Source organism: Parambassis ranga, chromosome 14 (assembly GCF_900634625.1).
Source record: "Parambassis ranga chromosome 14, fParRan2.1, whole genome shotgun sequence".
NCBI lineage: Eukaryota > Metazoa > Chordata > Actinopteri > Ambassidae > Parambassis > Parambassis ranga.
In genome coordinates, this window is record NC_041034.1 from 13,013,015 (window position 1) to 13,266,674 (window position 253,660).

The window sequence follows — 253,660 nt, forward strand, 5'->3', positions numbered from 1 at the left end:
CAGATCAGAATCAGCAGCAGTTAGATTCTACTGTACAGTAATTTAGTATTATTTAACTATTTTTTAGCTCTGTTGTTCCTTTGGATCCTATAGACTATGGCTAACTTGCATTTCATGCGGCTTATATCCTTTCCTCTAGCTTTATCACACACAGTAAGGTGAAACCAGGCCAGGAAGAAAAACGCCTAATAAGATATGAAGTGCGTGACAATGGGAATGAGTTGCAGATTTACAGAAGTCATTGCTCATTAGGAGTGTTTGACCACATAGTAAAAATGCCTTTTTAATGAATCTCTAAATTCCTTTAGGATGCCAGATTGTACCAAAAATGGCAGCTGTGTGTGATATGTCTAAAAATGCCTTCAAATCAAAGTAAAAAAAAAACTCAAAGCTCAAAGCTTTCTGTCCTTCAACCACATAATCGCATCCCATCCAAACTAATGAAAGAATGAGGACAAAAGATCAAACAATATCTCTGTTCAGATGCTGCTGAAGCTCCCTGAAAGACTCAGAACAACTTCAGAATGGCTGAAGTGAGAAGAAAGACTTACAAAGTTACATGCTCTCAGTGTGGATAAAGGAAGGGGAGAGCTGGAAATTAAACTGTGATCACAGATCAACTGACTTATTATAGAAACATTTTTCCTTCCATAGTAGTGATGCATGACAGCCCCACACATTGGTCCTTAGCAGCTGAGGATGAGACATGGACTCATATGCAGTCTAAAACTGCATCAAAAACCCAGAGTGCTCATCCTAAACATAGACACTATAAGACTGAAACAGTGCAATGCGGCTTTACAGTACAGTCCAGCTTTCATCCACAGACGATGCGGGTGGCCCCCTGCTGCACACATGTTCAGGTGCCTCACAATTCCCACTCAAACATGCGTACACTTTCCCTATTCATTCCTCTGGTCACATATAACAAACGAGGCTCACAGGTAATGATAAATATCAAGAAAGATGAGAATTTTCATGAGGTCAAACACAAGTGTACTGAGCTTTCAGTGTCACGCTCTTACCAGTACTTTGTGCTGCTCTCAAGATAAGGCATGAAGAGTCTATGTGCAAAGTGATGGAAACGTCATTTATCCTTTCCTTTAGGAGATTACAGTAAAGCACTGACTAATGATCTATTCAAAAGGTGAGTTGCACTTTTAGTTACATTCTGCAATATGTCAAATACTGCATATAAATTAACTGCTGTACATGCACAGAATGACTACAGAGCATTCACCGCTGTCTTACAGTCTGGCTGAAGTCTATGTGTGGTTTGTCTATGATCGCATCTGTAACATTAGTCACTGTGGGTGTAACCTTAGTCACAAATTCCTCATCCATTCATTCATTGTACCTGCCCAAAAAACGAGGATACTGTAAATGTGACAGTGTTTCGCCATGTCACCCCACCTCGTCTGGACATCCCTCCATCCTGGTCACATGTCTCTTCATACCCACATTCCTCTATCCATCTCCCTCCCTCTCCCTCCACACAACGCCCCACACGCTGTGCCTGCCCCTGGGTTCTAAACCCCTCCATATTCTGAAAGAAACCTAATGTTCATCCTTTCCGATCCCCTCTCTCTATTTTTTTTTTCCTCGGTATCTGCGATGGATCAAATGGACATTCTCTGTCACCGCGTCTAGCTAAAAAAGCAAAACTGTCCTTCTCTAATGCGCTTTGTGTCTATCCGCCATGTTAAGTCTTTTCCTTTTTTTGGTTTAAAATTATAGAGATGTGTGAGTGCCCCTCGCAGCTCCCAAGAACCCAACCCGTGCACATCACAGCAAAACGTCACAAGTTAGGGTCTCAGGGAATGAGAGAGGTACAGAGAGCTTTTTGTCTGGCCTTTCCTATGCAACATACAGTAGATCATCTGCTGCATGAGCACTATGGCTGGAGACTGGAGCAGACAATGGCAGTTTCCTTTATCCTGGCTTTGTGCTGTGCTGTACCCTATCTCAGTTTTTCCACTAAGTCCAGGCTAGCCTCTTCAATGTGCAGGTAGTAGCAGTACAAACACTTTTTTATACTGTGCTACAACATAATACATATCTTGATATTCTGTGCAAGATTCAAATACCGATACACATCATAAATCACAAGCGTATCACATCACAGATGAAGAGTCAAATATACAATCTGCCACACAATCTCATTGTGTAAGTGAATACACGCATACTGTACACACTGTACTGTAGTCATTACTGAAGGGCCATACACACCCAGACAAACAGCACTTTACAATCACATGATTCTCATAAGAAAGGCTCTGCCTGAGCATATTTTAGAATCCCTGTCAGTGCCATAGCTCAGCCCAACCTGTTATGATAATCAATAGAAAAATGATCTTTTATCTTTTAGTTAAAATGTCAAAAACCTGCACCGTGTACACAACAGCAGCAGCAGTCACACAACAAGAACAGAAGCAAAGACCTAAAATGGACAGCAAGGGTCTCATGCAAATCCATCCTTAACACTAAAAAAGCCAAAGCTCCTTACCACTTACTCCCTCTATCACAATGAGATCTCTTGGCACACCAGGCTTGTCAGTCCTCTGAGACCGCACCTGTCAATCATGCGGCTTTGACTTTATGGAGGTAAAGCTCATACGTCAGGTGGACAGAATAAAATCTGACTGCCCGCAAGATGAAGAGGAGGAGGAATAGAAGGCTGGGAGGAGTTGTGAGATGAGATGCAAGGAGGGAGAAAAAGCAAAGAAGAAAACTCACCCAGCTGACCGAGGTGTGGAGGCTGCCGCAGTCCTCTCTGTATGCCTGTGCCGGTCAGCCTAACACGGAAAGGAGAGGATGTGGCCAGACAAAATAGAAACAGAGAGATCTGCAAGAAAAAAAGGACATCAGATAGAAAAGAAGAGGAAGAGTTTAAGCGTGAGTGCAAGCGCAGGCTTTGTTGCATGGATCATTCGGACTATCACGAGGCTGCTCTAGCAGATTGGTGCTGTCTAGCCGTCTGCTGCTCAGACATGCAAGACTGTACCATGTGCAGCCAGGGAGAGAAAGACAGAGAGATGAAAGGGAGGGCAGGTGTTAGGTCGAAGGTTTAAAGTAGGTAAAGAAGATACCAGTGATGTTTTAAAAGAAAAGCAGTAAGATACACACTTAATGAACCTAAAAAGCACTGCCAGCACACATACACAATAATATATCTATTGTAAAAATGCCGATGCACAATAAGAGTAGTGTAGCCAAGCAAGTCAAGCAGAAGAATGGCATGCGCAAGGGAAAAAAAAAAAGAGTACATCAATGGGACTATATAGCTACTGCACATGCATGCTGAATAGTACAGGACAGCAACAGCTACTGAGACAGAAAGAAAGAGAAAAACAGTAGAAAAGCAATACACTGTGATTAAATAAATGCAAATACACCCATTTATGTGACATATTTCCAGTGCTTCAAATCTCAGCTTAAGCAGACCTTAAAAACAGAACAAACAGAAGTTGTTATTATCTGGATTCAGCAAATATGGTTAAAAGCTACAAAAACAGACTCAAAACACAAAGCGTAAAACTGCCACAGGAATGAATAATAGGAAAAAATGTGTAACGCCTGTTGCTGTAGTCCCTCTGCCTGCTGCTACAGTACTCACCCCTCTTTCTCCATGTGACACCACAACTCATCTCTTTCCCCTCTGTCTGTTTCCTACATCCATCTGTCACATTTTCTTTCTGCTCTGGCTCAATACTTTAGTCTTGCTATATCACACCTTTCACTCTGTGCCTTTTTTTCCCCCTTCTCTACCTTGCATGCTTCATGGATTGCATCCCCAGGGCAGACTGTAGAGCCTCTACTTGCCCCTCTGCCTGCTATATACAGCATTGAAACAGCAGTAGCAGAGTGGGTAAAGAGAAATAAATATCACCCATTCATTTCCTCCCACAGCTGAAATCAGTTAAGGAAAGGTAGAGGAATGAGGGAGAAAATGCTAAAGAGACCAAGAGTATACAGCGGCAGAGAAGAGAAAGAAAGAAGGCAAAGATAAGCAAATAGACAGTCACATTTTTATCTTACAATGTCTCTTTTCAAGCTCCTTTTTCATTTAAAAGAGGGAGAAAAAAAAATCCTTCAACCAGTCGGCAAGTCCAGTATTCTGTTCCTGTCCCTCTCGCCCTCTGTGTCTGTAAGAGTGACTGGCTATTACAGCGTGCGTTTCATGGAGAAAAGGAGGGTGGGAACAAGAGAAAAGGAGGGAGCAACGGAGGGAAAACGCACCAGTTCAGAAAGCGGTAAAGGAAATGTAACTGGAAGCCTGGTGGTGTGGCAGTCTTATATTTTGTCAGTATTAGTCACTGTAAAGCAGCAGAGAAAAGGCTTGTGAAAAGAGACGAGAGACAAGATGGTAGGAAAGCGAGACAAATGGGGAGAAGAGGGGAATTACCGGAAAAGGGTTTCTCTGACGGGCAACACAATAGGCTGAGATCAGTGACAGCAGAAAAATGGCCTGTGTGGTCCCACACTATCCCCCTCTTCCACTCTGATGGTTTCAATTGATTTCTATGAGAGTATAGTCTATGTAATTTCAAGGTCAGTTAGAAAATAAACAACCAGCAGAGAGATTTTGATTTTCATCTACATTTCACTTTATTTCCGACCATTTGAGACTTGTTACTTTTAACCCTTCGTTGTTTTTTTTTTTGTTTTTTTAATCTGTGGATCAGACATCACACGATGCGTGGTCTAAACACATCACATGCACTTCAGTGGACTGAAAGGTGCCTCCATATAATCTCATTTTACAAAGTGCCACTTTCTTTCCAAACACAGAACTAACATTAGAACAGCTAAACAGCACTATTTATATAAAAAATTTCATTAAAGACAAAAATCTACACTGATTCCACAAGGAGGGTGGGCTGTGTGTGCCAGGGAGTCACTAGGGAGAGCTCCTGCATGCCTCCTGCTGCATACTGTAACACACTACCCCCGTGGCAACAACACAACACCTAACTCAGAGAGGGATGCAAATAAAACACTTTGCTTACACAAGAATAAAAACCATGCTGGCTAAGCAGGGTAATTATGCATTAAGAAAATAAACACATTGGAATTATGTTGTATCTACTGTAACTGAACACTCGCTCTCTCGAAAAAGCTGCCCCGTACCAAAGGCCCCTTCTTCATTCTGACCCATGGAGCTCCTTACCCCACCTCTATCGAACCCGGTGGCCTTGGGACAGAAAGCAAAGAGTTTAAGTGGAAACAGTTTTTCATCACCATGACACTCCTTGCCCTACACATCTACACACGGCAGCATACCACACTGCTGGGATACCATCTCTCCCCTGCAGGGCTCCATGCAACTTTGTGTTTCTATTTACTAGATTTGCTTAAACTAAAAACTATAAGAAACACGCTTATACAAATAATTAAGGTAAAAATAAATTCTGTGGATAATAGCAAATCAGTCTTAGAAGCCCATATTACTTAAAAACCTTTTTAAAAAAACACTGTAATATTGATTTAATCTCTGCATGATGTTACCGAAAAGTTTGGTCATAGACAGAGTGGTCTTCACCTGAGACCAAATATGCTATGCAGCCAATATCCAGTACATCTGTGGGGATCAGCTTAATGCCTTTTCCCCACACAACAAAAAAAATCTTTTGAATACACCTTAAATTAAGCAATAAACGATTATAATGTGTCATTATATATAGTCGTCAGAAACATAGATCATAACAAGGACCTGTGGTTTTCTGGGTTCAAAGCAGTGAAAGTTGTTACTGGCTTCAGTCTCAGCAGTGTCTTTACCACTTAACTGAGCAGAGGAAATATAACGTTTTGGTTAACTGAAACTGAACTTTGTACGTAATTGGCTGCTGAGACCGTGTTCTTTCCCCTGCGGATATGGTGTTTCCCTTCAGTGGCATCTCTTTCATCAGACCATCCCACAATCCTCACTACAGCAGCATGCTGGTGTTTTTCCGCAACTCATCAACGTTTTGCTCCTCTGATCTGTGCTAATGTTTTAATTTTGTCATCTTGCTACATGTAACGGTAAACAAGCAGTAATGTTTGCCATGTTCATGCAAGCCTGTGCAAACACATGAAATGTGAAAAACCAAAATGAATATTTTAGAAACAATTATGTTTAAAGCAAAGCAATAAACTCAGCATCCAAATCTATGTCTTACAGAAGCTGTTTTTTTAGGAAAATAGTCCAACAGTGTACAATGTGCTTGGTGTTTCCTCAGGGAAAGCTAGGAGGCTGTACAGTTATCTCCTGTGATGTCACTCTGAACTATACAACCTACTACCTCAGCCTGCGGGACACTGGAAGAAACTGCAGTATGCCTGAGTGCAAGACAGCAGATCAGGTCACTGTAAATAGACTGTGATCAATAATGAATAAAATCTAGAAATTTTAGAGAAACACATGTGATCAATTGTTTAAATAACCACAGTATTTATTGCTAATCCCTCAACTTACAAACTTAATTCATCAATATTATGTAAACCTCAATTTTGCTTTAAAGCAGCATTGTCTAGTGACCCAATGGCCAGAGATGGTATGTCATGTCATACTGTCAAGTGGCCCAGCTCTCGTTCTTTGGGTGGGGTCACTGCCTGCAGATGGGACACACAGGATGAGTTTGGGAATATCGTATATCCCAGAATTCAGGGTCAAATTAGGTCAGTGTTGTTTTAATTGTGGAAACATAGTCAATAAGAGAAATTCCAGACTTTATGACTATTAAGTTAAAGAAAATAACTTGGTCATCGTACAGGCCTCGGGCAGGTGCTGCATTTGCCAGGAAGACACATACCTATAGATACGAGCTTGTGCAGCCAGTCACCACAAGTTCGGATCTACGGGTTTGTGGCAGCCTGCATTACCACTTTAAGAGCAGAGAGGAAAGATAGCACATTCAAACAGGCAAGTCATTCTTCTAACTGAACTACCTCCCTCAATGGGTGCCATACTGTTGTTGATTACGTTACACATGACAATAGAAAAAAACAAAACAAAGAACAATATATAAGTTCAATTATATATAAGGAACCTGTGTAAGTAGGCTAAGACAATACACTCACGATTCTCTCATTTATTTCGACCTTTTCAGTGTGGTTGTAGGACATGGTTCCTTTTCAAGTATCCAATAGAGAGGAGTCTTGGAATTAAACCATGGTACAGTGAACAGGCCAGAGCACATGACTGTAGTGTATGTGTAACATACTGATTATTTTTTGACGACAAGATTTATTTCTGAAAAATCAGGGATATCATATTTAGGCCGTTTTATCCCCTGCACAGTGAAATGCAAAATCTCCTTAATAATGAAGGACAAGAATAAAGAAAATACATTTTATGCCATTTTAGACACCGCAATAAATAAAATGTCCCAAGACTGTAAGGAACAAGTACAAATACATTGTCAACAGAGACGCAAAATATAAATTTACAACAAATGCAACATGTCAAGGAAGTATTCCAAACTGCATTAAATCCTGTTATCGTCATGCGAGCATGAAACTCTAATTTTAATTCTGAAAACATGTGATTTATACATAATGACGGATGAATGACTGACGAACTTTGTGTCTCTCGTGTTTAATTTTTACTATTGTGAGGAAAAATAGCGAACACAAAAAAAAACATGCAAACAAAAACAATCAGGAGGTAGACATCACCCCTAAAATAGAAAGAAAACCATTAGTATCATAAATGTCCAACATACCAGTAGGGCACAAGGCGGACCTGAGGTTCAAACATCCACTGGAGTCATATTCTCAGGCATGAGGAGTAGTGCAGGCCAGGTGTTTCAATATAAATCGCGAAACCTATAAAAACAGACATACAAGTCATCACAAACTGACTGCTAACAGAAGAGCAAGTCTAGATACTCGTGTAGACACATTCCAAAAAAACACACAAAAACACGTGGTAATCCAAGTATGCCTTTAAATCACATAAACGAACAACAACTATAACTAGCACAACAATTCTGTAATAGTAACGGCAAAAAATTTCAAATAACAATCAAAAGCAAGAAGATAACATCTCCTCGTTTTCTCCCTGTTATGCCTCATAAACCGTTGTCCAGTTTCTATTTTCCGGGACACAAAAACCTCAAATCGGCTTTAAAAAAAGGTACGGCAAGAGAGAAATGGCAAAAGGTTGAATGCGGTAAGATGTGGATGAGGAGGAGTCGCAGCGCAGGGCTGGCTACACAGAAAGTGGAATTTGTGACCAAGCAAAGGAAAGGGTGGTGTTTTCTTTTTTTTTTTTTTTTTTTGGTGCTTCATTCTGCTTGGCTTTTTTGGATCCCAGCAGGATCCTTGGCTGCAGCTCTGTCTCTTCTTAGTGCTGCCAAAATTTGGACATATTCCTTTGTCTTAAACTCTGTTACATAAAATCAAATTTAGAGATGAACGATTTAACTTTAAAAAAAAGACAAGAGGGAAAGGACCGGCCAGTAAAACTACAATGCAAGTTATAAGAACAGGAAACAGCATGAGTTAAAGTGCACAGCAAAGAGAAGAGCCTAAAAGCTGAATGCAGGAAAACAAAAATTCATTTAAAAAAAAAAAAAAAAAAAAAAAAAGTCAAGACGGCAGTTTTTTTTTTGCATCTGAATTTTTTCTCTGCAAATAGATATTATCTCCCAAGTGCAAGTTGCAAAGTGTGTCTTCCCTGCTGCTACAACACAGCAGCCAAAGCCTTTCCAAAGCTATGCCACGTAGTGAGAGAAAAAGCAGCCACTTTTTCCTCTCCCCAAAATGGCTGAGGGCCGGGAGAAAGCAGCTATGAGCAGGGAGGAAGAGAGGTGCTCCCCGTCCTGCTCAGGGGAGGGCTGGGCGATTCAGCAAGCATCTCTCCTTCGTTCCCTCTTCTCACTCATGCCCTTTGTACCATTAGCCGTCTTTCAAAGCGGACGAAGTGCATACGTCTGTCTGTGTGTCCATAAGAAACTCTTCTTGGCCCACCACACAGGAGAAGGCTACAACTGTAAATGAGTAAGGCTCATATGGCTCATATTGTGTGTCTCCCACATGCTCACGTCATGATGCTCTGCACTGTAGACTGTGTTGTGCCGTTCTGATGATGCTTTGTGTTTCATGCTAGTATTTTCTACTGAACATCCTATCCTATTTTTTTCTGATCACTATGCATTTCCTTTGTAGAGTAGAAAGTAGTAAAGTAGAAATATAGTTCTATGTAAATTATCATACCTGCATTTTAATAAGATCTGTTTATTGTGCCAAATTTTCATGATATTTTTGTCAGTTTTCAGAAAATAATGTCCTAACTTTTATGTCTTTTGAATTCCTGCTTGGTCTTCGATGGCATAACTCATTGCCAGACTTTTATCAGGAAGTGCTACCTCACAGGGGTTCATCTTTCTGTACCCTTAGCACAACTTTTGACATCACAACAGTTAAATATACAGTTCAATAGGCTGGCTGTAGTCATTGGGCTAAATTATTCTTAATGCATTTCTAGTAGAACAACTCAAGGCTTTATATGCAGGCCAATACTATTTATTGCCGCTTCACTAACATGTTACTTGAAAAGGCTATACAGCTTCAAGATAAGGTTAAAGTTTGCAAACACAATTAAAGCGTACAAATAGAAAAAACATTAATAAACACTTCCTACTACATTGTATGGAGAAACATCCACTATTATGATTGTATTGCTGTATTCACACAACAACAAAAAAACAAGCAATGGTAGGCTACAATTCTGCTGGCAATAGACCTATTTTCTGCAGCTCTTTATTTTGAGGCAATATCAGTTCTTACTCCTGCTAAGATAAAATATTAATAAAACTTCTGAAAACTTCCACACTAACAAAGAAAAGAAATTATGTAACTTTCTGAATTCAGGAGGGACATGTCATAGCTGAAGCTCCATTCCAGCCAGCTTCTTACTACAAAGTGTCCTTAAAGAAGACATGAATGTCACCACTCTATCCGAGCCTGACATCAGACAATGACACAAGACAAATTTATAATTTGGGATTTTTTGGTAGTGCACAAAAAGCCACATAATGTTCCACATTTCATAACAATCATCACACGAATATTCACCAGCTTGTTAGTTTTATGAAAAAGGACAATTGCTGGATACTAGATTTGCCACAGCATGCCAATGGACTGCTGTCTGCTCCATGGTCACCACTTGAATCTAAATGAACAGATTTGACTTTCAGGATATTGCCAAGAACCCTGACACAGTGCCGGCACAGAGAAGGGCCTCTCCAACAACAGAAGGTTGAAGAAAACACAGCGACCGACATGGGCATAACCCCAAACCTCTAACAAGGTAACCCCTTAAAGCCACTCTCAGAGCCTGGGAAAGTGGGGAAAAGAAAGAGGGCTACCATGCAATAGGCAAAAAAATCATTACCACAGCGTTTCATATGGTAACACCATGTCAGAAAAAAGGCATCCAGTTCTAAAAAACATGTGATTGTTCTGCTTAGATTGATTTGTTCCCCATCTCCTATGCATCATTATTATCCATACATCATACAGCCATTGAGTCTACTTTTGAAAAATGGATTACACTCCTCTTTTGCACGTTAGGAACTGTCTGTCATTGGGACAGGATGCGTTTTTAATGTAATGTCAGATACATAGTAACAACCTTCTTGTCATTCTTGAGTCATTGTTCAGCATTATTAATTAATGCACTGTGTCACTGTGGGTCCAGAACTACTCACACAAAATTTCAGGCAGTCACTGTTTTGGCGTTTTGCTACATCTTCACGACGGGCTGACTAAAAATGGATGCTTTACAAGCTGCATCTCATCACCAAAAACGGTAAAATAAAAAATAATATAAAATAGGCTATCTATTGCTCAGTTCTTTCACAGCTTTGTTTTGATGGGTTTCGTTCTTTTCTTTTCAGGCTGTAATTTCATAGCGTTTGTTGAAATGGGATGTATGCTTAAACTAATCAACACTACAATGAATAACAAAAAAATGAAAAAAATGTATATTATTGCTCAACATTTCCCTCTGTACTTGTAGCTGTCAGTTGTATCACTTATTTACTATGTAAGTTTCTACATGTAAGCCAAAGCTGCATCTGTGTTACAGGACATCACCAGTCATTCCACTCACAAATACCAAGGGTTTTCCAGGCAACTGGTACCTCCCAAAATACAGTTCCAGTGATTCAAGACATGACTTTCATCTTTTGACATTTTACAGAAAATCACATTGCCTTCCTGAGTACCTATGTACTGGCAGAATCTGGCATCCCAGGAGGCAGGAGCTGCAAATGGCTGATTTTTTATTGTTTGGCGGCAGCAGCCAAATCAAGGAATAACCACCCACAGCCCAGGCTGTCTGCTGTATCATCCTCAGAACATACAGAAGTTAATTGGAACCTATAGTAACACCTGTGAAACCCCTCTGTGCTGCGTTTTTGGAATCTAAATAAAAGCTGGATCATGATTATGTAAATTCGAAGCCACTGGTATTCTCTACAGCCAGAAGCGATATTAGATGTACCCATCTGTCTGCCAGACTTCCATAGAAAAACAACATAATGGTTACAGGTTTGCATACTGCACAGCGACTTATAGAACTCATGGAAATAAAAGGCAGCTTGATTCTGTTCAATTAACTGTATGTGATAAACAAAAGCTAATTAACCTCTGTAACCACTCACTAAAACTCGCTTTGTTCATTCCCTGCCTCAGTTTGTATTGTGTATGTCTATCTATTGAATTCCACTGAGGTGTATATTTTAGCTGTCTGTGACAAAGGGCCTTCATGTAGATTTCATCCCCCAATTCAGCCTGGTGCAACAGACTGAATGTGTAAAAGCTACACTGTGGAGTGCAATCAGACAAGAAAGCAGGATAAAGCACCAGTGGGAGACACAAGACAGCAGCAGTATTTATTACAGTACATTTTCATTCACACTCATACATCTCTGCTTCTTGATGTTTTATCTCTTTCTCCCTCTTTCATCTCACCCATCTCTTGCAGTTGCTTGTCCCTCACTGTTCCCTCATCTTGCTTCCCCGATCAAATATTCTGCTCACGCACAACTGCGGCACCATTTCTCCAGTCCTCCCCATTAATCCACACCACAGACATCTTGGCCCACTGTCTTGTCTCTGTCAACGTGCACTCAAAAGTCTCAAAGTCTGGGCTATTTCAGCAGAGAGTTCCTGAGTGTTTTTCACAGGCCACAAGGCCCACTGCTGACATGCTTTTTACTGTACACACACAGACAGCTGTGCGTCACACACTCCCTCCCTCTCAACATCACTCATTAGAAAACCCAACACTGCATTCGAGTCAAATGATGCAAAGGTCATATCAGGATAAGCAGCACCTCACACACGTGCATGCACACACAATCTAACCTGTATGTTCAAACTATTAGCTCACTGTAGCCAGAGCTGGCCAGCCAGTGGATGGCTCTGCCCTGTTTCAACCGGGTTTGGCCAGTTTATAAAGACACTGAAAGACTGAAAATATCTTTGCAACTAAAGACGTTTACCTTGAGCATACTGTGCTTACTTGACACGTTTTTGTTTAACCAAAGAAAGACTATTGGGCTATTAGGTTTCCTGTAGACCAACTTAAATTGGTATAAATTATAAGTAACCTTTGAATTGTTACAGGTTTTCTTATTCAGATTTAGTAAAGCTTTTACGGCAACATATTAGTAAACCGTATTTAACAGACAAAGTAACAACTACCCATTATAATAATATATTACTAATAACTAATAATAACTACTTCTTTAAGATGCTTTGCAGAATGAAAACAGGGCAAGCACAATAACATAGCAGGGGTAAGGCTGTAGGAAGATCTAATTACTGTATTAATTACTTAATTTCTATTCATCTGCGAGATCCACTGGCTTGTACTAATCACTTTAAGAATGCAGCCAAATGCTCAATATTAACACATCTTCCATGACAGGGGGAAAAGTGTGGGGTCCAGAAGGGGGATAAAAGAAATGCAGAGATTTACAGGGAAGTTAAAGCAACCAGTGCTACCAGACAGCAAAGAAACCAACATGGACATCAAGGAGGAAAATTCAAAGACTCTCTTTTTATTTCGTTGTGAAGCCGCACTTGTTCTTTCCTCAAAGACCATACTTTTATCTGAAGAAACACAGAACTAAATACAGATTGATAGAAGTATTTCCAAATATTCCAAAGTATAAAAACTGTGTGGATCTTGAGTTTACCCCCTTCATCGTTCTTTTCTCAAACAAGGGCTCAAGTTAGATTTTACAGCAGAGCTTAGAAATAGTCCACAGTGCCTCATCAGCCACCCTCCTCTTTTGCCATTTCTTTCTTTCTCTTGCCCTCCACTCCTGCCGTTTCAGACCCTTATTTCCCTGCCCTCTTTCCCCTCCTCCTCTCTCTCTCATTCATTCAGTTTAATTTTGAACTCTGCACTGGTAGACAGGCAAAGAGGGTAGCTCCATGGTTACCTGGCACCAGGCCATCTCATTACACTGCCAATTGATTCTGGCCTGCCGCCATGTCCGCTGACTACCTCCCCCATACCCCACGCCATCTCTGCACCCCACACTGTCTGCAGCAAAGGAGATTTCAGAACACACAAGACGGAGAGAAGCACACAGCTTCACTTACGTGCATCAAACTAGCTTACATTCGTGCACCACTGCACACAAGAAGACCACAAACAAATACATTCAATACTTCCTCACACACAGAGTGGAAAGCTTTGTCAGAGAGCAAAACATATATATATATAAAACCAGTCTTTTAACAGCTGAATCATTTAATCAACAATGAATTTGTCTCTATGTTTGTCATTTCATGATCAAATCTAAAGACTAGATAAAGATTCCAAATAATATAATCATAAAATTTAATACTCTCAAAGTGACCAAATTCCCAATGTAATCAGCTGTCTTGAAGGACAAAGATAGCTGTGAGCATCAGAAGTCAAACGATGAAAGCGACAGTACAAACCGTATTTCAGACAAAAATGATCAAATCAGATCTTTTTCTAAATCATGTAATGGCTGCTGTGGAACAAATGTAAGAAAAGACAAAACAACAGTTTTATAACCTGCTAAACGAAATACTTGAGGGTAATTAGAGTTGTTTGAACCTCTGCATAAATTCACGCATGCTTTTAAAATAACATAACAAGAATGACTTTGGGATATTATTGCCATTTCACTGTTTGTTCAGTGTTCACTAGTGGTCAAAGGGAACATAGCTGGAGGAAGGCTGTGCCAAAATAATTTCAAATACAATATTTGTGTTGTCCTAATTGTGTCTGTATCATCAGCTGCTGTATCAAATTTGTTTTGACCCTTTACCATAAAAAATGTATTGACATCTTAAAATTGTAATTTTTAAAGTATTTGCTGTTCTTGGAAAACCAGCTTCACTAAACATGATCATCCAAACAGATGGAACAACATTGAGTAAAGGCACCTAAAATATCGTCAACAGATTTCTGAAGGGCAGTTCTGACGCTTTATGTGTAGTGCTGTTACATTCATTTATGTAAGACACATTGACCTGTGTTAGCTTAAATGTTGATGCCAACAAACAAAAATGTTTTCTCAAAATCCATCTCCGAAATCTACGTAGCCCCTACAGGGACATCGGGAAAAAAAAGGTTGCGCGCACAAGATAATATCTGATGCTCACAAGAAACTATGTGGTACGCACGAGAAACTTCGTGCATTTTCACAAGATTTCTACTACTCACTGGTGACCAGACAGACAGCGCAGGCTTGCATGGAAATGAATGTAAAAGAGTTAGTTGGACTGTATTTTCATCTTGGACTTCACTATAAGGACACTGAAAGTTTGCTTGTGAATCATCACTAGTTTTTCTAGCGTTTCTCGTGCGCACAAAATATCTTTTTTTGCCAGTGTCCCTTTAGGGGCTCCGTAGAAATCACACACCACTCATAGAAACAAAATGGTGTTAAAAAACCAACAGAATAAATGACTATGTACCTGCGAGGCACCTCCAAGGACATGGGTTGCTTTAAGTATTTTGACAAGCTAAGCTCTAAATATTGTTGTTAAAGACTTTTAAATGACACTCTGTGTTAGCTAACACTTTGTTTAAGACCAAACTGAATCCTTATAGGGTGCTTGTAACCGCTTGTAACCGTACAATGTGTTTCAAATCATTTTGTACAGCTTGCAGGCAAAGCAGTCAGGATCGATGTTTAATGACTCATTTTGCCCTATGAGACTGTCAGTGACAGTCAGTGTAGGAGCGCTTTCACCGCTGACATTTCCTCTTACACAGCATCTGTCTAGGTGTGACTCAGATGTCAGGGTCATGGCCTCTAGATTTGAGAGGATAAGGAGCCAAAGGGAGCATAAAGCAATATGACTGTGTCTATTGTGTCTTTACCATCCCCACATTCAATAGCCATTCCTTCATGTTTACAGTGGAAAAGACTGTCTATGGCAATTTTGTATTGTTGTAAAACAGTGGTCAGCTAACAATCATTGATCAATCGATTTTCACATTTTTGGCTGCTTCACATATTTAGAGGTGCAATGCAAGCAAGCAGGCACATATACCAGCCCAGGACTGCTGGGCCCTTACATCCACCCTATAGCTTCCATCTGTAGGCCCCTTCCTCAAACGTCTTCTTTCTCAGCTAATATTAACCCTACTTTATAACCAAAGATGATTGGAAAGATGATTTTTATTTTTTTTATGATGGGTTTTTAACTAATTATTACAAAATATAATACTGAATAAACTTTTTTTTTTAAATAAGAATGTTCGCTCCTCCAACTCACTTTTAGCAAGTAGTGCTCACCAAAGAAGTAGGGTAAATTTAATCAGTGCAAGTGTACCCTAAAACATCTGCAAATCAAATCTAATCAAAAGGTACTCTTATTTTCATTTTGGTAATTTCACACACTTAATTTGCAATTCACCCTTGAGAAGGATTGTGCTCCTGCAGCAGTGAAACTGAACATATAAACACACACTGCACACATCCAAGTAAATTAACAGTCGCAGAGGACAATGCTGTCTTTCTTCTATGAATAAATAATTGGACAGGATTTGTCCTTACAATCAAATTAAGCACATATCCTCTTATGGTTAACACATTAGCCAGATAAACACTTTTGTTTCTATTTCAATTTCTTAAATTGCAGGCCCTTCGGGTTGTGACCATATTGTTGTGTTAAAATCAGTGAAGGAGCAGATGTAGCAGCCAATATTAGATTGTGAGTCTTAATTTTGTGCCAGTGCAATGACCTTGGTGATATTTTTTCTTGTTCCAGCCTCCAACAGTTTGGTAATTTCATGGCTCACAGAAACATTACTTGTGTTGAAATGGATGGAGGAACTCCATTGGCAGCGAATTCTAACAAATCAGGTGCACTGTGCATTCCAGCAGAAAATATGAAACTTGTGCCTCCACTTATTTAAACCAGGACTCACTGCAAGCCTCAACAGTGCTGCACTGTCAGTGCTTTAGTTGGCAAAGATTCACACAGAATATAATAAAATCAAACATTACTTTTTACCTCACTTTTCCACCCTTTCTTGCCGGTGAACACTACACTGGATGATTTACGTTTAGACACAGCAAATGAAAAATGTAAACATGCAGTCAGCCATATCAGTAGTTACTGTGTGAATTGTTGCCCTCCTCTACATATCCAGTGATGCAAGTCACTACCTAAATCACTAGGCTAACTTGAAATGGAACGTCATCTATCTTCTGTCCATTTCTTGGCTGCTTCAGACCCATAACTTGTGACTCCGCATCTTAAGAGCAAGCCCATCAATTTCATCCTAGCAGATGCTACCCATTCATCCTTCCTAATACAGACAAGTGCTCCAAGTATCTACAGATATATGAGCTAAGACAGCATCTCCAATAATAACTGTCCCTGCCGATGACAATAATATAAGGAACAGGACTTCTGTTTTTCAACATCCTAACTAGCACTAAAAAGAAAGCAAAAACATGTTGTGTATTGAAATTACAAAATAAGGTGCTATACAAGATGCAGAGCTGTTAGATATGTCACTGTAACTTTTTAAAAATCTTTCTTACCTATTGCACATATGAAGACTATCAGTTAAAAGAAGTAAGTACAGAAAATGTCCAGTACATGTCTGTCTTTCTAAAAGTAAGGCTAAGAGATGGGCCTCCCTACTTTGGGGCCCCTTTCCTGTACATGCACACGGGTTGTTTAAGGACACAGTGAACCAGGCTACCCGATCTACGAAGGGGCCAGGCAGGGGGAACAGTGACGGGACGGCCAAGTAGAATAAACTCTCATGGAATTCTGAGAGCTCAAGCTGCTGGCTTGATGCTAGAGGGAGTAGACAGAGCTGGAAGAGAGAAAGGATTGGCTGATGAAAAAGAGAGAGGGAGGAGCCCATTCCCCAGGAGTAGAGCAGGATTTATGGACTCCACCAGCAGTAGGGAGAAAAAAAAGAACAAAGGTGGCGATGAGTGCGAGGTGAGCTAGTATCTTCCAGCGTGACAGTTTGTTAAAGTAAAGTTACAGTACAGATGAGAGCTACTATAAACCTGAGCAGCTGTTATTACTCTTAAGCCTGGAATTTGTGACATAATATCATATATAATCAGAAAGATTACTGTCATTTCATTTTCTTCCAAACAGAACTCCAGATTGCAGCTCACTGAAAACAGGTTTGGTGCAGTTATAGATGACAACTCATCACACCTGCATTCTTGGGAGAAAGGGAGCTGCCACATAGACATTCTCCCACTGCCCTCTCCCGCCCCTTCTCCATTTTCTCTTCCCTTGTTACCTTGTCTCCCCCCTGTCCTGCGTTCCACTCCTTCTGTTGCTCCCCTTTCTGTGTGAGTGTGTCTGGGTCCTGCTGGAGAGGCTTTGTCTCTGAACACTGGAGCCCGGACTGGCCCACAGGGGCCCGATCTATGAATACCCACACTGTGAGAGCCGCTCTTTCACTTCACACCACTTTCTCTACTGGAATGCCTGAGCAGTGAGGTAAGAAACACACACACGCCTTGTCATGTGCACATACACACAAGCAAACAGCACTAGCACGCACACATTTTCTCTTTAGACACACACACACACACATCCACGCATACACCATACTTTACACACAAACTGAGTGAGTCATGCAGTGATGAAAAGCCAGTGTTTTGTGTGTGAACCCTCTCACCCTAGACGAACATCCTGAGAGCCTTTCTCCTCCATCAGTCCCTGCCAAGCTCTCCCTCTAATTAAAGACCATTGGGTCCAATAGCATTGGCCCAGCTACCCCAGACCATGCCCCTTCCCCAGCTCAGGTCCTGAGCAAAGTATAGTCTATGTGGAATGTGAATGACTGTGGTGATTAACAAATTCTCAGGATTTCTAATTCCCCACTTAATGGTGCACTCGCCTGCAAGACTCATGCCAGCTTTACAGAGGGGTTGGCCTAAAAAATAGACTTCAGCTGACAAGAGATGCAAAGAATTTCAAAAGGCATTTAACATGCTTGTTTGTAAATGAACAACACAATTACAAACAAACAATGGTTCTGCTAATAATTACACTTAAAAGTATGCCTGCACCTGCATGTGATGGAGTTTTGCAGGCAATAACTGGTAACCGGTTCCACAATGCTTTGTCAGCTATGTCAGCTATGTCAGTTATTGAAACACAAGAAATATTTTTAAATAGTGCCAGTCTTCAAAAGACTGTGCAGTTTGCTCCATTTGCCTGTAATTATTGCCGCAGCAGAGCAGCCAACAAGCCAAGCATGTGTGAGAGAGAGACCATTCCATCTGTGTGCAAAGTATGCTTCAACTGTGATTGAGTCTCAATTGGTCTGTTCAAGTACTATTTTGGGGGGCGTATTTGTGCCATGACTTGATTTGCATTGAATCTCCCAGTGAATCATCTAGAAAGCATGTGCAACTAAGCAGAAAACAATTAGGGGCCATTTGAGCATCCACTAAATATGATCACAACAAGTTAATAAAATGTCTGTGTTCTAAACTAAATTATCTGTTTTAGTTTTTAAATTATTAGATGGTACATAAATAATTACAGGTAAAAGGCTCTAGCAGCAACCACCTCTACTGAAGGGTAAAGCTGATTCTGATGCTACAATATTAAAATTGTACTCTCAATTCTGCTCCAGAAATTGCCCCTGATGATTGATCACCAGCAAGTCTTTCACCAAAGAGAGGATGTAATTGTTCACCTCAAAAGAGCAAAAGCTTCTGATGCTATGAGGATTTAGTTAGAGAGGTTTCAGTCATTCCACAAAAGTAGCTAAAACATGAAAGTAGGCCTGAAGAAAAAGGAAAGAATTTAAAAACTGTGTTAAGGACTAGATGAGCCAGGCTTTGGTAAGTTTGGCTCCTGATATATAAATTCATTTGCTAGATGTCCCTCTGAGATGAACTAAGTGTGCCTCAGGCAGCAGAAGACAGAGAAGAAGAAATGTTGTGTCTGATTGTGGCAGTAATACAACAGGCCATAAACACCAGTGGTCGTGTTCACAAAGAATCTAAGGATCCTCTCAGAGAGCTCTTATCTTAGCCTAAAAACATATTAGTAAGGACTCTTAGCTTAAAAGTGATTTAAAAACATTTACAGCGACTCAGAGGAAGGAGCAGACTAAAAGGTTAATCTTAGTGAGGAGGCATGGTTGATGAGTGTGACGCATTGTTTTAGGAGAAAAGATTGGTTGACAAGAAAAACATGAGAATACGTTACTAATAATATAATAGAATGGACAGTGACATGAAGTTTAGTAGTCTCAAATGATCATGTAATCATGAACATGTAATTCAACCAATTCAAATTCAATTGATAATAACACAGGACTGCTTGCTCAGCTGTCATCAACATTCTGTGATTGCTGTCTGTTAAATAAAGGAGCTGGTTGGCACAAATTTACCTGCAAACAAAATGGAAAGAACCACACTGGACAGAGGAGCAATGCTAACTCTGAGCACAGTTTGCTGACAATAGAAAAAACAAGCAAGGACAGCCAGCCAGCAGATCAATGCTTCCTTCCTCTTGGTTTTGCACACGTGTGGAGTGCGAAAAGCGATGTAATGTCTTGTAATCTAAGATGAGGTCAACCACAAACATTATGCCCGCTCCATCTAATCTGTAGCTCACTGTCATTTATAGTTTGAAGAACATTTCTCCTCTCTGTTGCTTCACCTCTCTACTCCTAACAGGTTTCCACATTAAAGCCTCTCTAAAGTGCTAAATCTTAATTATAAGGGGAAATTCTTAGAAAACGTCATAGCTCTGAGAATTTTCGTAGAATTTCACCACTAAGGGAAACTCTTAGCGCTAAGAATCTTTGTGAATATGGCCCTGGATTCACAGAGACAGGATCTAACACAGCAGACAGGACCCAAGGTGCTGGCAAAGATGCCCCCGAGTGGTCCAGAAGAACATAGTAGTTGGGTGTAAAATGTAAGAGGGGAAAGCGTATGCTGAGAGGCATAACATAACATGTGAGATTTCAAGTTTCAGACTCACAGGCAGCTGCTGACTAACCAATGCTCGAGTAGCTCTAGGCAGAAAACTACAGTTGTGATAGATGAGGGAAACCCAGTTAACAGTAACATCAGGAAGGAGCATGAAAAGATCAGGCTGACAGCAACAGATAATGAAGGGGAAGGTGAATTCCACATTGGTTTCAATAGTTATTAGAGGCAGTGACCCCAGACCCACATAGCTACAACATCTGATAAAATTATAAGAGGAAAATAGTCCAACAGCCCTTAGTTTTAGAGTGTCTTTGTTGACTGACAGGCTTCCCTGCTTCTCACCATGAGTCATAAGAGTTTACTCTTGCTCGTCACAGAAGGCCACCTCCCATCTGCCCAAATTTGGATTGGCAATTCCAGGACTTGGCTCCAAAACCTCTATTCAGAAACCTGCAGGTGATGTCACAGACACTCCATCCTGTAGTGTCTACAGTCTGTGGTCGCGCCTTTTAACTGTAACAAGTTACTCTTTTTCATTTTGGACATCACTCTCTGGAAGCTGTGACTGAGTCATTTTTATAAACAACTAGTGGAGCACTCTATTTTACACAGACATTACCAGACTGTTGCACATGTCTGCTGTGGTGGAGTAATGATCTGAAAATATGAGATGGCAGGAACCGGTCAGAGAAAATGAGAGTCAAGAGCATAGGAAGCAAACAGGTAGAAAATACCTTTTGTAGACAATGACAGTATGCTGATTGCAGACTTCGAAAGGCTGTGACTTCAGCTACTGTACCTGTATCATGACACACTTCCAGGTCCAGATTGTCCTTTATATAACATTGATTTACAATTATAGTTTTTAGCTATTAAATCAAGTAAGCCGGCTTCCCCCTCAAAAAGAAATCCAAGGATAAGACATCACCACTAAAGTCTCAGTTCTACCATAAGTGATACATGATATTTAGTGATAGAGTCACAACCTCACCCTCTTCCTCTCCCTCTTCTGTCAAGACGTTTGGAAATACTCAAAAGTAGTATTTTCTCTAAATGTGTTTTTTGAGCTCATCCATGTATGTTCCACAGATAGATTTTCCTGTGTCTCACTTCATCTCAGTCTTGAACTGATTTTTAGTTATTATTATATTTATGGTCTCTACAGCAGCAGCTTACAGAAACTCCCCTTGGTCAAACAAAACTGTTTTAAACTAACTGAGATGCTTTATATCCTAGCCACATTAAGGCTGCAAACAACATGCAATTTAAAACATGAATGGGAACACATAGCCGTTGAGTCCTTGAATATAAAATCTAATCTCTAGTAAATATTTTCTAATAATCACTGACTTTCCTTTTACACGTACACATAAACATATACGTGTGATGGGGAAATCAGTGACGATACAAAGAGCAGCTTAATTACGGTCAGTGTGCTGGACTTCTCTTCAACTATAGGTCAGTAGTTCAGATGAATGACTCAACACTGTGCACAGAACAACTTCTTTTGTTTCAAAGACAATAAATCAGACAACTTTCTTGGGTGTGTCCTCAGACATGATTCACAACACTGGAAACCTATTATGACCAAGCAAAAGTCCTTATTTTCAGAAATCAAATAATCCGAGTGTGCATGCTTGTATGTGTGTGTGTGTGCTTACGACACTGGGTGTGCAGACACACCACTGTGGTTTCCTGTACCATTGTGTCTGTGTTTGTCTGATGACTCACTTGCACTTTCACTTGTAGTGAGCACATGAAACAACCATTTAACCAACAATTCTACCACGGCCTGATTCATATTCTTAACAACACACGCCTAAGCGTACAGTTTAAACTCACTCATTTATCTTCTTCATATACTCTTGTGCAGTGGTGAGACGATGAGGGAGAGATCCACCCATGTCTACACTGCTCTGTATCCTCCTCAGCTTTTCCTGCACACGCACATACATACGCACAACCACATAGAAAACACACACATTACCTTATGAGTCATGAACTATAGCTGTGAGGCTGGGAGAAATGGAGGGAGGGAAAAGATACAGACTGTGGGTAGAGTTACTATGGTCTGCAGTCTTTGTCCTCATTACAGCTCCAACAGGATTGCACACCAACCTGCATGGTGACGCAGCCGATGGGCTCAGCCCCAGAGCAAGCAGTACTTTAACAGAAGCAAAAATAATTTTTATCAGTACATCAATATCAATGTGGTGTTTCCATCACCTACTGAAATGACAGATAACAGAGTAAGTGTCAGATAAGTCGGTATCTAAAATATTGATCCAACCTGATAGTAGGCAGTAAATCAGACTCATTAGGACCAAATGATACCCAACTCAATGTAATGGCACCTCTCTCAGGTCTGTGCATTGAAGGGAATATAAGGTTGGTGAACTCATTTTACTTTTTCAGGTTCTGTGAACTGAAAAGGTGGGAGGAGAATTTAGACATTCCTGGTATGCTCAGTAAAAAACAAAGAATCTGAGAAACGTATCTGCCATTCCAGGAGACTTTTAAATAACACATACAGCACCATTATAAGAATTTAAAAGCTTTTTGTGACTCATAGTTAATATATATAGAATTACTATTGCTCATTAAATAGTACAGATATATGTTCTATCATTGCCCGTATCATACCATAGTATCAAAATCCAGAAGAGAGCAATAAAAAATATTTCAGGGCTGAACTGTAAACTACGGAGACAATATTAATTATTTACAAAATATTGATTTTTTTATATTAAAAATGGCAAAAGTGATAAATATTGGAATGCATGATGCATTCAAATATGTAAAACAACAGATGTGTAATTCTCTGTCTGTCAACAGCAGAATAAAAGGTTTATATATTTTTTCACTATATAAAATATAGTAATGCTCTATTACATTTGATGAGTATGTGTCTATTGCTTATTAAATATTATTTTTAAGTATTTCTCTGTAATTGTCAAATATGTTAATTATTAATAATAATTATTAATAATAATTATTATCTGAAAAGTCCTTGACTTGCATTCCACTTCCAAAAAAAGGTTCTTAAATTGTATTATACATTTTAAGTGTCGAATAGTGTGTTGTTAATGAGTTATTTATGAAAACGTGTCTTCATGCAAAGCAAAGATAGGTGCCACCTGGTCCAAATTGTGCTCACATGCCATGCATGTGGAAAAATAAACACAATCAACAACCACCTCTCATCTAGTCCCACAGAGAACATTGTCTCCTCATTCATTTCAAGAATAACTCCACTACAGGAGCATTGAAACATAAAAAGTGTAAAGTGTGCACTAACAGAGTGGTCCTCTGCTGGCTGGTGACTGGTATCTGCCATGTGTCTGCAGCCATTAAGACAGTACTGCCACAGTGTGTCAGACGAGGTAACAGGCCTGTTACTGACTGACAGACACTGAAGTTGGCATGCCACATCCTGGGTTTTGAGTGCAGTACAGTTTTCAGTCCACATATTTGAGAACTATATATACATAATGGGATATAACACAATTTATGGCTCCATTGCACAAGCAGCAAAAGATCTAACCCCTTTCACAATGCCAAGATAAAACTCCACTTTTTCTCTCCTCAACAAATGCACTGATTGCTGTTACACTGACCTTGGGTGTGAATGAATGGCTGTCAACCATATTTATTATCCTAGACAATTACATGATTCTGTTTTAGATTGAGGTGAGTTGAGGAGCAATCCGAGATGGTATTCAAAGGAAAAGTGAATGAGTGAAAAAGAGTGAAAGATAAAATGACTGTTATTCAGAAGGTGACCAAACATCCCCTGTATTTGTCTTTATTACACCTCAGCAGTGAAGAGAAGAATATGTCATTTTAAGGAAACAGGGTCAGCCATCCTATTAGCCACTGTTCAGGAGTAACTTGGACTTGGAGGTGCTCCTTGAGATGTTTCTGAATATTGGCATATTTGCACTGAGAGAAACATTACTAAATGTAGACTTTGAACATCCTGGGGTATCAAATACAAAAAGCAGCAATAACCATATATAACAATATCTAATACTTGACATGAATTGTGAGGGAAGCATCATTGTTCTTTATATGAAAGCATGTGAAATCTCCTTTAAATAAATTCTCAATGTATTTACATATAACATCTTTCTTTTTAATGCTGGTGCGTTGTGTTCTGCAGTCTTCTGTGATTGGTTGAATAAATGTGTCAAGTCACTTCAGTGCCTTCGGAAAAAAGAGTGTCATTGGCTGGTGTTCCAACTCCACCCCCAACCAGCCACTCACCAACCCCAGGCAGAAGCACAGATGAGTGCATCAGGTGGGACTATACTCCCAGGGTGGAGTGTAAGGCATTCAGGGTCACTCCAGGTAGCAGTGTAGCAACACAGATACAGTGTAACAGTGCTTTTCTCTACCATTCACTTAACTTCATTCATAGAAGTGCAGGGATGCAGTGAAGGACTGATGCATCTGTGGTGATTATCAAGGTTATTTTAAACTAAAAAACAAGAAAAAGCTGTTCTTTTACTACTTTCTGTATAATAATAAACATTGACTAGCTGCCATGCCACTCCAAAATGGGACAAGAGTCATGTTCATTTTAATCTATAATCCACTTTTTTTTTACATTTCCACAAAGTCATGGCCTCTCTCAAATCTCATTCAACCCTCTCTGGCTATACAGACTAACTGACAAGCTCCAAGCTCACTTCAGGGCAGCACATCAAAGCTCAACAGTATTAGCAAAGCTGGCTGGCATCGCACATAGACATCACAATGACACTGCGGTAAAAAAAGATTTAGGTCATGCCAGTGCTGTGAGTCAGTTCATGTGGTCTTCACCCATACATCACTGACATAAATAGCAGTAACACCATACAGACAAAACAAAAACACACTCACATAATGCCGTACTAAGGTGAAGGAGCCATCTGTCGCTTTGTCACATCACACTATACTTGACAGATAGCAACAGTGCAATGGGAGACAGTGATGTTGGTTGCTCATATTGCACAGTGTGTAGAGCACACAGCAGTGGGTGTGACTTCCACCTGCAGGCCAGCCCAGGAAGTGAGGTTCAGTCAGGACTTACCAAGGGGGAATGTTTTCCATCTGCTACAGAAGTTTGTACAGGTGCCTATGGAAGAGAAAAACATGATCAATACATCACATGTACAGCAAAGTGTTCAAACAAATCATCAAACAATGGGTAAGTTCAATGCTATGATATCTGTCTATTTTTGTTCTAGTGCTCCACATACAGCAGTGCTGATATAGAAACTAAAATTTATAATAAGAGCAAGAGTGGCTGTTTTGCAGATTGAGGTCAGGATTTAACGTGGAGTGTTATGTAACCTGGTATATGGGCCAGAAAAATAGTATTACATATGAGATTGCAGTTCAAATGAGAGTCATGGTGGTAAATGTAGGCTGATGCAGACTGCGGCAGTGTCTGTGTTTTAAAGCAATGGCTCTGTGCTCACAACAGACATGCCCCAGAGAGTAGTCTAAGCCTTTTTGTATGTTTGCCTCCTTTTATTTCTCTCATTCCCCATCATTTTGTGTTCTTTTTTTAACCAGGGTTTCAAAATTCTGTTTCTTTTATTTTGTTTTCCATGTTTTCCATTTAGTCTTAGACACATTGCCAGATAGATAGATAGATAGATAGATAGATAGACAGATAGACAGACAGACAGACAGACAGACAGACAGACAGACAGACAGACAGACAGACACTCTGTAGCAAGGATCAACTCATTAGTTCTTGTCATTCAGTCATTGCCACTTTTGTTTTTTTCCTCTCTCTTGCTTTAGAAGGGTGGGATATCTGCAATGGTTGCTATGGCACCAGACAGCTCCTCAGACAACAGCTAACTGTGATTGTGCGTCTGTGTGTGCATGTGCATCTGTGCATGTGCTTCTGTGTGCACATCCACATGTCTAATGGGATGTACAAGCAATGCATACATGTGTAAGGCCTCTTGTGTTAATGTGATGAGTTGCAGCAAAGTGATAATCATGAGTGTCTGGTTTTGCAATCAGTGATAAAATCCACTTAAGAATTAGAATCCTTGAGATGCAAGCAGCTGCAACTCAACATCCTACTATGTTTTAAACACATCTTCCTGCTTGGTTTATTCAGGAGACATTACATTATTACAGCTGGCATCAATCCTCAGCATAAAAACTACAGAATACACAGCACATTTCTGTGTCTATCTTGCAATTTCTGTTTTTCAGCACTTTGTCACATCTGTGTGACTTCACAAACCCACATCTTAGAGCATCCACCATTGCTGACCTGTTCTCCTTAACCTACACTCCAGCAGATGGCACTGTCTGCTTAATGCTATTCATCTCTCTACTCCCCCCAAAATACATCCACTGAATGTTTATATAAAGCTATGAAAAAGGCTGAATCTATCAGAAAACATTGCTGGGCCGTGCATTGTTTGAGCTAAAAAGTGGTAAAGTGCTTTTATTTTGTTTTTCATTCAAAAACCAAGGTTTTTACATCAGCACATCCTAAGATTAATTAGAAAAAAATTGTGTAAGACATAATGCAGAAACACATTTATTTATAAACAGATATATTGCTTTGAGGAAAAATCTAAATGTACTTTCTAAATGTAGAAAATTTAACTAACATTATAGTTTGACATTTTAACCTATGATAAACACCCCATTCTTTAAGAACGCAGAATGAATTGCAGAATGAATTAAGGACCGAACACTGAACCGAATTGCTGAAGACCTTTCAAAAATGAAATTGTGTAACTACAGGGACTTACTACTCTGACAGCTAAAGTTGTAAAAGAAAGGGAGCACTTGTCTTCCTCTGTATGTGTGTTTATAATGTATATGTGAAGAGGCTCTGGTGTTGGGTGAAAGAGGTGTGTTTTTTTCCGCCCTGAGGGGCCTCAGACTGGGGTAGGGCGAGGCGGAGCTCTGGGGAGGCACAGCATGGGGCGGGCTGTTTTAGCTGAACTCAGTGCACTGTAACAGCACTCGGGGCGGGAGGTCACAGAGTCCAGCATTCCTCTAGAGCGCTGTCTGTTTATACGACTGCCGCTGTGCCTGGGGGAGGTGGCAGCTCTGCATAACTACAACATCAGATAACACCCATTGCTTGCATTTATGTTCATCATCTACCAGAAAGATAAGAATCCTTTATTCATTGTTTCAAATGTTGAAAAATGTTCAGTCGTCTTAATTTAACCCTTTCACTGTGGCTGTGCATAACTCCTACCAGTTACAATGTAGATCAGTGATATACTGTGTGCTTCCTCCTCTCCTTTATTTTTTTACATGGTAAGAAACAGAGGAAATGCATGGGCATACGCACTGTATGAACTCAGCATGACCCAAACAGAGCATGCAGTACACAGAGCAATGTGTGTGCTGAACCAATCATCATGTATACAAGTAGACTGCACTTTTGTAAGTCAAATGTAAAATTTTGGAGTGCTGGTATTTTATTTCTTTTTATGAAGGTACCATGTAAAAACATATTTCACTGTACATCACTGTACACAACTGTATTTGCTATTTTGGGATATAACATGTAGTCATATCTATTCTGTATTTACTGTATTACAGCACTTGTTAAAAAAAAGTTACCCCATAACAGCCAAAGTCAATGTCAAGAGCATCCCAGAGCAAGGGGCTAGGCTGAAGCTGACATTATCTGGTGTGGGCTAGATTGAAAACAACCAGTCAACCTCCTCTCAAGTGGGCCAAGCTTATCAGGTTATTTATGCAGGAACAGCTTGGACTTGGTTGGGCTGTGTTGCTGCTGGCCTCTCTGCTGGGCTAATCTGGGCTGAACTTTGACTGTAGGTTCTCTGTGCTGCTGCTTTCACATCCCAGAGCCTAGGCCAGCTGGTCAGCTCCAGGGGAGCACAAGAGAGATGGGGTTTGACACCCAAGCCCTAGAGAGACAGTGCTCTGACTGTACTGTGGACTAGGGAGGGGGTATTGCTGTCAAAGGCTCCATTGTTTGACAGGCCAGCATGGTTTCACGTGCAGCGCATGATTTTCGCTGCGGGTCTGAACTATAGCCCAGTCTGATCTAAACTGTCCGGGAGGATGTAGCTCTGGCTTCCCTGGGCAGGTTAAAGTGTAACTGTGTCCGTGTTTTCTCAGGAAAGTGTGTTTATCTAGAGGACCAACATGGAGGCCCTTTTGTTTAACTAAGTAGCAAGGCTCGCCCTAAAAGTAAAGCTCTCTGTAACACACAGGAACCAGGTGGCCTTTCTGTGTTCCATTTACTGCTAGTTATGAACAATTTGCATGAACACGTGTGTACCCTTGTGTACATGTGTGGGAAAAACACAGAATGTAGACACAAACTACTGCATGTCACACAGACCTGTAAGATGTACAAAGACGCATAAGCTGAGAATTTATATCCAGCCGGATGCAAAAAATGATTGTCCATACAATTCAGAGGCTCCTATCTCCTATGGAGAGTGCAGCAGCTGCAGCCAATTAAATGCAAATAATGCAGTGTTGAAAGAGAAATTCTGGATTTTTTCAACATATGTCTTGTTTGCATAATTGCACCATTCTGACTGTGGGTTATAACAACTCATAGCACTTGACCGAACTAAACCATGTGGGTCACTGTTGCTGGAAATAAATGCTAAAAGAGCAACAATAAAGTGAAGAGTTGTTGACATTATTGTCAGTTTAGGTAAATTAAATACAACTACAGATTAGCCACTTTGTTGTTATTGGAATGAGTCACTTAACCTTGATGGACATCATTATTTGTGCACCAGCACAAAGCTTAACTGAAATTAAAGAAAACATGAAGAAGAAATTTCATAAAAAAAAAACGGGTCCTCATGTCAAAAGCTTGAATACATAAAAGATTGTTCAATGTTTTCATACCTGAAAAGTCACTGTGCAATTTTTTTTCGGTTTTCCTATTGCAACATGTTTTTTGATCAGCAATATTACAGACAATAACACTGATAACAAAACATGTCAGTGGCTTGTGAGCTAGTGCCCACACAAGTTTGTCAACCTTGTCTCACCCTGCTACTGCCAGGGATCAGCATACCACCTGCTGTCAAATCAAACACATACCACAAGCTGTTACAACAGGATTTTTTGCTAACTAATAGTAATGACTGGTGGTGGAGAAATTGTGATGATATGCTCTCCAGAATATGAAACATGCAGCGTTTGAGTTTCAACTGGTATAGGGAGACATTGATCGAGATAATGTAAAAGCGTTTGAAAATTTCAATTGTGTTTCACATTGTTGCACATCCTACTACCAAACTACTACCATCTCAATACACACACAATACCTACAGTAAAACTTTCTGAATCACACAATTTTGAATCTTGACAGGGTAAAAGAAAAATCTCACTTTTGCCCAATCGTTATGTAAACACCTGAGGAAAACAAACAAAAATAATACATCAAGAACCAATTTTGTCCAAAAGTCTCTACAAAAATGACAATGACTATAATTATAAAACCAAAAACAAGCCGTCTTTGGCTTTATTTAAAATAATAGTCAATATTCGAGTACACCCATCCTTTCAAAGTTAGACGCCTTTTAAAGTGACATGAATCACTTTCGGGGTGTGAAACAAAATGTGCTCATCAAATTACTACCTGTCCAATAACAGATTCATGACAAAATCTCAGGGCTAGGTGTTGACTGCTTAACTACAGGTTCCTTGACAGCTACACACTATTATGCACCAATGTTGCAGTCAGTTTGTGACCCTACAGCTGACATTGTACCACATTTGTATGCATGGGTGAACACGAGTTGCTACAATAACTGGAGAGTCTGTTTGAAGTGTATCTGCTACATCGGCAGTTTTAATTCTAGTAGATCTTTGCATATCTCTTGTCTCTGTACTATCACCTGTCTAATTAGAAGAAAAACTGTCTAAAAAATGATTTAAAAATACTGCAAACTCATGTTTTAGTTGTTCTGACTTATAGCAAAGTCCAAAGACCAAATGCAAGAGTCATGCTTATGCTGCAAAAACAAATAACAATAACAATTTATCACTGTCCTTTGACTTGCTTTGTCAAGGTGCCTGCTTGTCACTGGTCTGCTAGCACAAAAACTGAACTTTGTTGTTGCGTGAACTACCAACAGGTCAATATGACTGTGAGCATCAGCATTAAAGGGGGGAAACTATGGGATCCAAACAATACCAGCACATCTATAGAGTCTTTTATTTGGTCAGAAAACCCTCTAGTATCTGGCATTTGTTTGGGTGCCTTTGACAATACTCCATTATAACGCTGCAAAAGATGCAATCATTTATTGGCTCCAACTGCAACTCACAGTGATGTAAATGTGACATCTTATCAATGTCTCTTCTGGAAATGTAAAAGACTACAAAAAACAGTCTACTTAAACTAAAACCACAGCAAAAACAACACACCTGTCTTTGTCCAATCTTTATCTCTAACAAGTAAAAAAAAAAGATTAAATGGGGTCTTTGTTTTGCAGTAAGCCTCATATTTCTGTGTTTCTCCCGCTGTAATGAACAGAATACACAGAATGGACTCCACACTGCACCCCCTTGTCTCTCTTGCAGGTTGATCACACTAGCTGGAGTCCAGGACAGCAGAAAATGTTCACCCAGAGGGGTGCTCTGCATGAACCACTTTCTCCACTCTTTGCTCATCTGCACACTACAGCTCTGTCACGTGTGTTACCTGAGGAGGATTAGGAAGGCAACATCTGGATATGTTCTGAGGGCTGTAATTTTAGAACCTCTCCAACACCCTTAATCCCCTCACAGTATGTTGTTTATTTTGGTCCTGTTCTCTGGTCAATAGCCAGATTTCTTAGAAGCAGCCACCAGGTTACTGGGACCGACACAGTGAGGCCCTACATAGCAGAGAAGGTTGACTGGCTGCTTTGAAAACCTTCAAGTACAGTGAGCACTGCTCTATTTTCATCATTGCAATGTATTATTCCTCTACGTGTGTGTGGACAATATTTTCCAAGAAATTTCTCAAAAACAAATACAACACAGAAATATGATTCATTCCTGCTCTGCAGGGGCTCCCCTGACTTGAATAAAGATTTTTCTAAAGCAGCACAAATCATCAAAGAAGTCATAAAAAAAAGATTTCATTATAATTCATTATGAAAGATTCAATACTGTGCATGTAACTGTGCTTGTAGTAAAGGAACATTTTACAATAAGTTGGGTTGAAAAGGCCAGAAAACAATAACATCCACATGGTGAAACCAGACAAAAGGACAGCACGTCCAGCCTAACGGGAAAAGAGAGAGAGGGAAGAGAAAGTAGAGGGAAAAGGTGAGACGAGAGGGGGTCAAAAGGGCAGAGGAGAGAAAAAGAGGAAGCGGCGTGGTCATATTTTACAGCCGACGGCAAGCGTGTGGTCTGGCAGGTGCACCAGGAGTTATTTATCAGACCTGTTTCTTTTACGATGGGCTGTCCTACCTCAAAAAATGAGCAGGTTGAGACCAGTCATCTCTGCCCACTGTCTTTACACAAGGATATGGCTCCATTAAGCACTGATGCTTTTTTCATATAGCTGAAACATATTCAACCACAGAGCACTCATTCATTCCTAAATACAAACAAAAATAATGTACAACAAGGCTGTCTGACATCTAAATACGGGTGTCATGTATCAGACAGGTCTAGAAGTAAAAATCACAATGTGATACGAGACAAGACCTCAAATACCTGCTCCACATAAGTTACACTTATTTTTACAGATGTTCGGTCTTTCAAATATAAACCTCAAGCCAACAAACAGTAAAATACAAATGACAGCATGTGAGTTTAGGCTGAACACTCTCTTGTTACAGCAGCAGTTACACAAAAGCATTCTGTCCAAAAGGAACAGGGTTATTTTTATTAAGAGACATTTCAATTCAATCAGCCAAGCAGAGGTTATCACTGCCACTAACTCCTTGGTCTTTAGTTTGTTTAGGGATTACTCTAAACCGTTTAGTGAAATGGTGTGTGATCACTGCAATGATACTGTCTTTTCAGCCCTAAGCCTCATTCCAGTTACTGCAGGAAAACAGGTTTTCTGTCACAGCCTGCCGTCTGAGCTTAACTTTGGCCAGTGACAGCAGCATTCTGCTGCAACACAGATACCTTTAAACAGGCTTTGTAATCAATACATAAGTCAGACTGTAAATACAACATCCCTCTGCCTTCCAACACTATATGAGCTTATGAACATCCAATCTGGTACCCATAACAAGTCCACCTCAGCCACTGGCCGTGACAATGTGACCTTTAAGCCCGGCTGTTATTATTTTTTCATAGAGGTCAGCAGCTAAGAATGTAAAGCATGCAGAGCCCGAAACGTGCCTTTCTCTTCCCAACAACCCCCACCACTTTTAGTTATTTTTTCTTTCTTTACTCATGTACAGTACCCTCATTTCTGCTTCATTTTTTACTGCATGTCTTAAAGCACATCCTAAGGAAGTGTCATCATCACATACATTATGTCTCGTCTTTTGTAGTGGCTGTCCCACACGTATAACTTTTCTAGTTTTCAAACACACGACTGTGAGCACTAAATAGGATGTCACTGTGATGTTGGTTAGTATTTCCAAGAACCGCAATCTCTGGAGAGACCTGAGGAAAAATAGTAGAGGCTATTTTAATCTGTTTCCCTGCAGGATATCCTAGGACAGCATGTAGATTTTCAAACAGAATAACTTACAACAGATACCAACATGAGTTCAGCCATTCTGAGTGCAATTAAGCTCATAAGCACTGACTTGAACTATACACATGGTAGCAGTTAGAATTTGTTAATTATTGTTAAGATAATTGTAATATTTTTATCACTTCATAACAGAATCTGTATTTCTAAGTGTAGGGCAATCTTGTAGATTCTGTTAGGTATAAAAAAAAACAAAAATAAATTATATCTGAAAATACTTCGGACAGATAAGCTTATTTATAGATCTACCCTTAATGTACGCATGCATTTCACCATAATCTACACAAACAACTTATGCATTAAGCGTGTGAAATGAGTTGGCAGGAGAATTTCTGTGCCACCGTGTCAACTTTCTATTTGATTACTTCAAACAATGACAAAAACTAACTGACAGAAAGAGGGAGAATGGTATCTGTTATTTCCATTTCAGAAACACAGATGAGGAAATGCATTTCAAGTAATGCATAGTTCAGCTACAGTTCAGCTACAGAAATGATGTACCAAGAAAGCCAGTGCCATTCAGTTTACCCATCACAGTTGGTGCAGTCTGCATTGCTAAGATGCACAGTTACATTTCTCAGGTTATGCTCTCATGTCAAAGATGTTTTGCAAGTGCCTTCCTCAGTTCTGCTGTATTTAATTCTGTGTTGCAAAACAATAAATCAAGTTTTACTTGTGTACAACTGATTGCCAGCAGCAGAGAGACACAGTGACTGGCTCATGCTGAAAAGCATTTTATCAGTTTTCATGGGATTGAAGCAGGATACTGGACTTGTAGAGTTCTCTGAAGACATTTCACTGCTCCTCCAAGTGGCTTCATCACTTCTGCAGAAATTCAGAACTGATAGTAGCAAAAAGTCAAGAACCTTCAAGTCAATTTCTTCAAGCGCTTGCATGAAAAGAACATTGACATTGACACATCATATGAGCTAAAACACAGTCAGAAGTCCAGCCACAAGTCCGAATTAACTCAGATTATACCTTATGTCTCCTAGATGTTCCCAACATAATGCAAATACATTAAGTTAATAAAACTTGTAGTTTACAAATGTTTATGATCTATCTATCTATCTATCTATCTATCTATCTACATTTTCAGCCTGACTGGTCTGGCTGTTCTCAGTTCTTTTTGGGATCTCCATCTAATAACAATAAGAGCAGTTACATATGCAACAACTAAAAAAATCCAGGATGCTCTTTAAACTTTTAATTAATGCCTCCATCTTTGTTCATTACTGCCAGACTGATCAGTTCTGCCTGTTTTCTAGCATCTGTCTGTTTAAGCTGCATCAACAGTACAAAAATCACTGTCCTTACACAAACAACCACACTACACTAAGTTGTGTACAGTGATCTCATAATCTCATCTCATTTGAGCCAGCAATGTAAATCCTGTATGCTGTGGATTGAATACATCGCAGAATCCTATAGCTTCCTGTGTGTGCAAGTGTGTTTATTTCTGGACATGTGAGATGTCTGAACAAATGAGCATGACAGTTGAGCCTGCTCTAAAGATGAACCACAGACCAGGCAACACATCATAAAATTCAACAAACACAACACGCCCCCCAACACTCGTATGTACACGCATTCATATACACAGAGATAAACAGCTCATGGAATGGAAATACTGAATCTATGCTATAGAACTGCATACTTTTCAAAAGTCTGTTACAGTTAAGCCAACAGGTATGAGGTACTTTTGATTCTAGTTTGAACAAAACAACATGAAGTAACTTCAGCTGTGTGTGAGTGTCTTACCCTTTTCCACACCAGTCTGCTTGCTGTCAGTTCTTCATTCCAGCAAGGCAAGTTTGTTCCTCAGATTTCTTTCGTCTCAAGATGGAGGCAGAAACTCTCCAAACAATTCCTTTGCTCTGAGTTTTTTGTTATTGTGAGTCTACCAGGTCGAGTTCTGCTTCTCTCCTGCTGACTGCTGCACGAGCTGTGAACATGACAACATTGATAAACAACCAGATGGAATGAGAGAGACACACAGGTGCATGCAGACTCCCAGCGAATACAAACAGAGAGGCATAGACAGCTCAGTATGAAACGGCTCCTTTGCCAGTGGTTCCCCTTGTGTGGGACTCCAACCTTACTCCACCTACCTCCTCCTCCCTGCAACTCCCCTCCCTCTCTCCCAAACAGCTCCAAGACATAACAGAACGGAACTCAGAAGTTGCTGTTTCTTCAACTTTTCCTGGTAAGCAGTTGTGACTTTAACACATAAAATCTGGTCATTTTGCTGGGATGTTTCACAAATACATTTTACATAAAACAAGCTTAAACGTCAACAGTGTGACTGGTTAGGAAGAATTATCCTACTTTCTTGACAGAACAACCAGAAAGAAGAACCCGAAGAAGCAGAAACTAAATTACTACCCTGCAAACATTCTGTAAGATAACCATACCAAAATAAAATCTTTGGCTTTAACAATATCTTAAGTGAATGTTTATGCAGGATTTTGCACAAAACCTTGTTTACCTACCTCCATTTAGAAAAAAAAACTATATTTTATACATCTTTTAACAAATTCAGAGTCAAACCTACGCAGAGTGGAGTCACCATGCTTGAATGAAAAATGTAGTCTGTGACAAAGGTCATGGAGCATGGCATATCCTTCATATATAATGTGCTGACAAACAGCAACTGTCTGACCTTTCCCAAGCATTTTCAAAACATCTGTATACAATACCCATGCATTAGTGGCCAGCATTAAGTGACCCCTGCAGAGCTGAATGTCTGTCATGATGATGTGGAAATGTATGTTTTTTATAAAAAGAGGCAAGAGCAGGACATCAATTCAACAATGCTTCCCTTGGGCAAATGCTGGTCTCAAATAGCATTTGCTGGCTCTTACCTGTCTAGTTTCCTGGCAGAAAGAGTCATATTTACTACTAAAATGTTTTATAGTATCAAAAAAGCCAGTCATTCATTTGGTACAACTATGGTTGAATGCTTTCTGCACTAAATGCTATCCCAAAACCCAAAATGTGGCATCCCTGCCTATGTGTTTTTTGTCAGTCATGGTTTTTTGTTTTTTTTTTTGTCAGTATATTCACATCCTCTGTTCTTGTACTCCCAAGGCACTTTAGCCCATCTTGATAATATGTAGTGGCCTCACTAACTCGTGACAGCTGTGTCAAACCTTATTATTGGTCAGGATGACTAGCTCTGTTGTTCAAAGGCAAAAAGCTAAATCTTTAATTATAAGAACCACTTCAATGTAAAATCATTTTAGCCCTCCTTAAATATATTTACATGTCAATGGTATTATGAGAAACTAAAATGGAAACCAAGAATAACCTAATCCAAAACCACCTTGGCATGGTGCCATTTATTCCAATCCTGCCTTGCATGGGTGACAAGCCAACAGGTGACTTAGAATGTGTCGTGCTGCTCCCTTCCTTTCACCCTATTCTGATTTATGCATTTATGGCATTAATCCAAAAACCCTTTGCACACGTTTTATGATGTCATGAAAGAACTGTGTATTTAAGAGCTAATTCTAAAAAAACACAAATGGATGACTGTCACCGAGGTTATGGTTAAGAGTACAGCACCAAAGGCAACTTAACTTCTAGTTTCATCTATTTTGCAATAATTGACTGACAAAAAAAACCTTTATACATTGCTACAAGTCAAGTATTTACTTTCGACATGTTTAAGTGTCAACATAAAGTTTAAAAGATATGTACATCCAGTTTTGGCTGTACAGACAAGTACTTTGCTAATAAAATTAAATGTGCTATTAAATCTTAAAGAAACTCCTAAAGAATCCTAAAGAAGAAAAATCACATTTTTGGCATCTAAAGGATGACCACTCACAGTGGGTGACACAGAAAATATGATAATCAAGGAAGGCTGTTCCAGGACAAGTCAACGTGTACAGCTTAAACTAAAATTAAGAGAAAATGAAAATAAACTGACACGTGGCTGTAGCTCACTGATACACAGTGACCTGATTCACATTATGCTACTATACACTTGTAAGCCAACTGTGTGATACTTATGAGTTATGGTCAATTAATTAGCAAAGTCAGACCTCTGCCATGCTCCACACTGACAAAACTGGTCATACAAGTTTACATCACAGAAAAAAATTAAATACAATAAATTATTTAAAATATCAGCTATCCTCCCTGACAAGCTGCAGCTCAACGTGTATGATGAGGTAAATCACTACCATAACTTCAAAAGAGGCCACTAGTTGGTTAAATATGGATTTACATAACACTGTGTGCCACCTGCTCAAACCAAAATCAAAGCAGGCAGCTGGAGATAACACATTAACGCATTAACAATTGTTTCACACAATTACCTGGTAAATGGTATAAGGATTTATCAGTGTTTATTGATCCACATAATATAATGGTGAGTTAGCTAAAATCATCATATGTTCAAATATCATTATGAGTTTAATAAATAGCTTTAAAAACATTTTTTTCAGTGAAAATGTTTCTAAACGCAGCAAAAACAATGAAAAAATAGTTTGAAGAGGATCAGTGCCGTACACAAACCTACTACCTGCAGAGATGTTAGTCAGCTCCGTTACTCCCCTCTGGCCCCTGCAGGAAATATGAAATGTAAACTATCATGAACCAACCCCATTAAGTGTTAAACAATACATTTTCTTTATTGCTGATTTTAGCTTTGGTTGTTGCTTAAAAGCAAACAAGCAGGGCATTTTTCAGTCTATCATCTGAATATTTAATCTTCAATATTAGAATTTTAAAGTAAAATGAATTGCTGGCAAAAAACTTGGCATGAATAATAGAATTTAAATTAATAAAACGCAGCTCAGTTGTCTAAACACAGGCCTTTGATCTAACAGAGTAGTATTATTAACCTATACTGTCAACATAGGGTGTTTTAACCTTAGAAATTACAGGCTCATAGTATAGGCGTGCCTGTTGGTGAAAAAGCTACAAGCCTGCGACTGATATTAGTCAACAGCTCCATCTAGTGTTTGTCATGATATGTTTGTATGTACTATGAGTCAAGTGATGATATGTGAGTGAGCATAAGGGATATTCTTAGATTTAACAAGCATTATTTAGAGAAAATGACTATTAATTCATTAGACACATTCTAATATAGTATATAATTTCTTAATAAACTACCTTTACCTGTACTGACAAACATTGTATCCAGCTGATAAACTGCAGGTAAACACAAACATTTTAAAGATGCTGCTTATGTAACATATAGACATATTTCATATATATGTATGAAATAAATGTATTTGCAAACCTCTTGGAGTTTGTAAGATATTAAAGCTTGTTACCTTAAAAATGCTTCTGTCTAATAACATGCTAGCTGTTAGCATTGGGCTGTTGGCAAGTACGGTAGCCTTCCAGATGATTTTCAGTAACTCGAGCATTACCTCAACTGAGGTCAGTGTTTTGTTGAAACTTTCGAAGATTAAAGGAAAAAAGAAACATTTGCTAAGTAAGCTACCTTTAGCTAGCAGGATAACTTTTTAGCTAACTTAAGCGCAGCTGCGGTGTTAGCCAACAGCAAGCGTCATTTTCATACGTCTCAAAATATTCATACATTTTAACACATTCCGCAATGAATTCAACTTCAAAGTGCGGATTGTACAAAGAGAATTTGTGTTTAAACAACGTTTAAATTTGTCTTTTACCTCGCAGGGACTAATGGGTCCTTTACCTTTCCGCAGGTGTACTCCATCACATTAAGTCTGGCTGGCTGCGTTCCACTTTGTGGAGGTTGTGGTGTTGTGCATGATCTCTCAATGGAACACTTTACGGAAACTTTTAATGGAACTAAGCCATTATTAATGGCTTTAATGAGACTAGAAATCTGCGCCCTAAAGCAGATTTATTGTTTATTTTACATGTATACTTGCCTTTTGGATTCAGATAGTGAAAGTGTTCAGCAAACTTTATGGCAAAATAAACAATAATAATAATTTTCTCATCTTAGCTAAGTTCACCTTTGAGTTTACTTTATGATAGGTGCATGTAAACAGCCTAAACTGGCTTCTAGAACCAATAATGTTTGACAACAGTTCACCAACATGAAGCTCCACAACATTGCTTTATTCATTTCAGACAGCAAACAATGAGCAGTGAGCACTTAAATCATCTGATGTAACCAAAAAAGGAAAGCATTTAAAAAGTGGTGCCGTAATCAAGTTTACAGAGTGACAACAAGCATTTTAGTCCATGCACCTGGACAGAATAAACAACAGCTTTCTGTAATTATTAAATTAATTTTCTTCTGTCTCCAGACAGCCCTGAGGGCAATGACTTACTGGAGGGTTATACAATGCACATGGCCACGCAGGCTAAATGTTAAAAAAAAATAAAAGAATAAAATGATATGACATCTGCAGGAATAAAATAGGAATATTATATTTCCCTCCTTAGCACGAGAGACAATGAAGATCAATTCTGCCCTGTCTGATTGTCAACATTTCCTTTGTGCTTTTTCACAGGAGGGTCGTAGCTACAAGTTAAATAATATTTTCTGACACATGGAAAAATATCTCTGTGGTACAAGTCTGTCTCCACTAATACTTGTCACAGTGTGTGAGAAGGCAGCCAAACACAAAGTCTTCACCACCACCCAATCTGCATGAGGAGGGGCCACAGACGGAGCTCAGTCTCAGACACCTTCACACCACATAAACCCTGATACATCAGCACTCACCGAGAAATATCCAGATTTCTTATAGCACCCGGGACACACATGACAAACTATGGTGCAAACTGCCCCCCCCTTCCTGAGCATATATTTACCTCAACTTACAGACATTTTTTGCATGGTGTCTTTAACGGAAGCCAGACTTTTTTTCTTTTTTTTGGTAGTTGGGCAGGACTTGTAACAGTATAGGTTGAAAATAAATATTTTTTTAAGCAGTTCAGCCTGCCAATAGATAAGAGAGCCAAACAGCGCATCCTTCATTCTTGCATTAGCATCTCCCTCCAGTTGAAACTGTGATTGGGTCCATGTGTCAGAGGCAAGATGGGTGGGTCAACCAGCTGCCACACCCCGGTCTCTCCCAATTCTTCACAAGCACAAAATCCCAAGTAAGGAATCTGAAGAAAACACAAAGAAGAGACACATGCAAGTTTATAAAGAATCAGAAAGAATGCGAATGAAAGATGAACAGGACATTGTAAATAAAGCAACAAACTGACCTTTCGGACAACTTGGACAAAGTCCTTTGAGTTTTGCGGGCTGAGGCCTTGTATCTGGCGAGTGCAAGCCTCCAGGGAGGAAGCATGGGCCACAATCAGGACCGTGTTTCCTGTGTGAAAGAGGATGAAATTCAAAACATTAGCCAACAAGATACTTAAAATAAATAACCACCTTGTTTTAGACAGTAAATGTTCTGCAATGTATTTATTATTTGATATTTTATGATATTTTACCCAGGCTTTTGCACTCTGTCAGGATCTCTCGGGTCACTTGGAAGCTCCTGCTGATGTAGGTGTCATAGGATTCAGACACGGCCAGCTTGCTTATGGGAATATGAGGTCTAAGGACAAAATGACAGATACAGTAGGCTGCAATAAAATGCAACATCATCATAAAGAAGTGGGAATGCTGCATTTATGGCATTTCAATTCTATCATCAATTTGAAATACTTTAAGTATTATGTTAGTTAATGACATAATGCACTGCAACAAGGGAGGAAAAACATTATTTACCTCTATTACTTTTAGTAAGAATGAGTAATTGGATCTTGCATCTCATAAGACAACAGGAGCAGCTATACTGCGTGTGCTGTTCTTTACCTGTATGTTGTGTCCACGCTCAGGTTAGCAGCCGCCAGCTCAGCTGGGGGGATCCAGGTTGGTAAACATGTACCCGAAACCCACTTAGTCCATTCAAACAATCCAGGCTCCACACGGATTTTTGTCTTTCCCTCCTGCTGGAGACCTGCCACCATGTCGAACACACAGAGGGAGAAGCTGTCAGCTGTCCCACCTATGAAACTGACCAACTGCTTTGTGGATAAATTTAAAAGAGGTCTTACCCTGCAGGATGTGCTGAGCAGTCTGAATGCATCGAAGAGAAGGAGAGCAGTAAACAAAGTCTATTGTGGCGTGGCTTTCTAACAGGGCTTCACCTGAGATAGGCAAGAACACATGGCTATTGAATGTTTATGTCATGTAATTTGGCATCTGCTATAATCTATACAATGTACTGACCTACAAGACGAGCCTGCGTGGAGCCAAACACTGTAATTGGACAATCTTTATCGTAGTCCCGGTGACCACCACTCCTAGCTGGTAAGTTGGATGGCATGTTGAGATTAGAGCGAATGTATCGGCCTACACAACACAAATGAGAATGTTACAGAGGGAAATGCAAGAATGTCTAATGTATTCCCTCCTGCATGCCTACCTTTGGAGTCAAAACACTGAGTGACCCAGTGTTTGCCAAAAACCACATCCATCCTTTCACCATGGCGACATACAAAAAGCCTCCTCTTAGACAAGGAGGGCTGAGTAGCAGGCTTTGACACCTAAGATCAAGATACATACTGAGGCATTAAAGACTCCTACTGGAAGCTTACACAGTAATTACTGTCACTTTTGTGGAGATGTACAGGGTTTGCTGTGTTCTTTTTATTTCAGAATGTAGTGTGACTTTTTTTGAGGTACACTGTACCTGCATAGGAGGACAGAGGCCAGTGAGGCTGGGAGGGTCCACAAGACTGTCAAGTAGACTGTCATTTAACTGTCCGTCAAACAGTAAGCCACCCACAGTGCTGCCAGAGTTACACGGAGAGGCACAGTTGAGAAAGGAGTAAGACCTGAGGATCAAACAGAATTCATATGGCTTAAATTGTTCTATATGTAACTATTTGTACGAATGTACATATATGAATCAGTTTAAGGTCAATGTGTGAACAGAATGTAACAGAAAACAGGGAACAGCTGGCGTCGTACCCATGGACAACCCATGTGTCGGACTCATCGGCACGGCTGACGTAGTTCTCTGGCAGCAGGCCCGACAGCCCCGTACCCAGTGAAGTGCCGTACACCCAGCCCTCACTGGCGGTGCTCTGCTCCACTGAAGACATAAAAATGAAGTCTCCTTGCACCAGCTCAAGCTCATCATCATTCTGAGGCACATATGGATACATGACTTGCAGTGTCTGCAGGGAACAGATGGTTAACAATGAAGTAAGTTGTGGAGGAGGAAACATGCTTGTTAATAGAAAGTACTCATGTCAAAGGAAGCCAGTCTACCTCATGATTAGCAAACCGAATGTCCCTGGAGAACAGCACAGCTAGCCAGTCACAGCCTGAAGACACATCCACATTTTTTGCCAACTTTTCCAACACTGGAAGGTGACTAGATTGAAAATGGTATGCCAAAGTGACGTGAAGTTGTTTCTTATGGGGCTCAACATGAACATCTAGACAGGAAAAAACAGAAATTAATATAATTAATATATACATTCATGGCAATGATTTAGTAAATACCCCAAATCTGTTGATACTGCTGAGCTCACACCTGCTTTAGATGCTGCTTCAGTGGCAAAGTCAGCAGCAAAACTTTTCAGGACCTCTGCCATCTGCTCCTCCACGAACAGACCAATGAACGTTGAGGAGGTGTAGAGCTCCAGGGGGAGGGGCATGGGTATACGACCCTTCCATTTGGCCACGGTGGTCTGGAGAGCATCAGACAGAGACTCCACCTTCCCATCGGCACACTGTGCAAAGCAGACACAACAAGTGACCACTTATAAGAAATGAGAAATATGCACAATTCAATGCATGAATATGAAGAGAGACGTTTATATTATTGTCCAATGCACAACATAGTCAGGTTCGGAAACAGAAGAGACTAGATGCCGGGAACAACCGTCCAGCTAAGGGACAAGTAAGCATTTACGTACACAAACAGACAAAGATGGCTGAGACTGACCATAAAGAACTGGCAGAGAGTGATGTGAGGGAAGATGCTGTGAGCTTTGTTCTTGCCACAGGAGAGACGAGACTGCTTCCAGAAGTGTAAGAGCTGCTGTAGTAGTGGTCCGCTGGGTCGCAGGTATAACACATACTCTCTGGGCAGAGGGTCATCCAGGAAAGGGTCATCCACATGGGAGAAGAGCCTGGAACACATGATGTGATTAGAAAGGGGGAGATATAAAAAAATGGCCAGAAGAGGGCAGCACTGTTGTAACAGCACTGTGACACAGCAATACAACATTGAGTGAGTTCAGTAGATGTTCCCCATTACAGTCTCTATTAGATTTCTTGTTAAGCATTAATAACGGTGACAGAGAGTGTGAGTGTACATGTGCTGCTCTCACCAGTCACAAGCTGCTTGGACGTTTTTGCCTCCTGTTGAAACCAGAGCTTTCAAACTGCAAAGAGAAAACAGATAAGCCAGATGAAAGGCACACTCACAAAATCAATACCGTCTCTTCCGGGCTGTGTTTATTAGGAGGCGATAGCAGCACGTGACAATGAACAAAGGGCAAACTTCCTGAGAGAGCTGTTAAAATGACAATGAGCATGCAATAATTCATCAGAAGACGATCACACAACAGCACTGCTGCAGATGTGAAGCATCCATTTTATTCCACTGGGAAGACATGATGAAATCTGGTTCTACATATGGCAGATGAATAGTGATTTAATGTGATGGTGCAATGTAAAAAGTGTCCACACATGATTTATCTGTCCTATGTCCTCTCTGAAACAAGAGAGTGCTGATTGCATGGTATCTCTTGAGTGTCTAAATCTAATTAGTGTCTTTTTATAAGACCTCTGGTACAGCAGGCTGCCTCTGCAGGGAATCACTGACTCAAAGACGTTCATCAGCTTTAATCAGACTAACACAAACCATCTGGAAATGATGGTACTGTAACAGATAGTCTTTGAAACTTTTCTTTACATAGGCATACCTGTATTTGTTTCTGTTGTTTGATAAAATCAGATAAATAACAGAAAACGATGTTTGAGGACATGGCCCATTTCATCACTGAACAACAGGAAATGCATTAGGAGTAACAGCACATGACTCTGCCGCATTTAACCTTTGAAACTCAAATACGAGGCACACGATTCCATCTCCTTTCAGCTGCAGCTCTTTGTGCATTATGAAAGAATAAAGGCCAGATTAATTAATTCACAAACTAAAAACAAGAACTCCTTAATAATAAAGAGAGGGTCACTTGCCACCGCTCTGAATGGCCTTTATAAAGTGAACAAGTGTTGTTTTCTGTGCCGCCTTTTGACTTCATTCACAGCATCTCTACAGCATGTGTGACACTGTTGACAGCCTTTCGCTGTGCCACTCTTGTTCAAATTCAATGAGCTATATTTAAATTTGTCCCACTGAGACGGTCCTAGATACGGCGAGGTCCCTGAACCCTGGGGCAGCGTGCCCTGACAGAGCACAGCGTGCAGGATGGGAACGCCATGCCTGCAGGACCCTAACAGATGGCTCACACTGATCTACTACAGCAGGCCTTCATGTGAATGTAGGCATACGCAGGGCGAACCTGAATTAAACACCAGCCACACACACAGACAGACAGACAGACAGAACTCTGATTACAACATTTTATCTAAGAGATGCATTTTTATTCCAACAGAATAAATCGCCTCTGCACAGAGGCTTAACAGAGAGTCATTTGTTGGCTACATTCAAAGATTCCACCTGGTGCTGTGTGGAGGAGGATTTTCTCTCAGAAGGCATTATGGGATTACATGCAGATGTGACTGAGAAGTCACAAAATCCAATCCAGGCTAGAACACCGGATCGCTTGCTTCTTATCGCTGTGGTATTTTTTGACAGACAGCCCTTATGGTATGAAATAATAGCAAAGGTCTTAAAGCAGTGTCACTGAGCTGACGTGATAGAACAGTACTTGAAATTAATCTTATCTTTAGGCCTTTGAAATAAATAGCAACCCACTTCCAGGTGTAAATATTCAATTTTATAAGAATAAATCGGGTCGTATTCAGAATCGTCTATATGTATCATCCGTCAGCCTACACTTGCAGAAAGTGTTAAGACTGTAAAGAGGAAGAGGAACTAAATAAGATAATAACAAACCATATACTGTTTACATACAAACAAAGCCGACAGCAATACCAATATCTATTTGTGTTTGACATTTTTTCTCTTTTCTGGCAGGGAAACAAAAGTATGAAACATAAAAGGGCTGTTCCCAAGATTTTCAACTATTTGAAAGAGCACAAGGCTACATATTAAAAGACTTATATTAAAACGTGGGTATATGTGGATACACATATATTTTATAGAATTCTTAAATATAAAAAACAGACTCATTGTGTAATTGACCTTTAACCTTTGGGATAAATCTTTAAGTTACCAATAAATTTAATCCTTGACTCCAAGGGAACATTTGTTCCAAATGTAAACAAATTCTCTAGTGTTCCTCACTATATTTTCACAAACTTTGGGGCGAACAGAAAACAAAAACAGGTTGCAGCCATGGCTACACCCGCCATGATAGCATATACTGAACTGAAGCTTCATCATCATCATCATCACCACGACAGCAGTTGGAGCCACTTTTGCAGACGTATTGGAAGATTGTAATTCTTAACACTTTACACTGACACCTGCTGTTCACTTCTTTAGTATTTTGTTTAAAAAATACTTTCTTATTGAAATAAATTTAATTTTCTAGTTTTATCTGTTCCACCGTAGCTGAAACAGTCCTGTACAAACTGTCCTTAATAACTGAACCTAACCTCCTGTTTGCTCATAGCAAGAACGGAGCAAGTTATTTATAAACTGCATTTCCTGTTCACAGCTAGACAAAGATAATAAAGATTACAAAGCAAAAGGGAGAGAAGTCACTTTTAGGAATGGCTTCAAACTAGCAGCGTAAATAGTGACCATTATTAGATGAGGACTTCACTTGCATATGTTCAGTGCTGCGGGCAATATTGGAAACAGCCTTTCATTTCACCCACATATGGCAAGTGTGTTCACTTCCTGTTTCCACATTTAACCCCACTACAGATAAAATGTTCTGGCTGGCTGCTGCATGTTTAAACAGCAGTGTTTTTGGTTTTTCGTGTATGTAAACATTCTCTGGGCTGTTTATTACAGCTAACATTGAGATATTTCCCAGGCTGCTCCAGAAAGTTAGTGTGACAAAAGTTCCCTTTTTTAAATGTTGAAACATTATCTGAGAAGGAACTATAAATTAAAACATACAGAACTTACACAACATAAACTACAACATAAATGTGCACAACATAACGCAGCTAAAATGCTCCCTTAGGAACCTCCCTGACTTAGCTATGAACGTGAACGTCGACATTTCCTGTTTACAACCCGATGGCAAACACGCATCTCTAACCACTTATCACACCAGCAGCACTGAGAGCATGCAGCTGCCCAACACCACACTGCACCGAGAGGAGAGGCTGATGGTGAGCCAAACAATGGCTCACCATCAGCCTTCACACTTGGTGGCTGCCCAGTGGATTGATACATGCTATAACTGACTAATACTAACACTTATGAAGTTGTGGTTTAAAGATCTGCTAATGATATGTTAAAATATTCACATAGATATTCAGCACAGCAATAACACTTTGAGTTCACCAACTAGCTGCAGCTTCAGGCATGCATCAGTCCATCTTCAGTCTCAATAAGGACACAGATACTTAGGTGTTACCAACATCCAATAACAGATCGTATTTCCTTTGCAGATATGGAAAGTAGATGTCGAACTTGTTGAAGTAGTAGTAGTAGTAGTAACATGAAATACCTTGGTCGAGTCGACTCTTTGGCTTGCTCCATGACTTGTGTTTGTTGTTAGCCGAGTCTGCGTGCTGCTGATGCATTCAAATATATAGCCAATGGTTCAACCCCATTATCTGAAACTCGATCTAGCTATTTAACCAAAACCAGGGCTAATTTTAGATATTTAAATCTGACCGCAGGAACCCTACTTATATACGCATAAAAATGGTTATCAGATTCAGTTTTATGCTGTTTACAAAAACACAAACCGCTTTTGTCTTCAGCGGAAAAAACAATCTACATTTACTCCTGCAGCTCCGGTCAGCTCAGATCAACAGCAATGATAACATTACAACCTTAGTGAACATGCTATTTTGCCCCTTTTCTGGTGCACCTCTACACCCAAGTAACTGTCTATGTATACACAAACACACACATACAAAATATATAATACATCATGTTGGCACAGTGATCTATGCACAAACTGGAATGTAGAAATAACAGTGTTTTCATACAGGCCAGGGGTCTGTAGCCATTTGTTTGAACCACTATGTAGTTTTCACAGCAACATTTACAAGTAGCTAACAAAGCTGCTCCTTTCACTCTTGGACAACAACCCACGAGGTCAGACAGAGCAAGGGACAGAGTGGCACCAGTAAATGAAGTGTGTGAGCCTTTGTGTTAATAAGTGATAGTTAATGGTGGTTCGTAGTTATTGTGTAATTCATGCACATTCATCTCAGCTGATTAGGAAATGATTCTGTCAAAGCAAAAAGTGAAGCGTGTCATTCGGTGTTATTTTTAGAGCCGAATGACGTCAGTGAAACGAGTCAAAGTGCACGGAGCAAATGTTTCAGTCAGATTTTTTTAATGTGGCTCAGTGCCAAAACTGTGATGCATTACACGGCACTCCTCAGAATCCCAGGATCTTTTAGCCATTTCTATCTATCTATCTATCTATCTATCTATCTATCTATCTATCTATCTATCTATCTATCTATCTATCTATCTATCTATCTATCTATCTATCTATCTATCTATCTATCTATCTATCAGGAACAGTCCTATAATGAGGGAAACATCTGATAACTGGGTCAGTATCGGATCCACATGTGACCCAGCTTGAGCCACCCTCAAAGTACAATCTCCATAGAGCACTCTGCAAAGGTCACAAGCCACTTCCGGAAATGGGCGACTTCCTCTTGGCTGTGTTGAATGCAAGCTCAGAGTTTGTTCTCGAAGCTGCATGCGCAGGCATTAACGTGTCACATGTATGCAAAAGCACAACGTAAACCAAAAAGATTTCTTGTGATGCTTTGCTGCACGTTATACAACAGTATGGTTGTTACGGCCGAGGCAGGAGTTATGAAACTGATGTAGGTAGGAGAATAGAGTCCCACAGTCAGCGGCGTGCACACTGACTTCCTCTCAAACTCACAAAGAGCCTCACAGACATGAGCATGAATTTACCGTACATAATACTATCTCAGCTAGAAGCGCTAGAGTTCAGTAACCACAAAGGCTTTGATGTCTTTGTTTGAGAAGCACAAACAGACATAGGACCTAAAATCTGTTTCCTCCCTATTAAATGTGATGAAAAAAAACACAAAGCAAAAGCTAGTACTCAGATTATTATGGAGCTCACATCTACCAAGATAAAAGAGCACGCTGATGACAAGATTTTGGTGCAATTATCACAGCATTACAGGGTACATTTGTGTAATTTATGTATTTTCTGATATTTTACAGTTCAGCTAAGGGAGAAACAGACTTAAGTTCACAAAAACTTGCATATTTAGGACCGGTGTGAACCTTCATTAATGTATTTTATTTCACAGTTTAGGTGTTGCTTGTGCTTCCTCTCTGCAGTCAGCCAATCATGTGACCCAAGGGCTACATTTCAGACCGAACTTTTTCATAGTTCAGTTCCCATAGCTGTTGGAGGAAGGAGCCCCCTTATTCATTCCTGCACAGCAGGAACTGAGAATCATTGAAGTTTTTTTTAATGCAATTTTAAAGGTCTGTTTTAGCTCCTCCTAAAGAGTAGGTGATTCCCCAGCACAAGAGGAAAATAGTAGGAAAAAAATTAAAACACGTGAAAAGTGAGTGTTAGTCAGACTTCAGGTGGCTTTTTATGAACAGAATCAAGCAGACATTATGACTCATCTGTGCTTAGCTGAATTTTCCACACGACGGCATCACTCTGAGTGCAACTGTGATTTGTATCTCATGGTACAAGTCACTTTCTCCTGTGGTGCTTCCTTCTACAGCTTGTTAGCACCAGACAGATGAAGTAAAATGGCTTCGAAGTGTTTCATTTCCCTCCTTGGCCTCTGCCACCCTGCTTTTCTTCTAATTCATTGTTGGTCATCAACTTCCTGTTTCCACATTATTCATCATTGTTGTTATTTAAACAAACAGAGCTGATTTTACATACATGTGCTCTCTGCATTATATCCAAATGACTTTCTATTTCAGTCACAATTTTCATACAGCTGCTTTTAGGCAAGTTTGTGCTTCATGCATGACATGACATGAGAAACCGCAGACATTCTGTCAGCTTATCAGCTTATAAGCTTATAACAGACCAGCGCCACAAAAAATGTATACTAGTGTGTATACCTCACAGCAGGGGATGACACAGTAAATGTAAAGTCAGTGCTTGGATACACAGGCAATTGTTTTGTTAAGATGAACCTCAAAACATTTTTTAAGATTGAGATCATAATATTTAGCTTCACTATAGCTTTGCCTTAGTTGCATTAAGAAGACTTATTGTGTTACAGCGGTGCACATGGGGGGTGTCCCGTTGCAAAGGGGATGAATGTGACTTTCTTTCCCCGGGTTGCAGTGGACTCACCTCTTAGACCTGAAGCTACTTCAGTGTGTTTATAAAAACTGTAAGTATCAACTAAGCTAAGGTCTGAACTCTATGGAGGACTGACAAAGGTGAAAACCTCCAAAGTAACTTAGGGTCAAACCAAATATTCTGCTTGCAACCATCACATCAACACAAGCGGCGATCTAAGAGATAACCCGACAACACTGTATGCCATTACATCCTCAGACGGATCGGTTTCCAAAGCTGTTTCCGACCATCAGACACAATCAGCACAGGAAGGGAGACCACTGTCCATCCAGCTCCTATCTGATTACACTCGTCAATTCCTGAATGACTCAGCAGAAAATCCCCCTCAATTAAAACACAAGGGTCATTTCTTTGTGCTTGTTTGTGTGTGTGCATGATTCATGCTCCTGACCGCCTGAAAAAAACACTCAAACACAATGAAGGCCTTGTTCCCTGAAGCTATGACTGATAACTGATTTTCCTATTATTCCTTCTTCCTCTCCCACCAAACAACCAGGAAGAAGCCTGACGGTAACGCTAAGATTGTGCTGCAAAGTGTCAGCGTCAGTCTACACAACCTCAGAAATACGTATCAACAACCACAATATTTGCAGCTGATGGCAGGACCATGCCGATTCTCGACCTGAATAGATCTTAATAATGGATCCACCAGTTTTTGACTTATATCCTTTATTTTATTTTTCAAGTTAAAGTTCTTGCATTTCAACAATACGCTGACAACTATGAAGCTGATATTACAGAGCTACAACTGCCCTCACTTAAAGCTTCATTCATTCCATCTGGTGAGTCTAGTTTAAACTCTTTTTAGTTCTATTTTGGTCCGATGTCTGTTCCTCTTGGGGTGATGGCCACTGTTTTTTGGGGGGAGCCATATCTGGGCCAAGGCATTGTTTACAGTCCAACTGTAGACACAAAAAAGACGACTACAACCACCTTATAGTCCGTTACCAGTAAAAAAAGAATAAAGAAAAGCTCTGTTTAAGGCATTTGATGGACAGATGTGACATGTTAGTCGATTTGCATGGCCTTTTAACTCGACCTGTATGCAAACACATGCGGTCAGTACTTGCATCTACAGATTTTTGCATGTTCAAGCGCCGCCTGCCGATTATAATACTGGAATAACTTGAAATGGAACACAACAAAAATGGCCTCACATTTTTTCATTTCATGCTATTCACACCTACATTTGTATTTCTATTATCTCCTGTCGTCATTGTTGCACCAACATCAGGCCACAGACACGCCTGAGGGGAACCAACGCTAAATAATTCTGCTTCATTGTAAATTTATAGCCTCGATCAAATCAAAGTGTATTAGTCTGTCATCAATAATTGATGTGAGTCTGCAAATATAACCAAACCCAGCCACTCATTTTGTCAGTGGAGGGTTCATTAGGCAGGAGTGGAAAGAGCTGCTGCAGTCTGGGATGATCAAAGTCTGGATGACCTTCGTCTGGTTTTGAAAAAGATAAAACAGCTTCGTTTGGTTCGTCGTTCGTCTGGTTATAAAGAAGAAAGTTTGATCAACACTTTGCTAAATGTCAGCAGGAGACAGTTTTATATCCTACACTTAATAATATACTGAGGTTACTGCCAGCGCAGACAAAAGTATTTCAGATTTGTTTCGTGATGCGTTGGATAATTTTCGAGCATGTACAGAAAGGCTTTTGTGTGAAATGAGGGCACTGAAATCGTCTGGGTTAATATATAATGTAGGAGTAACTGAGAGCACCAACAATGAGAAGTGCCATTATGATTATAGATTATGAGATCAGGTGGAAGTTTAACAGAGAGAAGAAGAGGACGTTAAAGCCAGGCTTATCATCTGAAACTGATTCAGAGGAATACTTTGCTCTGGAGGATCATCACCTGCTTTTATAATTAACGGAGAATGTGTTATTCATGTTCAGTGAACGCTTCAGTTGAGTAAACCAAACTTTACTCTAGTTTCTCTGAGGACACAAACACTAGACTACACATTGTCATTTTTAATATAATTACATAATCCACAGACTCCCATCAGAAGCCAGTGCTGCTTGTTTCCTGGCAACTTCTTCGCTCAAGGATGAATGAAAAGAAGTATTGAAAATCCCAAACAGAGTATGCCCACAGGATAAGGTTTTCATTGAAAACCAGAGGAGAGATAGAGAGTACAACACCCGCCCCATACAACACAGAGCATTTAGTGGAAACACATAGACAGGTACGGTTTGAATAGAGATCTGAATATTTTCTCACCGCTGTCTGTGTAGCAACTACTGTCAATGATGCAAGTTCATTGAAAATTAATCTACAGACAAAAAACCAGATGAATCACTCACTGCAGCTTTGCAGCTTCAAACTCAGAGTAAAATGGGGTCATCTGAAAGGACCCCGGGGGGCTGGGACATGTGTTTACAACATGCAGAGCAGAGCAGACATGCAGAGCGGCTCCTGATCAGCTGCTGAGGACGGAAACTTTCAACAGGACTATGCGATGCTGCTAGAAATCTTGGTTCAAGCCGTTACAGTAGCCCATGAGTCTGTGTGTCTGTGATGGGACAGCGCAGCTGTGTACTCACGCCCTGGTCTTGGGGAAGCCCATAGAGAGCAACACGTCCAGCGTGGACCCATGTTTGATGGTGTTGGGCCGGGTCTGGCGCTGCCTCCGCGGGGTCACTTTGGCATATAGTTCCTCTTTAGCTGCCATAACTCACTGCTCCATAGGTACGTCAGGTCCACGGCTCCTCTGCTGTATTTTCATTGGTTTAAAACATAAATAAAGGGAAGAATGATGGAAGCGGCAGGATGTTCAAACCAGGGAGACTTGAGTTAAGCGGAAGCGCGTAGAAATCACGAAACCCTGCGAGGAAAGAAACATGTTTTGGGTTGGTCTGAGTGCTCTGAGCTGGATCGAGCTGCCTGCTGAAGTCAAAACCATCAGCAGGGGGCTCAGCCATGGGAAGTCACTTCTGCTCTCTCAGCCGTGGCCCTGATTCACCGACCGAGGTGAACATGTCTGACTCCTGATCGCCTGCTCGCATCCGGTTCGCTGAATGAAAAATCAGATGCGACTGTACGAGCTTCCTTTCCAAACGATGTGTTACTTATGAATGGGTCCTGAGTGAGCGGAGGTTCAGCCTGTAAAAGGCTGCGGCAGCTCCAACTGTGCGGCCCCTTCATTTAAAGGGACAGTACACCGTTCATGGGAGGAGGACAGGAAGTGTGTGCGGTTGTACCTCGGAATAAAGAGGTGGGACTAAAATAGACACAGCTCTGTGACATAAATGTGCTAGAAAAGTTTTACGGTTTCATACAACTTGAGGCAATGTGAAGTAAAGTGTTGCATGAATGGAAAAAGTTAATCGTACTTCCTGTCAACAAATGTGGGTGGAGACACTGCGCATGCGCGATGTGGAGAAAAAGTGAGCAGCACGCCATCTTCTGTTGCCACAGTAACCCAGTGACATTATCCCATAATTTATAGTGGATGCATGTTTAAATAGCGAATCACGTTATGAAAATAAATTATTTAGACACATTCCTACAATTCGGGTTATTTTGAAATTTGTCTGTCTGGTACAACTTTGCCTAAAAATATAGTGGCTATTCCACTATGCAGTGACCGTGTAATATCAGCTTTGTAATTTTGTTGAAAACACAATTGGAAACAATAAAATTTGAAACATTATTAACCTCTAGACTCATTGTAAATTTATTGTATTATATACAAGCTATATACACAGCAAAGAAGGAGCCACCAGAGAATGCATTTAATACCTACAAAGTTAAAACACACACATACGATTTAACAAATTTGACTATTTATATAAAGACCTGAGCATTTTTGTCCAAACAATTAAAACAATTAATGTAACTGCAGTTTCTGATAGTAACAGTAGGACTATCATATCAATAAATCATTGTCATATTGCCATAAACATTGTCCTACATACATGACTGTTATTACTAATCAACAAGCTGCATCATGTATAGAATACAGCGTGAGTTAAAGATATGTCAAAGTTAAAATGCAGCTACAATATCAAAGTGTGTAAACTGACCTTAATTACAAATATAAAAATGCATTTATTTACAGGAGAAAGAAATTAAAAAAAAATTATCTTTACAAAAAATCTGCTGTTTGTTAAATGAGACAAAGATAAAAATCCTCTCAGCACTTCAGCGGAGCCACAGAGACTGACTGATAACAGAGTTCCACTTGTGGTGATGGGGGAGCAAATTTGGTAAAAGCTGAGAAAACTGGTGTGCTGGGCTAAAGCGATACATCAACACTCATCTTTTACCAGCACTGCCTGTTTGTGTACTTTTTTTTCCATGTAAATGCAACACAAAAACACATCATAAGTGGAAAAAATGTCTGAGGGCTAAAATGGGTCACTGATCACAACTCTAAAAGCAGAAAGGGGGTGTCATAAAGCACACATCTGAGATACTGCAGGAGAGAGGTCAAGTCAATTTCACTGTTTCTATAAAAACTGCAAACTTAAAAACGTAGGAAATAAAAATAACACGCTAAGCGACATTTACATGGTGTCTGCTGCTCACAATCTATACCACAAACGATGACTTCTGCTTGAATTCCCCCTGAAAAGAAAAGGAAACATGATCAGAACAGTCATCTCTCAGCTTCTTTTTTTTGTTTTTAAGAAGGCAACGCATGTGTTTGGCACAACATCACTGCAGTATCACAGACTTACATCTTCTTCATCGTCGTGACCGCCACCGTGCGATGACGGGGGTTTGTAGACGACATTAGGCTTTTGTTTGCTGCAAGGACAGTACAAGAAACATGTTGAGAGACTGTAGAGGGGTTTATAAACTGTAGATAATCATTTTTTTAATAAGAAAGTGAAATATTTCAAAAATAGTTTTGCTCACCTTTCACTCTTTTCTGTAAAGGAAAGAAAGGAAACAACATCAGTAGGTACTTGGTACACACTATAAATATGCTTTTGCCATTTCACAATTACAACAGCAGCAAACAGAACAACCAGATAGATCAAAGGTTGTCTTTCTGAGCAGCCAGTCATTTCCAGCAGGTTTACTACCAGCTCTGCCACTGTCTGAACATTAAAGACCATGTGTGGGAGGTTCTTTAACTTATTTTAGGTTTCCACTTGTGCGAGCACCTTGCCTCTGCTTTCTTTAACAAACCAAAATTATCAACAATTCCCACATGATGTAGTTAGTAGTAGTTAGTAGAATGCAGGAACTTACTGGGCAGATATCCCTTCTTGTTGGCATACCAGAGGGCAAACACCAGGAGGGCCACCAGCAGCAGAACCACCAACACACCAGCAACAATTCCTCCAGTGTTTAGGTCACCTTGAAGGAAAATTACAAAAATGATGAACAAACATCACCATCACTGATTTCTTAAATTGTCTATTCATTTTTAAAAAAATAGGCCATGATAAAACAGAGATTAAACAGAGGAGTACTTACGGACTTCCATTTTCACAGCTTCACAGCGCTTAGGAGGACCAGCATCGTTTACAGCTTCACAGTAGTACTGAGCATCATCCATCTTGGATACAGAGGGGAACTCCTGTAGACAGAGAGAGAATGTTTTTATATTATAAGCATGGAGACCACATCTGTGCTCAAAATACAGAAGGTGTAAAGTGACTAGTGGTAGCTGACCAGGTTGCCATTATCTGTATTCAGCTTGTAGGTGGCATTTTTGAAGGCAGCGATCTTGCTCGGATCAGCAGGCATGAGGACGCCATTTTTGTACCACTTGTATGTGGGAGGAGGTGAGCCGTCATTGTCGTAACAGGACAGGAGGGCTGTGGTACCCGTTGTCACTGACTGGGGAATCCTACACACGGGCACTGATGGAGGCACTGTAGGGCGAGTCGTCAACCTTTTAATCAGTATGAGGATAATACAAGCTAAAGGAGAAGATTTTCTTTAAGAAGTTGTCTTACCAAGAACAGTCAGCTTCACTGAGACTTCACCAAACTGGCTGTTGCTGTTTGATACCTCACAGTCGTACACTCCGTTGTCTATCCGAGTCACTTTGGAGAATCTCAGATTACTGCCACCATACAAAGTCACACGGCTGGCATACGACTCTGCCAAAGAAATGCAGCATTGCAATGATCCAATAGCATAAATAAAAACACATACACAGGCAAATGTAAGGGAGTAAAAAACATAAAAACATGTCATTCCACTTACGCGTTGGTTCCCCATGATAAACTACATAGGTCTGAGAGCCTTTTAAGTCCCTAAACTTCCACTCCAGTCTGGGTGTTGTTCCAAAGTCAGCTGAATATGAGCACGTCAGGTCGACTCCTGAAACAACAGAAATAGCACAATCCACATCACCACACAGCGGTAGGAACTTCTTTTCTGCCCTGTGTTGTAATTCAGCTGGATCACATGCATTTACATTTCAATAGTAGATCTTTAGCAAATGTGCTGGCAAAAGCACTATATTTTCACTATGACAGAAGAGATGCTACAAAGAGACCCTATGAACTTTGTGACTGTGAAGTATAGTCTTTTTCTTCTCAGTATAACACATCAAACCAAGCCATTTTTACTGCAATGCTACCCTCTGCTAAGTACATTAACTCCATCATGGACTGAATTAAAGATGAAGAGGATTGTGACTTCCCACAAAACCAACCTCCTCTTTGCTCAATAATTAAATGAGTGACAGCCTCTTTTTTTATTTAGACTGTCCTCATTGGAAACTGCCAATAAATGTAAACCTTGGCTATTTTTGATGTCGCAATTTAGAAATGTGCAAACACAAACCACCGTTTGTTCTCTTTATATTTTAGACTACAGTAACCGTAGCTTTCTGTAATGTTACTCTGTTATTCCCTGGACTGTGCTGTCTAGCTCTCACTGAGGTCGCACTGCGACATGTCTGCATATATTCCACAACACTGTCAAACAAATGCTTTACTGAGCTGGAGACAGATGACGTGTGTGATTACATTGCAACAGTCACCTATTCCAAACAATTTTGTCATTATTATTTATTATCATAGGCCTAAAATAATAGAAAATGCAATAATTATACCTAATAAATAAATAATTTACTGCAGATTATTTTCTGATGTATTTTATTTATTTATTTACTGGCTTAACTTTCACATCAGAGTTTTCTTAAAGGACTCACCTTCACCCTCTTTCACACGCACATTCCCATTGGAGGTAGTGACTGAAAAGCTGCTCACCCCTAAACACACAAACAAAATAAAATAAGACACAACATAAAATCAGTGCTATCATTTTAAAAAAGCCAATACACCTTGTTTTAGTGGGGATGAATATATATATATATACATATATACATATACATATATATACATATATATATGTATATATATATATATATATATATATATATATATATATACACATATATATATACACATATATATATATACATATATATACATATATATACACATTATATATATATACACACACACACACACACACACACGCATTATTTAAGTGCACAGTCGATTAAGGAAAAAAGGGGGGGGGTCATTAGAGGAAAAAAGCATAACCATATCCTGAATGTATTACTCCTTAAATGTTTATTTTTTAGTCTTTTATGGCAGAAAAAACATCAAGTATTAAAAACATTTTTGGCCCTGCCTCTACAATTACAGTATTATCTCACAAAGATGACTAACAAAGCACTGAGGATTACAGTGCACACCCCTGCTCAAACATTCTGAGCATGCTCACAAGCTGCTCAGTGGCTCATTCCTGTCTGCTGAGCCAGAAAGCTTCCGGTGAAACTGTCAACATTCTTCCTGAAACTGGGTCTTTTCAGGCGGAGCAGAGCCATGACAGAGACGAGAGCATCTCAATCATTAGGGCAAGCCATATAAGGCTCATCTGCCACACGGCATGTTCATCTAATTTACCACTTTTACATTTCATTACATGTTATTACTTAAAGTGCTGAGTGAGTTAGATGACCAACAACCTGCCAACCCTCTAACACACAGCTACAACAAGTCACGTAATTATTAACCATTAACACCTAATTTACTACACTTCAATTTAGTAAGACTACATTTCTGTGCATACTAATGTAATGCTTACACCACTGATTCAAAGTTAAGACACTTTAATGTAGGGCTTCCTGGCAGCCTGCAGGTTTTTTTTTTGACCGGCAGTCTCAGCTGAGATAACGCAGCACAGTCACAGTATTGGTTTGGCAGAAAGATAAGGCTCGAGCACAAAATGAAACCAGAGGAGTGTACGACTTCCTCGTTTGCATACTTGGTGAGTTTCATGGTAAATAACTTTACATAAAGGCTAAAACTCACTCTAAGGCCTGAGCGTACATTGGTCTCTTCAGTGTAACCTGTCTGATGTCTCATTCATACACCAGACTGTGCTGCAGGTCTATGCAGGAAATACACACAGCAGCAGGGAGACATATTACAGCTCTGTCAGCTTGTTTAACCACTTTGCCGTTTGACCTACAAACCCAACTTACACTCAACTCTGAATTTAAACAGATTTTTACTACCATGACACCACAAAGCAGATTACCTTTATGGATGACAGGAGACATCCAATAACTTTAGGGATTATCTGTGCTTTTTACAGACTTTTAAATGTTGAATTTATTCCTTATACATATCATATTATTTGAGGAGATCAATCCTGGAAGTTCATCAACACATGAAGCTATTGCACTGGGAAATAAATATCAGCTGGGGAGCTTCAGTGTGCCTAAGTGATCCATATTATATCCTCAATAAGCTTCATCTATAAAATCAAGGGTAAAGATTACATTAGGCCTACATTAATGGTGATAGCACCAGGCAACATGTTTATCTCCGAGATGATTATGCGGCTGTGGATTTTTGTGGCTGTATGTGCCCAAATATTCTTCGAGATAAGACACCACAAGATAATCATCATCATCATCATCATCATCAACCTATTTGATATTTTTCCCTTCAGCAGTTATTCCAACCGTCAAGGTCCAGGCCCGAAACTCGAACACTGATCCCGGACACAACTCTTTAGTCTAATGTTTTGATGGCTACATAGTTCCCGTTTGTTTTCTTAAGCTGTGAACAGAAGTTTACATTTTAACTGATATTAAAAACTAATATAAAGCCATAAACGTAAAATCCGCTCACCTGTTGCTGCGCACAAGAACAATAGCACCGAAACGCTGAGCATGGTGTCGGCTGCTGCTCCTGCTCTGTTTCACGCTGTTTATCAAAACTCCTGCAATAAAACCAGAACCAAAAACTAGAAAACGCGGCAAAAGTTCCTCTTTGTGTCGAATAAATTTGAATTTGTTCCTCTAATGACTAAAATTCTGTCTGTCGACGTTCCCCGGCTGCGCTTTCAGTCTGCTCCCACCTGAGGAGTCCGCCCAGGTGATAACAACAAGCAGCTCGGTAACTTCCGGGTAACCGGATCCTCTCAGGTGCAGCCGTGACTGCAGAGAGGAAAAACCGGTCCGACCGGATTACACCGAAAAGAAAGCACGTTTACAGAAGACAGTTTGAACTGCAACCGAGGACAAGTCACAGATCATGACTTTGATCATTTTTACATTTAAAGTACAGATTACAGTAAAAGGCTCGTAGAAACATCAAGATTATGTTCATGCTGGTTTTATTTAAAGATGTATGATCTAACTGCATGTGTGACTAATAATGTGATTATTACATATAGTTACAATAACCTGAGCACTTACTCTGAATCTAAATTATGTGACAAATTGTTGGGAGCCTATAGCCCTCTGAAGAGAGGGTTATTTATTTGTTTCTTGTAAATGAGTAAAACTTGATTTTGCTGTGTTTAAAGCAGTGGTCATAGACACAGGAAATATGTTAAAGTTATGATTTAAATAAAACTTTTTTGTCACCATCTATGTAATTTCAGCCCATTCCAGTGTGTGTCCTACATTCACCATCATCTTCTCTGCAAGTAATATGTCTATAAGTGAAGTCACTTTGTGATATTTAATTTCCAGCAAGGAGCAGATTTACAACTTGTATTTTCTATGTACCTAAACATCAATTTTCTGCTATAATAAGACAATAAATGTTAATCATCGATGTCTGATTACTTCATGTTACTGAAAATGAAACTGTAGTGGCATTTTTTATGAACATGAGCTGGAGTTTAGTGTCAATAGTCAGGTGTATGACTCACGTCTTTAGAGCACAAATCAACACACACCTCAAAAACAGTGCATTACCAGGTGTTGCACAATAGCTCAGCTACAAGCATGATTAGGCAACGCTGTGACTAACAGCTGCTGCATACAATGTGGAGCCACAATGTAACAGTTTAACCTGACCCTGGAAATGCTTTTACAAAATAATGTTTCCAAACAACAGACTACACAGATCAAGCACATAATGTCTGAACCTTTAGAAAACACAAATACCAAGAGGCAGTAGTCAGGGTTGGCTCGGGCACCTGATAAGGGTTCCTCCTGGGTGCGTCCACACAGAGATCTACCAGGCAGAGCCAGCTGGGCAGAGATCCACCCAGGACTCACTGCAGGGTTTATGTCTCCCAGCTGGCATGGGGACGGATGGGGGATCCTCCAGCAGGAGGTGGAGGAATGGCAGATCTTATTCACAAAGACTGTAATTTTATCAACTGAATTGAAGTACTTGGTCGTATAATTGGGTTAAAAGCTGATAATTTAACCTTAGTAACTATTCCATATGTTGTTTTGACCACAGAAGGCTCACACACTTCATCCTCTGGTACAGTTAAAGACATGTTTATAAGGTTACTTCTGTCCCTGTCCTTATTTTCCTTTTTTTCTTTAAATATAAGCTGATTCCACCCAGTAGCACCCTCTACAGGAGAGCAAGAGTAGTTTAGATCAGTTTATTGTCATTATACAGTGCATACAGGAGTGCTATTCAGTGCATTTACTTTTTGTGTTTTTGCTACACACCTCCTACTCAACTATATAAAAATCCATTGAATTATTAGAGAAAACATTGCACCATAAAAAGCAGCTCAGTCTACATTTATAAATACAATCATTACTGTTAACGTGGCTAAATGTATAGCTCGACAAAGCCTCAGCTGAACATGAGTCATGTGTCTCAGGCACAAGTGAAAGGCAAAAGGAATACACGCTTCATTGCTTGTGCATGCATAAGTGGTCAGAAGAGAAGAGCTTGAGATTAAAACCCTGTCTGCTGTATCTACTGTTGCCTCCATACAATTCTTATTCATTAGTGGACCTGTGTGGCACAAGGTCGCCTCTATCTCCCCTTATTATTTGGTTTAGAACAGACACAGAGGAACAATTTCAGTCAGGAGAAACACCATCTTAGCTAATGAAACCCAGCAATAATTCACATTAAAACATTGCTTTCAGCTGGATTTCTGATGTTAGATGGCATCAGAAAAGCAGCCGTCATAGATACTTATCCTGTCAACAATACATGACATAAAGCTTAATATCTTGCACTGAATTGCTAAGGTTATTGAGTCTAAATATTACATTACCTTACATTAAATAGTATAGACTCTAGATTGTAGGACTAAGTCACATTCATGCTGTTAATTCATTAATCAGTCAGAATTAGGTCTGGATCCAACATACATGTAGGGCTTTAGTGTTTTTCTGTGAAAGTACTGCAGAGTATGAGGCTATGCAGCAGTGTGTGTGTGTGTGTGTGTGTTTGGTACTGATTGCATAATGCAGAGCCTGTGACCAACTACTATATATACCTAATATATGTACATTGATGTTGGACTTGCAGTTAGTGTGCATAGTGCACATGTTAGGAGTGTCTTCAGATGATTACGGTTGCAGTGTTGAGCTATGCAGCAGTTTGGCGCCTTCTTCACAGCCAGTGAATTTCCAGCAGCATGGGAAGAGTCATCAAGGTCAGCAGTAGGCCACTGCAGCTCTGTAAGAGGACACTCCATGCTGAGCATGGGAGGAGGAGCTCTGCAATAAGAAAACAACATAGGTTCAGAGTGCGTAAAATAACAGGAAGTGCACAGCTAAAGCTAAAGCAGTGAGCGCCTTTACTTTTCTCCACCACTGAAGTTTTGGTCGCTGTACTGGACTCGCCCAGCGCCAGCTTGATGTTGCAGGTGAAGTTGGTCTTGCCCTTTGGCAGGTTTTTGAACAGCAGGCGGCAGGTGTTGCCTGGAAAGATGCGAGCTTTGGCACGATTCCTGAAGGGGGCGTGCTGCTCCTCGTCCGGGTCAGTGGTGTCAAAGACTTTCTCACCCTGCGTATACTTGCAAAAAGGTTCTGGTGATTCAGGGGGAACAGAATATTTGCAGTCCATCCTGAGGTGGTCCTCATCTATGGAGCAGTAGGTCAGCTGAACCACCCTCTGAGCTGAGACAAAGCCTGTGTGTAGGATAACATAAAGACATCATTAAAACAAGTCACGAACATACAGAGGATTTGATCTACTGTGTGAACACTCTTACCAAAAAGTAACACTGTGGTGAAGAAGAACATTCTCCCAAGTTTACTAAATAAGAAAAACCAATTATTAATGCATCAGTACTGACCTGCTAGTCTGTTTATTTCCCTACAATACATTAAGGTTCCCTACACATAAAGCTGACTCCGCTGTATGAGAGCGGGGTCAGATTTCAGAGACAATGGACATCACTCTTCTGCAGCTCTTATGCAAACCCACAGAGAAGTTGCTGTGACATCATACCGAGCAACAACAGCTTTACTGTTTACTCTGCCAGGACAAGAATGGTAAACTTCACTGGTGAACTGCCAACATTGACGCATTTCTGTACGTAACCTCCTCACAGAGCACAGGCTGTCTGTCACTTAGGAAAATACGTAAAAGCATATTTTATCCGCTTAATGCAAACCCAGCTTCTCCTTCATTCAAATATTTGCTTTAATGCAGCACTGAAAAAAATATTTCATCTAGAAAATCCTGTGATTCTGCTCAACATATTTTAGCATAGCTCAGATTGAACACATAATAGGATGTGAATCAATCTCACCTTCTCTGATCCATTTTGAGTCTTCCTCAGTGCTCTGCAGTGTGATGCCGGGGGTAGATACAGTAGAGGTTGGCTTATAGAAGAAACAGAGTAGAGAGGGAGGGAGATAGAGCGGGAGAGAGAGAGACAGAGAGAGGGAGAGAGAGAGGGGGGACATTTCTCAGTATGGTGGAGGGTTTTTGTATTGATTTTTTTTTAGCCTCTGTTTTACCAGAGGACAGAGGCTCACATGTCGATACACAAACCTCTGGCACAGTTCTGACAGAGTGTGAATGAGATGTGATGAGGATTTGATTTGCTGAGAGACCTGATAAATGCACACACATCAAATAGATGTCACATTTGCTTCAACATTGTAATACACAGCTAGATTAGCTGACTTTTATCACATAGTGCTAACTAAAATACACCTATGACTACACTCACGCATCCTCACACACTGCACTGTCAGCTGCTGGCTTAGTGGGATGCTAATCTTGACATGTGACTGACAGGCCTGTAGTGTAGCCATGCTCCTGGTTAACTTCATGTCATTTAATAGTAGAGGTAGCAACATGAGCCTTATTAAAACACCACATGGTATTGAAAAATTATTCAACGTTTTCTTCAGCTGCTTAAAATCCATTCTATCAAATCCACTGAGGCAGGCTATCCTCTGTATCCTCCTTACGCTGCTCATCTATTCTTTCAAGGTCCTTCCAGGACAGCTGCTGAACAACTGCCACACTGAGGCAGTCTCCCAGGACCCTGACAGAGGCGCTGCAGAGGGCTCTGAAAAAAGCAAGAAACGGTGCCACACAGAGGAGGTCTGCTCCTCTATAGCTCTATACACTGCGGTTTATCAGAGATGTTAACACTTCACATTCTCTCTTCTATAAAAAGCAGAAAAATCATATAATCATATATATATAAAATCATATAAAGTGAATATATATATATATATATATATATATATATATAGCAAATTAACTTTTGCTTTTTGAAAGAAATTAGAGTTATGCTGCTGTCTGCACATGATTATTGAAGAATCTAATAGTTCCCACATGGACTATAGAGTGCAGTTAATATAGTTTTTACTGCTTAGAGGATTTATTACTGCTACTTTCAATTTATTCATTTATTGTGACTTCAGTGTGATGCTACTTCATATGTAAAATGTTAATATAATCAATTATGATCAGACAAAAGATTTCCAAGTCTGAAAATGAAAACCAGCAAATGAGATGAAAATAAAGCTTTATACATATACACTCAACAAAAATATAAACGCAACACTTTTGTTTTTGCTCCCATGTTTCATGAGATGGACTTGAAGATCTAAACTTCATTCCAGATACACAATATTACCATTCCTCTCAAACATTGTTCACAAATCTGTCTAAATGTGTGATAGTGAGCACTTCTGCTTTGCTGAGATAATCCATCCCACCTCACAGGTGTGCCACATCAAGATGCTGATCTGACATCATGATTAGTGCACAGGTGTACCTCAAACTGCCCACAATAAAAGGCCACCCTGAAATGTGCAGTTTTGTCTCACAGCAAAATGCCACAGATGCCACAAGCATTGAGGGAGTGTGCAATTGGCATGCTGACAGCAGGAATGTCAACCAGATCTGTTGCTCGTGCATTGAATGTTCATTTCTCCACCATAAGCCGTCTCCAAAGGCGTTTCAGAGAATATGGCAGTACATCCAACCGGCCTCACAACCGCAGACCACGAGTAACCACACCAGCCCAGGACCTCCACATCCAGCAGGTTCACCTCCGAGATCGTCTGAGACCAGCCACTCAGACAGCTGCTGAAACAATTGGTTTGCATAACCAAACAATTTCTGCACAAACTGTCAGAAACCGTCTCAGGGAAGCTCAACTGCATGCTCGTCGTCCTCATCGACAATTCTTGGAAGCTGAAAATGTCCCAGTTCTTGCATGGCCAGCATACTCACCGGACATGTCACCCATTGAACATGTTTGGGATGTGCTTGACCGGCGTATACGACAGCGTGCACCAGTTCCCACCAATATCCAGCAACTTCGCACAGCCATTGAAGAGGAGTGGACCAACATTCCACAGGCCACAATAGACAATCTGATAAACTCTATGCGAAGAAGATGTGTTGCACTGCATGAGGCAAATGGTGGTCACACCAGATACTGACTGGTTCTGAGTCCCCAGACCGCCAATAAAGCAGAAACAAAATGTACATTTCAGGGTGGCCTTTTATTGTGGGCAGTTTAAGGTACACCTGTGCACTAATCATGATGTCAGATCAGCATCTTGATGTGGCACACCTGTGAGGTGGGATGGATTATCTCAGCAAAGCAGAAGTGCTCACTATCACACATTTAGACAGATTTGTGAACAATGTTTGAGAGGAATGGTAATATTGTGTATCTGGAATGAAGTTTAGATCTTCAAGTCCATCTCATGAAACATGGGAGCAAAAACAAAAGTGTTGCGTTTATATTTTTGTTGAGTGTATATATAACGTTTTATACATTCTTCATCCACTGATCATTAAATCATTAACATGAAAACTACACCTGAAATTGCACATTTAATACAGCACTGCTGATACCTTAACTGTAAACACTGTATATTTCACACTGGCCTGGGGTCTGATGCTGGTTCTCTTTCTGATTGACAGCTATATTACTGCAGAGAAATGACTGCTGGAGTCAAATTAACTTGGGAGCTCAGACTCTGCTGGAACAGATTTTATATTATTTATTTATTTATTTTATTTTATTTTAATGGCAGTGCTTCCTAATTCTGTCCTGCAGAGGGAACTCTCATTTTGCACCATAGATTTTTGGTGCCCCCTCTAAAATAAAAACAAGTACATTGGGAATGGGTGTGGCCTAATTAGGCTAATTAAAACAAAAACAGAGCTTTAGGCTGCAACCCAAAAAACTTGGCATGAAAAACTTCATCCATGTGCTGTGTCATATGTGAGTTAATAAACATTAAGTTTGTTTGGATCTCTTTAAATCAGCAAACAGTGCACTGAGAACAGGCTGTGGTAGTTTTCAATAACACAGTTAGTGCGTGTGTGTTTAAGTGAGGGCGTACGGTTTGACTGTATCCTCAGTCAGTCCGCGCCGGTGCTGATGCTGCCCTGCATACCGCAGCGCAGCAGTGCAGCAGGACCTGACGGGAGCCCAGACAGCAGGTAAGACCGGCTGCTTCATTTGAAGAGTGAATAATGATTAGAAAATGAACGGTTCACATGAGTCATGCGTCGTGTGTGTCTGCCTGCAAACTGTGAGCAAACTGTGCGCTGACACAGTGAGGGGGGCTCTCAGTTTGCTGCAGTGCAACGAGGCTGCATGAAGGGCGTAGTCGTCTGCATTTGGGCATTCTCACACATACAGGTTCACGGCGCTGTAGTGGAGATTCATTTTTGAGGCTGTATGCAGTCAGAGGTGGCGTCTTTACCACGCATGTTAATGACTGATGCTGCTCAGTGCTGTGCATGTTTCTCATGTTGTGTCCCGTGCTAAACTTTGCGCAGGCCATACAGCGTGCAGTGAAGGTTATTGATGAAGATCAGATAGATGCCTGTCTCCATGGAGCTGCACCTTCTTATCATGGCCTGCCTCCTCTTCGGCAGGACAATGGCGACTCATCAGCCTCACAGTATGTAGCCCTTTTCTTTTTATATTGAGTTATTTATTTATCATTAATTGCACTAGAATGTTACCTTGATTCTGCTGTGGAACAAAATATGTATCATTAAAGAGCAATAGTGTTGCACAATAATAAATCTAGTAAATGAGGCCAGTTTAATGAGGATTATGTAATGCATGTGCATAAGATATTAAACTTTTAGGTTACAATAAATGGAAGTGCATAAATGTATGCAACATGTAAATGAATCATTCATATTTTTTATAATATGTTTTAAAATATAATTTTATTCCATTGATTTATTGTGGCTTATATTGTCAACTCCCTCCAGATTAAGGGAAAAATGTGCCTGCTGTATTCAAAAATAGTGAAACAAATGTGTTAAATGTTAAAAGGAATGTTCTGGATGTAACTCATGTGAAACACTACATCTCTTTCAGTGAGTTCACTCTACACATTTCTCTTCACTCCACGTGGTCCCCAAATGTTTCCATGTCTGACTTACCTGGAGCGAAACATCAGGGTGGACTGTGAGTTCCCACCCACCTACCAGGTCCCCGGTCCCTACTGTGAGTACCGCCAGGACAGCCGGTTGGTGGGCAGCACCGTCCCCAACACTGTCATCTATGTGTCCACTGAAGACCGCAGGAGGAGCAACGTGAGCCTGGTCGCCCCCAACCTGTGCCGCCTCACCTGGGCCCCGATGGCTGATGAGAAGCCTTACACCTACACCTGCAGGGTTTATGAGGGAAGCAGCTGGAAGGAGAACAGCATGGCCGTTCATCACAGTGAGTTATTTGAATTTTCATGTCCAAACATCACTAGAAGCACCATCTAAACCTGCATGTTTGTCCATTTTAGGGATTCTTCCAATCTGCTCTGCAATCAGCGTCATGTTTAAATCAGCGCCATGGGTTTTGTCACTGGTGATGTCACTTCCTGTGGCAGTGGGTCTACTGAGTCCTTGAACTCTCACTTTCACTGTGTAACAGCTTAACAGAACTTTCATAATTCTAATGGTTGTCAGCTTTTTGACTCAAAGTGGGAGGATTTTAAGTTAGATTTGATTTCAGAAGCCATGAAAAGCCTTTAAAAAAACGGTAGCAAGTGAGAGAGCCTTCCTAAGGCCTCTAAAGTACATTGAACACTGGTGTTTCAATCAGAAGGAGAAAGAAACAATGACAACAGATTACAGTAGTGTTCATTTTGTATGATAATGGCTAATATAAATAACAGATCAGCTACTTTTATAATCTTTCGTCTTCATTGATTGGAATCTGGTTAGAAGCTCATTAACATCTTTTCATAGTGAATAAGATAAACAGGTGCTTCTCCGAATTAAGTTGCTAGAAGTTGCATATCTGTATCACAGTTTCTGCAGATTCAGCACTTTGCTTCACCCCATAATTTACCTTAATCCCTTCTCATTCTGAATAATCCTCATGTGTGGCTCTATAAGTTTTGTATATTTCTCTGATGTTGCCCAGGTGATCTCAGTTACTACAGACTACACACCATTCCACGACTTCAACCTAACACCAACAAAACGAAGGATTGTGTGTGTATGTGGCTGCTACCAGCACAGGCTAGCAGGCTTTTTCAATGCTGAATAAATTAGCTATAGCTAACATGTTTTCAAAATGGCAGTATGGGACAATCTTCTACCTTAAAAGCCCCCAAAACTGTGTGTGAATCAGTACAATAGCGATCACATTGAGCCATGAATGGGCTCCTAATGGTGCTTAGTATTGATGCATCTGTCCTCGAGCCCTGTATGATACAGCTTCTGAATAATATAAGTACTTAAACACTGCCTCTCCCGCAAGTTCCTTCCAGTACCTCTAAAGAGAATCTATACTTTGGACATCCTGTGAGGTTCAGCTGCTAACAAATCAGTTAAAAAACTCCTAAAGCAATAAATACATTTAGAATAAATGAATAGAAAAGATATGTAACACAACTGGGATGACTTTTACTCTTTACAGTAACATCTTTGCAACCTCTCCAAGGACGATGCACCATCTCCCAGTCTCTGCTTTCATGCTTATGCGTTCCACAGGCTATAAAGACATGGAGGTGTCTGTTTAAAGATGTGGGTCATAGCCTAGTCTTAGAGTGATACTGCAGCTGTCCATCTGATGGGCTGACATTAACAAGACAATGAGAACAAGAGGTGATGTGTTTAATAAATAAGGAAATGATCACAAGTGCACGTCTGTTTATTTTGCACATTAAAAGATGAAAGAAGCACTTATATCTTAAAATCTTATGTTAAAGGGTTACACATCCTCACACTAACTCAAAGGCCTCTTTTTGCAGCTTGCTTCATTAAAACATTTCTCACATGCCGAGCACAATTTATTGTGTCATTTTCAGATTACTTTGCTTCATTAGCAAAATAGCACTTGTAATAAAGATCTCTATATATATTTTTTCAAATAAACAAGTCAGCTGCTTGTTTTTGTTTATTCTGTTGGTCACTAATAGTGTAATGTTATAGCCAGTAACAAATAAAGATTATGCAATATCAAGGTTTACTGTGTTTTCTCTCTTTTGCATAATTGTCTAATTTTTTGATCAGGAAAAGAGGAACTTCCTGATCAATACATGCTGGGATAAAAATACAAACACACCTTTAACACCACCACCAACTCATTTTAGTTGTTGGTGTTCCTGTTGTTGTCCTGCAGGGGGAGCTCCTATTCCCCTGTTCAGAGTTTTGTAAGACATTGAACTTTAAATGTCTCATGTTTAGCACTTTCCCTTGGTGTTAAAAGATGTGATGCAGACAAACTTGTATTACCCTGTTTATAGGAGGGATGTTTGAATCACATGGCAGGAAAACCACAGCTGACATTAATGATATCAGTGTGGCTGTGCTCTGATTTAGTTCCAGGACCATAATGTTGTGCAGATCAAACTTTTAATTAACTGAACACAGCCATCAGTAAAGCTTTTACAAAGTACATTTGTATTGTAATAATGTAATAATTGTAATGTACTATTGAGTCCATCACTGTTAATCTTTCCACTAGAGGGAGCCTTTGTACCCTTTGTTATCTGCTGCATTTGGTAACTGTGCAAATACATCCTACATATTCTTCATCAATTTACCTAGCAGTAAAAATTATTCAAAACTAAATCTATTTTTTCAAATAAATTGTTTATGGTAATAAGTGTCTTTATTGTTAGAATGTGTGGACACAGTCTGTGCCAACGTATAATTCTCTTATGAAGAACATATTCTTTCTTTCACATATACAGGGAACATGTGAAAGAAGGTGGTTGGTGTTGTAAAGAGTGCATGTTCATTTTCAGATGCCTATCTGTTACAAGGAGTCACAGGTTTTCACTGTGATGACTTCTAAGATAGGCACGGGGAATATGCACAACCTGAAGCTGTCACTTCCTGTGATTATATGCATACTGCACAGCCCGGTGCAAAAACTGTCTGCATGGAAATAAATGGTCTGGTTTCCTGTCATTATAAATAACATTAATACTACTATATCACCACTCTAAAGATCAGCAAACTAACTCTCCAGATAAACTCTGTGCTCCTCTTGTTTGAAGGTCACCAGGTTCAGTCATCTGGCTTTGAGAAAGTCAGTTTCTCAGTAGGGTGTAGTCTAACGAGAAGATTCATTTAGTTGCACTATATTAGTGTAAAGTTCCACATACTTGAAGTCAGTTGCATGCCAAAAGGTGGCCATTAAATCCATGCCTCAAAACATTAGGTCTTGAGGTCTGCTCAAACAGTCAGTTTATTAAAGTCAGGCCTTTAGTTCTGTGATTTTAGTGTGCTCTGTAAAGCACTCTGAATCACCTTGTGTATGAATGGTGCCATATAAATAAACCTTGCATTGCCTTGCTTTTATAGAAATGTTGGAAGAAATTACAGGAATGCATTAGATGAAAATGTTTTCCATCTACAGTCTTTGTTTTTGTCCTTCTGTTGGTGAAGTCTAAACCCCAAAGCCTTCTGTCTTAGGCCCCCATGATGCTGTCACCCTGAGTGAAGCTCCAGCCCTGAGTCCCAGGTAACCTGCACCCAAACGACCACACTGATTTCCTCTGTTCCTGTTTGAGAATCATGTGATGGGACTGATCAGCAGGCTGCTGCCAGGTTTCTCTCATCATGGATTAAACTTTTACTGGCTTCCTCCTGAGAGATCCTGACATGCATTGCATCCCTAACGCTGGGTGTGCATGAGCATATTGTGTTTTATATTAGGAAAGGTCCAAAAGCTCACACCGCCTAATTTCCTGGCTTTGTGCCAGGGCCACATAGATAAATTAGCCCAAACCCAGCTCGCTGTGCAGCCCCCGCCAGGCCATCGGCCCCCCTATGGGGAGCAAATATCACCAAAGTTCCATCTTATTTATACAGGGACAGCAGGAATAATCTTCATCGACCCAGAGCTGCATTATACAAGCACCCATTGTCCACATCGTGCAGATGTTATAATAGAGGTTCTGCTGATTGTTCTACGAGTTGATTAACAGCATCAGAGTGGGAGCACAGCAGGACACATCTGTGTCATGACATAATGTTTGTGGAGCAAATTTATGCTGTGCTGTGCTGCAGAATAACCTCTACATAGACCGAAAAAACGGTTACTGTACGGTTATCACAGTATATACATACATACTATAAAGAAAGAGCAAGAGTAGTGTTACTTTTATATATAAATAACCAGCATTACAAACAGTAGTTTATGCAATGCTAATACCACACACAGTACTATAGTATGAATATTAATCAATTATTTCTAATAAACTTGATTTAGTAGTAGTTTCATTTATTTTGTTTATCTGCACAAAGTAATGTGTAACTATTCAGTGCTTTGTAAACTAGCAGTAGCCATTTTGTTAAGACTCCACTAATGTTCTAGAGGAGCCACAGCCACAGCACCTCAATAATAATCATCATAACTGCATTCAAAACATATTTGGTAACCAATGAGGCTGACAAGAAGGCCCCAGTCAAACAAATGAATGACAGCAGGTGGCCCTTTTACCCTCCCTGCCACCAACCTAGCTCTGCTTAACACACTTTATTGACCAGTCAAGCAGGAGAGGTGACCCGACAACACTGCAAAACTGCTTTAACCACCCACATGGTGAGCACACTGTGTGATTGTGTGTTCAATTCTCTATTAAGAGGTAGAATAGAAGACTGCAGCACATCCATGGTGGGTTTGTGAATACAATAAGGTATTAACAATCTGCTGTTATGTGTGTGTAGACAAAGCCTTTATGAATGCACATCACACTGTCAGAACTTAAACTGAACAAGTTACCGTTGCACATGTATGCTATGAAAGTAAATACGAGTCATTCTATGAATCAATACGAGGCATGATTAGTTTATCACTGATGCACGTGGATGTGGAAAGTTTATCAGTGGTGGTGAGCTTGGTGTGAAAAGAGACTTCCTCAGTAGTACAACTGCAGTGAGAAGCAATAGCTGCAAAAAAATGTGTGCCTAATCCCTGCTTCAGGTGTCAAATAGCAGGGATTAAAAATCATAAATGTAATCAATATCTTCAGGATTCACATACGAAACATTTTAACCTTCAGTGAAAAATAAATCTGACACACAATAATGATATGAATACTTTTCTTCCTTTTATTAAATTGGTTACATAGAAAAAAAACTGCATTTTGGTTTTAAAACACCTGGATGTGGTTGTCAAAGACAAAAATGAGATAATTTACAAAATATTACATACAGTGTGTGTGTATTACAAGTGTATTTTTCAGGCTCTAACAAAATCTCATTTGTGTAAGGCAACTATATTGAAATGGTCCCATCACATATTTGTTTGATAATATTTAAGTCGTATCATCTATGCAACTTCATAACTGTCTTTACATGTCACAGGACTTTATTACATATTTATTTTAAACATTACATTCGATTTTTAAACTATATTTTACAAGCTGTTACTTAACATTTAATATAATAGCTATAACCCTTATGCACACAGATAACGCCTATCACTGAGAAGGTCCAAATTTGATCAAATATGAAAAACAGAAACCAAAATATGTACAAAAAAAAATGTCCATTCATTACACACTAAGGAAAACGGCAGGACAATATCCCTTAAACGCTTAAGAGGTAAAACATTTTGAGGTACAAGTGTTTATATATTAATTGATATAGTTTGGACTGAGATGTGTAAACTACAGAATTATACATACAGTAATATATTTCAGTACAATGAGAAGTCATTTACTGTGAGGCGCTGTAGTCACAGTGAATTGGCACCCTTTCTTTAAAACATATTTAGCCAAAGTCTTTGGTACATAACAACTGTAGCTGTTTCGAGGTAATTAGCAAGCTAAGACCAGCCAGTTTGATCAGCCTCTACATCCAAATCTGCTCTTAGTCACGATGTTTACATGCGCACTAATATATTATAGAAATTTGATGTATGTATGTGTAAGTGTAGCACATTCATTTGGATTGACTTTGTTCCAAATGGAGAATTTTCTGAATAACAGAATAAGAGATTTATAGAAACCCTAAAGACTTTGTGCATATAAAGCTAGTCAACATTTCATGTTAACATTTTATACTTTAAAATGAATGTAATCCTAGACCAGATTTATGAAGTCTATACAGAAAACTATTGACTATTACTGTATTACAACATTAACATAAAATAGAGGGCACAAATTCTCATGGACTGAGACTGAGATTGACTTAATAGTTTAGGCAACATCTCTAATGTATCTATAATTTCCTTCTTTAATATCACTTTGAGGTAAAGGGGGAAAACTTCTATGCAATAGATTTTTGTACACAGAATCTGCACACGTTTTATGTGCTTACAGAGTACAAAGCAAGAATCAAAGAGCCACAGTAAAAACATAAATAAATACAGTTAATGAAAGGTGAACAAAGCAAGAGATTCAGGGTCTGTAATGACACTTAATAGTGAGGAGATAGAGCTTGGGGTGTAGCATTTGACAAGACTGTACCATGACATCTGTCTACAATCATTTAAGCTGTGTGCATAGAAACCTGTTATCATATAATCTATTATGGGGTGTTGTATAGATGTACAAATAACCCTGTACACATCTGGCTACCACACTGCATATTTAAAAATGTGTCACTACGCAGATGATACTCCGGTTTACCTGTCAGTTAAGCCTAAGAGTCCCAGAAGGTGGTCAAGCCCTGACCTACACCCCTGTCAGCTAATCAGATCAGCCTTAAAACAAAAGGTAACCCTGCCAATGCTTATTGCCCGCACCAGTCTCTGTTCATCGTTTTTATTATTCAAATTTTTAACTGATGATATATACATCCACTGTAACATAAACACAATAGTTTTAGCTTGCTTGATAACATCAATAACAAGTCATGGGTTTCCTGTATTGTGTAATATTTGCTGCATGTTTGTTCCTCTCTCTCTCTCTCCTTCATCCTCTGTGTCCTGTCTACCTCTTCTTCTCCACCTCTACCCAGCCGACTGTCAGCAGGAAGGTTCTCCCTTATGAGCTGGGTCCTGTTAAAAGGGTGTTCATCCCTGCGACTGTTGCTCCTAAGGGGGTCCAGGCTCTAGGTTTCTGTAAAACGCCTTGATACAATTCTAAATGTAAAAAGCACTATATAATTGAAATTGAATTGAATTTAACTAAATTTCAGTTTTGGCCTAATGTCACACTAACTGAATATTATATATTATGAAACTCTTATGTCCTTCATTGTGCAATCTAAAAATGTTCCAAATAGTGAACAAGGCTCCTTCACTGGTGCAGGCTGATATCTTTGCCTGTAAAAATGAGTTTGTGTCCATCTGTAAATACACAGTAATACTTGATACAGCTACATTTTTCAAAATAACTTTCAGTCTCTGTGGAAACTGATGACGATGGCTTTCTTTTGATGTATCCACTTTCTGAATGAAGGCTAGCAGTGGAGTGATGATGGAGGAAAACCTGTGATGAGAATGAGAGGATGCTTTATTTGTTTCATTGCATACAGTTATAGTTTGCCAGACTCACCTGTGTGTGATCTCCCTGCCATCCTAGCCTGACACCCAGCTGTGTGTGGTTGTTTTGACCCTCTGAGAAAACCCATGAGGTCCAGCTGCGGGGTCAAAATTAAAGTCCAGCGCCCCATCCATGAGGGTATCATGAAGGACAGACTCCAGGTCACATTCGAGCCTTTCGATGGACACACTGTCCAGGTCACTGGGAAGCCGCTCCTGGTGATAGCCATGTTGTTGTACTGGGTGCAGTTCCCTGTAGCTGCTGTAGTTTGCAGAGACATCATTAGTGTGTGCTGGTTGTCCATGGATCAGCTGCATGCTTGTTCTCAGACCGGACATTCGAGGAGGCACCCCTGATAGGTTAGTGAGACTAGTCAGTGGTATCATGTTACAGCTATTCAAGTCTCGAGAGGCAGCAGCACCCTGGATATGAATAGGCTGTGGATTTACATGAGGAACTGGATGACTCTGAGGAGGAGTCATCATTTTCACTCCATTATGAACCCCCACATGTCTCTGGCTACTGTAAGTGGGCATTAAGCGGTTTCCCCTCCCAACCTCAGACACCAGTGTATCCCTAGAGGGCCTCATCTCCCTGCTGGTCTCTGCATCTGCAGTGAGCAGCTCTTTCAGGAGACCGGCTGGGCAGATATACTGGTTCTCATAAGCCCCAAAGCCCGGCTTGGTCTCTGGAAGTGTCTGCATGGGAACAGGGGACAGGGAGTTCATCCTCACCTGCCCATACATGCATTTATGGTAATCCTGCTGTTGACGTTGGGTCAGGCCAGTAGAGCTGTAGGGACTACTCTGGAGCATGGCACCATTTGGGGAATGTGAGGAGTCAGAGCTGAGCTGGGGGGCTTTAGGTGACAGCAGGTTCAGGTTATCCAGCAGGTTTTCCATGATGTTTTCTGAGCCCCGTTGGCCCATAGATCCAGCCACCTTGGACAGGCTAGGAAGGTTGGAGGGTATCTTGGGCCCTGTTGCTCCAGGATACATAATGTGTCCATCAGACTCCCCCAGGTCATCCTGTTCAGAGGGGAAAGGTGAACGACGACCACTCAGAGTGCTGGCATCAGAGCTGGTGCGTGTCCTAAAGGAGCTCCATGCTTCTAAGTCCTCTGTGCTGTGAGAGTGTGGGCTTCCCAGCCAGTTGGAGTACTGGGAACTAGGGCTGCCTCCTCCTCCCTCAACACCTTCCTGTAGAGACATCTAGAGACAGAAAAAACTTCTATAAAACTTTCCATAAAATGAGAGACTCTAGACTCAGAAGAATAGAACAATGCATTTTAATTATGGCAGCATATTATATATAAATAAAAAGAACTGTACCTTTTTCTTTGTAGCTCTTCCTCTGCTCTTGATAAACTTATTGTTGTTGTCCATGGAGGCAGCTCTGCGTCGAGGTGACTTTCCATTCTTTCCTCCGTCAGGGTTCAGCATCCACCAGGAGCTTTTTCCTGTTCCCTCATTCTGTACACGCACAAAGCGGCTGTGCAGCGAGAGGTTGTGTCTGATGGAGTTCTAAAGGGAAAAAGAAGGGAATAATGTGGGATAATTTATGATATATCAATGTGTAATGTGAAGTCAAGGTCTAGGACTTTCTGCCCCAAAAATGTGAGTGTTACCTGGGTGTACAGTTTCTGTAACTGAACTAAAAATTTCTATTTCTGTTTATTTGCTTTAAAGCTGCTCCTCTTGGGGTGAAAAGTCCTACAGTGCATTAGAATGATCATTTTTGATGATTTATACCAAGATCTTTCTGCACAGTGCTGTCCCACCATTTTAGCAGCACCTCACGGCTGAAAAAAGCCCAACAAAATAGAGAATCCGAAAGGTGGTTCATTTTATATTCTGAATTACATTTTACAGAAATAATCACAGTCTCTTTGCTGCCAAACTCACTTTGGTTTTAACCAACCTTCCCGCTTTTTTGTATGTGGTCAGAATTCTCCTTGTCCTCACATGTATGCACATAAAGCCTCATTCAGTCCATCTTCTCTAATTCTATGTTATGAGGCCAAAAAAAGATGCAGAGGCACCTTGTGAAGTAATTCTCACAGGAAAAATATGACAGAAAGGTGATCATACAGGACACAGATATACTGTACAGCATGGTCTCTTGTAAAAAAAAATGGTACAGCACAAGATATACCAGCAGGGACTTTCCCCTAAATACCCATGTGAACAAAAAGCAGCTCCCAGCAGTTAGTAAAGCCAGATGTCCCCAACCACAAGACTGAACAGGGATACACAAAGCAAGGAGATAAAGACACTCACATTCAAAACAATACATGGATTGTCTGAGAGAGTCTCTGAAATGTTGGTCTTGGGTTGAGATTAGGATTTTTGGCACAATTATGACTCATATTACTATGACAGAATAATTTGGTTTGCTGCAATGTATTTTAAGAATATCACAACTTTTTACTAGAAAACATATGCAGAAAAAAAGATGGTTCATTAAATGTCACTGACAGAAAACATTAACTCAGAATAAACTTTGTACTATATTTGGTCTTATATGCATCAAACGGTACATTAACCTAAAAGGAAGGCAGATTTTTACTAAAAAGGAAAGTAGGGGGAGGTTACAGAGTTCGAAAGCAAAGATGGGGAGGGTGACAGAGGGAGATGTTTTTGCCGGCAGAGCTGGGGTCAGTGGGTTCACTGTGTGCTGAGCACAACCTCCTTAGCTGGCGCTGACAGAGACATGCAAGCAGGTTGGCTTGGAAAGGAGCAGAGAGAGGAGGAGCAGCATCAAAAGTGATGAGTAGGGTTGGACATTATATGTGACACAACATAACAGCTCCCCGACTACTTAAACCCACCACCTGAACCTGACTCCACCCTTCTTTTCCACTGACTTTAAATAACGCTTCGTGTGTCAGAGGACACCCTACACATGCAGACTGAAGATACTTGGGTGGAGTTAGCACTCTTTGCAGAGACAGAGAAACATGTTCTGTTCAACCTGACACATCTCATTCATGACCTTTCCTCTCCTTCTTACATGAGTTCTGTAAGACAGGATATGAGTCATTAGCAGATGACCTGATATATAGCAGAGAGCTGCACACAGAAACAACTTTTATTCCAGTAACAAAAAGACGCACATGCTGGAGATCACCGCTGATATGCAAATGTCTACTGCCTCCGATTAACACCTACAAAAGCTCATACACTGCATGACTGGGCCCTGGAAAAGGCCATTCTCTCCTCAGACTGGGATAATCCTCGTCTGAGACAGACCACACCTCAGCCAAAAGAGAACAAAAGACATCCAGACACTAAAGACACCAATTCAGGAGGTACCCCAACTCACACATCATTTCACTGAGAGCCTGATCCAAGTGTACGCAACTTCATTGTTGCTAAACTTTTATAAAGTGAGTTGTTGTTGCTCTCACTTTCAAATGGTAAAATCTGTAGCTGCATGACAGCTCAGCTGAATGTTAAGAAATCTGTTCGTTCTACTGACTGAAGGAAGTTCCCAAGCACAGATGATGGAGTCTTAGGAATGACATCAATGCTTAAGTTAATTAAGACTGGTGATTCAGACTTAAACATTATAAAAAAGTAATATATTGCTGCCATTTGCTACTCTTGTATTTCATCTTGCATTGTTGGAGCTCATGATATTTGAATGTCAAGGTCACATAGGACTGAGTCAGCTGATGAAAGAGCGCCTGACATGAGGATGGACTAACTTCTGACAAAATCTATTTTCAGGTTACCCTCACAAATTCCTCATTATGAAGTGTGCTGAAAATGCAGTGCAGGACAAAGAAGTTCTCAGGTGCTTAGTAGCATTATGGTCCATCAATAACTTTTTAAATGTCCCAAAAATCATCTGTGATCAATATAAAGAGAGGTTGTCGCAGCATGAAACGACTCCTCCTACCGGACTTCAAAACAATTGACGCAGCTGCTGTTTCTTGTGTACTGAAGCATGAGGCTTGCAGTAACGGTCACAGCATAAGTAAACAAACAGGGACCAGTTGCAGGAACAGGTGCAGCCACAGTGAAAGTGGCCTCGCTCGATGGTCTAAACAGTTTACATACAGCACCAGACACAACCACAGACAGGACACAAGAGCTCCCAGGAGGCCAACTGCTGGAGAACAGCTGCTGCTCAAAACTGATAATGATGTGAACTGATGTTTAGTTAGTGATTAAAAAAAATCAGGACGAACAAAATCTATCCCCAAATTTGCATCTACTGCATGTAGAGGCCCCACGTGAAATGAAAGTTTACACTTACAGGCTATCGAGAGGAGCATGTATATGGAGGTTTTAGGTGAAACTAACATTCATGTGGATGTTGACAACGATAGTCTTAAGTCCGCCTTTATTTCACTTTTTGACTCAATTGGCTTCTCTCAAAAAGTAGACAGACTGGCCCACCATTTTAATCACACCCTTGATATGAAATGAATGATTAAAAACTGAAGACTTCTTTGTACTACCCCTGAAACCTCTCCTGTCTCCATAATAATACTTGAATTTACAATACCTCACCTAATAGCACATGGAAAAAAATTTAAAAAATATTTTCAACAGATGTCTGATGATGCTGTATTCAAATTTACGGAAGGAATCCCCTCACTATTCCCCATAGGGCCATTTACCACCATAACAGAGGGCAGAGAACTACATTTTACTTCAGCAGAGGTTATTTATCTTGCTTAGAGTACTTGACTAGTGTTGCCACTCTGAAAAAGAGGGTCACAAATCCTAGGGGGGCAGCTCCATGGTATAATTTACAAATCTTGGCTGTGAAGCAGACATCATGAAAGAAGGAGAGTATTACTCTGCATTTCGCCATACCTGGAAAGCCCTCTGTAAGGCCACAACAGCTTAGTTCATCATTGGATGTAGAGGAAAATATGAACCATCCCTGCTTTCTTCTCAGCACTGTAGCTAGGCTGATGAAGAGTCACAGCTCCAGCGAGCTGTGCATTCTTCGGCTCTGAGTAGTGACGTTTCCATGAGTTTCAAACTCTTAAACAAACTCTTCCAATTACTGCGGTGGGTAAACTGGGATCTTAGGACACGTCTTCTAGTCCACCTCTGGAGATCATAGTTCACCTGTTTTAGCTTTTATTTCATTGGCTCCTAGTAAAATCCAGAATAGAATAATGATCTTAATCTTAATCTGAATATTGCATAATTCTCTGCTCTCAAAGTGCTTGTGAATCCCAGATTTAAGCACCTCCCCTGTGGAACCAACCTCCAATTTGGGTTCAGGAGGCAGACACCACATCTAGTAGTCGTAGCTTTTTTTTTTAGACAAAAGCGGGGAAACATGCAAAACTACTGTGTGTGTTTGAATATCACACTGCCAGTGAAATAAGGAAGTATGTCAATCTTAGCTGCCAGTGACCACAGAGGTCAGATTGGTGGCAAAATCCTTATTCAGTGCTGGCAGTGTCCTTAGGAATCTGGGAAACACATGGAAATAAATGGACTTCTGCTGACTGTACATCTAAAAAAATCATGATGTTATTTATACTTATAAATAAAGAAGCTTCTGTGTTTCTGTGTCAATGGCTGCTTGACCAGCTTTCATGCATATAAACTTTTTTGAGTTTGCAGTTTGAATTGCTTTCTGCTGGCACCACACTACAAATCATTCAGATATATAGTGTAAATAAGAGAATAAGAAAGTAGTGCACTTGCAGAGATTACAGTAAAAGGACAAGCCACTTCCTGACAGCGTCTTCCTGTGCACCCCTCCCCCTATACTCTTCTGACCTAGGACGCCAAATCGAAAATGCGAGCGTGGGACTTAAGTTTTCTGTTGCAGAATGATTAAAAAAAAAAAGGCGAGCTGCAGATGATGAAGAAGAATAGAAGTGCTGCAGTGCATTGTGGAAAGCATGTCGCCTCTTCATGGCTCCAGGCACAATGCAGGCTACTTCATTAACACAAGAGCATCGAACAGACTGACCTACTTCTCCAATGGCTTCAAAGTAGGACTATGAGGAGCTTTGTGTTAGTGGCTCAGATAAACAAGGAGGAGGAAAATGAGAATAGTTAAACATTAAACACACACACACAAACACACACAAATCTTAAATATTAAGACAGTGATTTGAAACTTGACCTTTAATCTTATAATCCTTCTCAACCACAGTCTTGAGAGTGGCACACATTCTTTGGACACTTTGGATAAAAAGGTCAATTTGGATTTTTTTACTGGATTGGACAGTAATCCCACTTACATCTGAAGCTTTCTGCCTTTTTTTCCACACCATATTTCTTCGACTTTCTTAGCCCACCCTGCCTGTTTTTTTTTTTAATTTTGCATAATGGATTTGAGGCCAACTTATTTTTGTGAACATAATATAGAGGGGGATAATTATCCTGCACAGGCTTGAGGACAATGCAAAGATCTACATGCCACAGATTCCACAGACTCACACGTGTAGACAGCAGCAGACTGTACACAGGCCTCAGCCTCCAGCCAGCCAGTCAGCTGATGGCTCCCCCTCCTTCCCTTGAGCCACCGTCACTCCTCTTTGAAAGCCCCTGCCCCAAGCCTCTCTTTCTTTATGGGGTTACTTGAAGCTTTTAGTGGGGCCTCTTAAGTTCAGGGCAGCCCTCCCTTTTTAACCTTGTGATCCCAAGACAAATAGCTGGCAGTTATTCAGGGTTTTTTCTTCTTCTTGGCTTCTTTTAGCATCAGTTGTCTCCTTTTATGCCTGTGTCCTTAAACTGAGTTCATAAACTAAATACTAAAAAAAACCTTTGTTCATCATGTTTTTGATGTTGTAGGAAAATTACAACACTGTGGATGAAAAATCAAGTGTCAAAAGTTGCATTTATCTCTGTGGCCTCTGGGGGCTGGCTCCAAAGTTAAGTCAATCCCGGTAGACCTACAGAAATGAGGGAGAATTGTTCTACAACTTGTGAATAACTTGTTTTAAATCAATTAAAACTTTATATAATTAAGGTTACGACTGCGCAGACCACAAGCTCCCTGCTTTTGCAAATACCATCAGCTCCACTTTGTCAGTATTTGGATTAACCAGGAGTTGTCAGCATTGTGGTTATAGACATTTCATCTTTTTTTTTTAGACACCAACTGTATTTAAAGACTTCTGTTTCATAATGGTGATAACTGGGTCACTGGGGGATTGTTTTCATTGCAGTACCATGGATGGACACTTAACCAAAATGGCACCATTTCATGTCATCATTCTCTCTTTTTTTAATCCTATATTTTAAGTAAGCTCCTTCCATTGGACCAGTATGGGATTTAATTTTGAGAAAAAATGTTTTTGAGCCCAGACAAACTGTTCAGTCATCATAAATGATGTGTTAGCACTGACAGAATTGACCTATCACTTGGCTGCAGTGCTCTGCAGATGATTTGTAGCTAAAATTGTGCACAACCAGAGAAATCTGATGAATCGTAAAAAGCGTGAGACTTACTTTTTTTATTATGAAGTAGTGGCCGAGTAGTGTGTTGATCTGAGCTGAGAGGTTTTTTCCACTGTGTAACTCCTGAATAAATACATTCAGTGTTGTCTGTCTTTAGTTTCCACAGCAAGTGCATGAAAACAGTGTAGGGGCCCTTTTGACACCCATGCCAGATGATACTGTAAGATAAACAAAGCTTCACAAAAGGCAGTCATTGGACACAGTGGTGAAGACTGACTCCAAAGCTGTGCTGCTATTCATCCACAAAGCAGTGGATACCACAAACTGTCTTATATCTGAAAGATAAACTGAAGTTTTCAACAATGAACTAATCTCACATTCAAAATGCTCTTGTTTCCTGTTCCATTATTTAATGTCACAGTTCACTGAGAAAAACAGTAGCAGTACCAGTAAGATGGTAAAGTACGTTGCTTGCTGCACCAACCACCCAATACCCCAGGGGGACCTGTTCCCCCAGTTGACAGGGGCCCTTCTCTCAAATCATGGTCACTAAGCTGTCACACCATTTTTAGAAGAAAAATAAAAGAATGAAGAAAGAGACAGGAAGCTGTGGAAGGCAGCAGCAGCTTCGCCCTCGTCCTGCCCCTCCACCCATCTCCAGTTTTCTGTAGAGCAGAATAATCACTGTGGTTCAAATCCAACGCCCTCCACCCACCATGAGGTCCCACGGCTTATCTTTATCTGTCACTACAATTAGTGATGCATGTGGCCTCAATACACAGGCCAGGATATGATGCAAAATAAAATAATAATAAACAGAACGATGATTTAGTTCCATATGGAGCAGCAATGCTGATATGGAATAAAATTGATCAGATCCATACATGGCCTCGCCGACTGACTGCTCCTTTTTTTTTTTCCAGCCCCGGCCTTTCGTGTTATGCAGGGTGGGGATGTTAACACATGGCACTGTTTTCCATCCACTAGGCAGGAAATGCATCATAGTTCATTGTGGGGGGACCGTCGTGTTTTTTTAACAGGAAAGTGTAAAAATAACTATTAGGCAGCCGTTCCAAGAGCCATCAGGCATGCCAACATTTAGGAATGCAGAGGTCGAAGCAAAGTTGTGTTGATTTTATATAAAAGATAAACAGGCTGGAGCTTTTGTTCTTGGTAAAAATTCATCAGGAACTTGTTGCCTACAATGAAGAGTGGCCACAGCTGCAACATCATTTAATTTTATTTAAAAATGGCTTCCCAAATGGCAAGAAAAATGAGTTATTATGAGATTATGAAACAAAAGTTGAAGTGGAAGATCAAGTGTCTGGCCTGCTGATGTTCAACTGCTGCCAATATAGGAGAAGAAATAGTGCCTGGGTCTTAAACTGCACTTATTATGAAAAGCCTTCCTTCCTTAGCTCCACTTAAAAGAGCCCAAAACACCTTCAGCAAAAGGCCTGAGAGAGGGCACAGGAAGAAGCGATAGGATAAAGAGCAGAGATCCCTTTCTCCAAGCTGTAGCATCCGCTGAGGAAACTCTAGAAGACAGGGACACAAAGATATGAGCGCACAACTCAGGAATGGAGGATGTTTGACGTGGTTCCCAGCATCCCCCCCTTTTCCCACCCCCTTCCACTCCGACACACTCCCCAACACTGATTTAGCTGTTTGTGTCGCCTCCTGTTATTGTTGTGGGGACTTCTGAACAGTTTACTCCACGCTGCTTCCCTTTAAAAAAATGTCTTCATTCCCACTAAACACTGCACCTACATTCAAGAGAATGTCGACACAGAGCCTTTGGGCATAAGCTGTGATCAAGCGTTTCACGTGGGGGTTTTAAACAATGGGAACTATATTTGATAGAGGTTTCCCAAAGGCATTTCCTGACAACTTTGAAATGATGTCTCATGAGGATGCAGGGGTTACAGGAAGGCCTGCAAAGCTGAAATATAAATTGGAATGTGCAGATTCTGTTAACGACCACATGTCTGCTTGTGACAATTTGCGTTAAAGCACATCCCTCTCCTCATTCAGGGTTTGCTCAACAAAGCAGGGTTAATAACAGATAGTACCTGTATGGGATGTTTACAGGCTACCAGGCCGTCTGCTGTATGTTTGCTCACTGAGAAAGCAGAAAGGTGTGTGCTCCCACCAAAGGAGGAAATCACTTCAACAATTCAAAAGTTACTGAGAAATGATCTTAAATCTATTGTGCTTACTTCAAAAAATACCTCATTTTTTAACAAAGAATACAATCCCTGTCTGATGGAGAGAGAAAAAATCATTATATTAAAAATATTCCTACGACTATTACTCACAATTACTTATCTTTACTTACAATTACAACAAAACGTTGTATTCTCTGCTTTCTTTGCATGGCTGCCACATTTGCACATGACAAGAGGCCAGGGGACAAGTAGCAAACAAACAGTAGTAGCCTACTATATTTCAAATTGCACTGTTCTTTGAATCATGCTGCATTGACCACAGTGGAGTGGGTGACTTTTTTTTTTACCTGGGATTTGTTGGCAGCTGCTATAAAATCAATTTGTGACTGAATATTCAGTGACAGTGATTTTCCTTTGTCTCAAAAAGACCCATTGTTCTTACATTTTGCTGTAATACCACTATGTGCTGCACAGGAGAACTGGACTTTCCCACTTACTGCAGACTGAAAACAGTGAAATACATCAATGCCCGGACGTGCTGCTAAATGCACCGAATGACACATTCAAAAGTTTATGAACTCTTGGTCTTAGTGTTGTTTGGTGTGCAAACCATCAGACCATCTCAGGTTCTACGAGCAAAGTGTCAATAATCCTTCACATGCAAGCAGACACTCACCTTCCAGCCCGCGGAGCTGTTGCTGTCTCCTTTGTCCTTGAAGTAAGGCACACTCTTGACCATCCAGTCGTAAATCTGAGACAGTGTCAGCCTCTTTTCAGGTGAGCTGTCTATCGCCTTAGTAATCAGGTCAGCGTAAGACATGTTCCCCCAGGCGTTACGGCGGGACGAGGTGCTCTTCCTCTGGCCGGAGCCTCCCAGCGGTGGGACACCAGGAGAGGGCACCTGTTGCTGGGGCGGCAGCTGCGCACCCGGGAGCAGCTGCTGCTGCTGCTGGTGGACGTGGTGATGGTGGTGCTGGTGATGCAGATGCACACAGTTTCCCTCCTGACACTGAAACACGCTGCAGGGCGGTTTCTGCTCCGCGTACTCTTCAAAGTCCTCTTCTAACAAGCCGAGGTTACTGATGAACTCGGGGTTTCCTCCGGGCTCTTGCTGCACAGACGGTGCCGGTGAGGATGTGTTGGAGCTGGCCGGGTCGAGGAGCTCCGGTCGGGGCAGAGGCCAGGTGCAGGACCGAGGGCGAGAGAGAGGCTCAAAGTCCGGGTCTATTTCGACCGGCTGTCCCTGTGGTGGTGGAACCTCGGCCATGTCTGAGTAAAAACCGGCACTCTGTCACATAAACCCTCACATAAAACTTAACAATAAACGATAACCGCACAGTTAACACGCAGATAAAATGCACCAGATACCAAAACTAAGCCGGATATGATTCAATCTAGAAGAGGTTTCGTTCTAGGTCTTCCCTGAAGTTCACACCATCCTGTATCGACTAGGTGCAAGTCTCGAGTGCCGCTGTCACTGACATATCAACAAGTAGTATGGAGTCCGATGCTGCGTTCAGGGCCCGCTCACAGGCTCCATCCTCTGAGCTTTAAACTTGACGGGGCAGTCAAGTGCTCTTTGTTTGGATAGCCTGCCAGTATGGGCCTTGTTTGAGTTAAAATATGTAACATTATTTGATTCTATTTCATTAATGATTTAATTCCATATTTAGTAACAAACTACTTTACTTAATGCGCACTCATTTATAAGTTATAAATAAACGTATAATCCTATCGTATATATACAGTATATAAAACAGTCAATATGAGCTGCGTCAGCATCACGTCTCATTCAATAGTGACTAAAACACTCTGATTATATTTTTTATATAATAAATACTTGGACGACACTTAAACGCACCACAGAAGCTGGGTAAGATAGACGCACCCTAGCGTATCTTCAGATAATACAACTGATCAACCTGTTTTCTATTGTAACGTGTTTTTAAAATACTTTAAAACTAGCAGTTTGAATATATTTTATTTTCAGTAGCGCCATGTAGACTAAGTGAGTATTTTCCACTCATCTTATTCGTTTTCAAAAACTTCCTTAAATATTTATGTCTAAAATGTCTTCACTTTGTTTAAATACATATACATACATACTGCAATATGTTATTAAACTGGAGATTAAACATTATTGATTGATGTCAAATTGTTTTATGTCTAATTTTATGTGGACCCACTGCTGCCATCTAGTGGGTTATAGTCACATTAGTTTAGGGCCAGGTGTCCTTCCACACCAACACACTTTTCTGTAGAAGTAAGGAAGTGTTGCCAACATGTTATCATGCCAATCATTCTGTTTATGGAGAAGTGAACAAAATGTGGAAATGAGGCACTCTGAAACATCAACCTATCATTTTCCACTTTCTCAAACAATAGATGGAGGAGGGTGTTTTTAGAACACCAGGAATCTGTGTGGCACATTGTTAAGTGGTTGTTTAACTTAACTAAAAGCACTTCCCCTGCAGAGGCTACAGGGTTCAAGGTCTAATCATGCTCCTACAGCAAACTCAATCTGAGACTCTCTTACTTGTTAGTCTAAGAAAACACCATTAATCATGATTGCAGGTGTTTGTATGACTTCTGACACGCAAAGGATGTCCGAAAAATATTTTGTTATTTTTGTATGCAGCTCAACAAACCATGATAGTTCATTGCTGTTTTTCAATACAACCATACTGCATGCACAACCAAACATGTGTTCATATTAATACTTTAATCAGTTAAACCAGCATAGGCAAATACCACTGTATTTACATGATTTAATACAACTTGTATGTCACAAATATTATTGCCTCTGTAGGACAACTTCTGGTAACAAGTTCAGGATCTCAGACACCGAGTTGTGATACTGCACTAGTGACGCATTATAGCCAGCTCCATTCCTGCAATAGTGTTAGTCTACACAGAAAAGGTGGCTGTTGTTGTTGCATTAGATGGATCTAGATAGAGAAATCTACACCATGTTTCTGCTAGAACATCTTAAGCTGTATTTTTATACAGGATCATGACTGAAAAGATTCGATTTTCAATTTTGTCTTGGTTTTGTATCCAAACCCATTAAATTTTTTGAAAACAAATGTAACAGTCTTGAGGTCAGTTTAGTCAACCATCTGCCTCTTTGAGGACTTCCTCTTTTTCATGGAAGTAGTCTTTAAACCAAAAAATGTGCTCCTTCTTCTGCTCCACAGTCAGGTAAGGGTTTCTGGACAGACCAGCCACCACAAGCTCCATGAAGTGACGCACTGGTCCCTTACGAGGGAAGCCATCCTCCAAGTGCTTCTCTAACAAGACATGCTCATGGAATGGGACACTAGCTTCCTCTTCAAGGCCTAAAATAAAACAAGAAAACACAATTGGTGTGTCCTTTAGCCAAAGTTTATATATATATATATATATAGTGAGAGAGAGAGAGAGAGAGATATATCAAGAAGTCAAAAACCTGCATTCAACACTCACCAATTTCATTATTGATGGGATACTGCCACAGTTTCCCCTCTTTGGTCCATTGGATCATTTCCTCAAACACATTGGGAGGCATTTGGTTGGTCACCTGAGACAACTCATTTGCAAACTCCACATCCCATAGAGTTGGTTGTGCTGAAAATATGACATGGGTGTTATGAGCAGATGAGGTTAAAACCAAAACTAACAGCATGACAACTCTCTGTGGCAATAATGACGCAGACTGTTACTGCCTAATATTTAATCAATTTGGGGAGATGGTCGCTAAACACCCCTATTAGCAAACCGAGATTATACATAACACAACATGTGAAAAAAATGAATTCATTTTTACCAACTGTGGATTCAACAACATCTTGATCAGTAGCACGGGAAAAGATGTTTAGTCTTTTCCCATGGAACAAGTTCCTCCTAAAAACAACACATAATAGCCAAATGTATCAATATATGAATATAAATATAGTCAAAAAATAATGAGTAATCTAATAAGTATTTACCTCCTATGAACACTATCTAGCTCAGCAGTGATTCCTCCTTCTTCTGTGTATCCTTTCCCATCATCATCAAACCGGATCTGATCGGATGACCCTTTTCGGAGGTGATACTTTCCTACTTTCATGTCAGCGATAATTACTCTGAGGAAATAAGATTGAATATTTATTGCAAGTTATTTAATCATTATTTAATAATACAGAAACCATGTTTGTCATTAGTGTGGATGCTGTGTGTTTGCCATGTATGTTGGAAACATACTCAAGGTTGTTCTCGTCTCCTTTCTTCTGAGCTTCAGTCATGGCCTTGCGCTGTCTCAGCTGCCTCAGCAGCTCAGACACGGCCTGGCTGGAGTTGGGAAGAGTGGCGGCAGCAGCAGATGCTGCTGAAACCAGTTCTGGATCCAATGTCTCACTAGAAACACTATTCAGAGAGAATACAATCATCAAATAAATTAAGACAATGAAATGTAAAGTAAGTAAAAAAAAGTAGAAGTAAGTACAGCTGTGACTGTGCGGAGGCAAGAGTTGCCATTTTGCAAATCTCTCACCTCTGTGATGATGCCTCCTCTGTAGCCTTCTGAAACATGCTGATAGTGCTCTCCATAGGTGGCTGTGTTTTATATTGTGTAGTTGAGTTATTATTTTTGTTCACCATCGAGGTTCTGAGCTTCCTTTTATTTGTAACTTCCACTTTCATGGCTCCAAGGAGCTCCAAGAGACTCTCCTTCCCACTCTTAACTGGATCAGCTTGTGTTGGATCTGCTGCAACCTGTTCGGCTTTAACATCCCTCTGCTGCTGTGTACGTCCATCCTCCGCCTTTAATACCACTGCCTCCTCCATTTCTTCAGCCATCTTTGCCTTTTCTGTAGGGCTGCCTGCTTCTTTATCGTTGTTAGTTTTGTCATCTTCACCAGAGGGGATCCCAATGTCTTTCTTTTCACAAACCCTGACAGAACTTGTGCTAAGAGGTGTTACTGCAACCCCATTTGCAGTCCTGTGGGACAAAGATAACAGTTACACATCATCATATATATTTGTAAAAATATGATTACGGTCAAAAATCAAATGAAAAAATATATAGCAGGGATTTAACATTTTAATTTAGTAATTAAGAACCACTCTAATTATTCATCTCTGCTGATATTGTACACTAAAATGTTATGTATGTTATGTTCTACAGTTGATAGGTAGTGGATGACACTAAATGTGTTTTATGAATGGAATTTCTCTCGTGTTACTATAAAAACGATGACTGAATGTCATGATGAAAATGTGCCAAGCAATCCAAAGGGTAGTTAAAACTTCACCTATGTTTAATCATGTGTCCAGTTATATCACCGCCGAAACTGACAGCACATAAACTCACCTGAAAATTGGAGCTGCCGCTTTGCCATATGTAACTGGTAGTGTACATGAATCATACACATTAACTGAGGAACACCGAGCCGCACACGCTGTCCTAAACAAAAACCTATACATTATTGCTATGTGATATGTCCTTCCACGTTACTGACATTTGTCGAGGATGCTACAACAATAAGGTACCCCCGGTAAACATGAGGATAACAATAGTTCCGCCCTCTGATAAGATACTAAGGGATATAGCAAAGAAAAAACGTTTTTGATTCCGTTATCAACTTTAAAATTTTAAATCGTTGAAACTGTAATTTTGACTTTAGAAACAGACATATACATTAAATAATATACAAACAACATGACCATTAAAAAAGCATGGGTGGCTTTCGGTTCCTAAATAGAGTCTCGCGATATCATAACCGGAACGTGAATCAAAATGGCGACGGAACTGAAGCGCTAATTCATGAACAGGATATCTAGCTGCAGTCCGTGAATTAGTTAGCTTTTTGAAACTGAGATATGGATATTCATATAGAAAAGATTGCTTTGAGAAATCATTATTGCAATAAATATTGATTGTTTTTATTCGTTCAAGTTTTTGCTCAGTCAGAGAAAGGAGAAGAGCAACTTCACCCAGGTAAAAACGTCAACGGAAGCTAAGTTATTAGCATGTCAGCTAACATACATCAAATTTAGCACAAGTGTTAGGATAATATTAAAGACGAATATAGTTGTCTGCAGTTGTCTGACATGGCGTTTTATTCAACGCTTAAGTTTTTGCATTTGGGTAAATATACTTTTAGTCTAAGTTGTACGTTGCTTGCTGCTACTCGGTTGTTGTTCCGTCATACTAGTTAACCCGCTCTCTGTGGAGCTCGTTGTGTTTGTTTATACTCAGGAAGTATACTAAAAGCACTTAAAACTATAACGCCCTTGTTCTTTTTTATGTTTCGTTATTTTGTAATGATATGTCACAGTGGGATCTGAGCACAGTGAACAAACGAGACTTTTCTTTATATATAAATTAATGTTGCTACGTAAAGTAGCTGTAACTCATAGTGGGGACATTTTTATACATGTATTATAAACACCGCGTTCACGGCGAATACTCTTCAGCCTCCTAAAATTGTGAAATCCGGTTTCAAAAACAATATGTTAATACTACTACGAGCGTTTCATAGATTTGTGTTTGTCGTTGTTGTGTTTCACATTTCTGTTGATATACCGGCGTTACCAGGGAGGGCGAGAATTATTTGATAGAGTAAAGTTGTTACTGAATCGTGGTTGAAATGTGACCCTTCTTTCGAGTATCTTATATTTAGTTTGATTGCCGTTGCTAGGCAATCAAACTCTTTTTCTTCTTCCGTAAGTTTTTTGGCGCAGCTTATCTTCAGCATACATTGACCGATTTCAGCCATTCAACTACAAAATGTTTATCTCACAGAGACCATTCTGGGTCAACTTCAAGTTTTTTTTCAAAAAATTATAATTTTTTTAAATATTAAGCAATTTCGGTGTCATTTTTAACATGGGAGTCTATGAGAGAGCCCTTCAACGAGGGTCATCTGCCACATGTATCTCTTCCTACAAATTTCAAGCTACAGACTCCATTTTAGTTTTAAAACGCTCATTAGATGCTGCTCTATCAAACTTGCATTCAGAATTTTCTGATTCCGAATCGTTTCTGCACACCAGGCTCTCAAAGTTGGAGTGGTTTTTGAGGTCTGCTCTGCTGTTACCATGGTGACAGACTGACACACAGAAGCATACAAAGCTCTGAATTGCTTTGATTCTCCAGCAATTCAGAGCAATCCTTCACATCAGCATTCATTCAGCTGCAGCAATCAAACTTGTTTGTAATAAGACATACACTTTGTTTTCATATATATATATGTATAATAGGGGGCTACAGCACGTTAAAAAATGTATTTTAAACCCAATTATGTCTATACCACTATGAGAGAATCACATTTACTTTGGTTTGTGTTTCAGCCATGGCAGAGGAACGTCGGCAGAAGCAGTGTTCGGTCGTCCTTCCCACCGAGTCGATGAAGGCCATGGCAGAGTCTGTGGGAGTTGGGCAGTTACAGGAGGAAAGCTGTGCGGCCCTGAGTGAAGAGGTCAGCTACAGAATAAAAGAAATCGCACAGGTAAGGCATTGGAGTATTTAAGCATATGGTTGACTGCAAAATGCTTTAAATATTTTAATGTTGTAGTCTTTTTTAAAAAATGTTGAATTATGTTGTTTAATGCATTTTAATTTTTCCTATAATCCAGGATGCTCTGAAATTCATGCATCATGGAAAGAGACGTAAACTAACCACCAGTGACATAGATAATGCTCTCAAACTTAAAAATGTGGAGGTAATGGAAAGCTTGCATACTTTAACTGTTGTTGCCCTTATATGTAATAGAAAAGGTAAAGCCTGATCTGTGTTGAAAATTTTTCTTGTTACAGCCCCTGTATGGGTTCCAGTCACAAGAGTTTATTCCTTTTCGTTTTGCGAGTGGTGGTGGAAGAGAGCTTCATTTCTATGAGGAAAAGGAAGTTGACCTCAGTGACATTATAAACACACCACTTCCCAGAGTTCCACTAGATGTGTCTCTCAAAGGTACTTAGATAATCACTATTACATCATTCTATTACATTTAATTGCATTGGATGATTATAGGCTTACACACTATGTTTGTCATTTTATAGCCCATTGGTTAAGTATTGAGGGTGTGCAGCCTTCTATCCCTGAAAATCCACCTCCAGGTATTTATTATGTATTATTTATATTAAATAAATAACAACAACTGTAGAAAAGAAGATATTTAAACTTTATGTGATACTTTTCAGCAACAAAAGAGCAACAAAAGACAGAATCAACAGAGCCCCTTAAAGTCGTCAAACCTGGTCAGGAGGAGGAAGGTGCTATTCAAGGCAAAAATCAGGGTGCAACAGCTCCTGATGGCAAAGGTCAGCATTCTGCTATGATTTATTATCCCTGGTGTTGTACACCTCTAATCCTTTATATTGAATCCTTTATCCCATGTCTGTATCCATCATTTTTAGGAAAGGAGAAGGGCCTAATTAAGTTGAAGCCTCGCAGCACTCACGAGCTTTCTGTGGAACAGCAACTGTATTATAAGGAAATCACAGAAGCATGTGTTGGCTCCTGTGAAGCTAAGAGAGCAGTAAGTGCTGCCTCTTTTGGTTTGTATGTAGTTTGGTTTTATAAGAAACACTTTGGCTTTTATTCTCAGGCATTTCAGTAAATTAATACAACTGGGGGAAATTTATTTAAAATGCTCTTACAGTTTTTTTGCAGTAGCTAGAAATGGCCCCTCTTTCATGTGACTGCTGTTTGAGATATATGTACTTTTGTGTCACACAGGAAGCGTTACAGAGTATTGCTACTGATCCTGGTCTGTATCAGATGCTTCCGAGGTTCAGCACTTTTATTTCTGAAGGGGTAAATATCTTTTCAACAAATGTTAAAATGTTTTGATATGCTCACATTTTTAAAAATAGTCTGCTGAAACTAACTTTATGTATCCTCAAAGGTTCGTGTTAATGTGGTGCAAAACAACCTGGCTCTACTCATATATCTTATGCGGATGGTCAAAGCTCTAATGGACAACCCCACTCTGTATTTGGAGAAATATGTGAGCAAAGACCCAACCAATAAAATGCCTGTCTGAAGGTTACAATCACAAAAAATATTTATGTATTATATATTTTTTTCTTTCTGTAGCTGCATGAGCTCATCCCAGCCGTGGTCACCTGTATTGTCAGTAAACAGCTCTGTTTGCGCCCAGATGTTGACAACCACTGGGCTTTACGGGACTTTGCTGCTCGACTTATGGCCCAGAGTTGTAAAACCTTCAGTACTACCACCAACAACATCCAGTCTCGTATCACCAAGACTTTTACCAAGGTGGGTTTTTGTAGTTTATATTTAAAGACTGTCTTTTTAGTTAGAAAAACCATACAAAATAACATACACTTCTTACATGTGGGATCTCTTTTTTCCTTTGCACAACTGTGTATATTTTACTAAACTAGACTGACAATTTTTTACTTTTATTTTTTGTGTCCCTCAGAGTTGGCTGGATGACAAAACCCAGTGGACAACACGGTATGGCTGCATAGCTGGGCTTGCTGAACTAGGAGCAGATGTAAGTTGGACGTTGTTGTCTCTGGTTGTCTTGCTTTTTCTGTTTTTATTTTAACCTACTACTTTTGTCTCCTGTAGGTGATTAAGACATTGATCCTTCCTCGGCTTACTGTAGAGGGTGCTCGCATCAAAGCAGTGATGGAAGGACCTGTGGTCTCTAATATTGATAAGATAGGAGCTGAACATGTTCAAAGCCTCTTACTGGTAATAACTAAAGTTCTATGAGTATTGTACATGTTAAAGCAGACACAAAGATGTACACAGTCATTGTAACCTTTCATTGCCTTTTCAAAGAAACATTGTGCCAGTGTTATTGCCAAGATACGACCTCAGCCTGACAACGTGGAGCAGTATCGGACTGACTATGGTTACCTCGGACCTATGCTTTGCTCCCATGTAATGAAGGCCAGGACTCAAGCGGCCCTACAAGCTCAGCAAGTCAACAGAACAACATTAACAATCACACAGGTACACTTAATACTGAATAACATTTTTATATACAAACGAATTTGAAGAAGCCTGTATAGTGACACATATTCTTCATTACAGCCTCGTCCAACCTTGTCAGTCTCACAAAGTGGGCTAAGCGGGTCGACAGGGCCTCGCACTCCAAGCATAATTAAAGTTCCAAGCTCCCTAACTTTAATGTCCCCACGACCTGGTACCCCATCACAGCCATCTCCGCCAGCAACAAAGTACATTGTCATGGCAACCAGTGCAGGAGCTGCCTCAACACAACAGGTATTTTTTTCTCATAAATATTGCTTTACAGCACCACCAATTTTGTTTCCGTTTTCCTAAACTTAGCTATTTGTGTTTTAAAAACAACCTTAAGAGTGTGTGCAAATCAGTGATTTCTTTTTTTAAATTGCAACAAACCTAGACTGACTACAAGGGGAGACACCAAGTTTGTTTTATTCAGTTGTAGAATATGATGACCTGTCACAGCTCTTGAACGTACCTTTTCTATTAAATGCCCACCTGGTATGTGTTTTTCTTCCTTTTAGGTTATCACACTCAGCTCCTCCCAATCGGCATCACCAGTTACTAGTACTGTTCCCAGTGCTACTTCCACCTCCCTCCAGCCCTTGGTAAAACTGGAGTCTGGCAGTGGCCCCGGCATGACAGCTTCACGGCCTCTGCAAAAATACATAGTCGTATCTCTGCCCTCATCTGCCTCTTCTTCTTTGGAGACCAAGAGTTCTGTGCTACCCTCCTCAATTTCTTCTACTTCATTGGATACAGGGATGAAGCTGGAACGCTCTGAGTCTCCAGGAGCGAGCACCCAGTCACCACACTGAGACTTGTATAGGTAGTGAAAATTCTTATGTTGGAAGAGCTAAAATTGTGTTTGGGCTGGACTTAAAGGGGGCAAACTCTGAAGTGATATGAAGAGGATAAACGGTCTTGACTGATAAAAAAGCAAATGTGACCCGACATTGTAAATATGTTAATGCCCAATGAAACCGTTCAATCTGTGAAATCTTCATCATTTCAGGTTCTAATCTTGTTGGGTGTTCTTTTTCTACCCTAAAATAAATCTGTTTTTGTATGAAATACTTCATCTCAGTGTGTTTTCTAGACCTTTGATTTTTAACTGAACACACCTAATATCTGCACATGCAGTGGAATCCACATTGGCATCAAACAGAGCCATAAATGCCTACCCAAAAATAGATACTGTTCTACTTAGGTCATATCAAATGAAAGCTCTTGACACAAGTTTGCCACTCTGCTCATAATGACACTCATGAAGTCATAGATAGGACAGATAAAAATGCTACCAAATAATTATAGGGAGCAAAAGGTGTGTTTTCTCTATTATGCAGAGGAATATCTATATGTCAATGAGAATTCTCAGTCGTCCAGGTCATTTTTTATTTTAGATCTTGAAGCAAGGAACAGAAGAAACCGCCTGGAGGGGCAGTGAAACATCTTTAAAAAACTCCAAGTCCAGTTGAGTCTCCCCAAGCTCTTGAATAGCTGTGCAGAAATACAAAATAAAACAACACACTACAAGGTCAGTATGTGATAATTTTGTGGATATTAATCTAAATAAAAAAAATATATTTATGCGGAGCAACTTTAAATGCTTTTAATTTGAAAGTAGAAGTAGTTGCAGACATATTTCCGGTCAAGTTTTCCATCAGAATTCTTTCAGGCTATAATGCCACCATTGACCGGCAGGTCCTGCCCCGTAAAAACTTTACTGTCTACGGTCTATTGCGTAGACGCGAACTTAAGTGTGGAAACAAACCCCAGCTGTTGTTGTTGCTGCAGCAGTTAGACATGAATTTCAAAATACGAGCGGCGACAAAAGAAGACTGCAAAGACATATCGCGGATGATAATGGTGAGCCGGTGCTAGTGCTAGCCTAGCCCAAGGCTAACTCACAGGTGCCTCACGGCGCTAAACGTAATATCTGTTCTCAGGCGTTTGTAACTACAGGTTTTAAATGTGCTCATTACATTTGTAAGGCCTGATATTTTCACATATAACCACAAAAAAACTTTTGTTTTCAGGAGTTGGCTGTTTATGAAAAAATGTCCGACCAAGTGAAGATATCCCATGAAGGTAATTTTACGGTAAACTGATACACTGTATGAGTACAACAAACTGAACAGACAGGCTGGTGTGTCAGTGCAGGAAGATGACAACATGAGGTGATGAGATCAATTTAATAGCTCTTAAAATGAGTCATCATGCACATTTCTTCGAAAGCAGCCATCATTGTTGCATGCACCCTGCGGAGTTATGCAATGACCTACAAAAATGTCTTCAACTACTCCTGCCTCCACTCATCTGTGCAATATCTGTTAATGTGTTAGTATGTTATCTTATTTTTTCCTGTATTGTATCTTTATTGGTAGTTATTTTTTTTATCTTAATCTTTTTTTACTATGGTTGTATCTGTTCTGTTGCAACAATGTAATTTCCCCATTGTGGGACCAATAAAGGTTTTCTTAATCTTAATGTTAATCTTAATTTAAAATGAGTACTATTTTCTTATGACTACAACATGTGGAGATGTTAAAAAGAGACAATTGACTTGTATTTCTTTGCCAGAAGGCGTTGACCTCTTTTTTTGTTGTGTCACAGTCGATGTCACAAAGATAAGCCCGATACAGTATGAATGAATCAACAGGTAGGTCCAATACGTAGTAGGCTACTCATGTAGCAATGCACCAGTGAGAGTGGGAAAGATGCAAGCTGGTACATGTTTGAAGGATTTAGGAAGGCGTTTTATATAAGTCTGCCTTAAGATATAGTTTTAAATAAATGAATAACATACGTAAATAACTGCAGGTATAATCCCTTCACGTCCTCTGATGCGTGCATTGTATACCGATATGTAAACAAATATTTTTCATGTGTCTTATGTGTGTATTTCTCTTTGTGTTACGGTACTTTAGAGCTGGAGCGTGATGGTTTCTGTCAGAACCCCTTCTTTGAATGCCTCGTTGCAGAAGTTCCTGAGGAGCATAAGTCTAATGAAGGTAAATGGTAGAATAATACCTTTTCAGTTGCACAAAGTTATTAAACGGTCATACAGATATTACTCTTTATTATCTAACAAATCATTGCTTGAGCACCACTTCATACATCATCACCTATTCTTTGTCTCTTCATCCTCACAGCGAGGTTTAGATTAGTTTGGTATTTATAGATACTAACCTATAATTAGTACAGAAATATAAGACTAAAGGGTGCAGCTGAGATCTCTGTATCCACACAGTCAGCGTTAGATTGATGCAATTGCAGTGTACCTCATGCTTTTAAACATTAACAGTCTCTGATTTAATATGTAGCTTAGTGACGAGCATGCCCATCCAAACAATTCATGACCAGTTATTTCACAATATAGTCATTTTTTTTCACTGCTGGCCTTTGTGATTGATTGCTTCTTTTTGTCCATAAAGGGTTTACAGTTGTTGGATATGCCTTTTACTTTTACACGTACAGCACATGGGAAGGGCGATCGGTCTATTTGGAGGACTTGTATGTGATGCAAGAGTTCAGAGGTACAATGAGAGTCATGCTTGCATATTTTTTTTAATCTAATAATTTAATTAGATAACTTGTTTTAATAAAGCTCCTAAAGAGTGTGTTTAATGATTCCTTCTATAGGAAATGGTATTGGGAAGGGTCTACTGAGCAAAGTTGCAGAGGTAAGACTTTTCAAAGTTCAGGTTTGTTGGGGTCATTTGTGCGACGTTAAGCATAAGACTGTCTTATTTGCTCAGGTGGGGAAACAGAAGCAATGTGTGCGACTACAGCTGTCTGTGTTGGACTGGAATACTACATCTCGAGACTTTTATGCTGCCAAAGGAGCTCAAGACCTCACTGCGAGTGAAGGCTGGCACTTCATACGATTTGATGGACAAAACCTGGACAATTTAGCAAATGAAGCTTGTAAAGATTAGGTTTTTCAAGAAAAAACATATCCTGCTGTGACAAATGTTGCTGTTCTCTGTCACCTTATACATTAATACAATTAAGCCTCAAATAAGCCATGGTTTCCACCTACCTTGTTTTTATTAATGTCTTATTTTGAAGCCAGGCACATTTCAGTGGGAATTCAAAATAGATCAACTGATCATAATAGGATAGATATCATAAAATTATATTTACCCATGACACTTCAGCCAGTCCAGCCCTAATATTAATATTATTATTAATCTAATCTGCTGGCCAGCTTCCCATCAGCACATCTGATTTGATTGTGCGACACCATTTCTTTCCAGTAGGTGGCATTTTCAACCAATATGTTGCTGAAGTACTCCAAAGGTAGATTCAAATAGCAGTTGGCTGTTCGTTGCTTGTACTGTGTTTCATAATGTACAGCATGAAATATTTGCTCCGACTAACTGTGAGTCCACTTAGGACTTATTATGGCGTCATATATTTATCTTTCCCTCAAGGCTACAGTTTTTTGCTATGATCATTTTCTCCTTTATGAATGGGTGAAATGGTGAAATGAGGGGGGGACTATGCAAACAGTATACAATGCAAAGAGCACGTTCTGTAACTCAATCCTCCTTTATTTGAACAGTGAGTCATGTTGCTCAACAGCTCTGTTCATCACTCATGGAGACAACATTCTCATGGTTTAGTGCACTCAGTCACTGAAAATGATATTTAGCCATGTATGATACATGAAAACATGTATGTATGAAAAAACAGATCAAAATACACAAAACCTGCAGAAGGTGAGGGATATTTATAACCTGTTACCCAAGAATTTGATGCATTTGATTTTTTTTATTGAACGCCTCTAATAGGTTTATTGGGATAGAAATATTGTGACTTCCTTCATATCCAAGGCACATTAAATATGAACAGTAAACACACTAAAGCCAATAAAAAAAATCAAATAAAAATCAGTGTCTATCTTACAGCACGCTTATGATATTGAACCCTTCATTTTCTCTTAAAACAAACAAAAACAAAACACAGACTAAATCCAGTGAATAGACCCAGCCGACAGTGACCTCTCAGACATAAGCGTTTCTTCCGTAGTGACTTGGCACAGACTGAGACGTCACCGCAGTTGACAGCCCATGACCTCTGGAGGGTGGTTGGTATGGATATGATCTAAAACAGAAATTTACAACATCACACAACAGTACAACTAATCACACATCTGACCTACAGATACTCACATTTTCTCATTGGGTGTCTGGAAACTGCAAGCACACAGCAGACACGAACCTCCGCAAATTGCAAGTATAGCTGAACACCAGCCAATATACAGCCCTTCTCCGATCTCATACCTGTCACACGATGATGAATTTTGTTATGATTTGTTTTAAGTCATAGTGCATAATCTCCCTCCTTTATTGTTATTATGTTGACTTACTTTATCCCTGGATAAAACTGGTCAAAGAACTGCTGAGTGATGTTGGCTGCGTACCAAGACACAGCGATCATGGTGCAAATCCCTGCAAAACACAAAAAGTCATTTTAAATTTACAAAAATGCACATGTATAGAAGAAAAAATTATATATGTACAACTAAACAATGATTAGTATAGAGTGATTATATGATTTTGTGCTAGTGGTGCTATGTATATCAGTTATTTTATACAGTACTGTTAAGTAAATCCTAAAGTAAATATGTTTGTATGTTGCATCACACTGCCCTCTTTGTATTTGGTCTGAAGGGCTCTCACTCTTCTTTGTCCTGTGATTACATCAAGCCTTTGTGAATAAGCAGGCTTGTTAGTGTAGGGATAACCTTTTGAAGTAGTGGATCATTTTCTCATAGCTTGTCTTCTGTACACAGAGAGTGGAGCACCACATGTTTACTTAACCAGCTGTTCGATCAAAAAGATTACCTGTGCAAGTTAGTAACTTTCCTTAACTTATGACAAGTTGTTCTGTTTTGAGTTCTTTTCGTTAGGTATTTTTAATTGCAGAATGAAATAAGGTTATTTTTTTACCTTGTAGTAAAAATAACACTCCTCCAATTCCAGCAATCCTCCCCTTCAGCACGTAGTTTTCTCCACCAATTTTTGAGCATTGCATTCCTACGAGGGTCGCCACGAGCCCAAACGTCCCAAACAAAATGGCAGCAATCATCAGTGCTCGTGAGGCCTGGATGTACCCTGTGTGCAAAAAAAAGCATTTAAACATTTTAACACCATGTAAATTTGCACACAATATGTTGCTCTCTGGCAGGTTTTAATTTGATTTCACTGTAATTGTCATTCAAGCTATCAGCTCCTTAAATGCTCAGTAGTTCTGGGTCTATGATCACAGGCATTGACCTCTATCAATGGGACTATAACCTGGATTGTGAACAACATGTTTTTTTGTTTATAAAATACATTGACCTATGACTGTGGTTGGGTGTTCCACTTTGTTAATGGTTTAGTACCGAATAAACCATGGGATACAGAGGATGTGTGATAGTTAACAGCCAGAAAGACTAACCAAACTGTCATTAAAGCGGTTGTTTTTTTATGAGTAAAGAGCAAGGCATTTGTACTATTCTAAGAAATCAGTTTTTATTATTTGATCTACTTTTATCTAGTGTCTTGTCTTGGCTCACTTGGCTGTGCTTCCTTTATCCTCCTCCATCTTATCAACCTGTATCCTATATTGCCCCCATTTACTGCAGATTGTTGCCAGGACAGTAGAATCCTCATTGCTGATCGGATCTTAAACAAGTAAACCTTGAAGAAATACCGACAAAGAAGAAAAGCTGTTCTTCCGCTGCTGTGCATCTTTCAAGGTAAGAATGTCTTAGTATTTTTTTATTATTCATTTTTGAAGTGCTCCTTCTACAAAAAGACATTTCACCCACGCACCACACAGCCCTGACTAGTAATTAATACTAATGAAACCATTTATTTGCTGGCCACATACCACTAAGTGCGAGCATAGATGGGTATTCATGGCAGTTGTGAACTCCTGTAGCGTCAGCTGTGCAGGACATCCATAGGTTTTCATAGACGGTTGATGTGGTGATAACGTTACCATCCACCGCAGAGACGCTCCAGTATCGATTTGGAAGAGCAATACCAGCCATCAGCCAGCCCACAAAGCCGAGAAAAAAAGCAAAGGCTTCTACTACTGCGTTCATATTCTGTTCTAACTAGTTTCTTCAATCCAGCCTATATAGAACTATCCAGAGAGGGGAACACAAGGCTGTCTTCCTGCACAAATGTGTGGATTTGTTCGTCTCACAGCCTCAGTGTGCCCGAGATACTGTACTTCACAACACTATAAATCAATGATTAATTCTACTAGCCCACTCATGATTTTCTTATTATTCTCAGTTCTATTGAATCCTTTCAAAGGCTCCAAATGTTTACCAAGCGTGAAGGACAACACAGAGGTGAGGTCCAGCCCTCAAACTCGCTCACCAAAGTTTATAGACTTTCAGCTGTGTCACCTTTTGCTATTTGCTTTGAAAGTTCGTCGTCGGAGGGGTGAGAGTGACCCACTGATGATCAAGTTCACGAACCGACAGATTAGTCTATATGCTTGTTTGACAACCACCCCAAAGAAAACAAACAAAACAAATCAGTCTTGAGGTTTAGACTTAAGGTTTGAAAAACATAAGAACTGTAAACCAGTTTGGATGAGTTACTTATTGTGACCCTCATTGGGTCTGTAGTGTATTAGATTATATTTTAGGACCATGTTGCCTTAAAAAACAAAAAAAAGTCTCTACTTCACTAGAACATCAGTAGAGAACAGTAGGATCCATTTACAGTATGTAAACAAAAAGCATCATAAGTGAATTAGAACCATAAATGTCCATCCCACAGCTCCTTAAATGCACACAGTGTCATTAAAGATACAGTAGAAACAGGAGCGCCTATAAAAATTTATAGCCTAATACAATAATGTGTTTATGGCTTTGGCTCATTTTTTTTAAGAACATTTAAAAACATTGATTTCCAGTATAATCTGTTCCTTCAAATATATCTATATGATGCACATAGTGAAAATGAAGCTACAACAGATTAAAATATTGAGCACATAAATGATAATGTGAAAAACAGAAACCCTGATGATGATGATGATGATTAACATTTGGATTTTACAGCAAATAACAATTTAGTAACATTTTTAGTTCCTCAATTCAATTAAAAAATGCTTTTACTTACCTGGGAGAGCAAGGAGGGATGGAAAGTCACGGCAGTTATAGATCCCTGTAGAATCACTTGCACAGGACTTCCAGAGATTCTCATAGATGTTGGAGGTTATAATTGCACTCCCATCATTGCTGGATTCTTTCCAACTCCAATCATGTATTGATACAAAATCCAATATGCAGGCAACAAAACCTAGAAAAAGTGCTACAACCTCAGTGATGTCTCTCATCTTGAATTTACTATTAATAATTGTCAAAAGTAATAGATGAAGCCTTGTTAGGAGCCCTCTTCGCAACTTCTGTGTCTGATATTCATTTTGGGAGTGTGAGAACTGACTCTGAATTTTTCTCTCATGCTCTCTTACCTGGACTAATTTGAATATTGATTTGTCGGCTGTAGCTACATTGTAAGTCTGCTACTCCCGCCCCAAAAATTGACGACGTGCCTGGCATGTTTCCATAGTGTAATTATACATTGAACTGTTTCACCCCTTTTGATGAGCAGGGTATAGGATAATCTATTAAACCCGATATCAGAGCTTTAAATCAAGGAACCCACAACATAAAAGGAGACAATCAATGATTAATGCTTTAAGTCTCTGAAGGAGCACTGTGGTCATAGTGTCACTACGATGAAATGAGATAATCTGAGATTTAAGGGTGTTGAGGATAATCTAGAAACATCTGATTAAGTGATGTTCTTATGGTCCTGTAGGTTTAGACTTCGTCTCTCTCATCACCAAGTCAGGAATTGTGATTTTAGGTTATTTCAGGCTCCATAAGTCAATAGCTCTGGGGAAATAATGAATAAAAGGCAGAGCAAACACTGAAAGCTGGTTAAAAAAAAAGTGGTTTGGATGATTAATGGAAGGCAGAAAGTGTTTCTTTTTCAGTGCCGGTTAAGCATTAACACACTTGCAGTGACACAAAAGATTTGTTGAAATTCTCACTCTTTGTAAATACTGTCTTTTTAATTCAACAGTGATGTCAAATGTTGTATTGACACAGTACAGTGCCTTCACCTGAAAGAAGCTGGGCAATAGCTAGGTTATACAAACATCATCGTCTAATTAATCGATTGATTAAAATATGAAACTATCAAAACAGTCAACATTTAGTTGTACCTATATATACGCTACAATTTTGATAGTCCTGTTTACGCAGTCCTCTTAAATGGAGACCTTTTGTTTAAGTCAAGCTCTTTTGTTTATGAGAAACTTCCAACGTTGTATCTTATCAAATAGGAATTCTCTTGTGCCGGCATGTAATCAGAGGCAAAGTTCAAAGTACTGTCATATACTTATAGTATTCAAGAAGTTCAGGCATCTTGTGTCTGTTAATGTTTTATTTGGTTGCCCTTCCCTCATGTAATATTTATTCAGTTCTGTCCAAGTTGACCTCTCTGCTTTGAGGAAAAAGTTCATTTAAAACAAACCTCTTGCTTTTTTGCTTCTGGCCAATATCTGTGTTTTATAATCAATGCATCAACTAATGAATAGTTAGTAATTATTAACCATACATACAATCTTATAGGGAAGTCAGGACTGTGAGGATTCTTTTCCTTGTCGATGGATCATTTATAGTGTTCCATAACTCAACAAACCTTTGTGCAATGCTTCACTAAGCTACATTTAGAGCATGATTCATGTGATGTACATTCAGTCACAGCTGTTTAAGTAATGGGATATTTGTATGAGCTATGAGACTACAGGGGGGGCTGTGGAGGTGGGACAGGTTGAGAGCCCATTTGTCTTGCTGTGACTTCACATGCAGACACTTATATATAGAGAGAGCTATTGTTTGGTTCACACAGATCCACCCACTAAGGTCCTCCACCACATATAAACCTGTTTCCTTACCAAACAGTTAGAAGTGATAAGCTAAGCTGGATGGCTGAGAATCTTCATCAAGATGCTTTTGGATGATTAATGATTTTTCCTATTTTTTCAGTCTTTTTAATTGTTCTCTTGTGTAATTCTCAATTAAGAGAGTTACATTCAGGCATTCCTGTCCTCACACCTGAGTGACATATTACACGTTGGATGACACGTGATAGGCCAAACCCATTATTGCATTATTAGTAATTATCAATAGTGATCGTTTATCAATCAAGGAACTGCTGAACATTTACTCTCATATTAATGTGAATTTCCCATGCACATTGTTAGTTATTGAGGTTGTGGTTGAAACACAAAGACAACAATAGGAGCAGATATTGAATTAAAAATTTTATTTTTGAAAAAGCTGAACTATATTTACCATCTATTACAGTATGTTCTCATTATCAGTCAGTTAATAATTGATATTAAGAGTTACACAGAGTTATCGAGATCAGTATCTGTTTTCCGAGAGACAGCTGGGAACATGAAACATGTGAATCTCAAAACACACAACACAGACAGCACACGTCTGTCTTTTAAAAGCTTTTAAAAAGTCTCAGACATATTGTGATATACTAGAAACCCAATACAATATTTGTGTGAGCTATTTGTTTTCCCAGTTGCTGACCTTTGAAATTTAATGTTTCTATTAATTTTAATATGTATTTTTTATTGTTTTGTTACCAACTTTATAGAAACACAAATACAGACATTACAGCTAAATCTTCTGCTATAATAATTTTATTTAATAATTTTACTTAAATATTCAAGGAAGAAACATTAATAAATAATAAATGAAGAAACAAGTACATATTTGTATTACATGTCCAATATCGAATTTTTTGGTCCAAATAATTTACATTATACAAACATTGCATGTCATTTCTATACAAAATTATTTTTAAATAATCTCTGTAAATACTCAACAAAAATCTACATATATGCATTTATTAATATAACCATATTTACATCTTCTTTACACAATATTTTAACAATGTATTCTTTTATCCTGCTGCCATTTTTACACTGACCCTAATAAATGTTACAAATATTGAAATATAGCTACACCGTTTAAACATATATATATATATATCAATTTGTAACTACACAAAAAATCTTAGTTCATTACAGATTTTCATCAAATTTACAGATAACACAGATTAGAAGTGGCACCAAATGAGAACATACCAAATCTAAACATGTTCCCCTCCTGCCATTCCATTTTCAAACTCACAGTATCGCACATCCTCCACCTTTGGCTTCCACATAGTTTGGGTTGAGGTCATTGGGCAGCTTGCCGTTTTCTCCCCAGATGTTCAGCTCTCCGAACACCCCTGTCTCAATCATCTCCTCCTGCCAGGGGATGGGGACTTTGCCAGATGCAAAGTCATTGTAGAATTCAGTGTCCTTGTTGTCCAGGACTAAACCTTTGATTGTGCTAAAGGCGCCCACGTCATCAAGATCTTTGGCGTAGACCATTTTAGGGTCAGGGACAAATGGTGGAGGCAGCATACCTTTAGTTAAAACACATTGCAGAAAACGGTTATTTTTTTGGTCTAATTCATTTCTGGTTTTAGGATTTTTAGCAGCATTCTTGCCTCTAGCTAACAGATAGAGAATGTGTGTTTGTGGAGGATTTTATTCATCACCTGCTTCCAGGCGGCCCCAGTTGATCTCTTTGAAGAAAGGCTGATTCTTGAGCTCTGTGCAGTCGTTGTTTTTAAACCCCAGTCGTTTGTCTGGGTCCTTCGCCATCAGGCCTTCACAAATGTCCTTGCACTCTTTGCTGAACGCTGGTGTGTATGAAGCTGGATCATTTATGATTCTGCGAGCTACCTCCTCATTCTCAACCTGAGAAAAGACAGTTTGTATGTTACTATTGTCAGTGTAGAAAGGGCACTGAGTGGCAGCTGAAGTGAAAATATATGTCCAGTACCTTCTCTCCTCGTACTCTAAAGGGCCCTTTAGCAGCAATCATCTCATACAGGGTGACTCCCAGAGTGAAGTAGTCCACAGAGTAGTCGTACTCCTTCTTCTGGAGCAGCTCTGGAGCCATGAAACCTGTGAACATATGTTATACAAGAATAACCTACATTTCCCTCCGCTGAGACAGTTTAAATTGTGTTTAACTTTGATTTAAAGATTTGTTTACTCACCTGGAGTTCCAGCATATCCAGAAGTTTTGTCTTTTCCTGGTGGAAGCTCAACAGCCAGACCCAAATCTGACAGGCGGACATGTCCTGAAGAAGGTATGGTAAATACAGTTATAGGAACTACTTAGTAGATTCATCAGATTTGTTCCATTATAGTAAATCTTTGACCTCTTTTTGCTGTGTCACAGTCAAGAATGTACAGTGTGTCCATATTTACTAACATGTAGATTTAATTGAATATTGACAACTTTGAACTAAACAAATTTTGACCCAACAGCCCACTGAAAAATTAATCAGCTATTCTTCATGGTTGGATGTGTTATGATGAAGGCAGTGACATTTAGGCACATTAACCTGCATCATCCAGCAAAACATTCTCTGGCTTCAGGTCTCTGTAGACGATCCTGTGCTGATGCAGGTGCTCCAGCCCACAGATGATCTGGGCTACGTAGAAACGTGTTCTCTTCTCATCAAACCCGGGATTTTTTTCATCCACATTGTACATGTGAAACCTAAGAAGGTAAACAAAGAAGTTTTACTATTTTATTGTGTTCCCCTAAAGGAGATAAGTACATCAAGACTACTTGTTATCTTACTTATAGCATGATGTATCTCAGGTCTGTAGATTAGGTTTATCTATAGCAGGCTGATTATAAGAGATGAAAAGACACTACTGGCACATTGTAAACCACACACATCTAGCATGCCATTCTGCTGCATAATGCACCTGAGGTCTCCACCATTCATGATGGTCATAACCAGGCAGAGGTCATTCTTGGTCTGGAAGGCGTAAGCCAGCGACACAATGAAGCGACTGTGAACCTTTGCGAGGATGCGCTTCTCCACAATCGCTCCCTAAACCCAGAGGCAACACAACACACAACAAAACCAGGGATGTACAATGTCAGTAAATGTTCACCATCCACTCACACATATGGAAGCAGTGTGTCACTTTATTTCCTGTTGAGTGTTACTTTGAGGTTTCCAGTAGAACGATCTTACTTGTGTTCTACCTGTTGACACTGAGGGTGTGATATTAAGTGACAATATCTATACTTTACCTGGTAACCTTTGCGTTTCTTCAGCCTCTTTTTGTCCAACTTCTTGTTGGCATACATTTTTCCTGTCGCCTTTGACTGACAAGCAAACACCTCCCCGAAGCCTCCTTTACCCAGGACCCTGAAGTCCATGAACCAATCCTCATCAATAGGCTGGCTCTCCAACCACTTGAACTGAACATAGCGCAGGAAGTACATGCTGTCCTTGAAGGCAGCTAATGCAGTCTTCTCCAGGTGTTTCAACAGCTGCTGCTCGCTCTCTTTAAACAGGTCACCACGGACATTCTTGAAGTCTTCTTTAACTCGAGAGACGGCCTTCTCCTCAAGGAAACTGCAAAAATTCTTTGAAGCTGACTCGTAGTATTTATTGACTATTTTTTGGGCCTTCTGCACTCTGTCCTTCTCTTGACATATGACGTAATCTTCAATGTCTTTCCACAGCTCTCCAGCATTTTTGTGTGTTGCGTCGCTCCCCAGGAACTGTTGGAACAGGCGCTTGCCGATGGGCTGTTTGACACACATGCTGTCAAAGGCCGAATCTACAGTGGTCTTCATGTTCTCACATTGTCTAATGTGTGGAAGATTCAGCTTGGCGCGCATCTTTTTGTCACGCATGGCAGCTGCTGCAGATCCATCCACGCTGCCACGGGCTGACACATAGGCAGAGTTCGCCACAACCGTCTCCAAGCCTCCGATGTCCATGGCTGCACCTTTGTCTGGCACACACATTAGCAAGAATGTCGATAAATTCAATTTAATTGCAACACAGGTACAATGTTATAATCTGATCCAACTAATGCATGTTTACTAAGAGCTTGTGAGACATCAATTGTTTCAACAGATTGTCAATAAAGTATGACACACACTCATAAATGGCAACAAAAACGTATTTAGAGGATGTTTAGATTATCCAACTTCAAGCAACATCATTGTGAAATATGTCATCATGTGATAAACCTTAAGATAATTGATTTTCTACATCCTCAAGGTCAAGCGCATTTGTTTGCTTAAAGACGGCTGTTCACAGATAACATAGATAATCTTTCTCACACATATACAATCTGCCTACAATTTCCTCTTTCACACACACACCCACCTGACTTACAATTACTTTTTACGCACTTCTGTCTTTCTCTGTCCTTTACCCTGCCTCACTAGAATTATGAACAATAAATTTTCGCTAATAACTACTGACGCCAGCAATGAAACATGATGGTGGTGAGTTTAAGAACTTGACCTCTCCATAGTCAGACGACTTAGCTAATATGTTTTCAAATGCACACAGCAGAATGGCCCAGAGTAACTGGTAAATGCTTAAAGGGATCATTAAAGCCAGTTAAGGAGTTAATGAGTCTGCAAATCATGGTGCATGGTTGGAATATTGTCTGTATGAAAGTTTTATGGAAGGATGTCTTGTGGGTTCAAGGGCTGAACTGTTTAGGAAGCAAAAGTGTTTAATACGAGCAGAAATGCTGCCAAATAACCTTGAGAGCCGTTCACACCAAATATGTTGTAGCTGAAACAGGAAATGTATTCAAAATCACTCCTAAAATTCAACAAAGGACATTTGTTACTACAAGAAATTAACATGTATTTCTCTTTGGCCGTTTTTTTGGCCAGTTCTTAAATAACATAGGTTTAAATAGTTTTGTGGTAATATAAATCTTTTATATTTGTTTTAGCCTTTGCTCCAATATGTTCCGCTGATGTTTTAGTTTCTATGTCTTGGTAAAGAGTGTAGTTACTAAGAGTGACCATTGCCAGGTAAAATAAAAACACACACACACACACACAATAGATCATGGTATTGTTATATGCTGCACCCTGCTGTTCAAGAGAAAGAAGTGAAAAAGTCTTTTTTTTTCAGATGCTGCAGAGAAGACATGCATGTACCGTACTTCCTCTTGGACTCATGCAAGTGATTGGGTTTGTGGCACTGCAGAAGATCATACGAAACTGTAAACTATATTAAAAAAAGTATTCTTCCCATGCTTCTGAAGCAGAGACCATCATTTAATGCAATTATATTTAAGCCTAAATCAACAAAAATGTTATCTGCAACAAAAGTGGATCAGGAAATGAAAAGTGGATCACAGACTGTAAGTCTCTCTGGGTGTTAATTTCATATGAATAAGCTCCTGACCTGGTACATGTAGTGCTGAAAGTGATACTTTTGGCTGCATAGGTACTTTCCTGACTAATCCAATAAATGACTGTTGACACCAGAGATTTAGTCCATGTAGATGAGTGACCTCCTTCTTAATTAACCTACGTCTTTTGGCACCTGTAAATGTATTTAAACTGCTCGAACACTGTTTCAGCAATAAAATGCTAGTTATCATGTTGTTTTTGAAGCCTCCTACAGTATTAGCAAAGAAAAGACTGTAACAAACAGAACAAAACTGTAATTTGTGCAGAATTCGTTTTCTATTCTATTGCTCTGTTTACAAATATCATATACTGTCTTATAATCAGCACTGATAAAGCAGTACTCACCTTTGTTGCTGTAGCAAGAAGTCAAATGTTGATGTTTAAAAAAATGAATTAATTCCAACTGGATGGCATCAAAAAAAGATTTTCTTCCCAGTGAGCTTCTGCTTTTCATCCATCAATCAGAGCTGATACAAAGCATCTCTTCCCTGCTTGAACGCGCTCGCCCTCACCTCCTTACCCCACAGCCTGATGGAACCTGGTGGAAAGGTTGTGGCTTCAGGTTAAGGTTTAGTCTGCACCTGAAACCCTACTTGGTGGTTCATTAGCTGGTTAGGATTACATCCTGACATTATAGGAGGGAGTCACTTAGCCAAGCTATAAGTGTACCTCAGCAGCAGCAGTGATTACCAATGAGAGGTTTGCTCTATAGGCATCATTCATTCCTTTAGACTTAGAGATTATTATTAGTTTTGAGGAATGCACATAGTTTTAGTTACTGATACAGTTTTTGTCCTGTGCCCTTGTCTATATTGTCTATTACTTTGGTAATAGAATCACACGTGGAGGGTTGGGTCACATAGCATACTACAACCTTTAAATCATTTTGCCATACAGTCTGTTAATGTGAGAGACTGCTGTAGAAGCAGGCTGCAGATAGAAAGTGGATTATCTGCTCTAGTCATAGGTAAGAGCACGATTATGTTATAGTCTTTGAACTGCATGAGTTTTGCTCTATGAGCAAATGTTTGTGTGAGCAGAGGAGATAAAAACGACACGGGCAGATTTCAGCTTAGAGGGTTTAGTGGATGGCTGAGGAAGTGGAGAAGAGGGATTTAGATCATGAAGCTGAAGAGGACAGAAATCACCACAGAAACTACAGAACAAACTCACGGTTGCTTGCGTCAATGTCACTGCAGAAAATAAGCCATTTATAGTTAGGAAGGGAACGTTGGGGTCATTTTACATAGTCATTTATTGCATTGGCTCTAATTTGCATAAAACATGAATCAACTAAATAAGACCATAATCCACTGCACTGCACTGCTTTCTTCAGTTTGATCAGTAAGCATGTACAACATGAAAACAGTTAGCATACATTGCAAAACGTTTACACAGCCTTCTATCAATTTCCACATGATCTGTGTGATAAATAATTATCACTAAATCGTAACACCTATCATTATCACTAAACACATACAAAGTTATCGTTCTCAAATAGTGGTTTAAATGTTTTATTCTTTTAGGTATTTGCATTTTTTGATATAAATAGTTGTAGTTTGAGCAACCTTAATGTTTTGCATCTAATCTGGTTGCTATGGTTACCCTATGCTATGCTATGGTTTTGTATAAAGAAAGTGAAAAGTAGATTAAATAAAAGTAAGACAGGTGAAACCCAATCATAAAATGTAGTCCTATCTAAGGCTTTTTGATCCCATTTGCTGCCTGTGCAACAGCCTGGGGATGTTCAAAAGACCCTGAGCACAAATCCTATTTAAAAGGGGGGTAGAGGTGAAACAGATTTTACTTTCAAGCCTAATCCAGCTCAGTGACGAAGAACAAACCCACCCACCCAGACAAAAAACGTCTGCAGCTCAAAGATGGTGATACCTGCATAAATCTGATCACTTTACCTCCCTGTTTCATCAAAGGTGAGCCTGCTGTATCAAAACATTGTCAGGGTTCATGCTTGTTCTTCTGTACTGCTGTAAGTTTTATTCTTCATAGTTCATTTTAAGCCAAGTGTTTTAATCTTTTCCTGTTCAATTAGATGTGTGTGAAAATTACATTTGCACTCACAGTTGGAGCTGTTGGAGCCTGATCCGCAGGCAGCAGAGCTGTAAGCGCTCTTCATCTGATTAAAATGAGATGTGGTTAAAAACAGAAGTTGAAGTCAAAGTTGTCCGTTAGACAGTAATCTCTAATTGAGATGGACGGGCCTGTCCTGGTAACCTTTACCTCGACTGATTTTTGCCAATGACAGTTTTGCTACAAATTCCACTGAATGTGTGTTACATGTAAACCTAACTTCAGGTAAACATAAATAAATATACACACCTGGTCTTTTACCATGCATCATATTAAGATTTGTCTCTATACTGACCAGAGCAACAGGCTTCTCTGTTCTGACATTTGTCCTACATCAAGTGTAATTTAGAAGTAATTACATTACTGCTTTTGAAAAGGAAGTTGTACCAACATTTTTAATCACTTAAGTGCATACGTGTGAGAAACTTCAGCAGTAGGTGTTATTTGGATATTGCAGAATATTGTTAAAAAATCCAAATAGTTGTGCTTTGACTTTTTAGTCTCACAATATAACAGCTATAGACTTTGACACACATTTCTCTTTATTGGCAAAACCAGACATGCAGCCTATAGATTGACCTAAACAGTGAATAAATGAAGTCCATGTAAACTGAGAAGCTCCTGTCTGACTGAGCGTTCACACAGCCCACCGAGAATGCTGCTATCCAAACCCAAAGAACCGTTTTCATTGGCTGCCATGAAAAGCGTCTAACGTAAGCACGCACACTGTGGTACCGGTCTCCAATGTGAGACGTTCAGGGGACAGATGGATTTATTTTTTTTTATCAATAAATAAGCTGGAAAATGTTATATACAGTTTATATTTTTTACGTAAATGTTATTTTGCATGCCGTGGTTCTTTCATAGATTTTTTTAGCACCATTGCTATAAAATTATTAGTAGTACAATGGAATATGACACTACTAAAAGTGAATATAGCCTAAGTATGAAGATGATGTCTCTGAAGTCTGTTCTCAGTCACACAAACAGCCACAACGTTATATTTTTTTTTCTTTTTTTTTAATCATAACTGAGGCAAAATTTAGAATTTAAAAATTGCAAATATAAGCACCAATAGCCTTGTTGGTGGCAGCATTGTCACGTAAATGATTGCTCATTTAAAATTTATGGGGAGCAAAACTAAAAACTTAAAATCAGTGGCGTAGGAAGCATTAAAAATGTGGGGCCACCTGTGGGGTCCATGTAACAAAACAGTAAGGCTGAGGCATGAGTTGGACTTTGTGGGATGGCACTGACGTTACCTCCTCCAGCTACGACCAGCACTCGCTCGATGAAAGCCACTGGCTTTGTTAGGTCCGTTACTATAGTAACGGTGTTGTGGTAACCAGGAAAACGGATTTCATCTGTGAGGTTATTCTCTTATCAATCAAGTGGAACGGACTTTTTAACGAGCAATCGAAACAGCATTGGAGTTTCCTACTCAGTAAATGTGGGGGGGTCAAAACGGGTCCAGACACGTGGCACTCTGATATAATGGTAGCTACGTCTATGCTTAAAATATATTTTGAACCCTAAACGATATACTTTCTAGTTGTATGTCTTTGTCTCTCAGTTTGAACTTTACAGGTAGCCTATTTACCAATTGGTACCTCTGTGTTGCGGGTTTACGAGGTGTTCCTGAAGTACTCTCATGTCTGCGCGCCTGTGATGCATGAGCGTGTGTGGGAGGGGGAAACGCTGCTGAGCTGAAATACACTGACATGAAGGACAGGTCGGACTGCCTGTAGGCCTGAGCTCCACATCTGTCCACCGCCGGACGGTAGCGATGGATTTCCTGCTGAGCGGAGTGGCGGCCTGCGGGGCCTGCCTGTTCACCAACCCGCTGGAGGTCGTCAAAACGCGGATGCAACTGCAAGGAGAGCTAAAGAGCCGAGGCTCATATCAGGTCTACTATCGCAACGTATTCCACGCTTTTTACACAATCGGAAAAGTGGACGGACTGGCTGGCTTGCAGAAAGGACTGGTCCCCGGACTGTTTTATCAGTTTTTTATGAATGGAGTCCGGCTCGGGTCGTACGCCATCATTGAGTCCTCTGGTTACATCCACACTAATGGCAGGGTCAGCCCGGTCAAAACCACGGTAGCTGGGGCTTTAGCTGGAGTGTCGGGAGCAGTGATGGGAAGCCCCATATACTTGGTCAGTAGCTGCTTTCACTTTCAGGACGGTTACACAAGGCGAGAGAGTAAGACAAGCTGTCACTGTAGAGAATATTAAACCCATGTTGTCCTCCTGACAGGTGAAGACTCATCTTCAGAGTCAGGCTACCTCCTCTATTGCTGTGGGGCATCAGTATAAACACCAGGTATCAAAATAACATAAAGTCATGAATCAGAGTTTGATGCACGCTGTTTCCTCATCTGTTCCTCCTCCTGACAGGGGATGTTCCACGCTCTGGCAAACATCCATAGGCAGCATGGAATTCTGGGACTGTGGAGGGGTGCCAGCGCTGCTGTACCGAGGGTCAGTGTGGGGTCAGCCACTCAGCTCTCCACCTTCTCCACCTCCAAGGAGTTTGTCACTGAGCTACAGGTCAGTACACATCTCACTCACAGGGTGGTGGGAGTATACTGTGTAGGCTGACTGATGAAAGTGTGTATTCATCAGCTTTCCACCATGTGTGCATGTTTTCCACATGACCGTTCAGGCTGCTCATTGTATAACACAGATGGAGCAGCTGTGGTATGTGGTTGAGCAACAGAAAATGAATCAGCCAGACTTTATCAGGCAGGAGGTTCCTGGTCTTAAACAGAATATTTGTGGTCACAGTTTAGTATAATGAATTGATTCACTGATCATTAGACCTAAGGTCAGAGCTACAGAGAGGAGAAGAGTTGTAGTCTGTAGCTGTGTATAGGTTACAAAAGCAGTTGTGTGACTGACAACACACTCTGGAATAGAAATTTAACACCTTTCAATGGGCCCCTTGGCTGGAAACATGAAGCTTACACAACCAGTGCATTAGCTTTTAGAGTCGTCTCTAAAATGCTGACAACTGTGGATTAAAGGAGTGTCATACAGACACATTTCCTTTGATCAGCCCTTGAACTTTTGCCAAGAAAGTTTTCGCTGCCCTAATTTGCCAGAGCTCCGTTAGGTTCTTTTAAATAGTTGTGTGAGGGTGGAGGTCTGACTGCACCTACAGGTAACACTGGCAGCTCTGTAACTCCAGTGAAATGCACCTTTGAGCCAAACACAGTGTACGTCACAAGTCAAACCGCTTTAAACCAACAGTGTTTTAGCTGCTACTGTGCTACCTGTTTATTGTGTTATGGATGTACCATCTCATATATATTGTGTTGTAAAGCAGCAGTACAGTGTAGAAAATAGCTTCAACTAAAGCTGCTGCAGTAAGTGTGTATGTGCACCAATAATAGTACCATTCTTCTGTTTCACTGCATGTGCTGGCACAACATGTTAAAATTAGACGTGTACCTTGACGATGATTTACAGAGCTACCATCACTGCAGCCTCTCAGTTCTCACATAAAGTTTAAGAAAATGTCTGTTAACTCACTGTGTGTCACCAAATGAGGAAACAATGTTGTGTTCCAGTCCACTCATGGCATGATAGATGTGTTGGTAGAAGAACTGCATGCTTGTGGTTTCATTCCTGAGCACAGATACTGGCACATGAAATGAAAAACATGTGATCCTTGATCAGATTTTGATATAACAGTGATATAACAGCGAAGCAGAAATGTTTAGTTTGAAGTTGCTGCCTCTACATCACTGTTATTTCTCCTCTTCCTCAGGTGTTCCCAGTGAACAGCTGGATGGTGGCTCTGACTGCAGGAATGATCAGCAGCGTAGTGGTGGTACTGACCATGACGCCTTTTGATGTGGTGAGCACACGGCTCTACAACCAGCCTGTGGATGAGCTAGGAAAGGTGAGCAGAAAGTATATTGTATAATCTTATATGCAGGTGGCCGATATGTGATGCAGATTTTTTTCTGCACGTATGGCCATTTTATGTTTGCATTGCAGGGTGCTTAGCCTTTGTAAACATCATGTATTAAATTATGAAATAATAATTATTAATTAGAATAATTAATTAAGGACACAAAGAACACACAATTGACTACTATTCACTTGCTTGTGATTTCGAGAGTGATTGTAGTACCAATGCTTAATGTGAGATATAACCTCAAACATTTACCATTGCTGGGATATGAGACTGTCTGTTCAGTGGACTGACGGCCATCTTTGTGTCTTTCAGGGGCAGCTTTATAAAGGATTCACTGACTGCTTCTCAAAGACGCTGAAGAAAGAGGGTTTGATAGGACTCTACAAAGGCCTGGGAGCATCTTATTTCCGACTCGGCCCACACACCATTCTGTCTTTGTTCTTCTGGGATGAACTGCGCAAACTGTACCAGGAGTTCAGATAGCACCAGGGACAGAGAAACTGGAAAATGGGTAACTCATTATGTTTTTTTAGTGCAGAGGTTAAATACATCCTCATTTAATGAGTGTACGATCATAGGGTAAAAGAAAAGCCAGGAGATGCTCTGTGTTCTTAAATGGAAGGAGCAAAGGTTAACATTTTACACTCCAATTAAACATTCTACTCAGAATGTGTCAAAATCTATCGCATCCAACTCACACAAAAGCACATGGATTTGTCTTTGTAGACATATGCGCACAGTGCTTTATGTCCTCTGAGGGGAATACATTTAGCATCATAACTTTTATTGCTCTGAAACTCGAAAATATCATTATATCATTCCAAAACAATCATCAACTTTGTGGAGAAAGCATAAAAACATGGCCCGCAGTCTGAGCCGGCATCTGATACTACCTCATCAGGCACGTGAGCAGGAATAGTGACATTGATGACCTTGTGTTGGCAGGAAGTGATGCAGAGTTTGATATAGCACATGTTGTAAGTCTTTGTAAGAAGGTGCCCCCCCACCACACACACACACACACAAACCCAGAAGTACCACAGAGCCTTAAAATCTTACATACATACAAAACAGAAGGAAATAAGACCCCAACCTTATCTGTAATAGCTCCTATTACACAGAACCACGCGTTTCCTCTTTACTGTCAATAACAGAAGAGGAAAAAAATCCATACTTAAGACATCAGAACTATAAACGAAGCATATGATGTGTATACAGTGAGACTGCCAGAACAGGATGTGAAAGCAAATGGGTGTTTTCTTCAACAACACTGACAGCGTTGTGTTATATAAACAGCATTCATTACACATATAAATGTTTCTGTTCCTTTGTCACCAATGACCTGCAGCATAAGAAAGACCAGGACTCTCAGAAACATAAACCATAATGGATTATTACAAGCATTGAGCCTTATTACATTGATTTGGATCAAAAGTAGATCAATAAAGCACTTAAAAAGCACAATATGTGGAACGTCTCTTCAGCAGCTGGAATAAAATAGATGTTACTGACTCCCCGTGAATGTCACCTTGAGAGGCAGGAGGGTACTTGTGGACCAATGAAAAGGTTCCGGCAGCTACATTTTTTTTGTTTGTAGTTTTCAAAGGTGTGAGGACAGTAGATGGTGATATGATTGATTGTGAATCAATCATGTGTGTAAATTAAGTATAGTAAGTATAGAGCCAGTTACTCAACTTTACAGGTAAAATTATATAGCTGCTGGTTTTTTTTCTTTGTAGCACAAAGTCACTAATTTCTGTTAATTGTTTACTGAGAACAAAACAAAAACGGTGGATTTCTCAGCTGCACTTTGTGCTCCATCATCTGAATTTATTATATAGCTTAACTATTTCTTCTTGCCCCTGTGTTTACTTGACTGTAAGATTAAAGATTTATTTTTTTACAAAATGAAAAGTATTCATATTACATCATCATTTGACGAGGTTTTGGAAATTTGTATTTCCAAAAGTACTATGAAAAGCTCAATAATTAATGATTTGCCTTAATAATGTACCCCAAAAGACCAAACAGGCACATACAAATACTTTGTACAGTGATATTTCAACATATGAAAAGTTAATATAATATAAATGATACATGCCGCTCTCTAACCTGTGGGTCAGACTTGGTGCTTTCTTCATAAAGGTTTTATAAGACATCTTTCAACATGACAGCACAGTGTGTCATGAAACATTTAAGATATATGCTGTAGCAATAAGGATAATTTAAACAACTGGAGACTAATGTTACGTAGGTTTATTTTCATATGTATACTTGACGAGTCGCTGTACTGTATTTCTCACACACTGATTTTTAGAATTATTAAGTGGACCACACTATAGAAAAAGCAGTTTCTAAACAGTAAACTTGGTGCCAAAACGTGTGCCATTTAACAGTTAACAATGATATCTGATTCTTACCTATGCTTTCCACCATCTAGTCGTTATTTCAAAGCCAATGTTGTTACTTTAATTTGTGCTGTTTAAACTGAAAGTTGGTAACAATGAGCCAAAACTGAAGGGAGAGGTCATTTTGTTATGTTGATACTTTGGGAATTGCTCAACTCATTTGCACATGGTTCCATTGTGAAGTCTGATGAATGTTAAATGCTTAAGTCTGGTTATATTTCATGAATGTGTTACATGGGCTTTTAATATTTATGTACAGTGGACATAAAGAGGGAATAAATGATCTGACTTCTTGTTGACTGTTTGTGTTGTTCATGTTTCTAAGTTCTCAAGTATACTGAATACAGTAAAACCTTTACTACAGTTTCTATTGATTAATGATACATGGGGTGTGTGATTCATTTCCTCAGAATCTGATTCATCTTCCCACAGCTGCATTGAAAATGTATCAACTGATGAACTTCCCTATTGGCTGATGGAGAACAGAAACTGACATATTGACCTGACAGCATCCTGCATTACACAAGTGTCCATGAGATATTGCAGTATACTGGATGGTTTGAGTGGTGCAGTGGTTAGCACTGTTGCTTTTTGTTCCTTTCTGTGTGGAGTGTTTTAACATTCTAAAGATGTGCTTGTTTGATGACTCTTAATTGCCCTTAGGCGTGTGAATGGTTGTTGGTCTGTGTATGGTGACCTGTCCAGGGTGTACCCCGCCTCTCACCCATAGATAGCTGGGATAGGCTCCAGCACTGCCCCGTGCACTGCAGGACAAAGCGGGTTCAGATGATGGATTTTAAAAACATAACTGATAAATAATGCTAGCAAGATAACACAATCAGAATGCTTAAATCTCTAATAAGCATGCTAACATTTGCTAAAGCTACTGAGAAGCAGTCAGCTTCTCTAAACTGTTTCACTTAAAGAATTTCTGGCATGTGCACCTCACATTGCTGCGCTGCATTACCAGACACGGCTGTGCCTAAAATAACTAACACTGTCTCTTAAAAAATCAGCTGTTTGAGTTGTAGCATGTCTTCCAGTAGAAAACGTAGAGAGCATATACACAAATCGTGATGAGCGTTTCTAGCCTAAAGGTTCTGTTAATCCTGGAGATTGTAAATACAAATATTTGTTTTTATTACGGAATAATTCACAGCATTATTACAGTCACAGCATGAAGAAAAGGTTTTTATGTGTGGCATTCATATTGTTTGGAAGCATCGATGAAGACGTTCTTACACACATAAATGATAGTTGGGAATAAATCTAAAAACATCACCTGGCTACATTGTTGTATATTTTTCTATGGCAGTGTGAGTGTTATGGATAAAACATAACCTTCTGATTATTTCATTTACTGAAGTCTCTTATGTCATGTCCATGCACCAGCTTTCAGCACACAACTGTGAATGCCCTCCTTTAGTTCCAGTAATAGCTGATGGTGGCCTACAAAGCTGTGCCGCTGCTGGGTAGAGGCAGCTCTGTGTGTAAATGTTAGTAAGAAACAGGATCTTTCAAGAGGCAGAGTCACACTCAGTTCCTCAGATAGAAGGACCATGTTCCAGTCTACAGTGTAACAGCAAATCTAAGACAAACATTGCTTCAGCCACAAAGGAGGTACTAATGTTACCTGCTTTGATTAGACTGTGTGTTTTTGCTACTGCACGACTGCAGTCCAGTCTGATTTTTAGAGCCATATGACTTTGTAATATAAAATGTGTTGTAATAAACCAACCTACATAGACGTAGACTTGTGACTAAATACACCCTAAATCTGACAGCATCCTACAGATGAAAATCCTCAGGTGAAAAGTAAGTCTTATTTTAATCACTAGAGGTCAGCACAAGACTTTTTACTCCCTTACTCTTACAACAAAACCACACGCCCTCTTTTAAAGCTACTCTGTGAGAAGCTTTCAGCATGAATGCAAAGTGTCCCTGTAAACATCTGCACTTTGGTTCCAACATCTGGCACAGACTCTCAAAATGACAAGATATGACCTCTACGCTCTCTTCTTCTCCTTCTGAGTGGTGTCGGTGCAGCTTCTGTAGCAGAGAACCTGGCCCAGGAGAACACAGCTGAGACAGGTGGACAACACGTGTGACAGACTCTCAATCGAGCTGGATGTCTCCTGTTAAGAAAATGTTTCAAGCAGCTAGTAAAGACAACAATGATGCATTAGTGTAAAAGGTTATGTGGCTGCATACCTGCAGAGACACCAAGGAAGCACCCAGAGAACCTAACACAGACAGCAGCACTGACAGAGTGGACAGCTGGCCCGTGTGGCCGTTATTGTAGTTTGTTAAAGTCTGCAGACCCTGGAAGATAACAAGTGAATTCACCCATGTAATTGCACATTATTCATTCAGCGGTTCCGAGCTGAAGGTAAAGTATGAGTTGCTACCTTGCTTCCTATTACAGCTGCTAAACTGGAGGATTGTATCAGTGAGATGACCGCAGCAGCTGCATAGGAGGCCACAAGGAACATGACACCACCAAGGCCCAGGAGGAGGAACATTCCTGCCACAGCAATATAAAACAGCTCGTTAAGATCTGCCACATTTGTCGCCTAAAATGTTATACAGATGATTACTCACTAAATCAACAGTTATCTGACACAACATGGAAGGTTTAAACAATCACTTCATCCTCTGAAATAAAACAGCGAAAGCTTAGTAACACCAGCAGGTGGTGCTGCAGGAAAGTGCTGAGCAAACAGGTAGAGTGTGTGTTTTATTTTAGCTGAGAAACATTTTCACATTCAGGATAAAAGTGACCACACACATAAAAAATGCTTTCATACTTTTTCCCTGTGTGTAGCAGTGTTTTTCAAAGGGGGACAATACAGCAGTTCTGACCTGGCTCCACTTAATCTGAGCAAAGTGTACAAAAATGTCAACGCCACTGATTCACAGATACATGAAAATGAAAATCTGGCAAATGTGTGTGCTTACCTGCAAGAGCTTCACCGCGATAATGGAAGATGAGCAGAACAATGGCTGCCGTCTGGCTCAATGTGAAGAGCCTCTCAGCCCAGGCACTGAAGAGCAAAAAGCACACAATGATAAACACAGGCCATCAAAACAAAAACAACACTCACTGAACACAAAGACTGAAACCTGCACAGTGTGTGAACTTGACAGGATCTGCACTGGCTGAATATTTTGAATGGATGTCCAGCATGTGAGTCATACATTCATAAAGCATGAGCACACCTGGGAAAACTCCTGCATCTGTTTGCTCCCTGAAACGCCTTTGTTATGCTATCATGAACTCAAACCATGTTGTTAAACGTGAGGGTTTTCTGCACAGGTTTGTAAAGATATCTGTTGTAGATTCATGACACGTGACTGATAAGTCAGCACTGAGGGAGAATCACTATATGCGTGTGCAGTTTAACAAGCGATTATGCAGGAACTTTGACAGTTTAAACACCCCCTAGTGCTGCCACTGTGTCCTGATGGATCATCTGACGTAACATTCTTGTGTTTGACTTTGATAACTTACAAGAGAGGAAAGCTGTTGGCCACAGCGTACACAACAGGACAGGAGAAAGCATAAAGCTGCAGCAGGACAGACGGCAGACTCAGACCCTCTGCACTTCCTGTCCACAGTATCTTTAGCAGCTGTAGCAGCTGTGCTGCAAGTGACACAAAAACATTAGTACAGTAACCAATGTCTTATGTCTTAACAAAGAGGAAATGAGATATTTACAGCTACTTTACATATAACACGGCACCGTGCTGTAGCATGATTCAGTGTAATGCAGCGGTCTGCAGGCTGGATGTTGGTGCAACCGTCTTCCTCATTTGAGCATCATAAGAAAAACAATATTGTGTGACTTTTTCCTCAGGGTCACTTGTGATTGTGTGTCAGGGAAACTCTACCATCTACCCACCACTGTTACACTGTTTGTGTTGCTCCTGTCACGTGATTAAATCACGCTGATTTTTAACTTACCCAGGAATGCGTCCAGCAGGATCCAGACTCCCAGCACTTTGTTGAGTACAAACTTCAGGCACGGCGCTGCAGTGTGTAAATGACAGACATGAAAACAATCAGGCATTTTGTTTTTTGTGCATATGCCGCAAAATAAGTTTGTATTTTAAGTGAAAACATCTATAGCACTCCTTCCTTCCTTCTGTTCACGTTTTTGCGCATTTTACACAACATTTTTTCCTCCGACATTTCACCAACCAAAGCCTCACCGTGCCAATAAAAGTCCACGAAAATCTTCTCGTAGCATTTTTCTGGCATTAAATAGGTAACAAAGAAGTCTTTGACGGCAGACGAGCTCATGGTCGCTCAGTTTGTGTGATCCTCAAAAACAAGAGGGGAGTGGTTCAAAGGTTCCCAAATGTTTACAGCGGAGGCCAAACTGCACAAAGGGGGCGGACAGCCACGGATCCCAAACAGACAAAAAGCATGTCGTCTTCGGCTTCCAAATGACGTCATGATGGAGACATTCTGCAAGAAAATCACAGTGCGTTCAAACATTGTTAAAAACTTACAATAAAAATAAAATGTAGCATGCACCTTCCTTTACAGAACCACACCCCCCAGATTAAATGATACCGAGTGTGTAGTAAGAGTTTAAACACAATATGAGGACTGAAGGGTGAAAGTATTTACTTTGCACTGTGTTACCATGTAGCGTGTGTTCACATATATTGAAGTTTGTTTCTATTCATTTTTATACATATGCATTGTATTTGTAAGTGTTTATTATTCAATAATGTGTTTTTATTAGTTTTCATGTTAGGAACTTTTATAGAAAATGAAAGTAAGTATACTGAATGTATTAAGAAGTGTGGAATGTTATTCTTCTCATATAACTTAGATTTGTAGCTGACTCTCTCTGTCTCTCTTGTTTTTCTGCTCTCTGGAGAGAGCTCCGGTTGGTACGAGATGGTCATAAATTCAGACCAAGGATAGCAGCACCTTTGACCTGATAAAAGCCAGATACTAAAGGAATGTGTTTTTCTCCTGAGTGCCCAGTTTATGGTCATCCGTACATCAGCCTCCCAACCTATGAGATTTAAGGAATTGAAGTTTTACCTTATTTGGCAGTAAACACTAATGGTCTAGTTGCTGTATGACCCAGGGTCTGCAGGGGGGTAGTAGATGCCCCTGTGGGCCGGCAGGCGGGAACGCCCATGGGGTATATCAATGTGTGAATTCCATGTAGAGTTGTTGTTGATGAGTTGTTCTTTGTTGTTCATGGTTGTTCTTGCCTTGTTCTTTGTATCTCAACAACCCAGAGCTCTGCGACTCAGAATTTGCCTCATTGTTTAATAAATTATAATTTTGAGACCAGAATTTATCTGCTCCTTCCTTACAAACTAATTCAGGGGAATCAGAAGGAAACAAGGGGATTTTCACCCCGACAATTTGGCGCCCGAACAGGGACCTGGAAGGAGTGTGGGTCAAATGACATCTTGCCTGACTGAGTGACTACTGGTGGCCACAATAAAACAAGGTAAGCAGAACCTGTTTAACCAAATTCTGCACATTGGACAATCTAAATTAAGTAGTCACTGTGATGGGTACGGTGTTTTAGAGTTCAAATTGTAAGAGGCAGATTGTAAGTCTTAATAAGTAAAAGAAAATGAGATGAAGTAAAAAAGAAAATGAGATGAAGTAAAAGAGAAAATGAGATGAAGTAAAAGAGAAAAAGGAAAAGTGACACTGAGAGAGATATTAACCAATTAAAAATAAAAAGAATAAAAAAAGGGTTAATACAATAACGTGAATGAGCGTTATGTCATTGGGAGTAGCATCCCCCGCTATATTTGGACGCAAATATAGATAAAGCTCGGTTGAAAGCCCGTGGGATTTGATGACCCCTGAAACGACAGTGATGACCGCCTAAAAAATAAAAATAAAAAAAAAGGGTCACACAGAGGAAAAGTGTCACAGTGATCACAAAATAATAAAGACAAAAAAAAGGATCACGAGAAAAGAGAAAAGAGAAAAGAGAAGAAAATATATAGCCTATTGTTTAAGTTGTGTTTTATGTATTGAAAATTGTGTTAAACTGTTTTGACCTCGCGCCGTCGAGGAAAGGTGTCTACTCCGCGCCGTCGGAGAACTGAGTGTGTGTGTGTAGGCCTATGTGTGTGTGTTGCAGGTTGAATGAGTGTCTGTGTGTGTATATGAGAGTGTGTCTCTGCGCCGTCAGAGTCAGATTGAGGAATAGAAGAAGGCACATATAGGAAGGTATATTTTTAACATACAGCAGGTACGCAAGAAGGATTTGGTGAGTGGTAATCATGTCTACGTGGAGGACAATAGACGAGCAGATGAGTAAGATGTTGAGCCGTTGTCGCGGACAGGCAGGTCCGGACAACAAGAAGAGAGCAGCTGCTGACATGCAGGCTGCGGTGTGTGCAGCTTTGATAGAGCAAGGAGTGAAAGGAGATGATAGGAAGCCGCTGAAGAGCGTAATTGCAACAGCGGAGAATAACATTAAATTAAAGCGAGATAAAAATGAGGAGAAGCGTAGGACAGTGAGTGTGTTGGAGAAAATTAAGTGGAAGAAGGCAGCAAAGGCAGATGAGGAGAAACGTAAGATTTTATACCAGGCATATTTGTGTTGTCTTGATGAGGACTGTAAGGAGTTGGACACTACAACTGACACCAAGCAGGAAGTAGAGAGCGAGGGAACTCAGGGGGCGGAGATACCGCCTCCCTATTCGCCCGCTTCTATGGTAGCCGCTGCCCCACCTCAACCCCCACCTCAGGCCCCATCTCTGGGGATGTACCCTATTATAACTATTACTGATGGGAGGGTGGAAGTAACAGACAGACGGACAGGCCAATCCCTTTTAGGCTCAGTGCAAAGGCCTGGTGGTAATCCCCAGGCCTCACCCATACAGCTTTCATCCACCCCCCTTCCACAAGATGCATTTCTATGGAGAAGCCTTCAGGAGGCAGGATCTCCAAAACCTGTCACGCCCCAACATTCTGAACACACCACAAGAGCTAGCTCTCCAGACCTTTCTTGTGGATCATACACCTCTCTGCCACAGACGTCATCCACCAGAAACAAAACAGGAAGAGGAAGGCAGGTGGTAGTGACTTCTCAGTTAGCAGGAGAGGTGATAGATACAGATGATGATGATAATGTTGATATGGTAAACGGTAATAGTAGTGCTCACACCAACACAACTGGTCTGCTGCAACAGATAGACCAAACCATAGTAGAGGTGCAGCGCCAGATGAGTAAGTCTGATCTGCCACGGCGACATACTATGACACTTAGATCTCACACACAGCAAGATAAGCAAACCCAACCAACTGAGACTGTTTCTCAGTTTCCATTAGTACAGGCAGGCTCATTTCTGCGCTATAAGCCATACTCAGTAGGAGATGTGAACACACTGGTGGAAAAAATGCCGCCCCCTAGTGAGGGTGGAGGTTTATGGATGGATAAATTGGCTGAGATGACAGCTGGACAGACCCTAGCTCTAGGAGATTTCAGGGCTATTGCTTCTAGGATGATGTTACGCAGTGAGCTGCATGAGATAGAGACACAGTCAGGTACAGTTGGGCATGGTGATAATGAGAGATTTACTACATACAGTACCTGTATAGGGTTTGCTATGCGTGAATTGTTTCCATTGCCAGTGTCCACAGGTCCCCCTAAGTATACATGGGACCCAGCAGTGCCCCCTAGGGAGCATTTGGTGAAGTGCAGAGAGGATTGGACAAGGAAAACTGGTATGAATCCAAGCCAGCAGGGTGTCCAACAGCAGTGGTTCAGGAAGGCAGTAGAGGAGGGCCTCCCAGTCTCAGTCCAACAAGCCTTGAATAATAACCCAGATCTGCCTGGAAGTGCGTCCAATGTGTGGGAACGACATGTTACACATCACATGGAACAACACAAAATGAAAACAGACCAAGAGAATGTTGAATTAAAAGGGATTCAGGCTCAGTTATTGAAATTACAGCTAGGACAGGCTCGAAAGGATGTTACTGAGCAGAGGAAAGGTAAAAAAGACACCCCAGCAGTTCAGATGGTGGTGCAACCTCAGTCCACTCCTCCTCCACAGCCACAGCCCCCAGTTGCTGATAATTACTCAACCCCACCTTGGGTTCCCCCACCTTTTAATCGTAGAGGGTGGGGCCAGAATCGTAGAGGAGGAAACTGGAGGGGACGGGGCAGCCGTGGGGGAGGGGGGCGTGGACGGGGTGGAAACATGTGGGGCAGGCTTGGGAGCTGCTTCCACTGTGGTGAGCCTGGCCATTTGGGAGAGAGACTGTCCTTACAAAGTGGAATACTCACGTCGTCCACAAGGGGCACCCTGGTATCCATCACAGGGAAATGGAGGTCCAGGTCCTCAGCAGTTGGGACCTCCACCACCAGGACAGTACCCCTCCATGCTATGGGGGGGCGAGGGACCACATTTAGCATGAAGGTCCCCACAGAGAGGCTTAACTGTGGGGGTGTTGGCAGAACCCACACTGCAGGTGCAGGTTAATAATTCTGATTTGCCTTTTTTGGTTGATACTGGAGCAACATATTCCACTTTGAGACATCTTCCACCGTCAACCTCATTGTCGTCACACACTGTTCCGCTGGTTGGCTTCTCTGGGGAAACTCAACATCTGCCGTTCACGGATCCTCTAAAAACTGTGTTAGCAGGTCAGCAACACAGACATTGTTTTATATACTCTGACTCATCACCAGTGAACCTGATGGGAAGGGATCTTCTGATCAAGACTGGTGCATCCATCTTGTGTTCTTCAGATGGACTGACAGTGACTTTTCCAAATGGAATGACAATTGCCTGTTCCCAAAGTGTTGGGACGGGTGGACAATGGCTTATGAAGCCACTTACTCATCAGATGATATGTGCAGACATCTACTGGGCAAGACTACTGCCTGAATCTCCTGCAGGGGGCGGTCTCTTGAGTTTGTTTCACCTGTGGAAGCCTTGGATAATGTCTCTTCGACCTTATGGCTTGCCCTCTGACCCTCTGCATGTTACCCTTTTCTATGACAGAGATGAGGATCTTGTCTATCAGGACAGGTTCACGTCTAAAATAGAAGGGCAAATTTGGCCCATAAAAGCTGATAAGTTGTTTGTGGCTGAGGAAGGAGTGGCTGCTGATGTGCAGCTGACATCTGAACAATATGAGTGGTTTAAAATGGCAGAAGAAAGTGTGCCACATGTTTCATTAGCCCTTCATCCAAAACATCAAGCTAAAGAGTTGGGCCCAATGGTTAAGAAATGTAAAGCAGCTTCTGATTGGCAGCCATCTAGATTTCCAGGTGTCCAATATTCACCATCACTTAAGGCTTACCAGATTGCCATCAACACTACTGATAGCTCTGCTTTGGAACATGAACAGCTAGACAGATGGCATGGTAGGGAAATGACTGACCATGATAAGGCTCAGGAAATGTTAGCCACATTGCCTCACCACTTATGGTCTTCCTCCCCCACAGATGTAGGTTTTTGTGACACTTGTGCACCAGTATCATTCACAGTCTCCACATCTATACCCATTTGGAGGCCTCAGTATTCTCATAAGCCACAAGCTGAAGCAGGGATAGCAGACACTATTGAGGGTCTACTCCAAAAGGGGGTGTTAGAACCCTCCTACAGTAGTTGGAACACTCCCATCCTCCCAATACAGAAGCAGGGGACTGATAAGTATCGTATGGCTCATGATTTAAGGTGTGTTAATGCCATAGTGACTACTGCTACACTTCCTGTTCCTAATCCATACACCGCACTGTCTAATCTCACTCCTGAACAGAATTGGTATACATGCATTGATTTGGCTAATGCTTTCTTTTGCATTCCACTACATCACAGTTGCAGAGATATCTTTTCATTCACATATAAAGGCCAGCAACTGCGCTACACGAGGCTCCCACAAGGTTTCAGCCTGTCTCCGGGTCTGTTTAACCATGTGCTTAAAGACATGTTGACTGGGTGTGCTCTCCCTCCTGATACAACTGTAGTACAATATGTGGATGACATTCTGATTGCAGCAACATCTGCAGAGAATTGTTTAGTTGCAACCCATTCTGTTCTGACTAGGTTGGCTGAGAAAGGCTTTAAAGTGAGTAGAGAGAAGCTGCAAGTGGCCAGACGACATGTGTCATTTCTGGGCCGTACTCTGTCAGGGAAAGGATCAGGTGTGTCTCCATTACATAAAGAAAACATTTTACACCATCCACGTCCAGGTACTGTCAAGGAAATGTTGTCATTTTTAGGGTTGACTGGTTACAGTAGACATTACATTCCAAACTATGTAACCTTGACTGCGCCTCTAAGAGGGATGGTTAATGCCAAAGGAATGAGAAACCTGTCTGCTTCTCTGGAGTGGACAGCGGCTTCGGAACAGTCATTCATTGATCTTAAAGCAACTCTGGCGAGAGCGGTTGAGTTGGCTCTTCCTGATTACTCAGTTCCGTTTCACCTTGATGTTTCTGAAACAGGTGGAGTTGTGAATGGTGTTCTGTTTCAGAAAAAAGGGGGTAAGAGACAGGTGTTGATGTATCTGAGTTTTCATTTGGATGCAATGGAGAAAAGACAACCAGAGTGCACCAGACATGCAGCAGGAGTGGCTAAAATGGTGCAGAAAACAGCTCATTTAGTGATGGGACATCCGCTAATAGTACTGACAACACATAGTGTAGTGGCTTATGTTACATCCCAAGCATTCACTATGACATCATTGAGACAGAGAAGAATGAGTAAAATTTTGGAGGCGAGTAATCTCACCTTCACTCATGAGGGCATCAACATGGCAGATCAGATGGGAAAAGGAGAGCCACACACATGTCAAGCTAAGATTGAGGTTGAGATTAAAGCCAGACCAGACCTTCAGACAGAGCCCCTCCCACAGGCTGAGGATGTGTTTACAGATGGCTGTTGCTTCAGGAAACCCAACAATGAGCTACAGGCAGGCTATGCGGTCGTTAGAAGAAAGGAAAATGAGTTTGAGGTCGTATGCCAAGAGGAGGTTACAGAGAGGCAGTCAGCACAGAGAGCAGAAGTTTTAGCTATGATAGCAGCATTAAAATGGAGCAAAGGTAAAAGAGTGAACATCTATACTGACTCAGCTTATGTTGTAGGAGCAGCCATCACAGAACTTCCCCAATGGCAGAGAACAGGGTTCCTGACTGCAGATGAGAAGCCCATAAAACATGAACAGGAGATGAGAGAGCTGTTAGAGGCTCTGCAAGAACCACAGGCAGTGGCCATTATTAAGTGTAGAGGTCATAGTGGAGAGAACACTTTGATAGGCCGAGGAAATGAGGCTGCAGATCAGGCAGCAAAAGGAGCAGCAGGATATGTAAGTACTCTTCAAATGGTAACCACAGAAAAGATACTGCCAGAACTCCGCCCTAGACTTTCTATAGACGTGATATCAGATGACCAGAATAAAGCATCACCACAGGAAAAGACAGTCTGAGTGCAGAGGGGGGCAGTAAAAGGCCAAGATGTATGGAGGTCCCCACAAGGAAAGCCTGTGCTTCCACCAGGGCTCAGGAAAAGCATTTTAAGCGAGGCACATGGGCCTGGTCATGTGGGACACAAACAGATGTTGAGGAACTTGGTACACTGGTGGCATCCATTTATGCCAGAGATGACCAAGAACTGGGTAAAAGAGTGCAAGATATGCACAGAGTATAATCCCAAACCCAAAGTGAAGCTAGACATGGGAAGTTTTCCACTTCCAGTTGTCCCTGGACAAGAAATAGTCATTGATTATACAGACATGGTGGAAAAGCACCAGGGATATCAGTATCTCCTGGTGGCAGTAGATTCATTCACAGGGTGGCCAGAAGCGTGGCCTGCAAAGAAGGAGGACAGTGCTACAGTGATAAAGTGTTTGATTAACTATTACATTCCACAGCATGGATTCCCAGAGCGGATCAGATCAGACAATGGATCTCATTTTAAGAGTTCAGACCTGGAAAAGGTGGAGCAGGCTTTAGGCCTAAAACACAGGTATGGTACAGTATATCACCCACAGTCACAGGGAAAAGTGGAAAGGATGAATCAAAATTTAAAACAAAAATTGGCTAAAATCTGTGCACAGACCAAATTAACATGGGTTCAAGCACTGCCTATTGCTCTAATGACTGTCAGATGTTCTGTTAATGCTGTCACACAGTTTACACCCTATGAGCTGCTTACAGGTCGACAGTTTCCCGGACCAGCTGGCCCACTGAAACTGAAAGAGTATGAAGTAAGGTATCAGTATAAACCTTACTTTAATGAACTTAAAGCTTTGGTGTCAGCTTTTGCATCACAGGTGAAAGGAGAGACGGAGAGTCCAGACGGAGCCACACCACACACAGCCGAGTGGGTCCTCCTGAAGGTGATTAAAAGGAAGTGGTCGGAGCCAAGGTGGACAGGTCCTTACCAGGTGGTGGAGCGCACCTCCCACGCGGTGCGGCTGAAAGGCAAAGGAGACACCTGGTATCACTGGAGCCAGTGCACCCCAGCTACAGAACCAGGGAGAACGCTGAGCGACATCCAGCAGCAGCAGCAGGAGGAGAAAATGAAAGGGGCAGAATAATCCCCTGAAACCAGGAGTGTGACCAGTAGGTAGTCTACCCTATTTGGTTGAAGAGGATGAGACGGTGAATACACATACATGAGCAATCATCAGGATCAGCGTGGGACTAAGAGTGATAGGCGAAGTTAAGCGCATCACTCCAACTAAGGGTGATAGGCGAAGTTAAGCGCATCACTCCAACTAAGGGTGATAGGCGAAGTTAAGCGCATCACCCCATCAGGAGACGAACCACAGTCATCAGTAAGGTCAGCTGTCGAGAGGAAGGTCTAAAGTTTCAGGAGCAGAGGTTCTAGTTCCTGTGTCAAGAAGACTCCGGCTGACAAGATGGGACTGTGGGGTAACTGTAGGGTGTTGGGAGCTTGTGTTTTCATGTCTGTAGTTATTGTATCTTTGACTTTATTTTTGTGTGAACATAATTATTTTGTAGGTCTTCCAGGATCCAATGGTATGTCAAATCCAGGGCCCAGCACACGCAGGGTGAGGAGAGCACCAGGGACAGGAGGAGATGCATGTGTGAGAAACGGGGGAGGTATAGAGTTAGACTACTATAAGGGTTCAGAGTCCTCTTTTATCTTTGATTTGTGCACAGTAATCAACTGCGGGGGATATAATGCGTCGTGGAGACAGTATGGCGTCTATGTTTGTGGATTGGGGTGGCCAGGGGCCTGGAGATGGTGTTCTTCATGGGAACATGTATGGCAGCACACAAATTGGGCACCTAAAACAGCTAAAACCACCGCAAGGGGGCGGATCTTGTTAAGTGGGTATTTCCGTTTACAAAGAGACTGGAGCTGCACGCAGAATCCCATTATGTTATCAATTATTGGCCTGGACCACAACCCTTATGTTAAACCTTCTGGAGTGCCTGGCCAATGTTGGGACACCAAGCCTGATAATTTTTATATTGTTGTGGGAGTAGACGTGAAAGGCAGGGATCCCGTAGGATTAATTAAGATTAATTTGCTAGATAAACCCACACTGAGTAACCCATCGCCGACCCCTCCTTTTCAGAAGGACATTGTAGTTCATGATTACACTAAGCTCACCCCGTTCGATGTATTAGCATTATCTACCGGTTATGAGGATGATAATATTTGGCTCAGATGGATGGTAAAACAGGTGAGGGAGCAAAATATGTCAGATTGTGTTGCTTGTGCATCAGCGAGGCCCCACCTGTACACTGAACCTGCCCCATTATATCCAGATGATGCATGGGGATTTGGTTGTATTATGGCCATGACTCGTGAAGTCTCCCCACCAAATTGTACTACGTTGTCCTCCTTATTTCCGCCAATTAGTGAGCAAACTAAAACTGGACCCTTCAAGCCATGGAAGGGTACTGGTAATTATACATGTTTCAACATGACAGGCACAGGAATGGTTAATTATGGGAATATTAACATATCATGGTGTGAGACGGTGTTGCAGCGTAATACTTCAGTTTTAGGATCAAAGGCTAGAGCAGATTTATATTATTATTGTGGGGGGCCTCATTTGTTTGTTTCTCTGCGATTAGATGGAAAGGGTTTATGCTCTATGGTTAGATTGATGTCTCCCTTGCAGATAGTAGGTGAGAAAGCTACCAAGGTGCCATCCCAACAAGGAGGAAACGCGGCGCTGACTCGTAGACGGCGGCGACACGTCATCATGAAGCGTTACACAAGTCACTTTGACTTATCTTTAGACAGCCCCACCTACATAGATGCAATAGGGGTGCCCAGAGGCGTTCCTGATGAATTTAAATTGGCTGACCAGGTTGCAGCAGGGTTTGAGAATATTCCTATTATCTCTGCTTTGTTTCCAGTAACTCCTAATAAAAATGTCGATAGAATTAATTATGTGCATTATAATGTCCTCAGGTTGGCTAATTTAACCAGGGATGCTGTAGAAGGTTTGTCTGAACAGCTCGCCCCCACCTCTCTGATTTCAGTACAGAACCGGATGGCTTTGGATATGTTATTGGCAGAGAAAGGAGGTGTATGTGCTATGTTTGGTGAAATGTGTTGTACTTTCATTCCCAATAACACTGCTCCTGATGGTAAGGTTACTAAAGCTTTAGAAGGCTTGAGGACTCTTTCTAGTACGTTACATGAGCACTCAGGGATAGATAACCCCCTGGACGACTGGCTGATTAGGGTGCTGGGACCCTGGAAGGCGGTAGTATTGTCATTACTCACTTCTCTTGCAACATTTTTGGGTATTTTGACTGCATGTGGTTGTTGTTGTGTTCCTTGTGTGCGTAGTTTATGTAACAGGTTAATTGTGTCAGCTATTGAAAAGAAGGATTCAGATTTTCATCCTCCTTCATACCAGATGCCTCTGCTGGCAGCAGAGGTGCCTGTGTCAGGTGATGAGGAAGCTTCGTTGTGAGCTCTTTAAAGAGCTCAAAAGAGGGAGTTGAAGGGTGAAAGTATTTACTTTGCACTGTGTTACCATGTAGCGTGTGTTCACATATATTGAAGTTTGTTTCTATTCATTTTTATACATATGCATTGTATTTGTAAGTGTTTATTATTCAATAATGTGTTTTTATTAGTTTTCATGTTAGGAACTTTTATAGAAAATGAAAGTAAGTATACTGAATGTATTAAGAAGTGTGGAATGTTATTCTTCTCATATAACTTAGATTTGTAGCTGACTCTCTCTGTCTCTCTTGTTTTTCTGCTCTCTGGAGAGAGCTCCGGTTGGTACGAGATGGTCATAAATTCAGACCAAGGATAGCAGCACCTTTGACCTGATAAAAGCCAGATACTAAAGGAATGTGTTTTTCTCCTGAGTGCCCAGTTTATGGTCATCCGTACATCAGCCTCCCAACCTATGAGATTTAAGGAATTGAAGTTTTACCTTATTTGGCAGTAAACACTAATGGTCTAGTTGCTGTATGACCCAGGGTCTGCAGGGGGGTAGTAGATGCCCCTGTGGGCCGGCAGGCGGGAACGCCCATGGGGTATATCAATGTGTGAATTCCATGTAGAGTTGTTGTTGATGAGTTGTTCTTTGTTGTTCATGGTTGTTCTTGCCTTGTTCTTTGTATCTCAACAACCCAGAGCTCTGCGACTCAGAATTTGCCTCATTGTTTAATAAATTATAATTTTGAGACCAGAATTTATCTGCTCCTTCCTTACAAACTAATTCAGGGGAATCAGAAGGAAACAAGGGGATTTTCACCCCGACAGGACACATCATTCAATGCATGTTCCATGATATCCAAATTTAGCATGGAAGAGGCAGAGTCCACCCCAACACACTTCACCATGCACGAAGAAGAAAACCAAATCCTCTCATTTGTTTTTGTTAAGTCTGTTACATGGTGATGGTGATGGTTTACTCAGGGTATGATCCCAGTTTCCTGACAGAAAGTGTTAAATCATGGATTCAACAGGTTTGTTTAGACAAACAGAAGCTATTGAAAGAATACCAATGATAAGGTTGCATCAGTCAGTCATTGGTAGAACACATTTCCTTCATCAGTTTGACTTCTTGGAGGACGTCTCATTTCAGAAAAACAGGAAGCGTGAGCTTAAATTTATTGAACAAGAAGAAGTTTGGCAGCAGTTGGTCACTTCTGACTCTGACAACATGTGCACTGGAAAATGTTCCCGTTGCATTGCCGTCACTCTGTATCCACTAATGCTACTCTCCATCATCTGTAACATCATACTGTTCTTCCCCGGCTGGGACGTCAAGTACGCCAAAGACGGACACATCACTACTGAGGTGACATACATGGGGGGAGTCATCGGAGGGGGGCTGCTGGTGAGTTGTGTTCTCTCTTGTGTATAGTGTGACATGGTCATCTTGCCTTCTGTTGACTCTTCTGATGCAAATATCTTATTGTTGATGAGGTACACCTCCTATTTGTGTATTAATGTTTTTATGCTGATGCCACCACAGTGTCTTATCCCAGCACTGTACATTCACTTGACCGGAGAACAGGGCTGCTGTGGGAATCGCTTTGGGGTGAGTCATGAAGGAAGACATTTCAGGAGCTCATTCTAACAACCTCTAAACTAATTACACTGAATTCAAGGGTTTACTGGTAGACATTCCATCTGTCAATCACACGACTAGAAAAGGAGAAATGCTGGGTGATTCTGCGTCACCATTGCACAACATTTATGTGCCTTTAAGAGAGAGATAAGACACCGTCAGTACCACAAGTCATTTCTGCTTTTTTAGGTCCAACTCAGCAAAATAGGTATGGCTGCTTAAAAACTTAAATCCCGCCCACTCATGGGGTGGAATGACAGCACTTGAGTGATCCATATACATCTGAGCTATAAGCAGCCCAGATCATAGCCACATCTCCACCAAAACATGAAATAAATATATCATGTGGGCCACATACAGAATACAGTCTAAAGAAAAGCACTTAAGAGGCCCACATTCAATATAGGAATTTTGATCCACATCTGCTGTTTTACATGTGGGCCACTAGAGGCTCACATCCATTTCATCAGGGCCAGATGAAGGCCAACAGTGCTGTATCAATGCCAGAAGTGGGCCACTACTATCTGTGAAGGTACCATAAAGTGTGTGTAAACTTTAACAAATACTTATTGCTAATATGAAATATTTTACACATTATTCCCATTACTGGCTGTTGGTTCTGTTGACACACTCAATATGCTCTGAGAGGTACAGTATGTACATCAAATAGAATTAAATCATCATGTTACATTACATTACATTATAAAACTCACTAGATATAATGTTACATATGGTTAGTATAAAAATGTTTGGACACCAACCTGATGTGATAAATAGGAATTTGTATATATGTGGTAAAAAAATATTTATTGTAACTGTTTCTGACCTTTGGTTTTTCACCAGATGCTCTTATCAATCATATTCGCTGCGATAGGTGTGGTTGGAGCCTTTTACAGCTTCATTGTGGCACTGCTGGGTTTGACTAACGGGCCTCTCTGCAGAGTAGAAAGTCACCCCTCGATAGCACTCTACAGCGAGATCTGGACAACACCCTTTAAAGACAGGTGACAGTCTGCACTTACACATGACTCTTAATAAACACATGAAGTTCTGGTAGTTAACAGGCTCCATGTTCTCCATAGCACACATTCCACCTACCTGAACAACTACACGCAGTGGAACATCTGCATAGAGCCAAAGGATGTGGTGCAGTTCAACATGGGACTGTTCATCTCTCTGATGATAGCCAGCGGTCTGCAGGGGCTGCTCTGTGCTATCCAGATGATCAACGGCCTGTTTGGCTGCCTGTGCGGAACCTGCTTCAACAAAGAGGTGAGACTCAGGTCAACCATGTGAGCAATATGAGCAGCTTAACTTCTCATTTATCTTGATCTTTACTTTAACCTACAGGAAGCTTGAGTTCCAGCACAGGAGCCATTTGATCATCTGCGTTCAAACTATGCTGTGTGTTCCCTGCTTTGTCAGATGCTTGATGCTTTTTTAATGTTTTAGAATTTGATTGATTTGGAGTAAAAAGTAAAAAGTTGCTGATGTGATACAAAAGAATTGTGCTTTGTTTGTAATTTTTACACATTTCTCAAATAAAAATATACTCAACACAACACTGGTTTCTGTACTAATGTTTTTGAATGAAGTTGTATGATGTAGCATCCTCATATTGCAGATTGTTTTTATATTTATTTATGTTTAATCAGTTTGTTGAAAAGGAAAAGGATAAACACAAGAGAGCCTTTAATCATCCTGTTTATTCAGAACTATAGCATTTATCTTATCGTTACCATAACGATGAATAATGCTGCCACACCCACGCGTTGGTCAGAGAAATGTTTTAGAAAGCAGATCATCGTTTTCTTTCCCTCGGTTTAATTGTCTCCAGTTTACAGATAAGATATAAGAACTATTCAAGCTCTAAAATAATGTAGCACATCCACTTCTCTTTTCTTAAACATCCGCTGCGTGGGTCTGGAAATTATCAGCGTATTTCTGCTGAAGTCAATGACACATTGTTCTTGCTGCACTCAGCCAGCTGCCACATGTCTAAAGTCCAACCGTGCTCTGATCCTGCAGTCACTGTGTCAATATCTCACCACAATACTGTAGCTGTTTTTACATGATGTCATTCATACTAAAAATGACCTGGTAGCAGTTAATATGTCAACAGCAGCAGACAAGAAACTAATATGTAACTGTGATAGGATGAACTAAACATCAGTATGCAGGGACTTGGGTGCAGTCATGTCTTTAACCAAATAGAAGAGTGCAGCTTCAAATTAGCTCTAGTGACTCTACAAAAGAAGCGTTGTATCTCAAAGATATGAGCATGAGTCACATACTATATACCTCTGCAGCCTATCCCAGGCTCTGTTTGTCTGTGTTATCTGGTTGTTACTACACCACCCGCACCCTAACATCACTCACTTCCCACTGAGAACAGGAACAATCAGAGCTGAGCTTTTTCACAGTTTGGTTGTTTTATCCTAGCTGGCAACATGTGTACTGGAAAATGCTCCCGCTGCATTGCTGTCTCTCTGTACCCATTGGCGGTTATTTCCATCATCTGTAACATCGTGCTGTTCTTTCCCGGTGGAGACGTTAAGTATGCCAAAGATGACCATATTACAGAAGAGGTGAAATACATGGGGGGACTCATCGGAGGGGGTGTGATGGTGAGTTTTCAGTTACTAAAGTGTGTGACTCCTGACCTGGTTATCACAGTGGCCAGTTTACCTTTTCTGACTGATATTCCACTACACTGTGTGATTCTGTGACCTAAACATGAGTGAGGGAAAGGAACTTGAATTTTATATTCAAGTTTATCTTCAGGCTTCCTGTTAAACTGAAGTGAATATCTTAACCTTATCTGACCTCCTACAGGTGTTGCTACCAGCACTTTACATTCACTTGACCGGAAAACAGGGATGTTGTGGAAATCGCTGTGGGGTGAGTAACTGCCATCAACACAGGTGTGGATGGATTATGTTTTAAAAGGTGTATTTTAAACCTGAATATGATATTTTTTAACCAAATTATTTGCAACTACATACTGCAAAACACAGAATAGTAAGTCTAAAACAAGTTTAGTCGACATTGACATTTTTAGTTCAAACCACTCTCCTGTGTTTCAGTTCTGTGCTTGACCCATTACCTTCCACATACATAAACATCGTTGCACTTTATTCCTTCCTCACCTGATACTTTATGGCTGTGGGCGTAGGACCATTCTCCTCTGAGTGCAAATAAACACTGCAAACGGTCAAACTGGGAGTAGTCAACGGAAAGGGAAAAAAGAATGAATACAAACAAAAATACAATGGCCTGAAATTGTGTGTCAAAGTTTTTGAGTTTGGTTTTTCTTGATCCAAAAAGAATATTCAAAAGCTAAAGATGCAAATCTTTTTAAATTGTGTTTATACTCTCAGCACTTCACTAAATGATGAGATTACAACAGGCAAACAGAAACCCAACAAACCTGTTTGTTAGGGTTAGGCTACAGTTTTTAAGACACATATAGAAAAAAAGGCACATGGCAGCATCATGTATTATTACCGGAAACATGTCTGACCTTTGCTCGTCATTTAACCTCTGCAGATGTTCTTATCAATTGCCTTCGCTGCAGTGGGTGTGGTCGGTGCTCTGTACAGCCTCACTGTTGCAGTGCTCGGTTTGCAGAATGGGCCCCTCTGCAAAGTTCTTCTCGTTTGGACAACACCATTTAAAAACAGGTAAAACTATAGGACTACATTTATGACAACATTTTCACGTTTTGTTTCTAAAGTCATTAATTAAACTTCTCTTTTGCACAGTGACCGCAATTACCTGACCGACAATACCTGGTGGAGTGTGTGCACAGAGCCTAAGGACATTGTGCAGTTCAACATTGGACTGTTCAGCACTCTGCTGATTACAAGCTGCCTGCAGCTGATTCTCTGTGGCATTCAGATGGTCAACGGGCTCTTTGGCTGCCTGTGTGGGACCTGCATGGAAAAAGGGGTGAGATGAAGCTTGGATCAGGTCTTAAAATAATAGCTCATACTGATTAAAATGTGGACACTGTCCTGACACAGGATGATATTTTTTTTTCCTTATAGTCACTGTGAGTTCCTGACAGCTTAATGTGGCGCCCCCTGCTGGAAAAATGAGAGCCGATTTTCCTGGCTGCATCTGCATTAAATTACACTTCCTTTAGTTGACATAAAACCATAATATTTTTTGTGTACATCATATTTCATTAACACTGAAATCAATGCACAGCAGTTTGATGCTGTGGGAATTGCATAGTATTAAAAATGATTTGTTATTTAGATGCTTAGTTTTAAATTAGCTAGTTTTGTATAGTTTGTGTTTATCATTGAAAAGAAAAATCCTTATATATTTTAAAAGACAGCTCGACAAATAAAAACCACACCATTTTTTTCCCATTGACACCTTTAATGTAGGTTGTATGACCACAATGAACATCAGGATTGATATTGGCGCACATGCTGTTAGCATTTTGTCAGTAAAATACTTCTGAATAAAGATTTAAGGATCATGAGTGAGAGTTCTTATTTGCAAACTACTAAAGGAATGTAGAGTACAAATGGCACATGGGCAGTTGATAGATTACATAAAAATAAAGGCTACAAAATAAAAGGGCAGAAATGTAGCGAATGCTGGGTCCCAAAGGAGTGGAAGGTCTTAAAAGGAGTGTAATATAACACTGCATCAGTATCACATTTGAAACAACTGCTGGTTAGGGTGGATGTTTCTTTTGTAAGATTTCTATTGAAAAATCAACAAAATGCAATCAAGTGTTTTGGCATATTAATTAGGGCTGTTCCTACATGAATGACTTTATAATTGAAATCTCTAACCAGAGCCTACAGTCATTTTAGGCAACATAAATGAATTAGTAAATACCACTTAAACATAATGTAATGTAATGAACTAAAATAAAGGCTTAAGAGTTTGTGCATTTAGATGACCACCCGACAGAGGAACAAAGCGTGTGTGCGGATAAAACTTGTTGAGGTAGACATAAAATAATAAACTGGAGTGTTTGCAGTTCCACATAAAGACACTGCTTTTGGAGTGTTATAAAGCAAGATCTGAAGACACGTTAAAATGGAATATAAACACTATATTAAAGGTATTTTCTATTTTCTATAGTTTTTAAAAATTGATGGAGTGTGGCAGTTTCAGTTAACAAAAGGCAGGAAATGGAAAACCAGATCCCACTAATGAGGTTTTATGGCTATTATACTATAAAACGTCCAGTTCACCACTTCTTCATTTCTGTTATGCACATTGGACCAGTTTAGCTGTCAAACTGCTTCATCATGAGCTTCCTGCTGGCCTCATAACCCAGGAACAGGGCTCCGTTAGCAGGGAAGGTACGCACCATGGTGGGAGTGAGACCAGAGTACAGGGCCCTCACACCTAAACATCAGACATAGCAGAGTTTACAGCCTGCAGAGCAAAACACTACTGCTAACTCACTGCTATGACAGAGCAAAGCTGTCATCATCACTTACCCTCAGTACGGGCGATGGTCATTAAAGTTTTAAAGAAGCCTTCCTGTTTGCCCATCATAGACATGACCTGGATCCGAGATTTGACAGAGTCCATGGGATAGACCACCAGCCACAGACACGCCCCCCCAAAACCACCGCAGAACATGGTCGGAGCCACACCTTCAACAAACACAGTGAGGGCTCATATGCAGAATACAACAACACTCAGAGAACTTACTGTGAGGACAGGGTTGCTTCCTGGTACCTATGTCTTCTTTGTCACATTTCATGTAGTCTGCAAAGGACGAGCGGGTGAGCTCGTATCCACCAAAGAAGCAGAAGTAACCAGGTACCTCTCTGGCTATGGTGGTGGTCAGGCCTTGGAAGAAGCCCTGCGGCCCTTCGTTCCTCATAATGGATTTCACCACCGACCACACAGTGCTTCAAACATAGCAGGCAGAGTTTCCATTCAGTATGAAGAAACAACATCGGCTTGTTGGCTCCTCAGGTAGTGCTACTCTCTTTCTGGACTAAGACGCACTATGCCATCTGGTGGTACAAAGTGGTATCACCCAGTCATATGGGCACATACTGGCTGATCAGCATGCATTACCAACATAACATAGCCATTATTTCTTCATATTCTGATAATATTCTCAGTTGATTTCTGAATGTTTGTATATTTTAAACACCTTTACATTTTCAGCAGTATTTATATACATGGAGCCGTGTCATTGGATGTATTTACAAAGTATTGTCCAATGACATGCAGCCATTTAAACCTCACTTACTTCTGGCTCTTAGCAATCTTGCCCGATGCCTCCATCTCATACATAGCTTGCAGACGACACTTGACAAGCTCGGTGGGGCAGAGTACTAGTGATGAGAAGATAGATGCTACTGAGCCAGCACAGGCTTTCTGCGTGTCACTAACAAAGAGAGAAAGTTACTCAGACAGACATTTAGAGATCCGACATGTACTCTCATGACTGCCTTTGTGTTAATAAGAAGAGAAATAGCCTTGTTAGCATCTGCTTCCATACCTCAGCACTGCTTCATCGGGCAGTCCGGCTGTGAAGCGGATGACTTGCTGGCAGAAGCCGTAGCTCATGAAGAGCACAGAGTTCTCTGCGATATTAGCCATCAGAGCTGGTGTGGTGCCCTGGTACAGACCGCGCAGACCCACTTGTTTGTAGGTGGACACAACACAGTCGATAAAACCCCGGTAAAGCGTAGGGAAAGTCTGCATTTTGACCTTTGCTGTGTCCAGAGGCTGTCCACTGAAGACACATGCAGCTCCACCTTGGTGAGTACAGCAAAAAAAACTGTCAGCAACAGAAATGCTCAAACATAAACACAAGTGCAGCTGTGACAAAGAGAGATAAGAATCGTGGTGTGCTTTGCAGATGGTTGCACTTCACTGAGCAGAATAAGCAGTCAATGAAACGAGCCAGAAAAAGGCAGGAGTCATCAAAATGTCCCACATCAGACATAGCTGGTGGGTTGTTGGGTAAAGCAGCATGATTTCTTTATGTACTTTACGATGGTACACACTGTCATGTTGTTTGTTTGCAGATTTGTATAGGAGGGGGTGTAATTACCTACGGCTCCTGCGGAGAGGTCAATGATGGCCTGGACAACCGGGTGCGGAGCCATATCAGCAGAGGTTCGTCCTTCTCAGCTAACCTGGCAAAATCATTACAGAAGTAACACATCTGAGCTCTTTTTGTTGTGTGTGTGTGTGTGTGTGTTTCATTATCAGAAGTAGTAGCTGGATAATAAGGTTCACCACATTAAACCTGCTTGTGTTGTAATTATTTCCAGTATGCTAAGGGAAAACACAAAGAGTCTTTTCAACAAAACAAAGTATTCCTAGTGTATTTTGCCCTTGATTAAGTCCAGCTACCAGTACCAGCTCTACCTTTTTTCAGAGACACTGGGTGACCTTTGTGTGATTATCTGGACATGTCTCTCTTCTGTTAAAAGTTACCTAACTGCTGTTTCTCATAGACAATAAACACATCATTTAAAAGGCACATCTACTGAAGGACAGATGAGGCGTTCAGGGACAAATAGAGCACACGGTGTCAAACAGCGCCTCCGTTTGAGGGTTAAACTTCAGCGTAGCAAAAGTTAGCTGCTGAAAGTAGCTGTTTCTTCCAGCTAACATAAGCCAAATAAACAGCAACAGAATCAAATTACAGACCTTACAGAGCAGCGATGAGTTCAGCGAGTTCGTGTCTCTGCTTGTGAGTTTAGTCAAACTTGTGTTAACAGAAACAGATTGAATTGCTGACCGACGCTAACATCGTCCACTGTCCACTGCATGCTAACTTCACGTCACCACACATCCAGAGTGTATCTCGATGCTATCTCACTCGCAGCATCTGCAGTCAATGAATGGATCGGCCATCAGTGATAGCCGAGGAGGAGAAGCTGGAGGTTGTTTCATCATCACACCGGAGAGTGAGAACACGACAAGAGTGTTCACTCTGATAGAAATTTGAGATACCAAACATACCGTCGCACTACTGAGCCAAATTCGTCCGCATTAACTACACCTACGACAGCTACAACAAATTGCATATCAGTGCAGCAATTATTCCCTTTTCCATGTTGACTGGACAGAAAGACATAAAATGCAAACAGCTACAAAGTTAGACTACAATAATGCATCGATGCATACACTATGACTGATAATCCTGTTTAGGATCTATGCATGGCATCGGCTTCCGGTTCACATTCTTTTTTGTTTTTCAAAATAAAATCTCATCACCACGTAGAGTGACATAGCGCCCCCTCGTGTTATTCTTGTTTGTTGTGCCACATGCAGCTAGAGACAAACCCACCTGCAAACACACCTACTACCCTATTGCTGCGTGGGGCTGCCACAGGATTGTTGTCACACATAATGTGTATTTTACAGTACACCAGTGCAATTATTTAAAAGGTTTTCTAACACGTTTAACACATTTTGCAGGACTTAATTCACATTTTAATTGAGAAAGTAGAACTTGTAGGTAATTAGAGGATGTGTTTGTAGATCAGCGAAACCAACAGGAGGCATGCACATCTGACACAATCCAAACATCTTATTTACGAACTTCTCAGGAGTTACAGTTCTCGGCCAGAGGTGCTCAGGGAGTTCTTTGCTCTCAACTCCACAAATCTCTCTGTGTATAATTACCTCACCTGATGTAGCATTAGAGGTGTCTGAAAGTCCCTTCCCTTCCCGGAGCAGAAGTGCACAACATTTCCATTTAACACGAAGCTGTATGTGCTTCATCAGTGCTTAAAACTCAAACAGCTCTTTTAAACAGATGTCACACAGCTGTGTTGATGATCAATATTACAGAAAGATATGATGTGGTGATCAGTGAAAGACTGTTTGTGTTAGTGTGTTATCGGGACATATTGAACAGCTTGTGTAATGTGCATGATGCGGCTGACAAAGGTCAAAACAACTAATCGATTAAAGACCGTAATCTTAGATGCGATTTTCAACCACTACTAAAACTCAGCCACATTATTGACAGTGATGATCTACATGAAGCCAGATTAAATTCTTAAAAAATATCTTTGTGGTGTTTTTCATGCTGTTTTGTTTCCTCTATTATTTAAGATCCTTCACTTTAATTTAGATCTATAAAATCGAATAAAACGAAACGAATAATATCAGCTGCTTAATTGCAAATATCACATGATCTAAGTTCTGACCACATCTTTAACTTTAATCTGCTAATTGAACAGAAAAGGTCTCTGTTGTTATTCACCTATATGAACTTAAATGGTACCAAAATACCATCTGTTTAAACAGAGTGTCCTGGGATTAAATAAATGTACCCCTCTGTCAATGGGCTTATCCTTTAAAACTCTGATGGCTTACAACAGTCTAGACTCACTTGAATATACATCACCACACGTTTCGAACACAGACTCAATAAAAAGACACGTATCATATCACTTTGCCTTTTATCAAAAAAAACAAAAAACATTGACGTTGTCTACATCACAGACAAGATTCATCAATATTCTGTTTTAAACAATTTTGCCATGAACAAAATGAACCCCATGCCCATCCCTCACCCCGGAGCAAACTCCTCTATACACAGTATAACTTTACATACCTATAGTTCCTGTTCAGCCTTTTTACATTTTACATCATTATCAAAGTAGTATCAATAGCTTTAAAATACATACAATGCTCTTTCCATTGTAATTATAATCACTATCCTGATTGTACATACAGTATCATTTCCCACACTTAGAGTCTGATTTACTCGCCTCATGTTTTACAAAATGTTCTGCAGAGGCGACACAACCCTCTGGATTTCATGATAATTGGTCGACAAGAAGCCGTATGCTGTGACAAAAGGTGAGCCTGGTGGGATGGCGTCAATCATATTTACCCAAATCCACGCTTTTCCTTTAGGAACCATTCTCAGACTCTTCAAAGGGGCTTTACTGCCAACTGTTACGTCTGCTCGGACTTGAGATTATGAGGTACAGTAAGGGAATCTCGCTAATCCCCACATCAGAAGAGTTCCACTGAAGGAATAACAAAGAGATTATATAAAAGATCACCTCCACAAAAGAGTAAAAAGTGGAACTATACGTCTAGAATGTTTGTTTGGATTTGTCAAAGTTATCATTACTCAGCCTGAAGAAGTATCTTATCAACTTTTTCTTAACTTCACAGGTTAAAACAATTGATTTAAAAAGATTTTTTTTAGTAAAATCTTATACTAGCATGGTGACAGAGGTCTCAAGTGGGAAGATTCACAGATAGATAAAACATTGGCAACAGAGACCAGAGTCCTACACAGAGGAAACTGTAGCCACATGTTGCACACATCTCCAACTAAACCCCAAAGAAATGTGTGGAAGACCTTTGCCTATGTAATCACAGCAGTGAGGCCAATCTCACATTTGTTAGTGCCCAAGCACCGAGTGGTGTGAAGGCCCTATTGTTTTGTTGTTGTTGTTTTTTATGTGTAACAGCGTGCAGGTGCAGTTAGGCGGCCGGATCACAATAAAAATTCTAAATGTGGGAAAAGCTACCAGTGTCAAAAATACATCAAGAAAGCCTTCTTTGTTTGTACCCTGTATACACACAGCCAGAGCCCTGGAGTCAGAGAGTCTGGTCACTGCAAGTGTTTGGCATCATAGATAGTAGACAAGTCTTTTTATAATCTGCTACCAACAAATCCTGATGTACTGTACAGCATTACTAATGTCACAACATGGCCAAACTCTCCATCAGCGGCTCTGGATACAGTACGCAAACCAGTCAGAAACTATAAGTCACACTACTGTAAGAAAAACACCTCTCGCTTTAAAAAAACTTCGACTCCATTATAATTTCAACAATTTTTTTTTTCTGGCCCAGCAGCTGTCAACCGAAAGAACAAAAATGCTTCTTTAAATCAGATCAATGACTGATTTTGATCTTTGAATTGTTTACAGACTTTTTTTTGGCAATTTGTTTGACAGCAGCAGAGAGTTAGAAATGGAATAAAAATGAGGAAGTGTGAGCAGGAATGATGGCACAGAGAGAGAAAAAGAGAGCGTGACAAAGAAGTGGTGCTATTCACACCTTCTGGGAAATCTGGAAAATAAGAGCAATACACAAGTGTGTTAATGTTGTTTTAGCCCATGAGCAGTCGGCCATCTTCACTGGATTCTTCCTTTCTTACTCACTTAGAAACTTAACTCCTGCATGTCATCTAATTTTACACACAGAATGACAGGAAGTGTATTTAATATACAAAAAAAGGAATATTAACATGTACACAATTGAGCTACTTTCTGCTGTATCTGCAGATGAGTCCACACAATTCACACAAAAAGGAAAAAGCCCTCTGTGAGGGACAGAGTTTGAAGGAAATCACTTGAATTAAACTGCACCAGGGCTGCTTGTATTTCAGTATCTAATGTGAAAGAGACTACTGGTTTGATTAGAAAAAGGTTGGGGCATCTCTACCTTTTCAGACCGGAGTGCAGAGTTACCAAACTGAAACAGGATCTATATTTATGGTCATAAAATTGCATGTAAACACGTCAAAAAAATGTATTAGGTGGACACAGCCAGCCACTTGTTGTTACAGATAAGAATAAAAAAACAAAGTTAGTGCATCCCAGGGTATGAAAGAGGAAGAGAGATGGAGCGATGGTCTGGTTTTTTTTCTTTGAGTAAAGCCAAACAAAAAAAGAGTGAAGGTGTGTGCTGCTTACATTGTGGCTGAATGTTAGCCACTGCAAAATAAAAAAAATAAAAAAATAAAATGAGATTGTTTTCATGTTTCTGATAAACACAGTAAGGCAATTTGATTGTGGTTGAATGATAGCAGTATTGGTTTCTGGTCTGTCCTCTGTAGATCAACATACGTATGCACAATTTTGAGAAACAACACCTTTTTTTGTCCATTTTCACAACCCATTTTAAGATTACCTGTGTAAAAACAGCTACAATCAAAAATGAGGCACTTTATAAAAGAGTATATAGATATCTAGGCTATATAGTAATTATCATTATACTGTATGTATACTGTATTTTTCATATACCATTGTAATGTGTCATTTTATATTAGATTTGTGTTCACTGTTATGCAAATTAGGAAAACTAACTACAGTATGTACTATAGTTTCTGTTCTTCTACCTGTGTACTATAGTATATACTATAGCATAATGTACAGTTATAGTAGAAAAGCTCAGTTACCCCAAAAAAACTAGTTACACTTTGACTTTGTGCAACACATTGATTTAAACTGCATTAATTTGTGGGAGCAGTTTCAAATCCCAAATGATTTAGTTTTTCAAAACATATCTGGCTTTCATTTAGCATCTCTGGGAATGCTGTCTCAATGCCATCGTCTGAATATGTGACTCAGGCATCATGTAATTTATTTGACAGTCATGTGTCAGCCTCGTCTGATATATTGTTATTAAGTGGAATCCGGGGGTGGGGGGTCCATTAGAAGCCGGAGTGCTTGCTGCATGTGCTCGATTCACTTGTGTAACATTTACTTAGCAGCTCTTTGTTCAAAAGAGCTTTGCCACTGAAATATTTTGAGCAAAAGAATAATATACGTTAATGAGTAAATATATTCTATCCTGTGATTAGTGAATAAACAAACTTTTTGTTTACTAGCTGCAGTTATTTGAAGAGTTTTCCCCCAGGTCTTTACATTACTCATTAACTTTGTTTATCATTAATTCATTGCCAGTTCCATAAACTGTATTTTAAATTAAATGCATTTTGAAGTCCTGAAGTAGCACAGGTCAACAAGTATAAGAGCTTTTTTGAGGGGAAACTGTGTGTCATAAATAAATATATGTTTACAGTGACAGGGTGTGCACGTGTATGAAAGCTGTATTGAGCTGTGAGTACCTTCCAGTTTGGATTCAAATGACACCTGATGACCGTTTAACTTATGCGGACAAAGATGGCATACATATTGGTGACGCAAAAAAACACAGCACACCAATAATCAACACTCCGAATTCAACTGAGATTGAGTCAGCATAGCAGCTGATTTACAAGACTGCACCGATCACAAGCAAATGTCGGAAATTAAGGTGGAATTTTGGCTGTTTATTTGAATCCCTGAAAGTCTTGTTGATATAGATCAAGTTAAAATAAAAAGAGCAGGCCGTGATATGTAATCATGTAATTGTCATCCTGTGTGAAGTTAAACAGTGATCAAATGTCATTTTTATTCAAAACGAGGCAAAAAACAATGCCAACCTTTCCCGTAGTGTGTGTGTGTGTGTGTGTGTGTGTGTATCTAAGTGTGTGTGTGTGTGTGTGTGTGTTTGGCACACATTTGGTTGACAGAAAACAGCAGGCGGGATGGGGATTTTTTCCAGGGTTTTGGTGTTCAGACTCCAGTGTACAGTTCTGTTGTGGCAACAGATCTGGCTGCCCACCATCCCCTCACTGACTGAGTCTGTGGAGTTGTCACACCGGCGTCACACTAACATCCAAGATGGAGATCAACAGTCTGGAAAGAAAAGAAACAAAAGCAGGCAGGCAGGCATTTAATATCACACACTGTTGACAGTTTTTTTAGTGAGTACAGTTAATCTAGATTAAGTCTCTTCACACAAAATGTTACAGGAGGTAAGGCAGCATACTGCTTCTGTTGAATCTACAGCTCCCGCTGGCTGCTTGTGTAAATATCACATGATATCTTTCTAAAAGGATTTTCTAATCGGTCTCATGCACACTGTTGCAGATGTCAATATTATGTGTCTTTGAGTAACCTTTATCACTTCCAGGGATTTTGATCTGTTTCTCTGTGAGGCACCTAAACAACACAAACTGTTTGAGCTCTGATGGTGAAAAAATAAAAAGTCACTGGCAGCAGAAACTCAGTGCTGATAAATCACAGTGTGGACTGAGAGGTCAGTCTCACCACATGCCCCATCTACTTTTAAAGGATTAACTGTCAGTGCAACAAAAGACTTGTCAAACTACTACATCTTCACTTTATTTTTGGCATCAAAACTACTTGGTTCAAATGTGTTCTCCATTTTCTTGGCTGCCCTGTTGATTCTGTCCCATCCAAATTAGAAGATTTTACACATTTTATATTCACAGAAGAGCCAAGAGCTGTTTCTATTCTGGTCAGTGTATTATTTTACCATCCCACTGCAGTGGATGGGGCACGACTCAGAGCAGAAATTCATTGTTACAGCTATAGACATTGTTTTAAAGAATGAAAACATCCAAACATCCATCCAGTTTCTGAACCTGTTTTAGGGTAGGATCTATCTCAGGGCTCTACTTTCAAATATCTAAAATGTAATTAAAGGAGGTATAGTATATATATATAGTATAAGTTTTTATACTGCAGTAAAGGTGCCATCATTGCTCTTTTAGGCAGTATATATAGAGCCCAAATTTTAGAATTTGGAAATAGTAAATTTAATATGTAATTCGAAGCCTTATTTTCTTTGCTACACATGCTGAATACATAAACAAACAAACTCCTACATCGAATAACTATGATTTGTACAAAGGACATCAAGAGATTTAACAGCATTATTGCAAATGATGCCACTGAATAAATAAGATGTACCGGCTGTCCTCCAATATTTATTGTTTCCGATACAAGATTTTTTTATTTTTTTTTTTAAATGCTGCCTCTCACTCATTTCTTATGTATCCACAAAACAAAATTCCAGTCACTGCCATTAACGATTGAATACTTTAAGTCTGTGCAGTGTGAGAGAAACGTCAAAGCCGCCATGTGAAATTCTGCAGCCAACAGCACACCCACACAGGAACATAAACACCTGGCCCGCGCTCTGTCCCCTCTACCTCTATTTATGTGAAATGGCTCATTACCAGCAGACAAATCAATTGGCTCTGCTCTCTGAACACCCACTTGTGATAATAAGAGACTCTACAGACAACCCACAGACTGGAAACGTGGTGCTGCCCACCAGCTTGAAGGCAAGGTACACAACAGTGAAAGATGAAAGGAGGTGCAGTGACTAAGACCCAGATGTGAGTTTTGGTCTGTGCATCACATCAGAGTGTGATCCATGAAGTGTGCATCCAGCTAGACAAACGTTATGCTGTTTGTCAACTTTCAGATGTTTAAGAAAATGAATGACTGCAATTAATGTCATTATCAAATAATAAGCCAGATTAATTATTCTGATTAAGACAAATCCCTCAATAATGAACACAGGTGAAGGATGAGTTCTACTCAGTTGTCCTGCCAACACTTACCTTGACCATCCTTTCTACTGTTCTGGTGTGCTCTCAGTTCTTCTGACTTGTAGAAATCAATACTGGCATAAGTGTTGAGGCTGGAGCCAGCACTGCTACCCATAGCGCTTCCTCCGATGTTGTAGGCGGGAGAGGTGCGCTCCACTCCAGCCTGAGGGCTCTCCTTAATGGCCAAGTCAAGGTCAATATAGTTAAGGCCTTGTTCAGCAGATGAGGTGGAGGCTTGTGGTGGAGGTGTGGCAGACAAACTAGCAGCCTGCCCGTTCTCCCACAGTGAGCAGTCCAAACCAGGCCGAAGGCTTGCTGCCTGGCTGCCCTCTGGGAAGAGGGAGGTAGAAGAGGATGCATGGCGTGGTAGAGAGGGGGGAGAGTTAAATGACTCTGAGCGGTGGCTCATACGTCCCTGCTGGTCACCACGGACCAGTCTGCTGCTCCGCTCAGGAGACTGGAAGGACTTGACTGGGGAAAAACCCAAAGTTTTGTCCTGCTCCAGAGGTAAGGGTTGACTAGAGCGGATGGCAGGCCTTGCTGAAATGTTAGGATCTGATCCTTTGTTATCTGTAAATGATGAAGGAACATCTGCTGGCATTGCTGCCATCTTTACTTTTGTTCTGTACCCTGCGTTGCTCTCTGCTGCCAGAGGAGATGACGTGCTGTGCTCTCGGACTTTGGGGGCAACAGCTGATGGCCCCTGTGGGGTGCTGAATGTGGATCTGACATGAGTCAGGGGTGTAGAGGATTTCCCTAAATCCATGCTGACGTACTCGGCGGAGGTGGACAACGGTGCAGAGAAGCTGCGGGGGAGGTTAGCTGGATTATCATGGCAGGGGAGTGGTTGATTCAATGGTCGGAGAGTTCCGTGGATCACAGGCCGTCCATGCTCAGACCCTGCACTTCGACTTCTGTCATATTTGTTGTCTTCCTTGAAGACAATACTGACATACTCACCGACATTCTGAGACACTGTTGGCGGCAGATTCTCCTTAACCCTGGGCAGGGTGTTGGCTTTAGTAATGTCTGAGGACATGCTGAGAGGACGGCCCCTCCTTTGTTGCTTTGGGCTCTTACTACTTGATGCACGTTTTTGGTGGTGACGGCTGTCTTTTGTGCATGTTCCTGCACTCTTGTATTCTGCTCCAGTTCTTAATAAACTTAACCCTCTCCCTGCTGATATGGACTTGTCTTCGAGGCTTTCACTGCTGGCTGAGCTAGAGGAGAAAGAAGAGGAAGACATGGATAGTTGGCAGCCTCCTGCAGGGCCTACTGCAATTTTGTTTCTTTTGCTGTATCCCACTCCCCCTCCCCTTCCAGCACTATCATGCACAGTGCTGTCTTTTTTTCCATCTCCTTTGTTTAAGTCCTCCTCGAAGCGTGTGTAGAGAGTATGTTGATAAGCCCGTGGTAGGGAGAAGTAGGAATTGAACATTTTTGGTTGCAGTTGGTGCTGCTCGGGGTGGGATGGTGGCGTGCTGCAGGCAGAGCGGCTGCTGACGGGTGAGATGTTCATGTAGTCACTGGCGGCCCGGCTCTCCATGCTTGCCCTGCTGTCCCATATGCCCAGCCCATGCAGGTCTGTGGAGCTGCTGCTATTGGGAGACATGACCATGTAGCCCTCTGAGCTGGGCTGGCGGATGTGCTGAGGGGGGGAAACACTGTTGTTGGGGGTCATAGCCATGTACTCGTCGTCTGCCCCAGGTTTAGCACTAGCCTCAGACATACCTATTGAGAGAGAGAGTGAAACAGGAGGAGACGTCACTCCAGGCAACATTGACATATAGCCACTATCCACAGCTGCGCGCGAGTCCACTTCTCCCCTGCATTTGTCAGCCCTCTTCCTACTCTCCCCTTCTACATCAAGCTGCCCACCCACTGCCAGACTCCCTGAGCCATGGTGCAAGTCAGCTCTGTTAGCACTCTGTGACATGATGGCATATTCTTCATCATCCTCATCATCTTCATCTTTTCTATGTGGGGTCAGGCGTTCATGGGATGCCAAAGGCAAGGAAGCCCTCTTACTTAATAGTCTGCGCTCTGCCTCAGATTCCCGGCTGGAGGAGCGCCGCAGAATCCGTCTGCCTTTAGAGCGATGATGGGAACCGAGCAGCCCCTCTCGCTGCCCCATGACTATGTAGCTGGAGGAGCCATCTCCATGTACATGATGCCCGGACAGACTGGGAATAAGCAGAGAGTGTTCACCAGGACTAGAACCATACTCATCTGACGATCCATAGTCGCTGGGTGACCCTGAAACAGAAACTCTCTGAGAAACACGAGGGTAGGAGCAGATGGCCATACTGCCCACTGCTGCCCCCACAAGGCCACACTCAGAGCCATGACCAGAGCTGGAGGACAGGCTCGGTGCAGGAGAGGGTGCAGGGTTAGGTGTGTAACGTGCAAGGCTGAGGGTAATCTTAGCAGGGGTCGGGGCCCTGGTAGGCTTTGGCCTGAGCGTCGGTGTAGTTGAGCAGGATCCATTAAGGCTTGGGCTGGAGCTGGCCCATGTCCCTTTGGCACTTGCTCCACCCTCCTCTGACCTGGCTCCAATGCTGGCTGTTCGAGCCCTTGGAAACCCGTGGCGTGATGTAGGCGAAGTGCTCGTGCTGCTGCCTCCTGGCGTTTCCGTGCGTGCTCGCCTAGAGAAGCCCACCTGGCTCGGTGGCAGATTTGGATGATGTCGACGGCTCGGGACACTGATGGGATTTGAAGCAGTACCACCCCCACATGACGTTCCCACAGACTGAGACTTGCTGCGCTGGCGGAACTCTTCGCTTAGGGCCTTCATGGCCTCCAGCAGGGTCTCGTGCATGTTCTGGGCCACCACAGAGTCATCCACCTGCATCCAGAACTCTCCAGGGCCGGTGATTGCCGAACGACCCACCTCAATGAAGAAGAAATTCTCTGAATGACCACATCTGCGGACATTCATCAGCTGCAACACAACAGCGGCCACATCAGAGTTGAGTTTGACAAAGTTGACTGTTTTGTCAGTTAGGCACAGCCGGTAGATGCCCACTAAGTTCCTGGCGTGTCCAAGACCTTTAGGCCAAACCTTGACCTGCCAAACTTCCTTGAAGGTTGGAACAGGTGACGGAGAACTGCACTCTCCACTGCTGCCATAGTCTTCAGGGGTTTTACCTGGTAAAACAATAATAGACACAAAAAAAAAATACATTACACAAAACGGCTTACAGAAATACTCATCAAAGCCAGTGTGTGTGACACTAATAAGTAATATTTCTTTTCTCCATTATAATATGCAGGAACCTCTGCCAAACGGTGCTGCAGTCAATTCATCACCATCACTTTGAAGCTACAGCTCATAATTAATTAAGTCGTATATATACAATACATGCTCAACTGTGAAACAATACATTTTTTCAGCTCAGTGGCAATCACATCAGAAATTAACATTTCTTCATGCCTCATAGCCATTGTTATCTCCATTAAACAACTTTGAATGATTTGCTTCCATCCTCCAGAAAAAATAATGTATTAAATGATCCCCATAGAAATGATTACAGCCTGTATTTTATTAATGTGCTTCCAAGCTCTATAAGCAGCCACATTATGAACAGGTACACACTCAAATTAAATTAGATTAAGCACGGTGTTCTATCGTGGCTGTCCCTGAGCCGTAACCTCAACAAAATGGGGGTCTGCGCTCTAATGTGTAGGCAATCTGTTTAGGGTTCCACAGCAACATATTAGCGCTGGGCAAGCCCATCAGTCTCAACTACACTGAAAGGCAAAGGATAACAGGGAGGAGGAGGAGGGGGGGGGGTGGCCGTGTTCGGCTCCAGCATAAGGATAACAACGTAAACACGAGGATAACCAACAGAAACACAATTTCCACTGAGAGCGCACTGACGGTGCCATCTCCTCCCTACCAGCAACAGCACCGTGGAGCAGAAATGTAGGTTAGGCGAACGGCAGTCAGAGCTGTGCAGAAAAACAAAAACACGGGCTCTCCAGCGGAGTGCACCGCGATAGGCTACTACTATATGATGCATCCCTTGGATGGTTGCTATATGCCCACTGCGCCATGCACAAATACACCGTCGTATGAAACTGGCTGCGTTAGGGCCAGATGAGGCGATCAACTCGTATTATTACACATAGATGCAATTGAATGCATCCCGTTACATCTTCTCTGTCACAAAATGATCCGCAGCTTCTAACTGTATTAACGCGTATTGAGACTGTGCTGCACAAACACACGGCACATGCCGCCCATAACGTGTCGGTGTGCCCCGTTCAGTCGCATGCACCTGCCTCTGTGGTTTAAAACACACACACACGCACGGACGCACATACTCTCACACACCACCCAAATTACAGCTCTGATGTATTCAAATGAAACTGCTAAACTAGACGTGCAGCAAAACATATTCAATATGAACCAGAGAACATGCAGGGACGGCCGAGCCAAACACTGTATGGAGAACAAACAGCCTACGGCAGGATAGGCCTGATGCAGAAACAGACAGCACAAATCACATCACACTTTTCACATCTTACAGTTGCACTGGAGGTCCAGCATCGCTTGGTACCACTCGTTTTGGACCTCCTCGCTGTCTGCAGCGATGGCAAAGCTCTCGCTGCGGGTATAAAGGACTATCATGTGCTTGTTCTTGGAATCTGCCCGCTTGTTGATGTTGAAGCAAGTCTCCAGGTTCAGGACTTTTTTGGGCACAGGTGATTTACTGCGGAATTTCTTCTCGTTCTCGTAATACTCAAGTCGAGCAGGACCATGCTCCGAGGCCGCCCTCAGCACGAAGAATCGCCGGTGCATTGATTTATGCTTGCGGAGATAGCCGCTTTTCTGTACATCTTCATAGTTCTGCGGCTCGGCTGCTTGGTTCTCCATGGCCAAGGCAGGAGGATCAATGTTACAAACCAATAATCTCAGCGAGAAGCAATCAAATCCATTTGTCCTTATTTATCCATTGCAACTACATCCCTCGTTCTCCCCGCGTCCACGTTTAAGTGTCCAGCATGTGTGTGCAAAGACTCAGGATGGGAAAATCAGCCGAAGCATGTTTTGGATGTGGAATCATAGTGTGAATCAAGCAGCAGCAACAGCGGGAGGAACCACGCACCGAGCGCGCACAGCGTCCACCGCTGCTCGCCCCGCAGCCCAGCCCAGTCCTCGAGTCCAACCACGGTGCGGTTCAGCTGATTAAGGACGTCTCCTCCACCTGTCTGAGGTTGCCCACAGCCAGTCTATACCCACCACTGTCAGGCTGCCCAGAATAAAAACACGACTTCCGGTGAAGACATTCAAAATAAAGCTCCCAATGAAATGAAAACGATCTGTCAATCATGCATCTTTCATTGATTAGCCTGATCAATCTTTCAAGTACAATAACAAAAATAAACATATGCAATTTGTGACGGGTATGCAGCAAATACTTTATATCTACACCTTACATATTAATGTAAATCCCAAATGTTTATCTTGCAAATAACACAATCACTTTGGTCAGTAGATATTTTTATGCGGATCATTTACGTAAATTAAATCATATCGAATAATTATCAAGGTCATGGCTCAGTATTAAGTGAGCATTCCAGCGTATCCATAAACAACCTGCTCTTATTGTGAAAAGCATGCGTCCACATTTCCGGTCTATTCCTGCCTCCCTGTGTCTGACTTGACTGCCTCTGATATGGACTGGCACCGGCTTGGAGATGCCAGTCAAATGCCAGGGGGCTTCGGGGGGCTGCTGAGGTGCACAGAGGAACACGGTGTTCAGCCGAGGAACACTTCGATCATCGTGATGTGGACAGTTTATGTCGTAATGTTTTGCATTTTGGGGGACGGATTTTACCCCCACTGACTGTACAAAGACAGGAGGAAAACAACCGCAGAGCGTGGTGTTCCAGAGGTCGGGGTTATGCAGCTACAGCCAGGCCTGATTTGTCGATGTGCATGCAGCCATAATGCATATTTTACATAGAAAAATGCACATTACACCGTAGCTGCTTCAGATTCATTTCAAAGAGATTTCATTTTAGCATCCAAAGTGGTTACCATGGAGCCCATTTCCAAGAAATTCCAGGCTGAACTGATGGAAACATGCAGTAAATCTAATTAAATTTATGATACAGTCAAATATACTCAACAGCAGGCCATATCCTGCAACATATTGACTTTATTTAACGTATGTTGTTTAATCAGCTTACCTGTCTGGAAGCCACTGAAGGCCAAATCAGCATCCCCCTGAGCACACAATATGGCAGTGAATGGGTTTTTGATTCATATGCATAAAATAACTAGAAGTTCTGTAGCTGATCCAAGGGGTGTGATTGCACAACTTAAGTGGCAAAAGTGCATTGGCATAGCAGCCTGTCAAAGTAATCAAATTGCCCTCATAGCAACCCAGTGTTAGTGGCAGAAATAAGAATCACTTTTGATCTGACATTGTCCTTAGGGAAGGTACCAGCTAGCAGACAGGATCTGTTTACACTCCGATTTATCTTTAAAACATCTTGATCGTCCCACAAATGCATACGTGTTTAGGATGTGTGGGGTATTGCACACAAGTTACATTATGTAGAGCCAGCCTTATATTTTCATTGGATTGTTCCACTGCAGAATAAAGTAGAGTCACACCAGCTTGTAAGAAAGTAAAAGCAGCCCAAAGCTTGTTAGCATCATTGGCTCAGGGACTTATGGTGAAGTGTGAAAGTTGGACTCCCACTCGGTTACAGCTGCTGTACCAATGTGTGTAGTTTTAACATTTAAAATGACAATTTGGCAAAAAAATAATAACAATAATAATAAAATCATAATACACAATAATGTGTCCTGCAGAGTTATATCTATGTTCAGATTGTTTTGATGTGCATTGTGGGGGTTTGAAGGATTTTTGCTTTTTACTCTGGAATGATGGAAGTTAATGGTTCTGTGTGTCAAAAAATGCAATTAAAAACTATATAGCTGTTCCCCCTTTCAGTTACAACACAATGTTAGAAGTGGTTAGCAGCAGCCTTAAAACACTCAAGAGTAGGCAGACAGAGAAGACAATAGTCACTAAAACCATAGTTTATTTACAGAAATACATTGAGATCACTTTCAAAATGAACACTGCAGTCCATTCAGTTTTGATGATATCTATCTATTTGGCAAATTGATTACAAATCTAGAAGAAGTTGGTCGTAGCTATACAACATGATTATTTTGTTCTTTAGACGCCCATCAAAGAAACACTCAGCCTGCTTTCCCTGTGGGTTTTTATATCGTCAGGGGTTAATGATGCTGAAAGAGCCAGTGCTGCTGCTAAACACTTAATGGTGTGAAAGACTACACCACAAGCAACCTGATAATCAAGTCATCAGAAGTCCTGTTTTCAGTCTATACACTGAAAAATGTTAGAAGTGGTTAGCAGCAGGCTGACAAAAACGTCTGCAGCCTGTATATCGTTCAGGGGACAATCACTGCCTTTTATTGCTGCCTTAACTTCTGTGCTGTGGAAGACAATTAATGAGCCAGCAGAGAGTAAGGGAACAATGTGGCTGCTTGCTTGTTGAACGCACAGTGATTAAACCTGTGTGTATTGTTGACATCACCTTTTGTGTTAAAAGAAAAAAAAAAGACTAAAAAAAGTCCCTAACTGTGGGACTCAACAACTAACTATGTACACATTTACAGTATATACACAATTCAGAGCCCAGGAGTGGCCCAGAAGACTCCATCTTTCCATTTGTTTTAAAACAGGCTTCCCCCATATGTTCAAATTTAGCAGGATGGGAGCATTTAAAGCCAAAAAAAAAAAAAATAATGGGTGGAAAACCACACAGACACAGCCAGACATCTTCCTTATAGAAGATGACGATACACATGAAAAGGCTCGAGCACATTAGTGGAAATGATCATTTCATTCAATTGACTCAAATGTTCTGTGCACTGGTGCAGAACAGACATACTGTATTAAATAAGGTCTTTGTATTGCTATCCTGTTAAGAGCCCTTGAACACACAGTATATTCAGCTATGCATGCAGCATGTCTCAGTAATAGGCTACATGCGCTGGAAGTAAAACTGTATTTTTCTCAGCCAATCAGTCATGTGGGTCATGTTTGCATGTGGCTTCTTAGAGATTTTGTTTGCAATGTACACATTATTAAAAACAATTCATGCAGTGTGCAGAGTCACAACATCAGCAGGAAGAGAGATAATTTATATTTTGTCATGATTTATGATTTTCAATGACATTTTGGCCCCTTGTTCTGACTCATTATTACATTAGGAACATTTAGAGCCTATGTCTTTGTTTAAATACACAGTCGCATCCATGAGTCACATCATGGATTAAAAATGTTAATAGTGGTTAATTGTGTATACCGTGTAGGTATTTTTATGGCTTCAGTCATCATGAGTGTGCCTCAAGTGCAGAATCACACCTCTTAACCTGAACTGACCTATCCAGTGCTTAAACTGCTATAAAAATACATTAACAACAAAGATCACAAAGCACAGTACAAATACATACAGTACTTGATGCACACCAGTGTTACACATGCTTCCATCTTTATGTGATTGCTGCTGTAAACCACCTCATGTATGAAACAGTCATTCTTCTTCCTTATGCGTATTATGCTGCGATTCATCTATGATGCATAAATACAGCACAGCCATGCTAAAAAAACTACAAAAAAACCTATAGTATCCATGGTTGTAATATAGAAATGACTCTGACAAACCTAGAAGGCATGAATTCCCTTCTCACATATGTTATGTTGTAATTATTTACACATCAATAAAATCTTACTTGTCACTTTTTGTACATGAGAGACAAACCACAGGCTAGCCCATCTTCTTCTGTCGGTCCAAGAACTTCTGTCTTCTGTCAACAGGAATCTCATCTAAACTAATACCATGATTGCTTCCCCTGTAATAAAACAAATGAGGATGATTATTATTATTATTATTATTATTATTATTATTAGCATTTTTTAAGAGATTGTGCTGCAGTGATTAAACAAACACATTCCACATAAAATTATTTATGTGGCGTAGTAACCGCTGCGTTCTCTTACCCTTGTAGGTCTGGAGGAATAGGCAGAGGCTTCTGGAAATCCTCCCTCCCCACCAACCAATAAGTGTTCTCAATACCTTTTCCCTACATAGAAAATCCTCATTAGCATTCCATTACAGTGCTTCAGTCTTGCATGTGTTTGGTGCATATTATGAAAGTTGTTGTGTTTAAAAATAATGATAATAATACTAATAATAATAATTTACCTTTAACTCTGTCATGCCTCTGACTTGAATTTTGTATCCCAGCTTCAAGCTGTTGAGGATATCAACTGTGCTTTGGTTGACATGGATTCTGTAAGCTGTGCAGACACAACAAAAAATTCACAAGTTTGAAAACACAGTGGGTGATCAAATATCAGTTCTATATCATCTGTACTGGGGAACCTTGCAAAGTTTTAAATGGCATGATGTCCATTTTGTATTAAGCCACATGATGGCAGCACACAACAAATGATTTCTTTGCAATTAATATTAACAAGCAATAACAATAGCAAAATTTCAGTATGGAAATGGTTAAACAATTGTTGTGTCCCAGATACAATAAGACAGACTGAAACAGCCCGTTTAACCAGAACATATGATTTATTTATTAAATGTTATTGTGAGTTTACGCATTTTCTAAAATTCTATTTTTACAGTTCTGAGTTTAAATCCTAGTAAAGTTTTTGGATTATAAATTATTTGTACAGCATGCAGAGGGCAACAGAGGCAAACTTGATCATTGATGACATTTATTCGGAAACTTCAAATTGGTTACTAATTCTGCTCATAGCCTTAAAGGATTAGTGACTGCCTGCTCTCTCCAAGCCCTGTTTAGCCTCAAGCAGCATGCACAGAAACACCTGTGCTCCCAGCCACCATGCCAGTTTTTAAAACACAGTACATATAAAGGAAGAAAAAAATCTGTTTGGTGCACAGAATGATATGTCAGACACTCACGCAACCCCGTGGACTCCATTCGAGATGCTGTGTTGACAGTGTCTCCAAATAGACAGTACCTTGGCATTGTAAGGCCGACTACTCCTGCTACGACTGGACCTGCAAACATCACACACACATCGCAGACATTACAGTGTGCTTCTACATCACTTAAAATCTTACACCACTAATCTGTTTGTATAAAATGTGACGTGTTAATTATCTCTCAGCATGTCCACCAAACATGTCCCCAAACATGACATTAAAAGTGTGCACCGGCACTGCTGTGTGCATGAAGAAAGTCCAAGAATTGAGTAAGAGATCTAGAGTATGCAGTGTGTTAATTGGATGACAGCACTCTAAGTGGATAGTGTTCTACTGTTCCAGGAATAAGTTCCAGACAAGGATAAAGGGGGTAAAAATACCTCCTTGCTTTAGCAGCTTGAGTCCCTGCATTCTTACCCGTTACCACTTTTATTCCATTTGAAACAGTTTCGATTTATTTCATTCAATATTCTGCTTTTCATTTGACTTTTAAATCAAATGCTTGTTGTTTTTTGTTGTTGTCATTGTTGTGTTGTATCATGATGATCAGGACATGTTACCCACCAGAGTGCAGGCCGATACGGATCCTGACTTTTAGGTCAGGCATGTGCCTCATTTTGAAGGTCCCAATGCAGTGCAGGATGTCAAGAGACATGTTAGCCATCTCAGCTGCATGACGGTTGCCATTCCTGGCAGGAACACCTGAGGCTACCATGTAGGCATCTCCAATAGTTTCCACCTAATTCCACAGAAAGGTGACAGACTGTTTACCATCAGACTTTCTGAAAGATCAGTGTGATGTGATGGACACAAGCTCATGTTACACTTGCCTTGTAGACATCATGCAGCCCAATGATGGCATCAAATAATGTGTAGAGGTCATTGAGTAGGTCTACCACCTCGATGGGCTCGCTGAGAGCTGAAATGGTTGTGAAGCCCACAATGTCACTGAAGTACAGTGTGACCTCGCTGAAGTGTTCGGGTTTAACAGGCTTGCCGGTCTTCAGCGCCTGAGCCACAGACCTGAAGACAGGAGGATACTATCAGCTAAAGACTTTCATGGGATTCACACACATTCTCCATTTAGTTCTCCCAAGAAAAAAACACATGTGCAAGACAGACAAGACAACATATGTAAAACATTACACATTGTTTATTTCTTTCTCATGACTGTGAACTAGATTAAAATATTCATTTTCATTAGATATTTTGGCTCATATTACATAAAACTCACTAAACTCCGCTAAAAGTGGAATTTACTCACCCTTGGAGACATTATAAAAAGGCTAGAAAACATTTTACAGGCACCCTTGAATCATCTTGTGATTATTTTAGATTAGACATTTATGTGGAGGAAGGCATAAAATAAATGATACAAGAAAGCACAAGCTTTTATAGTCAGGGTTTGCTAAAAGCAGATTTGACTGTTTGGCCCACATTCTTAGTTGTTGCTCAGATTGTTTCCACAGATGCTAAATGCAGAAAATAACATAGTAGTAAGAAAAAATATATATTTTTAAAGGCAATAATCTGATAACAACCACTGACCTCTCCCTTCTTGGTTCAGCTGCACTGAGATTTACTGTTAAATCCCCTGACCCTGACCTCTCTGACCTTTGACTTCATATAGGAGTTAAGAGCAGCATCAACCTCTGCAGATTCTACAGTCCTGCACATGTCATGACTCCGTTATGGTACCACAGTTTCTGGACACTTACTTGGGCAACATCTGGGCCAACAGATTGTCCGTCTTCTGTCTCTCCACCTCCAGCTCCTCCGTCCTCTCTCTGATCAGATCCTCCAGGTTGGAGGAGTACTGCTCCAACATGCGCAGCATAGAGTCGATGATGTTGGTCTTCTTTCCTTTAGTGATGTTCTTAAACTGTCATACAAACACAAAGGGTCAGAACTGTCTGCCTAGCCACAGAATGACATATGAAAAGCTGTGTTTCTACCTGTTTGAAGATCTCCTCAAAGGTTAGCCTCTTGTCTGGCTCTTCACTCCAGGCCTGTTTCATTAACTGTATCACTTCCAGGGGGGCCTCGTCCACTGACACAGTGGGCCGACACAAAGGAGGAGGCTCCTTTAGCTTCTTGATAATCTCTGTCCATACATACAGACACACATGTTAGGCATTAACAGAACTGCAGAGACTGTTTTTATCTGGCTGCTTTGTAAATAACTTTCTCTCTGACCCTTGGCAGGCATGTCCATCATGCAGAAAGGTGCAGAGCGAGAGATGACCTCCTGCGCCACGATGGCAAAACTGTAGACATCCCCCGAGAAAGTACCTCTCTTCCTCTGGCTAGAATTTCGCAGCAGCTCAGGAGCCGTCCAGAGCAAATCTGTTCATTGACACACAAGCATTAATACAAAGAAATTGCTTGCCAGGAAAGAATATTAGTCTGAAGTTTCACATGTTCTCACCTTCTGGCTTTTCCTCATCGACATCAATGTTCTGGGCAATCACAATCTCATTGAACCCATAATCTGTCACCTTCAGCACAAATCGCCCATCTACCACACAGTTACGGGATTTGAGTCGCCCATGGATGACGTCACGATTGTGCAGGTACTTCATACCCTGATGAGAAAGAGACGATGTGTCAATAAACAGAAGTGATGAAAATAAAACATGATTAGATCATATCTTCACTTACCCGGATCATATCCATCAAGAGGGAAGACTTGAACATCCAGTCAAGACGCACATCTTCATTGCTGAGTAAATCCTCCAAGCTGCCTCTGGAGCAGTGCTCAGTTACGACACCAAAGATCCCAGAGTCGAGGAACAGCCCCAGGAACAGGTTGAGGTTCTCATGCCTCATGTCTCTAAGCTGAGAGAAGAAGAATAAAATTAGAATGAAAAAGGTTTTTTTTCTGGAACTATAAAGAAATGTAATTTACTCACATTGATAAAGATGTTTTCAGTGTTGCTGCTGACACTTGATACTGATCCAGAGGGACTTTTCTTCAACCAGACCCAGTCACCCTGAACACAAAAAACACATCTTTTTGAAACCAGTAACAACCACAGGTTTATTGAATGTGACATGTTGCACTCGCCTCACCTCAAACACAGCAACATTTGAGCTTTCTGGTGTGGAGGCCAAGTAGCTACGACCAGACACTGAGTGGTGAGGCGTCTTCATGTCCAGCTGACTTTTCATGATGCTTTCATCATTTAACTTCTGCTCATAAACACAGATCAAAGGTCAGTAAAGAACAAAAACCTCCATGCATCTTTTCAAAAGAGTGTGTGTGTTCATTTCACACAGAACTGACCCGTTTGCTGACTTGAGTATTTATGAAGACCAGGTCATCAAGAGTCAGGACCACCTTTGTTGATCCCCCACCTCCAAAGCCGAATCCAACCCTGCCGTTTCTCCTGAGCACACAGAGAATCAAAAGCATCATTTCACATCCTACAAACTGCAGAAAGCACAAATGCTTTTCATACTCTGGTAGACTTACTTTAAACGAAGAAAAACGTTTACTAAGCATCCAGCCAATGAAATGAAGAGGAGGAAAAGGAAAAAGAGGGAGGCTGAATCCAGGCCTTTGGGAGTAGAAGAGAAAACCAAAGCAAAGGAAAGGTTAATGCACTGAATTCATTGATGTACACTAAATATGCGTATGTCGCTCTGTGATACTCACCTGCAGTGCAGGCAAAGTATGGGCTAAACCAGCAGCTTGAGTCTGTGTAGGGTGTGCTCCCTGCAAAATGGATCGAACGGCCCAGATATTTCAGGCCTCCGGTCTTGCCATCGGTGTGAGAAGGGTGAAGGAAATGAGTGGAGTACAGAGAGTTGCCCATTCCACTGTAGTCCAGGACCACGTAGCCAGCCTGCATGCCTTCACCATACTTGTCTGATCTCAAGGGTTGATTGAATCCTTCAAATTCAAAACCACCCTCGCTGTCACCCAGGATCTGACCTGTCACCCAGCGGCCTGCTTTGGAACGGGCTCCTTCAGCAGCCATAGCTATGTAGTACATCATGTTGTAGATGGTGCCAAAGAATGGAGAAACCTAACAGACCACACAGTGATTAGAACTGTTTCTCTTGTAAATGTGCCACCTTTTCCTGTTGTCTCACCTGCTCTGGTGAAGTGCTGCTGCGTATTTCATAGCTGTCCTGAGCATCCTTGAAGGCCTCGTAGAAATTGCGTTCTCCAGATTCCATAGTAATGGTGAGAACCCCATCGAAGGCGTTCCGCAGCTGGGTGTCATTGCCCAGCATATAGTAGAATGCATCTTTGTAGGGTAGCGCATACAGAAGGGCGTCATAAGGAATGAAGACATAGCCACGGTCGATCATACGCATGGCCAAGGCTGTTGTCAGAAGCTGATACTGTGCTTGGCCACCAAGCAGGACAGAGGGCATGCACATGATGACCACTGTGGAAAAAGGCAGGTTTTTACTCATAATTGATGTGAAATGTGTGTGGAGGACTCTCTCTCTTCGGTTCACTCACCTCTAACCCGGTCTGCTTCCCGAACTTTTGTCAGGGCTCTGCGAGGCCCGTCCTTGTCGGTCTCCATCACTACCACAGGGTTGACAGGCAGACCGAGGGCCCTCAGTGAAGAGGCCAGCTCTTGCCCTGTGGCCTCCCACAGATCTGTCTCCTGTGAGATTATCGACACGTGCGCCCAACGAAAGTACCGCAACACTGTAAACAGTACCTTGGAGGACAGTGGTAGTGGCCTCAGGAAGGTGGGATACATCCCTGTTGTTTTCATGGTGGGTTTGAGGCAACCCCATGAGAGAATCCCAAGATCCCACTCTTTTGCATATAAAGCAGCCGAGGAGCAGTAACCTGGGTTGGCTGGACCCAGGAAAGCTGCACCATAACCTTTCAGCTCTGAAAAGCGAGCAAGGGCACGAGATGTCTTGCAGTCCTCATTGACCAGTGTGTAGTCGTACCAGTAGCCTCTGCTGAGGTAGGGGTCCTTGTTTATGCGGCTGGTGGCGAGGCGGGCTGCCAGGTCAGGGAGAGATTTGGAGTATAACAGGTCACATGTCCAGGGTCCAACCAGGGCCACCTTGAAAGTGGTGGCCCAGGATTGACAGGGTGAGGATGATAGCAGGAGTAAAAGCAACCAGGTCCCCCACCAGCTCCTGGCGTGTTGCACTGGGGATGATGGCAACTGTGGTTTTGATGACAGTGATGTTGATAATGATTCAAACAGACTACACCCACTGAAACTGTCTGTAATAACTGTCCATATGTGTCTTTTCCTCTTCACTTTGATGGAGCTTTGCTGCCATCGTGGGTGGTATGCGAGGTTGTGTAGACAGCTAGGGTCTTTGTGACTCTCCATTTTTTCTCACACAGCTATTCTGATGCTTCAGACACAGAAGGCCAGTGGAGGGGTAAGGGTGATTTTTGGGAACGCAAGAGTGTCTTTGTTAATGGGCGACTGCTTGCCTTGGCACTCTGAAGGTCTTTAGTCCAAAGTTGACAAACCGACACCGAGCCATCACTGTGTTCAGGAGACAAGAAAGGGAAAATAGTCAGAAATCTAAGACATCATGTTATGTGAGATGAGGTCTATACAACCAAGGCTGTATAAATGTAGCGAAATATGATGCTGAACTTCCATCCGCCACCATCCATCCGTCTCACTATGGACCCGGTGCCCTGAGTCTCTGCACTGTTCTTTTGGGAATCAAAGGTATATGTGTAACAAGCTGATTAGAGTGGCCTGGTGCCACAGAGGTCACATAAGAAGCCATGTAATGTGGAGCTAAATTTGGCATCCATGTCTTCATTTGGTCTTGATATCTCTTTTTAATCCCTTGAGATGTTCTTCAAGGATTCGTTGAATTCAGCGTCCTCATCTATTTATATTTGTACCAGAGGCTATAATTGTAGTGTTAAGCACTATAAATCTATAAACATAGAGAATTGCTGACCATGGTCTGCAACCACAGGTAATATTTAATAAATCGGAGAAAAATAAAATGCTTGCTGACATGAACCTGTGTGGTACTTTTGTGACTAAATGAATTTCCTGCTTATTTTCTCTTTATTTAGATTTTCTTTTACTTTGAAACATATGATCCTGAACAGAAACATCTACATCAGCCATATTTATTGTGAGGTCATACTTCCAGCATTTTCAGCCAAATTGTTTGTCTTTACTGCCCTTAATGTCCGTGCTGTTGTGTTCCCTGTCCTCAGTAACAGCAGCAAAATTGGGAGAGCATGTTGTAAACGAAATGTTAACTTTATGTACCTTTAAATATCATAGTCTAACATACCACAGAGCCTGAGACTGCTCTTCATGTATAAGCTGACATGGAGCAAGTAAGCAGCAACTGACAAGCCTCCTAAAGTGGCTAATGCTGACATTGGCTTATTAGTTGCTAATAGGTTAAGAAGCGTACAGACTAGAATGAACTTGCCTGTTCCTTCCTGCTACTGAAAATTAAGAAAAATGGGTCAAATCCTGTTCATTGGCTAAAACGCAGAAATGACCTATAGCTGTACAGTGAATCTTTATTATCCATAAGGGAAAATGCCACCCAATAAAAAATAAAACTCTCTTACCTGGTGTAGCTTCTCTACGCAGGAGCCATCCATGTCAGGGTTGAAGCTAGTCCTTGAATAACACCATCCAAACTCCTGGTGGATTAAGAATACTAAAGTACACGGCTGGGAGGCTTATCTTTAGTCTTTTATTTTGAAAAAAAACCATAAGTAATCCAAATGTGAAGACAGAAGAAAAAATCTAATTATCTCCTCTCGCACTCAGGTTCCTGAAAGACAGCTCTGAAAATTAGAAATCTCCACATTTCCAGCAGGTTGGTGTCACTTCAGTTCTTGCTGTCCCTGTTTTGGACTGGGCCCCACCCCAAACCACAGAGCAACGGGACGATGCTTGAGAAGAGGTGAGGCTTGGAGTGGTAAAAATAGATTTGTAGAGAGAGCAGGGGAGAGGTAAAAGAGAGGGAAGGACTGGCAAGCTTTGACTTCTCAACCTTCTTTAGCTTTTACTTTAGCTTTTAATCCATACCAGTGTCCAGAGTGTGTGTGTGTGTGCAGGGGTCGGGTCAGGGGGTTGGGGTGTGTATGTCTGTGTTGGGAGGAAGGTGAAAACTGTAAATGCTGATGTATTGATTATTTCATACACTGCAATTATGAATTCGGCTGATACTTTAAGAGCTGGGGAATTATGGTCAGATTTATTGTCCCTTCTCCACCCTACCTCCACCTGTGTGACATCAGGGACCATAAGACACACCTAATCATCGTAATGTTATCAGCTGCAGCTTGAGACTGATGTAGTACTAAATGCCCCTGTGTCTGTAGCCTCATCTGACCCTTCAAATCCTCTTGAGACCTTCACTCATGCACTGGGGTGATCATAGTCTTCCTGCCTGTGGTGAAGCTGCACAGTTGAAACTTTGCTTGTGCACCAGTTACATTTACAGGAATCATTCAGACATTGTCTACTGGCTACTGTTAGAATAAATAAAGCTGAAAATGCTGTTTCTCCCTTAACCCGATAACATGAACCTCAGTGATGCAGTTGGAAATGAAACCTCCATTAAAAGGCACACTTTTAAATTCCTTCAAAAACACACTTCCTCTCTCAACACACACACACACCTGCGGTGACCTTTGCTGAGATTTATAAGCATACAGATGAAAGCGTGAGCGTGTGTTTGTTCTTGTTTCTTCTGTCTTGCACATTGGCCTTGTTGAAGTAATCAGATTAGTTAGGTGAGGCTGTGCTAAAAACTGATCTGCTGCCTGCAAGCCTCTTAGTAATATGGCTGACAGCACTGTCAGAGATCACTCTGAAGCAAGGTCAGACACATGTCGGCCTACTGCAGAGACAGCAGCATGGCACTGATAGGATCACCACTTTACTATTTGTTAGTTAATTTTGGTGTAAATGGTCATTTATTCGTAGCCTATAAACCATAACCACAGTCACATATTTACACAATCAACTGAGTAATTAATCTTTAAATAGACACCCTATTGAAGGGGCATAAAGGTCAAAAATAGTTTACAAATGTATTTATAAGAATACATCTGCAGACAGTATAATACCTGCACATGATTTATTGCATTATGACTGCACAGCTGCAGTGTGATTTGTCAGTTTATCAGCAGTTTACTTTGTCCAGGAAAACTATTTGTCCAAATGAATTAATCAAAAATGGAAAAAAGAACCTTCAGGTGGCGTGAAAGAGGAGCTTAGACATTTGTCTCCTCCATGACCCCACCTAATTAATCAGGGGAAGTAATTTGGCAGCCAACCACAATGACATCACTCAGGCTTTCCAGGATCACAGCATTTGATCTGTGTAAGAAAGCAGGGAATCTTCCCTGGAAAGTATTTATTTTTAAAATAAGTGTTAAGTACCAGGGAATGTCCTGTCACAGTGTGGAAACAATTTTCCTCAACTATGATCAATAGAGTGTTAATCAATCCAAGAAGATATATTATTTTGAATCTATATTTTTTCACTCACAAAACTTACTACCCGAGTGACTCATTACGGAGTCCTGTAAATAAAGCTAAAGCCATACAGAAATTTAAGGAAAATGTAACTTTTAAACAGAGCAGCTCTGGTGTCACTCTGTCAAACTCAGGTCCAGCTGTGGCCTGTGAGGGTTCTGCAGCTCCCTCTGGTGGTTTCTGATGAAACAGTGCCAGTAAACTCCTGTCTTTCCTCCATTCATTTCAAGTTTTGAAAACTTTTACTGCTTATGTCCACTTTGCGTTTATTCTATAATCAATTAAATATATGGATACTACGTGTATAACTAATTTGATTGTTAGAACCTTTATGTACACAAAATGTACTAGAATAGAAAAGAGCTCCACTGCAACACGTTGTTCACTTTTTTGTGCCATTTAACAGACACACTACAATAGCAGGATACAAATAAATATAACAATATAATATATATGTATTTTGTCATTTATATTTATGTGTGTATTGATATATTTCCCCACATTACTGCAGCCAAACAACAGAATTTAAAGGTTTCTAATTACATTTCCATTGCACCTCAATGACTGAATATCTCATCAGACACGTGCTGTTAACTGTTTGTGTGAATGATTGCAGGTTTTTCCCATCCTTCTGATCACAGGAACGTACGCATATGCATGTATGCTAGACTATCACGTGTAATCTCTTTAACATTTAATCTGGAGTATTTACATTTTATCAGTGTACAAGACGTGGATTGTGCATGAATGGGTAGGACTGTTTCTGCTGACAGATTATAAGGTTGAGCAGTAGAGACCTATCAGCTGTCAGACTGTGTCACTGCTTTTATCTCACAGCTTTGTTTTGGCCTTTTGATGATTAAATGCAATCGCATTATTCCTGCACAGTAAGGACAGATTATGGGACGTGCTGTCATGATCCCAAAGCTACATCCCAGATTCAGTCAATTTTACACATCAGTTTACTCCATTACAGTGCAGTCCAACAAGCTTTATTGACATGTAGAAGCTTTACAGCAAATGAACCTGAAAGTGTTTGGATTAGGATTAGAGGCAGATTTGTAACAGGAAACCTATTAAAAATGATGTATAAGTGTATATATAAAAAATAATTCTGTCAGATTAAGGAAAACTTCTCCTCTGAGCTTTTATGTTTATCCATCTTTCAAGCAGGAACTTCTGATAACCCGCTGCCCCATTTCAAGACACAGGATGTTATCATTTCACTTCAATCTACAGAGTTTTAGTGACATCATTGAAGCGCTGTCCAGGGTTGTTTATTGTGTGAGGGGTGGAGCGATGTGGGAGGAGCAGAGTAAATTTAAAAAAAGTTGTCATTTCCTCCACTATAAAATTACCATTAACCACCTTTTAAACAAGGACATCCTTCCCAGTTAGGAGCTCTGCTGCAACATGTCATTCACTGATGCCCTGACAATCATCGGGGGACTTACTGTGGCTTTGTACCTGCTGAGACTCGCCTGGAGATGCTGGTGTGGATTCAGACAGTATGTTTTATCAGAGCATTGGCAGGTGGACCTAAGGACATATGGACAATGGGCAGGTAAAGTCAAAGGCTCTGTTGTCTTGGAGGTTGAAAGTGTTAAATAATGGGTGTGAATAGAGCATTTCAATACAGCTTTGACTCAGTAAATATGTTACTTAGGGTGACACACCAGGCTAGAATACAACTGGGGACATAAGATGCATCCCCTGTTGGGGAAACAGTATTTTGATGTGTGTGTGTGTGTGGGGGGGGGGGTCCTATGTGTTGCAATTGGTCACCAGTTTGAAAGTGAAATTCAACATCTGAACTGTCATTCAAGATTAACTTCCATGTGCACACTAGTTCATGACGTACTCGATAAGCTGTTCACATTCCTACCTGATGAGGCATTTCCATCTAATTATCTACAATCATCTCAGTCCCTTTTCCTCTCTACTTTGCATCTGTCTGTCATCTTATTTCCCACCAGAACAGGAGAATCAAACATTTGTTTCTAACATTGCATTTGGACAACTAAAAAACTAAACTTTGGACCTGAGAAAAGTCAATAATGCATATCTAGGTTTTATTTATTCTAAAGTTAAATGGATTTAAATGTATCTGTGCTGTCTCCTTTGTGCAGTTGTCACTGGTGCCACATCTGGAATTGGCAAAGCTTATGCCAGTGAGGTGAGTCACCAGTTTCTATCAGTATTATCAAACAGCTTGATTATGTCTCTGCATTAAATTCTCATGTGCTAGTGCTCCTAGCTTCCAAATATCAATATTAAAAAGCAATCAGTCTGCCCTGATAGTCTGAGAGGTCACTGACTGCCATTCAGCATCAGTTCTGTCAGAGCAGTGCTGCTTTATTAAGACTCCTAAACATTACAGTGAAGAATAACTGCATAACTTTAGGTGAGGCATAGTTAACTGTATATAAAATAAACCCTTAAACATTATATTTGTTTAAGGAGTTTTCATCTCCTTCTAGCTGGCACGCAGAGGTCTGGATGTTGTTTTGGTAAGCAGATCTGAAGAAAAGCTTCGAATGCTGGCCAAAGAGATCAGTAAGTCAAATTAAAAATGTGTTTATATTCTACTGCTTCTGTGAAACAACAAACACACAATTGCATGTGTTCTTCAGAGGAGGAGTACGGACGAAAGACTCGAATCATCCGAGTGGACTTCACAGGCAGTTACAGCATCTATCCTGCTATAGCTGAGGAACTACGAGGCCTGGAGATTGGAATTCTGGGTAATATAGAACAACTAAGCACTGGAAAGTTGTTGAGATGATCTGCTGTGTGATCACTTAGACATGAGCAACATGAACAATGATATATGCTGATACTGAGAGACTAATTATGTGAATGAAAAATAATATCCATTGGTTAACGAATGGTAAAATGATGATGTTTATGTCTTTATACCCCACACAGTTAACAATGTGGGAATGACCTGCAGTGATCATTTCTCTTATTTCCTGGAAATCCCAGAACAGGTAAGACAGTATAAGAACAGATAAGTACACTTTGTACTCATTCAGGCTGATCTCGGTTTTTCACTTCAAAACTTCAAACATTGTCTTTTATTCTGAGCAGAAAATCACTCAGGTCATCAACTGTAACATGCTGTCCGTCCCTCAGGTAAGTGTCTACATGCAGACATTAGCATCAGGAAGGCACTTTCATTTTGTCATCTTAACAGTTTTTCTTTTGCTATCAGATGACTAGACTGGTTCTCCCACACATGGTTGAAAGGTACTGACACATACACTCACATGTGGTTATTTTGAGATAATGAGGGTAGATATAATATGAGTCTGTGATGGTTTATTCTCCCCAGAGGCACAGGATTGATCATCAATATCTGTGTTATACAACATGCTCAGAGATCAGTATATGTGACTGGGGTGACTCCATGAATCAGAAGCGTTGGTCCTAGATATAATGTGAGTCTATGATGTTTATTCTTCCCAGAGGCACAGGATTGATCATCAATATCTCATCTCAAGTGGGGATCCGTCCACAGCCTTTGTTGGCCCTTTATTCTGCCACCAAGGTATGTTCCTATTTAAACTATTTTACGCGCTTATTAAACTTACAGCTCACTCACTGGTATTCTTCTTTTTCAGATTTTTGTAACATATTTCTCTCAGTGTCTGCATGCTGAGTACAAATCCAAAGGAATAACTGTGCAGGTAAAGGATGCAGCAGCTTCACAGGTGCTCAGACTGGATTATTCATGACTTTTTAGTTCAATTTTAAGGAGCCGAGTAAAAACTTTTGTTTGGAAATTGAACATGGAACTCTTTAAATTGGGTTTTTAGGTTGCTGTGCATTTTATTAAGGCTTAAACAAACACTACTTATAAACTAAACCTTTGCCCCCACCTGCAGCGGCTCAGGTTATCATCCTCTTTTTTATTTATTTTTCACTTTGAACTTTGTCTTTCAGTCTTTCATGGTGTCTCATTCTCCCCCCCCCCCCCCCCCCCCCCCCCCCCAGTGTGTGGTACCCTGCATGGTATCCACCAACATGACAAACAACCTGAAAGTCAACTGCTTTGTGAAGAGCGCATCAGGGTTTGCCCGCGAGGCTTTGAACACTGTGAGTCACTCCAGCTACACCAGCGGCTGTCTGTCCCACGCACTGCAGGTCAGAGCCATGACAAAAAAAAAGAATTACACACATACCAACCTGTAATATGGTGACCTGACTCTTACCCAACATCCTGCAGAATGCAGCTCTCACAGTGCTTTTACCAGACTGGCTTCGCATGTCAACATTCCTCATCAGAAAACTAAGAAACCATCCAAAGGTGACAAACTATGAAGGCAGTGTTTGTAAGGAGTAGTGTTGTACCACATCTGGACTTCACTGTATAGAATTCTACACACCACATATGAATGCTGCTGAATTTTTATATTTATTTTCTATAAAGTGAGCATTAAAGGATAGTTTCCTTGTTTTCTCTGGTTATTATCCTTGATATTACAGTTGAGACATTCTGTATATAGACACCATGTATTTATAATATATTTTATGCACCTTTCTAAAATTTGTTTCAATGTAACAGTTTCAAACATGGCAAACGCACAGTGAATGAATGTGCACACAGTATACACTTTAACCCAGAAAACTATGCAAAATATGACAAACATGACATTTCATATTTTGCAAATATGTTAAATTAAATATTGTGTACAAATCTGACAACTTGATCTGGTGTCTGACTCATCATCCTGGTCCTAACCGAGCGTGGATTATAATATATAACCATCCTCAGTGTAACACAGACAGCAACAACAATGCTATGGACTTCCCTTTAGGCAAAGCAGACGTGTACATGTTTGTTTAAGTGCACACAAAAGGCTCACTTGGTGCAGCAGAAACGTAAAGGCAGGCAACAAAAAAAGCACATTATTATTTAGAAACAAAATCTTTTGTCCTGTGGTCTAAAACACCACAAATTCATCAAACATTTCATTCCTGAAATTATGTGTATGCTATATTCAGTGCCTGTGACATGCTTTTATTTCTATGTACTCGTGTGAAGAGGCAGCTTTGTTGCTATGGTAACATAAATTAGGACCACAAAAATTAGAATTCCCTCATTTCTTGGCTCAAAAGCCAGTTAAAGTTTATAAAAATAGGAAACGGTCCTATTTGAAAGCAAAAAGTGGCACATGACCATGGTCGTCATTTCAGCTTTGGTTAAATAATACAAAAATGAAAGTGGAAGTCCCTCATCTTCACTTTCTATGCCATTAGGTGTTTCCTATCTACAAACAGCTGCAGGTACAGTGTTATACAACATGCTCAGAGATCAGTATATGTGACTGGGGTGACTCCGTGAATCAGAAGCGTTGGTCCTAAACCGTTGGTCACTGCTTCCAGCTGAGCTAAGTACTGCTGCGATTGGCTGCGGAAAGCGGGCGGACGAGGTAAATACAGGAAGCGGACAGCAGCCTGTGAGCTGTGCTCCATCAACATGCAGTTCACTGCAGACAGGAATTCCTCGGACAGAGCTTGTGGCGGCTCTGTGGTGTCCTCCCCATTGGGGTGAGAGTGGTACTGCACCACAGAGTCCCACGACACAATCTTTATGGACGCCCTGATCCTCAGCTTCTTCAGCAGCTCTCGAAACGTCTCCTCATTCACCACCCAACCCTGGTCATTGGACTCGGTCTCCACATTCAGAAATATTCTCATTCTAGCATGGCGCCACTTGCTGGACATGTTGAGCACACAGGCCATCTGCAGCAGGAAGAGGCTGCATACGTCCTCATAATCCCGGCTGCCCGGCTGGAGCAGGTTGAGAGGCCACACGTCTATAGTCCGCTCTGACCCGTCCACCTTACTGTCTTTACCTTCTCCCTCCAACTGGAAAAAATATCGACCAAGGCCTACGTTCTTGTTCATTTTAATAGCATCAGAAATTATCCCAACATACTCTTCAGGAGGAAGCCAACGTGGGCTCTCAACATGTCTGACAGGGGGAAAGTGGGCCTGCAAAGAAGGCAGGTCAACCCCAAAGTTATATTCCCCCTCAATGCCTTGCCCCACTGAGGACCCACAGAAGGCAGCATCCTGTAGGAAGAAGTCCTCAGGAGTGCAGCTGTCATAGAACCCCAAAATCAGAATGTTGGGCTTCATGCCACCTTATAGAGAGATATAAAGCCAAACATAAAAAACTGAAATTAGCAGCAACATAAAGTAGAAGAGAAAACAGGGCTTACCGAGGCCTGTGATGCGCAACAGATGCTGCGTTCCCTGTCTGACTGAGGGAGAGAGCGTCAGGTCCACAAAGGCCTTCACTCCCAGTTTATCAACCAGACTCAGCCAGAAGTTGTACTGCTGCTGGACTGGGTCTGATGGAAGAGAGTCTAAAACACAAAAATGAATGGATTTGAATACAAAAATGATCACATTAAAAAGAATGAACTACTAGACCACCCCTGGACATAATAGTATTTTATACTCTCACTCTCACTTTATTTATACATACAAACACATGTTAACAATAATACTTAATTTATTAGCTATGTGTATTTATACACATAGCTAATAACACTTCCACCACTGCTATGTGTCCTAAAGGCCATTAGGGGGCCTTCTGAGGAACACTAAATTAATTCATTTGTTTCTGAAAGATACTGGATATATTTCTCACATCTTGTAAAGGATCTGCACTTTTTTAGCCTTACAAAACAAGGAGGCAACACTCAGCTCTGAGGCTACAGAGGTTGTTGAAAATATGAATGTGCCTTCAGTAGCAGGCAGAATGTGAAAGCCCAAAAGCAAAGTTGACACGCTACTGCCCTCATTATTTCCTGCTTATCCTGCTCATTTTATCGCAAGAGTAAATAATAAAAACGATGAAATGCTGATTCCTAGATTCAGTCAAATGCATGTGATGAAAAGATCCTGGATAAAAACCTTCTAGCCCACTTGTGACAAACTGATATAAAATGTGTCTTCAAACAATCAGGAGGAACTTGGTGATTTCATGCTGTGCACAGTAGCTGGTTATTTTAAGTAGTTCAGTTTCGGTGTAGGGTGGTGACTACAAGAGAAGATGATTCAGAGATAAGACTAATGCAATATTGTTAACAGATGGCCTTAACAGACCAGCCACTGAACATTACCCAGATCTCCCAGCTGCACGTGACCCAGCACATACAGCCCTCCTTTCTTCAGCTGGTTCACAAACAGGATCAGCTGACAGGACGAGCGAGGGTTGGCCACCATCAGCAGGACCTGCGGCCTCCAGAACTTCACATGGTCCTTCCTCACATCCAGCATCAGCAAATATTTACGCACCTACACGGCAGCAGAAGGCAGCAGAGTTATTAAACTGTAACAAATGTCTGATAATAACCTAATAAAAAAGATACCTGATGGAAAATGAGAGCCTGGCTGATGTAGCCCCAGCTGCTTGTGGGCGATCTGTAGTGGAGGAAAAGCAGCAGCAGTAACAGGAGGACAATGCTGCCTGAGGAGTACACGGGGTTAATGACGAACATCATGACCAAACAGCTCACAATGCCCAGCAGGCAGGTGTGCCAGGAGAAGAGCTGGAAGGTTGGTCTGTTCACACAGAGGAGACAATAAAAAGTGTTTTTACTGCCTCATACATTATATGAAAGCCATATCCAAGCATATCTGTGTAATGTTTGTATAGCCCCATGTGTGCCTGTTCCCACCAGCTTCATCACATGTTTAATGTCACACTGAAAAATTACAGTTTCCTGCTTTGCAAACATGCCATTCTCAGGCAGAACTAGATAAAAAATGACTGTTTTTACTGCTGAGGGACATCCTGGTAGCTGTTCTTTTCCATCACTGCAATTCCTGCCTTAATACAATATATAGTAAATAAACTAGTTGATCCTTCAGTACCTGAAATTTGGCGCAGACGCCCACTCAAGAGCCAAACAAGCCAAGTCAACTGCAGCATAGGCAAGCAGGTAGAACACAGTCACCAGACCTGCTACAGCATTGAGCTGCCCTGCAAACACCACACACTGAAACACACCACAAACCGCATGTTAAGAAATCACTTGCATTTCTAAAAATACACAAGTACACACCACAGGAACCCACCTGTGCCAGGCCCCAGGTGTACAGCACCGCCACCCACGGGTTCCCTGAATTTGATGTGATGGCAGCTGGAGCTAATGGCAAACCTGTGAAGAAAACACAAACATCTTAGAAAACAAATCATTCAACACACCAAGAGATAAGCTCTACCCTTACCAAAGAGGTGATCCAGAGCAAGAGCATGAAGGATGCGGGAAGCTCCGATCATGGAGCACATCGCCGCTGACAGAGAGGCGCAGCATATACCGATGGTGACGAATGGAGGCCAAATGTTTATACGCTGGAGGAAGCCGTAATCCTGAATCAACAGGGTTCTAAAGAAAAGAAAAAAAACATGATTGGTTCACCTCTGTAATCAGCTCATTTAAAGGTGGATCTCTTTATTGATGTCAGACCTGTCACAAGTGGCGCTGACCAAGATGAAGAGGAGCACGTAGACTGTGAATGTGTAAGAGACGGCCACGATGGTGCCTTTAGGGATGGAAATACTCGGAGTCTTCAGCTCTCCTTTAGAGATGTGAGTGTGGAAGTGAGAGAAAACAACATATAACCAAAATAAAAGTGCTTAATGTGGCAAAGTAAAAGCAGATTTTTTTCCTTTTTGAAATATTATGACAACAAGCTTTAACCTGACATGTTGGCTCCAGCCATGATCCCAGTGCAGCTGGTGAACATGACAGCGAACACAGTGGCAAAGGACATGACAGATTTGGTGCTGTAGTCCAAAGAGTACCCAGCTAGAAAGAAAAAAACAGAGGAACAACAGTAGAACTTTTAATAGCTGCTGCTAAATTTATGAGTGTCAAGTAGATTGCGTGTGAATATGCTTTCATATCCTCACTGACATACTCACAGCCCAGGTTGTTCCTCAGCGTGGTGGCGCTAAAACCTGTGTAGCTGGCGTTGTAGCGGAGCGTCTGGTTGCCTGGTCCTGGATGGGTGATGATGAAGTTGAGAGGTTTGACCGCCACAGAACTGATGAAGATGGAGAGCAATGATACAGTGACCACCAGCAGGATGACGAAGGCGGTGCGGGAGTAGATGTGGGCGCCCACCAGACACACGAGCAGACACAGCAGCAGGATGACAGAGGAGTACAACACTGTGTACCAGTAACCCTGAGGAAGCAGCCGCACTCCCCGAGCCACAGAATCTAAAACAAAAGAGGAAAACTAATACATGATAGGATATGTAATGAATAAAGAAAACAAAACATGAGCAAAAACTTACCAGGCTCTGATCCAAATACATCAAGTATGGCCTCCACAAGACCAAGAACATACTCTCCACATGCAAACACTTTGGCCAGGAAGAACATCAAACCGATGCTTCCTCCAAACTCAGGACCCAAAGACCTGCTTATCATGTCTGGTAACATTTTGTTAAGGCAGATTCTGCAATAAGACTTTATGTAAAGGTTGATGAAAGTGGTCACTTTAACATTTGGAGCCAAGGAAGTCTGAGAGCCTGTATGCACTTCATTTCTCACCCACCTGGCTTTAACCATATACTGTTTATAACGATGGATGAAATCACAGAAACTGAAACAAAATCCAAGTGTCTGTAAGGATACAGTAGGCTCCTCCGCCCTGTATAGCACCATTGGTGGAAATGGCACAGATGGACAGTATTGTAAGAGATATGATGGTGTAGGCTACCAACACCATTAAAAGACCCTGCAACAGCCCCGCATGGCCAACTACGAACCCTAGAAAGAGAGATCACACCAGTGTTATCACAAAACAGCACAATGACTCAGTTATATTATGAACCAGCTGCAGCTTACAGCTGAAGAGCAGCTGCCCCTTCTGTTCAAACAGGCTCACCTGTTCTCAGAAACAGCACAATGCTGAACATGGAGAGGATGGTCGGAACCATCACGCCGAAAAAGGTGTTTAGCTTTCGAGGGTTGTGACTTGGTGACTCGGGGGTGGAGTCTGATGCTGCGCCGCATGCCACCGCAGTCACTGCCAGACCGCACACCCCAGAGGTGATCAGAGGAGAGCGTTCGTTCGACATGGCTGCTGAGGTTCAGACCGTCCTGGTCAAAAAGACAACAACAAGAGAAGCTTTAAGAGAGAAAGAATTATTACATCAGTTTAATCTGCTGCACAGTTGCAAGGGATTAATCAAGATCCCAGTCACTTCTGTCTCCATGTGGTCTGCGCTGTGTGTAGAGCACACTTTTTCCCATTGTCCTGCAGGTAAATATAGCCCACAGTTTATCTCTCATACACAGCTCACCTTCAAACAAACAACAGGCATGATAACACGTGTGGCACAACCTGCAGGAAATACACTCCTCCTCATCCTCACCCTTATCTTTCTCCTTTCCGGTCACTGTGTGCACTGCAGCACATGTCTTGCTGTGTATTATGACCACTTCCAATTGCAGATACACTGTTTTCTGTTCAAAGTTGTGCTGTCTTTAAAAGACAAAAAATATTCTTATAGGCCTAAAAGACAGTTATCATATATGACAATAGTAAAAGCAGCACTGAGGCACCCCCACAGAGGACCTGTGAGTCATGCTTTGAAACTCTTCATAAAAGCTCCTGCTCACACCTTGGGGTGGTATTTGCAGTCAGCCGATTCACAGCTGCTTGTCTGTTTTTTACATGCAACTCAAACCAAAGAGCGGCCGCCTCAGCTGAGCAGTGTGCCTATCTCTGTGTGCTCGTAGCCTCGGCTGTTCCTCACCTCTAAAGGAGACACTTTCTATCACTGAGGCTGCTGCTGAACTGGCTCTCTGTGATGTCAGCTCACATGATTTAATGAGTTAACACAAGAGTGTTACTCAGCCAAGCATGACTGAGCATGTACAGAAGAAAACCTGGTAACTATTGTGGGGATCACACCCAGTGATACATTCATTTCTATTCCATTTGTTTATTATTCAGGTAGTCTGTGCCTGTCAACTATGACAGGGTGACTGAAACACAGTGACACTGTCACAGTGACAGCCACATTGGTGATTATATGTATATTGAGAGAAGTAGTTAACAAAAAATGCAACCAGAGTTTATTATTTGTCTAAAATAAGGATCCATTGGAGAAGATGACTGCCTGACTGCACACAAACAGGTGGTTGATGATGCCATAGTTGCACAGTTCAGTTTCTCAAAATATGAAGTAACACATAAGGGGGAAAAACAAGTCAACCCCATCATGAGAAGAAGACGTGTGTGGTTTTAAGGAGGAAGTTGAACAGTGAGTGAGATTCTAGATACAGTGCTGCGTATCAGTGTGTCTTCAGTGTGTCACTGTTCAAAGTTTGTACACGGACATGCTCTGCAGGATGCTCTTATAATGTCACACTGAACTGGGATTTGGGATATGGCTGCGGTTAGTTATCTTAATAAGGTTCTCAAATGGTCCGCGGGCCCTGATTTTAAAACCTCTCGGTAACTAAAATGAATTCGTCACTCATGCGTTGCAAGAGGGTGGAGCAAAACTGCGCCATAAAAACTTATAGAATGGTTTAAAAAAATAAATAATTAAATAGTGTCTGCAAAGCACGTTAACGGCTGTGTTTTGTGTAATTGTCGGTCAGGAAGTTGCCTCCCCGGCCGGCGGCTCGTCTCTCTATAATAAAACCACGCACTCATCTTTCCTGCACAGTGTCAACCAGACAGCAACATCCAGGATGTTTGCAACATCCTGTCCTGTTTCATTTCTCCACTCAAACACCGCGCACAGCAGCCTTACCTCGCTCCGCACACTTTCATCCACTTCCTGTTTGAGTCCTTATTATGTTGTGGGTCCACCGTGCTGTCGGCTGCGTGCTGGAGATGTCTCGCGTCTGATGCACACCGCACAGTGGAGTGCGTCCTCCTCAGCAGGCCGGGGTGATGGTGGTGGACGCGGCGGCGGGCACAGCTGAGCAGACACAGGAGCTGGATGCTGTGGAAGATGTGCCGCCCAATAACAACAGAACAGCCATGGCACGCCTCACCCACCTCTGTTATTTGTTAAAACGTGTCACGAGAGCACAGAAGCACCCCATGTGACTGCCAGGGGGGGAGGGCGAAAACGGCGCAAGTATGAGCAAAGGTACTGCCCGCCTGAAGTAGCCCCGCCCCTGGCTTCCACAGCAGTCAGAGGTGACCTCACAGGTCATTCATATATATACGTGTGCATCAGTGGTGATTTCAGGTGTTATTCTATACACAAAGGAAATCACGTCAATACAAATATTTGCATCAGACAATGAGGCAAACTTGTACCATGGGACTGCAATAATATTTCTCCCCACCAGAGGTCACTGTGTAACAAAACAGACCTGCTAAAACCATGCTTTCCCCTTTAAATCTACAGACCTGCATACATTCTGCTCCAGGAAAGCAAAAATCTCCAGAGTGGCTGCTGATACAGTCACATAAAATACTGTAGTAATAGTTTTGTTTGCACGTTATAATACTCAACATTTCACACAAGTTGGCTACGAGTTAAATCATTTGTCCAGGATGAAACAATATTTACCTCAGCCTCATTCAGCTGTGTGTCTGCAATGATACACTGCTGAAGGTCTGTCCTGGAGGCCAAGCCAGGTCCATTGAGAGGAGGACACTCCACTACAGATGTGGATTGATGTTAGATGACTACAGTCAATCCAATTCTGAGTTTACTGGGCTGGTTGGTGCAGAGATGTTTACAAAACAATACAATAGAAGTCAGGCTTACACTAACCACTAGTTGTAGTGATGACCTTTGAGTCAACAACCAGGGAAAAAAATTGTCCATTGTTTTGTCTCCTGAGTGGCAAGAGGTTGATTGGTTAGCAGCACTGAAATGAGAGAACCCTCCAGTCAGCTGTAATGCTACTGTTTGTAACAATCACTAAACAGGTAGGCTATGGTGTAGAAGGTTTTTTAGTCAAACTGCTGGATGTAGCAACAAGTCCGGCACAGAGGGCCCTCGATCTGTGTTTGTCTTTCCCTCTTACAGGCTGTCCAAGCATCCAATCACTGCTTCTGATCATCCTGACTGACGTTCCTTCCTCTCCTCTCCTCCCTTGACAATTAAAGCATGACAGTGGACAATCTACTCCTGGTTGTTGACCCTAAACATGTCATCACTACATCCAGCGGGAGTACAAACATGAGCTCCCTTCTATTGTTGTTTTTAGCTTCAGTGTCAGAGCTGTCACTGCTGGTAAATGCCACACTGTGATGTCACCATCTCTGCTAGACCTAGATGGCAGTCTACATGTTGGGACATAAATGATCCTGCTTCATAGCCTTCATTGATTGCATTCATTAGCTTTAAGGTTAATTTAAGAACATAACCAGCTGATTATAAGGCCTAAATGTTACATGCAGGCCTACATTGTGCACAGTAAGTTTATTTTTAACAAAGTAAATCTTAATCTTAAAAATAAAAATAAACAAAACACATTTTTCAGCAGAGGGGGTGTTTGCTGTGATAATCTGAGCCTATAGCACTAATAACTAAGGATAGGTCTGCATGATGTGAAATCTTAGCTGATGTTTAATATGCCAATATATATATATAATGATATATGCAAATAATTTTTCAAGAACATAAAATGTAGTGAATTTAAGTTATTACGTTGGGTAATGCTGGATAATTAAATTAGTAGTGTTAAAAGAATGACGATGCTGATGGTGGGGGTGGGGGGGGGGGCTGTATCGGTCTGCACACAGTGGGGGTCAGGGGGTTTAGTGTTGGAGAGATGGGTGTGGTTGGAAAACACATGTCCGGATTTGAGGATCTTAGAAGCGCTCACCGCGTGATCCTCCAGCACCCTGTTTCTGAACGATGTACAAAGAGGAACCGCGGGCACTGACCGCCAGGCCCGCCTCTCATTAACAGAAACCCACACATCAGACCCGCTGATGGATCCATCTCTTCTAACAGCCGCTTCTCTGTAATGCCATCATTTCTTCCTAAATGATGCACTTTGCAGGTTTTTCTCAGTAATTCGTCTCCGCCTCGGAGGCGGCTGTCCTGATGAAGTGTCGGCAGAGGGAGGGAGGAGAAAACCAGAGAGAGGAAGGAAACGAGGATCACGTCACGAAGACTCGGAGTAAAACGGGTTTAATGGACGATCCTTGATGCGGGCCGGGGACAGAGCTGGGGCCAAAATTTATTGTGTTTGTTTACGCCGTATTGGACTAAGATGTTTTTGTTAACTGGTCTGGCGTGAAAAAAAGGGCCAAAGCATTTCGGAGAGGAAGCAGCAGCAGCAGATCTCATCTCTTTTTTTTCCAGGAGCTCCACTAAAGCAGAGAAATGGAAATGTGTGTAGCCCTCCTCCGTTTGCCTGTTTACTGAAGGATTTGGAATAATCGTGACACTTGAAGTGGATCTCTTTTTGGACTTCATCCTGAATGAGTGAAAGAGACATATAGTTAGATCCTACACGGGATTTTTATTCGGGGACCTTATTTTTTTTCCACAGCAGGAAAAAAAGCATCCAAATCATCGGGAGAATTAACAGGTAGCCACCCATTATCAGACGCTGTGACAGCAGCTGTAGGTCAGTGTGTTCACTGTAAGATGGCTGGGTAATGATGTGCGCATCATGGCATCACATTTTTAGACTGAAATGAATTTTTAGCTACATCCGCATTTTAGGAGCTGAGTCTCCCAAGAAGGAGGAGATGTAGAGTGAAGGCCTATCGTGACTGCGCTGATCAATATGTGATGGAGGCTGTATTATTAGTGGGGCCAGAGTCTCTGACGGCTGCAGAAATAAAATCCCATGCTGCGGATTTTATTTCACTGATGAGCTCCTACAGGCCTGCATATGCAGCCTGTAGCCATGCACACAGTGGTTGGAGGCTCTCTGCACTCGCCTCCAGCTGCAGATGTAGCCATGCCATGTTGGTGTAGTTTATACATCGAGATGTGCATCTGAAGGGGTGGGGTCACTCTCTCTTGGCATTTTTGAATTCCTAGTCTCCTAAAATGCCTCATTCTGCCTCATATTCATCATCATCATCATCCGTTTTATCTACGTGTGTGTGTCACATCCTCCAGCAAATAAACATGCATTCAAGCATCTGGCTGAACCCATCCAGGCCTGATCTCTGATGCCCCCCCCCCTCCCCCTAGTTTTTTCTTCTCCTCATTGGCTAAATGAGCAGCTGTGCCAGGAGACTGAGACCCACGATGCACCCCTTTTGGCTTCCATTAGTGCTGTGTGATCCATCTGGTCGCAGGTCCCTCCAGGGAACAGTGGTCTACTGTAGCTAATTGCTCCTCCTTGCACTGTGTACTGTACACACGTTGGGAGTGTTACCATGAATTTGAATGGCTTCCTCCACACATGCAAAACATAGGCCTCTGTGTTTTGGAGATCATTTGAATGTGTAACAGTGCTCCTGTCAGAACCAGGAAATATGTGACATACAGTTCTGTGTGTGAGTAAGAGCAGGAGTCATGGAAACACTCACCCTGTCATGAACATATTTACCTGTTATGGTAATAAAAAAAAAACCCACACTGCCTCAGATGGAAGGGACTGTGTTCAGCATTAGCATAAAGTTTGACTGACCTGTGCAGTGTGTGTGTGAGGGGAGCGTTCACTCAGTATCCACCGCTCCATGGCAGCTTAATCATTACAGATTATTCTCAACCAGATTACAAGTTTTTTTTCGCTCACTGTGGATGCTGTAAACCACAGAGATTAAAATTTGTGCTGTTATTTCATTATTTATTTCCAACAGAATCCACAGGAAACTGTATTATAAGTAAATAATTTGACCTAATTGATTCGTTTCTGATGAAAGTGGACCCCTGGATTACTGGATTATTAGGAAAAAAATATTTTTAATCTGTGCTAATCCTGGTCCCACAGTTATTTCATTGCATTTGATATATTGATTGATGTATATGGGAGTCTGATATTTAATGCTGTGCTCCAACCAACAGGTGACCGCTCAGACACGTTCACAATGAGTGAGCTGGAGCAGCTTCGTCAGGAGGCCGAGCAGCTTAGGAACCAGATAAGAGTGAGTCTGTGTTTGTGTGGTAACTGTATTTGTAGTTACAATTTGACCACTTAAAATATAGAAATATTAACCTGTTGTGTTTATTTTGTTTTTCTTCCTGTGACGTCTGTTTAGGATGCAAGGAAAGCATGCGGAGATTCAACCCTGACACAGGTATTGTGACTAAAGAAACTTCCACTGGTGCAGCTTTTGTCTGTCTTATCTAATAAAATGGTTGAATTATATGATTTTCATTCATTTCCTTAGATAACTGCTGGGATGGATCCTGTGGGGCGGATTCAGATGCGGACAAGACGCACCCTTCGTGGCCACCTCGCCAAGATCTATGCCATGCACTGGGGAACAGACTCAAAGTGAGTCTTATTTTAGAAAAGTCCATTCAAGTTAATCAAGATTTTTAGAGCTCAAGCAACAAAAATCTGTTAATGTTTGGTGCCAAAGTCTTCAGATCCTTCCCTTTTCTGTCCTCTCAGACTTCTGGTCAGTGCTTCTCAAGATGGAAAACTGATCATCTGGGACAGCTACACCACTAACAAGGTAAAGTCTTCATAGAAAGTCAAATTAAAGGTTTGTATTTGTAGTCTGATGGCAGCTATTGACTGGGAGTTTCTGGTTGTTTTTTGCTGTCCTTTTCTTTTCTTAGATCCACGCCATCCCCCTGCGCTCCTCCTGGGTAATGACCTGTGCGTACGCCCCTTCTGGGAACTACGTGGCCTGCGGAGGCCTGGACAACATCTGCTCCATCTACTGCCTGAAGACACGTGAAGGCAACGTCAGGGTTAGCAGGGAACTACCTGGCCACACAGGTGAGAGAACAGCACTCTGTTTGTGTTTGACTCTTCCTGCTTCAGACGAGCAGGCTTCAGCAGTCCCATGCCTCGTGGGAGAGCCTCCCAGACCTCTAAAAAAAATGAAGATGGTTAATTAATGGCAGGGTAATGAGCTGAGACATCTACTTCTGTGTGCAACTCATACATTTAGTACTTAGATTACACACAATATACATTTATAATCTAACACACAGCTGCAGCATTTCCACTGAGATGGTACATGCAGCCCAGAAAAGTCCTGTGTGTTTTATTATTTCCACTAGACATGGATGTTACAGGGATTCTACTATCCAACAATGAACCTGCATGATAATCTGCTGTGTGTGAGGAAGGAGGAGCTCTGTGTGAGGCTAAAAACAAACCGTAGCTGATTACTTATCCTGGTAAACCTGCTCTCCTATGGTCACTCAACGGAGCGTCAGATGTTGTGCTTAAACATGGGAATTAATAATCGTATGAAATAAAAACAGCTTTGCTGGCTGAGCGGTCAGAGCCTTCTACAGAGAGCCTGTCCACTTTGTATTCATGTCAGTGTTTAAAAGTTGGCTGCAATTCACAGAGGGGGCGCTCATGAGGTACTCTTCAATGAACATTCACATTTTATTCTAGTTTTTGTTCAGATACAGTACATGAATGCTGATTGGTCAGTTAAGATGACTGATCATCATCCTCACTATAGTGGTACACGGTGTCCTCTGCTGCTGTTTATTGAATGCTTTAAATCAAAATGGCATCATTTTGATTATAAGAATTACCAGAATTATTATTATTATTTTTTAAATGTCATCAACTGTGTTTTTTTAGGACTCTATTCATTCTGGATGCAGAAGGTCTCACTGTAGAAATTGTGTGGTGTTCCTCATCCTCTCATGTTGAAGTAGAGCTTGAGCTAGCTGGTTAGCATGCTAAATCCTCTGCGCAGAAGTCTGCTGATTTTAATGTGTTTTATATATATAAAAAATAAATATTCTCCACAATAATGCTCGTCTTGTTCCAAAGAAAGAAGAAATGTAATCCCATAACATATAATACTATTGTTGAGAAACGAAATAATGTGAGGTATTTTCAGGTTTAGTCATTTCCTACATCACATCAGTAGGCTCTGCAGATGTCTGCCACACATCTACAATACATCTGCATATTGTGCCACTCACTTCACTTTCATCCCTTCCAAACGTCTGTATTCCCTGTCCTCTCAGGTTACCTGTCATGTTGCCGTTTCATTGATGACAATCAAATCATCACGAGTTCAGGAGACACCACATGGTGAGTTGCAAAGCTCTAAGCATAGACCAACATGCTTTTTTTCCCCCTGCAGCTGATCAATAACTAACTCTGTGCTCTTTGCCCCAGTGCACTGTGGGACATCGAGACCAGTCAGCAGACCACGGTTTTCTCGGGCCACAGCGGCGATGTCATGAGTCTGTCCCTGTCGCCTGATCTCCGCACTTTTGTGTCAGGAGCCTGTGACGCTTCAGTCAAACTGTGGGACATCAGGGACAGCATGTGCCGGCAGACCTTCACCGGACATGAGTCGGACATCAATGCCATCTGTGTGAGTGTGTGCAGGGCGTCACATACTTTTTAATATATATGGATTATATACCTTTAATCATGCTGTTAAAACACACAGACAGAGGAGCTCTAATAAAAGGTAGTATTAGATTGCATAAAGGGAAATGTCATCCTACCCCAGCTTCAGTGGACTAAAAGTTTTTTTTGACACATTATGAATTTATGAATAATAATAACATTGGCATCACACCAACTTTAGTGCGTGTCTATCCGTGTTGTGTGCTGCCTAATTCACTGTCAACAGATTTGTCTCAGTGATGTCACACGCTGTTTTGTCTCCAGGTTTGGAAGGGATTTAAACTGAGAGCACGCTACAGGATTAATGAGATTATCAATTAACACCATATCTGGGCATCCTGACCATCCAGTATCCACACAGGGTATCTGACAGCGTGGCAGGTGGACACGTTCAGTATTATCACCTCAGACCAATCACAGTGAATGCAGGAGCAGAAACTCTGTCTCAGTTTTTTTGTCTAATAGGAAATGGTTGAACTCTTCTTCCAAACAGACTCATTTGTTTGTTCTGTATCCGAGTCATCCACACTTCCTGCCTCTTATCTGTCTTCCTGTGCTCCTCCCCAGTTCTTTCCCAATGGCAGCGCCTTCGCCACGGGTTCTGACGACGCCACCTGCAGGCTGTTCGACCTGCGTGCAGACCAGGAGCTCAGCATCTACTGCCATGACAACATCATCTGCGGCATCACCTCCGTGGCTTTCTCGCGCTCTGGCCGCTTGCTTCTTGCAGGCTACGACGACTTCAACTGCAACATCTGGGATGCCATGAAGGGAGACCGGGCAGGTTAGAAGAACAGGAGAAATTAGTTGTGATCTGACAAAGAGCAGGTTCAGCGGGGGTAGGACCTTCAACACAACGTCTGTAGAGTTATTGCATATTGCATCTGAATCTTTAAAAAAGGGTTAGGGTTAGGAGTAAAATATTCTTTTACACATGAATTTCTGCAAAAAGTAGTTTAACTATTATCTAATTTGTGTTTTTGAGCTGAGTGCAAATGCTTAAGAACACACAAAAAAAATGTTGCTGAGTTTTTGAGAGGCTTTACAGCCGCCTTGAGAGCAACACACCCCACTTTAACAAGCTCACTCCTTCTTCTGTAGGAGTCCTGGCTGGCCATGACAATCGTGTGAGCTGTCTGGGTGTGACGGATGACGGCATGGCGGCTTGCACCGGGTCCTGGGACAGCTTCCTCAAGATCTGGAACTGAGCCATGCACATTTACAACTAACATACATTCATGTCTGACAGACACACACACACAGACACACACACAACTCCAATCTTGGGACACAGTTTGCACCCCGTATTCACACTGTATGTATGTTTCGAGAGACAAACTGCAACATTGTACTGTACATAATATATATAACTTAGGTATGAGTTTACACACACACACACACACACACATGAACACATGCTCACACTTCATACAGCAGCATAACTACAGTAACACACACACACAGAGTTTGTAAAATGTGACCAAATACAGTTGAATCTTCAGTTGCTCAAATAAAAACACAGATATCACCATTACCTGAAGCCTTTTAACACACTCATTCACACAAACACACACACACTTTTTTCCTGAGAGACACTGCTCCTCAAGTTAAGCAGGGGAGAACTGGACAATTCTGTCTTTGTTTACAATGCAGTCCAAACTGCACTTCAGACATTTTCTGTACTCTTTTTGTCAGCAATGGTAATGTGAAGGAAGGATCCATTTAAGTCCATTAACTTACATGACGGACAGATTACGAGGGTAAAAAAAAAAACATCATGTAGTCACTGTTTTTATAGATACGTACCCACACATGCAGTACATCTGTTCTAATACATCTGTTTTATTTTGCTTAATATTGTTTTTCTTTTTACACTTATTTTATTCCTGTTCTCCCCGTGTGCCTCAGATACACTTATTAATAGAGAATATTGAACTCAAAACAGTCTGAGATTAAAAGAGCTGAAAAATAAAAGCATTATAAGACACATGTTAAAAAGGCAGGAGCCAGTATTCATACTTTGACTCGATCACTGTATTATCTGGACATTACTATGATATAATTGTACATAATATTAATAAATAATCTCCTGTCAGTTATTGTGGTTTCTTTGTTATTTACAAGATTTTAGAAAATAAGTGCATGTATTGTGGTATTTTTAAAACAGCTGGCAACAGCATATATTGACCATGCAGTTTCTCAAGGGTTAACTCACAAGAAAAATATTCTTTTTAACATGTAAATGTGTAAAATAACAATTAATGCTAGTAATTTAGAAAGATAATGTTAAATACAGATATGTTATTTAATATCATTAATTCATTTATTTATATTAAATTAACTGAAACATCTGGTGAGAGTTTTTATCTTTAGCCACCAGGGGGTGCTGTAGCTGCGTTCTGCAGGGACACACCTCACTTTGCACCCTCATCCAGCAAGAACAAGCAGCTCTTAAGAGGTAAAAAAAAACAAACAAACAAATTAACCAATTTTTATTCTTATTATAAAAAGGTATGGGGAGGAAAAAGTGATTGTTCACGCACATTTCTGTTAAAATATGTTTTATACCATCTTCATTATAGGCTCACTTAAAAACAGGTGTGTGTTTTGGTCTGGCTGTCTCATGATGAAGAGAAAATGACTTATTTTTTAATGTAAATAAGAAAAAGGTTAAAGAGATAAATTTAATCCACATAACAGTTGAGACTGCAGTGTTTCCTGTTTACCAACTGAGCAACTGTCTTGGATTATAGTACCACCATGTGGCTAAACACTGCAGTACAATTGACTGCACAGCCTTAAAAACTCATAAATATGACACAGACAGACACTGACCACACAATAGACCAATAATTCAGACTAAAAATGAGATCAAGGTATTTTTTATTTTCCAAACAATCTGTATTTAAGACATGAATTCATTCAACACAGTCTTTTGAAAGTTTAAAGTTTATCAGTCTATGAAATACAATCTGGATTTAACCTCTCACAAGTAACACAGACGCGCACGCACACTAAAACATTGCAAAGATGTTAACTGTTGTTTAAAAAAAAGTTATTGAAAAAGAAGAGTAGATATTGTAGTTCTGTCCAAAGATCCACATCGGTTTGAGCTCCCCAAGTTAGATCTGCCTCAAGTTAGATCTGCCTCACTCCCAGCTACAGCTGCTAATCCATTCATACTTTATTGATCAGAAATATAAGCAATGAGAGAAAAGCGCCTCACGACAATGTCATCTATTTGCCGATACTTAAATGTTCATAAAGGCAGTTTCTGGGACTGACTTATTACAGCAACAAGCGTCCCAGCAGGTGATTGTGTTAAACTGACAGAGAGAAGCAGTTAAAAGAACAGAATGGCTTCTGTAACACACCAACCAGCCTACATTTAGTCTGCCAAAGGCCACTGAAGAATCACAACCTGCAAGTCACACTGAGATGGACAGTCAGGGATTTGATTAGTTCAAATGCTTGTATTGCTTATAAAGAAGAAACCTCTCAGCACAACGCCAACAACTCAGTGAGGGCCAAGGTACATTAATTCAGCAATCATATCTGTTAAGGGCAGAATGACGCAGGAAACTAAAGAGCTGTGAGGTTCAGGTCTGTTAATGTAGAAAATTAAACAGCACTGTCACATCTTAAGGTGCTTTTAGGCAAATCAACAACCATGACAAGTCATGTGTTCCAAACTGCAGCTGATTACAGAAACTTCTGATGCATTAAATTAAGACATGAAGCTTTAAGTGGAGGAGCGATGATGACATACTGTTTGAATGTCACCCACAAGTTACATATTTTTCACATGGCTTCGTCTGATTTTAGTCAGGTAATTCATTCAGTACAAACCAAGCAGTTAAAATGGTTAAATTATCATGAGTCAGTGGCTTTTCATTTTCTTTTACATGTTTTTGTAAAAGCAGCAGAAATTATTTATTTAGCAGTATATCTCTTGTGCAGATTAAAAGTACATTTAACCTGTTAGCGTGTGTCACAGCCAATGTTAAAGTATGTGCTAAAACATTTCACATAGAGAGGAATACATTAGCAGAAGTATCTCAGGTGCTGCTACAATTATCATCTATTTTTTTTTTTTGAATAGTGTTTCCATATTCTGCCTCTGCCTGTACTCATGATGCAAGATTCAATATTGTTGTTTCTTTCTGTACATTACCCACAATGCAGTTTGGGTGTGTTACTCTAGTAGATGCTAATGTTTCCTCCAAAATAGTAGTCTTCAGACACTACATATGCTGACTCAAGTGACATCACAGGAGGCCTTTCATCAGGCTGCACACGGCTCCCTCTGGTGCAGTGAAAGGCTTTATGGAGAGGTAAATCTACCCATTTCCAGTGGATCTCACAGGGCTGTATTTCAGGACTAAACTGCACTGAAAAAAGGTCCAATGGTTTCTCTCTCAGTACAACTTCTCTCCAACATGCATGAGCAACTTTGATGTGTAAAATCTATGGAATTACCCTTTATATTCCATGTGAGACTTCACTTTAACATGAAGTTGCCCGTTGACTTCTCTGTAGAAGCGGCTAATCAACGTACATTTTACATCACATAGCCTGCTGTAATACGCTGGCAAAGAGTCTATAAACCAGCAACAAGGGCAATTATATCACCACTGCACTGCTTTTATGATGATCCTCGTCATCACTTGAGAATATTAAACAGCCTATAAACTCCATATAGGCAATTTTACACCAGAGGACAGATCCAACAGCAGTCTGTGAGTCACCATGAGTGTCTGAATCACAGCCACAGCTGACTCCCCTCTGGTAACAAGAAGGCAGACGTATATATCTGTCTAGATATAATGCAACAGAGGTGCTGCAGCATGACACTGTCCACGTACTGTACACACAGCTGTCTCAACTGACTACTTGCTATAACAACTACTTTGACTGATTTCACACTGACGAGTTTGACATCTGATGGAATAGAGGAACAAAAAAAGAAAGAAAATACCACTTCAATTATAGCTTTGATCTCTGCCGTAAAATACATTGTGCTTAGATTAATAGATTGGTACACATTTTTATATAAATACAAATCTGTCCTGTAGATGTACATTCACTTTTATTTTTCAATATAGACTAATTTACATACTTTATAAAATAGGCTTCTCAGAATATATCAAGCTACTCTCCCCACTACGAGATAACACAATCAACATCATTAAGGAATAAGCGCTTATCTCATCTTTGCAGACATCATCAGACACTGAGTATAACTGGGTGTGTGCACAATAACTAAGATTTCTCTACAAACATGTTTATATGCATGGCTTTTCTCTATGCGGGCTCCCACTGTTAGTAAATCCTTTTAAGTGTTATTGCAGCTTCATGAACAGATTTTTGTCTGTTGATCACTTTAGATATTATTCATGGTGCCAAAAAAGTTCATCTAAAGATTCTGGATTAAGTGCACTTAACTGGCACAGGATAGTAATCAGATTAATTGGGGGGTAGATAAGAGTTGTGCCTCTTCTTTGTGTGATTTCAAGTAAGAGACCTGTTGGGGGAAATGGGGGCTCACAATTCTTCCCAAAAACTCTCGCCTTCCAAACTCCAAGGCACTGCTTAAACTGTAAACATGGCAGATTGATAAGAAAAAAAAAAAGAAATTAAAGATTTGACCATAAAAAGCATGTGTGCCAGAGCTAGATTGTAAATTGAAAAATTTGAAATGACATGGCACATTAGCTTGGAGGGGAAAACAACTGAGAGACAGTACAATAGAATCTATCTATCTCAATGGCTTACATGCACACCAAAGTATCTTCTTAAGATATATTATGTGTAAATGTATGTTCACTGAAGTCAAAGTGCTTTCCATGCCCATGTACAGTTTTATGATCTCACCATAAAATTAGCCATCCATCTCTATATACCGTTTGATTAAATGCTCTCTGCCCTGAACATGTTGTCATCTTTGTAGCTTTCTTCTTTTTGGACTGTATAAAATATATCTCCTCTGCTAAATGGACAAGCCCTAGCAAACTATCCCCACTCATCACTAGCCAAGATTGCTTTCACAATTTTTAAGTTTTCATTGCTGTTTCACACACACTAACACAACTCTATCCTGATAAGACAGGAGATACTGCATCCATCCTCTCCTCAAAATGTCCACCTGTGGCAGCTCAAGTGATTCGCTGAACAATAAGGTTGATTCATCATGCTACTTCCTGCCTCATACCGTACTGTCTGGTGTATGAGAGCACACAAAATGTCCACACATCTTCTTCATGCAGCTGCCTGAACAAAAGCAGACAGTTAATCCCTCCTTTAAATAGGGGAAAATGCACTGCTACAAAAATCACAGATCCACCCACTCGGTGGAGTAAACAGCGCGATAGCATAATCTCAGCCGACATTTTAGGTTTATATGCACTCAAAAGAAACTCTGGCTAGTGATCTATAGGAATAGTTCTTCTTCACCATCTACGGTTGCCTTTAAAGCTCCTCTCCCTTTGGCCTTGATTCACACCCCTGTTCCAAAATACACTGTGAACTTTGGCAGAATGTATAGATATAAAATATATTAAGTCTCATGAGTTCCAGCCGTGTTCTCCAAAGTGCCTGATGAGACGGAGTCCTGCGTGGTAATGCAGAGTCCCCATATGATAAGTCTCTCTACTGGCCCAAGACAAATATGAACTACATCACACAGAGAGCTGTCCTAACTGCAAGTCCCTGGACGAACACGTCTCACAAAAAGATCCACACTAACAAAATTAGTCTAAGAACTAAAATATAATACAGTAGAGTAAATCACTGTGATAGGAAGGTAACATACACCTTCCTCCTCCAAAGTTTTCATCATTCTACCCAAAACTACAAGAATGAACTCCCCTCCTCAAAGACCCCACAATAATAGTATATATTGCAATATGATGGCAATATAATTACAGGAAAATTAAGAATGCCAGTAGGCTAATACCAATACAGAATCACTACATATAAATACCAATTTTGTGTATTTTTGTAAATCTACGAAAACAGAAAGTTCAGATACAAGCCTGATGATGGTCTCACCTAAACTATAAAAGAAAAAACAGTAAAGCAAAGAGATTTCACTTTACTGATTATGAGACTTTGATTGGTTTTATTTCATTTTTTAACAGTTTATTTTGCTTTTAGAACATTATGGGGCTTATTTGCAACCTCATTGGACGTTCAGGATTGCAGGACTATTACTGTCTACAGTCAATAACTAAAAAGATTCAAACAAGCTACTTTGCCCAGACTTTTTGTACTAAATCCAACCTTTAAACCTCCCTGAAACTGCGGGATCTTTGAAAACAACCAGGGTCCACGAGTCACTGCAAAGGGCAATTTATTGTCTGATGTCCCTGTGAACAGCGGCGATGTAAGAGGCCTGTCAGTGGTTCAGATCTAGGTATTAGGTGCTATCTATTTACAGCTTGAATTTCACATAGAGTATTGGTTAAATAATGCCTTCCTCAAAATGTACTGTAGAACCATCAAGGAATGTTAACATACTTCACAAATAGGAACTAAATAGTTACGACTGAACACAGGTCCACCAAGTAAAGTAAATCAAGACACAAATATTTACAGTACAAATTAATAGATGGTATTAACATTTGAAGTTCATCAGCAATTTTTCCATGATGTCCAAGAAGGATGTTATTATGAGGCCTCAGTCGAAACTGCATCTTAAGGAGTGTAGGCTGGAATGGATTTTGTTTGTGTGGGTGTGTTTTAGTGTGAGTGTGTGTGTGTTGTTTTTTGTCTTTGGAGTACAAATGTTTGAGTGTGAGCGAGCAAGAGAGAAAGAGAGAGTGATGTTCACATTTGTGTGCATGCTTTAGTGAGAATTTGGGTGCACTGCCTTTGTCAAACCCTGCTGGGTTCCACACCCTAACCGGAGCAGCTGTTCCTTCACCAGTTCATTATGCAGTTCCTGTTCAAGGTCATGAAGTACACCTGGCTGCTGCCGCCAGACCGCACTGAGGCAAAAAACACCTGAGGAACAACACAGACACAAAGGACATGCACATCACTTAGAAATTATCGTTAGAATAAATAAAAACAACTATTGGCTGTTTTTTTTTAATATAGGACTTTCATGGAAAGATAAAATGTCAGATAGGTGAAGCAATGATCCCGTGTCCTTGTCTGTATGATATCAGTAAAATATGAATCTACATTCGGTAGCTGATTAGCTTAACTCAAGTTATGTGGTTTAGTACAGTATGTACTGGAGCTATTTCTTGTCATCTCAGTGTAGTTGCCAGGCAACCAGTGAAGACTACGAGATCACTGCTTCTTGCTGAGAAAGAGTCCAGCATGCACCTGAATATAAAACCACAACCTTCCATATTTATTCACTGGCTGTCTTTCTGGTTAAATAAACACACCATGCTTGTTAATTAATGAGTTTCTGGTAAGGAGATTATTCCTAATCTTAGCACAGAGCTTGGTTAGCCATTTCACTAAGCCAACAAACAGGTGGCTTTAGTTTAAGAAGCAGGAAGGAGACCAGTGTCGAACTATTCATTTCTTGGTATAAAGGCTTAGATTTAAGGCCTTACTGCATAACTTCTAAAGCAAGTGTTTGCAACTCCTACCTTGTCGTTTCTCTCACAAAGGAACTTCAGCCTCTGAGCTCGTTTGTGCATGAAGACACCATCCAGGTGACCGGTCTCCACAGACCGGATCTCAATGGCTTTTTCTCCCCAGCCCATGATCTGATTGGAGCAAATATGAGCTGCAGAGCAAAGGTGTATTAGTGCTGCCCAAACTATTTTCACTTCCAACAAACTATTTGCATATGACATATGTTTATGTTGTTGGGTTTGACTCGTACCAACAGATGTGGGCATCTCTCCCCACTGCAGGACAACGTCCTTAATGATGCGTCCGTAGGTGTTGACGTAGACGCCCTCGTCCTCATAGCACAGCAGCATCTCCATGCCGTCTGAGTTGGGGAGGAACACAATTGCGTGTGGGGTCACCTGGCTCTGGATCTGTTTGAGATGAACAATATACAGGATAAGCTTTTGGAGGTTTCATATCACCCAACAGATTGACAGATGTACAACTTACATGAACAGGAATATAAATGTCATAGTTGTTTCCGGAGTCAACGTCGATAGCATGGAAGCCCGCACAAGAACCATAGATGACCTTCAAACGCTGACCTTCTTCCACTGTCAGGTCGACCAAGACAGGTCTGTGTGGCAAGTCTGCAAAAGACTATTTCAAAGGTGTAGGGTGTTAGGAAGCAGAAAGTGAGCGTGAGAATATAATCAACTTGAACGCTCTTGTGGTTGACTGATCTCATATTGCTAATCTAGCTCATAGGAAAGGAGAGACTTACCTTGAAAGCCATGAATTTGTGATAAGGTTTAGGCGCCCAGGCATAAACCTCCACCGCATTCTTCAAAGCAATCACCAGGAACTTTATCCTCTCATATTTCACTGAACAGAAAAGCCACAAGCCCATCTGATATTAGACACTTGTAATCAATAATTTACTGTGCAAATGCATTCTTTTGAATTTGTCTTGAGTGGAATTGACAGCTACGATAAACGGCAATCATCTGTCACTCACCCACTTTGTAGTGTACACAGCCCTCCATCTCCCCCACCGTGGTCCAACCTTGCTTCTTTTCCACCTCAGGGTCATTGTGAAGGATCTTATTCCTCAGCCATGCCAGGTAGTAGACCCGCACCTTATTTTTCTTGCCTAAATACACAGTGGTAGATCAATTAGCATGAGACTTTTTAAGGCATTGATATGGCAGTGAAAAACTTAAACAAGACACACACAACTTAAAAAAAGAATAGTATTGAACCAAGATAAGGGTGTGGCTTATCCCTTTATGATGTGCTGAAAACCTAAATAACTTGATCCAACACACTATTTTAATTAATCCTTTTTGAAGCTCTAAACACAATGGGGACATGTAATTGTGTATGAAAAAGTGGTTTGGCATAAATGTCCCCTTTAACCAACTGTAGTGAGAGCAGACTGGCGATGAGCAGCAGTTGACCTGATATAGTAATGAGCAGATTGAGGCCCTCCAGGACATCCATCTGTTGGAACCTGCGGGAGTTGATGAGGGGGTAAACCTTTCCCTGACCACTGCGGTCCAGCAGCTTCAGTCCATTCTCTGTGCCCACCAAAAGGTTCACGCCTGGGGACACAAGTGCATACACTTTTTAATTTTGCATAAAATGGTATTAATTAATGACTTTTTTAGTTACTTTACTTGTAGTACACCTGCGTTGTAGTACAACACAGGTGTACATCTTGCCTTGAATGCTTTTATTTACCATTGTCATTTTTACATCAGAACCTGCAGCAACTCTGCCACCATCTCTTTAGTTACAGGAAAAATAAAATGTTAATGGAAACATGATGGAACTATGACTGACCTAAACCATTACCTATTCTATCAACAAGCTATCTGAAGATACAAATGAGGAGTCTCAGCAGGTCATGGTGATAAATCTTTTAAACGGCACAACCACTTTATCACATAGAAACACAACTGTGTAGTAAGTTTTCCCTTGGGGTCACCAAACCCATTATCTTGGCAAAATATGTTCATGAAAAAAGCATGTCAGATGAGGAAGAACTAATTTGATACAAATTGCTTTGATAATAAAAGCAGACTCACTCTGTTCTCTCATTAAGAGATATTAGTGTCACCCCAAGACAATTATGGTACACCAGCAGGCTCAAAACTCATTTACAGTCACATGTTTTCAGTTTTGTTCACATTTATAACCAGAGAAGCAGAAATTAAACTGAATCTTCTCTCCTACGTGTGTGTATCCAGCCCAAGCCTAGCCATTTGACATAGTCACTTTTAGTTGTCTTTGTTTTGCATTTAATTTTTTTGCAGAGACTAAAATCTGTTCTCACCCCACAGAGCAGCACACAGGATCTCAGAGTTGAACCTCTTCTTGTACTTGCGGATCTCGGGTGTGTCATTGGGGGGTCGTGTGTTGGTGGGATTTACATTCACCATGGACCCTTTCCTTACTTCCATCTTCAGCTGTTCAAACCTGGAACCTACAAACAAAGGCAGCAACATTAAGAGCTTAAATGAGAAGGCAGAAGGTATGAAACTATAAAACAGAACAGAAATTACACAATAATAAAAAGTTTTATGTAGATTTTTATATCTGTAATGTTTTCTGACTTACCACTGATGGATATGTTATCCCCTGTACCTCCTGGTGACTGGTACATGCCCAGATCCACAAAGGTGGTGAAAGAGGATTTGCCAGATGCCTTAACCAAACCTCTGGATTGATACTGAAGAGAGCAGGTAAATGAATCCACATCATATTTGTGGAGTTTTTTTTTGTTATTTCCTGACATTTTCTTTACTTATGTAGACAGACAAACAGATCTATATTATTGATAATGTATTATATGGACATTTCATGTAATGCAAGTGGATTTCTTCCACAAGATGTTGGCAAATATGGAACACGCATAAAAATAAACCAGGAATTTAGGACTGACATATTTAGCATCAGTAAAACTTACATCATAAACAGAGTCCTTCCCGGGGGAGGAGTGAGTGGCTGAATCGGTGGGGGAGTGGGAGGGCTGAACCACATCTGGCAAGTTAGTGTATCCATTATGGCTCCGCTTCTCTGGAGTCTTTCAGGAAAAATAAACACACACATGCAATTCCATTATTAGACAACAACACAACAGACTTCAATTGAAGCTCATCTGCTGCACCAATTACCCGTGACTAAAAAAAGGAAGTAACCAAAAACCTTTGCATGTTTTATTCACTGTTACTCATATGCAGCCTGGTTTCTGTCACCATTGTCCATCCTTTTTATCCGACTAGCCCATGAGCTACCAAATGTTCCTGCACAGGTTAATAGAGGAGGGCATGGACACACACCAAGGGAAATCCAACATACTTTCAATGGGACACACATAAAGATGCAACTTACTGCATGCAGCTTTGAAGCTAGTTTACCTGAATCAACAGAAAAGGACATAGTCACACTCCTATTCTATTGCCTCTCTGCACAGCTAATAAATATTCGGCACTGAAGACACTGACTAACCTATTTAGTGGGTGACACAAAAGTAAGACTGTTGCTGGTCTAATGTGTTATAGCTGAATTAATAACTCATCTTTCCACAATTTTCATCAGTATAACTGTAACTTAGCTGTAACCTACTTCAGGGGAGGTGACACTTCCTGCATTCATCTCATTAAGAGCAGCCTGGGAGATGCTGTCATATAGTTGTCTCTCCAAATATCTCAAAGGTTTCTGCTAACTGTGGTTGGCTCAGGGGTGGCTATAGGCAATGCACCAAATACAAAAAAATACAACTCTGAAACTCTAAAATTCTAAAAGTTACCAACAACTGATGCACCATACAGTATCTGTGCCTACATGGCTTTACTGCAAACATGGCACCCCCTCAGCTGTATGCCTCCTCTGGTCTTGCTGGAATTAAAACCATGTCGGTGAACTTCTCAGCCAACACTAATGTTTATGTCTTTGATTTTTCTGTTATTAAATGCTGCTTGGAAGATGGTTCCACACAACATGAAGTCTCCTCCATTGTGTGCGTGATGCATCATATTTGCAAAATAGGACAGTGGGGCATCCAGGGATGATTAAAACACAATAGGGACCCTGATTTCTTGTCTTGCTCCTTCAATTTAAATGCATTCAAAGCATTATTATAAGCACAGATGACTCACTCTTTGCACTAGCATGGTCTGATCCCCATAGCCTCCAGCTTGCTCTCCTTCACCCCCTTCACCCTCATCTTCATGAACCACCATGGTGTTGACTGAATCTGTGTCTCCGTCCCTGTGACTAAAATCAGGACAGAAACAAAAGTCAGGGATGACATAGTAAAGACAGTATGCTGACAGATGTACTGAACTTTTAATTTATTATTTAAATTAAAGAATATAAACAGTGTTTGAGTGTTACCGATCTGTGGGGCTTTCCTCCTCCTCTACTCCCTCGCCACTCTCACTTTCTTCACTGCTTTCGCTGCTCTCTGAAGAGGAGGAGTAATCATTAGCCTTCACTGGGGGCCTCGGTGGCTCCTCAGCACGTTCCTTGGCAAAGAGGCCATGGTCCTGCAGACACATAGACATCCATTCACTTTTTACAAGTACTTAAAAAACTGTTTCTATCAAAGAAAGAGACATAATAATCCAGTAATGTCAAAGATAAACACGACTGAGGGTGAAGTGCCAACAAAGGACAAGCTCAGAAACAAATGAGTGACTCAAAATGTCAACAAGGATCTATGTCCACATAGAGATAGAGAACTGCAAAAAAAATAAAAGGGCCTTTAAATAATAAAAAAAACTGTAGCATTCAAGGGACAACATGATTTACCTGATAAATAAAGATTATACAAGCATGCTGTTTTATATAAAAATCAGACACTTGCAAATACAAACACATGCGTGAACACTGAGCAACAAATGCAATAAGATGTTATACTCGAGGACAGTGACAGTTATACTAACCTCCCCTATAGCCCTCTTGTAACTCTGCATATTCGAGGCAAAGTCAACAAACAGGGATTAATAAAGTAAAATGTGAGAGATAACAGCATCAGTGTTTTAAGTGTTTTACAGAAAGCTACAGCCGAGTTCAAATGGAGCACAAGTACAGCAATCTGTGGCATGAACCTTATTAAAAACGTTGAGAAGACAACATTTGTTTGAAAAAGCCACTCACAGCAGGGCGCCCAGGGCGAGAGGAGGTTCGAGACTCCCCTGGCTTATGACGACTATCATGGGAGAGAATGGGTGAATCCATTTTAGAGGAACCTGGAAACAGTCGAAGAGTGTAGTTACAATTCTGAAAGCAGACAGTCTGCTGAGAAATAGCACTGGGGAAAAAGGACTCACTGAGGATGCGATGCCTCTCAAGAGAGCCAGTCTGAGGCAGATTGGAAATGATGCTCATACTGTCTCCTCTCTCCCAGCGATCATTGCGGCTGAGATCTGGATTGCTGCCATGAGGATACAAATCAGTTATCTTAAGTTGTCATTACTTGTTACACCACCATTAAGAGGCGACTAATTTGAAGAAATATCTTATCAGAGCATTTGGCTATCTTCAGTACCTGGCTCTTACTGGATGCCTTATGCCAGAGGTTAGGTTGGTGTTGAGAGCTGTGGCAATAGATGCCGTTCTCTGGGGAATCTGGAAACAAAAACATAATTCTTATTCACTTGTAGTTTGTGACTTGCAACTAATACAAGGGTTTTGTTACAAACCTCTATTTCCAAGCAGTCTGGCCAATTCACATAAATTAAATTCTCTACTGGTTTTTCCTAGGTGTAACCAAATTACATCAGTGTTCCACCACCAAATGCAAGTCAATGAAAAGCTGTTCTATTCACAGCGGCAGCTCAGGGCAAAGGTTTTATTTTCAAAATGTGAGACCGTGAGATTCTTGTGTGTGGATATGAGACTTAGAGTGAAAGTAAAACTAAGTGAAACTAAGATGCACACTGCTTAGTCAAAGCCAGTCACTGGATCCTACCTTGGGTGGAAGTTCTACATCTGGCAGGCGGATCCAGGGGCCACGATCCTCTCTGATTTGGTGTGCCTGAGGTGCTGGGGTTTCAGAAGTGGGGTCTGAGTTCTGACGCACCAGCTCTCTAGAGTGGATGGGCCGGGGTGTGGGGGTAAGGGAAGGATCCTGGGTAGGAAAGGCGGACATGGTCTTAGTGGGCTGGTCACAGAGGGACTGGGAGCGAGGGACAGGGGCAGCATACGGTTTTAGTGGAACCAAGTGAGCCATCTGGAACTGCAGGTGACAGGAACAGGAGCATAGGCACACCAGGAGGGAGGAGTAACCAAGTGAAAGGAAGAGCGCACAGGACAGTCGCAGAAGCAGGCCGAAGAAGAGAGGAATATATGGTTGTGATTGGATTTCAGTTGATTATAGATGTTTGGAAAGAAGGAAAAAGAAGAAAAATGTGTAAAAAAGGAGCATCAAAGCTTAAGAAAAGCTATAAACATCTGCCACTGTTAATCAAGACGGTTTAAATTAACTGAATTCAAACACGCACCTTGCCCTGCCCTCCTTGGGGTTCAACTGGCCTCTGCATAGGTGGGGTCTGTGCAGCTTGGCCTACTCCCGATTGGCTGATTGAGTCTGAGCGAGACTGGATGTTAGTGTCAGAGACAGTGGTGCAAATTTTGGGTGAGCCTTGTCTGTTGAGTTTACTTCGCTCCTCCACCTAGAATATGACCGTGAAAGAGGTATTTAGTCTGGGTGGTTCAGGTATTTGACTGCAGTGTGTAATACTTCAAACATGCATAACATTGCTACCTCACGGGCCCAAGTAGGTTTGTTGTTGGGCTCCAGGTTTTTGTTATAGTGGTAGAGTTGCGGCTTCTTTTCCTGCTGTTGTTGTTGCAGAGATACCAGGTATGCATGCTCCTGCTGCAGTTGTCTCTGCAGCCGCTCTGACTGTCTCTGCTCTTCAAGCTGCTTGCGTTTATACTCCTGAAAAAAAGACAAATACAATACAGTTAAGTTGTTTGCATCAAAGAGGTCCAGGCAGATAGGCCAGGATCATAACAAAACCAACAAATCTGTATTTTTGCATGCACATCAACTGCAGAGGTTTAGCTGTCCACCGCTGACATAATAAACGTTTTAGCACTTCATTATATTTAACTGCAGCAGTCAATTACTAGCCCACATGTACAAATATTGAGCATGTCTGCAGCTAAACAATTCTGTTCAATATACAGGACAAACATAAGTGAGTCAGACTTATTGTTTTTTTTTTATTGTGAGTTGTAGGCATGAGACTCCAAGCCTTGGCCACGTCATTCAACAAGAAACAAGACATCAAAGCCTCAGAGGTCAAAAAGAAGAGTTTCAACCATGAGTCACCACAAGAGAAGATCAACTTCTTACTTCTGTCTGCTTTAGGTTTACATTTGATATGAATTGTGTCATTTTTCTAACAGTGAATTATTATAGGTCATTATAGGCACAGGGTTTACAGGATTTACAGATTCTTTTATAATTCTAACTTTGTGACTGAAATAAGGACTACCTACAAAAACAAGACAAGGCCAAATTATCTGTTGTGAACAACAGCTTAGGCTTTTGTCCTAATGAAAAATAGCTAATGAAATGTTCTTTTTTTTAGAACAAGCAGTGTACTGAAGCTGACTCCAGCTGTCAATCAATGCAGCTCAGTAGTTTGCTTATATGAATGCAGTGTTACACAGTAGATTTTTTTGTAATGAATTATTTATCATTCCTTGTTACATCTTAAGATAATGATATATTTGAATAGGAAGTGCTGTAAGCCAAGAACAAGGGTTCTTACATCTGTGCATGGGACAGATGGATAAATGAATACTGGATTTCAGGGTAACACCCCAAAGAAGGTTGATCAAAAGCTGCACAGACTAAACAGGTTTTCTCAGGCTCACAGTTCCTACACACAACCTTTCTGCTAATTATCCTTTAACACTCCAATTGTGCTGATCCCTTAAAATTGCAGCACAGCACTGCCCTATTGCTGACCCTGTGCTCTGATCCATCCACAGTCCTGCCTCACAGTAACCTGTACAAAGTAGACAGGACTGTGTGTTTTCACCCTCTATAAAAAAGGAAAAAAGAGCTCAGTCCTAATGACAGCAACTCCTACGCTTTATGGGAGGACGCTAAAACACTGACACTCTTCAATGTGAACAGGATATACCAATTCTAAAAGCAGCCAAAAACTGCCTCAAAAATATAGGCCACTTGGTTTTTCAAGACACTATAAGGCTTTTGAAATTATCTATATCTTACCTCAATGTGCTGCACATCTAATATGTATTCATACAGAAAATAACTAAAAAGAATCTGAACGTGGAAGCATTAACTTCTCCTGACTTTTAACTCAAACAGACATGTAGCACTGCAGTGCTTGTTTGAATGAAAAGAGCAGCCAGACTGACAGACAGTCTGTGGCATGAATTCTCAGTGCTGACCTCCTTTATTGATGAGGTATCATAACTGAGAGATGGACATGGAAAACTCTGCAGTCAAAGGAAGAATATACAGAGGAGGAGTAAGGACTAGTTACCATAAGCAGTGCCTGCTCCTGAAGCAACTGCTGCTGAAGGATTTCTAACTGCCGCTGCTCTTCTTCTAACTTATGTCTGATAAACTCCTGAAGAAAGGTGAGGAAGCAGCAATGATGAGCAATATGGTGGTAAAAGACAAGTGAAAGCATATGAGGGAGGGGTAGAAGATAGAAGCAGTTATGTAATGTCATTCCAATAACAGAAACCATGTATTGTACCGATAAAAATCAACACTCTCTTTATCTGATAAAACCGGAACTGTTCTCATTTAGGAAGGGCAGTTGACATGAATCAAAGTTATCAATAAAGGCATATTACAGCATCACTAACAGCACTACATAGAGATTGTGAAAAAGGTATTTGATTTAAATCAGTTCAAATCTTTATCTGTACATGAAAGTGCATACAAGAGTGGCATAAAAATCAGTATTTTGGCACTATGAGGTGTTGATGCGATGATGCCAGACTCCTGTGTTACTGAGGGTAGACTGGAAACAGAACATAAGAGACGCAGAGAGCTCACCCACAGAAAACTCATCTCTGAGTAAATACACTAATTTAGACCCTTGCTGCTATGGCAACCTACTCATGGAATTTCACCACCAGAGCAACTTGCACAGTGTTGCTGATGGACACACCCACACTTCACACTGATTGGCTGATTGCAGCATCATGTCTCCTGTGGTTGGTTACCTGCTCCCTCTCTGCCAGCCTTCTATCTTCCTCCCGTCTCATATCATCAAGTCTCCGATGGGGACCTTTTTCCTGCTGCCTCACCATCTCTCGCTCTTTTCTCTGTTGCTGGGAGAGAAGGGTGACAGGAAAAAGAGAAATGAGCAGAGAGGCTATGGTTACACAGAAGAATTAACCTCCTCAAACAAATTCTTCCCTGCAAAAAACAGAAAAGAAGACAAATAAAGAGAGCAGGATTTGTAGGGCGAAGAATAGAGGCTGTGAGTCATACCTCACAAACATACACACACCTATCACATCTTTGGAATGTACTGATCTGATTGAAAGAAAGTGACAGATTTCCCCTTTTGACAGAGCAGTTATCTTCTTCTTCCTCCTGACTTGGCACTGAAACAAAACACTCCAGTCCAGAGTTGTTGACGCTATTTTACTGTTGGACTAAAAAGCCTGATAAGACAGACAAGGAGGTGAAGGTAGATAAGAGGGGTGCAACCTTACTGCAGCAAAATACCTTCCTAGCAGTGCACAGTACTTGTAGCAACAACAGCAGAGGAGTGCAATTATGTGTGCCTCATTCAAATCCCACATAACACCTCAAAAATTCACAGTTGTTGACACCTTGCAGGCTGTCCAACAATAACCCATGTTATGTAGGTTTGTCTTTCAAAGTCTTCAGCATCACACCTTCATAAATAATGGAACATACAGATCTGATAACTTTATACATTACAACAGAATGCTACAATATTTCCTTATACACACTATCAAGCAGAAATATGGGGTAGCAATGTAAACATGGTAAAAGAGGATCATATTTTATGAGACAGCTAATACGGGAGCCGTTTCATTTCTTTATATACTTTTTCATTTTCTTACACAGTTAGAATACACATTGCAAAATAAGTACACATGGTTTCCATGCATTACATTAGCTCAAAGTGTTTTCCTGACACACACAGGCAGATTAGTGGTCTTAGTGTAGAGAAAGTCTGAATCTTGAGAGTTACTAATACAACTCACTAATCTCCATATTCTTGAAGGACAAAACCACCTTTTCACTGTAACAATAATTCATACTCTAACCTGCATACACTCTAAACATCTCACTGGATATATCTGTACAATTATTAATATATTATATTAATAATAGGAGACCTCCCAGGACTGTGTTGAAATCAAATCACTCCATTATCAATTGTTTTCCAATCTATTTAACTCTGAATGCCAGTGAACAAAAATATTTATGAATAAGCAAGTAATTATAAAGTCATGGAGGATTCAAACTGCACAGGCTCACTTACATTTTTTTAGAATTCTGGTAAGAAACAGATGATGTGGAAATACTACTGGCTGACTCCTACCTCTTCAAGCCGGCGCCGTTGTTCTTTCTGCTCCTCTATGCGTTTCTGTCGGTCATGCAACAGTTGCCTCTTGTGTTCCTCTGGGTCTCGGCGCTGAGCGGCCAGTTGGGCCTGCTGCCTCTTGTGGGCCTCCGAGCGCTCTTTGTTCTCCTGCTGCAGACGCTGGAAATCCCGTCTGAGGGTGGACTCACCAGGCACATTGAGGATTGAACTAATGACCAAAAATTGAAGATATGGATGGAGAAGAATGATTTACACACTCAAGTCAAGGAGTCTTTCAACTTGTGCATAAACAACAAACTGCAATTACCTTGACTCTCGGTCATCTCCACGATTTTCATCTTCTTCGTCACTACCACTGTACTCATACTCTGTCTCTTCTACAAGATAAGCAGAGTACAGAGAAGTCAAAAGATAAACTACCATGTAGCCCGTGTCATACCGCAGGAGCCTTTGCCATTAATTTTCTTACCTTTCTCTCCCCTTTTCTTGCGTGTACGGTCAATATGATCTTTGAGCTGAATTCGGACCTGCCGTTCAGTGGGCTGGTCCCTGATGAAGGAATGCTTGAGCAGCTGCTCTGTGGAAGGCCGGCTAGGATACGTCTTTACAAGACAGCCTTCTATAAAGTCGATAAATTTCTTGGACCTGGGAGGAAGGGGGAGGTTAGAGGATGTAAAAATTGAGGGAAAGCGGGAGGGCAGGGAGGCACGAAGCAGCTGACACTTGGCCAGTTGTTTCCCACAATCCTTATTAAACAATAATCACAGATTCAAATGGGACATGGTCTGTCTTTGTCCTGTACCTTTTCGTTTTACAAAAACAAGTCTAATGTATAATTCTAATAAAATAAATTATAATTCCGCAATATCAGAGAAAAGCAGAGCTAGTAACTGTAAACTGAGTGAGAATCTACCATATTCTCAGCTGTTTTTCTAACAAAATTTAACTGAAATAGCAACTAAAATTGGAAGCACCACATCAGCATATGGGGTGGTAACCTAGAGTTTCCTGTGTTAAATATGCTTCCTTCAATCATGGTTTGGTCCATCTGTTACTTGACACATTAACTGAAAACTTCTATACAATTAAGGTTAAAAAATGTGAATGAAACATTGTGTTCTTAATGCACTGAATGTATGAACCATTAAACAAGTCCTTTAATAAGTAGCAGGAAAAGTAATAGGAGCAAAACACAGGGTAGGAGACAGAGTATGACAAATTAGTTTACATAGTTTAAGCTTCTTGTCTTGCTGACAGTCATATTTTACAGAGACAGATAGCAAGACCCTTTAAAATGAAGGCGCCACCAGAAGAGCCACCACAAAATGTGTACAAATGCACTGAAGTAAACTAAACTAAAAACTCTCCTTTGGAAAGTTGGACAGGAAATTGCAGGAAAAAAATTCAGTCAGCATTGTTTCCACTTTGTGCTGCTCTGTGCATTTTATATGCTTAGTGTTGCACTACAGTAACCTGATTAGTAAAGTAACCACACTACTACTACAACCTCCTGCTGTGACCTACTTTCTCCAGTATTGGAACTGTAGATCACGTTAGTTTGTGAGTAAATAAGCCATTTTGCATAATTATGATTTCAATAAAAAAGATCTACACAAGCTTGAAATCTTTACTAAAAGATAGTGAAGCAGTGTGGTTCTATTTAGTTTGATACTACATGAAATTCAATTTCTTTGCTTTAACAAACTTAGGCAGCCTGTTAACTGTCTGGGATGTATTATATGCAAATAAGCAAGCGATTTGAGAAGACACAGCAGTAGGTTGCTAACTCACCATTTCTTGGATTTAAGTTTTGGAGGGGGATTCCTGGGAATCAGAAAGAGGGCTCTCATCGGGTGCATGTCACACAAGGCTACAGAAACAAAAGGGATTAAGAGAGTTAAATCCTCCCACAGTACAAAAGAAGTCGGAATACATTATATGTTAGACAGTATCATATCCCACACAGAGAAGTTTGTAAATAATACAAGCCAGCATTACACATTTTTTGTATCCTCAAACATGGTTACAGCTGCTGTTATCCAATCTTTCCTGGTGCCTCGGGCTTATTGTTACATTGAATGTAAGAGCAGGGACTGTGAGTCATTGTGTTCCCAGCGTAGGTAGGTAGCTAAACCTGACTGGTTAGCTGTAGAGTTTCACCACAGTAAATAGGCTTTTGTAATGCAGTCTTTTGGACCTATGCAACGTGACTGAGACAGCCGAAGGCAAGGGGGCAAAATTTTATTTCAGCATTTTAAAGGCCTCATTAAAAAGTAAGAGGCACAGTTATGGAGATAATGTGTGCTTCATTTCCCATGAAATTATTTAAAGGAGTGGATCACTGACAGACTGTTGGTTTTGTTAACATCTTGTCAATGGAACTGAATAAAAATACTTAAAGATGTATTTTGGTTTTTATCTAGCCAATTGCACAGACAATTCAAAAGCTCTGCATTTAAATTACTGTCTTCACTTCACTAACAGCTCTTGCTTTTGCTGAATTGTTTATGCACTCTTAGAACAAATAAGAGGAGGTATAGTGTCTGCTAGGGGTGGGCGATATGGCAAAAATTTTATATCACGATTCTTTAATGATAAAATCACGGTCTCGATTTTATCATGATTTGTTTTTACATTGACACTAATTTGCATGTTTCTGTGTAAATGACTTCAGGTAGCCTACTCTGTCACCTCAACAGTAGATTTTAAAGGCAAACAACAACTCTGATAACGTGCACTCAGTATTAGTTTTCAATAAACATGAAAATTTAAATAACAATTACAGAACAAAATTAAGTTTTATTTTAAATAGGTTAAAAAGAAGACTAATGTAGTTCTGTAAAGTATTATTCAACAGTCATTTAAACAGACTGAAGTATGCCACCGAAGGTTAAACAATAAATACAGTATTGAGACTTAAGTAACTCTTAAAGTTCAATGTGATTTAGACCAAATGATCAAACTTTGATGGGAATCATATCTAAGGACAAACGGAGCTGCTGCTTTTTTTTTTTTCAGCCGTAGCTTCCTAACAGGGAGGCTGTCACTGGTTGGTCAGGTTCACATTAAGCGCACTGAGAGTTGGCCGAGTGAAAAAAACTCACGCGTCTGTGCGAACATAGAACTGCAATTAATAGAATGTGCTCTATGGACGATAAAACGATCTGTCCGTTCTGGTAGATCGCCGATACGTTCAAATCCTTCACGATCATTTATCGTCAAATCGCACAGCCCTAGTGTCTGCTAACAAAGCAATCAACAGAGGATGCTTGGTAAATTATATGGTCCAAATCAAGCTGAAGATAAGGTTAGCGTAAACAAGTGCTAGTATCATTAGCGAGACACACTGCCACACAACCAGTGCTGCATCTTAACCCTTTAGGTTTATAAGTGCACCTGCTGGTGTTTATAGATGTTTGCTGCTATAACTATACAGCTCAATAAAGACATATTTAAATTTAGTTCTTGATAGTATTGGTGGTTTATTTACAGATTATTCTTATCTAGAAACAAGAAACCTGCAACTTTATTATTGGAAAAAATACTTCCATAATCAGGCTGATGGAGTGAGAAAGCACACACTGCATAATTTATAATGGCACATAAAGCAGCGTGACAGTTGGCCTGCATGCCCTCAGTCATTCACAGCAGGTCTGCAGCAGCTATGTGGTCTCCATCAGCAAGGAGGAAACTCCACAAGGCTTAAAGATTTGCTGCAAACACTGAAACTTACAAAGACTTATTTTCACATAAAATAATTCAACTCTACTGTTAAGAAACGGTAGTATGACTATATAAAAATAATATTTTTTTTCATTTTATCATTACCAAATCTAATAAAGAAATATTGGACATATTCTAAGCCTGATATTGGAAACCAAGTCTTTCTTCATGACTTCACATTGACTTGCCACCTTTATGTCAGAAATTATATTTGTTTGGTCATATGTGGAATCATCCCTGTCCCCAACATCTCTATGAAAGCTGGTCAAACACAGCAGCATAATAGATTCAATAGGCTCCTTATGAGCTACCGCTTTACCAAACCATTTTAGCTGCTACTCGTCAGTGAATTTTTCTTTGGTTTCACACCATAACTCCAGGCAGACAGATCTCCCTGCTAAGCAGACCACAGAGATCTGTACAATCAGCCTCCACAGGCCAACTGCCAGCTCACGACTACACTACCTTGATTACAGTGAGTCAGCTGTCCATCTGAAGACACAGACAACAAGGCTGCATATGCAAGACAGACTCATTCATGAGGTCTTTTAGACCTCATGAATGAGTCTTTGGGCTTTGGGATGATGATATGGGTGTGTGAAGATGTGATAAACTTACGAGGAGCTCCCTCCGCCATCTCAATGGCTGTTATCCCCAAGGACCAGATATCACTCTGTAAAATACACAGGGAATCAGGTTGGACTGTATCTTTCACATGATTGTACAGTTTAGCGTACACACACAAAAAACAGTGTTGCTGCTGTTACCCTGTAGTCATAGGTGGAGTCAGGGTTCTCGTCGCAGGCAATAACCTCAGGTGCCATCCAGTATGGCGTGCCAATGAACGTGTTCCTACGCCCAACGGTTCTGTCCAATTGGGCACTCACTCCAAAGTCAACTGTGGGAAAAGAGATGAGACTGTGAGGGGATACAGTAGACCTACATCAATAATACAAACTTTAACAGTTTCGACATACCAAGTTTGACTTCTGCGTTCTCTGTTAGCAACACGTTCTGGCCCTTGATGTCTCTGTGGATAACTTTATGGGCATGGAGGTGAGAAAGGCCCTGTTCACAGATTAAGAAGCTTAACAGGGTCAGAGAGCAGTGACCTCAGCGCCATAAATGTTTTGACTGCTAAAACGATGTTTTCTCACCCTTAGGATCTCTCTGCAGATGTAAGCAATCCAGTCCTCCTTTAGAGAGCTGCCCTTAGTGTTTTTCACCAGGTCGGTCACTGATCCTGCCCCACAAAACTCCATCACCAGCTATGTTCAGACAAACACAAACTTAGTGAGCAGAAATAAAAAGGCTATTAGATAAACCCATCAGAACAGGTGCAAGATCAAACAGACCCAGAGCTGGTCATCGTGCCCTGGTGGACTCTTCTTAACAAAGGCACCGTAGTATGTGGCTATGTTGCGGTGGTGGCTGTACTTCTTCAGCATGTTGATTTCTGCTTTGATCTCCTCCTCTTCCTCCTCTGTCACATCCATAACCTTGATGGCAGCCAGCTGGCCTGTCTTCACGTGACGGCCCTGAATAATTAAAAAAACAATTCAGTAAAGGTTACAATCAACCTCCACGTTTCTGAAACGCATTTGAAAAATGGGGCTAAATGCTAAATGCATGTCAATTTTCAGTTCTTAATATACATTTTCTTCTTCTTCTGGAGTCTCTTATCTGACCGCCACCCCCACTTTACAGACATAGAGAAATCTGAAATCATGTAAGAAATTAATGTACATCAAGAGTAGACACAAAACCGAGCTTTGCAGCCACATTCCAGCCTTTTCAGTCACCACACAATCATAATGACAACCATAAGTGTCAAACATTTCTATTTCATAGCTCACCTTGTACACCTGTCCATAGGTCCCATTGCCAACAACCTCTACCAGCTCGAAGATCCCAGCTGGGTCCTATAAGAGAAAGGAGCAGATTTATTTGTCAGTCACACACATAGGCTTAACATTTGAAAAAAAAAAGCTCTCCATATTCAAACTTGGAAAAAGGCAAAATTATAAAAACTACACATAAAGCACACTGTATTTATTTTAGTTTTTAAGTGGGTGATACTTGCTTTGTTCTTCTTTGAATCCTCCACATTTACACTTCAATGCCGACCCAAAGTGGAGGATGTATTTCATGTTGTTACAATCATGTTTCTTCAGTAAAGAATCACACTTAACCCTACCAAACTACACCTGATCTAGTAACTGCTGCAATCTGGTTGCAGTTATGTTGGCAAAAAGGCTGAATTGGAACAATAAACAACACAAGCCTTCATCATTTAATTGGTTGTTTTTCATCATTATAAATTTACAGCCTATGCTCAGCAACAGATACACAGACATAAAAACACACAGGTCTTTTCTATTGGATTCTACTGTGTTCACTAAAGCCGGCTTAAAGCCGACAATTCCATATATCCATCACCTATACTTGTAATTTTCCTGGCCACCCACTCACAGCATCCACCCACAAAACTTGACATGGAAGATGCAACACTCCATACACAAAATATTGATACTAGATTACAAACACAAAGATGGATGATTCTGGACACTTTCCTTGATTTGTTCATGTTATATTTCAGTGCTGTGAAAACATATTTCACTGACACTAATAATGAGTAGGTTGCTTTGACTCAATTATGCAACCCCCCTCCCCCAAGAGACAAGGGAAAATGACAAGCAGTTCCACTTTCATGTAATTTCAATATGGCTTTAAGAAGATGTGTGGGTGGTGAGGCTGCTGCTTTGGGTTTAGAATGTACACCATGACCTATCCTGCTTTCATCTATTTCCAATAATGGGTTTTCTGCATTCAACCAGGAGGGGAAGATTTTCCTTTAGGACAGGGAATTTATATGAAAAATACCATGTATCTTGGCAGTAAAACTGAAAAATGACCTCACATTCAAGGCAAATGCACACATCTCTTATGATGACATAAACACGCTGGCTAGATTTTAAAGCATGTTATATATAAGGAGAGCACAAAGAAGAGGAAATGTGACGTAAAACCGGAGGCAAAAAAATAATGGTATGGAAGGGAATAACGTAATGATAGAGTGGGCGGCAAGGCGGAGGCGGTAGCTTCACCCACGTCCGGCTCAGAGAGTGGGATGCGAGTGATAGGAGGGGAAGGGTACAGTTATGCTCGAGGAGTAGCGCATACAGTCAAATTGTCTGCAATGGCAATCAAAACAATGGCTAGGTAGCAGTAACACTACAGGGTAACTGCAGGAGAAATGTACAATCTGCCAACTCTGATGCTTCAGGACACCATAGTAATGTGTCAAGTCATTAAAACCACAGTGAAAGGCACAATTAATTTACCAAAAAATGTCAAGCTGTGCTAAGCCTGTTAAAGGAAGAGCAAATTCAGTTTAGCAGGGTAAAAAATACTGATAAGAGGAAGTTGACCAAGTTTCCTGCAAGAGTCAACATAACTTAAAGCAGCTCAATTTGTGGTTATCTTGCTTCATCATTTAAAACAAAATCATAACTCATTGTATTTACATTCTCAAAAAATCATAACAACTGTGGATCTGTAGTACGGTCAAATGCAAATAAGAATCAAAGTAAATGAATACAGATGGAGAATTTACCTTCTCTAGAAAATCTACTTGTATAACTACTTTTCCTCAGACCAGTTAGCATTACAGTAATTATTATAAGGCTATTTATGACAAACAAAGTCTCTTGGTGTGCAACAAAACAAAATCACAAGACAATATTTCTCATGAGTTTTTTTTTTCTGGAGGGCTGACGTTCGTTGGCCAGCATTCTTATTAAAGTTCAGTGTGAAACTCAAAATAGAACAGAAAAGTAACTGCGACAAATTCTCCTACAGGCACATTTTTGGTAGAGTTTGTCCAGGTTTCTTGACTTATTTCTAAGTGCACAACTTATTAGGCCACATGTAAACAAAAAAGTTGTGCTGTTGGCATTGGAATTGTTTCAGCACAAATGATTTGTTGCCTGTGATCTGTTGTTATGTAATACAAGAAGTCCTTCTGTAGTCTGTAGCACCTTTTTTGAACAATGCTGTGCCTCTAAATTATTATTCTCCAAAAGAAACTTTGAAACTTCTTGTGTTCATCTCATTTGTATGCACAAACCACAAAAACATGCATGAATGATGCGTCATACTATTCCGTTATTAAAAAGGTGATCCTGCAGCAGCATGCAGCAAGGCGCTTAAGGCAGTTAACAACAATGCTAGCTACTAAATGCAGGTTTTAAAAAATATGAATGCTTAACAATACACATAATAGTTAGCATAACTGTAGTGTAACCACCTTTAACAGCTTTATTCCCATATCCCAACAGTAGAAAACAGTTTACCACACATAAGCGACCTTGTAAACAAAATCTTCTCCAGTATGTTTACAAAAGACTCTTGGTACATAATTCAATATAATCAGCCATATCTGATGTCTATTCTGAATTAGACAGACACTCCTCTTAAGGGAAAGTGTTTTTGGAATATTGTTAGCTTTCTTTTCTTTTACCTATAGAGGGAGTGCTACAATACAACAACAACAACACAAGAGTCCACTCTCTTGCGATTGCTACAATAAAGGTATGTAAATATATAAGGAATTAGAATGGGGTTATGATTTACTTTACTCACAATCCCAGGTTACAATTTGCACTAGTGTTTGCAGAACTGTGTTTAAAAACACTGATTATCCAATTCCTGAGTTAAGGGATTCCACTTCCCTTAAAATAATATGAAATAATATGGGCACCTTCTCATATTTCCATATAATATAGATGCATTCAGGAATTGGGTCAGGTTTGTCTGTGTGCTGGGATTTTTGAAAAATGAGATGAGTCTCTCTGGTGAACCTTGAAAAGAAGTCAGGGCAAAAGGTAAGACAAGACCAGACAATCCAAATAAACTGCCCTGATATAAAGTGAAGCCCCATTAGTGGGAGTGTGACGAATGACTTTTAACAGAATTGTTTACATACAGTCTCAGAACCAATATGAGTTTCACTTGTCCATGGGGTATCCATTAAGAAAAAAGTCACACTAACTACACTGATGCCAGACAAACTCTCAGCTCTTACAATGGATTTTCTACTGTGCCATTGAGGAACTTTGGGCTTATTGAACTTTGACAGCCATTAAAGTATCCAGGAAACAACCTGCACCTTTGTAGACGAGATAGTAAAGTAATTCATTCTCTTAAACAAAACTGAACACATACAGTCTATTTTAGCAGCTTCCGTTGTGATGGAGAGCTACATAACTACAGTATTCATTCATAAACTATCACTACTACTAAAGGGGATTTTCATCAGATAGCAACATATCTTTCATTTCTTGCTTGGCAGTATATTTGCTATGTCACAGAAAGGTGGTCAAAAAAGCCAGATGATTTTTTAAGGAGTGAAGCTTTCAAAGTTCTAAAATACTGTCAATAATCCAAATTAAACCAATCCAAATGCACAAGATTAAAAATCCAGAAGGAATGGACTTACAATTCATTTTGTGATAACTATCAGATTTCTGTATTTAAAAAATTGCTCCAATTAACCACAATTAATCAAAGTTTGATCAAATGATCAACATCATCTGAATGCTGTCTGTAATGAGGGACAGCAGCATGAAAATCACAAACTGCTGTGGATTCGGTTATTTAGGCGGAGAAATGACATAATATCTCAGTGTGCCTATAGCACACCAGGCCGAGCAGTGTTTATCCCACCTCAACTTTATTGCGTGGGTGTTCAATGGTCGTGTTTGTGTCTGAGGCAAACTGACACATGACATAACATTTTAATGAGCCCGTCTGCCATCATTTTACACGAATATTGTGCAGCACACTAACACTGTAATAACAATACTCACCCTCAGAGCTGCGAGGTCTATGTCATCCAGGCTTCGTGTGGGGGCGTTTTCAGACATTGCTGGCGAAACTTATAACGTCAGCTAACAAGTTAGCCAGTTATTTGACAAGAAGTACTTCGGGGAAAGCTAAATGGCTGCTTCAGGAACCCAGTAAGGGTCCGTCTCTAAGGAAAATATAGGAAAACTGGCAGTCCAATGTGTTGAAGCTGCAGGAAAAACACGGTCGCACTTAGATTAGCAAACACATCGCAGATAGAGCTGCCACAGACGCACCCAGCTGGCTAGCTCACGTCAACTCTGGCCGAGAGCTATAATGTTATCCGCAGTTGTTTTACAGAAAAAAACGCCTGCAATATCTAATCAAAACACATCCAACTTAAACTAAGAGCTCTAAGCAGACTGTTAATGTCGCCATTAGCAGCGATCTAACAGCTGGCAGGTTTTAAATGCAGTGCACCTCCAGTGTTGTTGAACACCTTGCTGCGTTCATTTTGACCAGACGCCGCGTCTTTGCTGCTGTACACCATCCCAGCTACTGATAAATATAATCCAAGGGTGCGTGTCGCTGGGGTAAAAAAACTACAAAATAGATCTGATGTGACACTCAAACATTCCCAGTACAGCTGATAAAAGTATAAAACAACATTCACGGCTTAGCAGCGCAATGGTTGTTTTTTTAGGGAGAACGCAACGTCTGATGTGATGGCGTCCGGGTCCGTCCGCACCGCACCAGAACCGACCCTCAGGCTGTCATTAGGAGCCGAACATAAACGTCCTCCCGAAATATCGCTACAAAATATATCGGAAAATAAAAAATAAAGGCCTCGTTTGAAAAACGAATTCCCCCCCTGCTGACTGCAGTTGTCAAAGTTGTTACACGACTTAAATATTCTTCTTATTTTAACCAGAGCGCACGGTCGTCCGAACACGAGTCAGGTGTTCGCAATGAATGGTTAACTGGCTAGCTAACGTAGCTAAGCTAGCAAGCTAAATAGTCTTTTCCAGAATAAACTTTCCTTCTTCATCCATTTTCTGTGTTGACAGTCGCGCCTAGCACTGCCAACCTTCCGGGGAAAACACAGACAGACGGGCAGGCACTATGCTCTCGCCAGCCACCGTAATACTTGTAAGCTTGAGCACTTGACTCTTCCAAGTTACGCGTTGCTTTCGTTTTTAGGCGTCCAAAATATCACGAACTTGTAGTTACAGTCCAACGCAGCAGGATACGGTGCAGTTTCTAACTGCGGACAGCAGCCAAACTTGTTATTTCGCCATGTTTTGCTTCTCGAGTCCTCCCTCCCACTTCTATCCTTGATGTAGTCTTGCGGGGTTGAACTGACGATTGGCTGCACACAGCACTCCTCAAGTGTTTGCTCCTCTTGAATGGCTACGGTGCTTCAGCAGGGACAAATTACCTGTGAAATTACAGTGGACTTCAACCTACGCAGCTGTCTGCTGTGAGATGCAGAGCTGAGGTCATCTCCTGACATACCTGTGCTGCTTGATCCTGCACTGCTCTCAATGATCACTAAACAGACTCTAAATCTTAGGTTAAATTAAGTAATAATTGTGATCATACATTTGGATAGATTACATATCCTGTATCTATTGTCATGAAGTGACCAGTATTTTCCCCTTTTATTCAGGAGGACTAATACTACCAGCAAAAATTCTCATGAAATAACAGTATAAATAACACTACAATAAATAATTTAATATTTAAAAACATAAAATGGTAAATGTAGTTTCTGTATTTCCTTAAATATACATATACATTCTTGCATTTATTTTACAATTTATTACCAAGTTCATATCTACTTATGGTCTTCTTAAGCTGCCTGTAACAGGTGGCACACTTTGTAAACAAACCTAAGTGAATACAGATTTTTTTCAAATGGTAATAACCTGCAGACAGCGCCGATCACATACTGAACATGTCAGCCTCCACATAGAACATGGTGTCATATCTCCACTGAATAATACTTCAATAGTAATCAACCCCATTTCCAACAAGATTTGATTTTTTTCATGTAGATTGTAGTTTTAGGCGAAATTGAGTCGCATCGTTATACTATATGTCATAGAAATTATATTATAGTAAAGCACATGAATGTGCATTTATAATAGTTGTAGCTAATATTTGTGGAATGTTTTCAAATAAAAGTGAAAGTAGATATTTATTTAATTCATACATATATATATACTTAAAACAATTTTATTGAGGAGACATTCAAATACAAGGTGTTCCTCACTCTATTTAATTAAGAAAGACTATAATTTCTCTACCCCTGAGTGTTAGTAGCACATACATCAGTAAGTCTAAGGTATCAGCCTACATCTACATGTTATAGTTTTCACGGAATGATCATGTTAAGTATAATAGATAAACATGTTTTCATTAGTGGGACATTCATAGAAATGTACTGATAATGCCAGCAACAACTTTAGTAAAAAAAACACATTTATAATAGAAACAGTGTAAGGGCACTTTTCAGTTTACAGACAGGAAATACCTTAAATACCACTTAAAGCAAATATTGAGGATACAAACACCATGGTAAGAGTGTGCAGGAGCTCATGTCTATCAATGAATGTGCATAGTTCTGGAGTTAGCCAGCAAAACAACATTTCTGACTGCAGACAGTCTTACTGTCTCCTCTGTGAAAGGTTCTTCATGTAGAGCACCTCTGTCATTTGTCCTGTTCATAGTTTACTCTGACACCACCTGGGTAGTGTTGTTGACTCGTGGGCACATGTTAAAAGTTTATACAACATTCTCACTTTGACATTTCAACAAGGTTTCATGTTTGGGTGGAGTCAGATATGGTCATGTTGTTCATACCATCCACTTTCTTTTAAAATATATGAACTGATTGATAAGTCAGTGGCCTGAGGTAAATAACAGATTATATTTATAAAGCCACTAACTTCATTTTTTTTCACAATCACTTGATGAGTTGAGCTGCACATGCCTGTAATAAGAAACTCCTTTGATCTTTAACCATAAAGCTAAGAATGTAAAGCATCAGGTCTCATTTATAAGCTTCACATACCGTGCCTCTGCTGGTTATCCCTAAAAACTGATGATACAGGTCTAATTTTGACTACTTGAGATTAAAAATTGCTCCTTAATTTAATTTATAACAGAGGCCAGTGTATTAGAAAAATAGTATGTATTTTGCTGAAGATAGATAGATTTGTTGTATAACTACTTTTCTCACCAATGCTACAAATATGTCCAGTGTGAGATAAATACCAAATAACTAAGTAGCAGTAGTCCTGGTCATGGCTCAGAATAAGGAATGAGGATCATTTAAAGAAAATCAGCTAAACGTTAGATTAAAACATAACCTGATAATGCCCACAAATTGTATCAGGTATGGTTATATGGCTACTAAAACCAAAAGATGAAAAAGACATGGACACAAACAGCCGATGATGTAGTGATCAGAAAGTGGAATGTATAATTCTGTGTTTATAATGGTATTTTTGGCAAATCCCCCTTTAAATAAAATCCTTGTCCACCTGATCATGTATCCAAAGTAGCTCTGCTTCTACAAAATGGTTGGCTCTTCTATTATATTATTTTTGGTACAGCCTCCCAATTTAGTAAGTTATTCCTCTTATCAGCAGCGCTCTCCATTTTCTGCACTATCTAGGCTTTATTTCAGCTACAATCCAGTCATCTCTTTATATCCGTCACCATAACAACCACAAATGTTCTGACAGATTTTCTGGCACTGCAGTGAGAGGTGAAGCCTCAGAGGGAGAGAGTGAGAGAGAAAAAGAGAGAGAGAGGGAGAAAGAGAGAGAGCCACCCACCCACCCACCCAAAATTCTTGCACCAATAAATGTACTCTATGTTCCTAGATCATGTGAGATGCTTGATTTCCAATACAACCTTGCAATCCTCTTCTGACTCATACATTCATTTATGTGTGCTTTGCTCCAGCAGCTGCCCTTCAGATTGCACTCTAGTGGTTATGAAGCAGACACTGTGAACAAAGCTGCCTAGCACAGGTTGTTCTAACAGATTATCAAGCATGATAAAAATTAGTGGTTATGTTCAGACCTGTCAGTAAAAAAACATATTTTAAAAAATATTAGTGATTACAAAAGTGTCTTCTGGCTGTACTCGCCGCTCGAGTAAAGGTGCCACTTTAGTGTACTGTGCTGAATATTAGTATTAATTAAAACTGGATCGTTAGTGGTAGAGCCACTGTTTTCCAGTTGTATAGCAGTCTGGCCTGGAGATGAACTGCTGTTATGTCCACAGCTCAACCGGAGCTATGCCTTCTTTTGTGCTCAGAGGGGGCAGCAGGTTTTCCTCACAGAGGAATTTCAGCGGGAAGTGGACTAGCAGCCCTCGGATGGCCTTCAGCTTCTCTAAGGCCTGCTCAGGGTCTGTGTCGCAGAGGCGTTCCTGGCTGGAATACTCCTTCAGGTCTCGCATGCTGTGTGCAGTGTTGCAGGGCAGACATTTAAAGACCTGCAAGGGGTGAGAAGAAAAGATCAGAAAACTGAAGCTGCATGTTGCTTCTGATCGAGCATCAGTTCTTACCTTGTCATAAATGGAAGCGTTTGTTTTAGCAGTTTCATTCCAGACCAGGAAGAAGAACTCATCGCTGATTGGATCATCAATATTGATACTGGGGTCTGACGCAGCACCAACCAGAACACTGGTACAAGAGGGAAATATAATATTGGCAAAAAGTTTAGTATGTACAACAGCAATCTTCTGCCATGCATATACTTGGTCAGTCACAGAGAAATCACTGAGCGGATACAGTAAGTTTATGCTTTAAAAACTAGATCATGACTACATACATATAATGATTGTTTGTAGGTATTTCTGGAATAACATGCTGTGTCACTACCTGAAACACTCTTTGCGTAGAGCAAGTGTGAGTGGTCCTGCCTGATACTCCTCCCCTCCCATGATGGATGGGACCCTCTCTTCATCTTCAACAAACACTGCCAGCTCACTATCTCGGCTGCCCAGCATGCTGCGGTCATTGATGTTGGCTGATCCTGGAACACAGGCGGTGGGAGAGGAGCAAAAGCATTTACAATCTGTCCTAACTAGTACACGAGACTGAGGAAAAAAAACACAATACTGGCTATATTTAGAGGGAGAGCTTCTTCCCCTCACTGCTGTTTAGAATATATGCAATCAAATGCTACCGGCTTATACTACATAAACTGAAGGTGAGTTAGTTGTGAATTAAGCTGTATGACATGGGTTCTGCTCTTTCAACCATCATTCTGCCAGTCCTTCACAATAAAACACTGCAATTTTCTCCACAGCAGAATATATATATGTTAAATGGTTAAGCTGCCACATGAGATGACAAGAGCAGAGCAAAGACTCTCTAACACAAACAAGCTGCACTGATGATATTAAATAATCATAAAGGCAGATGCTTCCTGTCTCCTAGTAATGAAAGCAAGGCAGAGGATAGTTAGTATGCCTACCTAGAAGATCAGTAGGTTTGTCAAAATAATCTAAGCTGATGTGAGCAGGAAGACTAAAGTTCAGGGTGATTTGATAAATGTAGTCACAAGTGTACGGTATATTTAGTGCATGCAGCAGTGTGTGCATTGTAAATGCAGCTGCAGTGCATAATAAGTGTAAAATGAAAAGCATTCATCAGCATCACTGAAAAACCAGTTCAGGATTGATGGACTTGACCACTAAGAATGAAAACTGGTATAGAGTAAAGAAAATATATTATACATAACATAATACATAAGCACCTCCAGGTATTAACCTTGTGTTTAAACAAGTACACAACAGAGACTCAAACACATTTTATTTGAATATGTATGGTACTCACAGTGAAACCTATCTACAAACTACTGTATTTTCACAAATACATCGACAACAAGTGCTTAACACTTATAATGAGTTTGTTGGTGGCAACTCACCAATGATGTAGCAGCGGTCATCTGCGATGAGGGTCTTGCTGTGGACATAGATGAGCTCTGTGACAAGTGACTGTGAGAGCTGGGAGTGTGTTCTGAGGCCACAGAGTGTGATGTACTCGGTCCACATATCTTTCACTGGAGGGCAGATCAGAACGACATCACTCACAAAGGATTATAAAATAATACTAAGATTTAGCAAGAGACTCACACACACACAGCCACATGGATGTTTAAACAGGATGTGAAAAGGAGTGAAGAATGAAAATGGAGGCTGCAGTGCAGATACCTAGTACCAGTAGCTTCAGTTTAAAGGAGCAACACAAGGAGATAGAAAGAGACATGTTAGAGAGGAAGAGTGTCAGGTGGATTGTGAGGTAAACGTTGCAGATTGAGCAGCAGAAAACTCACCTTCACTAAGTCGTGAAAGGATGGAGTGCTCCCCTCGGCACATGGTCCTAGGACAATACAATTTAAATAAACATGACGAGCAGAATGTTTTCAATGATTGACTAAATACACACAGTTGCAATAAAGTCTGCATACTTCAGTGTGTGCTATCTGCATGTTAACATTTTCAAACAGAAGAAGTACGCACCATTGTTTGTGTTACTTATATTTTCTTTATCATTAAGCAAAACCAAGCAATGATAAAAGCTCAGATGTGGCTGCTGTGTGTTATAGTGCTGGTTCTGGTCAGTGGGCTGAGTGCAGGATGATAATGGGAAGGAAAAGGCTCTCACCTGTAAGTCAAGTGCAGAATAGCTTTAATGGCATTTCCCCCTCCTGTGCTCAGGTCTCCCTCAAATCCAGGAAGGAGAGGAATCACCACAAACACTCTGTACTTCTTCTGCTCTCTGCAATAAGACACAACGTCAAAACTGTATGTTGGGTAGAAGCGGATTTCTTTCTCGTATAACATTGACTTGATAATGAATATTTCTCGATTCAGCACAGATTTCATGAAAAACTGCTTTTTAACTTCATGGTTTAAGAGAGTGTGACCTCAAGTCAGACCTGTGTGCACGCAGGATTCGATTCACTATTGCATCACCGATCTCGTTATACACGGTCTTCTTGTCAGTGCAGCTGATAAAGAACTGGTTCTGAGGACAGAGATAAGGCAGATGGTGGCTCAGTATGAGGTGAGGACTGAAGCAGGTAGGTAGTTGGCATGATCGGACTGTATTGAGACTCAGGAAACCTCATAATGAGACACATATTGGGCACAGAAACTCTTAGTGATGTGATGTGATATGTAATGTTCTGTGTTGCAGCTTAAGGAAGCATCACATGCAGACACCCTGATCAGCACAAACAAAACAAGTGTAGTAGTTTCATACAAATCAAAACACATTCTTGGGCAATTTTGCTAAAATACTTTAGGATGCTCTTCAACAGAGAGCTCAGAATGCTGCGGTATTACCTCGATGTAGATGTAGTGCTCACTGTTCTCGATGGTGTGGATGTATGCATTGAGGATGGAGCTCTCACAGGTACCCGTTGACCAACGGTCAGCAGAGCGCAACACCTGAGACAATACATACACAGCAGTGTTGTTTATGACTCATTTTTATCCAATTACTGTATGAGCACTGGGGACAAATTAACATTCAATTATATTTCAAGACACTTGGTTTGAGGAACATGTGTGCAACGGTGACACTGCTGCTGCAGGTCTAAGACACGTGACATCTGAGGCACTGAAACCTGAATAAATAAGCAGCTACTAAACCTGATAGGAAAGCTGCCACATATTGAGGAGTAAGGCTTACAGTTACAGGCCACCACCTACAACAGAAACAAGATACAAACGAGAGAAAACTGAGAAAGCTGTTGTTTCCCAAATCTCACTGAAGTCTGAACAACTTTAAAAGTGGGACATATGATGATTGATTTTTTAAATATAGTAAATGTCGCAATGATCTGACAGAGTTAATCATCTTTACAAAGTTGCTATATGTAGCACATTCAGCCTTAATTCAATATTATCTCTGTCCATTGTGGTGCTAATGCTGATGTCTCTCCTAATCTGGATCAGTTTTCCCATCGAGCCTGTTGCAAATAAGATGCTTCCCCTTGTAATCCCTCTGTGTCCTTGGCAGTGCATTTGTTTTCTCTGGCTTTACTGAACAGGATAAATATGTTGGGAGTCATTTTGTTCTACAGGCTTCACTTTTGTTCCACCATCTGCTGCGGCAAAGAACACCGAATACTGAATGGCTGCATTTCATGAGCCAGAACAGCGTTTCTTTGTTGTAAAAGACATCCATCTGATTTCCTGTTAGATCCGACCCTGTGGTCCAAGATGTAAAAACTGGAGTCAACAGGGGCCATTAATCCACTGGGCAATGGTCATGTTAATTAGAGTCATTTTATTTTTTTTCTGGACAGGTTCCTTTATTAAAACCAAATGTGGAAACTTTGCAGCACTCTGCAAATTCTTTGTATTTGTCCCGATTAAAGCACTCTTTATATAAGATCCCAGTGGAGCTTCTAAGACTCAAAAGTCTCAAAAGTTCTCATACAAGCACTGGAAAGCGCTGTCTCTACAGTAAGGCTCAAGCCTTCAGTTTGCCTTTGGTTTTCTGTGTTGTCACCGACCCAGTTTCTGACTTCAGAACATTTGATGTGTGTGTGTGACTAAATACCTGCACTTTGGCTTTCTTTGACCCAGGGACAGTAAATGGCAGTCTGTGTGCATTACAGTGAGACTTGGGAAGGAGGTAAGGATAGAAGTCATCCTTGTACTTGTTTTTGAAGATCTAAAGAAGAAAAGACAAAATAAATATGTTCATAATTTTTATAAATTGAATTTCAGCTCACCCGTCAGAGGATTTATTATTGTCCTGTTCTTTAAAATAATGATGATGTTTATAAACTTTCTCTGATGTCTGACCTTGGTGAAGTTCCAGCGTTGAATGAAGTGACGGGCAACATCTCTGGCAGCTTTGCCGTGGACAGTTGCAGACAGATCACGCCACGGCATGCGGGGAACTTGGGTACGATCGACATTATCTGGAAAAAACAATAAAAGACAATACTTTCAACTACCTGCGATGATCTCTCAGAGTGTCTGCTTTTGATACAGAGGGAGATTTAGATGTGCACCTTCAAACGGCCTGTCGAGCTGGACCCAGTCTTTCTTGATAAAGTTGCTGTAGTCTTTCCCAAGCCACAGTTTTGTGTTACCGGTCAGATCTCCTGGCTTTTGCTCTGCTTGTGTGACTGGTTCAGATGGCTTTACATTGTCAGCCACACCATTACCCTGGTTAACAGAGTCAACTGTCACATATTGTAAACGCATTCAAACTGGAGCAGTGCCAACTGACAAAAGTAATGCATCTTACATCCACATCTTCCTTTGGCTGCTTCTCACTTTTTTCAGGCAAACCAAGGTCAGTGAGCCGGTACTGGCTGTCATCCCACCTCCCAAATGCCAGGTCAATCCCTCCTACGAAGGCTATGGTTTGGTCAATGGCCACCATCTTTTCATGGTGAGCCCAGAGGAACACCACAGAGGACACATGGTCAGGATGCCGCATTACCTGACGGATCACAGAGGCAAGGGTAACATTAAAATGTGAATAAATACGGTAGTTAAAATTTAGTAGCTTTTCTCTGTATAGATTTATGCAGGGAGATGGCAGACCTTGATGTTAGGGTGCATGTCCATTAGAGTTCTCTTGCTGTGCTCGCTATTGATGCCAAGTGCTATCTCCATCTCTTTGTACAGCAGCACACATACTTTGACTCCTTGTTCCTGCAGAGAGGGTTCAAAAAACGCATTGTCATTAACAAAGACTGCAGAGGTCATATCAAAATTGAAAATTATTTAAAGCCTCCATAAATTAATTCTAATTTTTTTAAGTGTTCACTACATACAACAGCCACATGTACTGTATGTATCTTTCAATGATAAACATGCTGTTAAATGTGTTCTTAATGATCATTTCTAGATGTATGTAAACAGAAACAGTATTTTTTAATTTTTTAAAGCAGAAGAACAACATAGAGAATCCTTACTGCTTTGCGTTTGAGTATATTATCCAGCCGCCAGTAGTCATCAGTTGCTGGTCTCTTCAGAAACACTTCAGGACTGAGCCTAAAAATAAAATATCTGCATTAGAAAACACATCAAAATGTAGCCAAAACACATCGGTTATACTAAAAATGTGATCAGTAATCCAGGCCTTTCCAGACACATACCACCAATCTGTGATGAAGATTTCCTCTTTGGCATGTTCAAGAGCATCAGCCAGGTCTGCAAAGTAGCCACTTCCATTCACATACCTTCAAACAATATGAATCAATAAACCACAAATGTTAAAAGTTAAAGGAGGGAAGCAAAAGGTTATTCCATTTATTACAAATGTCAGACACCACTGACCATTTTGTAAGAGTGTTGGCTCGCGATGGAGCAAATCCCCCAAAGCGCTGCACTTTGATAAAGTCACAGGTTTCTGCCAGCCGGTTGATTTCATGATTCCACCAGTGGGTTTGTCTGTAGCTGCTGCACTTGATTATCAAATTCCTGATCAAATAACAAGCAGGCTACTTGTGTTACAAACAAAGCACCTGCACAGTTCTCAGTACATGCAAATACAAAGCAGACATACCGTGTGAAATTTTCAATGCAGACTCCATATGTGGTGTCGGTGTATGCACGGCCCACTTTCACATTGAACTCCGGATCAAACAGCAGCACAAAGTTGATGCAGCCATTGTCTCGGTTCATGTACATCAGGAAGGAGTCTTTCACCACCAACCAGCGGCGGGACCAGCGGAAACAGACCTGATGATGGCCAATGCAGTTCAGGCCCTGGACCCTGTGACCCCCAGACCTCTTGGAAATAGGTCCCTCCCTAAGATAAATGAAAACACCTCAGTCACACATTTAGCCATATCTTATTGTACTTCTATCACACACGCAGTATGAGTGTTTTGCTTACAAGCCTTTGGGACCAAGATCAGTGACAAAGGAGAGAGCACCAATAGAGAGAAATTCCAACTGGAAGAAAAAAAACACATTGAGACAATGTGAACATGCTGCATGTGTATAGGTGCAACACTTGTTTACCATGCTGTGGTCATTCCTGCAGAACGTGTTCTCCAGCAGCTCATTCAGGTACTCCTCAAGGTATTTCTAAAAATACAAAACAGGATTTCTCAATTATTTTTGTAGACATGATAAATAAATACGTATAAATTATAACATTTCTTTGAAATATATAAGAATATCAGGATCCTTTAACATTTGGGTCATCAGTGTCTTAATAAAGCCTGACCTTATTAATAACTATTTTTTTGTGCTTCCTTACATTACACACATGATGTACTTTACATACAGTTCTATATCTGTATCTGTTTTGTTTATTTGATACCATTTTGCTTGACGTTCTCCTGGTCCGTTCAGTCCCATGTAAGCTGGGCATTTCCTCTGACATGGTTCTCAGCTGCTGCCTCTCCTTTGCAAACCTTTGAGAGAAATTTGAATATTCAAAACACTGACTGCGCTGTGTGATGGGACAATCAAAACTCAAAACAAGCCAGATTTTCCAAATGCTCATGTCTCAGAGTGAGAGACGGATTTGCATGACAGAGAGAAACAGGCACTGACCTTCCAATAGGCAGCAGGTGAAGCATCATCTTGTGCTTATAAAGGTCTCGATGCAGCTCCTGGAAGTGCTTGTACTTCCTCTTCACTGTCCAGTTGAAGGGACCATGTGTGAGGCGCACTGTATATAAGGTTCCTACATTGACCTGGAGAAACATTAGTTAAATAGTTTAAAACTGGAAATTTTCATTTGCTTAAGTTGTAAATGTTCTGAGCATATCACTATAGGTTAGAGCATATTTTATATCTTGAGTCTTATTTTCTCAGCTTTTGGTTGCATTCTCTCACAAACCAAGTGTCAACTACAGAAGTCTACAGTCCACCTCTACAATACAGTAGATCACAGCTGAACCAGGAAGTGTTTCAGTAAAAAAATAACATCTAAGCTTTACATAAGTAAAGCTTAGATGTTAGATGTTAGATGTTAGATGTTAGATGTTAGATAAAATATCATCACTTAATCATTTTGCCATGATCGGCAGACAGGTTTTGTGAGGTCACTGTGATTCTCACTTTGCACCTTTGACCACCAAAATGTCATTGATTCACCCAGAGTTTGTGCCAGATTTAAAGTAAATCCCTTAAATTTTCCTTCATACTGGCTGCAGCAAAAAAAACAAAACAATCAGCATCACTGAACACTGTTGACTCAATACAAATCTGGTTTACCAAACATCACATGTGCATTCTGAATTACACCCGACACAAAGGAAGTCCCAGAGTAATTAGAAGGCAAAGTGTATATATAACAACTTAGCCTGCTGGTTCAAACACAAAGTTTAAACACCCAAACAACAGATGGGGACAGCAGACTGTTGAACTTCAATAGCTTTAGGTACGATCAAGGTAGTCTGGATGTCCTTTACCATGCTTGAAATCATGTAAGGGACACACAGTGGGCTGTTCTATGTTTAACAGTTGGCACAATTCATAAGAATAAGGATATATTGTATGTGTGCTTTGTCTTATACCTGTAAAAAGACAGATGTACCTTTGAGCGGGTGGTGTGTCTCTCTGTGTTGTCCACTCTGCATGTAATAGGAACACCAGGTATTAAGTAAGGTACACCAGCTTCTTTGATTTCAGGAAGATGATGCACCACGAGGAAGGGGCGGCCGTCTGCAATCAGATTAGAATTGTTATAACAAAATGAAAGGATTTCTCACTGAGCTACCCCACTCATTACACCTAATATTTAGTCTGTTTTTTTTTCTCACCACTGCTCGACATGAGGCCATCGATCTCATCAGGACTCAGATTGTGAATGTCTTGTGAGAAGCGCCTCCTGTTCAGGTTTTGGGCAGCTGAGTTCACCACCATTGGCTCGATTATTTCCTCCGGACTGGCCATTGTACTGTTGTTGCGGATGCCAGCTGCATCAATCACAAACAAAGTATTATATACATATGTATAAGTATAGTTTTAGGTTTACTCGCCTATTCGCTACTAACTTTTTTCTATTTAATGATAGGTGTTTATTAGCAGTATACTACTAGCATAAGTAAAAACAGCAGCAAGTAGCAGTTCCTTCTGAACAGCAGCCATGCAGTACTGGCAGTCGTATTAAGCCAATCAAAGTGGCAATGGCACAGTCATAGAGAGTCCTTCATGTTCATACAACAAGAGATATGGAAATTCAATGTAAATCTCACCATTCAGGGACTGATTATATTAAGCACAACCGTAACAGTGCCAAAAGCTTTCATATGCTGATGGTATCTACCTGTGGATCATTTCATTGATATTAGGACACATGAGAAGTTCATGACAGAGCCGCCAGCGAGGACAAAGGGTATGTATGAAAACCTTTTGTATGGTGTATGTGTGGGGGTAGATGTCTTTGAATGGCTGAATGTTTCCTGGGAAACAAGGCAGTAGAGGGAGGGAGCAGAGACAGAGTTTGAAATAAAATGAGGATTAAGCATAGCCACCTCTATACATCCTGAGCCTTTTCATTTCACACACATGCCATAAAAGCTAAGGATCCCTGGCATTAAAACGGGTCAGTCTTTATATGTTCACTTGGTAGCAGACTAGCAATAAAAAGAAAGGAAAAATCTTTTTGCTCTGAAATCTGGGGTTGACTTAACAAGAAAATCTTGTTATTTGTTTTCTTTGTTGTGTTTGTTTTGTGTCTGTAGGTACAGCGCTGTGTGTGCACTGGTTACTTAGGTTACCGCCAAGCTAAATACCCAGCACCCTCTGCAACTAGAGCTAGGCCGGCAAGAATGAAGTGGTGTTTCTCCTGAAATAACATTTTTCCAAGTGACCATGTGACATACTGGTGCTTGTTTTTCACACCTTTTGAAATTTGTGCAAGTTTATAAGAGAGTGACAGCTCCTACGCTCTATAATACATGAGCACATGTCTAAATTTGCTGACTATATTAAGAGACACCCGACTGATAGAGCGGATATGCATGTGCAGACACACACAGACTTTACCAGGAAATCCTACTCTCGGAAAAAATTCAAGTCACATAAACACATGAAAACACTGCACTGAGAGAGCAATGGTGCTGAGGTATTTATGTTATGTTTATGCGAACAGTGGGTGTGACTACAAGTGAAACTGAGCACCTCCAACAATGCAGTGCTTCACCTTCAGAGGCTGAGTAAGGCTGCCCAGATTTCCATTCTAACCAAAAACCTATCACAATATTGTCTCAGCTTTACGGTGTATACATTATAATGTATGTAAAGAACTGAATGATTTGATGTGTTTATTGATATAAGATGTTGCATGGTTTCTGTTGATAAACACAGACTAATGATGCAGTCTCTGTGGATTTTTGTGGTTAGATCACAGATCATCATAAGGTAAGTGGTGTTTATAGTCACTTATTAACAGGCTAACAATTTTGCTTTACCAAAGTTCATTTCTGATCATCAGAGAAAAACATTTATAAGTTGTCTGCTTGGACCAATGGTCAAGAGAAGACATGTCTATGTGTGGGTAAGCAGTGGTGCATTATTGGTTTAAGAAAGATGTGAGTGTCAAACTTTTTCAACTGGACAGGTACTTCTTCTGACTTATTTGACTTTAAACGGCTAAACAATATATATAAAAGCAGTGGCTGTCCAAAGTAGTGTGGATTTGTAATGAACTTCTGCAGGAGCTCATTTGTAGCCTATAAATGACCGCACATAAAAGTGCTATTGTTTGGGAGTTTCACCCAGACCCACTGAGGTCTGCAACTACATATAAACCATGTTTCCCACCAAACAGTTAGAATGAAGAGGAAGCTGCTTGGATGAACATCTTCAAGAAAACTCTACAAGTCCAGACATCTTGCTTCAACGTATTATGACCTGGATGACTGAGAATATCAACAAACATAAAAAGTGAACTGACAGTCTTAACTGATGTGTGAACCTGCTTCAAGTTAAAGGACCAGATAATTCCCAGAAATCCAACTGGCTGCTAGTTTCACTATAGAAAGTGAGATGAGAGAAAATGCACACCAAGTGCAGCTAGCCAGTAATATTAGTTGAGACTAAGTTAACATGACCTGTGTCTTGCATACGTAATCTTAAGGAAGGTGTGCCTTTCCTGTCTCTGACCTATATAGCCTACATATGCACTTCCACATGACAGAATGTGAGTATTAGTCATAAATTCCTACATGACTAAAATAACAATGCTGAGTCAACAATCGCCTGTGAGAGTTCTAACACAATACATTGTCGCCCAATATAGCTTTTTCTTATGTTTGCTTAGAATTAAAAAAAAAATTTTTTAAAGCATCTAATTTGAAGATTTGTAACATATGTGGCAAAATCTTATGAAGATGTGCCCTTTAGATTAGAGATGATGATGATGATGGTGGTGGTGATTTGGATTAGACTGAATGTGTGCGCCTCCTGTCACAGCTGAATGGATGGGACACTTCTTTATTTTAATCTGTTCAGTCCGTTCAAAACACCAGGAGAACCATTCCGGCTGACCAGGCTGAAAAACCTGAAGGCTAAGTTTTGTCGTCTCCACCCATTAGCGAGGTTTCCTACAGCGACACGTTCCACAAAACAACTGCACCATCATTCACAAAACTATAACGATAATGCCCTCTTTGTTGTGCAGCATGCAATTTTTTACGCATCCCTCTGATTTTAGTGTGATCGTGTGAAAACCGCAGCTGGATGATCTTAATAAGCGACAGCACTGCGACGGCGCAGCGGAGTGAGATATGTGCCCCAACTTTAGGCCCAAAATTACTTACTTTCGGCTCCGCTACAGCCACGGATTACTCACAAACAGCTAATCCACACAGATGATACAAAATAATCCACAGTTTATTCAGGACGTGAGATTTCACCGTATCCCAGGCTGCGTGTCAGGGGACAGTTCATCTGTATTCCCTGTAGGTGATGCACTCTTTAGTCCCTCCCATTGGGTGTCTGGTGGGACAGAGGCAAAAGAAAGCGGTGACAGGCTTCCTGCTGCTTTAGCATTGAAGGTCTATACATATTCCTTGTTTTATAACAGTTACGTATGAGAAAATAAATTTTTTTTTTTGGCCTATTTATGATAAGGACGTAGTATTTTGTTCACATGACTGGGAGACAGACACTTTAGACAAGTCCCGACAGGGCGCCAGCAGGATAAACAAAGTTTCACAACGATGTGGTGGAGACTAGCGGCACGTGTCTGACCCTAACCTGCTTCTTATGTGTTCCACTTCCGGTTAGGCTTTTCAAAGTTAAACATCAGTAGTTAAAATTTATCTCTCTTTTATACTGACACAAAATCCAGCGCGTAACTCTGATTTTATAATAGTTTTGTACTTCGCTGCAGGCATGTTGACAAAGTTTTTTCAAAAGTCTTAAATTATAAGCAGCGACAAAAACTCTTTCACTTTATTTAAAAAAAAACTTGCACACCGGAAGTACATTTCGCGCTATAGCTTCAGCAAACGCTAGCTAAAATGTAGTTTTGCTGATATGTCAAGTAGCAAAGATTAGAGTACATTTAATCACAATTACAGCTGATAGGAAGTACAAACAAGATCATAACAGTCCTGTCAGGTGATCAGCCATCCAGGATGAGATAAATCAAGTGATATTTAACCACACCCTTTCATGGCTGCAGGGTGTGAGCCTGCCACAAAAGGGCTGTTCAGAGACTTGTATAAACATATACTTGCTAATATACTTACTTATACTATATAAGTACATATAATTTATATATATTATATCATATTATTTAATTAAAAAAATCAGACATACAATAAATGTATTACAGTAAGTGAAGCTGTGCATACCATATAAAGTCAGCCAAAGCTTACATTCAGTTCTGTCTGCTTTGTTTGTAGTACAGCTTCACACCACATGATGGTGCCAACCACACTACAAGCACAAAAACATGTTCTTGTTGCTCAATAAGCTGATTAAACATCATGGTGGACAAAATAAAGTATTTATTTAAAAAAGAAAACCATGGCACAACAATATGACAATAACCTAGGCCATCTACCTCTAACAAGACTTCACAATAAATAAGTCATAGTAAGCTGAATAAGGCTTTAATTGAGGGCAGGCTGGCTCATGTTACATGCACCAGTTCTTCCAGTAAGACATAGTACATGCATGGAGACTCTTAATGTTTTCCTGTGGGATATATGGGCAACATGGCACATCTGTATAAAACCAGTTCTTCGCTTAATGAATCTTCTTTATTTTCTGTCCAGCAACACAGTTCCAGTGCACACTGCTTTGTGTAACAGTGTTAATGTGTTGACCCTCTCGGCATTTTCCAAAAGCAGTTTCAGCTTTTTTTCTCCAGAAACACCTAAGACCTACAGTCTGAACTGGATTTTATATCAAGACCAGAGTAAAACTAATATGCTAGGTATGATTGGTATTATGATGGGCGTTGCAGTAGTGATTTAAAACAACTTCTTTCACTAGACCTGATCAGTCAATTTAATATATACATCCTACACCAAGTTGACAAACTTCAAACTGAGTTTGAGTGAAAACCCTCAGCTGCCTGATGCATGTTGCTAACACTAAGTCTGGTTTGTTAATAAGAACACAGACTTGTTGTGATCAAATCCCTGCTGCACAGACTTAACCCAATCCCAGATCATAGCCTAGGAGTCAATGAGTAAGACTACTCACCATTACAGACAGCATGAGGCACAAAGTGTTTCAACCAAGATAAAGGATATTTTTCCCTCTTAACTTGGAGCATATTTTTTATTTTCCCCAGGAAATGGAAAATCTGGAGCCCGGTTGAAGTGTCCAGTTAGGAAAATCCCCACTGTCCCGATAATGAATAGGAGAATGGCAGCCCAGAAACACACCTTGTCAATCATCTTCCCGATCAGAACCCAACTCTCAATTTCCTGTGTGTTTTAGAAACAAAAGTACACACGTCAGTCTAAAAGAAACATAGAATGTAAAACTGCCGTAAAAATTCTTAAAACAACACTCACAGATCCAATGTTATTTTGTTGTCTTGTGCTCTCAGCAATGAAGTTGCAGGCATCCACACACTGCTTGATCTCTGGTGCAGCTTGGGCCAAACTCTTATACAGGTTGGCTGTGCTGCTGACATCTATGTTGTCCACTAGGTGGAAGGAGACACTCACAGTTAGTAGGCATTACATCTCAGGCAGATATGTGGTATTAAGGTGAGCATGCAATTAAGCTGAAACTGTTTCAAAATAAACATCTCACCAATTGATCGTGTGAGTCCGTGCCTCTCTCTCTGTTTGTCAAACATCATTTCACTGCGCGGCTGCTTCAGTACATATTCCTCTGCTCTCTGCATGAGGCCAAAGGAGCTGCGTCGTCTCTCCCTCACCCCGTTTACTTCAGTTGTCACCTCACTGTCATCCACCAGTGGAGACATGCCCAAGAAGCGAGGTACCATTTCCAAAAAGATCTACCAGAGACAGAGGAGACATTTGCTTACAAAACAGACAGCTTGAATAGACTAATGTGACTGGGGTTTGCTTACGCGTTTGATGGTGTGTGACATGGTATGAGTGCTGGGGCTGCGCAGCGAGAAATTCAGCACCACAATTTGATTAGTAGCAATTAGAGTGGTGACACACATGACAAAGATCAAGTACCTGAGCAGGACATAAGAAAGGATGTGAGTTAGAGAGAAGACTAAAAACTATTCAGACAAAAGGAAAACACAATCAGCAGAGGGCAGCAGAGAACACACAGGGACTTACTTGCCAATCAGAGGGACAGACAGAGACGTCTCAGGGACTTTCTGAGCAATAAGAAAGAGGAAGACAGTCTGAGCCAGCAAGACAGAGATGGCCACTGTCAACTTCTGTCCTCCAGCTGTGAGAGGAGAGACAGAGACAGGACACAATCAAAAATTGGATACTTTCAGTGAAATCGCTTTTACTGGGTTGTTTACATATACGTCTGGTCATGTCGCTAGGCCCTGAAACTGCTGATATGACAAAAGGATCATCAGGTATCTCCCACAGTTTGGGACCCCTGTGTTGCTGCTGGTGGACTACAGTGATCACTAGAGACAGCTACTGGCAAAAATCATGAAGATTTAGTGCAGGAAGCTGACAAGTGATCTTCTACCAGGACAAGCAGCACACAAGCTTACACTGGTGATGGCTGCCTTCCATGAAGGAGGATTTGAAGTCACCCAGCACCTCTATTCACCTTATTTGGCACCCACAGATTATTTGCTATTTTGGCAGTGATGATGATATCACATTTCTGGCAGGTGCAAACCTCTACAATAAAAGGAACAGTACACTAAAAAATATATGAGCTACGTTTTCTAAAACTGACTCCTTCTCCTTGAGGCTTTATTACCTGACCTCTATTTGACATCATTAGTAAACAGAGGTCTTTCTGACCTTGTGCAGGTAAGAAGTAAGCCAATACGACCAATGAAGAGATGAGGGAGCAGGGCAGGATGACATTGATGATGTAGAAGAGGGGCTTCCTCTGGATGATCAGATTGAACAGGATCTCCTGATACTCCAGGTCATCTGGAGAGTACCGAGTGTTGATCACTTTCCTGGCAGGACGATGAACGATGGCCCACTCACCATTTTCTGGAGGACGACAGCATAATAAGCGAGAGAGGAAATGTGAATTTATATAATATTGTATTATCGAATGTGGATGTACAGCACCTGTGAACGCCTCAGGGTCGATATCCACCCACTCAATAGTTTCTTTTGTTTCTCCTACGGCTAAGATGAGGACCACTTCATTGGCACTGTAGGTTTGGGATCTATAGACAGAATACAAGAGACATACAGTAAAGAAATAGATTTGGAATGATGCGTCTTTTAAGATTATACCACACCTGAATGCTAGTGTGCAGTTCTGATAGTCAAATGGAAAGTAGGTGATCTCAATGGCACAAGTGCTGCGATAGATAGCAGGAGGCAGCCAGTACATCCAACCAGTGTTACTGATCAACACATTGGCGTAGTAAGCCACGTCAAATTTGCCATCAATGCTGCGGAGAAAGAGAATAGAGAGGCAGAGGAGTCAACATTAAAGTGTAGTCAGGAGGACCTACAGAGTTTCACTTCTCTTTGTTAGAGCCTTACTTGTTCTCAAGGACTATGTCAGGAAGCCACACAGTGTTGTATGGGACACGAATAATATCAATGCCGTAATAGTCAGAGGTGTTCCAGGCAAGGCGATAATCAGTCCACTGCTGTAGATGACATTTGAGAGAACTGTCAACAAGGACATTCAAATCTGAAGATCAGTATAAATAGAAGGAGAACTCACAATCTCAATCCACACATTGGTCGTAAGAGTCTCTTCCTTTTCATTCTGTGGAATAAGTGAAGACGTACAATAGCCATTACTGAATGATGAATAATGCTGTTGATGTGTGACAAAGACGCTGAAATGATGATTGGATTTGTTCCAACAAAATCAAGCCCTCACCAGGGAGATGAGGTTAGTGAGGGTCAGCTTGATCTGGACCTCCACCTTGTCTTCAGGATGAACCACCGGGCGAATGTTCTTGTTATAACCTCTGAACAAGTCACTGATCAGCTCTGTCTCCTCGTTGCACTGTGCTGCATGGAGAAAAAGATGGATTGAGGGAGCTATCATAATCTATCCTAATAATTGTTCTTACAATAATGTCCAAAGTTAACTAAACATTTTCTTTGAACATCATCATAAGTGCTATAAATTAACTTCTGTTAGCTACCTTCTGATAAATCCAAACCTATTTTTCACAAACACAGATAGAAGTGTCATCTATTGATCAGTTATTGTGGGTCAATTCTGTTTTCAACAAGTGTTTAGAAAAACACAGACCGTGTGGAGAAAAACTGCACACGCTACCACAACAGTGATCTTTTTTGAATAAAGTGGGAACTAAGTCAGAGCAAAGCAGAGGTTATTTCCGACCCTTTGCATCTTCCCTCCCAGCTGTCACTATCCACAGCTCAGATTACACAGCAGCCGGGAAACTCTAAACTAGGACTTCAAGTCACACTCAGGTCATCTTTGACAATCATCCATAATGCCATTGGACAAAAAATGATGACAACAACCAATTCAACAAAGCAGTAAATGTGTCGGCGTCCCTGTGAGAGGCTCATTCCTCAGTTGGGCTAGCTCAATCAGGTACAAATATGTCACATAGTTCTAAGCTGTAATTCACCCATGGGACAATATGTGTAGCAGACAGTGTAATGACAGCAATGAGGTGTGTCACCCCCTGAGGCATTGTTCATTTTCAATTGTTAAATAATGAATTACATGGAAGAGCAAACAAAGTTGACGTATACCGGTAAATGTTGAACTGCAGGTTCAGGTGTGTTTTGGAAAAATATGAAGATTTAGAAGATTTGGATCGATCTACTAAAAATACTAAAGCTTTAAGGCTCTGTTTTATGTTATTGTGTCATTTGAATGCTTCAGTGGATTTAAATGATTGGCTGTTCGGTGATGGATGGACACAAACTGATGCTAATGCCCCTTTTTATGCACAAGCATTCAGAGAGCTCATTGTAGTAAAGAGTGTCAGTAACAGATTTGATGTGAGACTTGAAATGAGTCTTGTGAGCTTCAAAATGCTTCTAAATACATTCACTCTGTCAACTCATGGGGATCGGTTACATTAATATGTGGATACAAAGTACAGCTAATATTTTGTGTCAGCGCTTTGACCTCTCCACTTCCTGCAGCTGACACTCAAGCCTGCGGAAGGGTGGAGGTGGTTCACATGGTTTGGAAACAAGAAAACTTTCGGCAGATAAAATGTTTTTGTTTTGTCATTTGGCTGAACTGACTTGTTATACTAAAAGAAAAGCAGAGCAGGAAGTGTAATAGTCAAAGCAACAGGCACAGTAAACATTACAACAGCAATGTTTGTCTGGGGCAAAAGCAAGCTCATCCCAGTTGACTGTGTCTCACATCTTCATGGATGTCTAGTTTATGTTCCAGTTCTGCATGTCAGCCATGTTCAAGTCAATCCAGTTGCCTTGATTAGTTTGGAAGCTCATGTAATGGCATTCTGGTTCTGAACATAAAAACTCTACGAAGCCTGTAGAAGCTAAAATCACACTTTGACTATAGGGTCATTTCAAATGTTGCTTTGATGTTGTAGTGACCAATTAACAAAAGAAATATCAATGTGTTCTTTCCCACAATATATTAATATATGCTAAGTGTCAACACATTGGCAAAGAGGATTTTTTTACAAAAATGCCAAGCTGATGGACTCAAGATTTACTCTGTATAGACCAACCCTTAAATGGTGTGTTACATGGTTATCACATGGTTGGTTAAATTGTAAAAAGTTTAAAATGATGTCAAAAAAGTGAATGCATTTTATCATTGTAAATCAATTTTAAAGTAGGTGCACAATATGCACAAACAAATGTGATCATGTACAAAAGTGTGAAGTGAATGTGTGAGTTTTCAACATGCATTAAGGAAAGTCTTTCATACCCTGCTAGCTACTGCAGAGTTTCAGAGAACTGTGATCTTCTGCCTGCACATGACAGGCAGAAGGCTTTACAGGCAAGACGACAGGCTGCCAGTGAATCAGGATGTGCCAAACTGCGCCACTTACCCAGACCCATCAAAGTCCCCAGAATAGATACAACTCCAACAAATATCCAAAAACTACGTGCCACAATCATGTTCCAATATCTCTCCTGCACTATATTGAAATATAAAGTTTGAGAGAACGAGAGTGAGAGAAGACAGAGAGAGGAAGAGCTCCAAATCCCCCCTCACCACCAAACACTCTGACTGTCGCCCACCCCGGCTGTTGCTGTCCCTGGCTCAGATTACACAGCAGCTGGAGGCACTAAAGCAGGACTTCAAGTCACACTCCGGTCAACCACAATAATCATCATCATCATTAGACAACACGTACATTAGACAACAACTGTGCTCATGCCAACTCTATTTCTAGGTGACACTGACTTTGCATGTTTGTGTTGCACTTGTCTGCCTGCCTGTGTGTGTCAAACTGAGGAGAAGGCACACAAAGCCAATGGTTGCAACAAGGTAAAGAGGTGCCAGCATGTGCAGGCATGCTCTGCCTCTCTGCTGTGTATTAATACATACAGCAGACCCTTACCACTTCAGCTGCAGACTCCAGGAGTGACATAGTGTCTACAGGCTGCTGGGGTTAGAGGTCTGCAGGCAGACAATGCTCATAAAACTGAAAAACTGTGCACAGAGGCTCAGGTCTGCTTCAAGATAAGTCTTTTATATTTTCCACAATGACAAGTGTCAAGATGTTTTAATAAATCAAATCAAACACAGGGGCTGAATCTGCTATTATAATTAGTGCTGTGAGTAACATAAGTAGTGACTGTGTGGCGACAAGGGCAACAGTGGTTTTTGGAATGTGCCATGTGAGTTGCAGACTATGCGATGTACTTCTAAATATACAGTTAGGAAAACAGAGATGAGCTTCTTTAAGGTAACTGGAGCCTCCAGAAGGAAGATTATGTGTCCCACACTCAAAGACGGAAGCTGTCCAGCTTCAAATCCAAGGCTGTCTGTCCACTGACAGGACAAGAACTGTGAGTGCAGCTCTGCTACTCGCAAGGTTGAGCAGTACAACATGTTAAACAGTAAGTTTATTTATTTTTTCACATTTTAATATAGAGGGAGCACCAACCAAGCCAAGAATTTTCTTCCAGCTTCATCTCAAACTGTTAGACAAGGTCTGCCAGTGTAACTGTTTTTTTTATAACTAGTTTAAATATAGACTGTAAAGCAGGGGCTTCAAACCATTGTAAAGTTAATGCATTTGTATGTGCATATGCAATGACAACATTTTGTAAATATAGGCACTGACTGCTGTGCGAATAGTTTAAGTAACTGAATTCACCCTCATATATTCTACATAAAAGCATCAATATAAATCAACCTGTGATCTATCAGAATTTTAAACATCATTACATTCCATCATCCTAGCCTAAAAATGTCAGCTCTGTTTATATTCAAACCTTTGTTGAAGCTTGGGACAGTTTTAGCCAGACTCCATCCTGTGGTTAAATGTTTTGACTCTCCAGATGTGGTTCTCACTACAGTAAGGCTGTGCAGTGAGACAGAGAACAACATGCTGTTGCCATGCTAAACACACAGAGTGAATTTATACCATGTAAACTACAGTAGGAATATTACTTAAATGTAAACTGTAGTTGTGAAATCTGTCCTTGATTATCCGAAATGAGTCAAATGTTTACAGATATTTTGTTAATTACTTCAGCATTTCTTAGTCCACTGTAACTGCATTTGCTAGCTCTCCAATCACATGTGGAGATAGGAAGCTGACTGTTTTTTCCACAAACAAGCATAAAACAAACAACCCTGCATGTTTTCTGAATGGGTCGCACATTTTTTCTGGGGAGTCAGCCTCCCCTCTTCAGATGCTGCCTGCTTCAGATTGGATCATCCATTGGTTGCACAGAATAAAAGCCCCAAGACCAACCACTCCCCCACCCTCCCTGCCTGGTAATGAATGCCCCTGCTTTCACTTTTTTCCCGCTCCTCAGCAGAAAAAAATACCATTGTTAAGTCCTTCTTCCCAAGCACACACGTGTAGTGTGGCTTGAAGCGTAGAGTTCAATGTCTGCTCACCTCACCCCCGACAGCATCAGACTCACAGATAGGGACCAATCACTGGGTTTCCAGTGTATCATTTCTGATAGTGATAATTGTGGAAAGACCCTTTATGATCTGCATCAGACTTTAGACCTAAGACCAAAACAGTATGAGAGTGAATCAACTTTATGGTGTTGATTTGCGTTTTGCAGAGCATCACATTGTCATATCTACAAATAGATTAGAATACACATCTTTGTCCCTTTGCTATATCAGGAAAGATCAGTGGGGTTAGACTTTGTTATTCATTGACAAACACTGGTTTGGCATTACATCCGTTGTCTTACACATAAATCAATGCAGAGATTTGCACTGGGTTGTCATGACTTTAGGGTTGAATGCTGCCACAGAGCAAAACGTTTTGTGTGTCAATGAAATGTACTACTCCTAATGGTGTGTGTGTAAATGAGTTATAGAGAGAGAGAGAGGGAGAAAGAGGGAGAAGAGGGAGGAGGGAGAGAGGGTGGAGGTGGGAGGAGAGGCGAGGGAGCAAATGTTTACTCGAGCTAACCAGAATATGGTTCATATATAGAAGATGAATCTGCTGGAGGAAGGAGGTTACTAGCAGACAAGCGGCTGTGCTTTATCAGTTAATGACTGCATTCAGCTGATCTCTGGACTCTCAGATTGAGCAACCCAACAACAGACAGACGAAATCAGTTAGGCACAGAGGCAGACTGAAAGAAAGACGTGGATTCAAAGAAACTCAGAGAAAAGAGTTAGGAGGGAGATCATCTAATATTAATAGGGAAGTAACGGTGGACAAAACTTTTTATTTGAGGATTTAGGGAGGAGTATGAAGGATTTAAGAGGACGAAGGGTGGGGTGGGGGGTCAGAGGCAGGGGTCTGGTAGAGAGTAATTGTGGTGACAACCAGTGTAGGGGACAAGTCCTCATGTGATACACAGAGGAATTAAAATAAAAAGACAGAAAGAAGTAGCAGAAGTGGACTGGTCCCAAACCGGGAAGTATGGGTGTAAAGAGCAAGGCGGCTGCAGCTATCTTAGTCCTCCTGCTGTTCCTCGGATCGCTGTGGCTTCGTGAGTATTTCTATGTATGTGTATGTGTGTGTGTGGTTTCTGTGTTATTAATCTATACAATCCTTCCCTTGTTTGGAATGAATTTGCTCCGGATCAGGAATGTGTCACATGGTGGGTTGGCAGGCATGGTGGTCACACCACTTTCTGCTCATTCACCTTTAAAAGAACTTTAAACTCCACAGAAATGTTTGTTGTTATTTTTTTCCTGTACCTTCAGTCAGTCACATCTGACTGTATTATTGAAAGATAGACATTTGTCAAAGTTTATTTAAAGTTACAGCTCCTTTTAGACTCTGCTGTGTTTATAATATAAACAAATTAAGTCAAACTCACCATGACCGGCAGCTCAGATGCTGTGCTGAATGTTTCTGAATCGGTTTGGAGGAGAGTCACTGAACAGAGCTGTTATTGCCAGTGTCAGTTTTGCAAGGTGGTCAGACACGTACATGATGACCCCTGTGTGGCCTCTGAGAGAATGCCAAGAGGTTTGACATCCCTCAGGTACACCACAGATGAACTGAGCTCATGCTTCCTATCTGATGGTAATAATAAAAATAACAATAAAGGCCTGGTTTTGAAGTTAAAGATATAAAAATAATGGTGTCTGTATGAATGTTGTGGATCTTAAAGCATGGAAATTTGTATGCTGATCTCAGCACATATAATGTGTGGTAAGAAGACTTTGGAAACGGCTCAAGCTCAGGACCAATAATTGAGCTGTCAGAAGAATGTATGTATTTGTTGCTTTAAGAATGAATTAGTGGGTTCAGACTTCCTTGTCTCCCTCTCATATTACTTTCTGCTAAGAAAACTAAAAAAGTTTTTTCAGCATGGAGATGCAAGCGTAGCTGTTGACTAGCTTCTGTACACTGAAGCAGCTAAAGATCCAAATTTGCCTCTCAGGAGCTCAGCAGAAACAGAAGCAGAGCAAAAAGACTGTGAATATTAGACTGGCATTTACCAGATGGGCAGAATAATGCTCCTTTAAAATCTGTAAAATAAATAAATAACTGAATAAATCACTGCATGACTGACCCTTGTTCTCGCTGCAGAGGGAGGTTTGGATTACCACTGGGAATCCTGTTTGAAAGGTTATAATCAGGTAAATGAGGTAAGCAAATTATGAAACAATTACTACATCACTTGCACATTACACAGATGATTGTGAGGCAGATGGGTGATTTGAATGAATCCCGTTTGCCCCCACATTCACACACCTCCCATCCCCCCCACCACCAGCTTCACCAGCTGTCCAACAGCAGCAAGGCTGATGGAGCCGAGGGCCCGCATGTCCTGGAGGGGTGCCCTGGTCAGACCTTCCAGGTCTCGCTGCTGCTCACCCACCTGCTGGCTGCACCGGCTTACACCTCTGACGTGCTGCTGCAGCCTTATCTGTCCAGCTGGGACGAGCTTGTGAAGTAAGAACATCAGATAAATATGTGAAACTGTGAGAGAGAAAGATCCATTTACAGCTAGCAGCGCAGAATAAAATCATTTATGACCTGTGCCATGATCCCCACCCTGTAAGCTGATTCATCTTGTTCTGTGTTACTCCTCTGCAGGTTCATGGAATCTCTGGGACCAATGGTGGGACTGATATCTAAAGAGATAGAAACTAAGACCTCTATAATTCGACAACTGGCCCTCCTGTCAGAGGAGAACCGTGAAGCAGAGCTGAGCCCAGACATACACTTATTAAACATGGAGGCTGAAACAAAGAATGACTTAGCGGCCTCACCGCACACTGGTACTTACCACTCTGTGCGCTCCATGATCCAGGTAGAGTTGGACCGAAATGTGGTGGACTTCCACCACCAGACAGACTCTGGATGCCGGACTCTCCTGCGCCTGCATCGTGCCCTGCTTTGGCTGAAGCTCTTCCTGGAAAAGCTGGCAGAAACGCCTGTGGCTGGCCGGCTCAAGAGCCCCTCTGAGCTGTGCCGTGAGGCCTACCAGAGCACCCTGGCCAACCACCACACCTGGTTTGTCCGCCGGGCTGCCGAACTGGCTTTCATTGCCATGCCAGAGAGAGGCTTCTTCTACCGGCTGGTGTGTGTTCAGAACCAGGAGGAGTTCAGCAGAGTGCTTGACATGGTGGTTCAGGCCACCGGGGAGGTTTACGACAGGACTCAGAAAGCTCTGGAGGAAAATGGCATGCTGGACCTGCCATAGAGAAGGGGGCCATCAGACTGGACTTACAGCACAGTTTTGCACTCTCCTCATTGTATCCTTGGTATTACAAACATTTTCTAAAGATATCACAAATTCCCTGCCAACCAAAGTGCTGTGTCAACAATCAACTACCACCAGAGTCTGACATTCCTCATCACAACATGTCTTGACTTCTCCTAACTTAGGAGCCTTTTAAGGCAGCTGATGTATTAAGGCTGTGAATTATTTAAACAGAATCCAATCACCTTATCTGTAATATATATATATATGTGTTTAAAGTGTAGTCATGCTTTGTGATTTAGTAAGCTACCTCAGGACAAGCTAGGTCTAACTGCCTTGTAGCCTTTAATTTGGAGTGGGACCAATCTGAAAAGGTATTTTTAAATAAAAAATCAACAAGTGCTGAACAAAGGACAATATGGTGCTTCATCAGAGTATGTGTGGTATGTTTGTTTTACATACTTGTGAAATTTTTGTATCATGTTCAGAATGATTAAATATCTTAGAGAAAATTCACTTTCCTATTTTGTGCCACAGTCGGGTCCAGAGATGTGAATACTCTGACATTTAAATGTCAACAAAACGGTTGTGTAACGTTGTTCACCAGCCAGCAGGGGATATTTGCTTTTTCAATATTATAGTGGATATAATCTACATTGTGTAATACATTCCAGTTTATGAAATCTAGAAGTTTTTCATATGCTAAATATTCAGGAATAGAATCGGTCACCAGCGCTAGTCTTGATCAAACTATTTAAAACCCACAAATACCTCTAATGCCACGTAATCCTTGCTCTCCCTCCTCTGTCTCAGGAGGAGACAGTGGAGAAAGGAGAGATAAGGATAGAGCCTGGAGCCACAGGAGACAGGAGCTGGGTGAAGGTCAGCAAGCGGAAGTACACTTCACCTATAATCTTGTCAAGCAGTTGGTGGCAGACTATGTTAAAGCCGCTCCTGAAAGAACAAAAGTCTTAAAGGTGTTCACATATTTTTATGTCTTTATCATTATGAACAGTTCTCTGTTATAACGCTGCACTTATTGACCTTTGACATGTCATGTGTGTATGTGGTGGTTCTTCTCTTGTGAAAAGTGAAAATAGAGCACCACAGCTGTCTTTTTTTTCACAAAAAAACATTGTTTAACCTAGCATGTTAGTATTTCACTTGGTATGCATTCCAGTATGTGTGGTGCTGTAGGCTGTGAGGATTATGCTAAAGGAGATTAAAATAGATTAAAGTATCCACCTGATGCTACTTTTGACACCGGCTGGCTTTTTTGTCTGTCCCTTTACAAAGGCTGTACCTTAATTAAACTACTGTTTGATTCCACGGAGATTCACGTTTGTATTGTTCTGTCTGTCCATGTGCAATAAATCCAGCAAACACAGAGTGGATAAAGACTGAGAAGAAGAGGACAATAAAGTTTAAGTTCCCTTAAATGACATTTATTCATTTCTCTATCTTGGTTTGCAGTAAACATGAGCAAAAATATACATACAGTAAGAGCAAAAATAAAAATCCAGAATATTTACCGTCTGTTTGGGTGATTTAAACTCTTTCTCCATTGACCCACAGTCTTCAACAACAGCACAGTTAAACATTAAAAGGATAAACGGGGGTTACTTAAATTGTTGCAGTTTTAAAAATGTTCCCGGTTTGAAAGATGCCTTTAAGAAAGGAGAACAAATTATGACAACCCCCAAATAGTTTCCTACCTGTTTTGCCATTCATTGATTTAAATAATCCTCTCACACGATACAATCCAAGCTGATACATTCTGTCCTCTGTACAACAAAATAATATTTTTTTACTTTTTCACACAGTGGCACACACTTGCCTGATTGCAATATCTTCTGTCTTTTTCATGCCTTGCTCTCTATGGGTCATGGTGCTCTGGTTTTATTACAGCCTCTCTGATAAATAATCATACAGCCACACAAGAAATAAATATATTGCTTTTTAAGGACATCTCCAAATTATCACAGAAGAACCTGATAAATGGAGATGAACAGGAAATAACATTCTGTGACACTGGGGAACATCACTGTCCTTCCACCAGGAGGCACTCTTATGTGGTAGTGAAACGTTCCTGTTGTGCGTATCATATTATATAAGAGGAGGCCTTTTTTTTACTAAGACAGGGTCTCTTAGCCCTCCACCTGGATCCTACACACTATCTCTGCATGTGATCAGTACTCAGATCTGCTGCTGAAGACGTGTTGAAAACATGAACTGTAATGAAGATCTTTGGTTGTGCACATGAGTAACACAAGAATGTTCAAATTTGGGTGATGAATTAAAATAATGTACGGGCTGTGCTGTGATGTAAACTCAGAGAATAAAGCTGACTAATAAAAAAAAAAAAACCATGCTGTAACAGGTTTCATGAACCAGGCGTTTGACACAAGGAGGAGAAGTGGGGTAAAGAAGTTCAGCGTGCCTGCTCTGGATTAGCTGACCAGATTAAGAGATTACAGTGAAATTAAGTAAGTGTTGCAAGAATGCCAAAGGAGAAATGCATGTGAACTGGACCGTGAACTCACAAAATGCAAAAAAGGAACCTCAGATTACTGTTAGAGCGCCTCCATCATAATAAATGACCCCACAGATATCTATCAGATGATCAGATTAGATCTTTCTCTACCAAGTCCCTGATAAGGAGGTCTTACTGTACACTACTGTGAGATATTTGTGGACAGGTACTGAGAAAGACGCTGACTAAAATTAAGTTTTGAAGTCAAGCCAGACTTTTAAACAGATGCCTGTGTTGCACATTTCCTGTAGTGACACAGCACGATCAGATTAACTGGTACAGTTTGTGACTCCAAGTGTGACTCCACGTGTTTCCAATGTCTTGTGCACACGTACAGCACAAAACTGGTGGAAACAGTGCCACAAAGAAACTCACAAAGAGGCTGAACTTGGCTCGTCTAATTATCATGACACCTTTAGACTGACTGTCACACGACAAAATAAAAATTATTTTATGTGGTCCTAGAAAAAAAAATCCAGTTTTCTATGAGACTAAAAATAAATAAATACATCTGATCAACTAACAATTTACAAACTTTACACAAAGTCACGTTTTTACATTATGGATGAAAACTTTAGAGTATGATGATGAATGAATGAATAAATAATTAAAAAAAGGGAACAAAAACAATCTTTCTACATCTTCCTCCTCCAAACCTGCAAGTACATTGATTAGTTTAACTCCACAAAAAAAGCACAATTTCAGTGCAAAACAATAAAAAAATGACATCTATTTCAGGTACAAATGAAATAGATGTTATACACACATCAATAACCATAAAGAAACTCTACATATTAATGTTTAAATGAGTTAAAAATGGTGTCACATTTGTTGTTGTCATTTGATATTCAGACTGTGGGCTGCAGTCTATTTGTATGTTGTAAATATGTCCTTATTCAGACATAATCAAAATAACCATTCCCAGCATTATATCAGCCTTATTAGCTCCTCTCAACCAACATGAATATCAAATGATCCATCCAAATAATTATTATTTAATAGAAGCCATCTGATGAATGGACTCAGGCATTCATAATGTATGCCACTTAATGAATATTGCACATTGCATGCAACTTCCCGACCTACAGTATGAAATGGGACCTGTAAACACTCACACACACACACACAGGCACACACACACACACACACACTTTCTCTCCTGTTTTCCTAACCCCTCACAATTAGAGATGCCTGTCCTAACTGTATTCTGAAGGTTTAAAGACTACAGAGTGGTCCCTCCTGGTGGTCAGTTGTTCAACATAGGTTCAATCTTAGCAGAGGGGGGGCCTCTTGCCCCTTAAAGACACACTAAAGACAAAACACACATGCAAATGGCTTCATCTCTGCATCCATCCACTGAGATATATGCAAAATTTGTTGGATAATTTGTGCAACAAAAGAGACGTACTGATATAAGGTTATGATACCATATAAATATTGTAGATATACACACTTTATAATGTCATTTGTGTATATTCGTATATAGAGGGATACTCTATAAGGAGGCAGCGGGAGGGGGGAGCAGCAATACAGTGGTAATGTCGCTGATCCTTGCAAACTTTGAAAACACACGGTCACATCCTTTACATCCCCTAGTTTTGTCATGCAGTATAAATAGACGTCACCTCAAATTAATTTACAGAAAATAATTTGTCTGAATGCTCACAGACAGAAACAATGACAGCATTACCACCCTTGTTATTCTAGCCTTATCTTATCACACAACTGGGCTAATAATCCCCTTACCCCAAAAAAAGTATGTATGTGTGTGTGTGTGGGTGTGTGTGTGTTTGTGTGGGTGTGTGTGTGTGTGTGTGTGTGTGTGTGGGTGTGTCTGGGGGGGGGTGTTAAACAAATCCTACAAAGGGTGTGAATACTGTTATTTTTTCTGCATATGTGCAATGTTGCAGAGAATAAGGAAAGTAGATTTTAAGGGAAAAACCTAGTTATTATTGAAGTTGATCCGCAGCCTGAAAGACACACGGCCAGCAAACTTGTCTCTTTCACTTCCATCGGGAATGTTGTTGGCATTGATCTTGCACTCGATGTTGACGTCTTCATTAGTAGTAATGTTAAGGAACTTAATGGCAACCAAAGGCTGAGAGTAGTTCACCTGGAAATATATTATACGGATGTATTTAAAATATATTTAAGTGCGGGAGCCAGTGGACTTAGGAATGTTTAGCAATGATTAAGAACACTGTCTTACCTGAGCTTTCTTGCCATAGTAAGGGTAGTACATAAGGTTAAAGGTGCCATTTGGAGGAAAGTAAGCCAACTGTCCAATTTTGTCCGAGTCTTCTCTCTGAATGTGTGAAACAATGTCATCATTATTACAACCTGGCTGATCACTTTATATGTGTAGAAGAGGAGGGGGCAAGCTTCATTAACCTCTTTTTTCCTAGCTATTTAAAAGAAAAAATTACATTATAGTGTAAAACTACAGGCTATGCTATTAGCTATGCTATTATTTATTTTATTTATGCTATATAAATATTGTCTAAATGACTAGACAGGTTAATCCCGACCTTACCCATTCATCTTTGCCAACTCTGTATCTCTGAGAGTGGACAAATTAATGGAAAAAAAGACCAACAAGGGAACAAATGGTGAGGTTGCATGCACAACAGACATGAAACACATTGAAAGAAAAAAGGAGGTGGCTTTTTGCACATGAGAATGAGGCACAATAGCTATGAATGGGCTGAAATCCAAAGTGATATGTTAAGCCTTTCATTGTGAGAGACAAAAAGGGATTACCTTTGCTCCACAGGTGACATACGGAGCCTGGCCATCCTTCCCTGGCAGCATCCCAATCACCTGGTGAGACAGAAAGATGACACATCTCCAGTATATCCTTTTTACTCTTATTTAAACAGAGAAATGTCAGCAATCAATGCAAAAATCAATGACTATTATCTTTTTTTTCACTGGGATTTTTCCCCCCTCATACAGGTTTCATGATCTCACTTCATGTTTCCTAGCAACACCATCCCTTTCCGTTCCCTGTGTTTCTTTCATACCCGATTCATCTTGATGATAATGCATGGCTTGCCCTCTTGGTATCCATAGTAACGGTCATGGATTCCAGAGCAGTCCTCAAGGATGGTGCGGTTAAACTGACAGGAGCGTTTCGGGTTGTTTTTCACATCGCCGCTGTCCTCCTGCCGGAAGTACTGGTCGGGGGTGCACTCATGGTTTTTCTGTGCTTGGATGGAGTCGTTGTAGGCTGCAGTGGGGAGGATTGCAGGGTGGGGTTAATTTTATTTGTAAGGGCTTATGACTCAACTAAAACCAAGGCAATCTCCTAACCACTGACTGTAAAGGAATTATCTCTTATTTAAAAACAAAAAAAGAATAGAGTCATTGTTTAATCCACAGCAGTAAGCTTCACTGTAAAGGACAAGAAGCAGACTTACGTGACAGAAACTTGTCTAGTGCCTGAGCGTAGCTGTCCCAGCTCTCAGTGTGTTTGACATTATAGACAATCTCGAAGGTTTCATCTGCCGTGGGTTTAATCACCATGCCTGTGAGTGAGAGAGAGACAGCAGGAGGTCATGACACCACGCACAGACTGCGACCTGTGCTCATGTGCTTTCATGTCCTTATCTGCACCTGGTGTGGAAAGCCTGTCTTGCCAGGTTGGTTTGTGGTCATCCAAGGTCTGCAACATGACGTACATGGTGATCGCAAACAATCCAGCGAGGAAGATGTAGAAAATCAGATAGAAGAGAAGGATAAGACCTGCAGACAATCAAAGAGAGTAGGGTGTCAGTGTGAGAGTGGCATCAAAGACTTTAATCCAAAATAATTAAGAGGACAAATGCTGTGCACTCCAGTGGTGCACATTTCTTAATTTTCCTAAATTTCTGTCTTTGTAGTGACATACAAAAAGGGACAAAACGTGACTGACATATTTATTTATTGGGTTAGTATACAATTAATAATTGTAAGCTCAAAACTAACACAAATAAGCACTTATTTAGGCTTAGTATATAAATGTGTGTTTTTTGCATTAGAAAAACACGATCCAGATCATTTTTGCTGCATGTCTTAGAGCACACTCCTTGAGTTGCTCCATCTATGCATTAAAAGCTTTTAAATTATGCATGAAGACTATTGGACTAACATCTGCCACTCAGCTAACTCATAATTACACAAACACATTAGTATAGTTTGAAGAACTCATGCCTGGAGCCATAATGTAATCAGTTCATTTCTATTGTGTCTGTTGGGTCTCTTTCATGACTAAACATGTATACATGATTCCGGTTAATCCTTGTCAACATCTGCTTCTCTATTTTGCACTCACATGCACAGCTATACTTTTGATGCTTAACGTATCATTCACTTCACAATGTCACCTAAATTACATCTACAATTAGAGGTAACAAACACATAAACCTGTATGTTAATGCTTGCTTTACTCGTTACCTAGAATGTGCTGTGGTCTGAAACAAGCTGAAGTAAGGCAGGATTGAATGGCTTGTGGCTACTTTCATTATAGGGTTACTCTGTCCACAGGGGAGAACAATGACAGATTGAGAAGGAGAACAAGGACCCCCCGGAGACCGGGCCTCAGAGTCAGAATATTACATATAGGCTTATGTCATTTACTTTTCAACTGATATGTGGACTGCAAATAAATGTTGTAAATGTTTTATTAAACAATAAATTGTCCGTTTTTGTCAGGAGACATTCCAGGCATGATTCCTGAGAACAGTGCAACATAAATAGCACTTTCTACCCCCTCACTTAAAGCTTTAACACCTGAGGCCAGTGCTGTGTAGCAGCTGAGTGCCCTGACCCTGCGCCTCTGCCGGATGGCCCCCAGCGTGGCGCTCACTCATTCTGTCAGCAAGCTCGATGCTGCATCTGCATCCCGATGCAGGAGTTATTAGGAATCCATAACAAAATGTCAGGTGGAAATAATTTACAGAGGGGCATCGTGATGATGTGGATGTTTTGGGGGGAATAGAAGTGGGTTTGTGTTTAAGCCAAACTGGAGCCTGTGAACAGCTGGAGGTTCTGTATCTGTGAGAGTCAAACTGTTTTTTTTAGTGTCATTCAATGGAGAGGATGAAACCACAAATATGACACCACCCAGGGGAGAGATGGATGTGCACACCAGGTCACACGTGGAGCCAGTGTGGCTTTCCCCCTGGCAGAGAGGGTGTTAGGTTTACAGTCTGCCCTCTCAGTCCAGGCTGATGATGGACAGTGATGCATCTTTCTTTCAGCCTGGTTTTGTTTGCATACGGCTGTTGAAAGCAAAGAACAAAAGGCCGGGTTGGGGTGGTTCAGTGTCCTGTTCTTTCTTCAGTAATAATAGCAGGAGGTGTCTCTTTTCTTTCAGATTTAATTAGGAGAACATGCAGTTTAATTGCTTTGTAAGCTGGTGATCAAACAGACCTCTGAAGTAAAAATAAAAAGGTCTGGGAAGAGAGTGTGCAGCTTTGAGCTGTGTATCATCTGTGCAACCTTACAGTGAGAGCAACATCATTGCAGTGAGAGCCTTTTGTAGTTTTTTTTTTTATTTTTGGAAGTTGGAGGTGCGGAACACTTAATTAGTCCTAAAATACAAATTTAAATAGAGGTGCTTGTTTGACCATGTTCAGCAATGTCAGCTGGTGGCAATGTAAGATCAAAATTGCAGGACTGCTCCACATCACCAAGGCTATTTCCATATCATTACAGCAGAACACACAAGGAAGCGTTGTGCGTTTCATCCTCAAAGAAGTCTTTGATCTGAACAAACATGATACTGCATCATAATTACTGTATGAATGCGAACAACAAATGTGTTTTTAAAGAGGCCACAATCATAACAAGCTATGTACTTGCACTCTTCTCAGGGCAAGGTGAGGCCATGTTGCCAAAAAGTGGTACAGCATGTCCAGGAAAGAGGAGAAAGTGCTGCTGAGAGATGCCAGATATAGCAGACATACGTGTAATGGCTAACTACAGAAAAAGCCTAATTAACCAGCCTTACAGAGCACAGCTTAGAAAGGCCACCAGACCCTAAGTCACCTGGGGCACACTGAGCTGGATTAAGTTGTTCAGTGAAGGAGGAATCCTGCACAAGAAGCTACAGTCAATGACTCCCAGCTTCGCACTCATATACTACAATGACCATTGATGAAACATAATCACAATACCATGGCGATAAAACCGCTTTCAGGACTATTCCAGCCCCGTGCTGAAATTGAGACTGAGCAGATCAAACATTATCTAAGTTCCTGAAAGTACTTTATACTTTGCTAGAACACCCTGCATCAATACCTTCCTCATCAGCCAATGAAGTCATTAGATTAGGATTAAATCCCTCACTGATTTACACACAGTGGGAGGGGCTGAGTTGGAGGTGATACAAATAGCATTTGGCCCTCGGCTTTACCCAGATTAAAATGCTCCAATGTCATTAGAACAGAGCCATATGTGCCCTGTCATTTCATGAATCTTTGAAATAATTGCAGGCTTTTCTGTATGCCAGTGATACAGTAACAGAGGAAGAAAGAAAGGCTGGGACTGGATCTTCCTTCAAGAGCTCTAGGACTGGGGAAAATCCTGAAAATGAATGACATCATGTTGAACGCACATTTAGTGAAGCTACAGGCATACAAACGCATTTCTGCACAACTTCAGAGGGCCACTCTCCAAGAAACAGTCTCCTCTGCAACAGAATTCATGCAAGCACTCTTCAGCAGAGGGGGGGGGGGTATGCACTATATCCATGAGAGAGCTGCTGTAATCTGGCTAATACAAAGATAAAATAAAAACATATGTCTCCACCCTCATGCTGAGCGCAATGCGCACGGAAAGCATTGCCATAAATTAATAAATAAAGACACTAGACAGGAGGGGGGGAGAGATCCGCCGGCTTCCACAGAAGCGCTGCCGCAGTCAGATTTCAGCCCTAGACCGGTGGACAGCGACATCCACCTCATCAGCTATAGCTGGAATTCACATCACAGTCACATTTCAGACAGAGTGCTCCGATAAAGCATCACGTTGCACCTTTAAGTCACCATGTCAGAGACCTGTTACAGAGCAGAGGCACTGTGTTTGCTGCATTGCTGTAGCTGGACAGCACCACATACTCACCCCAGCTGCTCGCCGTTCTGCCCAGAAACTCCCTCGTCCTGGGGTTCCATATAAACTCCTTCCATTCGCCTTTTTCTCCATCCTTTGCCATTTTATCCTAAATGTTTGGACTCCAAATCTGTAAGAAAAGCGCTCTAATGCAATGAAAGCCGGCTTTCAAACAATCAGACGGAGAGCTCTGCTGTGGATGTGCAGGGCCGCCAATTGAAGAAGAGAAATAAAAGTAAAAACACTACAGTGGCCTATCTGATAAGAACTGATGTAGGCTATCAGAGGATGTACCGGTCCTGCTCTCAGAACGGACCTAATAACTGCCCTCCCCCCCAGCTCTTGTCTGCATGCCGCAGAGTTTTGATGAGTGGTGCAGAAATGTAGTGATACTGCGGTAAAGCACTCCCTCCGCCTCCCTTCTACAACCACCCCCCCTCAACACACACACACACACACATATGCATTCACACCCTCATCACCCATTCCCCGGCAGAGCTGCTGCCGCTCCTCCCGCCTCCTTCTCCTTTCTGGCCAATCATCTGCAGCGCATCCTCGCTCCTCACATGAAAGACAACCTTCAAAGCAAATCCCAGGCCGGCTGAGGGCATCCCTTTATTGGCTCTGGGGCTCGTAGCGTCACGTATCTAAAGATCTATAGAAGGAAAAAAAAAATCAATAAAATATCGATCTAATATTCCCTGAAGGACCCTCGACGTGTCTGTGGTCAGCGACCATCAGGATTATATTTATGTTTATTGTCAGAGGAGAGCTGTAGCCACAATAAAGAAGAAATACGATCGAGATAATCCATTCAGAGATGTGAAAAATATTATTTTCTTATTCAAGAAAATCATATTAGCCTACATCTGAACATTCAAAGCTGCTAAACACAAAGCATCAGCTTATTTATCTGAAGAACAATAAGGATCCCTTTAAATATAGATGGGTTGCTCTGAGCCTCTTCTACAACATGACTGTATTATGACTACAACAGAGGATATGGGGAGTGAAT

At 40.8% G+C, this 253,660-nt stretch overlaps 25 protein-coding genes and 1 long non-coding RNA gene across 36 annotated transcripts; 11 read left to right on the forward strand and 15 right to left on the reverse strand.

The window, feature by feature from the left end:
• Positions 1–39,177: 39,177 nt before the first annotated feature.
• Positions 39,178–52,904, reverse strand: LOC114445705 (ubiquitin-associated and SH3 domain-containing protein B-like). Its single transcript, XM_028420846.1, has 14 exons — positions 52,295–52,904; positions 43,438–43,491; positions 43,050–43,236; positions 42,636–42,834; positions 42,368–42,537; positions 42,065–42,273; positions 41,784–41,928; positions 41,517–41,637; positions 41,321–41,443; positions 41,146–41,238; positions 40,904–41,048; positions 40,537–40,643; positions 40,303–40,412; positions 39,178–40,200 (listed from the first exon to the last, which is right to left on the reverse strand). The coding sequence occupies exons 1-14, from the start codon at positions 52,420–52,422 to the stop codon at positions 40,063–40,065; spliced, it is 1,929 nt and encodes a 642-aa protein (XP_028276647.1). The 5' UTR covers positions 52,423–52,904; the 3' UTR covers positions 39,178–40,062.
• Positions 52,905–53,403: 499 nt separating this feature from the next.
• f11r.1 (F11 receptor, tandem duplicate 1) lies at positions 53,404–59,199 on the reverse strand. The gene is made up of 10 exons (XM_028420847.1): positions 58,874–59,199; positions 56,875–56,934; positions 55,920–56,036; positions 55,667–55,813; positions 55,380–55,582; positions 55,182–55,284; positions 54,954–55,061; positions 54,615–54,627; positions 54,434–54,503; positions 53,404–54,320 (listed from the first exon to the last, which is right to left on the reverse strand). Exons 1-10 carry the CDS (start codon positions 58,914–58,916, stop codon positions 54,285–54,287), a joined length of 900 nt encoding a protein of 299 aa, XP_028276648.1. The 5' UTR covers positions 58,917–59,199; the 3' UTR covers positions 53,404–54,284.
• Positions 59,200–71,960: 12,761 nt separating this feature from the next.
• On the reverse strand, positions 71,961–85,385 carry LOC114446186 (forkhead box protein O1-A-like). The gene is made up of 4 exons (XM_028421663.1): positions 84,597–85,385; positions 75,696–75,887; positions 74,377–75,575; positions 71,961–74,310 (listed from the first exon to the last, which is right to left on the reverse strand). The coding sequence occupies exons 1-3, from the start codon at positions 85,185–85,187 to the stop codon at positions 74,400–74,402; spliced, it is 1,959 nt and encodes a 652-aa protein (XP_028277464.1). The 5' UTR covers positions 85,188–85,385; the 3' UTR covers positions 71,961–74,310; positions 74,377–74,399.
• A 1,238-nt stretch (positions 85,386–86,623) lies between these two features.
• mrps31 (mitochondrial ribosomal protein S31) lies at positions 86,624–89,440 on the reverse strand. The gene is made up of 7 exons (XM_028421625.1): positions 89,253–89,440; positions 88,434–88,880; positions 88,145–88,306; positions 87,889–88,026; positions 87,726–87,802; positions 87,386–87,526; positions 86,624–87,258 (listed from the first exon to the last, which is right to left on the reverse strand). Exons 1-7 carry the CDS (start codon positions 89,363–89,365, stop codon positions 87,032–87,034), a joined length of 1,305 nt encoding a protein of 434 aa, XP_028277426.1. The 5' UTR covers positions 89,366–89,440; the 3' UTR covers positions 86,624–87,031.
• Positions 89,441–89,673: 233 nt separating this feature from the next.
• On the forward strand, positions 89,674–94,821 carry taf6 (TAF6 RNA polymerase II, TATA box binding protein (TBP)-associated factor). Of its 2 annotated transcripts, XM_028421317.1 has the most exons (15): positions 89,674–89,879; positions 91,235–91,392; positions 91,520–91,606; positions 91,701–91,854; positions 91,944–92,000; positions 92,085–92,204; positions 92,301–92,422; positions 92,623–92,700; positions 92,792–92,893; positions 92,983–93,165; positions 93,332–93,406; positions 93,484–93,609; positions 93,700–93,873; positions 93,955–94,146; positions 94,413–94,821. In XM_028421317.1, the coding sequence occupies exons 2-15, from the start codon at positions 91,237–91,239 to the stop codon at positions 94,704–94,706; spliced, it is 1,920 nt and encodes a 639-aa protein (XP_028277118.1). In that variant the 5' UTR covers positions 89,674–89,879; positions 91,235–91,236; the 3' UTR covers positions 94,707–94,821. The 2 variants fall into 2 exon arrangements, with proteins under 2 accessions (XP_028277118.1, XP_028277117.1); XM_028421316.1 differs by having other exon boundaries at positions 92,085–92,422.
• Positions 94,822–95,549: 728 nt separating this feature from the next.
• sat2b (spermidine/spermine N1-acetyltransferase family member 2b) lies at positions 95,550–97,915 on the forward strand. Of its 2 annotated transcripts, XM_028421623.1 has the most exons (7): positions 95,672–95,757; positions 95,928–95,979; positions 96,505–96,550; positions 96,819–96,902; positions 97,326–97,427; positions 97,534–97,574; positions 97,650–97,915. In XM_028421623.1, the coding sequence occupies exons 3-7, from the start codon at positions 96,535–96,537 to the stop codon at positions 97,827–97,829; spliced, it is 423 nt and encodes a 140-aa protein (XP_028277424.1). In that variant the 5' UTR covers positions 95,672–95,757; positions 95,928–95,979; positions 96,505–96,534; the 3' UTR covers positions 97,830–97,915. The 2 variants fall into 2 exon arrangements, with proteins under 2 accessions (XP_028277423.1, XP_028277424.1); XM_028421622.1 differs by lacking the exon at positions 96,505–96,550 and having other exon boundaries at positions 95,550–95,757.
• Positions 97,916–98,429: 514 nt separating this feature from the next.
• On the reverse strand, positions 98,430–102,383 carry LOC114446160 (claudin-15-like). Of its 2 annotated transcripts, none has more exons than XM_028421620.1 (5): positions 102,027–102,383; positions 99,849–100,013; positions 99,266–99,347; positions 99,069–99,179; positions 98,430–99,000 (listed from the first exon to the last, which is right to left on the reverse strand). In XM_028421620.1, exons 1-5 carry the CDS (start codon positions 102,241–102,243, stop codon positions 98,901–98,903), a joined length of 675 nt encoding a protein of 224 aa, XP_028277421.1. In that variant the 5' UTR covers positions 102,244–102,383; the 3' UTR covers positions 98,430–98,900. The 2 variants fall into 2 exon arrangements, with proteins under 2 accessions (XP_028277421.1, XP_028277422.1); XM_028421621.1 differs by lacking the exon at positions 102,027–102,383 and adding an exon at positions 100,777–101,065.
• On the forward strand, positions 100,536–106,539 carry LOC114446162 (uncharacterized). Its single transcript, XR_003671733.1, has 3 exons — positions 100,536–100,642; positions 106,036–106,142; positions 106,435–106,539. It is a non-coding gene; the product is annotated as an uncharacterized LOC114446162 (long non-coding RNA).
• Positions 105,124–107,806, reverse strand: grk1b (G protein-coupled receptor kinase 1 b). Its single transcript, XM_028421619.1, has 7 exons — positions 107,108–107,806; positions 106,774–106,901; positions 106,401–106,558; positions 106,050–106,133; positions 105,830–105,954; positions 105,543–105,744; positions 105,124–105,407 (listed from the first exon to the last, which is right to left on the reverse strand). The coding sequence occupies exons 1-7, from the start codon at positions 107,804–107,806 to the stop codon at positions 105,124–105,126; spliced, it is 1,680 nt and encodes a 559-aa protein (XP_028277420.1).
• A 5,227-nt stretch (positions 107,807–113,033) lies between these two features.
• Positions 113,034–117,976, forward strand: slc25a35 (solute carrier family 25 member 35). The gene is made up of 5 exons (XM_028422507.1): positions 113,034–113,501; positions 113,602–113,667; positions 113,742–113,894; positions 115,117–115,251; positions 115,582–117,976. The coding sequence occupies exons 1-5, from the start codon at positions 113,130–113,132 to the stop codon at positions 115,750–115,752; spliced, it is 897 nt and encodes a 298-aa protein (XP_028278308.1). The 5' UTR covers positions 113,034–113,129; the 3' UTR covers positions 115,753–117,976.
• A 913-nt stretch (positions 117,977–118,889) lies between these two features.
• On the reverse strand, positions 118,890–122,098 carry LOC114446287 (mannose-P-dolichol utilization defect 1 protein-like). Its single transcript, XM_028421800.1, has 7 exons — positions 121,890–122,098; positions 121,642–121,707; positions 121,189–121,321; positions 120,636–120,721; positions 120,086–120,201; positions 119,889–119,999; positions 118,890–119,812 (listed from the first exon to the last, which is right to left on the reverse strand). The coding sequence occupies exons 1-7, from the start codon at positions 121,978–121,980 to the stop codon at positions 119,684–119,686; spliced, it is 732 nt and encodes a 243-aa protein (XP_028277601.1). The 5' UTR covers positions 121,981–122,098; the 3' UTR covers positions 118,890–119,683.
• Positions 122,099–128,372: 6,274 nt separating this feature from the next.
• LOC114446062 (ribonuclease H-like) lies at positions 128,373–129,140 on the forward strand. The gene has a single exon (XM_028421477.1). It carries the CDS (start codon positions 128,392–128,394, stop codon positions 129,115–129,117), a length of 726 nt encoding a protein of 241 aa, XP_028277278.1. The 5' UTR covers positions 128,373–128,391; the 3' UTR covers positions 129,118–129,140.
• Positions 129,141–129,214: 74 nt separating this feature from the next.
• On the forward strand, positions 129,215–132,600 carry LOC114446543 (uncharacterized). The gene is made up of 3 exons (XM_028422189.1): positions 129,215–130,131; positions 131,794–131,996; positions 132,474–132,600. The coding sequence occupies exons 1-3, from the start codon at positions 129,247–129,249 to the stop codon at positions 132,598–132,600; spliced, it is 1,215 nt and encodes a 404-aa protein (XP_028277990.1). The 5' UTR covers positions 129,215–129,246.
• Positions 132,601–133,747: 1,147 nt separating this feature from the next.
• LOC114446154 (transmembrane 4 L6 family member 4-like) lies at positions 133,748–135,782 on the forward strand. Its single transcript, XM_028421612.1, has 5 exons — positions 133,748–133,986; positions 134,125–134,190; positions 135,064–135,224; positions 135,303–135,492; positions 135,571–135,782. Exons 1-5 carry the CDS (start codon positions 133,810–133,812, stop codon positions 135,577–135,579), a joined length of 603 nt encoding a protein of 200 aa, XP_028277413.1. The 5' UTR covers positions 133,748–133,809; the 3' UTR covers positions 135,580–135,782.
• Positions 135,783–136,579: 797 nt separating this feature from the next.
• On the forward strand, positions 136,580–138,715 carry LOC114446645 (transmembrane 4 L6 family member 5-like). Its single transcript, XM_028422324.1, has 5 exons — positions 136,580–136,847; positions 137,056–137,121; positions 137,770–137,903; positions 137,985–138,171; positions 138,270–138,715. The coding sequence occupies exons 1-5, from the start codon at positions 136,671–136,673 to the stop codon at positions 138,276–138,278; spliced, it is 573 nt and encodes a 190-aa protein (XP_028278125.1). The 5' UTR covers positions 136,580–136,670; the 3' UTR covers positions 138,279–138,715.
• Positions 138,597–142,085, reverse strand: slc25a15b (solute carrier family 25 member 15b). The gene is made up of 7 exons (XM_028422323.1): positions 141,880–142,085; positions 141,275–141,359; positions 140,717–140,975; positions 140,465–140,602; positions 139,939–140,114; positions 139,695–139,853; positions 138,597–139,599 (listed from the first exon to the last, which is right to left on the reverse strand). Exons 2-7 carry the CDS (start codon positions 141,327–141,329, stop codon positions 139,478–139,480), a joined length of 909 nt encoding a protein of 302 aa, XP_028278124.1. The 5' UTR covers positions 141,330–141,359; positions 141,880–142,085; the 3' UTR covers positions 138,597–139,477.
• A 5,469-nt stretch (positions 142,086–147,554) lies between these two features.
• Positions 147,555–154,283, reverse strand: LOC114446393 (insulin receptor substrate 1-B). The gene is made up of 3 exons (XM_028421996.1): positions 153,935–154,283; positions 149,417–152,551; positions 147,555–147,677 (listed from the first exon to the last, which is right to left on the reverse strand). Exons 1-3 carry the CDS (start codon positions 154,281–154,283, stop codon positions 147,670–147,672), a joined length of 3,492 nt encoding a protein of 1,163 aa, XP_028277797.1. The 3' UTR covers positions 147,555–147,669.
• Positions 154,284–158,224: 3,941 nt separating this feature from the next.
• On the reverse strand, positions 158,225–164,745 carry gucy2d (guanylate cyclase 2D, retinal). Its single transcript, XM_028421379.1, has 18 exons — positions 163,899–164,745; positions 163,520–163,821; positions 163,080–163,452; positions 162,897–162,981; positions 162,708–162,810; positions 162,494–162,613; positions 162,334–162,414; positions 162,083–162,259; positions 161,850–162,006; positions 161,618–161,767; positions 161,377–161,525; positions 161,140–161,303; positions 160,252–160,444; positions 159,986–160,160; positions 159,398–159,496; positions 158,663–158,757; positions 158,458–158,540; positions 158,225–158,309 (listed from the first exon to the last, which is right to left on the reverse strand). Exons 1-18 carry the CDS (start codon positions 164,743–164,745, stop codon positions 158,225–158,227), a joined length of 3,438 nt encoding a protein of 1,145 aa, XP_028277180.1.
• A 4,545-nt stretch (positions 164,746–169,290) lies between these two features.
• hsd20b2 (hydroxysteroid (20-beta) dehydrogenase 2) lies at positions 169,291–172,319 on the forward strand. 2 transcript variants are annotated; one of them, XM_028421816.1, is made up of 11 exons: positions 169,291–169,465; positions 170,031–170,077; positions 170,382–170,457; positions 170,535–170,645; positions 170,830–170,891; positions 170,992–171,036; positions 171,116–171,150; positions 171,370–171,451; positions 171,525–171,614; positions 171,898–172,047; positions 172,130–172,319. In XM_028421816.1, exons 1-11 carry the CDS (start codon positions 169,315–169,317, stop codon positions 172,244–172,246), a joined length of 966 nt encoding a protein of 321 aa, XP_028277617.1. In that variant the 5' UTR covers positions 169,291–169,314; the 3' UTR covers positions 172,247–172,319. The 2 variants fall into 2 exon arrangements, with proteins under 2 accessions (XP_028277617.1, XP_028277618.1); XM_028421817.1 differs by having other exon boundaries at positions 171,525–171,590.
• slc12a9 (solute carrier family 12 member 9) lies at positions 172,233–180,584 on the reverse strand. 2 transcript variants are annotated; one of them, XM_028421815.1, is made up of 15 exons: positions 180,478–180,584; positions 179,704–179,898; positions 177,822–178,036; positions 177,569–177,703; positions 177,226–177,363; positions 176,849–177,148; positions 176,625–176,732; positions 176,391–176,502; positions 176,152–176,309; positions 175,999–176,081; positions 175,795–175,919; positions 175,290–175,482; positions 175,041–175,215; positions 174,132–174,278; positions 172,233–174,053 (listed from the first exon to the last, which is right to left on the reverse strand). In XM_028421815.1, the coding sequence occupies exons 3-15, from the start codon at positions 178,012–178,014 to the stop codon at positions 173,212–173,214; spliced, it is 2,709 nt and encodes a 902-aa protein (XP_028277616.1). In that variant the 5' UTR covers positions 178,015–178,036; positions 179,704–179,898; positions 180,478–180,584; the 3' UTR covers positions 172,233–173,211. The 2 variants fall into 2 exon arrangements, with proteins under 2 accessions (XP_028277616.1, XP_028277615.1); XM_028421814.1 differs by lacking the exon at positions 180,478–180,584 and having other exon boundaries at positions 179,704–179,962.
• A 1,193-nt stretch (positions 180,585–181,777) lies between these two features.
• Positions 181,778–187,791, forward strand: gnb2 (guanine nucleotide binding protein (G protein), beta polypeptide 2). Its single transcript, XM_028421827.1, has 10 exons — positions 181,778–182,458; positions 183,895–183,974; positions 184,089–184,127; positions 184,221–184,327; positions 184,448–184,511; positions 184,618–184,780; positions 186,004–186,070; positions 186,158–186,359; positions 186,965–187,181; positions 187,499–187,791. Exons 2-10 carry the CDS (start codon positions 183,918–183,920, stop codon positions 187,603–187,605), a joined length of 1,023 nt encoding a protein of 340 aa, XP_028277628.1. The 5' UTR covers positions 181,778–182,458; positions 183,895–183,917; the 3' UTR covers positions 187,606–187,791.
• A 1,472-nt stretch (positions 187,792–189,263) lies between these two features.
• mink1 (misshapen-like kinase 1) lies at positions 189,264–216,524 on the reverse strand. Of its 3 annotated transcripts, none has more exons than XM_028422331.1 (31): positions 215,166–216,524; positions 211,152–211,217; positions 210,651–210,833; positions 210,453–210,563; positions 210,273–210,363; positions 210,063–210,193; positions 209,914–209,968; positions 207,364–207,442; positions 206,042–206,217; positions 205,880–205,949; positions 205,570–205,780; positions 204,209–204,316; positions 203,515–203,601; positions 201,750–201,926; positions 201,487–201,657; positions 200,955–201,221; positions 200,532–200,611; positions 200,314–200,417; positions 200,141–200,232; positions 199,376–199,527; positions 199,138–199,255; positions 197,946–198,062; positions 197,597–197,708; positions 197,313–197,462; positions 196,435–196,578; positions 195,993–196,127; positions 195,759–195,859; positions 195,485–195,634; positions 195,246–195,405; positions 195,007–195,146; positions 189,264–194,401 (listed from the first exon to the last, which is right to left on the reverse strand). In XM_028422331.1, exons 1-31 carry the CDS (start codon positions 215,220–215,222, stop codon positions 194,318–194,320), a joined length of 3,879 nt encoding a protein of 1,292 aa, XP_028278132.1. In that variant the 5' UTR covers positions 215,223–216,524; the 3' UTR covers positions 189,264–194,317. The 3 variants fall into 3 exon arrangements, with proteins under 3 accessions (XP_028278132.1, XP_028278134.1, XP_028278133.1); XM_028422333.1 differs by having other exon boundaries at positions 200,955–201,113; positions 215,166–216,523; XM_028422332.1 differs by lacking the exon at positions 203,515–203,601.
• A 1,084-nt stretch (positions 216,525–217,608) lies between these two features.
• Positions 217,609–231,326, reverse strand: pld2 (phospholipase D2). Of its 3 annotated transcripts, XM_028422551.1 has the most exons (24): positions 230,928–231,326; positions 227,925–228,080; positions 227,699–227,826; positions 226,711–226,853; positions 226,475–226,568; positions 226,171–226,236; positions 226,043–226,101; positions 225,710–225,955; positions 225,481–225,624; positions 225,300–225,383; positions 225,117–225,195; positions 224,743–224,853; positions 224,441–224,638; positions 224,202–224,358; positions 223,990–224,108; positions 223,742–223,855; positions 222,517–222,621; positions 222,108–222,196; positions 221,834–221,947; positions 221,502–221,548; positions 221,094–221,228; positions 220,043–220,196; positions 219,727–219,844; positions 217,609–219,654 (listed from the first exon to the last, which is right to left on the reverse strand). In XM_028422551.1, the coding sequence occupies exons 2-24, from the start codon at positions 228,055–228,057 to the stop codon at positions 219,430–219,432; spliced, it is 2,862 nt and encodes a 953-aa protein (XP_028278352.1). In that variant the 5' UTR covers positions 228,058–228,080; positions 230,928–231,326; the 3' UTR covers positions 217,609–219,429. The 3 variants fall into 3 exon arrangements, with proteins under 3 accessions (XP_028278352.1, XP_028278354.1, XP_028278353.1); XM_028422553.1 differs by lacking the exons at positions 217,609–219,654; positions 219,727–219,844 and adding an exon at positions 221,380–221,392 and having other exon boundaries at positions 220,059–220,196; XM_028422552.1 differs by lacking the exons at positions 217,609–219,654; positions 219,727–219,844 and adding an exon at positions 221,302–221,392 and having other exon boundaries at positions 220,059–220,196.
• Positions 231,327–232,104: 778 nt separating this feature from the next.
• On the reverse strand, positions 232,105–237,952 carry chrne (cholinergic receptor, nicotinic, epsilon). The gene is made up of 12 exons (XM_028422555.1): positions 237,755–237,952; positions 235,609–235,742; positions 235,447–235,491; positions 235,260–235,369; positions 235,010–235,165; positions 234,834–234,934; positions 234,552–234,752; positions 233,895–234,009; positions 233,672–233,786; positions 233,389–233,596; positions 233,145–233,278; positions 232,105–233,054 (listed from the first exon to the last, which is right to left on the reverse strand). The coding sequence occupies exons 1-12, from the start codon at positions 237,822–237,824 to the stop codon at positions 232,887–232,889; spliced, it is 1,557 nt and encodes a 518-aa protein (XP_028278356.1). The 5' UTR covers positions 237,825–237,952; the 3' UTR covers positions 232,105–232,886.
• A 2,375-nt stretch (positions 237,953–240,327) lies between these two features.
• gltpd2b (glycolipid transfer protein domain containing 2b) lies at positions 240,328–243,532 on the forward strand. Of its 2 annotated transcripts, none has more exons than XM_028422556.1 (4): positions 240,328–240,848; positions 241,901–241,959; positions 242,088–242,266; positions 242,411–243,532. In XM_028422556.1, the coding sequence occupies exons 1-4, from the start codon at positions 240,779–240,781 to the stop codon at positions 243,018–243,020; spliced, it is 918 nt and encodes a 305-aa protein (XP_028278357.1). In that variant the 5' UTR covers positions 240,328–240,778; the 3' UTR covers positions 243,021–243,532. The 2 variants fall into 2 exon arrangements, with proteins under 2 accessions (XP_028278357.1, XP_028278358.1); XM_028422557.1 differs by having other exon boundaries at positions 241,901–241,950.
• Positions 243,533–244,438: 906 nt separating this feature from the next.
• Positions 244,439–253,007, reverse strand: atp1b2b (ATPase Na+/K+ transporting subunit beta 2b). The gene is made up of 7 exons (XM_028422558.1): positions 252,658–253,007; positions 249,169–249,297; positions 248,973–249,080; positions 248,577–248,782; positions 248,314–248,373; positions 247,763–247,858; positions 244,439–247,666 (listed from the first exon to the last, which is right to left on the reverse strand). Exons 1-7 carry the CDS (start codon positions 252,746–252,748, stop codon positions 247,496–247,498), a joined length of 861 nt encoding a protein of 286 aa, XP_028278359.1. The 5' UTR covers positions 252,749–253,007; the 3' UTR covers positions 244,439–247,495.
• Positions 253,008–253,660: the final 653 nt, after the last annotated feature.

Excerpts from the sequence above, each read along its gene's own strand:
- LOC114445705 (XM_028420846.1), bottom strand. The coding sequence starts at position 52,422 with ATGGCAGCTAAAGAGGAACTATATGCCAAAGTGACCCCGCGGAGGCAG. Across the intron at positions 42,835-43,049 it reads CTCTCTGCCAGTTCTTTATG|TGTGCCGATGGGAAGGTGGA; the intron begins GTCAGTCTCAGC and ends TGCTTTGCACAG. Across the intron at positions 41,444-41,516 it reads TCAGTGTTTTGACTCCAAAG|GCCGATACATTCGCTCTAAT; the intron begins GTAGGCATGCAG and ends TGTGTTGTGTAG.
- f11r.1 (XM_028420847.1), bottom strand. The coding sequence starts at position 58,916 with ATGCTCAGCGTTTCGGTGCTATTGTTCTTGTGCGCAGCAACAG. Across the intron at positions 55,814-55,919 it reads TTATCATGGGGAACCAACGC|AGTCGTATGCCAGCCGTGTG; the intron begins GTAAGTGGAATG and ends TTTCTTTGGCAG. Across the intron at positions 55,583-55,666 it reads AGTGAAGCTGACTGTTCTTG|TGCCTCCATCAGTGCCCGTG; the intron begins GTAAGACAACTT and ends CTCGCCCTACAG.
- LOC114446186 (XM_028421663.1), bottom strand. The coding sequence starts at position 85,187 with ATGGCCGAGGTTCCACCACCACAGGGACAGCCGGTCGAAATAGACCCG. Across the intron at positions 75,888-84,596 it reads ACAGCTCCGCGGGCTGGAAG|AACTCCATCAGACACAACCT; the intron begins GTGAGTGTCTGC and ends TTTTCCCTTTAG. Across the intron at positions 75,576-75,695 it reads GAAGAGCTACAAAGAAAAAG|ATGTCTCTACAGGAAGGTGT; the intron begins GTACAGTTCTTT and ends TTCTGTCTCTAG.
- mrps31 (XM_028421625.1), bottom strand. The coding sequence starts at position 89,365 with ATGTATAGGTTTTTGTTTAGGACAGCGTGTGCGGCTCGGTGTTCCTCA. Across the intron at positions 88,881-89,252 it reads GCGGCAGCTCCAATTTTCAG|GACTGCAAATGGGGTTGCAG; the intron begins GTGAGTTTATGT and ends TTTGTCCCACAG. Across the intron at positions 87,259-87,385 it reads TCCCATCAATAATGAAATTG|GCCTTGAAGAGGAAGCTAGT; the intron begins GTGAGTGTTGAA and ends GTTTTATTTTAG.
- taf6 (XM_028421316.1), top strand. The coding sequence starts at position 91,237 with ATGGCAGAGGAACGTCGGCAGAAGCAGTGTTCGGTCGTCCTTCCCACC. Across the intron at positions 91,393-91,519 it reads GAATAAAAGAAATCGCACAG|GATGCTCTGAAATTCATGCA; the intron begins GTAAGGCATTGG and ends CCTATAATCCAG. Across the intron at positions 93,610-93,699 it reads ATGTTCAAAGCCTCTTACTG|AAACATTGTGCCAGTGTTAT; the intron begins GTAATAACTAAA and ends GCCTTTTCAAAG.
- sat2b (XM_028421622.1), top strand. The coding sequence starts at position 95,695 with ATGAATTTCAAAATACGAGCGGCGACAAAAGAAGACTGCAAAGACATA. Across the intron at positions 97,428-97,533 it reads TGTGATGCAAGAGTTCAGAG|GAAATGGTATTGGGAAGGGT; the intron begins GTACAATGAGAG and ends TTCCTTCTATAG. Across the intron at positions 97,575-97,649 it reads TACTGAGCAAAGTTGCAGAG|GTGGGGAAACAGAAGCAATG; the intron begins GTAAGACTTTTC and ends TTATTTGCTCAG.
- LOC114446160 (XM_028421620.1), bottom strand. The coding sequence starts at position 102,243 with ATGAGAGACATCACTGAGGTTGTAGCACTTTTTCTAGGTTTTGTTGCC. Across the intron at positions 99,348-99,848 it reads AGTGTTATTTTTACTACAAG|GGATTTGCACCATGATCGCT; the intron begins GTAAAAAAATAA and ends TGTGTTTTGCAG. Across the intron at positions 99,180-99,265 it reads CAGTTTTATCCAGGGATAAA|GTATGAGATCGGAGAAGGGC; the intron begins GTAAGTCAACAT and ends ATCGTGTGACAG.
- grk1b (XM_028421619.1), bottom strand. The coding sequence starts at position 107,806 with ATGGACATCGGAGGCTTGGAGACGGTTGTGGCGAACTCTGCCTATGTG. Across the intron at positions 105,955-106,049 it reads TGGATATGCTGGAACTCCAG|GTTTCATGGCTCCAGAGCTG; the intron begins GTGAGTAAACAA and ends ATATGTTCACAG. Across the intron at positions 105,745-105,829 it reads TTAGAGTACGAGGAGAGAAG|GTTGAGAATGAGGAGGTAGC; the intron begins GTACTGGACATA and ends GTCTTTTCTCAG.
- slc25a35 (XM_028422507.1), top strand. The coding sequence starts at position 113,130 with ATGGATTTCCTGCTGAGCGGAGTGGCGGCCTGCGGGGCCTGCCTGTTC. Across the intron at positions 113,668-113,741 it reads GGCATCAGTATAAACACCAG|GGGATGTTCCACGCTCTGGC; the intron begins GTATCAAAATAA and ends TCCTCCTGACAG. Across the intron at positions 113,895-115,116 it reads AGTTTGTCACTGAGCTACAG|GTGTTCCCAGTGAACAGCTG; the intron begins GTCAGTACACAT and ends CCTCTTCCTCAG.
- LOC114446287 (XM_028421800.1), bottom strand. The coding sequence starts at position 121,980 with ATGAGCTCGTCTGCCGTCAAAGACTTCTTTGTTACCTATTTAATGCCA. Across the intron at positions 121,322-121,641 it reads CCTGCTGGACGCATTCCTGG|CACAGCTGCTACAGCTGCTA; the intron begins GTAAGTTAAAAA and ends TGTCACTTGCAG. Across the intron at positions 120,722-121,188 it reads GCCAACAGCTTTCCTCTCTT|TGCCTGGGCTGAGAGGCTCT; the intron begins GTAAGTTATCAA and ends TTTGCTCTTCAG.
- LOC114446062 (XM_028421477.1), top strand. The coding sequence starts at position 128,392 with ATGAGTAAAATTTTGGAGGCGAGTAATCTCACCTTCACTCATGAGGGC.
- LOC114446543 (XM_028422189.1), top strand. The coding sequence starts at position 129,247 with ATGTTGAGGAACTTGGTACACTGGTGGCATCCATTTATGCCAGAGATG. Across the intron at positions 130,132-131,793 it reads AAGGCAAAGGAGACACCTGG|ATAGTAGGTGAGAAAGCTAC; the intron begins TATCACTGGAGC and ends TCTCCCTTGCAG. Across the intron at positions 131,997-132,473 it reads GCTGACCAGGTTGCAGCAGG|TTTATGTAACAGGTTAATTG; the intron begins GTTTGAGAATAT and ends TTGTGTGCGTAG.
- LOC114446154 (XM_028421612.1), top strand. The coding sequence starts at position 133,810 with ATGTGCACTGGAAAATGTTCCCGTTGCATTGCCGTCACTCTGTATCCA. Across the intron at positions 133,987-134,124 it reads TCATCGGAGGGGGGCTGCTG|TGTCTTATCCCAGCACTGTA; the intron begins GTGAGTTGTGTT and ends ATGCCACCACAG. Across the intron at positions 134,191-135,063 it reads GCTGTGGGAATCGCTTTGGG|ATGCTCTTATCAATCATATT; the intron begins GTGAGTCATGAA and ends GTTTTTCACCAG.
- LOC114446645 (XM_028422324.1), top strand. The coding sequence starts at position 136,671 with ATGTGTACTGGAAAATGCTCCCGCTGCATTGCTGTCTCTCTGTACCCA. Across the intron at positions 137,122-137,769 it reads GTTGTGGAAATCGCTGTGGG|ATGTTCTTATCAATTGCCTT; the intron begins GTGAGTAACTGC and ends TAACCTCTGCAG. Across the intron at positions 137,904-137,984 it reads ACAACACCATTTAAAAACAG|TGACCGCAATTACCTGACCG; the intron begins GTAAAACTATAG and ends TCTTTTGCACAG.
- slc25a15b (XM_028422323.1), bottom strand. The coding sequence starts at position 141,329 with ATGGCTCCGCACCCGGTTGTCCAGGCCATCATTGACCTCTCCGCAGGA. Across the intron at positions 140,603-140,716 it reads CCCGATGAAGCAGTGCTGAG|TGACACGCAGAAAGCCTGTG; the intron begins GTATGGAAGCAG and ends TCTCTTTGTTAG. Across the intron at positions 140,115-140,464 it reads AAGATTGCTAAGAGCCAGAA|CACTGTGTGGTCGGTGGTGA; the intron begins GTAAGTGAGGTT and ends CTATGTTTGAAG.
- LOC114446393 (XM_028421996.1), bottom strand. The coding sequence starts at position 154,283 with ATGGAGAACCAAGCAGCCGAGCCGCAGAACTATGAAGATGTACAGAAA. Across the intron at positions 152,552-153,934 it reads GCTGGACCTCCAGTGCAACT|GTAAAACCCCTGAAGACTAT; the intron begins GTAAGATGTGAA and ends TTGTTTTACCAG.
- gucy2d (XM_028421379.1), bottom strand. The coding sequence starts at position 164,745 with ATGGAGAGTCACAAAGACCCTAGCTGTCTACACAACCTCGCATACCAC. Across the intron at positions 162,614-162,707 it reads ATACTCAAGTCAGCAAACGG|AAGTTAAATGATGAAAGCAT; the intron begins GTCAGTTCTGTG and ends GTTTATGAGCAG. Across the intron at positions 158,758-159,397 it reads AATGGAGTCCACGGGGTTGC|CTTACAGAATCCATGTCAAC; the intron begins GTGAGTGTCTGA and ends GTGTCTGCACAG.
- hsd20b2 (XM_028421816.1), top strand. The coding sequence starts at position 169,315 with ATGTCATTCACTGATGCCCTGACAATCATCGGGGGACTTACTGTGGCT. Across the intron at positions 170,646-170,829 it reads CCTGGAGATTGGAATTCTGG|TTAACAATGTGGGAATGACC; the intron begins GTAATATAGAAC and ends TACCCCACACAG. Across the intron at positions 171,037-171,115 it reads ACATGCTGTCCGTCCCTCAG|ATGACTAGACTGGTTCTCCC; the intron begins GTAAGTGTCTAC and ends TTTTGCTATCAG.
- slc12a9 (XM_028421815.1), bottom strand. The coding sequence starts at position 178,014 with ATGTCGAACGAACGCTCTCCTCTGATCACCTCTGGGGTGTGCGGTCTG. Across the intron at positions 175,483-175,794 it reads GCGTCTGCGCCAAATTTCAG|ACCAACCTTCCAGCTCTTCT; the intron begins GTACTGAAGGAT and ends CTGTGTGAACAG. Across the intron at positions 175,216-175,289 it reads AGGCTCTCATTTTCCATCAG|GTGCGTAAATATTTGCTGAT; the intron begins GTATCTTTTTTA and ends GCTGCCGTGTAG.
- gnb2 (XM_028421827.1), top strand. The coding sequence starts at position 183,918 with ATGAGTGAGCTGGAGCAGCTTCGTCAGGAGGCCGAGCAGCTTAGGAAC. Across the intron at positions 184,328-184,447 it reads CACTGGGGAACAGACTCAAA|ACTTCTGGTCAGTGCTTCTC; the intron begins GTGAGTCTTATT and ends CTGTCCTCTCAG. Across the intron at positions 184,781-186,003 it reads GGAACTACCTGGCCACACAG|GTTACCTGTCATGTTGCCGT; the intron begins GTGAGAGAACAG and ends CTGTCCTCTCAG.
- mink1 (XM_028422331.1), bottom strand. The coding sequence starts at position 215,222 with ATGTCTGAAAACGCCCCCACACGAAGCCTGGATGACATAGACCTCGCA. Across the intron at positions 207,443-209,913 it reads GATGGCGGAGGGAGCTCCTC|CCTTGTGTGACATGCACCCG; the intron begins GTAAGTTTATCA and ends TTGTTTCTGTAG. Across the intron at positions 201,927-203,514 it reads AGGAGCAGGCACTGCTTATG|GAGTATAAACGCAAGCAGCT; the intron begins GTAACTAGTCCT and ends TCTTTTTTTCAG.
- pld2 (XM_028422551.1), bottom strand. The coding sequence starts at position 228,057 with ATGGCCAGTCCGGAGGAAATAATCGAGCCAATGGTGGTGAACTCAGCT. Across the intron at positions 225,384-225,480 it reads GCCAACACTCTTACAAAATG|GTATGTGAATGGAAGTGGCT; the intron begins GTCAGTGGTGTC and ends TATTGTTTGAAG. Across the intron at positions 224,639-224,742 it reads ACATGCACCCTAACATCAAG|GTAATGCGGCATCCTGACCA; the intron begins GTCTGCCATCTC and ends GTGATCCGTCAG.
- chrne (XM_028422555.1), bottom strand. The coding sequence starts at position 237,824 with ATGATTGTGGCACGTAGTTTTTGGATATTTGTTGGAGTTGTATCTATT. Across the intron at positions 235,370-235,446 it reads CCAATGTGTGGATTGAGATT|CAGTGGACTGATTATCGCCT; the intron begins GTGAGTTCTCCT and ends TGTCATCTACAG. Across the intron at positions 234,010-234,551 it reads TTACTTCTTACCTGCACAAG|CTGGAGGACAGAAGTTGACA; the intron begins GTCAGAAAGACC and ends CTCCTCTCACAG.
- gltpd2b (XM_028422556.1), top strand. The coding sequence starts at position 240,779 with ATGGGTGTAAAGAGCAAGGCGGCTGCAGCTATCTTAGTCCTCCTGCTG. Across the intron at positions 240,849-241,900 it reads CCTCGGATCGCTGTGGCTTC|AGGGAGGTTTGGATTACCAC; the intron begins GTGAGTATTTCT and ends TTCTCGCTGCAG. Across the intron at positions 241,960-242,087 it reads GTTATAATCAGGTAAATGAG|CTTCACCAGCTGTCCAACAG; the intron begins GTAAGCAAATTA and ends CCCCACCACCAG.
- atp1b2b (XM_028422558.1), bottom strand. The coding sequence starts at position 252,748 with ATGGCAAAGGATGGAGAAAAAGGCGAATGGAAGGAGTTTATATGGAAC. Across the intron at positions 249,298-252,657 it reads CAGAACGGCGAGCAGCTGGG|GTCTTATCCTTCTCTTCTAT; the intron begins GTGAGTATGTGG and ends GATTGTCTGCAG. Across the intron at positions 247,667-247,762 it reads ACTATGGCAAGAAAGCTCAG|GTGAACTACTCTCAGCCTTT; the intron begins GTAAGACAGTGT and ends ATATATTTCCAG.